Raw genomic sequence first — 288,358 nt, 5'->3', positions numbered from 1 at the left:
ACAAAAAAAATTTAAGTGAAAATAGCATGCTTTTATCTGCATTCAAATTCCATAATTCATTCTCTGAATGTGGATGGCATTTTCATCACAGGTCTTTTAGAATTCTGACCGATTTTTCTTACTACTCCATTCTGGAACTTCACCTAGTTTATATACCCATTATCTGTGAGGGTTGTGAAGAGTCTGTCCTCCATCATTTTCTCTTTTTCCTCCATGCTATATTTACTGAGCTGCTCATCAATTTCCAATGATTTGATGGTTATCTCTATAAAGATGATTATTAGATCTTCATAAACCTAATTTCTCTTCAGATTCAATTCTACTTCATCAGTTGCTCTTTAGAATCTCAATTTATTGTTATAAATTTATCTCAATTTCAAGTCCAAAAACAATACCCAACATCTTTTCCTTCAAACTTTCCCCTCTTCCCTTCATGTCTATTACTCTCAAATCCACCACCATTCTCCAAGTCACGTAGACTTTCATTCTCAGTGTTACCCTCAACTCAACATTCATACTCATCCTAAGTGTCTAATATAATTACAAAGTATTATCATTTACACCTTCACAAAATTTCCAAAGGCTTCCTATTATCTATAGCTGAGGTGTCAAATTCATGACCTATAAACTACCTGGGAGTGTTGTGGTTGTTCATTTTTTCAGTAATGCTTGACTCTTTTTGATCCCATTTTGACATTTCTTGGAAAAGATACTGGAATCGTTTGCTATTTTTTACTCCAGTTCATTTTACAGATGAGGAAACTGGGGCAAAAAGGGTTAAGTGACTTGTCTAATCACACACAGCTAGTAAGTATTTGACATCAAATTTGAATTCAAGAAATGCATCTTCCTGTAACAGTTAGCTGCCCTATACAGCAAACTGGATTAACCTTTAAATGGGAAATATTTAACAAAATAAATTAAAAGGTAATACAACATTGATAATGTTCATTTTTGATTTTCTAAGTCAAAATGCAGATCAATTCTATTTGAATCTGATGGTCCTAGAGGATCAAAATTAAATCAGAGTGATAGCAGTAAGATATGACCTTACTGAGTCCCTTGGTCTTTTGTCTTTGATGTTAAATCTTGTATTCTTCTTGGATTGTGTATGTTAAATTTTCTATAAGTTCTAGTCTTTTTGAAACAAAATTCTGAAAGTCCATCAATTTATTGAATGTCATTTTTAGTTTTCATTCAAGATTAATTAAACTTTTTCTGAGTATATTACTTTTGGTCACAATCCTAGATCTTTTTGGTTTTTGTTTTGTTTGTTGGGTTTTTTTGGTCTTAGATACATAGTGTTCCAAGACCTGCAATCTTTTAGTTTAATCACTTTCAAGTCTTATGTAATTCTAATTATGTATTTGTTTTTTTTCTTATTGTTTATAATATTTTCTCAACCTGAGGGATTCAGAATTTGACTATCATATTCCTGAAGTTTTTTATCCTGGGATCTCTTTCAGATTTGGATCAATGGATTTTTTTTCCATTTCTGTTTTCCTACCTTATTCAAAAATTTCTGAATAATTTTCTTTTATCATTTCTTGTATTATTATATCAAGAATCTGTTTTTGATCATAGATTTTAGATAGTCCAGCTATTCTAATATTTTCTTTTTGGATGTCTCCAGATCATTTGTTTTTATGAGATGTTTCACATTTTCTTCTATTTTTTCATTCTTTTTATTTTGTTTTATTATTTCTTGGTCTCTCAGAGCATCACTTGTTTCCCTTGACTCAATTCTAGTTTTAAAGAGTTTTCTTTTCTTAAGATTCTGTTTTCTTCCTTTAGATTCTGGATCTACATGAAAAAGGGTAAAAACATCACTTATACAAAAATATTCAGAACAGCCCTGTTTGCGGTGGCAAAGAATTGGAAATTGAGTATATGTCCATCAATTGGAGAATGGTTGAACAAATTGTGGCATATGTATGTTATGGAACACTATTATTCTATTAGAAACCAGGAGGGATGGGAATTCAGAGAAGCCTAGAAGGATTTACATGTACTGATGCTGAGCAAACCAAAAGAACATTGTATAACATAACAGCAACATGGGGTTGATGATCAGTTTTATTGGATTTGCTTATTTCATCAGTGCAGCAATCAGGGACAATTTTAGGGTATCTGTGAGGAAAAATACCATCTATATCCAAAGGATTGTAAAGTTTAAACAAAGACCAAAGATAGTACCTTTAATTTTAAAAAAAGTTATCTTACATAATTCTGCTATCTCTTATATTTTATTTTTTATTTTAGAAAATGGTTTTTCGCTCAACACATTCAATTTTGATCAATGTATAGCATGGAAACAATGTAAAGACTATCAAACTGCCTTTTGTGGGGGAGGGGGAAGAAAGTGAGATGTCAAATTGTCAAATTCAATAAAAATTAAAATTAAAAAAAAGTTCTGGATATAATTTTCTAGTGGTTGACTTTTGTTCCAAAATCTTCTTGGATTTATTTTCTCTATTTTTTCTTCAATCTCTCTCATTTTATTTTTAGTCTTTTTTGTTCTTCTAAGCATTCTTGTTGGGTCAATGACCATTTGACATTAATATTTGGGATAGGAGAGGCTTTTTTATTGCAATATTTTCCTCTGATGATGAACCCCAGTCCTTTCTATTCCCATAGTAACTATAGGATGCTATGATTAAGTTCTTTCTCCTTTACTTGCTTATTTTTATTTGATTTGATTTGTATTTATTATTTTAATTTTATTTATTTAGTCTTATTTTTGTACAAATGATGTTTTTTATACATTACTAAAATATTCTTCTTTAAGAGTAAACATATGGGGTGGCTAGGTGGCACAGTGGACAAAGCGCAGGCCCTGGAGTCAGGAGTACCTGGGTTCAAATCCAGTCTCAGACACTTAATAATTACCTATGTGGCCTTGGGCAAGCCACTTAACTCCATTTGCCTTGCAAAAACCTAAAAAAAAGAATAAACATAATACCCCCTCCCCACAAAAAACTATAGACCCACATGAGCAATAAAGTAAAGAGGAAAAAATTAAAATTAATAATAATAATAATAATAATAATAATAATAATAATAATAGGGACAGCCAGGTAGTACAGTGAATGGAGCATCGTCCCTGGAGCCTGGAGCACCTGGGTCCAAATCCAGCCTCAGACACCCAACAATCACCCAGCTGTGCAACCCCAGGCAAGCCACCTAACCCCATTTGCCCTGCAACCCCCCAAATAATAATAATAATGATAATAATAATAATGATAATAATAATAAATGTGCTTCAGTCTTTGTTCAACACCTCCAGCTCTGTTGCAGGTAGATCACATTCTTTATGATAAGTCCATCACAAAAGCTACTTCCATATTTTTTCACCATTGCTGATCACATTTCCCTCCATTTGTACTTCTCCACTACCATATACTATATTTTCTCTCTCCTTTCACTCTGTCCCTCTTCTTAAATGTGCTGTAGGGTAGCTGAGTGGTGCAGCAGACAGATCCGCAGCCCTGGGGCCAAGAGGCCCTGAGTCCACATACCACCTCTTAGGCCCAGCATCCACCTGGCCCTATGGTCCTGGGCAGGCCATCCAATCCCAGCCCCCTGCAAGAAGTAAAAAAGAAAATGTGTTCTATCTGACCACTCTCCATCCTCTCCTCCATCACTCACATCCCCCCTTCCCCATCCCCCTTCTCTTCTTTTTTACTCTAGATGTTGATACCCTATTGAATTTGTATGATGTTTCCTCTCCGAGCCATTTCTGATGAGAGTGAAAGTTCCCTCATTCCTTCCCTCTTGCCTTTCCCCTTCCATATCATTGCAAAAAAATATCATTTATATGAAATATCTTAACCTGTTCCACCTCTCCTTTCTCTTACTCAAGTACATTTCCCTTTTAGCCAATGACTCCATTTTTACAATTTATTATATCTTCAAATTCAGCTCTCTCCTGTACTTCATCTATAAAAACTTCTACCTGCTCTATTAAATGAGAAGGCTCATATGAGTATCATCAGTATCATTTTTTTATGCAGGAACACATGCAGTTCACCATCATTAAGTCCCTCATAATTTGCCTTTCTCCTTCGTTCTCTATGGTTCACCTGAGTCCTGTACTTGAAGGTCAAACTTTCTGTTCAGCTCTGATCATTTCAACAGGAACATTTGAAATTCCCCTGTTTCATTGAAAATCTATCTTTTCCCCGGAAGAGGATGTTCAGTTTTGCTGGGAAGTTGATTCTTGGTTATTTTCCAAGCTCTTTTGCCTTCTGGAATATTATATTCCAAGATTTATGAACTCTTAATGTAGTTTCTGCTAAGTCCTGTATGATCCTCACTGCAGCTCCACAATATTTGAATTGTGTCCTTCTGGCTCCTTATAATATCTTCTCTTTGATTTGGGAGTTCTGGAACTTGGCTATAATATTCCTGGGGGTTGTTTTTTGGGATCTCTCTTTCCAGGGGAGATTGGTGGATTCTCTCAATTTCTATTTTGCCCTCTCCTTCTAGGATTCCTGTAGGAATTCTTTAAAATTTAACATTTTTAAATTCTTTAAAAATTAGGTCAAAGCTCTTTTCCTGATCATGACTTTCAGGTATCCCAATAATTTTCAAATTATATTTCCTGAATCTGTTTTCCAGATCAGTTGTTTTTCCAATGAGATGTTTCCCACTTTCTTCTAATTTTTCATTCTTTTGGTTTTGAAGCTTTGTGTCTTGATTTCTTGTAAAGTCAGCAGCTTCCTTCAGTTCCATTCTACATCTGAAGGATGTGTTTTCCTCAGAGAGCTTTCTTATCTCTTTTTTCCCATCTGGCCAATTCTGCTTTTTAAAGCATTCTTCCCCTCAATAACTTTTTGAACTGTTTTATCCATTTGACCTATGCTGGTTTTTAACATGTTATTTTCTTCAGCATTTTTTTTGTATCTCCCTGACTAAGCTGCTGCCTTCTTTTTTCATGTTTTTCCTGCATCTCTCTCATTTCTTTTCCCAATTTTTCTTCTATCTCCCTCACTTGATTTTCAAAATCTTTTTGAGCTTTGTCATAGCCTGAGCCTAATTTCCATTTTTCTTGCAGTCTTTAGATAAAGGAGCTTGTACTTACACATCTTCAGATTGAGGATTTTGATCCTTCTTGGGATCATAGACAATGTATTTCTCAATGGTGTTCCTCTTTTTTCTCTGTTTACTCATTTCCCCAGCTCATTCCTGGTTTTTGGGTGCTTCCTGAGCTTTTGAGTATTATTGGGACACCCCCCCCACACACAAGGATCTCAGTGTGTGAGTCTCTGTCTTCCCTCCTGGTCTGTGAATGACCACAAGTGCACCCCTCTGCCATGGGGCTGAGGTGGGGGGCGGGCCTACTATTCTATGGGGGGGGGGAGCCTAGGCTGTGATCAAGATCTGAATATGATCAGAGCCCCAGAGTCCTGTTCCAGGGACAGAGGACAGACCTCAGAAGTCTCTCTCCACTCCCCTACCTAGGCTGAGTACCCAAAGCTGAGTTGCCTGGGGCCTCCTGCTTACCAATTCAGCCTGCTTCTAGTTCCTGAATTTGGGTTGCCGAGGCCACGCTGCTCACTGAGTGCCCTGAGGACTGGGCTTCATGTGCTCCTTTGGCAGAGGTCCTACCCCCGCCCCATCTTCCAAGTTGTACCCAGTGTTCCCCGGGGTTAGGTCAGGAAACTGCCCTCAGTGCCCTGAGCAGCAGCTCCCAGATGCCGTAGGGCTGCCTCTGGGAGGCTGAAGTTCCTTCACTCTGTCGGCCACCCCTCCAACCCTGTGGAGCAGAGCCTTTCCACTATTTTCCAGGTTACTTTGGGCTGGAGAACTGCCTCACTGGATCCCTCTGTGAGTTCTGTCTCTCGAAAATTTAGAGTCCTTATTTTATAAGTTTTGAGAGAGAGCACCTAAGAGAGAATCTTCTCCTGTTGCCATCTTGGCTGCACCCCTGAACCTTTCCTGATTTTTATTTTTAACAGCTTGTTATTATAATCACTTTTAGTCTTCATGTGTGAGGGATGGTGCCTCTAGTCTCAGGTCCTTCTTACTGTTATTTTTTGAGCATTGCCCAGGATTCCAACCTCTGCAGTCATTTTCCCCTGAATTAATGAGATCTCTCTGAAATCCCACAGTATGTTTTGCTTGTACTCCTTCACCTGACATTTTAAAAATTATCTTATCTCATTATTTTCCTCTTTTATATGTGTCTGGTATGGTACAAATTGACTAGGGACAAACACTAGAGACAAACCCTGCCTATATATGAGATAGAAGTCTGATAAACAGGGTTTTCAAGGAGATTTAGAATCAATGGAAATCAAGTGTGTTATATATAGATGACTTACTACTTCTAACATACTCTTTTCCTTTAAAAGGGATCAGATAACTGCCAACAGCTACCATGGTATGAAAATAACTAAAAGACTTTGTTCAAAAAAAAGACAGAGATGTAAGGATTTAACTGAAAGTGGAAGGGGGGGGCTTAATAATATATTGGGATTCTATTTTGGTAGCTTGTGTTCTATTTCTGAGTAAAACTACTACTACTAGAGAGATAATCCTAAATAACCCATCACTCTAAATCAGTAGTGAGTTTAACTGTATATATCTAAGTTCAGATCTACCAGGAATTGGGAGGGTTGAGGACATATCTTCAGTCCAATATACCCAGTGGCCTGGACAGGGGGTGGTAGTTGGGCTTGATGGCATGAACTTCAACCCAGGAGATATTTTTACTTTGAGGACCACCTGGGTCCAAGGACAAAGTGAAATGTGAAGTCTTTTCCTATGTTGATGCTTATATTTTTGTGATCTTTGATCTAATCTGGCTAAATGCTTATAAATAATTAGAATCAATGGATCAATGAGTATAGAGTCAGTACAAAATGAATAGGATTTACTAGTGGGTGGGAGCAATCTAATTGATTAGAAAAATAAATCCACTGCTGTAAACTGATGACAAATGTAAGTAGTAGAACGAGCAATATCCGGTTGTTAACACAGCAGGGTGATTGTCATCTAACCATTCTAAAAGTCTGAGAAAAGTATAGTTAAAATGGTTGACACACTCTGGCATTGAATGGGTCACATATTGTATGTACATGTCCTGTCTTCTATTTTGTGAGTTCAACAATAGTAGAGACTAGTTTATATTGCATTGCTTAGTCAGATCTTACAAGATATTTAATTTATTGATTTCAAAAGGAGGAATCTTCAAGAAGATCTGGCAAAGTAGTTGTGGAATAAACTCAAGATATATTCACCCATTAGAGTTAAATTGATAAACTTTAGAAGCCAGAATTTGAGAGGCATGGTCAATAGAAGGAGAGTTCAACTTCAGGGGAGTTGAAGTATTTCCTAACTGGAGGCAAAAGAGAAAGCCCTGCTAGGCATACTCAAAAGATCTTTCTGAAATGGGAGCTCAAGTGTAATAGTGGTAAAGCTATCAAAACCAAGTGTGCCCAACTCATTCCCATGGGCAATAAATATCCACAGGTGAAATTTTATGATGTTTTAAAAGGAACTTTATGAGCTTCAAGGGAATCTTGATAAAATCTGAAACCAGTCATGGAAAAACAATATAATGTGAGCTGTAGCAAGCAAGGAATATGTGAAAATCCTTTTCTCATTGTCAAATGGGAAAACCATATTAACAAAGAAGGAAGATTGGTTCATCTATATTGGGCATCTCTCCACTTATCTCTGATGTCATATGGTGGTTTACTTTCCCCACAAAACTATAAATTCTTTGAGGGAAGGGAATGAGTCTTGTTACACTCTTTACATATTCTACATAGAAACTATAGCTTCTAGCACAACACTGAGCAGACTATATATATATATATATATATATATATACATGTATATATATATATATATATATACATGTATATATATATACACACATGCTTGTAATAATACTTTCCATTTCTACAGCACTGTATTGTTTTCAATGGACTAAAGACAAGTAAGTGAGTCCAATGAATAGAGCATTGGGCCTGCAGTCAGGAAATCCTAAGTTAAAATTTGACCTCAGATACTAACCAGTTTGTGACCCTAGATAAGTCACTTAACATCTGCTTGCCTCCCTCTATAAAATGAGAAAAATAGTAGCATTTACCTCCCAGCGTTGTTGTGAGGATCAAATGAGATAGTTATCATAAAATGTTTTGGCACAAAGTAGGTGGTATAAAAATGTTAACTATGGTAGATGTTACTGTTATTATCACTTTTTTTTATTTGTTTAAGACAATGGGGTTAAGTGACTTAGCCAAGGTCACACATCTAAATATTTATTAAGTGAGGTCCGATTTGAACTCAGGTCCTCTTGACTCCAGAGTCAGTGCTCTATCCAGCCACCTAGTTGCCCCTTATTATTACTTTCAATGTAATGCAGTCATAATGCTATCTTCAGAACAACCTCATGATATGGGTTATTGTCCCCAATTTATAAAAATAAATTAGTACCCAGAGAAATGTAATATTTTCTGCTTGCCCCAAATCATATAACTAACAGAGGCAACAATAAGACTTAGATCTTCTAACTTCAAGCTCAGTAATATAGTATAGAAGCATATATAATCATTGGCATAGTCACTGATAATATCTGATGATTATAGTGGGTTTTACAATGTGAAAGGGCTTTGTGTACATTATCTCCTTGGAGTTTCATTATAAGTATCATCCACCTCATGTTTCAGATAAGAAAACTGAGACTTGATATGAGATGATCTACATGAGTTCTTATTAATCATCAAACCTGGGGCTTGAACCCAAAGTTTCCTAACTCCAAGTCCTGATGTTCACTCTACCACAATGAATGGCCAGTTTTTTCACTTACTACATGATTTTGAGCAAGAACTTTACCTGTCTCAGTCTCATTTTCCTTGTCTATAAAATGAAAAAAAAATTGAAATAATTAAAAATACTTCCCAGATCTAAAATTCTATGATTCTGAAATTCTATATATTTTAAATTCTTCTAAAAGTAAAGAGTGACACTTTAGACAGTCTTGTTTTCTATGAGGCACAGTATTCTTTGTGTAACAGATGCTCAATAAATACCATTCAGATCTGTTCAATTTAGGAGAAAGGGTATCAAGTTAAAAGTAAAAAATTCCAGGTCTACAGAATAAGTGTCCTGGAAGCCTTGGGCATTCATTTCCCATCTCCATGCTGTGATTTTTTTTAATCTACAAAATGAAGGGAATATTCCAAAAAGTTTTCAAGTTCCTTTCCAACTCTGAGATTCTAATAATCTATGACTCTTGTGAATCTCAGGCTTTTCTTTGCTATTCAATTCTTATTGTTTCCACAGTAATGGGAGAACCAAGAATAAACTAGAATCATAGGTTGGCCATGGGACAAAAGGAGGTGAGAGTAGGGAGATGGGAGGTAGGGTAAGAAAAGTATAAGTTTAACCCTTAATTAGCTGTACTATTTTAATTTAATTAGGTACTATTTTAAGCACTGGGAATACAAAAAAATACAGTCCAAGCTCTTGAGAAACTCACAGTCTAATGGGGGAAAGGTAAGGCAACTTGCCCTGAGTTACACAGCTAGTAGGTGTCTAATTCTCGATTTAAACTCGTCTTCCTGACCCTTTAGTTTAGTCATCTACTTACTGTTATCTAGCTGTCTTCTAATGGGTGAAATCTCCATTACATGCCAGAAATTGTTTCAAAGATAGCAAACTGTGCTATCATTTCATTCATTTCCTTCATCTTGTCCATGAGAATAACATTTGTCAACTGCTTCTTTAATCATTGATCTACCATTAGAGACTCTTCTAAAAAGCAAATAAAGTTAGTATAACTTGACCTTTTTAAAATTATATTATTTCATTTTTTTCTAACTGTAAGTTAAAACAGATTTTAATATTTATTTTTTAAAATTTTGAACTCCAAATTCTCCCCTTCCCCTCTCTCCTTTCTGAGATGCTAAGCAATTTGTTGTAGGTTATACACATGAAATCATACAAAACATATTTCCCTATTAGTCCTGCTGTGAAACAAAACAAAAACAGACCCCCAAAATACATGAAGGTCTTAAGGACAGGGACCGTTTTCATTTTTGTCTTGGTGTTCCTCAGCCCAGTACAATACCTGATGCATTGGGTACTTAATAAATGCTTGTTGAATTGAATAATAATTCAAATTGGTGAAGCATTTTCCTTACAACAGACCTCTGAGGGAGATAAAGCAGTTTCTAATAACTCCATTTTCAAATAAGGATCATGAGGCTTGGAGGAGGTCTTTTGACCATGGTTTGACTATGGTCACAAAATTAGTAAGAGTCCTAGCGAGGAGCAAATACCAAGATTGCTTTAAAACCTGGATGCAACCCTGTCAAGGAAAGAAAATAATGTCCCTATGAATAATCTTAGTGACCTAATTTTAGGATAAAAGATTCTCCTACTGTGGCTTAGTGTATAAAACACTAGACCTTGGTATTATATACTAAGAGTTACAGAATTAATCATACCCTTTGACCTAAGTGATCTGCCTGTTTTTAAAAGAGGAAAACAAAGACAAAATTGTACAAAAATGTTGATCTGTAACATTGGAAAACAGAAAATAGCTTGTATTTGCAACACTGAGGAATGGCTAGATAAATTGTAGCAAATCAGCATAAAGCACTATTATTGTACTAATAAGAAATGCCTAATATAGAGAAAAAGAAATTCTGGATGCAGAGTGACAGAGCAAAGAAAGTAGAACCAGAACCTGAATATTCACTAAAACCATGTAAACATGCAATTATCTGAAGTATATATGACTGCAAAAACAGAGAATGTGTAGTATAGTAGATAGAGAGGTCTTGGAGTCAGAAAGACGGGTTCAAGTACTGTCTCTGACACATGCTGACTCTGTGACTCAGAAAAAATTAATTAGTCCATAGGCAACTCTTTGCAAAGAAAGAATCGACCTACTTTGGAAAAATGATTTCATTATAAGAAGCTTCTAAACCTCATAATATCACAGATTCAGTTCAAAACCAAATACCTCAAAATTCAATAATATATATATATATATATATATATATATATATATATATATATATATACAGAACGAAAAGGGAAACAGAAAACAACATATATATAAAGAGTAAAATGTAATTATTATTGTAACCCTATGTTCTGGTTAAGTGGGTTGGGGCAAGGACAGCCTGTGCTCTGTGTTGTGTTTGGAGGAAGTCTCAATTGGCAGAGAGAATGCCAGGACAATGCAATCGGGACCAGAGTTTTTAAAGGGACAGATATGTGTGATCTTAGAGCTTTTTCAGGCGATACATAGACAGGGGGCAGCTAGGTGGTGCAGTAGGGGGTGGCTAGGTGGTGCAGTGGATAGAGCACTGGACCTGGAGTCAGGAGTATCTGAGTTCAAATCCAGCCAAAGACACTTAATAATTGCCTAGCTGTGTGTCCTTGGGCAAGCCACTTAACCCCATTGCCTTGCAAAAACTAAAAATAAATAAAAATAAAAATAAAAAAATAGGAGATACATAGGAGAAAAAGGGAAAAGAGATCCCAGAAACCACAGACTTGTAGGTGGAGTTGACTGCTCAACATGTCTCTAATTTCCAGTTTACTTTCTTGGAGTCTTTAAAGAGAGAGAATTTTCTTTTGATTGAGATTAGACTATATCCTGGTTTGAACTGAGATCCTATCTCACTTCCAGCAAGGGGGAAAAAAAAAACTGATTCTCTCATGCATTTCTTGGTACATTCTTATTCTTAGAACTTCTCCAATTTTTGTTTACTTGGCCAAATGGGTTGACTTACTAGCCACTGTTTATGTCAATCTATTCTATAACTAGCAACTGATAGGATGAAGCTAAGCTGGTGAATGTAAACTAAGGGTTTCTCTCCCCTTTGAGGAAAATATTTGAGAAAAAATATTTGAGGGAGGCATAGATATAATTGTAGTCCAATACTCCTCTGGAGAAAAAGAATGACAAGCCTCTTGGCTTATAGTCAGAACTCTTTTTTTTCCCTGTAGAGGTGGTCCAGATTACAAAAATAATTCATTCTTGCTACATTTAGACAACCTATCCTATATGATCAGGGCAACTAGGTGATGCATTAGATAAAGTGCTGGACCTAGAATCAGGAAGACTCATCTTCTTGACCTCTTGACCTGTATGAGCCTGGACAAGTCACTTCACCCTAAACTCAGTCTCTTCATATTTAAAATGAGCTAGAGAATGAAATGGCAAAACACTTTAGCATCTTTGTCAAGAAAACCCCAAATGGGATCATGAAAAGTTGGGCATGATTGAAATGACTGGACAAACAAACCTACATGATTATTTTAAGTTAATAAGCACATTTAAAAAAAACAAGCTATCTGGGATGAATTTAAAGGAAGGAAAGAAGGAAGGAAGAAGGAAGGAAGGAAAGAAGGAAGGAAGGAAGGAAGGAAGGAAGGAAGGAAGGAAGGAAGGAAGGAAGGAAGGAAGGAAGGAAGGAAGGAAGGAAAATTAAGATGTTTGGCAGCTGTGGTATCCTAAGAGCCCTGCTTATTCTTTGGTTATGAGTAGACTCTTACTATTGCTGTCTCATTTTTTGGTATCCGAGTTCATATACAGTCCTTGAGACTGTGAAACTTACTTTTTTTTGGTATCATCAGGGCTTAGTTCAATGCTTGATGTTATTATTATGTTTATTGATTCATTGACTCCTTTACTTTTCTCTATCTCCATGGACCTCTTTGCTTTACCCTATGTTTCTGCCTCCTCTGGGTTACATTCCCTGTGACTTCTCCAGATGGTGTATATCTCTATCTCCTCTGGTCCATTCATGCATTTCTATCTCCTCTGGCTGGTGTATGTCTCTCTGTCTCCTCAATCCCCCAGGCCCTCTGACATTTCCAGCTGGTGTATATCATCCTGTCCCCTGGAGTCTACATGTTCTGTCTCGGGCTCACTTGTTGCTTGTCTCTTCCAGCTGGTTCTCTCTGGGAAAGGCGGCATGATTAAAGGACTAGTTCCTTATTCTTCTAGGATCTAATAAGCATATGATTTTAATGCATATATAGAGACAACAAACATATCAAAACACTAGTAATAGTCATGTCCATGAACAAAATATGCTCCAAAAGGTTCTGCTCTGAGATTTTAGAATATTTTATTCTATCAGTACTTCATTTTGTGACCTTGGGTAAGTCAATTTATTGAGTCTCATGTATAAATTAAAGATAATACTTTACTGTGGCTGCCATATATGGTTGTTAAAGGGCTTAAATAATGGATTTACAATATATAATAACATGAAATGCAAATGTAAGCTTTTATTGAGGACTTCTCAGAGTTTCAAATGAATACATTATTGTGCTTAGGTAGAAAAGGAAAGTTAGATAGCTCATATAAACTATCAAATATTATCAAAAGAGCAGGTGATAAACACAAAATTTTAGAGTGGGAATGGAGTTCAGGGAATATTTACTTCAATCTTTATTTTAAAATGGATCTTCATTCTATCATACAACACAAGTTAGTAGTCATGCATTATTTTCTTGAAAACCTCTATGAGAAGAACCCATTTTTTTTTTTTGGACATGACCAATGTGGGAATTTGTTTTGCTTGCCTATGAGTATTTGTTACATGTGCTTTATTTTTCTGTTTTTTTTTAAAGGGAGGGAATGGGGATCTGAAAAGGAGAGAAAATTCATTTTTAATCATCAAAAAAAAATTAATTAAAATATTTCTGGAATGAGAATACACTACCTGTATTCTACTTTTAGATCATTCTACTTATTTAAAAGATTTTCCAATATCAAAGCCTACTTTCACCTCTTGTAAAATCTGCTCATTGCTCCTGTCCCTGTAATCCAGGGTCATTTTCCATTGATTTAATCTCTCTTTCACATGAGAACCCTTTAAAGACTTGAAGACAGGTCTCCTGACTCCTCTGAGTGTCTTTCAGTCTAAATATCCCTATTTTCTTCATCTCAAATTCCTTCACTCTCCTGGTTACCCACCCCTGAATACTCCACTATTTACCAATGTCCATTTAAAACTATGTCACCTGGCATGAACACAGTAATCTGGATGTATTCTGACCCAAATACAGTACAAAGAGACTATCAGCTCTTTATTCTTGGAAGCTCTACCTCTCTTAAAGCAAGCTTGGGTCACATTAATCTTTCTGGAAATTACCCCACATCACAATGAGCTTACCTTTCACTAAAATCCTGTTGTCAAAATGTCTCCCACATTCTGCACGTGGGATATGTTTTTGCTTTTTGTTTTTGCCTCAAGGTGAGACTTTGAATTTTCCCTTATTGAATCTCATCCTATTAGATTTAAACCCATAGTCTAGCCTGTCAAACTCTTTTAAGATGCAAAAACTTACCCTCAGGGTCTAAAAATATGGGATGTGCACTGACAGATGTATCTTCTCCCATGATATCCCAAGCAATCAGCAAATATATACATCTACATCTACTTATACATTCACATGTCTACATTAGATTTATGTATATGCATGCATATGGGCAAACATATTTTGTTTAGTCATTTTTCAGGTGCACCCAACTCTTCATGATCCCTTTTTGGGATTTTCTTGGCAAAGATACTAGAGTGGTTTGCCATTTAGCCATTTATTCTCTAGTTCATTTTACAGATAAGGAAACTGAAACAAACAGAGCAAAATGTCTTGCCCAGGTTCACAGCTAATAACTTTCTGAGGTTGAAATTGAACTCGTCTTCCTGACTTTGGGTCCAGTTACCCCCATCCATACATGCATGCATGCATATAGGTACTGAGAAGATAAATATTACCCTCTAGAACCTCACATTATAACAGGGTAAGGAAACACTTTTAGGAAAATGTTTTGCTCTGTAAAATTATAAGGACCACAGGGTAAATAACTGGCACCCTTTCTGGAAAGGTTTGCACTAATTTGATTGTTTTTCCTCCAGACTAGAGGTGGAAAGCAGGATGGAGGAGAGGGGGTAGGAGACAATGGGAAAAATATGAGTGAGGACCTTGAAGAATAGCATGAAGACATTCAGACAACAATCTGGCAGATCTGGGTCAGATCAGGTATGGAAAAATCTCACCAATCAGTTACTATCCTTCTAGGATGAGACCTAGGACTAAAATAAGGCTGGGGGAAAGCTCTAAAGGATGAATTTGTGTTTTTATAGCAGTATTTAGGAACTAAAGTGAGAATTTCTGGGTTCTTAGATTCCTAAAGGCTAGAGATCCCCAAACATTTTTAGGTCTCTTAGACAAAGAGCAAGTCTAAAAGAGAGAACCCAGTTTTTCTATCCAGTTCTTTACTTTACTAAACCAGTTCAAAATGGTACAAGAAAATAAACCAATTGACTTCTTTTCTTCTGAGCAGGATGACATGACTCTTCAGTTTAGTAATTCATTTTAAAACCTTTCCAATAATATTTACTCCTCTGATTTCACATACTTACTTGGTGTGTAACCTCTCTTTGACTCAGTTTCCTCATCTTTCAAATGGGGAAAATAATAGCAACAACATCATAGGCTGTTGAGAGAACCAAAAGAGCTCTTTACACAAGGCCTGGCCCATAGTTGGTACTTAAAAAATACTGTTTCCTTCTTTTTTTTACTTCTCCAGCCCTCAGGGAAGAACACGTTCTCTAGTAGTCATGGCCAATCCTATAAGTCAAACAAAGAGCATTGCTGTTTCTACCCATAAACTCATGTGTTCTAACCTGGATAATTATTTGTTGCGTCCTTGGGTTCATAGCCTCTTAGAGTTAGAGATTGAAGAGATATCAGAGACCATCTGACTATTCTTCCTTTTATAGATTAGAAAAGTTGGAGAAAAATTGGTAAACTAACTGGATCAAAGTCACAAACATAGTAAGGCATAGAAATGGGATTTGAATCCAGGATTTCTGGCTCCTTATCCATTGTTCTTTCTATGAGGGCCTTTCTAGGAGGGCTCCCAGATGATAAAAATGTGGGGAGCAGCCTGACTTCTTTTCATTCCATTTTGTCTAAAATTTTTCCCTAATGATAGAAATGGGGCTGGGGGTAGGGATTCGGAGGTGACTACTAAATGAATGCTTGGGAAAGCTTTAAATATTAAAAGCCAGATCTGGCTAGGGCCCTGCCTAGATGATGAGAGCCCAGGAGGAAACAAAAGTGCTTGTATTAATAAAATGTCACTCCCGGATATGATTTAGACCCCAGTGTTGAAGCAAGGGGGGGCGGGGGGAAGAGCAAATGCCGTCCCATTCATCACATTGGACACAGCTATTTTTGGCTAACCACAGCTCAATTCTGGACTGCTAGGGCTGCCCCCCTGCCGTGGAAGGAAATGAGGCCATGGCGAGAAAGTCAGTCAACAGTGGAAACCTTGCTGATTCTAAGACCAGAGGGAGAAGGGGAGAAAGTTTTGCTCCCAGGTCCCTTCACATTCCCTAGTCTGAGGTTTTTCTCCAAGTGAACACACAAAGACTGTGGTTGAAAACAAAAGTAACTGTTTTCACAATTAAGGGTGGGGATGAGGGTGGGCATAGGAGGAAAAAAATAAGATCCATTTGGGCCTGAAATAGCCAGAAGAAAATTAGGGAGGGCATTCTGTCTGTGGGGACAACCCAACCCTTTACATTTGTCCAATGACACGAATGCAGGTATGCTCCCTGGAGCTAAGTTTCTTCACAGGACTGAGCTTCAGAATCCTAGTTTCACTCACACTTTCATCCCAGGAGCAGAATTCACATTGACCATGGGTAGTACTTCCTTGGAAGTTCTGATTGAAAAAAAATGTGATCAGGTCCTAGATCTTGAGTTAGGGAAATAGAAATAGGGAGGAAAGTATGGGGGAAAGATAATGACTTTGCATAAAGATGAAATATCCCTCTATTTCTTTTTTCTTTCTTTTTCCTTTTTCATTCCCTCATTCTTCCTTCTCTCCCCTTTCTTTCTCTTTCTTTTTCCTTATTTCCTTTCTTCTTTCTTTTCTCTCTTCCTTCCTTCCTTCCTTCCTTCCTTCCTTCCTTCCTTCCTTTCTTTCTTTCTTTCTTTCTTTCTTTCTTTCTTTCTTTCTTTCTTTCTGTTTCTTCATTTCTTTCTTTTTATTTCTTCCTTCCTTCCTTCCCTTCCTCCCTTCTTCCTTTCTTTCTTCCTTTCTTTCTTGGCAGTATCCAATAGGTCAAGGGTTCTTGATCAAGAGTCAGTGAATTTGTTTTACAGATATATGTGTATGTATGTATGTATGTATGTATATATATATATATATATATATATGTAGGTGTGGGTGAAGGTATATGTTCATGTATGCAATATACAGAAAGATATAGATATAAGTGTATACATAAATATATGTTTTATATGCCTGTGTGTATATGATACATATATATTTGATAAGTATATTTCAAGATAATTGGTTTACTTTGTAATACTATGTATATAATATATCTTAGTTTTTGCCTGTAAAAATTAAAAATTATTCTATGAAGGTTTAATAGACTTTCAAAGGAATCCATGACACATGAAAATATTAAAAACTTTACTAATAAGGGATTTCCCCATTTATTAATACAGTTCAACCTGTACTTATAAAATATTTCCATAAAGAGAAGACAAATCAGTTATTAAACTGACTGAACTCCTGGTGAAGATGATGATGATGATGATGATGATGATGATGATGATGATAACTAATTTATTGAGGACTTTAAGGTCTGAAAAGCAAATTTTTATACAATATGTTATTGAAGTCTCACAAGAACTCTAAGAGGTAGATCACAATTATTTTCTCCATTTTCTAGATAAGAAACATGAGAAATGGAGAAATTAAATAATTTGCTAATGGTCATATAACTAGATAAGTAATACAGGTAAGATTTTTTCAATTGATATTTTATTTTTATTTTCCAATTACATGTTATGAAAATTTTTTGATATTCATCACAGGCATATACATTATTTTTAAGTTACATAATTCCCTTCCACCTTCCTTTCCTATCATCCTCTCCTCAGTGGTGAACAGTCCGGTAAATATTACATTCACATTTGTGTTTAACATGTTAGAGATTAGTAATTTTCTTTCTTTTTTTTTTTAAGGTTTTCACAAGGCAAATGGGGCTAAGTGTCTTGCCCAAAGCCACACAGCTAGGTAATTATTAAGTGTCTGAGGCTGGATTTGAACTCAGGTACTCCTGAGTCCAGGGCCAGTGCTCTATCCACTTTGCCACCTAGCCACCCCCTGAGATTAGTCATTTTCAAGAAAGAAAATCTTGAGATAGGAAAGAAAAACATAAGAGGTAATTTTTTATTACATTTTTTTTTTAGATTTTTCTAGGCAATGGAGTTAAGTGGCTTGCCCAAGGCCACACAGCTAGGTAATTATTAAGTGTCTGAGGCCGGATTTGAACTCAGGTACTCCTGACTCCAAGGCTGGTGCTCTAGCCACTGCTCCACCTAGCAATAATTTTTTAAAAGTGGATGTAGTATTCATTCTGATTCTGTAGATTTTGTTTTGTTTTGTCTTTCTTCTTCTGGATGGGGCTAGCATTGTCCATAGCCGGTCTAATAGCGTTGTCCTAGTTCTCTGAACTGCAAAGAGCAGTGGCTTCCATCAAGGTTGATCATCTCACAGTGTTGTTGTTAATATGGAAATTGTTCTCTTGGTTCTGCTCCCTTTGCTCGGCAACAGTTCTACAGGTAGGATTTTAACCAACATATTCCTGATTTCAACTCAAGTACTCTTTCTACTGTGATGTATTACCCTGACCAGAAAGTTGGGGATAAAACAAGAATGGTAGAAAATTGTCTCATTAGAACAAATTTACTATTTGAGTATTAGAAGCACAACACAGACTTGCAATAAATGCAAATCTTTATAATCTCAGACCCATTTAGTTTTCCTACTCAATATATTCTATCCTTACTTATCACACAAATCAAATATTACACAAAATAAGGAAATTACTTTATCAATACAAAACAATTCCAGATAGATAGATAGATAGATAGATAGATAGATAGATAGATAGATAGATATAGGATAATAGTTTGAATTCTATCGGCAATCAAGATGGAACATGTGTTCTTCAATCAACCAATACTCTAACTTCACTTTTTTTGGAGGTGTAATAATCCTCATGGGATTCTTATGAAAATCAAATAAAATGCTATATGTAAAGTAATATGGAAATCAACTTGCTGCCCTTTGGTATCCATTTCTATTTGATTTTGACATCACATCCACATCAAGATTAGAAGATGCTGTGGAAGTTTGAGTTTGATTTTTGTGCGTGTTTTCTTATTCCTATGGTCATAGCTATCTTTGATCTACAAGCAGAGCAATATTTTAACAGATCAGATCTGGAACTCCCCCATAGGAGTTTCTGCAACCCTTAGTACCTGTTTCTTCGAGGTGTGGTTCAAATGTCCCAGATACTAAGGTCCACTGGGAACCACTTGACTATCACAAATCTAACACCAGAATCCACTTCCTCTCTTCCAGAGAACTTAGATGTCACAACTGCATTTTGTCCACCTCAGTTTGTATTTTTGCTTCAAAAATTTCTGCCTAATAGCACCCACACATATTGCATAAGTTCCTGGGAAATTTCTTTCAGAACCCATGTGTTCCAAAGGCTTCTAGGTAATAAGGATCAAACCACAGGTAGAGAAGAAACCATTAAATCTTCAGACACAGGTTGGTTACATACTTCTGTAAAAAATGAAAATATGTTGCTTAGATCATATAAATCACATACCATATCTTGAGTTTATATTTAATGCTCATATTACATATATATATACATATATATATATATATATATATATATATATATATATACATTCCAAGTATGGACAGCTATAATATTTGCTAATTGTAGAATACCCTAATAGTCATCAAAAAAGCCTTCAGATGACCTTTCTATTATTTCACTGAGCTTTATATTTTATCTATTGTGTTCATATAAAAATTAACTTGTCTATCCTTTTCCCTTTTGCAAGGCAATACAGTACCAACCCACATTGTCAAATTACCAGTGGTCAGTAACTCTGCCCTAAAGAGTATTAAAATTTTTCTTGGACAATTACATTTGGAAAGGCAGCTCATCAGGAAGGCAGAGATGCTTTTCATAATGAACCCTTCCTAAAAGTTAACCTCAAGTATCTGAGTCATACCTGTCTGATGACTTGAGTACCAAATTCTATTTCTATTTAAAACAAAATTATGGGAGCTGTCACATAGCATTTTCCCCAAGCTATCTCTCCCAACTATAAATACAGTATAGTGTTTGCATCATATCAGTTTCTGTCCCTGGATCCCATACCCTGAATTGTAAATCTAGCATTTTTCTAATAATTTTCTAACAATGTCATAAGTTAGAAACAGCAGACCACTCTCATGTCAAGATAATGATATGGGTCAATCCTTAAGCTAAGTAATTTCTAAGGATGGCAAGGAGGGAAAGAAGGAGGAAGGAGGGAGGGAGGGAAGGAAGGAAGGAAGGAAGGAAGGAAGGAAGGAAGGAAGGAAGGAAGGAAGGAAGGAAGGAAGGAAGGAAGGAAGGAAAGAGGGAGGGAAGGAAGGAAGGGAGGGAGGGAGGGAGGGAGGAAGGAAGGAAGGAAGGAAGGAAGGAAGGAAGGAAGGAAGGAAGGAAGGAAGGAAGGAAGGAAGGAAAGAAGGAAAGAAGGAAAGAAGGAAGAGAAAGAGAAAGAGAGAAACATTAGGGGTGGCTAGGTGGCGCAGTGGATAGAGCACCGGCCTTGGAGTCAGCAGTACCTGGGTTCAAATCCGACCTCAGACACTTAATAACTACCTAGCCGCGTGGCCTTGGGCAAGCCATTTAACCCCATTGCCTTGAAAAAAAACTAAAAAAAAAGAGACATACATTTATTCAGAACTATTTACTAGGTACTGTTTAAATACTTTGTAAATATAATTTCATTTAATTCTCATAACAACACTGGAAGGTAGATGCTATTACTATCACCATTTTATAATTAAGTAAACAGGCAGAAAGAAGTTAAGTGACATTCCCAGGGTAAGAAAACCAGTAAGTATCTGTGATATTCTACCTCATACATTTATTTTATGTAGGTCTTTAACAATCAACATGATATAATGCCAGTCTCTTGAGAGGGGTATGGTATGTTGAAACTAATTTTAGTCTCCTACTAGACCTGTTTTTGGAGTTCCTTGGATTTAAAATAAAATCATAGATAAGAAGCCATATATTATGATATTCCATAATGGCATATCACATTCTCTGTTAGCCCTCTAAGGGATGCTACTGCCATTGACTAGTAGCTTGGGAATGCAAAACAAAATCATAGGATATTGGAGGAAAATAAATTTAGTACTTAAGTCTCATTTGGAGTCACCTAATTTCAACTCATTTGATAAACAACCAGAAGTTCAGAGATATTTTAAATTACTTACCCAAGGTCACAGTAAACAGGAGACCCTGGATTAAAATAAAGTTTTCTGATTAAAATCTAACCTTCTTTCTTACATCATTAAAAAAAAATCTCCCATTGATCCCAATCAGCCCACATATATACTTGCTTGAATATGTTCTCAAGTGGTAAATGGTCCTCCTTAAGGAAGATTCAATAAAGGTCACACAATGGTACAGTCAACTGATGCAATTGATGAATGAAGTCACTGTGGCAAAGTTGGATTTCTCTAATGACAGGTAATTATCACTTTGCCATTTCCATTTTCCATTCCTTCCATGTCCACTCAACTCAAGGTCTGTTTTCCTACTATACCATAAAACCTTCCTCTCAGCTCTTTATTCTATTTCTTTTTTCTCCTCTTCTATAATGAATGAGTTGCTAGCAATGCCTAGAGAAGAAGCACAGCAGCAAAAAGCAGATTGAAAACTATCTTCTTTATGTACAGAGGCATTCTATGGAATTGCTCCATATTCTGTATTGCAGATATTATAGTTTCTGCCTTCTGACAAATGAGACTTTCAACTTGTCACTTTTTGTGTGTATGAGATTGAAGAATGGCATATTTAAGGAACTGACTCACAAAATGCTTTTGTCTGGCAATGCCATGGCCACAGAAGTCCATGACTGGGAGGTTTTCTCTACCATGACTTCTGGTAAAAGTTAGCATTTCTCCATTTCTAAATTCTCCAAGCTATTATAATTAACTGAATTGTTCTTGATTGGTAAGATCATCAAGAGAGTTCCAGAAAGAAAAATACATTAGCGTTACTTCAAAAATGAAGCTAGATTAGAAAAGATGACAAAAATGGGAAATGACAAATATTGGAAGGGTTTCATAAAAATAGATTCATTAATGCACTAATGACAGAATTGTAAACTGGTCCAACGATTTTGGAAAGCAATTTGTAACTATGCCCCAAAATGACAACAGGAAATAATATTCTCCTAGAAAAACACACAAACCACTTAGCAGAAATTGGGTTTAAGTTAACATCTCACACCATATATCAATATAAATTCCTAACAAATCTATGACTTAGATATGAAAGGTCACATCATAAACAAATTAGAAAGAAAAAAAGTTGCAAGAAAAAAATTACAAAAAAGAAATAATCTTTTGAGTCCATGGTTAAGTGAAAGATTCATAATCAAACAAGGGACAAAGAAAATTCCAGAAGAAAAAATGAACAATCTTTATGACATAAAATCAAAAGAAAATTGCCCAACAACACCAATGCACTTAAAATTAGAAAGCAAACAGTTCAGTGGGAGAAAGTATTTTTGCAGTAGGTTTCTTTGAAAAAGGTCTTATTTCCCAGATACATTAATCAGCTGATGTATGTTTATAAGAATGAGTCATTTCTCAAATGACAAATGGTCAAAGGATTTAAATAAGCAACTTTTAAAGGATGAAATCCAAACCATTAACAGCCATGTGGGGGGAGAATGCTCCAAATTACTCACAAATGAAAATTAAGGCAACTCTGAGGCTCTACTTCACACTTATTCATTTGACAAATACCACAAGTAATAAAATTACAACTGTTGGAGAGATTGGGGAAAAACAGGTATATGTGAGGCATACATTTTTTTTGGACAGGGCTAAAAAAAGACTGCTGGACTCTGCATATTTGTTATAAAATGTTTTCTTTCTCCCCCCCCCCCCAACCCCATAGGGAGGGAGAGAAAATAAATAAATGCTTGTTAGTTAAAAAACAAAAAGGCTTACTTTTTTAAGTTCCAAAGATGGGTCAACTATTTGTTTTTCAAGCCCAATAGAATATAAATTCCTTGAAGGCAGAGTCTTTTTCTTTTCTGACTTTATATTCCCTGACTCATAGGAATTACTTGATAAATTTTACAAGGTTGAATTGGATTCCATTCATAATAAAATACCATCTTAAATAACATTGCAAATCAACTCCCTAGAGTTTTGAGTTTCAAAAGAATTGTATCTATTTCTTCTAGATCTTAAAGGGTGCTGGTGGTAATGCAATGAAATTAACAAAAATGAAGATGAGTAAATGAGTAAAAGATTGAATTAAAACAGATCAAGGCTGTTCTAGTTTTATTGAGCCAGCCACGTTTGACAAATTTAAGTCTATTTTCAGCCCCACCTTTGACTCTCTTTTAAGACTCCAAACACATCATTTCCTTTCTCCATGCCTCAGTTTCCTTTCTAAAATAAAACCAGTCATAGCTCTGCTCAGGAATGTAACAAGAAGGAACCCATAAATAATTACAAAAATCCTTTGCAAAAACAAAATACTCTATAAATAATCTTGGAGCTTTCCTTGCTGTAAGCTGGGATAACAGTTCAGTTGGAAGGCTGGAGGGCTCTTTGATCTTTTGAAGAGATGGACCAGCTGCTGAGAGGAGGAATCTGGTTTAATCCAGGCTAGCATTCCAGAAGAACACATAGGTCCATTTACTTCAATGGGCATTAATGTGCCTACTAGGTACAACTACTACTAGGCAAAATAATACAAAAACAATGCAATCCTTGAACTCAAGGAATTTTCATTCTATAGGGGTAGGGATGTGGTAGGAGTGGGGCAGGGGTTGGGGTGGGCAGAATATGGGGCAGGGGACAGGATGCAATTTATGCACAGATAAGTAAATGTAATATTTTTCAGGGCAAAGCAGATCTTTGATTTCATTGCTTAGGGAGTACAAAATTAGGAAATGCCCTCTACCATTTGCACTTAACTCATCTGAAAAATAGTAATAGCTCCTATCTCATAGGAGTGTCATAAAAATAAAGTGAGTTAAAGCCATTTGTAAACTTTGAAGTATTGTGTGAATGTTAACTATCATTATTATTATTATTATTATTACCAATGCAAATTAGCAGGATTTAAAGTCTTGGAGAATTGCCTGGGGCATTGAACTGCCAAATGACATGTCCAGGGTCACATAGTGATTATGATTAGGAGGAGCAATTTGATAACAAGTCTTCTGGTCTGAAGCTGACTCTCTAATCACTATTTCATGATTTTTCTCAAATATAAATTAGATACTGTAAGAAGTAAATAGAGAGTGATTTCTGCAGCATTAGAGAAGATTAACAACTTGACAGATAAGGAAAGGTCTTGTTGATATGGTAGCATGTGACCTGAACCTTGAAAGAACTTAGGGATTTCAACAGACAGAAATGAGGAAAGAAAGCATCCCAGGCAAACCCAGAGTCTAGAGATGGAACATGATATAAGGAAATAGGCTAGTTTCAGTGGAACAAAGAGTGTGAAAGGTAAAAATAAGCTGGTGATGTAAGTATGCAACCAGGTGACAAAGAACTTTAAATATATAGAATAAAAATAAGGATGTGCATTTTATCCTAGAGGTAATAGGGAGCCACTAAGGTTTCTTGAGGAGGGGAATGACATAGTTAAACCCATGTTGTATCATTTTGACAACTGTATGAAAAATGGACTGGAAAGGGGAGATATTAGTATCAAGAAAACCATTTGGTAAGCTATAATAATAGTCTAACTAAAGAGTAATGAGAGCCTGAAAGAAGGTGTCAGCAGAGTAAGGGGAGAGAATGGTATAGACTTGAGTTCTCATGGAGATGGACTTGATGAGATTTGGAAACTCTCAATTTCCTCATGGGAAGGAGAGCAGTTAGATTAAATATCATCTAATATCCCTTCCCTCTCTAAATGTATGATTCTACAAGTGGATATGATAGGTAAAGGAGAGAGGTTATCTTGGGATAGGTTGTCAGAGTCAAGAAATTATCTAAATTCATTGGAATGGAGAGTGGGGAAAAGGGAATACTATTAGTACCATTATGCTTATAGGACTCAATTAAAGGCTAATTCCCTGATTTTTATGTTGCTTCTATTTATTTCTAATGCCAGTTATGCTACTGAGAAATCATACTATGTGGACATGGTACCTACCTATCCTTCCCTGAGACCTCCTCTGAGTGCTGGGAATCAATATAGACATTTTTGCCCATTTGTCTTGGACATTGAAGGAAAGGGAAGGAACTTGAATTAGCTACTAGGAATAATGTGTCCATGACCTTGGGAGTAGCATCTCCCCTTCAGGAGCCCAAAAGTGGTATAGCTTGGTTGGGACAATGGTAGGTAGGGGGATGGAGGGAATGATGGGTTTGGGCAAGACGTGCCTACTTGTCTCAATGCAAACTTAGCCTCTAATCCTCCCTCATGTCTCCCCAGCCAGATTGGAGCAGTCTGTGGAAAAAATTCCTGTCTATTTTCAGAAACAGATAAAAGCATTCAAATTACGCAGCACAAATCTCAGTCTGAAAACAGCTGGGAAAAAGCTGCTTCTTGCCACTGTCACTGACCCTGCCCCTCATCCCCTATCCCCCCAAACCCTTCCAAGTAATGAAATGCAAGACATTGGTTTTCTCTTGCCTCACCCTCATTCCCTCATCCTGAGCCTCCTTTCTCAGAATGACCTCTTGTGCAAAATATCTGTCCCAAGTCATTATTCTCTTAAATTGTTTATCCCACAGGGCAATAGAGATACTGTAGGAGAGATTGCATTTTCCTTTGTTTTTGTTGTATAAACAAATACAAACACACACATGCATGCCTAGATCTGTAGGCCGGCATACATTATCATGAATGTCAGTGCCTTTAGGTATTTCTTCATTTAGGTTTCTTGAAGCAGATCTTTATTTCTTTTTGACCTTCTTTGACCCATCCATGAAGGGTGAAAGGAGTTAGGCTCCAGTCACGTGCAGGCACAATGACCTTATCTGCCCTCAAATTCCTCTGCTGGTAATAAAAACATGTTGATCAGGCCAAAGTTAGCTACGGTCAGATTTTGTCTGGTCCTGATCTCCCTGAAATAACAGAGCTTTCAGGAATATTTATTAGTTTGTTGCTCTAGAGATTTGGTACAAGGAAGGGGTTGGGGAAGGAGAGATTATCCCAAGACTGTAGTAGATCATCTGTTTGGTTCAGCGTCTGCTGCCCAGTTTACTGTTTTTTTGCCAAGGATTAATCATGTTATTAAGAAAGATTGTAAATCGAACACAGCAGGGCAGTACGTCACCAAACTGATGTCCATAATCCACACTCCAATGGAATGGGTCAGCACTGGCTGTGTTGTGTGCTGATGTTCATGCCTTCTATTAACCTTCCAGACATTTGTTGTACTGATTCAGAAGACTTAAAGGGAATCTTGCTTTGGAGAGCCCTTTTTGAATTATTACATAGCAATCACTGAACATAGCACAGTGACTACCTAAAAGGGGGCACTACACTTATCCCTCACCTTCATCTCCAACAATGGACTGAAGATGCTGAGGAACCAAAGGAAACCAAGTAGCTCCTGCTCAGGATTATGAACTAAAACCTGAGTAAAACTATCTGCTGTCATAGAGTAAATGCAATTTTGTTTCAAAGTGCTTACATCAGAAAAGGAAGAGGGAGTATGGCTTCCCCAACAAAGAAGGTGCTTCCTTTTTGGAGCAACTGTTATCCCTGTACCTTGACTTATATTACTTTTTAAGTCACCACTCTCAGATTCCTGTTGTAATGGTATAGGGTCCAACAATCTGGGGGCAGGCTACTCCTTATACCCCTGGTCAGACTTGGCTCTGGTATTCCATTGGCTCTCTTTCCACACACTTATTACACATTCCAATTGGAAAAACTTCAGTTTCAATTTTGTAGTTTTTCTTTAAGATCTGTTAACCACTCAGAGATAGAACAAGGATTAAATCATACTGAGGCTTCATTAAACAAGAGGTATTTCAGTAAGGAATGATGACAGGCCATCCTAATTCTAAAAATCAAAACAAAACAGTTTCTCTGACCCTAGCTCTTCAAGCTACTGTCCCATCCTTCATTCCCAAATTCCTAGAAAGAGAAGGTAATACTCATTGACCCCATTTTGCCACTGCCTGTTCATTCCTTTACTCTTCATAATCTGGTTGTCCTGACCTCTTTTACCAAAAGACCTCTCTCCATGAAAACTAATGATCTTATCACTGAAACTTGATTCCTGGACACATCCTACTTATCAGCATGCAACACCATAGAATGTTCCTCACTCTTGATTATTTATCTTCAAATGACTTTCATGATCTTCCCTTCTTGTTATCTTGCTAAATTACTAACTAATGGGTGGTACAGTGAATAAAGTACCAGGTGTGGAGTGGGGTAGATCTAGGTTCAAGTCCAACTTCAGATACATACTAGCTGTGTGACCTTAGATAAATCACTTAACTTCTATTTGCCTCAGTTTCCTCCCTCTGTAAGGGAGTGCTTTCCAAAAATGGGAATCAGACTTATAAAGACATAGGGATGGAAGATGGAAAGTCAGATGTGATAAACAGCAAGAAACCCAGTTTATTCAGATTGAAGTATGTAAGGGGGAATTATGTGTAATGAGCCTGGAAAGGTGTGTTGGACCTGGCATGCAGAAGCACTTAAATGCTTGAGAATAATATTTATTTAATCATAGAGGTAATAGAGAATCACTAGAGTTTATTTAGCTGTAGAGTTCTATGATCCAATATATGCTTTAGGAATATCATCTTGGCAGCTGTGAGTGGAAGGGTAGGTTGGGAGGACAATGCAGGAGTATATTTGAGAAATCAGAAGATCCCATTCCTTTCCCCTTATTGAAATGGGAAAGTAAATACTGATATCTCTGGATCCTCCTTTTTTTTCAGACTTATACTATCTCTCTTATTTGTCACAATCTTTCAAAGTAACAGTGACTTTGGTTTGGCATTCATATCTGCCAGCTGTTTTGTTTTTTCATTAACTGAGGCTGTGGTTTGTCTCGGCCAAGTGCTTTAAAGTTATCAAGGTTGGCTAGTATTTACTCCCTGAAAATCATCCTTTTTCCTTGTCATTTCCAGTCCAAAGAAAACAAAAGCAAAACAAAAATTGAATGGCCTATTTTTTATATCACGCCTACTAAAAGATTGTCATTCAAGGCTCTGTTCTGCATTCTTTTTTCTTCTCTCTCTATGGTCTTTCTTGGCAATATAATCCCCTTTTGTAAATTCAATTATCTGTGGACCAATACCCTCTAAATCCTCTCTCCTCTCCTCCCCTCCCCTCCCCTCCCCTCTCCTCTCCCATAGACACAGACACACAGACACAGACACAGACATACATACACACATACACATGTGCGCACTTCTCTCTCTCTCTCTCTCTCTCTCTCTCTCTCTCTCTCTCTCTCTCTCTCTCTCTCTCCCTAATCATTCTCCCTGAACTCTAATCCAACATTTCCTACTATCCTCCAAACATCTCAACTACCCATTATTATCTCAAACTCAGAACATCCTAAATAAAGTCCATCATCTTTTCTCCAAAACCCTCCCATTCAACAAGCTTCCCTATTTCTGTTGAGGGAACCACTATTCTTCCAATCACTCAGATTCTATCTTTGAAGTCATTATTGACTCTTCATATATTTTTTATCTGTCTACTCTCAACTTTTATAGACACTATCCTGATCTAGACCCTTGTTACCTATCATATGGGGTGCTGAAATATCTTCTTAATGGGTTTCTTTGCTTCTAGCTTCCCCTCTTCAATCTATCAGAGGTGTCAAATAGGCCTCCAACCACATTAAAAGTAATTGGAAGGGGTGGCTAGGTGGCACAGTGGATAAAGCACTGGTCCTGGAGTCAGGAGTACCAGGGTTCAAATCTGGTCTCAGACACTTAATAATTACCTAGCTGTGTGGCCTTGGGCAAGCCACTTAACCCCATTTGCCTTGCAAAAACAAAAAAAACCTAAACAAAAACAAAGTAATTGGAAATACTTAACAAAATAAATAAAAATTCAATATAACATTGATAATGTTAATACGCTGTTTTCAACTAGCAAGGATCCTTCTATAATATTCAGTGACTTGAGTTTCTGAGTTTCACATACCACTACTCCACTTGGCCACCAAGACTAATTGTACTCAATACACAGATCTGACAGGGATATGAAATTCTCCTGAACAAAATTTTTCAGGGACTTCCTATTGTCTATTTGCAACACTAAATTATTTGGAGATAGCATATCAAAATTTTGTCCTTGAAGGACCATTAGATTTTCTTCATGTTTACTAAATTATACTAAGTTTTATCACTGGCAGGTTTTTGCAGCATTATCTAAGTTCTGTCAGTGACCTAGGAACTGAAGATGGTTGAGGAAATATCTCCACAGGCCTCTCTTGATTCATATACATCTGTCTGAGAGATACACCAGGAGTGCTAGCCAGACCCCTGAAGATGATGGATGCTGCCAAAGGACTTGATAACCCTAAAACTACTGCTATATTGGGTATATTTATTCACCAATGTAACTTTGCTTATTATGTCAGTCATGGGCATGTCATGGACCTGAAACCTAGTCAATAAACTGCTTATCATTTCTGCTTGAACTGAAACTGCAATAGGAAATGAGGCCTTGGTACTGAATGTTTGATGGTCATGGTTTTCAAAGGCCCTTCCTACAATCTAAGGCTGCTTTTCTTGTCTAGAGTCTAACTTCCCTCCTCACTTCTTTCTCTCAGAATTTCTCACTTTTCTTCTTCAGTACTAAGCTGAAAGACCATCTCCTAAAAGAAAACTGATAAAAGTGGGATGAAAGTGTGAGCTCTATCATTTGAACAACCATATAGTATCTATATTGCATTGCCAAAATCTATGCACTACAGATATGTTTGGAGGTGGGGGAGAATTTTTCATTGGCTAAAGTATGTTTGGAAGTTTTTTCCTTGTGTGTCTTTAGAGGAATTATGTGCTATTTATCTTTTCCATCCCTCCTTTGGTGCAAAAAAAAATTTCCAAGTCAACTATAAGCATCAGAGATTGGGATATTTCATTTGAAGATGGAAGACTTATAGAGAGATCTGCCATGATGATGCATCATGAGTAGGACCACAGCAAAGAATTATTGAAATTCGTGTTGAGTCAACCCAAGCAACACCATTGTTTTCAGGCATGCTTAGCTTACAGGGACGAGTTAACCAGTAAATTAGGGAAGGTGGCAAGTACTTTGAACAAAACACTCCCTTGTCCTGCCAGTCAGCACATACTCATATTCTTTCATTCCATCCCCTTTATCTCTAATGTCTTTTCCCTATGATACAGCAATAAGGGAGGATCTGAGATGCAACAGATATTCCTCCTTTTTAAAAAACTGTACATATCAGGATCATCTTGTTCTCATTACAAAAAGCTGTCTATCAAAGTCACAATGATTTGAAATCATGGCCTAGAGGCATTCAGCATATTTTTGCTGTGGGTGCTATAATAAATCAACTCCTTTGAATTTTCTCTACCCAAGTTTGCTTCAATTTTGAAAGAAAAGCTGAAATAAAGATTTTCATTTAACAGAATTTCTGATCTACTAAAGACCAGATATGGTGCAATAGAAACAACATTGCATCTGAAATCAGATCAGTGTTCAAATCCTGGTTCTTACTTACCAGCTTTATGATCTTGGGAGATGATCTTAGATTCTCTCTGTGCCTCAATTTCTTCATCTACTAATTGGGAATTTTATTATAAATGTGTTTTGTTATACAATAAAACATATCTTGAAGTTTATAACATGATGCCCTTTACAAACTGTCTCCAATTTTCATTTCCAAGAATATCATGCACTGCTATCCATCATGCATTCGATGATCTTGCTATTATTCCTCATGTGTGATGCTATACTTCTGCAGTTTGCCCTCCTATTCCTAGAATGCATTCCCTCCTCACTTCTGTCTCTCAGAATTTCTCACTCTTTCTTCTTCAGTACTAAACTAAAAGACCATCTCCTAAATGAAGCCACAAGGCCTTTTCTAATGTCCATGTCCATATCAATCCTCTAGATCAGAGGTGAGGAACCTTTTTTCTGCCAAGAGTCATTGGATCATGCAAAATTATTAATTTAAAAATTAGCCTGCTATGTATGATGAAACATTCAATTAATTCATCTCTGAAAAGATCTTAGATTTATTGAGTTTTGAATTCCATATATAGTTGCCTTGGTAGTACCAGACCAAATGATTTCTTGTTTGGGGGACCAGATGTGTTCCCCACCCCTGCTCTAGATTGTCTTTACCCTGAATTACCTTTCTCTCTCTCTCTTTCTCTCTCCCTCCCCGCCTTCCTCCCTCCTTCCATCACCCTTTTCTTCTCCCTCTCTCAACCTCTGTACCTCCAACTTTCTGTCTGTCTCTGTTGTCTCTGTTTTCCTCTACTAGACTGTAAGCTTCTTGAGGACAGGGAATGTTCTCATTTTTTAATAATTATAGCCAGCATTTGGTCAGCACTTTTAAAGTTTACAAAGCACTTCACAAATATATTTCATTTTAGCTTCACAACAGCCTGGGAAACAGGTGCTATTGATATCCTCATTTTATAGATGAGAAACTGAAATACAGAGAGAAACTAGTCCCAAGGTTAATAGTCTGAGGCCATATTTGAACTCAGGACTTCCTGAGGTTCAAAGCCTTTTTCCCTTGGTATTCTCAGCTCCTAGGATTAAGTGATACACATAGGCAATGCTTAATAAAGACCTGCTAATCATAGGTTTATAGATTGTCCCTGAAGATTCTCTTAGAAATTAGAAATTCCTACAAACATTAAGTAGTTGTGAGAATCAAGTGAGATAATATGCAGAGCATATTGTGTAACTCATAACAAACTAAAAATATCAGCTCTTCTTAGTAATAGCAACTCCCTGCTTCCCACCAAACCACACTGTCTAGGACTGTTAATTTGCTTCTCCTCTAATTCAACCCCCACCTTAGGGATGACTTTCCGGTTGGGATCTACAAATATCATGCCATCTCCTAGAACAAATCAATCATCAATACTGATTGAATCCTTCTAGGTACCCAGCACTATCAGGAATCAGGGTGGTCTCCTGGTCTCAAAGTCAGAAAATTCATATTTATGAGTTCAAATCTGGCCTTAGACACTTACTAGCTGTGTGAACCTGGGCAAGACTTTTAATCCTGTTTGTCTCAGTTTCCTTATCTAGAAAGTGAATTGGAGAAGGAAATGGCAAGCCACTCCAATATCTTTGCCCAAAAAATCCCAAATGGAACTTGAAAGGTGGGATGTGATAGAAAAATGACAAAATATTTGAGTTCTTGCAACCTTTAAAGGTCAGAAAAAAAGTCTCAGCATGATTAAGACTTTGGGAAGACAGAGTCAAGATGGCAAGTAAAGGCAGAGACTCACTTAAGCACCCCCCCAAAATCCTTTTGAATAATGATGCTAAACAAATTCCAGAGTGGCAAAACCTACAAAAAGTCCAAGTGAAACAATTTTCCAGTCCAAGAAGTTTTGGCAAGGAAGAACTATTGTACCGGGAGAGAGGAGCACAATCCAGTACAGACCACTAGTTCAGGCTGGGCCCCATCAAACCAGGAGCAGGCATTTTCAGACCAATTCGGTGGCAGCAGTTTCCAGAGTTCTCAGTCTATAGGTGGTAAGGGATGGAACAACAGGTCAGAAGAAGATTTCCAGCAGTCCTGTTGTTGCTGTCAGGGGCAGGACTCTGTTGCATTGCCTGCACTTGGATCTGGATTGCAATCCTGGGTCTTAAGTCTCAGAGTGAGGGGAAGTAGAGTTTGTGAATGCAGGGGAGCAGGAACCCTGGCCACAGTTATGGGGTGGAAAAGGGTATTTGTGATCACTCACAAACCAGTACACAGTACAGGGAGTAGTACACATACCTCTTCCTAGATCATATCACTCTGGAAGAGTCAAAAACATATAGGTCACCAGAATTGCCTCTGAAAATAGATGCACAAAAAACCTGAAACTTGGGACAATGCCCTCTCCAGTTGGGAAACAGAATCCTACTCTATCATAGAATTGAAAGTAAAGAAATAGGTTGGTTAAAAAGAGCAAATAACAGAAAAAAATTTTGAAAAGCTAAAAAAAGTTTTTAAAAAATTTTATTAATGAAAAGTTACTGTGTTGTCAAGGAATATCAAAACACACACTCAAAAGAAGACAACAAAGTCAAAATTCCTACATCCAAAAACCTCAAAGAAAAATATGAATTAGTCTCAGGCTATGGAAGAGCTCAAAAAGAATTTTAAAAAATCAAGTAATAGAGGTAAAGGAAAAATTGGGAAGAGATATGAGAGTGATGCAAGAAAATCATGAAAAAAGATTGGTAAAGGAAGTACAAAAAATACAGTAAAATAACATCTAAAAAACCAAAATAAGTCAAATGATAAAAGAGGCAGGAAAAATTCAATGAAGAGAAGAATGCCTTGGAAAAAAAGCAGAACTGGTCAAATTGGAGAAGATATTCCAAAATTCACTGAAAAGAACTCTTTAAGAAGTAGATTTGGCAAATGGAAAATTAGGTTCAAAAACAAAAAAAGTTTTCTTCAAAAATTAGAGTTGGGCAAGTGGAAGGTAATAACATCAAGAAACAATAAAATAAAGTTATAGAATTAAAAATAGAATAAAATGTGAAATATCTCATTGAAAAAATAATGGACCTGCAAAACAGATCCAGAAAAGATAATTTAAGAATTATTGGATTACCTGAAATCCAGGATCATAAAAAGAGCTTAGACATCATCTTTCCATAAATTATCAAGGAATACTGCCTTGATATTCTAGAACCAGAAGGTAAAATGAAATGAAAAGAATTCACTGATCAACTTCTGAAAGAGAGTCAAAAATGAAAACTCTCAAGATTATAGCCAAATTCTAAAGCTCCTCAGTCAAGGAGAAAATACTGCAAGTATTATGGAGAACTCACAAAAGGTAAGCGCTCACAAGGGGGTCAGAAGAAGTGATACCGAGGCACCCTAAAAGTCTCATTGATAAACTTTAGAAATGATTGTACAGCATGGGAGACACTGGCACAGGACAGACCAGCATGATATGCCCTTATCAATGAGGGTGCTTCACTCTGTGAGGAAGGTAGAATTGACATATGTAAGTTTAATGTACCCACCTTGGTATTTGTGCCTGACCTATGATAGAGTATTCTGAGGTTGTATTGGTCTGATCAGCCACATTTGGACACACTAATTTGTTTCAAATATAATGATGTTGTTTTGGTCTTCTTTGATAATGAAGGACAAGAACAAACCAACCAACTGCAATTAGCCAGAAAGTAATAATTCAAGTATCATGGAGCTATGATAATGATAACACAATATTTAGCAGCTTCTCCAATGAAGGATTGGAGGTCTTGGAATATAATATTCCAGAGGGCATAAGAGCTAGAATTACAATCATGAATCATCTACTCTGCAAAACTGAGTATAATCCTTTAGGATAAAAAAAATGAATATTCAATGAAAAGAAGCCTTTCAAGTATCCCTGATGAAAAGACCACAGCTGAAAAAGAAATAGAAAATTTTACTTTCAGCTACAACATAAAAAAGAAGCATACAAAGTAAACAAGAAAGAGAAATCATAAGGGATTAGATGAGGCTAAATTATTTATAGTGCTACATGGGAAATTTATATTTATAACTCCTAAACGCTTTCTCATTATTAGGGTAGTTAGAAAGAGTATACAGTGATAGGAAGCAAATGTGTGAGTTAAATGTGATTGAATGTATTGATGAAATAATATTGTCTGCATCTCTAAAGAATTAAGACTCAAGTCTGAGGCAGCTAGGTGGCACAGTGGATAGAGCATCAGTCCTGGGGTCAGGAGAGCCTGAGTTCAAATCCAGAGTCAGACACAATAATTGCCTAGCTGTGTGACCTTGGGCAAGTCACTTAACCCCATTGCCTTAAAAAATAAAATTTAAAATAATAATTAAAAAAAAGACTCAAGTCTTCTCTGGAATCAAACAATGACATTTATTAATAAGTGCACTAGATACCTTGCATGAGAAGTTAGCAACTCAGTGAAGAAGTTTGTAAATGGTCAGAAGATATTGTGTTCAACAGGTAATGGGGGGGTTATTGTTTCTAAGAAGGGGTCACATAACCTTGGTGAAACTGATGTTACCAGGAATGCATATAGAAAAGCCCACTTAGGGAGTTATTAATTAATGTATGATAATGATATTACAAGTGGCTTGACTTCATCTTAAGTTCATACAAAGAATAGCAAAGAAGGACAGTGTACATATATTGCTCTGGGGAAAGCCCTTTCTGTTATTTATGTTTCAGGGTTCTGGGTCCACATCCCTATGGTTCTATTTTCTTATTGACTGGCTTAAATAGGAATTAATTCAGGTGTGTTTGCTATTCTGTTCTAAAGAGTGTTATGGGGGAATTAGGGAACTGTGGCTTTGGATTGACTGGTCTTAAAAGGAGTTAGGTCAAGGTTATCCTACTATTCTGTTCTACTAGGTACTTTGGGGGAGTCAGGGAATTGGGGTATACTTCATTAGTGTAATTATTAGGGAAAAAATTAAGGGCTGAGAAAGAAGAATGCAGGGAAAGTGAGGAAGGGAGAGGTAGAGTGGGATAAATTATCTGACCTAAAAGAAACCTGAAAGAGATTTTACAATGGAGAAGGAAATAAGAAAGTGGGAAAGGAAGCATATGACCTTAGTCTCATTGAAATTGAACAAAATGGGAACAATATACACTCAGTTGCATGTAGAAATCTAAGTTACCATACAGGAAAATAGGAAGGGAATGGACTAAGAGAAGGGAGAAGGGGGAAATGATAGAAGGGATGGTAGTTTGAAGGAGGTAAAAATCAGAAGAAAAATACTGAGAATGAACAGGGTAAAAGGAGGGAGGAGTAAAATAAATGGGGAAAATAGGATAGAAAGAAAAATATAGTTGGAAATCATTATTGTGGAAAAATTTTTTCCATTCAGTTCCTCTGATATAGACTTCATTTCTCAAACATATAGAAAATTGAGTCAAATTTATAGAAATGAGTCAATCCTTGATTGATAAATATTCAAAGGATATGAACAGACCATTTTCAAAGTCATCAGAACTATCTACATTATATATATATATATATTAAATATATTGCATTTTGGGGATTTGATTGTTATATTTATATTATATAACTATATATATTATATATAAGCTATATATTTTTTAAAAAAACACTTTAAGTCACTATTGACTAGAGAAATACAAATTAAAATGGCTCTGAGCTACTCCCTCATGCCTGTCATATTGACTATTAGGACAGAAAAGGAGAATGGTAAATGATGGAGCAATGTGGAAACATTAAAATACTAATGTACTAATGATGATGTACTAATACTGATTCAACCATTCTGTAGAGCAATTTGGAATTATGCCCAAAGGGTTTATAAAACCATGCCTAGCATTTGACTAAACGATACTACTACTAGGTCTGTAAAAAAACAAAAAGGAAAAGGACCAATGCATACAAAAATATTTACCACAACTCTTTTAGTGGAGGCAAAGAATTACAAGTTAAGGGGGTGTCCATCAATTGGAGAATGGCTGAACAGGTTGTATTATATGATTGTGATGGAATACTATTATACTTTGAGAAATGTTGAGCAGGATGTCCTCAGAAAAACATGAACAGGGGCAGCTAGGTGGCACAGTGGATAAAGCACGGGCCCTGGAGTCAGGAGTACTTGGGTTCAAATCCAGTCTCAGACAATAATTGCCTAGCTGTGTGGTCTTGGGCAAGCCACTTAACCCCATTGCCTAGCAAAAACCTAAAAAATAAAAAATAAAAAATAAATGGACAAATTTACATGAATTGATGCAGAACCAGGAGAACATTGTACATAGCAGCAACAATACTGTATGATGATCAACTATGTAAAACTTAAGGATTCTCAGAAATGTAATGCTTCAAGATAATTCTATAAGCATTTTCTTCATAACAGCCCTGTGAGTTAGAAAGCATAAATCTTATGATACTCATTTTATCCATGAAAAAAAACTGAGACTCAGAAAAATGGCAGCCGAGAGGCACAGTGAATATAGCAACAGCCTGAGAATCAGGAAGACTCATTTCCAAGAGTTCAAATCTGGCCTTAGACATGTAATAGCTGGGCAAGTCACTTAACCCTGTGTGTCTCAGTTTCCTCATCTGTAAAATAAGCTGGAGAAGGAAATGATAAATCAATGTATGTTGTTTGCATGTTGTCTCCCCCAGTAAATGGTGAGATCTTTGAAGGCAAGGAGTGACTTTTGTCAAATTTTGTATCCCCAAGTACTTAGTTTAGTGAAACATAATACAGTTCTTCATAAATGTTTATGGTTTGATTGATTGATGTCCTGCCTCTCTCTCCCTTCTCACATATGTTTGTTATGATCCTTGAATGTAGAGGCTGGTTTTTCTTTTTCTTATATCTATCTCCATGTATATTGGATTTTACCCTCCTTGCTTATCATAATTTCTAGCACACAAAAGGTCCTTAATAAATATATATTGAATTAAAAGAAATTCAAAGTTAAAGCACCTTGTAGAGGAACATTTGGGGTCTGCCCAGTAAGACAACAATGGAGCTCTCATTGACTGCTAGGTTGTCTGTCTTTATTCATTTCCATCTGCTTAGACAACCTGGAAAGAGCTGGCTGGAAAGAATTATGGCCCTGTCTAATGTGATGTAACAAGATGTCATCTTTGTAACTCTAACACACAAAATGGATTTACAGGAAGAATGAAAAGAAAAAAAAAACCCAAGAGCCTCAGGGAGCACTTGACTCAGATGAAAACCACCAGCTTTTATTTCTGGAATGTAACAAAACCAATTGTTATTTTACTTCGAAGAACATGGAGACAGCCTTGTGTTTCATGGGTTGTGGACACCAGAATAAGAGTCTGCTGATGAGGTTCAGTTAAGTTCATAGGATCAGAGATTAAGGATTGGGAGAGATCTTGGGAGTCTTTGAGGCCAATTTCTTCATTTTGCTGTTGGAGAAACAGAGGCCCAAAAAGATTAAGTAACTTATTCTGGGACCCACAGATTGTAAGAGACAGAGGCAGGATTGAAACCTAGCTCCTTTTGATGCTTCCAACTTCTGTTTCCATTACTTCACTCTGTTTCTCTATATATCACATATGTTCACACAGACACTTGTATTCGTGTACATGTCTACTCTCTCTTTCACACACACACACACACACACATATAAGCTGTCATTTCATTTCTCTGAGGAGGGATTGTCAGGGATATTGAGCAACCTGGGCAAAGTCACAAAGGTAGAAGATGGAGTCATATTTGTTTGTATTTGTGTGCCCTAGTAAGTGGATCATGGGCTGTTGAGTATATGTTTGTGCCCTTCTCTATCTGGAGGGCCCTGCATATGGTAAGATGTGTGTGTGTGTGTGTGTGTGTGTGTGTGTGTGTGTGTGTGTGTGTGTGTGTATCTCAGTCTTCTCATCTGTAAAATGTGTATCATACTATTGGTGCTTCCTAACTCACAGGGCTAATGTGAGAAAAATGCCTTGCAAATCTTGAAGTGTTAAAGAAATGCAAGTTATTATGTATACATACACACATACACATACTCACATACATACATACACCATCATTTCATTACTATGAGCCTCAGTCTTCTCACCTGTAAAATGTGTATCATAATAATAGTGCTTCCCAACTCACAGAGCTGTTGTGAAGAAAATGATTTGCAAATTCTGAAATATTATAGAAATACAAATCATTATGAACATACACATACCTCTTACATGTGCAGGACCCTCCAGATAGAGAAGGGCACAAATACATACTTACCAGCCCATGATCCACTTACTAGGGTATACAAATACAAATATGACAGTCCATCTTCCACCTTTGTAACTTTGCCCTTTGTGACTTTATCCCTAAAAATCCCTCCTCATCTCTGCCCCTTGGAATCCCAACATCCCTCAAAGCTCAGTTCTCACACTTTTTAATCAACCAATTCATAATTTATTAAGTGCCTTCTCTGCACCAAACACTGGGTTGAAAGGACTTTACTGATCTTTTCAGCAGTTGATGACTCACTAACTACATTATGTTCCTCTCCCTGTGGGTATATTTTTTATTCATATGCATGCACTTAATAAAAGGCAAACTCCTTGTGATCAGGACTTGCTAAAGGATCTAACCCTGTATCCTGTACACCTTTACAAAACCTTGTGGATTCCTACACACACACACACACACACACACATACACACACACGCATATATACACCCATATGCACATTCTTACAAATACATATATACACATAATGTATACATATCTATAAATACACACATAAACACACACACACCTACAAAGCCATAGAGATTAATTTTAAATATACTCACAGCCTAAAAGGAATTGAAACACTCATTTAAAAACTAAGCCAGGTGGGTGAGCAGGGATTTCATGCCAATGCTTTTCTGGTAAACATCTGCAGATTTGTTGCTAGTGCCTCTTATGACTTGGGAATATAATGGAAAAGACAAACTGAAAGAAGAGTCAAATTTTTAAAAAATCCTACAAAACTTCCCACTCCTTTCTTTTTTCACAGGCACATTCTGATGGGATTGGAATACTATTCCAAGCCATCCTGTCTACAGGGGTTTCATCACTCAGGCTTCAGGAATAGTCATTTCCTCTGACCCCAAAGACAGATTACTTGTTTAGACTTTTTTTCCCCCTTTACAACTTGTCAGAACTGCTTGTTCAGCTATGTGTCATCTTCTATGAGCAGTCTTGTCCTTTTCAAACAGTCTAGATCCCTTTGAAGCCCTGCTCTTGGTGGGGAATGGGATGTGTTTGTGTGTTTGTGTGTGTGTGTGTGTGTGTGTGTGTGTGTGTGTGTGTGTGTGTCTGCCTGTAGGGGAGGGACGGATAGGAAAGAAAGTATTCTGAGTCATAAAAATGACAATTTTGCCCAAATTAAATTACTTATTCAGTGCCATAAGGTAAACTGAAATGAGAGAGTTTTAAGACAGTTGTATAGGATAATAGATTGAAAGAGACCCAACTTTGAATTGATTACCCTCCCTGGGAATTAATTCAATAGACAAATTGTATATATCCCAATGTGAGTTCAATAGATAAATTGGATATGTCCCAACAATGGGCTAAGTAGGTTAAGTATGAGTTAGATGGGTGGTATAGTGGATAGAGTACAGGGCTCAGTCAGGAAGATCTAAGTTCAAATCTAACCTCAGACATTTATAGCTGTGTGACCCTTGGCAAATTACTTAACCCCAGTTACCTCCATGAAATAAAATAATAAAGTATTTAGATGGTTGTTCTGGTGGCAGGCATTTTCAAATCAGGTATGTTTCTCATTCTATGGTGAGCATTCAAAGCATGAGCTAACCTTGGGAGATAAAAAGAAGAAAAACAAGAATATTCTAAGATTGGGGCGGCTAGGTGGTGCAGTGGATAGAGCACCTGCCCTGAAGTCAGGAATATCTGAGTTCAAATACGACCTCAGACAATAATTACCTAGCTGTGTGGTCTTGGGCAAGCCACTTAAACCACATTTGCCTTGCAAAAACCTTCAAAAAAAAAAAAGAATATTCTAAGAAAGGAACAGCAAGAAGTCCAGGAGTTGAAACCAGATTTTGAATGGCAAACAGAGAAGTTGCTATTTGATTCTAGAAATAATAGGGATCCACTGGATTTAATTTAGGAGAGGATGATGTGATCAGATTTGAGTTTTAGGAATTTTATTGGAGAATGGATAAGAGAAAGGAAAGATCTACAGCCAATAGCCAATCATATCATTGTTATATTAGGCTGCCTCAGACAAGGAGACTGAGAAATTAGCTCAATTAAGGCCTGTTTCTTTCAGATTCCAATTTTGCAAATAAATTGCAAGCAGAATTAGCTAAACTATGTAACATCTTTTTTCCTAGGTTCATTCAGTGGAAAGATGACCATAATTTACATTTATATGATATATATATATGTATCTAATATATAATTTATAAGTATATATCTAATTTGAGTCTAATGCTAATGCAGGTATACACACACACACACACACACACACACACACACACACACACACACAAATACATACCCCCCCAGGAGCTAGTAAAATTATCATTATTATTATCCTCATTCTACAAATGAGAAAATTAATCAATCATTTTTTCAGTTCTTTCCAAATGTTCATAGCTCTATGTGGTGGGGGGTTTTTTTTGGCAAAAAAGAAGTGGTTGGCTGTTTTCTTCTTTTTCTTTTAGTTTTTTGTTTTGTTTTGTTTTTTTGCAAGGCAATGGGATTCATTGGCTTGTCCAAAGCCACACAGCTAGGCAATCATTAAATGTCTGAGGTCAGATTTGAACTCAGGTACTCCTGACTCCAGGCCTAGTGCTCTATCCACTGCGCCACCTAGCTGCCCCAACTGTTTCCTTCTTCAGCTTATTATATAGATGAGAAAATTGAGACAAGCAGGATTATGTTATTTGTCCAGGATTCCCCAGCTAAATCTGTGTCTGAGATCAAATTTGAAGTCAAGAAGGTAAGTTTTTTAGACTCCAGACCCAGAATTCTATGTACTGAACCACCTGGCTGCCTCCTCCAGATGAGAAAACAGTTTCAGAAAGTGACTTGACCAAGGTCACACCACTAGTTAAGTTATGAAACTCATATTTGAATTTCATTTTTCTGATTCTATATTTAACACTTTTTCCTACATTCAATACTGCTTCCCTGCACCTTGTTGCTTTCCACTTGCCTAAATGAACTTAGCAGATCTCAACCTCCCCACAAGAACTATTCATTTTAAGTTCCATTCTCTTCATCTTTGAGGATGTTATTTACTCCTGCCTAGAATGCCTCTCCTCACTTCCTATGGCCTATGGAATAGACTAATTTAGGTCCCACATCTTTAATGATGTCTTCTTTGATCCAGCACCCATTAATCTCACTTTTCTCTGAGCTCCTCATATGAGACAGAGGTGCGGGAAAAGATGGTGGCAGAAGCCATTTGAGTAACAAGAGATGAGTAGCAGTGGAGAAGAGATAGTCTATGTCAAATGACCTCAAATATAAGGCATATTTCTCAGTTGAAGGGGCAGAAGGAGACAGAATATCCCCCTTCCTCTTTCTTCTCCCACTGAGGAGGGATAAAAAGATTTGGATTTTGTTTGGGGCGTGGGGGGGGGGGCTTTGCTAAGGCAATGGGGGTTAAGTGGCTTGCCCAAGGCCACACAGCTAGTTAATTATTAAGTGTCTGAGGTCAGATTTGAACTCAGGTACTCCTGACTCCAGGGCCAGTTCTCTATCTACTGAGCCACCTAACTGCCCCCGGATAAAAAGATTTGGAAGAATCACTATGGAGAGTGGAATTGATGAACAGCTTTAAGGTCCCCATTGAAGTTGTATAACATGAATTTGTAGTGAACTTAGAAAGATAAGTGATTTTCTCTACTTTTATTTAGCAGTACATGTGTAGGAGTGAAGGTAACCAATTATTGGAGTCATCCCAGGTTGAGGCTTGGCAAGACACCATTAGTGAAATGAGAAAAGGGCTAGGGAGTCAATAGAAGATGCCAGTGTAAAGTTGAATTGTTTCAGCAAGGGTTCAAGACAGAGGGAAAAAAAGAGAAAGGAGCTAGTTCAAAGTAGATATCCTAGGTGAGAACTGAGGGATCAAGGAATTAAACCTCATTGTGTACTTGAAAGATTAAGATTTGGTAAAGGAAGAGAGGTGAAAAAGTCAATAAATTGCTGTTGTACAAAAGGGTTTCGAAATTCTTGAACATGGAGGTGGTACATTTGTAACTGAGATGGGGTGGATATTGTAACTGGATGTTGTTGTTTGTTCTTTGTTTTCAAAAAGGATCATAACATAAGGAACATGATGCCATGACTAGCAAATGAATTGAATTTTAAGTGAGGGAAGACTATGCAGATTCATCAATCTTACTTTCTCTTCTGAAGTCATCTGGGTCCAGGGACCATATGGTTCAAGATAACTATAGGTGACCCTGGTTGAAGTGGCAGAACTTGACCTTTGACCTTTTTAAATTAAGGGTTTTCCCAGGTTTCAGTTTGGCTGAGGCAAGGTTCATTCAATGGTTAGTTAAGAAATGAGTCAAAGAATGGCTTATTTTACCTAGTCATAAAAATGAGTTGACACTCATATGTACTCTGGTGGTAATCATTAATCTGTCTCTTCTTTAGACAGGATTTTTAAGTTTGTTGCAGGTATAGTCATAATGTTAATGATTTTAGTATATTTTGAAAAAACTCTGGATATAGACTATCAAAAGAAGTGAACTATTTAAAATATAGAGTATTTGTGGGGTTCCTATTAGTGGGCCCCTTAAGCAGTGAAAGCCATGATGTGAGTTTTCTAGCAAAAGTCTCTAGCAGTAAAGGTCACAAATAATGTTGGTTTCTAAGGAAAAGTTTCTATCAGTGAAAGCCAAAATAATAATAATATGGAGTCTCTATTAACAACAGTCATGAATAATGTAAGCCAAAAGAAAACACAGTGACTGAGGCATGATAACAGTGACCAGTACAAGTCCTATGCCCAGGACTTTAGCCAAAATAGCACTTATATTGCACCTGGTGTCCCAGCCCAGTGATGAGCAGAGATAACTCCAAAATATTAGCCAATCTGCACTAAGATACTCTACAACTTCTCCCTCCTTATCTGATTTCTATAATTACCAGAAGGTTTTTAGGGGACCTTTGGGGGAAATCAAATATTTTGTCTAGCTGCTGCCCTAGACTGCCCCAATGTGAATATTCTACTTTGGTATTAAACTACTTATATAATCAGTCTGCAGTTCCCCAGCTTCTTTCTTCATCAATATCCTCTAATACTCCTGGACCTCTAGTTTTGAGGAGCCTTGAATATCCCACTTCAGAGAGATTTTTGGTTAAGAAAATATACTATTACTGACAATATTTAGAAATTTAAAAAAATTAATTTTCTAGTGAGAGCAAAAGAGTTTATACTATTAAGAATAAAATAAAATGTTTTAAATTATTTTACTTTTAGATTCTTTTTAATTTCTATTTTTATTTCACAATGCAACATTTTCCTGATAGGGATGCACTGTCACAATTATTTGGAGAATGCTAGCCTAGGACGCTGAGATTTTAAATGACTTTTTCATGGTCAGACCATGGTAGCCAAATATCAAGTGCCAGTCTTCTCTAAGTCAAGCTGCTTCCCAAAAGCTCCTTACACCGAGCTGATATCTGCTTCCTTTTATATTTTATTACATGTAATATAGTATAAAATATCTGTTATTACTTATAACATGAAATATATATTATAATTCATAACCCAAACTATTCACATTATTTTTATTCATCCCCACTCAAAGCAACAGAGATTTTTTTTTTAAGGACTCAAAAATATATTTTAGATGCCTAGTTTAGATGGAGATAAAAAGCTAAATTCAGAAGAAAACCTAAGTCCTGCCTCTGATACTTACTGGCCATGGGACTCTAAACAAGTCACTTGATCTTTCTCATTTTCCTGACCTAAATATTAAAGCTAATAGCACGCATTGAACATGGTTATTGTAAAGATTAAATAAGATAACAAATGTAAAATGCTTTGCGGGCATGAGAGAGAAGACATACTTGGAGCAGGAATATTAGAGGATGATATTGATGGTCAACTCCTCATCTGTATTGGAGAGAAGATCCATGATGTTCTTTGCCACATAGTTTTTCTCCACCAAGTAGAAGTTTTCCTGAAAATTACAGAAGGACATTGCCATCATGTTTTAGAACAAGTCATTACTTTACTGTTAGCACAAGTAGAATAATCATCAAAACCAATGCTGATGGATAGTGGAGACATAAGACCTGTGTCTGAATTTACTAACTCTGACACTAGCTATCTTTGTGGCCTTGGGCAAGACAATTTCTCTGGGTCTCAGTTTCCTCATCTGCAAAATAGAAGATTGGATTTGATAGCCTTTGAGGTCCTTTCTGGGTTCAGAGATGTACACCTATGAGCCCATGATAAATGGAGGGGCACAAATTTGTTGTTGTTCCAAGATGTATACTTGTATATCTACACTGATAAAGTTATAGTTAATCAGCATTTTTATTAGAAAAAGAAGTAATGTAAGAATATTGGTGTTTTCTAAAAATGATCTCATAATTCTGTCCCAATCTGGTTGTTCATTAACTGATAGATGAATGTTCACAGAGGTCAGTGCCTTGCCACCCACAGTTTGGAACCTAAGAAAAAAATCGGTTTCTTCATCACACACACACACACACACACACACACACACACACACCCCAAAAACTATATTACATAGGGAAACTTCTTTTTGATCTCCTTTGAGAAATGAAATCAATTAGTCACTCAATAAACATTTAGCAAATGACCTTTCTGTCCTAGGCACTATGCCAAGTTTTAGTTATTAGTACCTGCTGCCTTTTTGTCTGGAGTTAGGTTGTCTAGATCCTGGTCCAGTGAAGGCCCCAGGCTATCTTTTAGTGTGCATAACTCTTGATAGACATCTTTTTGTAGTTATAGAAGGGTTTTGAGTCATCTTTATAGCAAGATGGTATAGTGGATAAAGTACTAGACTTGAATTTAACATATTGCTGTGTTTCAATCATTCCAGTCCTGTCTGACTCTTCATGACCCTGTTTGGGGCTTTCTTGGCAAAGATACTGGAGTGGTTTGTCATTTTTTTTCTCCACTTAATTTTACAGGTGAGGAAACTGAGGCAAACAGGGTTAAGGGACTTGCCCAAGGTCACATAGCCACGAAGTATCTAAGACCAGATCTGAACTGAGGTTTTTCTGACTCCAGGCTTAGTGCTCTATCCACTGCATCACCCAGCTCTCCTTATAAAATAAATATGAAGTAGTTAATGAAGGCTATGAAAGGGATGACAGTAGAAGTTTTAGGGACTGGGAAAGGCTTTTTGTATAAAGCAGTCTATGAATGGCATCTTAAAAAAATTAATCAATAAACATTTATTAAGCACCTACTATATATCAAGGCACTGTGTAAACTTTAGGTAAGAAATTCTGTGAAATTTAGTTGAGGAGCTATACCTTTCCAAGGAAAGGGGACACCTAATGCACAGACACGGAAATAATGGAGTACTTTGAGAGGAACAGACATAACATAGTAATTCATTTATTCAGTCTGCTATATTCAGAGGCACTATGTTAAGCCCTGGGCATATAAAAAGAGACAAAAGACTGTTCTGGACTTCAAAGAGCTTGTGCTATAATGTAATTTGATTGGAAATAAAGATCAGAATGGGGAGCAAGGTACATTGAAGCTAGAAAGATAATGTGGAGTAAATTGTGAAGGATTTTGAAAGCCAAATGGAAGGAACCTGCATTTTATCTCACAGGCAATAGGAAGAACCACTTCAGTTTATTGAGTAGAGGAAATGATCAGTTCCATGCTTAGGGAAGGGAAAGTAAATGGAAAAGAAAAGATTCATCTTCATGTGTTCAATTCAACCTCAAGCACTATCTGTGTGACTGAAAAGTCACTTCCCATTTGCCTCAGTTTTCTCATCTGTCAAATGAGCTGGAGAAGGAAATGGAAAACCATTCTAATATCTTTGACAAGAAAGTTCCAAAGGGGAGTCATGAAAAGTTAGACAAGATTCAGATGTGATCACAACACATATGCTGAACAAGCACAAACTCATACTTAAAAAAAAAAATCACCGAGTAGAAGATGAATTGGGGAAAGAGAGAAGCCCAATTAGAAGATCATTGCAATCACCTGGGCCAGAGGTGCTCTGAACCAGGGTGGTGATTGTATGACTACAGAGGTGTTGGTTGTAAGAAATAATGTAGAGGTAGAAAAGGAAAGATTTGGCAACCATTTATATGTGGGGTAAATTGAAAGTTAGTTGTCCAGGCTCACATTAATGAATGTCTGAAATAGTATTTGAGCTCATTTCTTTTTTGCAAATACAAAGACAGGAACTATTATTCAATCATTTCAGTCTGTCCAACACTTTGTGACCCAATTTAGGATTTTCTTCATAAAGATAATAGAGTGGCTTGACATTTCCTTCTCCAGTTAACTTTACAGATAAGGAAACTTAGGCAAATAGCGTTAAGTAATTTGCCCAGAGTCCATACCTAGAATGAGTGTGAGGTTAGATTTTGAACTCAGAAAGCTGAGTCTTCATGACTCCAGGCTAGACATTTTATCCATTTCTTCACCTAGCAGCTTTTAGGATAGGAATTAACCTATGAGAATTTTGTATAATAAATTTAGAAGTTGTGCTGCATTTATTCAGACATATGGGATGGTATTAATTTCAGGATTGTGAATTTTTCACTTAGACTTTTTCCCTGAGAATCTTTAATACAAAGTATTGGGGAAAGGCACTATACTAAGCACTTTTCATAAATATTATCTTATTTGAGATATAACATATTTCTGGGAGACACTAGAAAAGGAAAATGGTTGAAAGTAACTACAGAACTATTCAGGATTTGGAACAATAGACTTTTCTAAAAATTTTGCAGTTGAGGTAAATAAATGTTTAATTCAAGAAGGATACTGTAGGGGCAGCTAGGTGGCGTAGTGGATAAAGCACCGGCCTTGGAGTCAGGAGGTTCAAATCTGGTCTCAGACACTTAATAATTATCCAGCTGTGTGGCCTTGGGCAAGTCACTTATCCCCATTTGCCTTGCAAAAAAACCTTTTGTAAAAAAAGGACACTGTATTGATGCTGGAGCTAGGGGTTTCCAGTTCCATCCAAATTAATAAAATCACCAAAGACCCAGGGATATTAATTTGAATCAATCAAAAGTAAGCTAAAGTATGAATGAATCTTTAATCATTTGGAAGGGATCATAAGAGATTTGGGTCATTGGATAAAATCATATGATACAGGCAATACCTTTTAATTGACTGAAAGAATGAGATATATTTTCATACAAGGCTCCAAACCAAAAACTTGTTTAGACTCAATCAACAATGATCTAATTCTTCTGATGGGAATTCCCCATGGGAGGAAAGAGTGTTTCTTCTACCAGGCACTGATAGACTGACTATCTTATGAACTTCTAAATTTTACAAGCTCTGTAGTTCTCTTCAGGAATCAGTAGAGTTCTAGGAACAGAGTCAATAAACATTTATCAAGCACCTACTATTTGCTGAGCACTGTGAAAAAGACTGGGGATACAAAGAAAAGCATAAAATAATCCTTGTCCACAAAAATTGTTGTTGTTGTTGTTGTTTGTCCTTCTTGAAGAAGACCATGACATCAGGAAGGTAATCTCATGATACACAAGTGACCTGGATTTAAGTGAGAGGGGGTTGTGCAAAGTTACCAGTCCTGCTTTTTCCTTTGGAACCATCAGGATCCAGTAGCCAGATATGGACTAGGATGACTGGAGATGGTCCTGGATACAGTAGAAGAACTTGACCTTGTTAAGCTAGGTCTTACCCAGGTCTCAGTTTGACTGAGGCAAAATTCATCAGTGATCTAGGCTACCTCATAATTTAATGTTGGAAGAGAAATATTTTAAAAATATGAAGAAGATACTGTGATGAAGTTCCATAACCTTGGTGGGAAATGATATGAGGAAGTGTGAGTTATGGAATTAACATTAGCTCCTTGAGAGTAAGGATTGTCATTTATTGTTTATTGATTAATAGATTTCAACTTATAGAAAGATGCATTGCTAGAGATTAAGAAATACAGGTGGTCAGCCAAGGATAGGAAATGAGAAAATAGCAGTAACTAATGAAAGTTGGAGCTGAGAGATCCACCATGGAGAATTAGATGCTCTGAGGAAAGTCAGATTCAGGGAGTGTAAGCTTCCTTGAGATGAAGAAAAATAGAAGCAATGTATTCTACAAAGGCACTGATCTTTGGAGCTATTCCCAAGAAAGCAATATTTAAGGGGAACTTCATGAGGACACTGCAAAGAGCAATGCATTCCTAGTGATCAGAAACTGCAAGCTATCTCTTCTTTACATGTATTCTTTGTGTGCTTATTGTCTTTTTGCTTTAAGATTTGACCCATTCTCCCCCAGGTACATTGTGTGCCAGTGCTAAGTGTATCTCTGGTTTGAGAGGAATGTTTTTTTAATAACAGCTCTCCAGTTCTTTTGCCTGTTTAGCAAATATCTTTTCAAAAAGCTAAGCAAGTCAATGGACAATGGCAGGATCCCCATGTTTAGACCACCTTTCTCATTTTACTCCTCTCTTTTACTATCAGAAGATAGCCTGTCTTCCAGAGCTAAGACCTAGCAAGTAAATTGTACCCTGAGATTGGTCTAACAACAATCCTTTACAATCACCTTCAGGATGAACTTAGCCAGAGCAAAATCCCCACACCAGCCCCAGGCAGTCCCTGAGCTCAAACAAGTACCTGAAGAAACCATGAACTGGTTATGAAGTCTTGGTATGAATCCAACTTGTCTTGTTGTTGTTACCCTTTTCTAGCTCATAGCCACTAATTCTGTGTATTGAGATTTACACAGACTAAACTGGGTCTCCTTGGTATCATGGACATATTAGCATGTGTTAACTTCCCTTTTCTAATGGAATAAAAAATCTTTCTGCTTATGAACACTTAACTGATTATATTTTGGTTTTTATTTTATTTTTCAGAGTTAACCTTGATTATGATAATCCATATGAAATCTTTGTTATTTTTGTAGCTAGCAGAGGTTTGGGGTTTTTTTTTTTTTAGTTTTTGCAAGGCAATGGGGTTAAGTGCCTTGCCCAAGGTCACAAAGCTAGGTAATTATTAAGTGTCTTAGGTTATATTTGAACTCAGGTCCTCCTGACTCCAGGGCCAGTGCTCTATCCACTGTGCCACCTAGCTGCCCCCAGAAGTTAATTTTCAGAGTTGACAGCAATAAACATTTATCAAGTACTCACTGAGAGCTAGGCACTATGCTAAGTGGTGGGGTTTCAAATATGAAAAGATAGTATCTGCCCTCAAGGAAATTGCAATCTAATAAGGGAAGTGTCATTTTTGTTGTTCAGTCTTTTCAGTCATGTGTGACTCTTCATGACTTAAAGTTTTCTTGATTGATACTGAAGTGGTTTGCCATTTCCTCCTCCAATTCATTTTACAGATAAGGAAACTGAGGTGGATAGGTTGTGTCTAAAGCCAGATTTAAACTCAGGAAAATGAGTCTTCCTGTCCAGGTCTAACACCATATCTATTGTGTCACCAAGTAGTCCTACAGGAAAGTGAAGTTATTCCAATAACGAGCTTCCTAGGGCATGATAGAGAAGTCAGCCAGAGACCTTCCAAAGTAGTGCAGCCAGATGATGTAAGTATGGGCAATCACTGGTAAGAAACATATTAGTACTAGAAAAACCCAGGCAATCAGGGAGCCCTGAGGAGAATCATCCTTAGCTACCTTCCACAGAGCCAGGGTGTCAATGAGAATGGATGCTGGAAAAGTAGCCCCAGAGTTGGGAGAGAATATTACAAATGAAATTGAATTTAATTGATTTCCAGCTGACCTACATTGTCCATGTGAGGGCTATTACTCCATTTCCTGGATTCTAAAACTAGAATTCTAAAAATCTTTCTGTTCATTTTCATAAAATTTTTTCCTGCTACTTATAATCTCTTTCAATAAGATTTTTTTTTAATAAATGCATTCTTTTCTTGCCTGTTCTATTAACTTTGGCCATGAAGATGGAAATTTCCAATGTCACAGGAAGTATAGTAGTGTTAGGGTATGGCAACTAAGTAAACTCTGTTTTTCATCAAAGCCTCAGTCCAGATACCTTTAATAAAATAGTTTGTTGCTCTTCTTCTTGTCTTTAATGATTTGTTAATCATCCCTGACCATGACTCTGTGGACAAAGGACCTACCATCACCCTCCAATTAGACATAGCAGTCTTCATTATTATCTGTCCTAAATTGTTTTGTTGTGTTGCCAAGTTTGTAAATAACTGAATCATCAGCTACTGGTGATAAAACACATTTGGCCTTGAGTAGAAGCATATAATTATACAAGACAAAATTCCATTCTCCTACTGTCCTATCCTACCCAATGAATCGTATACTTTCCAATGTCTAGGTCATTGTTCAAGTTCCCATACTTAGAATGATTGGCCAACATTTCCACCTGTTCCAATTTTGTCTGTCCTTTAATCCTCAGCTCAAATGTCACACACCCAGGAAGCATTCTCTGAATCTCCCAGATAAATGCTACCTCTGCCTCCTCTTTCAATTCACTTCAATTATTTAACTATCATGTGTCAAGCATCATAGTAGGTGCTGGAGACACAACAACAAAAATGATACAGTCTCAAGTCTCAGGAAGCTTATTTTCTACTAGAGAGTTACATCATATAAACATGTCAGTAAATTACAAGCTATAGTAAATATAAGTACATAATGATTGGGAAGGAACTATTAAGTGGAGGAAACTGGGGAAAAGTTTCTCTTCAGCCTTGAAGGAACCAAAGGAGTCTAAGAAGCAGAGGAGAGTAGGGAGAGTAGTAGCACTGTATTTATATCTCCTTTATGAGTTTGTAATACTTGCTTTATATCATAGTTATTTGTGTGCCATTTTGGCAGTATGGAATATTAGCTAGAATATTTGACTTCTGGCATTAGAAAAATCTGGGTTAAAATACTGCCTCTAAAATTTACTAGCTGTATGACCACAAATAAGTCATTAACCTCATAGTCTTGGGTTTCTCACCTGTAAAATGTATATAATCATGTTGATATTATCTAATTTATAGGTTTGTCTCAGATATCAAATGATTTAATCAATGAAAACACTATAAATGCATTTTCTCTCTCTCTCTCTATTTCTCTCTCTCTGCCTCTCTGTTTCTGTCTCTTTCTGTTTCTCTCTCTATATAATATTTGTATACATAATCTATATGTATATATACATATTAATATTTTTCTTTGTCTTTTCCTCTCTGCCTCTTTGTCTGTTTTTCTTTCAGTCTCCTTGTCTGTCTGTCTCTTTTATACACACACACACACACACACACACACACACACACACACACACACATATCCCTCTCCATATCTTTGACTTTATCAGTACAGGAAACTCCTATTGTAGAAATTCACTCCACTGATAAAGATTAGTGACTCATCTTTAACTCATACATTTGGAGAATTGTTGAAGGCACAAAGAAAGGTAAAATGTGGCAAGACTGGAAGCTAAGAATTTCCAGTTCTATGGTCTAAGGCCTAATACTTATCCATACAGTGCCATGTTAACTCTCCAGTGGTTGTGCTATTGCTATTGCTATCTATTTGTCTTCCTCTCTCCTTCCAGTACCTACTACCACTAAGTGTTTTATAGGAGGTTGACCCCCTAATATATGTTATCTAACCTAAGTTGTGAGGATCCTTTCCTCCATCTTCTACTCTCACAGATGAATCTTGGGTCCCCAGACCTTGGCTCATGGTTCTAAAGGTCCTGCCTGAAAAGTCAGGTCTGATTCTCTAATGCCATTGACTCAAGCTCCCAAGACTCTACTTCTTCCCTCAAGAATGTCCACGCCAATAAAAATGTATTAAATATCCACTATGTGCCAGTTAGAGAAGTTAAGTGATGCTGTGGATGGATCCTCAGGCTTGGAGTCAGGAAGATCTGAGTTCAAATTCATCCTGACACTTACTGGCTATGGGAAGTCATTTAATCTCTGTTCACCTCAGTTCCACATCTACAAAATGGGGAATCATTGGAGAAAGAAATGACAAACCTCTCTGGTATGTTTGCCAAGAAAACTCCACAAAAGTCCATGGATTCCTTAGAATGACACAACTGAACAACTGAACAACAACAATGCCATTTGCCAAACATTATGCTAAGCACTGGAATGTCTTTTGAGAAGTGATTTCATCAGACAGCCTTAAGTAACTTTGAGAAAAGGGCATTTATTAAGTTGGTACAATAAAAAAGTTGGCACAAGCATTTCCCCAAAGGATTGTGACACACTCCCCCAAAAGAACATATAAAGTCCAGATGAAAGTGGGTTCAGACATAGACAGCACATATAACAAAGGGGTAATGCATAGCCCTTGGTTACTGAAAGTCCTTTTCTCCCATTCATGAGAACCTCAAGAAGTCCCCTTTAAAAAGGGTATAGAGTAGTTTCCTTGCTAGAAATATAGATACTTGAGTTCACTCTGTCCTTGAGTCTATGCAAACACTGCCATTTAACCCCAATCATTGGGAATATCATTATGGCAGGATGGGTGGAGATCTAGCATCCTCCAGATACTCAGAAGCTTTCAGGATCCTCCTCTAGTCAATGGGAAGGATGATGACAAGACTTGGTCAAGAGCAAAACTGAGGCCTCTCTTCCCCCTATCCAAATGTTTCCTCCTCAGAAGTATGCTGCAAAGCCATACATCCTCCAATTTCTCCTTCTCAACTCATTTGAAAACTTTTAATAAATTGATGCACGGTCAGTTTTCTTTTCCTATTGGAATAAGGTTCTTGTGCAAAATTATTCCAGTGTTAAAGACTTTCAACCTTTAATCTAAGATCTATGAGTAATTGTTTTATTGATTTGAAACAGATCTTAGCTTATTAAACTATCAAGGCAAAATTGTTGTAGGTGTTAACTTCACCTTTTCACATATTTATTGTGTTCATAAGTAGATGAACAAGAATAGTCCATTTAAGATCAATAAGAATGTGTCAACTCAGTTTTTCTTTACAAAATGGAGGCTGTTACAATGTGATTCCTATTGCCTATATGAAAGCTTCAATCACTTTGATGGACTCAAATGCTTCAGTAATTACACATTGCCTTTGATTAAGATCTTCAGACTTGGAGGAGACATAGAGTTAAAAAAAAGTTAAGCAATTTTACTGGCCCACAGGACAAATTTTTAAAATGAGAGATTAATTTCTTTCTTGTGGTCAGCCAGACCATACAAAGATGCTGTTTTACAATTGAGGCAGGGGTCACAAACTCTTGTTTAGCAAACACAAAGAGTTTCAACTAGCTTGAGCAGGAAAATTTATAGCAAACAATTGAGGACCAACAGTAAACTGCATGGACCTTAGCCACACAAAATGATTGCCTGAGGAAGGGGTTACAGTTCATTCACTCTTTCATTCAGTCTTATAGTATTTGGGAACATTTTGCAAATTTGTTTTGCTCCTGGCACAATTTCTTTGCCTTGAAGACTCATGGCATACTGAATGTTTAAATTGGCAGCATCATAGGAGACTCGGGGGATTTATGTATGTTTATTTTCCCTTCAATAAAAGCAGCAGTTTTTGTTCAGTTCTTTGCAAGCTGGAGGTCTCACATGTTTTGAGGTTAGTGAGTACATTTAATAAGAGAGAGAGAACACTTTGAGCTGGGTGGATCATGGAAGGCATGGTGTCACCAGAAATGAAAGAAGCAAAAGATTATGGAGGGTAGATATAAGAAGGGAATGTGTTACTGGAATAGGGGACAGACTATTTAAATACACATAGGCAGAATAGCAGTACATCAGAACTATCTGACTTTATCACTTATCTCACACATCATATTTGGCTCTGAATAAGTTTTATTTCCAAAATTCAACTCCTCCCCATTTGGCCTCTAGCCCACAAAGAATGAAGATTTATTACCATCTTGGATAGTCCAAAGAAAATAGTGCTGGCTTTAATGTACAGTCCTAAAGATTAGTTCCCCCCCCCGAAAATAGCTAATAAAACCAACAATGACCTAAGGTATATAAGCATATAGCTGAAAACTATCTCTGACTCTCAAGATTAGTGTAGCTAAGAAGGAATTTACAGTCCTGTAGATACCAGTCTCTGCATGCTAGTTTGTGGAATTATAGTGTGACTTCTGTAAAATTTCAAAGAATCTTAGGCTTCTAAAAGTAAAAGAAACCTAAGGAATCATAGTCTAATACACCTTCTTACACCTTTACAGCTTCTTCAACAAGTGGTCAGATTGAAGGATATCAACTTTCTTTTCTTCCTACTCTCCCTCCTTCTTCCTTCCTTTCTTCCTTTTTTCTTTCTCCCTTCCTCTCTCTCTCTCTCTCTCTCTCTCTCTCTCTCTCTCTCTCTCTCTCTCTCTCTCTCTCTCTCTCTCTCTTTTTCTTTCAGACATAGATAATGAGGAAATTTGGGGATTTTTTGCCTTCTCTGTGAGTGGGAGTAATGTGAGAGGGAGAGAATTCATAATTGAAGGTAAAGTAAAATTGAATGTAAAAAAAACTTCTCTAGGCTTCAATTCCCCTTTTTTGTAAAATATATGAACCAAACTCTATCACCTCTAACACCCCTTCTAGCTCTAAACTCTTTGATCCCTTAGAATAACTAATCAGTTTTTAATTTGGCAAATATTTGAAGACCTTTACCATATTTCTCCTCTCTTTCCCCACTCGCTCTCTAATTTTTTTTCCCTCAATGATATCTTCCGTTTGCTAGGCTGACTTCTCCATTTCAGTTTAAGATCATTAGACATAGAACTGTAAGAAACCTTAGAGGTCAAATCCAACCCTCTCATTTTATAGATAAGGAAACTAAGGTAAGAAAGATTAAGTGATTTACACACAGCTATAAAGTGTCTAGGTCAAGATATGAATGTAGGTCTTCCTGTTTCCTGGTCCAGTTCTCTGTCCACTAAACGAGCTAGCACCTCTTTTAATCGTTTATGGGCATTTTTCCTTATCACTAAGCAATAAAATTCATCAATCCTGTCATCAATCTCTATAACCCTCAGATAAACTGAGACTCTTTGATGTTGCCTTGAAAATGCAATAAACCTTTTCAAAATTTTACCACTGACACTACCTTAAGACCTATTTTCTGTCGTAATATTGGTTTTCACTTTCACATGTTATTTATTCCAAGTACCTCATTCTTTTCCCAAGCAGCAACCTCATTCTCTTCCCAAAGCAGCTGCATTTTGATTTCTAAGTAGGGTATGCCCCAGGGACATAGCAATCCTAACTCATTTAGGAAGTTGGACAACAAATGTCTATGTGTACCACTGCTAATTACTGTGGAAGACACAAAAGGAAAAGCTATAACCCCCAGACCTTCATGGAGCCCAATAAGACCCACATAAATTAAATAACATGGAGCTGAATGGAATCAGATGTAACAATAACAGCATCTTGCAGTAGATTTACTTAACTGTTAGTAAAGGTAGAACAATCAGCAAAACTAAGGCTGATGGATGAAGCATAGTATGAGACCTATGTATGAATTTGCTAACTCTGACACTGACTACCCCTGTGACCTTATGCAAGACACTCAATTTCTCTGGGTCTCAGTTTCCTCATTTGTAAATAAAGGGCTAGACTAATTGGCCTCTGTGATACCTTTTAGCTTTAGAGATACACACCTGTGATCCCTTGATAAATGGAGGGGGCACAGATGTAGCTGTTCTTCCAAGGAATGTTCTTGTATTTCTACACTGATAGAATTATAATTAACCAGCATTCTTAAGGGGAAAAGAAGCAATGCAAGAATGTTGATGTTTTCTAAAATGACTTCTTACTTCTGTCCCAAACTAGTTGTTCTTTGACCAATAATAGGTTTCAGAACAAGACACATTTGGTCATTGTTTGAGCCCTAATTGATTCAGAGAGCATATAAATACCAATTGTTTCTGTTTTGGCAGAAATCCCCAGGGTGTTCCTCCTCAACCAAACATACCTGTTAAAGAACTTAGCTCAAGAAAGCCAAAATCTCCCCTTGTATCTAGGGTCATCTCTAGTCATCCAGATCTAAATCTGGTCACTGGACAAACAGAAGTTTGCTATTTTTAGGGGGGGAAATCTTCTTTTGGATCTCCTTTGAGAATTGAAATCAATCTATAAACATTTATTATAGTACATTATGTCCCAGGCATTATGCCAAGTGTTAGTTATCAATACCTGCTGCTTTCTCATCTGGAACTAGGTTGTCTAGATCCTGATCCAGGCTGTCTTTGGGTGTCCACAACTTTTGAATTTGAAAGGCATCTTTTATAGTTACAGAAGGACTTTGAAACATCTTTATAGCTAGATGGTACAATGGATAAAGGATTTAGGATGTTATTGTTGTTAGTCATTTCAGTCTTATCTGACTCTTCAAGATCTTATTTGAGGTTTCTTGGAAAAGATATTGGAGTAGTTTGCCATTTTCTTCTCTAGTTCATTTTATAGATGAGAAAACTGAGGCAAACAGGCTAAAGTGATTTGTCCAAGGTCATATAGTTAGGAAATCTTTGAGGCTTACTTTAAATTCAAGAAGATAAGTCTTCCTGACACCAGACTCAATACTCTATCTACTATGCCCCAATTCAATCTTCATTTCTGTTCTTCATGAAGAAAATTAGAATTTTAGAATTAGAAGAGATTGTACATCTTCTAGTCCATTCTACTAATGGTATAGACAAAGAAATGTATTTAAGGAGATCATATGACCTGTTCAAATTAGTGGAAGAAAAAGAGATGAAATATGGGAAGAAAAGAATCTATATGTATAGGGATATTTATAGCATCTCTTTTCTGGTAAACAGGGAATTGGAGGTTGAGGGAATTCCCAGCAGTTCGGGAATGACTGAACAAATTGTGTGGTATGTGATTGAGATGAAATGCTGTTCTATTACGGGCAATGATGAGCAGGATGCTCTCAGTGAAAAATTTACAGATTTATGTAATGGGATCTGTACCTTATACAAAATAAAAACAATACTTCAGAATGATCAGCTGTGAATTAACTACCTTTTCTCAGCAAATGCTGTGACCCAAGAGAACGCTGAAGGATTTATGATAAAGAATGCTATCCATTCCAAAGACAGAGCTGATGGTGTATGAATACAGACTAAAGCATTTTTTTCACTTTATTTTTCTTGAAGTTTCTCCTTGCATGTGTGTGTATGGGGAAGGGGGGAGGTTTGTTTACTTTTACAACATGACTATTTTAGTAATATTTTTCATAACTACACATTATTAACTTACACTAAGTCACTTGCTTTCTCAAAGAGGTGGGTAGAAGGAAGGGAGGGAATTTGGAACTCAAGGCTTTGGAAGCAAATGTTGAAACGTGTTTCTGCATGTAGCTGGAGGAAAAAATAATCAAAAACAAATTAGTAGAAGAGTTAGGACTAAAACAGATCTCTTTACTCAGGCAAAGGAGTTCCTTTTAAGGAAAGAACAGAAAAGTGAAAAATCTGCCAAAAAATGTATGTATGTTACAGTCAACTCAAGATATTCCTATAATTATTTCCTTCCTTTTTAAACACTTTTAACTTTCTGTTCTGTTTTCTTTTCTTCTGACTTCAAATGAAGTCATAGAATTTTAAAGTCAAAAGGGACCTTCAATTCTATTCTGTACAACTTTCTACCAAACATAGGAATTTCCTCTTGAACCCTACTTAAAGTTTGTGTGACAAGAATCTTAAGAGCTTACAAAGTGTTCGATTCATTATTAATAGTTGTAATTTTTAGAATCAGAATTTGTTGTGCCTTCTCCATTATTCTCAGTCTACTATATGAAACTAGACTGAATAAGTCTATTATAAATGTGGTAGAGTGGAAAGAGCACCCATTCTGAAATAAGAGGGCATGAAGTTCAAATGCCATTTGTGATACTTTTATATGACCTTTGGCAAGTCACATAATTTCCCTGGATTGCCATCCCTCAATCTATAAAAGGAGAGATGGACTTTGAAGTTTCCTTGAGCTCTATGTCTTTGACTCTTAGCCCCATGAAAGAAAATCTTACAAATATTTGAAGATAGGTGATATATTTATATTATTTTTCTTTTAATTATGTCAAATATCTTCAGTTATTTTAATTGTTGTTTATATGACATAACTTCATTAACCTTGTCCCAATCTCTGGATGTAATTCAGCTCATAAGTTTTCATTTGTAGCATCAAGAATGATCTGACCAATACAGAGTAAAATAAGACTATTGGATCCCTTGACATAAAACTTGTATTTCTAAGATCATATGATAACGGTGGTGGTGGTGGTGGTGGCATACTGTTGATTCCTATTTTTAGTCAACAAAACTCCCAGTCATTGACATGACAAAAGCCAGGGATAATCTAGAGCACTTGGTATTTTTCAAAAATAACTATAAGACTATACATGTATCCCTATTACATTTTTCTTTTTAGCTTTAGCCCATCATTCTTTTTTTTAATCTTGATTCCAAAATGCAATAAATTAGTCATCCCCCGCCAGACTTGTGTTATCTACAAATTTAATAAGCAAGCCTTCTACTTCTGCCTCTGTCTTTATTAAAGATGTTAAACAAGAGAAAAGCTTGTAGTATACCACAAGAGACTCCCTCCAGGTTGACATCAATCCATTAATCAACACTCTTTGGGAGTTGTTCAGACAACTGAATCTAATTGTCTTATTAACTAGCCCATATTCCTCAACTATTTTCCTAAGAACATAATGAGACTGTAAAAAAATTTTTTGAAATTGAGTTATACTAGGCTTTCTGTATCTCCTTGTTTTATGCTTCATAGGTGTCAATAATATGAGGTCAATTAGGCTTAAGAGTAAGCTAGGTGGTTCAGTGAATAGAGTACTAGGTCTGGAGATTGGAAGACCTTAGTTGAAATCTGGTTTTGGACACTTATTATCTGTGTGATCTTGAGCTAATAACTTAATCTCCATCTTTTTTTTTAAATTTTATTTATTTAAGTCAATGGGGTTAAGTGACTTGCCCAAGGTCACACAGAAATTATTGTCTGAGGCTGGATTTGAGTTCAGGTATTCCTGACTCCAGGGCCAGTGCTCTATCTACTCAGCCACCTAGCTACCCCAACCTTTGTCTTCTTTAACCCTCTGGAGAAGGAAAGAGCAAACCACTCTAGTATCTTTATTTAGAAAACCCTGTGGACAGTATGATTCATGAGATCATTTAGAGCTGGATATGATTGAATTGCCTGTTAGGGTTATTCTTCTTGATATATCTTTCAAGAAATCTTGTCTTATTTTGACATATTCATGGAAGTTACTGTTAGAGGAATATCTTTAAGGTGACATCTTGCTCTAATGAATTTTTTAAACAATAGTCAATAGACAATAAAGCCCATGCCACTTATGTGTGGAATTTTATAGTCTCTGTTTTAAGTTAATTGCATGACAATATAGATGTATTTTGTTTGCAGGACCCTGGCTGTCAGTTAAAGCTTTATCAAAGATGTCTTCAATTTATGTGTAACTTATCCTAATGAAGATTTTATAGAAATAGGGAAAATAAGCATAGAGATAGGAATTCATTAATATTTTCTTGGTTACCATTTTCCAAATTGTCCCCCCCCCCAACATTTGGTATCCTTCCTCCCTTTTTTGGAAGATTTAAAAACTCAATATCTCAGTGCTCTCAAAATTTCATCAGTTTGATCAGATCTTTTTTTTAATGTATTTAATCATGTACATTGCTTTTCCAGGCTTTGTTTTCTTTAGTGTCATTTCAATTTTCACATAAATCAAACTGGGGTCTATGGTATTACAATGTCCAAATGTCATGACTTCATTTCCATTAATTGAGAAAAGAGTTTATTGTAGAAACATTGACATGTCTCTTCCTTTTTGGGGAGTTTAATCATTGTCCTCTTGTTTCAATCTTTAATTTTTAGATGATTTCACTTGGATTTCTTTTTTTTTTTTTGCAAGGCAAATGGGCTTAAGTGGCTTGCCCAAGGCCACACAGCTAGGTAATTATTAAGTGTCTGAGATCAGATTTGAACCCAGGTACTCCTGACTCCAAAGCTGGTGCTTTATCCACTATACCACCTAGCCGCACCCCATCACTTGGATTTCTTGCCAAATATTCTGTATTCTTCCTTCATTGCCCCTTTATGTTTTATGAAACAATATAACTCATAGACTTCTGACATTCTCCTCTGTAAAATTTTATGAAAGACTATATGCTAAATCAGTGCTGCCATATTGCTCCATTTGGCAGTTGCTAAGTCTCTTTGTTAATGTAATAGCTTTACATTGGTTTACTTTCTTAAGGAAATAAGAATAGTATGTGTTGATGTCTGTTTTTATCAATTTCTTTTTTGTTTTAGCACCAATAATTCCTTTAAATGTCACAACATTTCATACCTTCCTAGTTTTTTCTTTCTTCAAATGTAGTATTGATTTTGATTTTGGTCATAGCAAGTTAGTGCTTTGATAGTACATGGACATCTGATTCAGAAATAACTCTTATATAAGTAATGAGTTGCTTCCTCTTTGTTATTTGTATAACATTGTAAGTTTTAGTGACACTATTTAATTTTCAATCCTGACTAGTTTCCTTTTGTAAAGCAAAAAAAAAAAAGATAGTATAAGGTAAGATCAATTTAGATCAACCTTAGCAAGAGACTCACCCAAGTGAAGAAATTCCAAAGATATTTAAAGATGAAAGTGAAAGTCTAGAAACAGAAGAAAAATGGAAAAGATTTATAAAAATCAATTTAATAAATTATTTTCTTCACCAAAGACAATGGAATCATAACAAATAAACCCTAGCATTACAATTCCAATTGGCTTATAAAGGACTTAAAAATGGCATTAAATAGAAAAAATATGAAAAAAGTAGTCAGAATGAACAAAGTATATATAAAGGAAAAATGCTACAGACATTACAATTATTAGGATATTGAGGGATCATTTCATAAGCAAGGAATATTTCATGTAGATAAAGACATTAAAGGTATGGAAAAATGAATTTAATTAAGTCTAAAATTAAGGCAACCAAGAAAATATAAATAAATCCTAATCTAAAAACCTATTCTTTCATCCATATAAGATTCTTTTGACAATAATTTGTTCAGAAATGAACAGACCCCCCCCCATGGGTTTATTAGTTGGGAATCAGGGTTCTGAAAGTGATAATCAAGAAAGGAGCACAGATGTAGAAAATGTAAGATTCTATTGTGCTTATTATTTGTTGATTATAAAAAAGTATTTAATTAGTGGAACAAAAGACTTCTATATAATTTCTTTTTCAATAAAGTTCCTCCCATTTATACATCTACATCATTCAATATTTTTTGGATGATGCAGCAACAATAACAAATCCTATTTAATTATTTTGTAATAATAAACATTAAGTGATATATGAAGCAGGAAGATATATGTTCATCAAAAGTATTTGTGACTGTGTTGTCCTCCAATATGGATGACATCATGCTGATTGTATCAAGTCCTAGAACTTTTCAGGCCCTCCTGGAAGCAGCTTGTAAAGAAGTTTGACCTGTCTCTTCATTCAAGAAAGATCAAGTGAATGAAGAATATCCAGTTAGACTTTGATATGTTTTACATGGACATCCTATAGAGCCTAGCTATATAGGTTGGGTAGACAAAACATATGAACAACAAATTGGGTCTGAAGTTGAAAAGAAAGAAAAAAAGCAGTCTGGTTTGCTTTTGAGAGATTTCAAAACTCCTTTACTAACCTTAAACTTCACATGAAAGCTAAATATCCACACTCCATTAGTATTTGCTATGTGACAGCTGCAAAATATAACCAAAAAAGAATTCCAAAAAAGAAAACAAAAATAAAATGTATCATAAAAAGGTATCATTTGACTGAATGACAGGAAAAGAAGATAAAGTGGAAATGTGGTTTGAGTGAGGAATGATAGGTGAACGGCCAGAGTGCTCCTTCATAAATAGATTTAGTATTGTACCTACAAAACTCCTATTGCTTACTTAACCTGCTTAAACAAATTTGCTATGAAAAGAAAAGGAGAGACATAATTATAACAATATCAAGACCATTCCCTTAAGGGCACAGATTGACCTGACAGATACCATAATAGAGGGAAAATACTCAGTTCATTTGATTCCAAGCATAAGTCATCTGATAATCAACCTGAGGTAAAGCTCAACATTATTCATAGGGTATCAGGCTCAGGATTAAGTAGGTGAAGAAATTTCTTGATCAGAAAGGAAAAAGTACAATGGGGAAACTGAGTCAAAAGACTATTACCTTAGACCAGCCAAAATCATCTTCTCAACTTTCCCCAGGGACAGAGATCCACCAGTTCTCAGGCTGTAGTACATGTCATTTTCTCTTTGAATGGTAGGCTCTTGATTTGTTTGTTCTTCATTCTCCAAGTGGTGGGCTATTGGCTTCAAACAACCATACCTAAAATCAAACTTAAAAAAATATCAGATTACAGTACCATGAGAATTTACTTCAAATACCAAATTTTCATTAACCTAACATAAATAAAGAAAAAAGAAAGATAAGAGATAAAGAATAGAAGAATTACCCAACCAAGGAGACTCCAACAACCTGAAGATCTGGCTAGGGAAGTCCCTTGATGTCATAATTCAGTCTTCAGGGTCTCAATTAGGAAAGTCCCTTTGGCACAATGTCCTCTCTGAAGGACTTCATTTTGAACTTCCAAAGTCCATTTTCCCAAGACCTTTTAATGCTTATAATGCCACAATAGTGGCACAGATCCAAGGGTTTACAAGACTGAACTCAGGGATCCAGGAATTTCAGTCAAAACACCCTCAAATCCTAAGTGCAATCACTTTCTCCAGGTGCCCTGTGATAAACAATCATAGATGGGTCAAATCCCCAGGCATGGACCCCAAAACATGTTTACTAGGAATGTTCCCCAGACTCCCTGTCCCAGAACATGCTTTGATCAACAAGCTTTGGTTCCGTGTGCTTAGAAAGTTCCTTCTCCTTGGACCATGATGGCTGATAGGGAAGATCACACTTTAATGCTTCACCCTTCACTTGGCCTGACATATATTTGGATTTGGAACACACCAACTCACACACTCACCCACAATGAGAGAGAAAATAAACATTATCTTGTGTGGGGAACTTATGCATTCCCTCATGAGATTTATATCAATTTATATGGGGAAACCAGAAACATCACCCATGGAGAGAGAAACACAACAACTTATATGGGGAACTCAATACTCCATAGAGACACACAACACAATATAGTGGCCTCATTTGTAAAAAGAAAAAGTTTTCAGTCTAGAAGAGACAAAAGAGGTTATATAACTTAATAATCAAAGTCCACAAAGTAACAATATCAATATGATACATTGGTTGGAAGGAGAGCATAAAAATATTTTCATAAAGTGACCCATATGGATAGAGAGAGAAATCATTAAGATTATTAAAATTAAAACATGAATAAGTAAAGGGGTCAATTTGAACTTTTCCTTCTATGGATATCAGTATGCTCCCAAAATACTGTGTCTCAGCATATATCATATTATAAAAAGGCAGGCCAGTGGAGACATAAGGAATATTTGAAAGGGTATTCAAGTCTGGGGAAATAATTAATGGAGGAGATGCATGTCTAGAAGAATATGCTTGAGGCATCTACTCTGCCATCTTGTTCAATCCATCTCCAGTCAAGGCTCTAGGCCATGTCTGAGTATAGTCTTCAGTTCCCGTGAGGCACAGTATTTGCCACTACCTCTACACCAAAGAGTTCTTTTTCTACTGTGCACCCATTCCTTCCCAAAGTGCTAAACAAACTTCCAGACACTATTCATACAAGGGGCATGGTGCATTCTGTCATCCCCTGTAGAAGATACTATCACAGTGCCATCCTTTCCTTCTGCTATTATTTCAACAACATGGACAACATCAGTAGCATGTCTCTTGACCCATGCCTTAGATCCTACTTTTAAATCCCTATTGCCAAGGACATTACTTTGGGAGCTGACTGAAGATGGTACTGATATCTGTTCCCATTGTTCTTTAAAGTTAGATAGAAATCACCAACTGAGTTACTAGTGAGTCAGTGACTTGCAAAATGACTTGAATCTCTCCTACATAATCTGAATCTATTACTCCCCCAATACAAATATCCCTTCAACAGCCAACTAGGTCTAGGCAATATGTGTCCAAAATGGCCAGGTGAAATTATTACCCCAATCCCCATAGAAACAATTACTATTTTCCCAGTTGGTAAATCCAAAGGGGCCAGTGTGTATAAACTGTAACCAGCAGAGCCTGCAGTTCCTAAGAAGGGAGGTCTAACATGTAGGTTGTAAGTCTACCATTGCAATGTTGTGCCTTTTGGTCCCTGCATTCTTATCTGAATATTAGGGCATCATTTGCCTTAAGGGGACCAATCCATCTTTAAAAGTTTATTTAGTTGTTGTTGTTGTAGAATCTCAAGTAAATTGTCTTTCCAATGAACATATGAATTTATTAAATAAATTTCTAAGTTTCTCTTTTAATAATCCAGTCATTCTTTTTGTTAATCCTTCTGCCTGAGGGTAATAAGGTATATGATTTATCCATTGCATATTATGATAAGCACAGTATTACTCCATCTCTCTTCCCTTGAAATGGGTATCATTATCACTTTGTGTCTGTAAGGGAGATCCATAGTACAAGGTAATATCTATAGTTCTACAATTATTCTTTTGTGTAGCATTCCTATAATGGACAGGTTACTAGCACTTCAGAGTAAGTGTTCACATAGGTGCACATGTATCTACATCCTTTATCAGAGGGAAATGGACTTACATGATCTATTTGTCAAATCTGAGCAGGTAATTTTCCTCAGGCCAATTCACCTTTAACAGTAGAGAATCAAATGCTCTTTTTTCCATCTGACAGAGCATTCAGTTTGAATTTGTTTCAAGAGAGAGATCAGAAGAGATATTCCCCTATCTACTGACAACCTATATAAGGCTTGGACCCTGAGGTGTCTGGCTTGCTTGTAGACCCATTGAACTGTTTGTTTTCTTCACTGTCCTTTTGTTATTGAAGTATGGCTATTTCTGCTAGTTGGTCCACATGGACATTATACTCACGCTCCAATGTGTCCACTGTGATGTGAAAACCTGAGATGTTAGTAATGTGATCATTCTCATATATCTTATCACAATACTTTTCCCCATACATCTGTCCCATGAATTTGTCAGTTATTTCCCTTCCAAATAGACATCCACTAAGTCAAACCATTAGCTACTACTCATGAATCAGTAAAGATATGGCATTCTTTTCCTTGTTTGGATTTAATTGCTGCAAGAACCACCAGTAATTCTATTAATTGACTGGTTCCTCCCTGTCCAGAATTTTCCAGTCATTGAAGTAGTAGAATTATATACTACTGTTTTTCCTGACCTATATACTTAGTTGACCCATCTGTAAACCAAGAATGTTTCTTTTCTTCCTTATTCAAGTGGTTATATCCTTCTCCCCCATTTTACTAATGAATTTGCAATTACTTTGGCTAGCGGCACCTCATTTTGAACCACTCACATTTCTGAAATCTTTTCAAGTAATAAAACCAGGGAATAATGGGAATTTGGGGCCGTAAAATCATGCCCTATAGTCAGTTGCTTCATTTCCACAAATACCCAATAAGCAGCTAGGAGCTACTGTTCAAAGGGAGAATAATTTCCCCTGCCTTAGGTAATATTCTTGACCAGAAGCCAAGGGCACATTTTTCTCTTGTTGTTTTTGCCACAAGTTGCAGTTTGCATAACCTTCCTGGATAGAGAACTGCAATTCCATGAGACCCTCCCCTATGTGCCATAAATCAAGGGTATTTTGTATAGCTGCTTTACTTCTTCAAAAGCCTTTTCTTCCTCTTGCCCCTGCTCAACTCATATTTTTCCTAGTAACCTGATATAACAGGCATAATATTTGTCCTTAATGGGGGGATATACATTCTCTAGTACCCAAATAATCCTATAAATTTATATGTCTTGATCTTACTAGAAAAGGATAGGAAATCCAGGATTTTCTGCCTAGCTTTGGGAAGTATTTCTCTATATCCCTAATTCCCATGTATTCTTAAAATTTTTTCTGCTTGGGCAGGACCTTGTATCTTGTTTGGGTTAATTTCCCATCCTCTATACTTCATGTACTCTATTAGCCTTTATAACTGCCCTTTTACCATGTCCTTATATTAAAATATAATCAATGTAATGTGCTATTTGTACTCCAACAGATTTTAATTTACTTAACTGTTCAACCACTACCCTATAACAAATTGTAGGACTGTGTATATAGCCCTGTGGCAGTCAGGTGTCTTCCCTGTCATGAAAAAGCAAATTGGTTCCACAGAGAGGGGTCTTTGGGAATTGTAAAGAAAGCATTAGCTAAATCTATCACTACATACAGCAAATAAAGGAGAAGTTACCTTTTTTAACAGCCTGTAATCTACAGTCATCCTCCAAGTCCCATCATATTTTTCCTCTGGACCACACAGAATTATTCCATTCAGTAGTGGTAGGAGTCAACACTCCTTCCTTCACGTTGTTTTTAATAGTGGCAGTAATCTCCTCTTGTCTTCTAGGTATTTTATAGTATTTTAAAATTATAGTTCTAGAGGGGGACAGCAATGTCACTGGAGGTATTTTTACTTTTCCTACTATCACAACCTTAATGGGCAGAGCATGGACTGCAAACTGATAGTGTCCATTAGATAACTGCAAAGTCATTCCCCTTAATATATCAATCCCAATTATATTCACAGGAATGGGTATAATCACTACTGTATATTCCATATATACACTGTATATTTCGGGGTAACTATCCAATCTTAATTGGCAAAGCTACTTGTCAAGCAAGTATCTCTTTCCCTCCTAGTCCTGTGATTATCATAGATACCCTTTGTTTAAATTTATTAGGGTTCCCATAAATTAAAGTGGTCTCTGCTCCGGTGTCAATTAAGGCTTTAGCCATGGCAGTGGAATCATTTTTCCAATAAATAGCAATTTGAGGTAATTAGCAATGTGGGGTTTGTTATCTCTTCTCCTTATTTCTCATTTGTACTAGCGTTCACCTATTTTCCTTATCTCCTTTCAAATACTGGAGGCTAGGATAAAGCTCTCCAGGGGGTGGTGCAGTGGGTGTTTGCCTCAGCTCTCTCACTTGGAAATTCTCCAACTTCTTTTCTTTGTAAAAACCTTTTCAATTCACTAGTGGTTGCCTATCTATTCTCAATTGCTCCACTTTGATCCTAAGCAATGCAGTAAACAAATCTTTCCAAGACATCCATCCTCCTCGTTTCAGCACTCTCTACATTTCTTTTTTTACCCAGTTTACTGTTTTATCCCTAAGGGGGGAGTACTTCCTACTCTCCCAGGTCTCCTACAGTTGAAATTTTCTCTAATACCTTCTTTCAGGGATTTTCCAGTTTCTCCTAATCTTATTTTCTTCCCCTTTTCAATGGAGATTTCTTCTAAACAGCATTTGCAACATTTAGGGACTCACCAGGACCAGTAAAGTCCTGTCCATTCTTTTGCTAATGAGGAATAGGGGAGATCCTCCCACCTGGGAATCTCTTCTTTCTTTCTTTTAGCTTCCTTTGACTTTTTTTTTTCTTTCCCTTACTTCTTTAAGAAAGACATTGTGGCACAGATCCTGTTTGTTAAGCCAATTGTAACAAAAGGTTAAGAGCTGTGCAGACTTTTTGCTTGATTGGTTCAGATCTGTCCCTGCAGTAACACTCTTAAATCTTTAATCTTTAAATGAGAACTTAATGAAAATATACTTATGACCCAAGAGATACACTATTAGTTACATGTATGTGTGTATGTGTGTATATGTATGTATATGTGTGTATATATATATATATATATATATATATATATATATATATATATGAATATCAACATAAATAAAGAAAAGGAAAGATAAGAGATAAAGAAGAGAAGCATTCCCCAACCAAGGAGTCTCCAATAACTTGAAAACTGTTTGGCGAAGTCCCTTGATGTCACAACTCAATCTTCGGGGTCTCTGGGAAGGTCCCTTCAGCAGGGCGTCCCCTGCAAAGGGATGGACTTCCAAAGTCCATTTTCCCAAGTAAGACCTTACACTTACACGAAAGTGGCACAGATCAAAGACTGAACTTAAAACATCCAGATCCTAAGTGCAATCACTTTCTCTAGGTGGCTTGTGGTAAACACTCAGGGATGGCCCCAAGTCCCCAGATATGGACTCCAAAACGTATTTACTAGGAATGTTCCTCGGCACTCCCTGCCCAGAAATAGGCTTTGATCAACATGCTTTGGTTCAGTGTGCCTAGTAAGTTTCTTCTCCTTGGACTATGATAGCTGATAGGGAAGATTTCACTTCAACCCTTCACCCTTCACCTTAACAGATACACGGCATTTACTTTTTACTTATAAATGAAACCTATCTATATTCTGGGTTATCAGACATACAGTGAATAACTGATAGCTGATTCATGGTAATGTATTGAAGTTACATCTTTAAACTACCCTGCATAGCTTCATAATTTTTATAAGTGATAGCCAAAATTTTTCCAATGAAAATTCACTCTTTATTATAGGAAACTCATAAATTCTCCTCCTTCAACAAGCAGTGAGAGATGGAGTTCTATTTTCTTGGTTTAAGGTTTTGAAACTTCAGTACTTTAGAATTTAACATCTTATGACCCTGAATAAATACAAAGTTTCAAGGACTTCACAGATGAGGATACTTTGAAGCATCTATGAAACTTTTCCCCCAAGCAAGAAATTATTTTTATTATTATTCATCAATTTTAAAATAAATCATACCCCATTAAATATTTAATATTTTTCAAATATCTATTTTTTCACATGTTTTTAACAACTCAATTTGTAATCTGATAGTATACATATTTATTAAAAAGTTGCTTTTCTAATACGATTTTTTCTCAAATTTCACAATATAAGAATATTTTTAGAAACACAATAATAGCAAACACAACAAAATATACCCCATTAAGTTAAACAGTTCTCAAATATCTTTATCATGTTCTTTAACCAGTCAATTTGTTATCTAATAGTATCCAGATTAAATGAGAAGTTATCTGATACAGTGGTTTCTCACAGTATTTATGACATAACATCATGGATTTAAAATCTTGTATAAAACTTATTACCAGTCAGATGATATCAATTCAGTTGAAAAACATTTCCCAATTATCTTACATTCATTTTATTATCTTTGGCTTTTTATAGTAATCACATCTAAAATCCAGTATAAAGTCATCATGCAATCAAAGAAGCAATAACAATAGTTAACATTTATAATATCGCTTAACATGTCTCAGGTACTATGTCAGTTTACAATCATTTTATCAACTGATCCTCACAACAACTCTTGGAGGTGGGTATTATGCTTATTTTTACCTCATAAACTGAGATAAAATAATTTGCTTAAGGTCACAAAATTCTCAAATTCCTGAGAATGGAGTATAACTCTAGCTTTCCTGCATTTTCCCAACATTTTTATTTTTATCTTTTTGCATTTACTGCCATAAGCAATACTAGAACATATATCATCATATCATAATTTAGTTTCAGGACAAATTTCAAATAAATCAAATCTGATTTATAAATACAAAATCAAAGTTCTAATTTTTCAGGGCTATTAGGTACCTGCACTTTAAAATTTAGAGCCTAGAATTAACAACTCATTTTCAAAAGGTTGAGGTAGTACTTTCACCATTACATAAATTTTTTATTTATTTTCTTTCAAAAGTCTCCCAAATAGCCAGATCAAATCCTTTCATGTTCATAACCTAGCCTAGCCTCACCCTCCCTTTTCCTGAGGCTGTTCCAGTTTAAAGGAGAAGTGGAGATATAGAAACACTCAAAGTGGCAGCTTTGAATTCCTGTCCTCTTATTTTGGTGCTCACAAGACTCTAAAGAAAGCAAAATATGTCTCCTCTTTTGAATCCCTAGTCATTTTGTTAGTTAAACCCTGCTAAGCCTCAGACTTGAATCACTCCCTCTCCATCCCTATCTCCTTCATAGTTATGTAGGTTTTGCTCCTATATACATGCTATTAAATGAAGGTAGAGAAAACCAGACTATTCTCACTGGGTCCACTATAAATTCATGTTAGACAACCTCAATTGGGCCCTCATTGCTGCTAGCCAATCCTAACATATACATGCCTTATCTATTAAATCATTATATCATTCTCTATAGTGGATCTTCACAACTTTCATAACCTCCCATGACTACTCCTCTATAACAACTGAGAAACTTGCTTCATAAAAAATGTTATAGTCACTCAGTATGAGTTCCTTCTACTCCCCTTTTCCTCCTCTCACATCATTCATTTTCCTTCTGCCGCTATCTCCTTCTTCATCCCATCTCATATAAGGTTGCTTTACTATTTACTAATAGATCCATTCCATCTTGTCTCCCTCAATAGATTGGCCACCCTGTCATCCCTTCTCTGTCACTTATTTTCAATCTCTACCTTTCTACTTGTTCCTTCCTTACTGCTTTACAAATATGCCCATGATGTTCCTCAACCTGAAAAACCCTTATTTGATGTTTCCATTCCCATTATCATCCTATATAACTCCTCTGCCCTCCTTGAAAAAACTATTTACAATAGGTGCCTCCAATTTTTCTCCTTCCATTCATTTCTTTATTCTTACTATTCAATTTTGAACCTCATCATTAATCAAAAACACTCTCTCTCAAGTTACCAATGATTTTGTTAATTGCTGTATTCAATAATCTTTTCTTAATCTTCATTCTCCATAACTTCTTTGCTGCCTTTGACTTTGTTGAATGTCCCCTTCTCCTTTATACTCTCTTCTCTATAGGTTTTTAGGGCATCACTTTTTCCTGGTTCTCCTCCTACTTATTTGACCACTCTTTCTCATTTCCTTTCCTGGATCCTCTTCCAGATCATGCCTTTTAACTACAAGTATCTCAGAGTGTTCCTTCCTTTTCTCTTCTTCCTCTTTTCTATGTTTTTTTTTTGATGATCTTTCAGCTCCTAATACGAAAGAGGTTAGAGTTCTACTGTTTTCTACTTACTGAACTAGAGAACTGTGTTCAGTTCTAGGTACCAGTTTAAGAATGACATTTGTCAGGAATGTCCAGGAAGGAGTAACGAGAATGGTAGTTCTATCATTGAGGATCAATGAAAGAAATCATGTATTTTTAGAATAAAGAGAAGACTCAGAGAGGATATTGAGAGAAGTGATTATTTTCAATTATATTAAAAAACAATTATTAAATTAGGACTGAGGTTTTTTTTTTCCCTTTAGTTTCCTCATTTTGGGACCAATCCCAATGGACATTCTCTGAAGGATAGGTTAATAGATGAGATTAGCCCATTCCTCTGGGCACATGCTCTGAGATCTTAGGTGGGACCCTACCCAATTAGAAGACCTTATTTCTGTTTAGAGTGATCTACAGCATCTAATTCAGGTGAATTCTAGCCATAAAGCATTCTACACTTCCATTGCAGTCTAGGGGAACACAGCTCATGAAGTAGAAAATGAATCAAAGTGGGTAGAGGTCTGAGAAAGATGAATTGCTTTGTCCAGATTGCTGGAGGCAGTCTCAAGATCAAGTCATATTCTCAGCAGGAGGGTCTAAAGACCTTTAGCCTACCTTCTCACCAATCAGGGTTGATTTTTTTTACCTGTCAGGGGCACCTCCCTTTTTTTGTTGTTTTTGCAGCACAATGAGGCTAAGTCACAGAGCTAGTGTGTCTGAGGTCGAATTTGAACTTGGGTCCTCTTGACTACAGGGCCAGTGCTCTATTCACTGTGTCACCTAGCTGCCCTGGCACCTCCTTTTTCAAAGGATTTATGCCTTCAGAGATCTTAATGTTTTGTCTTTGGTTACTGAAACTACTGATCATTAACTGATTATCAGTTAACCTAATTAAAAATTGATTATTAATTACCCAGAGACTCTCTCAAGCTTTTCATTCATCTCAAAATGGTTCTGCAAGTATTTAAAGAGTTATCTTGAAGGATTAGACTTGGTTTTAGGGAACTCAGAGAGCAGAATTAGAAGCAATGGAGGACAGTTGAGGTCAAATGTCAGGAAAGACAACCTAACCATTTAGAATTGTCCAAAAGTAGAGATGACTTCTGACTTGTTAAAAATCTTCAAGACAGAAACTGGATAGGATTACTTTGGACCAGATAATTCCTGAGGTCCTTCTAACTCTCAAACTGTATTGTGCTTAGCCTTTCTAGCTTGGAAAGATCCACCAGACCTATGCCCTATTGCCTTCAAGAACTTTAATGGCTGTTGGTTAAGTTATGAATTGGTCCACCCCTTCTGGAAAGCAATTTAGAGTTAAACTAAGACTAAAATTGTACTAAATGACTAAAATGTCTATATCATTTGATCTAGTGATCTCAGTGCTAGAGGTATAATCCAAAGAAGTCAAAGAAAGAAAGGTCCAACATATATTAAAATATTTATAGTGGCACTTTTTGGAATAGCAAAGAACTGGATACAAAATTGTCCTCTGATGTGGGAAGTAGCTAAACAAATTGCAGTAAATGAATATAATTGAATGTTGCTATGCTATAAGAAATGATGAATTTGAAGGACAAAAGAAGTCAGGGGAAGGCTTATGAAATAATATAAAGAACAAGGAAAATAGCATGTATGAACTAGATTGTAAATGCAACAAACAATACAAAATAATTTATATTTATTAAGCACCAACTGTGGCCCAGGTTCTGTGCTAAGCACTAAAGAATACAAATAAGAAAAAGAACAGTTCCTGCTCTCAAGGAGCTCACAATCTAATGAGAGAAGACAGCACACCAAAGGATGGAGCTGAGGGTACTCATTTCAGGGCATGATAGGTAGAAACCAAGGAGGGAAGCAGTAGTAAGAAATGAAGAGTTGGCTAAACTTCTGGGTCTGATTTAAATGGAAGTTTCAGTAAGAATTTTTCACTTTGTCCTATAGTCCAACAAAAAGAAAAACTTCAAGCAGTTTCAAAAATAAAGCATTTGCTTCATGAAACTCACTTCCAAATTCAGTATATTTACTGAACAAATTACTGTCATTCCTTCTTAGCAGTCTTAGATATATGCTTGCTACTTTGGACTTTGTGCCTAAATATTGCAACTGGCTGCAAAATCTGACATCCAATTTCTGATAACAACAACAATTGCAACAATAGATCGTTTTTATATAGTACCTATTATGTGTTGAACACTGTGATAAGCACTTTATAAAATATCTCATTCAATTCTCACAACTTTTTAAGGTAGGCGCCATCATTATTTCTATTATACAATTGAGGAAAATGAGTAACAGATAAAGTGCCTTGCCCAGAGTCATGCAGCTAATAAGTACCTAAGGCCAGATTTGACTTTGTCTTCCCATTCTAGACCCAGAGCTCTGCTTCTTGTACCTAATCCAGATGTCTCAGGTCTCTACTAACCTATGATTTTTTGACCCTTTTTACCCTTTTTGACCTTTTTTAACTAATCTCAAATGGTTGTAGTTCTAATACTCCCTCTAAAAGTAGGAAAGAACAAATACAGGGGAAAAGAACAGAGTCCCATATTCAGTCAATCAATACTTATTACTATATTAAATGATAGTCTTTTTGGTCTCAGAGACTCACAGCACATCTCTTTCACCTAAGCAAGCTTTAGGAAGAAAAGAGGAACAGCAAGACTTATTTTGGACAATTAGAACCTTTGATATGCACCCTAGTTTCCACTTGATAGTCAAGCAATTCCCATGAAGGCCAATAGACCAGAACCAGTTACCGAGTGTCAGCACAGACTTTGAAATATACCTCACCCTTCTCCATCATGCATATCCAACCAGCTGCCAAATCTTGATGTTTTTACCTTCACAAAATCTTTCCTATCAGACTTTTCCCCTCCACTTACATAGCTACAGCTTTGATTCAGGCCCTTATTAACCTTCACATAGATTATTGTCACAGCATTCTAATCAAGTCATATTGATGATAAAATACTTAGGCATAATCTGACTGTTTGATTCCACTATTTCAACCAACTCTAAACTTTCTCCTTCCTCAAGGATAAACTCCTTTAACTTTTAAAGTTCTGTACAATCTCTTCCCCACCTATTTTTACAGCTTCAACTGACATTATTCCTTCTCCTGCATTCTCTAAGTCAGCCAAACTGATCTTCTCCATGTTCCTTACATATAACATGGGTTATATGCTCTCCATATTCCACTATCAATTCTATTAGGTGTTCATCTTTGTGGAACTTCTGGGGCAACATATGAGAATGGCGCCATGGCACAATGTTGTTGTGTTACAGAACTCCTTCAGTTTTGAATGTATGTAGACTGTTTATATGTAGAATGATTCAGGGCAAGGAAAGCTAAAATGCTACCTTCTTCATGTGCCAAGTATGATCAGTAGAGATCTAGGCATTTCATACTTTTTGTATTTTAATTTACCATCTCCATCAAAGTCCTACTCTTGTTTCCTCATCTTGACATGTCAATGATTGCATTCTTCAAGTCTATGACAGTAGAGGACAAACACTGACAGCTATTATGAAGCCAGAAAAGCTTCTAGCAAAGGCCCATTGGCAGAGTTTACATTGTCCATGGACTAGTAGGCGGAAGTTAAGTCTAATGGTAATTAACTTTTGGGTCACAGCAATTCCTTAAGACAGCATGCCAAGTTTTAGGGGATTTTAGTTTTTAAAATGAAAATTTCCTGAAACATAAATTATATTTTAATTTCCCTGTGAGGTAAGTGAGTGCCTTCATTATTTAACCCAGTCTTTTTAGCCTACTCTTATTCCCCTTGGGACGGCAAGGACTTTTAGGGAAGTCGAAAGCATATGGAAATCCTAATGAAGATGCTGATCCTTACTGGCTAGTATTTCAGTTCAGGAATTTTTCAGTCATATCTGATTCTTCATGACCCTATTTGGGGTTTGCTTGGCAAAGATACTGGAGTGGTTTGTCATTTCCTTCTCTAGCTCATTTTACAGAGGAGGAAATTGGGGCAAATGGGGTTTAGTGACTTGCCCAGGGTCATATAGTACAGATTTGAACTTAGAAAAATGAATCTTCCTGACTCCAAGTCTGGCATTCTATCCACTGTGACACCCAGCTGCCTACTGGTTGGTATAGATGTGTTATAGTCACATAATCCTTATTATGTTATGATAGCCTGTCCCAACACTTAAGAGATTGCATGTTGCTTTGGGTAGACAATTGAATTGCTATTTGGAAGTCCAGTTAAGAAAACTATCTATTGGTACAGATTTGCAATGGTCTCTATCTCCAGTCATTTGGCCACTGGATCCAGAAGTCTCCATAGGAGAAAGTGAGACTGGTGACTTTGCATAGCCCTCTCTCTTTTAAATTCAATTCACTTACATATCATGGTATCACAACTCTGATGTCATGATCCTCTTTGATAATGAAGGACAAACAACAACCTCTGTGGGTAATAGGAGCTGCCTCACTGCTGGACAATATAATTCCTCACCCCCTTCCTTCTTGCTCTCTATTTCCTTCTTTCTTTTTCTTTCTCTTTCTCTGTCCTCTCCTCCCTCTGCCCCCCCTCTTTCTTTTTTTCTCTCTCTCTTTTTTTTCCAAGGCAATGGGATTAAGTGGCTTGCCTAAGGTCACACAGTTAAGTGTCTGAGGTCGGATTTGAACTCAGGTACTCCTGACTCCAGGGTCAGTGCTCTATCTACTATACCACCTAGCCACCCCTTTCTCTCTCTCTTTCTTAACCCAAATCTCTCTAGCTCTCATTGATTGGATAGCAATAGATCCCAGATCAAGTGGTTATTGTTTGGGCCCTGACTGGCTCAGAGTGAATAGTTGTAATTATTTCTCTTTTGACCCAAAATCCTGAGAGTTCTTCTGTTCCAGACTATTTTTTTGACTAGGTAAAAGAGATCATTCTTTGCTTCATTTCTTTTTACCTAACCTTAATCATTGAATGGGCATTGCCTCAGTCAAAACTGAGACATCTTAGAGACCTTAGCTTAAAAAGGTCAAGGTCCCCCACTGCATCTACATCTGGTCACTGGACCCAGATGATTCTGGAGGAGAAAATGGGACTCCTAACTTTACACAGCCATTCTTCATTTAAATACAATTTACTTGCATGTCATAGCATCACCTCCCTTATGTCATGGGTTTTTCTAGAAAAGGACACACAACAACAACAGTAATGGTTTTTTTAATTTTTAATTTTAATTTTAAGGCAATAGGGTTAAGTAACTTGTCCAAGGGCACACAGCTAGGCAATTATTAAGTGTCTGAGGTCAAACTTGAACTCAGGTTCTCCTGACTCCAGGGCCAGTCCTCTATCCACTGTGCCACCCAGCTGCCCCAGTGTGATTTAAATTTTTTTTTTAATTTTCTTTTAACAGTAATGATTTTGCAATTTATAGTCTTAGAAAGTTGCCTGGGATTTGGAGAGATTAAGTATCTTTCTATTATATATATCAGAGATAGATTTCTAAATTGGGTCTCCGTTTTCTATGCTGCATTGTCTTCTCAAGTAATTATGTAAGGAAGTAAAAGTCATCATAACACAAAAATATTCATTAATAAACTAACCCATATAAAATTTATTCCCACTCAAACATTCCTCCCTGCTCAGCAACTAGCATTTATTACTTATCTCTTCCTTCTTTTCCCTACTCATCTTAATGATTTTGCTTCTCTAGGCTGATTTTGTAGGCACTTCAAAAGAGAGTGATTGGGCTTTCAAAGGATTAGGAGAGGCCCTTGGGGGAAAAGGACAAACTTTTGACTGTCTTTGCAAAAATTACTCTCTTAATGATCATGCTGTGAAAGTCAAATATTTAATGAAGGATGCCCTATAGTGTTATCATATGAGTTTTGTCAGAAAAATTGTGCCAACAAATTCAACACAATTTGATACTCATTCTAAGAATGAGTGTATGTTGCAATTATAACTAAAATGTGATAAAATTAACCTGTTTTTCACAATTTTTAGGTTCATTTATCAAAATAGGGTCCCATTAAACCTTTCTCCCCATAATTTCATTCTGAAATATTATTCCTATTTGAGTGAAAGCACTTTAAGTAGTCTTTTTCAAATACCAATCATCCTCCTATAAGAGCATCTCCTATGATTATAGCACCAACATTTTTTTTTGTTCCAAGCATAGGTAGGAGGAGAATGTGTAAAACCCTGAGGAATATTGAGGAAGTTAAAGGATAGTATATAAAAAGGGACATGGGATTTGAACATAAGGAGAAGTCTTTCTTTCTTGTTGCCTAGTTTCTTATTTCTTTTTTCTCTCTGGATGCCTTAGTTGAACCATGATAGCCTAAGCAATTTCGATTACGATGACTCACCAAAACAATTCCCATATTTCTTATTGTATGAGTAAGATACAAAATAATTTTCCAGATTCAATACTCTGCATGCTGCATCCATTCGAAAACATAGCTTAGGCTACCACATACATGATTACTAGTCAGAGACTACTAGTCAGAGAACAAATTTTAATTAAAGCAAAAACACTTAATGATATGTTATAGTAAGAAACTTTGCAGTAGAACCTCCACCCTCCTAATTAAATCTGGTGTACACTCTTTTACAAATATGTACAGTATGGGGGAGTGAGAATACATTGGGATCATGTATTAAGGTCATATGTAGGAAAGTGGTAGACCTAGGTTATACGAATGGAGGGTCATCTCATGATTCCAACACTGCAGAACTATCATCTTTTCTGGTGACATTATTGTGCTGATCTCATTGGGCAAGCTCTTTGATTGGTGTGAAATCTCCTTTGGTTACTTTGCTCTTCTTCAACTGGGCATTGTTCTGCTGATTTCTAATCATGCTGGCTGATGGTGTCAGGTCTCTGAGAGGTGATGTTCTTTGTGTACCAGTTTCTGGGCTTCCTCTCTTTAGGGTCATCTGCTAGTCATCAGTCATCAATATAATGACTAGATATCTCCTTGAAAAGGGCAACTAGGTGGCGCAGTGGAGCCCTGAGTCAGGAGAACCTGAGTTCAAATCCTGTCTCAGATACTAAATAATTTCCTAGCTGTGTGACCTTGGGCAAGTCATTTAACCCCATTGCCTTGCAAACCCCCCCCCCAAAAAAAGAAAGGGTAAACTCAGAGTTCTTTAGGTGTAGTCACTACATACCACCAAGGAAAGCTAAACAGTGTACCCCAGTTCAAGACTGTTTTCAAATTCCAGCCCTCTCTTCCAGACAAGATCTCTCTTGGATCTATTGCAGCTAACATTCAAGTGAATAATGAGTCATGGGAATGGGAAACTCAGGAGGTCAGGCCATTTTTTTCCTACCCATTTAGACTACGTTATTGTCTTGGTTATAGAAGCAATTGGTTGTCCAGTGGATTGAAAATCCAGCCTCAAATGCCTACTAGTTATGTAACTCTAAGTAAGTCATTTGACCTTTGATTACCTTAGTTTCCTCAACTGTAAATTGAGAAAATTATAGCACCACTTCTAAGGACTGATGTGAGGATCAAATAAAATAATATTTGTAAAAAGTGCTTAACACAGTATCTGACAATGCACTATATAAATGTTTATTCCCTTCCCTTTCCCTATTTTACGTATATCAGCAGTAAAATATCATTGTTTTGGTGTTATATTTTGATGGGGGGGGAAGCTATTGTTTTCCTTCCTGTCTTATTTGATACAAAATGATAACATTTAAAACTGTTGCTTCTCAGGGGCAGCTAGGTGGCACAGTGCATAGAGCACCGGCCCTGGAGTCAGGAGTACCTGAGTTCAAATCTGGACTCAAACACTTAATAATTACCTATTTGTGTGGCCCTGGGCAAGCCACTTAACCCCATTTGCCTTGCAAAAAACTAAAAAACAAAAACAAAACCTGTTGCTTCTCTACCTCTCTTCTACTCATTTACAACTGAAGACTTCTATATACTGTTATCATTTCATGTGTTTGGTATGTCTAATCTCAACCAGATTCAATTCAGTTCTACAAATATTTATTAAACTTCCAGTAAATACAAGAGAGTAAAGATGTGGATTGACAATGGTAGAAGGAGTTCCTCATCTTGGAGTCTCATATATGGATAAAATCACAGAACCAAAAGGAAATTGAGAAAAAGAAAATCTTTGGAGTAAATTTCTTAAATCAAGATCCAGTATCCAAAATATAAAAGAAATTGATTCAAAATTGTTAGACTGTGTCATTTCCCCATAAAAGATCCAAGTATATGAACAGATAGTTTTCAAAAGTGAACATACAAGCTACAATTAACCATATAAAAAGATGCTCCCAAAACAATTCTGAGCTTCTACTTCAGATCACAAAGTTGAAAAAAATGAAAATGACAAATTTTAGAGGAGTTATTGAAAAAAGTTATATTAATGCATAAATGAAAGAGTTGTGAATAGCTAATCTAGAAAGATATTTGAAATAAGGCAGCAAAAATTAGTTAATTGTGTATACCTTTTGGCCTAACTATACCATTTATAGACCTATATTCCTAGAGATCAAAGAATGAGGAAAAGGACATATATATATACAAATGTTTTTTGTAGAAGTAAAAAAATGGAAACTAAATGAATGCTGACTTTTAGGGGAAGGGATAAGCATATAAATATAAAGGAATATTATTGTGCCATAAAGACTGATGAAATAGACAGTTTGAGAACAAAATAGGAAGACTTTTATTATCTAATGCAGAGTGAAGTAAGCAGAGGTAGAACAAGTTATACATTAACAATGATACTTTAGAGAAAAACAACTTTGAAAGGTTTTAGAACTCTGATTAATACAATGATAAAGCAAGAATCAAGAGGTCTGAAGATGAATCATGCCATCTACCTCCTGATGGGAGTGGGGTAGGTTAGGAACTCAAAATCCAGAATGAGACACCTATATTTGGATATAGCCAATATCAAAATTTATTTTGATCTTCTCTGGATGAGATCTTTAAACATATTTTTGGGTGGGAGGAACAGAGAGAGAGAGAGATAAAGCAAATGCTTGTATAAATATTAATAATAAAAAAACACTAAAACATCAGATCCAGTTCTTATCCCTATTCTTAAATTCATGGCAATATGCTAAGCATTGGGGAATATAAAGACACATATTAAGTATCTTTAGGGCAGACACTATTTTAATTTTCTGTTGTTTGTCTTCTAGTTCCTAGCAAAAGTTCTTCCTTAAGTGTACTAGATGCTAAATATATTTTATTTATTCAATTTCATTGACAGCTGTTTCATCATTCCTCTGATCAAAATCTTCAATGTTTTATGCTCTGATCAATGCTTCACAGTAAACTTTGCCCATTTTATTTTTATTTTTTTTTAATTTTTATTTTTTTGTAAGGCAATGGGGTTAAGTGGCTTGCCCAAGGCCACATGGCTAGGTAATTATTAAGTGTCTGAAACCGGATTTGAACCCAGGTACTCCTGACTCCAGGGCCAATGCTTTATCCACTGCGCCACCTAGCTGCCCCAACTTTGCCCATTTTAACTAAGCCTCACTGACTTCTGGAAACCCTGCTGTCTTCCTTTAATGTAACAATCTATTGATAACTTCCTTTTCATTGAACCAAGCGCCCCTGCTAATATTGTTTCCTTTGTACTATAGAACTATTTAAAAGGGGGTTATACCTTATATTGTTATATATAATGATTGAATATGATCATAGGATCATAGATTTAGAGTTTGAAAAGATCATTTTACAGATGAGGTAACTGAGACCCAGAGAGATTAACTTTTCCAAGTCACACAACAAATAGTAGAGCTAGGCTTTGAGAAGTTAAATGACTTGGGAATTAAGGGAAGGGGTCTTCACATAGATTCCCATAATATGTCAGAGGTATTAATATTACAAGATTTTTGAACCAAAAGTTCCTGTGAACCATGGTTGAAAATTACTTAGAGGAATGGCATAGGGCTATTTTACTCTTATTTTATAATAAACAGAGGCATTGGGTAAGATTATAAATTGGTCTTCTAGATCATAGAATCTAGGTCACAGATACTGCCTGGTATGACATTAAAGTTCAAAGAATAATAATGGCTAATAATTTATATAGTGCTTGCTAAATGATAGGCACTTTGTAAAATTAGAATCTGTGCACAACTCATCTCACAGATTGGGATGAAGACATTGCCTGTTGATCTGTTACAGGGCTGTTACTTTTTACTTGTCTTGCCCATAGTCGATAGTTAATACATGTCTGCTGAAGTGAATTTGGTCAAATACTATCATTTTACAGAAATCTGAAGCTCATTAAGATAACAGTGGATAGAGCACCTGCCCTGGAGTCAAGAGTACCTGAGTTCAATTCCGGTCTCAGACATGTAATAGCTGTGTGGCCCTTGGGCAAGTCACTTAACTCCACTGCCTTGCAAAAAAAAAAAAAACAACTAAAAAAAAAAGATAAGATTTGAACAAGGCCATTCAGTTAGTTAGTGGTAGAGCTAGGGCTGGAGCCCAGGCCTCTTGATTTTCAATCTGATATAGTGTAAAGAGCCCTGGGTGGATCCCTTTTCTAAGTCTAATTCTGCTTCTTTCCATATGTAGCATGGGAAAATCATTTGACCCTTCCTATCTTCCACTTCCTATTCTGACAAAATGACCTCTGTCTTTCTTCCCTTAGGGCAAATTGATGGCACAGTAGACAGAGTGCTGGCCTGGAGTAAGGAAGATCTAGTTAAATGTTGACTCTAGATACTTAATAGCTGTGTGAGCCTCAAGTCACTTGTCCTTATTTGACATAGTTGGAGAAGGAAATGGCAAATCACTCCAATATATTTTCCAAGGAAACCCTAAATGGGGTCGCAAAGTATTGGACACAACTGAAAAAGGCAACAACATCACTTCTAGCTCTAAATTTATGAATGTTTTCCTTTTCTTCAGAATCACAGATGTCTTTATTCATGTGGAGGCTGTTTCTTCTTCAGTTTGAGACTGAAGTTCTCTCTGTCTCTCTGTCTCTCTCTCCCTCTCTCTCTCCAGTCACTGTGCAACCAATACTGCTTTTGTGTGTGTGTGTGTGTGTGTGTGTGTGTGTAATGAGTTGTGTTTCCTGTGTGTATGTGTTGTATGTGTGTTTGTGTGTTCCCTTGTGAGTGGAATATTCTCTCTTAAGAGTTAATATTCCTAGAGAGGTCCTCCCTCTCAGAGTAAAAAATCATTTAAACAATTACCCTGAGACTATTCTTAGAAGGAGGAGAGAGGCCTTGCATTCCCAGTCAGACACCCTCCCAATTCTGCTAGGGAGTGAAACAGTGGACTATTTCCAGAAAGACCTTGCATTGATTCTGTTAGGGAGGGAAATAGTGTAAAGCTTCCAGAGAAGAGACCTTGCAGTCTTAGTCAGTCACCTGTCTGAGAATGGACCATGAGAAGAGTAGCCTTCTTGTTTGATAAGTGCTAAACTAAGAAGACCTTGCATACTCAGACATTAATTCATTTAACAGAAGGTCATTAGAAATCTTCTGATACCCTTGCCATCTGGGTGGTGAGGTAATATTTTATGAAAGCCTTTTATTCTGCTCTTTGTTGCTAGGTAGATTTTTCTTGTAAAGATTGTAACTCTGAAAGCCTTAACCAATCAGGTTGGAAGGGAAGGGGGCTAAGGAGGGGGGGAATTGCACTAGGCTGTATAATCTTGCTTGATTGTCACCTCAGGGAAGCTCCTTGATCTTCACTACTTTGGTGAGACTTGGAGTATGCACTTTTCTTGAGAAAAGCCAAAATAAACTTTCCTTTTTGCTCAGAGGAGTCCCTCTATTTTTTTTTAAGTGGACTTATCTCATACACTAGGTAGGAAGATGGCTCAACGAATAGTCAGGAAGACCTGAATTCAAATCCAGCCTCAGATGCTTACTAGTTGTCATGAACACAACAGGAGAAATGGCAAACCCCTCCTGTATCTTTGTTAAGAAAACCAGGAGGGACAGTATGATCCATGGGGGTCGAGAAGAGTCAGACATGACTGATCAAGCACGTTCCTTCTTTCTTTCTTTTTTATTTTTTTTAGGTTTTTGCAAGGCAATGGGGTTAAGTGGCTTGCCCAAGGCCACACAGCTGGGTAATTATGAAGTATCTGAAACCGGATTTGAACATTTCAGCCTTCATGAGACTTCCATCAAGGTGGCACTTGTACATGTGTATGTGTCCAATTTCCGTGTTCCAGAAGCTTCCCTCAAGATGACACCTGTGACAGAAAGGGGGAGGGGAGAGTCTGTGTGTCTGTGTCCGCGCATGCGTGCATTCAGAACTCAGGAGCTTTCCTCCTGATGACAGCTCCCGGCCCCACGGTTTTCCCACTGGAGGAAGGGAAATAGGCTCGGCCCCTTTAAGAGCCCGCCCACTCCGCGCAGCAGCGGGGTGCTGGGGAGCGGGGGCAATCCCGAATTAGAGGGGTCGCCGTGCGTCACGCTCCTCACGAGCCAATCAGGATGCAGCCGCGAGGCACGCATTACTAAGGCGACGGGAGAGACGCCTCCCCGCCCTAGAGGTTATGACCCCTCGCGGCTTCCTTATCTCGCCCCCCCCTCCCCGTGCTCGTTCCCCGGCAACGAGCCTTTAGGGTCCGGCCGGGCTACCGGGCCGGGCGGAGGGCGCAGCTGTCGAGGGGCCGCCGGGGCCACGGAGCCGGCCATGGCGGGGGCCGCCCGGGAGCTATAACATGAGCCCTTCTCGGCTCGCCGTGCCCCAGCGCCCGGGACTGCGACCCCGCACGGCCGCCGGCCCCGACTAACGGGCGCTTGTCCGGGCAAGGGTGGCGTGGCGGTGCTGCTGGCGGCCGCCCCCGTTCAGGTGAGCGGGCGCGCGGGGCCGGGGAGCGGGCGGGTCACCCGGGGAGCGGGCGCGCGGGGCCGGGGAGCGGGCGGGTCACCCGGGGGAGCGGGCGGGTCACCCGGGGGAGCGGGCGGGTCACCCGTCGGAGCGGGCGCGCGGGGCCGGGGAGCGGGCGGGTCACCCGGGGGAGCGGGCGCGCGGGGCCGGGGAGCGGGCGGGTCACCCGGCGGAGCGGGCGCGCGGGGCCGGGGAGCGGGCGGGTCACCCGGCGGAGCGCGCGCCGCCCATGACGTTCACGGACGCGGAGCGGAGCGGCCGCCGCGTTCCTAGAAACGGGCCCTGGACACCCGGGGCGCGGGGGCCGCGGGCTGAGACGCGCGCGGCCCCTTCACTCGGCCCGGCCCGGAGGGTCGACGGAGCCAGGCTGGGCCCGGCGGGCCGCCCCGCGCCCCCACACCCCGCTGGCCCTCGGGTCGGCCTCCCCTTCGGGCAGCCAGCGCCTGACCCCCGTGGCCGGGAAGGCCGCCTTCCTCGCCAAGGGCAGCTTATTCATTCAACCCGCACTTTTATTAAGTTTCCAGCGTGCCGGATGCCCGGCGGCAGCTTGCAGGCTTTTGGAAATGGAAAGTCCCGTGAGGGCCGGCACCAGTTTCCGATTTTTTTGCCAGTTGTGTTGTTAGAGTCCAGAGCGCATTTCTTTGCACCTGCTCCGCACTTAAATGCTGTTAGATTTGGTTGCACGCTTATAGCCTCTGTTGGTTTACTGAGAAAAATTCTGTATTCTGACCCGCAGCTGAAAATTACACCTTTTTATGACTCTGGAATGAGAATATTCTTCATTCTTAACATACCGTACAGTTTCACAAATGCAAGGTAAAGATGATGAGTACAGAAAGCAATCGCTCGGAAAAATATCCGAGGGATTGATGCAAGCTCGGTGAGGCAACATTGCCAAATTATGTTTTCTTACTTTTTTATTTTTAGTTTTTTTCGAGGCAGTGGGGTTAAGTGACTTGCCTAAGGCCACACAGCTAGGTCATTATTATTCAGTGTCTGAGGCCGGACCTGAACTAGGCGCTCTATCCACTGGGCCACCCAGCCGCCCCTAAATTATGTCTTAATCTTGCTTTATAGTTTATAACTGCCATAGAAGAGTCATGATGTTGTTGGACAGGGTGCCTTGAGAAGGAGGCATCCAGTACAGTATAAGATTTCAAATTCTTTTTGAGGATTAGTTGGAGAACTGGAACTTTTTTGAGCTGAGAAGAATATAGAGGTATAGTACAGGATACTTAAAGATAACTAAAAAATGTACAAGACTTTAGACTAAGCTCTCTAAACTAGGCCAGGAACTAAGATCTGTGGGGGGTTGATCTTGCTATAGGCAAATATAGGCCAAAGGTTAGAAAGACTTTCCCAGTAATTAGCACTATTGCCTGGGTTACCTCAAGAGGTAGTGAATTTCCTTTTGCTGGAGGTGTTCATATAGATATTAGACGTTGATCAACATGTAAGCACTTTATTAAGTACCTGATTTGTACAATTCCAAAGACAAATCTCTGAAAGATCACTAAAACGGATTCTGTGGTGGATTATTATTTAGGTAAGGATTGGACTAAATGAGCTTTGAAATCTCTATGAAATCTGGATATTCAATGTGTTGAAATACATTGATTATTTAAAAGCTATATCACTTAGTGTAACATCAGATGAACCCTGTAGGTTAAGTTTTAAAAGACAGATACTTTCTCTGTTGATGGACCTGTGAATTGGTCCACCTATTCTAGAAATGATGAGGAATTATCCTAAAAGTTAAGTAAAATATCCATACACTTTGGCTGAGAGATCCTACTGATAATAATGTACTCTAAGAAGATCAAAGATATGAAGAAAAGTCTTCAATTATAAGTCAAGAAAAGTATTTATATGAGCACTTTTAAGGTAATGATATATTCCTGGGTCATAAAAGTTCTACAATATTAGGTAAAGAGGTTAATCAGTGGAATTAGGATTAGATAGACAAAATACAGAAGCAATTGAACTTAATAGTTCAAAAATTCCAAGACCTTGCTTACTGTGGTCAGGACTATTTGATAAAAACTATTGGGAAAATTGGACCACAGTAAGACTGAAGTTAGGTTTGGTTCAACCCTCACACCATATAACAAGATCAATTCAAAATGGATATATGATACATATAAAAGATCATAGCATAAATTCCAGAACCATATAAAAGTGTAATTTTCAGTCTTCCAGAATTTTACTTAACTGAGACCCCCATTCCTTTCCTAAGAACTGAGTCTCAGATCTTCTCTGGAGCTTAAAAATAACTGTTGGAAGTCCTGTTCTTCCCTGTAGCTGAGTAAATCAAGGTCTGGATTCCCCCTCCCCCCCCAGGTCTGAATGACAAATTTGCAGTTCTGTGAAGGATTCAGTCTGCACCACCCCATTTCCACTGTGCTATCCTGATTAGTCCAAATACACTGATTTTCAACAGAGGAAAGAAAATAAAAGTCTGCAGTGAATTTGACATAATTCTAGAATCTAAAAGGATAAGTAGAAAAGTAAAGGATCATCACTATAACCTGTGATCCTATAATAGCCATATGACTTTATCAAAAACAAGTTATGCCAGACCAACCTCATTTTTCTTTAGACAAGACTACTAAATTAGTACTATTATTGGGGAGTATAGAGGACTTCTACCTGGAAAAACCTTCCCTCAATCTGTTACCTCCTGAAACTGACAGCTCCATTTGTTGGACAATACTATCTTTTAGGAAGTTGCTTCTTAAATCAAGTGAAAATATGCAAAACACTCATGAATAACTTAAACACATTTCTTTTTATTTTTTGTGATATCCTAGGAGAAGGATTGTTGGGTTAGAGAGTCTGCTCAGTTTACTGATTCCTATTGTATACTGCCAGATAGTAAACTTTAGGAAATTTCACCAGCTTATGGTGTTAGTCCTCACAGGCATTGTTTTGTCACAACTGCCAACATTTAATAATTTTTTAAAAATTATATTTCTTGTCAGTTTAGCAGGTGTAATAAAGATAGTTATGTGACAGAACAAATCTGATGAGAGAATAAGCCAGTGAGATCCATCTCCCTCCATCCCACCTTCTCTCCCTCCCTCTCTCCTTCCCTCCAACCCTCCTATACCAGAAGCATACTCCCAGACTCCAGAGGATGGAAGTGAGAATAGTGGGAAGAAATATCAAGTATAGTAGTGGTGAGGCACATATGGCTAAGAGCATTCACATCTGAAGCTGCAAAGCCTGATGTCCTTTCTCTGCAGAGTCGTCATGATGCAGGAATGGATATCCATGGTGGATGAATCTCCTCTGTTCAACTGGGTTGGCTTTTTGCAAGACAGTGTTTCTGGGGACTGCCAGCTAAGCTAGGTTTTCTTCTCCTAGGATGATCCAGTTTATTTCTGAACTGGGTGGGACAGCTCACTTGGCTGGTAGCTGCTCTAGATGTTCATCAGGGCTCTGCTGGAATGGAATTGATAGTTACTGTGCAGTAGCTGATTAATGGACTGGACAGCTAATGCCAGGATGGACCAGGAAGGTTTTTGTTGAATTTTTCTCAGGGTGAGGTATCTTCTAGTCTCCTGGGCTTTCTCTTCTGTTGGTAGCTTTGATCTTTTTCTACCTTCAGTCATTGACTTTGCTGGAGATTAAACTGGAGTGCTACAGATTTCTTTCTTCTAAGGCAGCTATCCTTAGTTTAGAAGTTTAGGATCATCAGGAATGTCTTTCTTTGAATTTTGTTTGTCACTCATAGATTATTATTGTTTGTCCTTTGCTCTCTAAGAAGACCATGACATCAGGAATATGATGCTGTGACATGCAAGTGAATTGGATTTAAGTGAGGGAGGATGTGCAAAGTCACAAGTTTCACTTTTCTTTTCTGGAGCTATCTTGGATCCAGTGGCCAGATATGGATCAGAACAATTGGAGATGGTTCTGAATTTAAGTTGAGGTCTTTTACAGATCTCAGTTTAACTGAGGCAAGGTCCATTCAGTGATTAAGGCTAGTTAAGAAAGAAATGAGGCAGAGATTGACCTGACCTAGTTAAAAAATATCAGTCTGGGACAGTAAAACCCTCAGGGTTTCTGGCCACTGAAGCAATTATTATTTACATTTATTCTTAGTCACCCAGAACCCAAAGAATAATCCAAGTGGGACTGAGCCTGGGAACCTATTGTTGACCAATCTTGAGAGATCCAGTGATTTGAGACCTGTAAACCCTAAGATTTCCTGCCAGGTAGGCAATCAAACTTTGCATTCCCTTTGGGCGGAGCACCTGCAAGGAAAGGATACGATTCCCTATGTGTATAGAAAGGAATAGATTAGTAGGAGCTGCCCCATTGCTGGCCAGTTGGGCAACAGAGAGCTCTAGTGGGGCAGCTCTTACTATTCATGTAGGTGGTTGTTTGTCCTTTGTTCTGGAAGAGGACCATGATATCAGGAATGCTATGATATGCAAGTGAATTGGATTTAAGTGAAGGAGGGCTGTGTAAAATCACCAGTCTCACTTTCTCCTCTGGTACCTCTGCAAGCCATCTGGGTCTAATGGTTAGATATGGAGCAGAATGACTGGAGATGGCCCTGGATACAGTGGAAGACCTTGGCCTGTAGGTAGGGGGAAATCTTGCCTATTCTCTTTATTTTGAAGGTCACATTATTTTTTAGTTCCAATTCATCAATTTTTTTTCCTCCTTAGGCTCAGTAGAGTAGCATGAACTGCTTTATTCATAGACTTAGCTAAATATCTTAGAGTTGATCACTCCCCTATAATCCACAAACAATTTGATTCTGTAAGAAGTTTATGTATCATAAACTGGCCTTGAAATAATTAATGTCAAAACATTATAGAGAACAAAAATAAATGTTATTTTGTTTTATATAGTAACTCTTTAAGAATTCATTGTAATTCTCAACTTTTTTACCTTTTATGTAAGCTTTCACCTTAACATCCTTTGAAGGTTTTTTTTTTTTTAGGTTTTTGCAAGGCAAATGGTGTTAAGTGGATTGCCCAAGGCCGCACAGCTAGGTAATTATTAAGTGTCTGAGACCGGATTTGAACCCAGGTACTCCTGACTCCAAGGCCGATGCTTTATCCACTATGCCACCTAGCCACCCCTTTAAAGTTTTAAATGAATATCTTTTCCTTCCTTTCCAGCAAAAGATAGAAATTTGGTATAAATTAAATCCATTTGATAGTTTTCTTTTTTAAGGGACTCTTTAGAACACTAATGTCACATTTTTAGTTGAGTAACAATTATTGTTTTATACCAGTGAAATTTATTTATTTGTATAGCTTTGTAACAAACTGTTGAAACAGTAAATTTCAAAAAATGGATATAGGACAAACAATTCAGCTCTATAGCATTTGGAAATGAGTCTTTACTAAATTGACTTCTATCATGTTTAAAATTTTTAAGAAAAAGAATAACCTGAAAGCTTTCCTACTTAAAGTGGGTTTTTTTTTTGAAAATTTTTTTTTATTTTTCCAATTACATGCAATGGTAGTTTTTCCATTTGCAAATTTATGAGTTCCACTTTTTTTACCAACCTTCCTTTCCCCCCCTCCCTGTGGTGGTGAATGGTCTGGTAAAAGTTGTGCATGGACATTCATATTTAACATACTTACATATTAGTCATGTTGTGAAAGAGGAATTAGAACTAAGGGGAAAGAAAAAACCATGAGAATGAAAGAAACATATAAAAAAGTTTTAAAAGAGTGAACACAATACGCTTTACCCTGCAATCAGACTCCATAGTTTTTTCCTTTGGATGTGGATGGTATTGTCCATAGCAGGACTCTCAGTGTTGTCTTTGATCTCTGAACTGCAGAGAGAAATTGCATCCATCATAGTTGATCATCTCCCAATGTTGTTGTTAATTTGTACAATATCTCTTGGTTCTGCTCACTTCACTCCTCATCTTCTCATGATTTCTAATATTCATATACCATAACTTGTTCAGTCATTGTCCAATTAATGGGCATCCCCTCACTTTTAAATTCTTTGCCCACTACAGAAAGAGCTGCTATAAATATTTTCAAACATGTGACTTTTCCTGTTTTTTTATGATTTCTTTGGGATATAGACCTAGTACTAGCATCGTTGGATCAAAGAGTATGATCAGTTTTATTGCTCTTTGAGCATAGTTCCAAATTGCTCTTCATACTGACTAGATCAATTCACAACTCCACCAACAGTTTCATTAATGTCCCAATTTTCCCAAATCCTCTCAACCTTGATCATTTTTCTTTTATGTCACTCAGAGTGATTTCTAATTTCAGAGTTGTGCTTTGCTTTCTTCCAAAATTGGCTTTAGGGTCCAAAAAACCCCAAATTCTTTGAAGCTATTTCTAGGATTATTTTGGTTACTTATTCATAATTTTGAATGTCTTATAAACTACTTATTATTCACAACAGAAAGATTTAAGTTGGTGATGCTTTGTAAATGATTTTTTCCCTTTAAATTATTTCACATGAATTCATGCTATCAGTTTATTAGTATATTATTATATTACAAGAATTTGATTCTCCTTTTTTTGTCTTGACCTTGACAGATCATTTATATCAATCTTGAAATGTGAGCTAGATACAAATAGAAGAAAATTAATTTATGACTTATAGAACTGAGTATTCTTTCAAATTTTGATGATACATTTATAACCTACTGTTATTAATAACAATCATCATGATGTAAAGGGTAATTCACAGAAACTGAGTATGTAGTATTTTATGTTTTCCACTTTTCACTTGAATCAGAAAAATTTATTAGTTGAATTCACTAATTGAACACTAATGCCACATTTTTAATTGGATAACACAATTTTATGAGCAAAGTTTTAAATAGCTTTCTCATGTTTGATTAAGACTTTAGAAGGAGAACAACTAATTAAAAAGATGACATCAGAGATTAGGACTTGACTCTTGGCCAAGAATGGAGTATCTCTCACAAGAGCTGATAAAAAATAAATGTATTTGTTTGGAATCTTGAAAACTGAAAGAACTAGCAAAGGGAAAGGGAAAGGAAAGGAAGCAAATTGGCAGAAGTGAAGCAAATTTTCTAGAAGTAAGGAGTTGATATTCCCACATTTGGGATATGAGAGCATTCAGAAGAAGACACTTGGGATGATGAAGAGCCTTGAGCCCATGTCATTTGAAGCTCATTTCAAAGAGCTGGGGATGTTTAACTTTGGTAAGACTAAGGGAAGACTTTACATGATAAAAGTCAGTTTAGCACAGACTCATTTCCAAATGCTACAGAGCTGAATTGCTTGTCCCATATCCATTTTTTGAAATTTTCAGGGTTTCATTTTTCTTATAAAACTATGCAAATAAATCAGGTTCACTGATATAATTCACTGCCTTAAATGTATATGGTACATTAACATTTGCAAAGTGCTTTACATTATATTCATCATTTGATCCTTATAATAACTCTTTAGAGGGGGTGGCTAGGTGGCGCAGTGGATAGAGCACTGGCCCTGGAGTCAGGAGTACTTGAGTTCAAATCTGGCTTCAAACACTTAATAATTACCTAGCTGTGTAGCCTTGGGCAAGCCACTTAACCCCATTGCCTTGCAAAAAAAAAAAAGTAAAAAAATAACCCTTTAGACTTAGGGATATTATTATGACCATTTTACAAGTGAAGAAACTGAAGTTGAGAGAGAATAAATGACTTATTGGGGCTCAGTCTTGCATCATCAAATCCCATCAGGCTGTCTGTACTGTAGATACTTCAGACTCAATATATTTATCTTTTACCTTAAACTTACCCTAGTTCTGAATCTCCCTATTTCTTTTGAGGGTACCTTCATTTTTTCATTCACCTAGGTTTGCAACTTCAGAATCAGTGTTGAGTCTTCATTCTTCCTCATGTTTTTTTTTCTACTCATGTAATGTATCATTTCTTTGTCTCAACTCAACCTAGCTGCCACCTTAGTTTAGTCTCTCATTAACTTTCATTTAATTTATTGCTGTTGCTTCCTAATTGGTCCTCTTTCTCAAGTTTCTCTCCTTGCCAATCCACCTTCCACATAGCTGTCAACAGGATTTTCCTGAGTCACAGATTCAAATTCCAGTGACTCTCCTTTACTTCTAGTACCAAATATATGCATTGAAAGTCCCAGGTAGGTAGGTGGTGCAGTGGATAGAGCACCAGTTTTGGAGTCAGGAGGACCTGAGTTCAAATCTGTCCTCAGACACTTAATAATTGCCTAGCTGTGTGACCTTGGGCAAGTCACTTAACTCCATTGCCTTAAAGAAAGGGGAAAAAAAAGAAAGTCCTTTACAACTTGTCGCCAACCTACCTTTCCAGCACTATTGCCCATTACTCCCTTGCATAGCCAAGCAAATTGACCTTTTTGTTGTCTCTCACACCTGGTATCCCACCTTCTACCTTTGCTTTCAATGCACTCCTTCCTTATCTTTCCCCTTATAGATGCTTTAGTTTGTTTTCAAATTCTATTCAGTTATTGCCTTCTATATGAGTTGCCTCCTGACTTCATGTTTATACTTTTTAGTATCTACATATTTCTCCTTAGAGTGTAAGTTCCTAGAGGAGAGACAGACAGACAGACAGAGAGAGAGAGAGAGAGAGAGAGACACTGTTTTGCTTTCATTTTTATCTTTATACCTGTCATGTACCTACCTATCACTGTGACTGGTAGAGTGCTGGTTGATTGCTTGCTGCCTTCAGTTATGCCTGGTTTCCCTCATTCTGAAAATCAAACTAAATTATTTCTTTGCCTCTGACATGTCCTCAAGCTATTATATTGTAGTGCTTTTACCCTTTTCTTGAATCCTAGTGATCATTTATACTTCCTTCTATTCTCTCATTTCTCAACTGCATTCTGCCTTTTGATCCATCTCTAGTGAAACTTCTCTCATAGAGATTATTAGCAGTGACCTCTTAACTACTGAATTTGATGTCCTTTTAAACTCCTACCTTCAAGTCCTCCTACTTTCTGGAGTTCCTTCCCTTCCTTGAGTTGTGTATTACTGCTTTCTCCTAATTCAAGTAACGTTATAGAAGTGAAGAAAGGGGAGGGTCCAGAAGGTAGGAGGGCTTGACTATGTCAAAAGTTGCATTAAGGCCATAGAGTATGAAAATTGGGAAATAAATGTATACTGAAAGGAGTTGACATCAAATTCAGTAACTAAGAAGTCATAAAACAAATTCAGTATTTAAAAGTTCACTGCCAAATTCTATCCCTACCTTTCTGATGAAGATAGGTGGCACAGAGGATAGAGTGCTAGGCCAGAAACCTGGAAGAGTCATCTTACTGAGTTAAAATCTGTCTTCACACTTACTAGCTGTGTGACCCTGGACAAGTTACTTAACTCTGTTTTCCTTACATTCCTTCTCTCAAAAATGAACTGGAGAAGGAAATGACAAACCTCTTGCAGTATCTTTGCCAAGAAAATCCCAGATGGGGTCACAAAGAGCCAAATACAATTGAAACAACTGAACAACAAAAATCCATCTGATGTTTCAGTTTTCTTGCTGGATCAATATCTGTTTCATATCCTCCAAGTATGGACACTCCTGACCTCTGCTCTCCCTCTACTCTCCATGATGCCATCATCTTTCATGAGTTCAGTTATTATTCTGTGGATTATGATCAACTCTATATATCAGTCCTAAATACTCTTATGAACTCAAGTGTCATATTTTTAGCCATCTTTTGAAGACACAACCATATTTTCTGTTACTTATGTTTCTAATCTTGTAATCATTTTTACTTCTTTTCTTTCCTTGCTTTCCAGTCATTTGTCAAGACTTGCTGATTCCTCCTCTGACATCTATTTTCTTCTCTCCTTCCACATCATTTTTACTGTAATTTATGCTATTTGTAGTCAATAAACATTTATTGAGTGCTTAATATGTGCCAATCTCTGTGCTAAGTACTGGGAATATTAAAAAGATAAAAGAAAGACAATCTTTCTCATTATGGAGCTCAAAATTCAGTGGGGAAAGACAAAATGGAAAAGGTTTGGGATAGGGAGGGGGGAGATGAAAGTACCCAACCCTGGGGCAGTTGGTAAACTCTGAGAAGTCCTAAAGTAGTGTAGCAAGGTGAGAAATGGAGAAATGTCTGAGCTGAATGCTTAAAATGGAGCTTTGGCATTCGTGGCCCCACCTGCTAAACCAGGTGTGTTCAACCTAAGGGCATTGCGCTGCATGTGCCCCTCAAAGCTTGTTCATGGGTCTTTGTCATACATAACTGGAAAATGAAGAAATGGGTGAGTGATTTCATCAGTCTTGCAGCATCACAGACCAGCTTAATCCTTTTAGAGAATATATTTGCATATTTGCAAACAACTTTTTTTCCTTTATGAAGAATACAAAAAGTAAAAATAGAACAAAAATTTCTTTTTATTTTTTTATTTTTGTTTTTGTTTTTTTTTTTTGCAAGGCATTGGGGTTAAGTGGCTTGCCCAAGGCCACACAGCTAAGTAATTATTAAGTGTCCGAGGTCGTATTTGAACTCAGGTACTTCTGACTCCAGGGCCGGTGCTCTATCCACTGCGCCACCTACCTACCTGGGACTTACAGGCCCAGTGTTCACAATAAAAATTATATTTTCATATTTTTGTTTAAAAGGTAAATGCTTTATTATTACACTCATTTTTTATTATACTTTAGTGCATTTTATTATATTACATTTTATAGTTTTACTCTTTGGTAATGTAGTTTACATTGTAGTCATAAGTAAATATTAAATTCTATGTGTGGGCTTTGACAAGTTTTTGTTGGTGATGCAGCTCAGAAGAGAAGGTTGGATGCTCATGCTCTAAACTGAGACGCAATTAGAAATGAAGTGGAGTCCCAAAACTAAAGTGATCTTACTAGGTGGTTAGAATAATGACCTGATTGATCTGCCTATTTTCAGTTTCTTCTACCTCTACTTCATAATTGCTCACAAGTTTTTCCTCTGGCAATGATCTGTTCACATCCTCAACTGTTACTTGCTTTAGTGGCTCTCTGTTATCTTCAGTATAAAGTAGAAATTCTTCAACTTAGCTTTTAAGACCCTTCACATTTGGGCTTTGACTTAGCTTTACCCTTTTATTCTCTATTACTTCATATATTCTTTTTCAGCTTAAGTCAATGTTCAGGGCTGGAGGTTGGGGATGGGAGGTGAAAAGTAAGAAGAAAATGGGAGAACAGGTCAGCTTCAGGACAAAAAGCAAATATGTAGAATTAGGGAGTGGTCTGGAAAAGGAATATGAAAATGTAGGAGAAATTCTAGCTCCATTTAAAATCCATTGATTTCCAATTTTCTGTGAAATATTTTTGCCAGCTACAAGAACTCCTAAAGCTTCTTGTTTGTTATTTCCCCCCTCACTGTTTCCCCATTTTTAAATGAGTGGTGGCAGATGGAGGAAAAGTAGAAAACCCAGATCTAGCAATCTTGTTAATGGTGCGTCTGTTAGAGGCTACTGGAACTTCAAACTACTGTTTTGATGGGGAAGTGGAGTGTACTAGAATGGGGGCATATTTGGAAAATCTCAACTTTTCCCCCCAGAGGTATTTGTCAATTTAATAAACATTTATTAGTGGACTAGTATGTATAAAGCACTATTTGTTGGTGATTAGATTCTAAAGTATTATATTTAAATTATGTTGAAGTTATAATTATGACTTAAATGGGCATTATAGATTGACCTGGAAACCTAACTGCCAATTTATAACATTTTTTATGGGAAAATGATCTCTTAGTTTGAAACAAGACTTTCACATGAATTTTTGGAACACAAGCTGTTCATAAGTTTGTGAGCAATTTTTTTTTTTAATCCACTTTCATCTGCTTCTAGTTCTATCATTATGGATAATAGACCTGAAAGCTTTTATGTCTCATTTGGGAACCAGACTTTTAAATAAAAATCTAATTTGGGAAACATCTAAGATAAATAGTTACGTGTGTGTGTGTGTGTGTGTGTGTATTATGTGTGTGTGTGTGTGTGTGTGTGTGTATATATATATATATATATATGTATTTATATTGAACCTTTTAAAAATGAATAGACATTGAACTATCCACTCTAAATAGTCTGGATTTCAAGAACTGTAAACTGATAAGCGATAGTTTAGGATTTAAGATGGAAATGATGGAGGCAAACTATAGTTTAGTATTAGAGCTTATGTCGCAGAGAAGCCTTGAGATAAAGAAATACAAATCTGGAAAAAATTCCTCTCTAAGACACAGACTTGAGAAAATTCCTTCTTGTAATAAGAAATGCCCAAGAAGGGCCTAGTGATAAAGAAAAGCAATCCTGAGAGATTCCTCCCACCTGTGCCTAAATAATTGAAGATGCCTCCTTCATTCCAGATTAGCCCTTAAATGAGAATTGTCTCTTCCTATGTTCTCACCTGCAACTCCTGACTCCTTAGTTTACCCCCCCCCATCCCTTTCTCCCTAAGAAAGCAGCAGCTCAAAGATCCTAACATCAAGCTGTTAATTAAGGGGTCAAATTCTTCTACTTTTAACTCATCCTGCTTTCCCTGAGTCAGACTTTTAGCTTGACCAGTGCTAAATGTCTTACAACATTCATATCAGGGGATCCTGTGTTGGGTATCTGTGTACTGTCACGACTAGACACCAAACTAGGGTACTGGGGCCCTTGGGCAAGCGGCTTTAGGATCAAGCCCCCAGTAGAAGTATGAGTTGTTTTCAAGTTCAGTGGTATGACTTGAAAAAAAGCATAATATTATGACTTGGAAAAATAACTGGAAAAACTGATATTGATCATTTATAGGACTTTGAGTAAGTTGATTTATCTCTTTGGTTCTCCGTTTCCTCATATCAACCAGGTGGCACAGTTGATGGTGCTCTAGACTTGCAGTCAGGAAGACCTTGGGCAAGTCACTTTATAATTTCACTTTGTCTCGGTTTCCTCAACTGTAAAAATGAGAAAAATAATAGCACTGACTTGCAGGATTGTTGTGAGGATCAATTGAGATATTTGTAAAGTATTTGGTATATAGTAGGTGCTGTCTGAATGCTAATTCTTATCTGGTTTTGTTCTCTATTCCTTCTCATTTTTCTCCTCCTTTCTTTAGGAACCAGGATCTGGGATAAATTCACTTGGGAGAGGGGGTTAGTGGAAAGTTAGTTCTAGAACACAAGGCACAGTCAGGAGGATGATTTTGGCACAAAGCTCCTTGGAGAACAGAGACAACTGGGGCTACTCTTTTGTGATTAGGAAAATTATTATGGGCCTCCATTGTGAAAGATTATAATATGGGTCCCCAGATCAATGTAGTTGGGGTGGCAAGAAGAGACCTTCTCCTGAGGGACCTCATTACCACAATTTGACCCAACACTGACCTCATGCACTTCAGTCCTCCAGGGTGACAGAAGGCAGACATGCCCTGGGAGAAGTATATTACTAAGGATTTGAGGGTAGTTCCTGAGGAGGGATTAATGGGAGTGATGGATTTGTGTAGAGAGAATGAGGTCAGCTGAGTCCTGCCAGGAGAAGAAATCATGCCCTCATATTTAATATTGGTGCCTGGGATATCCAGTTAATGCTTCAGGTCTTAACATTTCATGATTCTGAGGTTGTCAAACAAGTTTAAGGTAGAGCTAAGTAGTAATTCTCCAAACCTAGAATTCAGACATCCCTCCATGAATCTTTAGCATTCCTCTTCTTGAATCTGGGAAGTCTCTATTTTGATAGATGTTACTGTTTTACCAGACTATGTGTCAACTAAAATAGATTCTTTGCATTCTGAAGGTTGCTCAAAATTATCTTTGAGATATATACACACATATATATATATATACATATATATGTGTATATATATGTATATACAATCTTTTTCTCCTTTTTGGTAGCCTTCAGTTTGTTTAGCCTTCTCTAGGCTACTTTTTGGGGTACCATTTGCTTTTGTACTTTGGAGAGTGGTGGCTAGATAGGTTTTGTGTAATTATGAAGTCTGAAATTGGTGTGCCCAAACTGGCACACCTTAAGAAACTTCAGTAGTTACCATGAGAGTGGCAATATCACTGTTTATTCCAGCCATTCCTGGTTGGTTACTATTAGATGTTTTTTCCCCCTCTAACTCCAACATACCCTGCCCATTAAGAGATGCTGAGAGCTTTCTCACTGCTCTTTGCAAGGAATGGAATTCCTTCTTGACCCACCCTTCACTTATCCCAAGGAATTGTTGATGATATTTAAGTAATTCATGCTCTAAGCAGAACTTGTTTTCTTGAGCACTTTTCCCCCACTTGTACTGTTATCTAAAGAATGTTTTAATAGGAACCTTAAATAAAACTGATTATTAGTTACTGAAGCAGTTCCAGTAAAAATGTGTGTTTCCTTGAGGATAGACATTGTAAATATTTCTTTGTACCTAACATAGTATCTTGCATATAATAAGTGTTTAATAAATACTTGTTGGGTTGAATTAGTTTTGAGCCTGAACTGCTATTAATACTACCTGTGGTGGCAAGTCATTGATCCTTTTCTGAATCGGTTTGTTCTTATTTTTTAAGAGTATACTAAAGTCTCTTTTAGCTATAAATCCCAAGACTATTCACTGTTGTCAAATGTATGATACCTTCACTGCAAAGTTGATTTCTTCTGAGACTTATGAGTTCATTGGTTGATGGGATGCTCAAAGAGGAAACACCCTCCTCCAGCATAGGGGACACTGAGAGATACAGTGATATCCCAAAGGTTATACAATTCCTGCATCAGTTCATGTAAGTCGAGGTTTTTCTGAAATCCATCTACTTTCTCCTATCACATTAGTATTACATTATATTCATGTACCATAATTTTTTAGCCATTCCCCAATTGATGGACATCCCCTCAGTTTCCAATTCTTTGCCACCACAAAAAAGACTGCTATAATTTTTTTTTTACATGAGGGTCTTTCCCCTTTTTTTATGATCTTTTTGGGTAATGATAGTGCTGGATCAAAGAGTATGACAGTTAGTTTTATGGCCTTTTGGGCATAGTTCCAAAAATGCTCTTCATAATGGCTGGAGCAGTTCACAAATCCATCAATAGTGCATTAGTACCCCAGTTTTCCTACATCCCCTTCAACATTGATCATTTTTCTTTTCTATCTTATTAGCCTCTGATAGATGTGAGTTGTTTTAATTTGCATTTCTCTAATAGCATTTTTCCATAAGACTAGATAGCTTTAATTTCTTCATCTGAAAAATGCCTGTTCATATCTTTTGACCATTCATCAATTGAGGAATGACTTGTATTCCTGTAAATTTGATCAGCTTTCTAAATATTTGAGAAGGCCATCATGATGTTGTCAAAGTTGTTGCTATGAAAATGAAAAAAAGTTAAAGGTAGAGCTAAGTAGTAATTCTCCAAATAAAAAATGATTTCCTAACAACTGACATGTTATTGTTGACCAACTTTCCTGTTTTCTTTTAATCTTGGTTACATTGGTTTTGTTTATGCAAAAACTTCAATTTAATGTAATTAAAATTATCCATTTTGTATTTCATAATGTTCTCTTTCTCTTATTTGATCATAAATTCTTCTCTCCAAAGATCTGATAGGTAAATGATTCCTTGCTTTTCTAGTTGGCTTATGATATTGTTGAAGTTTGGTTTTGTATCCAACCTTTTTTTTTCCTATTATTTTTCGGCAAGACAATAGGGTTAAGTGACTTGCCCAAGGTCACATAACTAGGTAATTATTAAGTGTCTGTGATCACATTTGAACTCAGGTCCTCCTGACTCCAGGGCTGGTGCTCTATCCACTGCAACATCTAGCTGCCCTATCCTATTTCTTGTTAACATAGCCTCTCTTAGTCTCAGTGATCCTTACTGCCTTCTACAGTGTTCATTATTTAAGGCTCTCCCCTCCCTGCCTTTCCTATCATTTCTGTATTTTCAAATCCTTTAAAATCAAACTCTTTTAGTTTCTTTTGTTCTGCTTTCCTCTGATTACTTTAGGCCACATTGCTATCTTCCCTGAATTTTTTTGATATGCATATTCCACACCAAACAATTTAATACTTGCTTGTATACTTTTTTGATTTATCATTTTAATTTCTATTTTATCTTCATAGCCAAAACTTAAAGTTCTTTGAGCACAAGATTTAGTTAAGACAAACAGAAAGTCTTTTTTAAGGGTGATCTTTCTAGACATTAAATAAATACTTTGTGTTAATAATCTGTGTAAGCCAGGTTTTTCAAGTTTTTGTGTATTCTTTTTTCCTCATTGCTTATTTCAGGCCCCTTTGCCCAACATTTTTCTTAGGAGGAAAATTTGTTCAACATTCCTTGCCATAGTTCACTAGAAGAAGGATATTCAAAAGAATTTGTCACAAGTTTTGAAGGCATTTCTGAAATTTGAGTTCTTAACAATACTTATTTTCAGAAGTGTACATATTCTTAGAATACATTTATAGGTAACATGTTTAGATTTTTGAAGTTTTGGCATGGTTTTAAGAAATTTTTAGCCCAATTTTGTTTTGTGATACGGTTTTGGAATTAAGATTTTAGATAATTTTTTGTTTCTTGACTTTATGGATAATATAAACTTAAACTATATTATCTTCTAAAAATAAAATGATTTGAGGGCAGCGAGGTAATTCTGTGAATAGAATCCAGACTCAGAATCCTTCCAGGAGGATCTGAATTCAAATTTGACCTCAGACACATTTACTAGTTGTGTGACATAGAAGTCACTTTACTTTGATTACCTTAAACAAATGATTTGTTTTAAAACCAGTGTTAAACACTAGTGCAACAGATTGACTATATTTTCAACTATTTAAATTTAAATAAATGTATTTTGAAAGAATTGTTATAAGTTTCTGTACTCTGAAGCCTCCATCAAGAGTTTTTGGACCATTCCTAATTTTCTTTTCCATTAGTCAGATTGTGCATTAGTCAGATTATATGTTCTGTTCTTTTGGTTCTCACTATCCCTAATTGCCCTCAAAATTGTGTTGTGCACTGCACAGTTCTGCTCTGTGTAATCTTTTTTCCGGTCCACTATTCTTCTTGCCTTTGTTTTCTTTGTTTCATTTCTTCTTCCTCATATAGTACATCAGAGACTGTAATGTTAGCTTTTAGATGTGATGGCTTCACTGTTATAGATGTAATAAAGAGTTTGTAGAAATTTTGACTGGTCTTTTTTTTTTTTGTTATCTTTTTAGTTTAATTTTTAAATGCTCTGGGGATTGTCAGGTTTAAATGGATCTCTTGCCAAGCTTACTGCACTACTTCTTCATGTTTTCTGAGGCAGTACTGTTTTTAATTTTCCTCATTCTCTGTACATGTTTGTAAATGAGTTTATATTCTAAACAGGTTGACTGGCAGGAATATGAAACATTCTTGTAGCTTCTAGCTTTTTTTGGTCTCTTTGTTGAATGAATGAATGAAAGATGTTTAAGTACTTATGTGTCAACTCCTATGCCTAAAGTTCTAGGGATACAGATATTAAAGTGAGATAGTCTGATTTTAAGGAGTTTAAATTCTAATGGAAGAGAGGACATCTATGGAGGAGTGGTGGCTAAGAAGAGGAGTTTGGTAACTTCTAAGACTAAGTGTTCTTCCAGGATATCACTTCTACTTATATTATTGTTTTTCTTCTTTTTTTCCCTCATGATCTATAATTTTTAAAAAAGAATTCTTTTAGCCTTACTAATTAAATTCTCTAAACATTAGCAGACTGCTCTGTGGTATGAGTGGTTTTTGATAATAATTCCACTTAAATCAGTCTGGTCTTTCAGAAATGAATACTTGAACATTTTCCACAAAGAATGTTGTGATAACAGATATCTACTAAAGTGGAAAACAGTAACTTCAGAAGTTATCAACAGATGTTTTACATTTGTGGTTTGCTTTTTTGGTTTGATCTCCTCTTAGTTGGATAAGTTCAAACTAACTAGAAAGATTGAAGGTTAATATTTACAAAAGTGTTTGGAAATCATTTAAGCAATATATTAATGACTGAGCCATTTTATTTTCCCCAATAAAGAGAATCTTCTACTTTATGTAATTAAAAAAATCACTTAATCATTTTATGTTGACTGTTGCATCTTGTGAGTCTTTTTTATTATATAAGTTATATTTATATTATATAAATTATATAAATATTTATTATATAAATTACATAAATTTTATTATATAAATTATATAAATTTTATTATATAAATATTTTATTTGTCTTCCAGTTATATACAATAGTCTGCCTATCATTTTTTTGGTAAGGTTTTGAATTTTACAATGCCCCCCACCTTCCCTTCCCTCCCCCTCACAGAAGGCAATCTGATAATCTTTACATTGTTTCCCTGCTATGCGTTGATCAAAATTGAATGTGTTGAGAGAAAAAACATATCCTTGAGGAAGAAATAAAATATTAGAGATAGCAAAATTATGTAATACATAAAACAACTTTTTAAAAAAATTGAAGGTAATAATCTTTGGTCTTTATTTAAACTCCAAAATTTGTTCTTTGGATATCAATGGTATTCTCTGTCACAGATCCCCTAAAATTGTCCCTGATTATTGCACTGATGGAATGATCAAGGGCATTAAGGTTGATCATCAACCCCATGATGCTGTTAGGGTGTATAATAGTCTTCTGTTCTACTCATCTCACTCAGCATCAATTTATGCAAGTCTTTCCAGGCTTCTCTGAAATCCTGTGCCTCTTGATTTCTAGTAAGAACAATAGTGTTCCATAACATACATATGCCACAATTTGTTCAGCCATTCCCCAGTTGATGAATATCCCCTCGATTTCCAATTCTTAGCCTCTACAAAAAGAGCTGCTATGAATATTTTTGTACAAGTGATATTTTTATCTTTTTCATGATCTGTTCAGGGTATAGACCCTGATGGTATTGCTGGGTTAGAGGGTTACGCACATTTTTATTGCCTTTTGGGCATAATTCCAAATTGCTCTCCAGAAAGGTTGGATCAGTTCAAAGCTCCACCAAGAATGCCTTAGTGTCCTAGATTTCCCACATCTCTAACATTGATCATTATCCTTTCTGGTCATATTGGCCAATCTTGAGAGGTGGGAGGTGGTACCTCAGAGAGGCTTTAATTTGCATTTCTTTAATCAGTGATGATTTAGAACAAGTTTTCATATGACTATAGGTAGCTTTGATTTCCTCATCTGCAAATTGTCATTGCATCCTTTGACCATTTGTCAATTGGAGAATGGCTTGTTTTTTTTTTTTAAATAATTTTGACTCAGATATCTATATATTTTATTTTATTTTATTTTATTTTTTGCAAGGCAAATGGGGTTAAGTGGCTTGCCCAAGGCCACACAGCTAGGTAATTGTTAAGTATCTGAAACCAGATTTGAACCCAGGTACTCCTGACTCCAAGGCTGGTGCTTTATCCACTACGCTACCTAGCCACCCCTCTATATACTTTAGAAATAAGTCCTTTGTCAGAAACACTAGTTGTAAAAATTATTACCCAGTTTGCTACATTTCTTTTGATCTTGGTTAGAGTGGTTTTGTTTGTGCAAAAGATTTTTAATTTAATGTAATCAAAATAATCTGATTTATTTTTAATAGTATTCTCCATCTCTTCCTTGGTACATTTTATATAATTTTGAAAAAGGAATATTTCTTCTTTTATTTTTATTTCTATTATTTTTTTATTTAAGATTATGTTTAAACTTTTTTACTTATTTTTCCAACTACATGCAGTTGGTAGTTTTCAACAGTCTTTTTTTTTTTTTTTTGCAAGGTTCTGGGTTTCAGAATTTTCACCTTCCCTCTGTTCTCTCCCCTTTCCCCTTGATAGAAAGCAATCTAATATAGACTATACGTGTATAACCATGCCAAACATAAATTCATATTGATCATGTTGTGAAAGAAGAATCAAATCAAAATGGGAAAAAATTAGAGAGAAAAAATAATACATAAGACAACTTTTAACAACTGAAATAAGCTTTGGTCTGCATTTAAACTCCATAGTTTATGGTTGGGATATGTTCCAACACAAATCTTTTAGAGTTGTCTTTGTTTATTGTTTTACTGAAATAAACAAGTCCATTATAGTTGATCATTATCCAGTGTTTACTATTAGTGTGTACTACAGTATTCTGGTTCTGCTTACTTTACTCAGCATCAGCTCATTATGTAAGTCTTTCCAGGCGATTCTAAAGTCTAGTCCCTCATGATTTCTTTGTTTTTGTTTGTTTTGAGGCAATGGGGTTAATCATGTCTTACTAGATTGGATTTGAACTCAGGTCCTCCTGACTCCAGGGCCTGTGTTCTATTTATTGTCCTACCTAGTGACCTCTCTCCCTCATAATTTCTTATAGAATAACAGTAGTTTATATTATATTCGTATACAATTTGTTCAGCCATTCCTCAATTGATAGACACCCCCTCAATTTCCAATTCTTTGCCACTATGAAAAGAGTTGCTAGAAGTATTTTTGTAATGGGGCAACTAGGAGGTGCAGTGGATAGAGCACCGGCCCAAAGTATTTTTGTAAATGTGAGATTTGTTTTTTTACTCCTTTTTTTGTGATCTTTTTTGGAATACAGACCTAATAGTGATATTGTTGGATCAAAGGATATGCACAGTTTTATTGCTCCTTAGACAAACTAACCCATACTTCAGTTTAATTTGGCAGTAAATTTAGTCTTCTATACTAAGAGCCTTTACAGTGAAGAAAGGGAGGTACATCCTCCTTTATTCTTATTTTACATTGTTATCTCCATTTCTGGTATAATGGTACATATTGTATTCTTGGTCTTGCCTATTATACTGATTTTTTTTACCTGATTTTACATCAGTGTTCATATAAATCTTTTCATAGTTCTCTTCATATTTAATGTTTTTTATGGTTCAGTCATATTCAGTTATAATCAGGTACCACACTTTGTTTAATGATTCCTCAATTTATAGGCATTCATTTTTATCGAGTTCTTTTTTACAAGAAGTCTAGTACTAGTTTTTTCTAAGCAAGTTTGGATCTTTGGATTTGACATAGATCATCTATTTACTCCTGTCTCCTCATTTTACTGAAGAAACTAAGGCTTACATAGGTGAAATAGCTTTAGCTGGCATCACATTCTATAGATATTTTCTGATCAATGAATAACAACTTTTAGATATAATAGTAGTTCTGTATGATGTGTGTTGGTTTATTAAAATTGTAAATTAGTCTTACAAAATAATGAAAAAATACGTTCTTGAATATGGGTTGTTACATAGTAAATCAGGTTTTGGGAAATCATTACCAAAATTACTGAGTTCCATTAGAAGAAAAAATTCTCTGTTCAAATTGCCTCTGAATATTCTACCCAATTGTATTATTTTCTCATTTTGTAGATGAAAAAACTGAAGACTAGGCAAAGTTGATATTTTATAAAACTTGAATTAAATTAATCTTTCTCTCTTCCCTTCCTTGGAACTCTCCTTTCCTCTCTCACTAAAGACAGTATATGTGGGAAGGGAAGATCTGACTCCAGGTATTTCTGACCTCAAGACTAACTAGCTCTCTCTGTGTTTGGTTTTCAGTTGTTTGACTTCCTTATTGCAAGAGCTATCTTTTTCCTGTTGATTTGTAAGAAAATTGTGAATTTATAATAATTACAGATCCATGCAATATAATTGTTTGGAGGATGAAGGGAACTCTAATTTGACTGATAATAGCTTTGTTGATTCCTGAATGAAACATATTGAATGCCTACAAAGTGTAGTCTTCAGAATGTTTGTTTGGTCAAGGTATTTTGCTATGGTATAAAAATAGATTGCCTTGAAATATATACATTGTCTCTTTAATCTTTGATGTTCTATTAAGCTCTTGAATTGACTGACATCAGAAGTGAACATAGGGGTGGTATCATTTTAGGGATTAAAGCCATTCATCCCTACAACCTTGGATGCTTGTAAATGAACTGAGAGTTCTGGATATTTGGATATTAATGGGGATAATCATTATTTTTAAAAATTACCCATTGTAGTAGTACTTATTTTTTTCTTGTGAGTTTTTTCTGATATATATATATATATATATATATATATATATATATATGTATGTATATATAACAGGATTTGGAGTCAATATAATCAGTATTTGACATTAATTGTGTGACTGAGTTAGTCATTTAACTTCTCTGAGCCTCATCTTCCTCATCTGTAAAACTGGTTTAGACTTGAGCATCTCTAAGGCTCAAGATTAAAATCTAAGATCTTAGATCTATGATTGAGCTCTTCTAACTAGAAAATTGCTATCCTATAAGTTTTTTTAAATAGCCATAGTAATATCATTTTATACTTTCTAAGTCCCAATTTTCCAATTTGTAAAATTATGAAATTGGACCAAATGATCTGTTTGGTTTTTTTTTTAATATTTTATAATTCTTTTCTTCTTACATGGCTAACCTAGTCTAGCAAAGCTAATTTCCTGGGTATTCATTTCAGTGAATAGTATTGAATTCTGTGGATTCTTGTTCTTCTCATGTTTCATTTCTCTTAATCTTACCTCTGAAAGTATAATGATTTCTAAAGAAAAATTATTTACAGAATTGAGTGTTGAGACCTCAGATCCCATGTAATGCAGTTTTTTTCAAGTTCCCAGAGCAGTTCATTTTAACCCCTTTCAAACACTCATAGAATCATGAGTAAATTTTCATATGAAGAAATTAAGGTATTACTATGTGACTAACCTCACATATTTCATAAGTGACAGAACCAGGAATCTTGACTTTTTGACTCCAGAATTAGTGCCACATTGAACTGTGGAGATTGCCTTGCTCAGAAATCAAGGTGTGGAATTATTTTAGTAACAATGGTAAAAGCAAAACAAACTTCAGAAAATACCTTTTTTTAATTGGTAGTATGGTGTGTAAATAAAGTGGATTTTCATTGGTGATTCCTACAAGATTTTAATTACTCAAATTGTCTATTCTGAAATTTTGTGCCCATTAAACAATTTAGTTGTTTTAAGTGCTCTTTCTATCAGCCTATTTATACATTTATATATATGTGTGTGTGTATATACACATACATATGAATTTGTAAATATTAATTACATTGCTTAACTCAAATCTTGAAGTGCTTTTGTTACCAAATGAAACATTTTTATTGGGAGTCAAATAAATTTTTCTATTTTCACTTGATAATGGCAAGAAAATGCTACATAAAATATGGGACTTTCTAAGGGCATTGGCCATCTTTTATTTATTTTGATTTAAGAAGTCTAGAAAACATTTTTATATCAGGAAAATGTTAAAGACGAAACCTGTGTTTCAGCTTCTTGTATTTGTTCATGGACCGAGATCAATTCTTGATCAATTAATTTGCCAAAAATGTTCAAATAAATGTATTTACCATAAGAATAGTATGTGAAATATCATTATTAAAGGGAATTAAAGTGGTAAAAGTTGTTATTTCACATGGAAATTACTTCTTGGTTAAACACTTCATCATGAACTGTGAAATGAGCAAGGTTGAATGAACCTTCCTAATGTATCCACACCCCAAAATATTTTGTGATTCAGTGACATTAGTCTCCTTTCTCAAATGAGATATTCCATTTCCTGACTCCAGGTATTGTCACTGGTTGTCTCATGTCTGGAATTCTCTCTTCTTTTCATCCTTTTCTGACTTCCCCAGCTTCCTTCAGATCTACCTCTGGAAGAAGTCTTTCTCAGCCCCTAATAGGAGACCTTCTTGGTGTGATATTGGCATCATTTCATCCATTTTCTGCTCTGTTGTGTATAGTTGTTTTCAGATTATCTTGTTTAGGCTGAGGTCCATGAGAGCAGGGATGGTTTTTTGTCTTCCTTTGTATTCTTAACATAAAGCCTGACATATATAGCAGATACTTAATAAATTGATTAACTATATAACACAAATCTCTTTTAGAATAATTATAATTAATATCATGATTCCATACATTAGAATTTCATGCAGCTCATTAAATCTTTCAAATTCTGCAAATAACAGAGAGAGAGAGAGAGAGAGAGAGAGAGAGAAAGAGAAAGCATAATAAGGTGAATTGATTATTGGATTTGGAATCAGGAATACCACGGTTTGAATAATAACTCTGACATTTAGAGGCTGAATGAATTATGGGCAGGTCATTTAAATTTTTTGCGTCTCATTTTACTTATCTGTAAAGTGGGAATATCTGTTTTTTGGGTTTTCATGAGTCCCTAATGAAAGAATGTATATAAAATGCTTTGCAGATCTTAAAAACATGAAAATTATTATCAATATAGAATTTTTGCATGTTATTTCATTTGAACCTTAGGGAAAACCTTATGAGGTAGAAAGAATAAATGATAATATTTCCATTTTAGAGATAAGAAACCTGAGACTGAGAATAATTGACTTTGTTCAAGGATATACACTAATTAGTGATGAAACTAGCACTACAGATTTCCTGATTCCCTATACAATGTTTCTTTAACGCCTTAATTTAGATAACTTAAAATCTATGATCTCATCAGTATGGGTGCTGCTTTCACAGTTATAATCAGTCACCCTTTCACCATGTCTTCCTAGCCTTTGCATTGTTTGTCCTTGTTCTTTCATAAATTCCCCAGTGCCCAAAACAACTTTCTCTTTTTCTTTTAACATTTTATTGGTCCCAGTGCCTCTTATTCTTGACCCTTTTTTCCTATTAATGTTTGTTTGTCTCAGATAATGTACATGTCAGCAAGATAACTTGTGCCTAATTTCATTTCAATAAAAGTAAATGTGCATTATGTTCAAGGCATTGTGATGGGTGTGGGAAATACAAAAACAAAAGTAACTTGAATTTTCTTGTCTGTAAAATTGAGGAATTAACTATGCAGAGCTTTCTATTCTTAAGGAATTTACATTCTCTTTGGGGATATAACTTATAAAGAGTTGGAAATAAATACGAATTAATTTGTAGAGGGAGAGATGTAAGTAATGAGGGAATGCATCAAGAGATAGTACTTGAGGGGTAGCTAGGTGTTGCAGTGGATAGAGCACTGGCCCTGGAGTCTGGAGGACCTGAGTTCAAATGTGGTCTCAGACACATAATAATTACCTGGCTGTGTGACCTTGGGCAAGTCACTTAACCCCATTGCCTTGCCAAAAAATAAAAGAGAGAGACAGACAGACAGACAGTACTTGAGCTAAATCTTGGAAGAAGGTTTTGATTCTAAGAGCAAAAATAAAGAGGAAGCCTTTTTTCATGCAGAGGAGAGCCCAGAAAAAGTGTTGATTTAGGAGGTGAATTATTTGAGAGGTCAGTTTGACTGGAATGTAAAATGCATGAAAGGGAATAATCTGAAATAATTCTGTGGAAAGATAGGCTTGAAACCCAGATTGGGGAAGTTTTAAATGTTAGGCTAAGAAGTTTGTGTTTTATACTAAAGGCAATAAGTAAAGTCTTAATATTTTTGATTAAGGAAATGGATTGTGGACTAGTATTTTAGGAAACTTGTTCTTGAAGAGCCCATAACATCAAGGAAGTGCTGGATTTAAGTGAGATGGAGTTGTATAAAAGTCACCAGCCTCACGCTTGTCTCTGGAATCATTTTAGTTCAGTGTCCAGTTCAGAATGACTGGAGATGGCCTCAGGATTCAGTAGGAGAACTTGACCTTTTTGATCTCAGGTCTTTAACAGTTTTCACTTTATCTGAGGCAACTCCCATTCAGGGATCTAGGCTAGGTAAATCTCCAAAAAAGGGAAATTTCATAGTTGATTGATAGTATAAGTAATTATATCTGTAATTTACATTGTTTTTAAGTGCCAATCTACTTGTTCATATAGCAACCTGATGTAAAGTCTTATTTTATTATATGTTTTACTTTTTTATTTATTTTTAAATAATTAATAATTTATTCTTATTTTGTACTAATAATTTTTTATATATTAATAAAATATTTTTGTTTAAGAGTAAACATAATACCCCCTCCCCCCCAAAATATAGACTCACATGAGCGATAAAGTAAAGGGGAGAGAAAAAAATTAAAATTAAAAAAATAATAGTAATAATTGTAGGCATGGCCAGGTGGTGCAGTGGATGGAGCACTGGCCCTGGAGTCAGGAGCACCCAAGCCCAAATCTAGCCCCATACACCCAACAATCACCCAGCTGTGTGACCCCATGCAAGCCACCCCAACCCCATTGCCCTGCAAAAACCAAAAAAATAAAAAAGACCCAAAATAAAATAAAATAGTAATAATAATAGTAGTAGGGGTGGTCAGGAGTTGGACAGAGCACCAGCCCTTGAGCCAGGAGCACCTGGGTCCAAATCCGGCTATGTTTTATTTTTTTTTCCATATGCTTTTATTAGCTGTCAAAGTGATTTTCCTAAAGAGAAGATGTGTGATTTTGTCACAACACCCCTACTCCAAAAACTCTCCAGTATTATAGCCCCAGCCCAGCCCAACCCCCTTGACCAAATATAAAATTCTCTGTTTGGCATGTAAAGCACATCACAATCTGGTTCCTCTATATGTGTCAGTAGAAATTCACATCATAAAACATGCATGAAAGCTAGGTTTATTACAGGAGAAATGGACATTATTGTGGAATCCAAAGGTTCACAATTCATGAAAAAGTTTGCATATTTATGACATTAGATAAAGGGAAGAGGAGAAAACAAATGAATCTCTACCCAAAGAACTATGGCATGGGAGGGGGAAAGGTGAAATAAGACTGGGAAAAGGATAAAAATTCCTGAAGAGGAGTAAGCAGACAGTAAAGGTCACATACTAATTCATTAAGATAGACATTCTGCTTATCCACAAGGATCCCAGCTGTACAAGTATTTTCCCATCCTGGCACACACACACACACACACACACACACACACACACACACACACACACCGAGTGGTGCCTGTTTTGCCTCCCAAAGACACAGAGTGCAACAACAAATTATGTCAGCTGGGGCAAGGCTGTGTGTGTTTGTGTGTGTGTGTGTGTGTGTGTGTGTGTGTGTGTGTAGGGTAGAGGGGGATGGTGTGCTTCATCCTTGACTCGTCAGCATCTCCTACATACTCTTGAATTCATTGTTTCTAGAAAATATGTCAACTGAAAAGACAAGATCAGGGCACCCCTTAACTTTCCTTGATATTTGTTACCAGGCTTCTTCATATTTTCCTCCAGATGTGTGTTCCATCTATTTTGGTCTGCTCTTCCATCTTTGCTACTTTTTCCATCTCTCTGCATTTGCACTGGTATCTCTCATGCTTGAAATGCCCTCCCTCATCTCTGACTCTTAGTTTCCATGTCTTCCTTATCTTGAATCCCACCTTCTGTAGGAGATCTTTTTGCCCTCACTGTACCTTCCCCATTCCTTTCCCTCTAAAGACTTAACCTCTGTTTATACTGTAGTATGTTGGCATGTATATAATTCCTTACATGTCTCCCTTGATTAGAATGTGAGCTTCTTAAGTACCCATTTCTTCCCCCCAATGCTTTTTTAGCACAGTGTTAGTTCATAATTAAGTATTTAATCTATGCTTGTTGACTAACAAATGTGGAAATAGAGACTATATAAATTGTCCAGAGTGATAGGCAGAGTCAGAGGCAGAAATAGAAGTCACATACTCCTAATACCTAGAACCAGTGCTTTTTGTCCTTTTTGCCTTGTTGAGTAATAATTGAAATTCATAATTTTGGGGAGGAGGGAGGAAAGTTGAAGGTAGTTTTTTTTTATGTTAGTTATCAGTGCATTGTTTAAACATATTATATTCTTTAGTAAATGTCTTTGAATATTTTTCTCCATAAAGGTTAGATTTAGAAAGAGTGGATAGGGGCAGAACCAAGATGGTGACAAGAGAGGATCATCTCTTAGGCGCTCTCTCACAAAACTTACAAAGGACTCTTAACTAAATTTTCAAGAGATGGAACCCACAGAGGGACCCAGTGAGGCAGTTCTCCTACTCAGGGTAACCTGGAAAAGAGCAGAAAGGCTCTGCTCCCTGGGGTTGGAGAGGCGGCCCGCCAGAGGGAAAGAACTTTAGCCTCCCAGAGGCAGCCCCAGGGTGCTGGGAGCTGTGGCTCACAGTAGCAGGGGAGTTTCCTGACTTATGCCTCGGGGAGCCCCTGGGCACACCTTGGGGGAACAACTGGGGACCTCTGCCAGAGCGAGCATGTGAAGCCCAATCCTCAGAGCACACAGTGAGCAGCTTGGCCAAAGCAGTCCAGATCCAAGAAAGAAGAGAAGCAGGTGGAGCCGGTAAGCAGGAGCCCCCAGGGCATGAGCCCATTGAGGGAAGGGAGTGAAGAGAGACTGTGACCTCTGTCCTCTGCCCCTGGAACAGGACTCTGGGGTTCTGACCACATTCAGATCCTGATTGCAGTCTAGGCCCCCCATAAAACAGCAGGGCCCCCCCCCACCTCAGCCCCATGGCGGGGGGGGGGGGGGGAGACGGACGACTTATAATCATTCACAGACCAGGAGGGAGGACATTGCCTCACACACTGAGATCCTTGTGGGAGTGTCCCAAAAGCTCAAGAAGCACCCCAAAACCAGGGTCAGGCTGGGAAAATGAGTAAATAGAGAAGAAAGAGGAACAACATTGAGAAATACTTTGCCTATGAGGTCAAGAAAGATCAAAACACTCGATCTGAAGATGAGGAAGCACAAGCTCCTGCATCTAAAAACTCCAAGAAAAACAAATTTGGGCTCAGGCTATGACAGAGCTCAAAAAAGACTTTGAAAAATCAAATGAGGGAGTTAGAAGAAAAAAAAACTGGGAAAAGAAATGAGAGAGATGGAGGAAAAACATGAAAAGGAACTCAGTAGCTTAGTCAAGGAAATCCCCCAAAATGCTGAAGAAAATAGCATGCTGAAAACCAGCTTAGGTCAAATGGATAAAACAGTTCAAAAAGTTATTGAGGAGAAGAATGCTTTAAAAAGCAGAATTGGCCAGATGGAAAAAGAGTTAAGAAAGCTCTCTGAGGAAAACAAATCCTTCAGACAAAGAATAGAACTCAGGGAGATTGCTGAATTTACAAGAAATCAGGATTCAATACATCAAAACCAAAAGAATGAACAATTAGAAGAAAATGTGAAACATCTCATTGAAAAAACAACTGATATGGAAAGCAGATTTAGGAAAGATAATTTAAAAATTATTGGAATACCTGAAAGTCATGATCAAGAAAAGAGCCTTGACATCTTTTTTTTTTTTTTTTTTGGTTTTTGCAAGGCAATGGGGTTAAGTGGCTTGCCCAAGGCCACACAGCTAGGTAATTATTAAGTGTCTGAGACCGAATTTGAACCCAGGTACTCCTGACTCCAGAGCCGGTGCTTTATCCACTGCGCCACCTAGCCACCCTCCTTAACATCATTTTCAAAGAATTACTACAGGAAAGTTGCCCCGATATCCTAGAAGCAGAGTGCAAAATAGAATTTGAGAGAATCCACCAATCTCCCTGAGAAAGAGATCCAAAAAAAAAAAAAACCCAAAAAACCCAGGAATATTATAGCCAAGTTCCAGAACTCCCAAGTCAAAGAGAAAATATACAAGCAGCCAGAAGGACGCAATTCAAATACCATGGAGCTGCAATCAGGATCACACAGGACTTAGCAGCAACTACATTAAAAGCTCATAGGGCTTGGAATATAATATACCGGAAGGCAAAAGAGCTTAGAATGCAATTGAGAATCAACTACCCAGTAAAACTGAATGTCCTCTTCCAGGGAAAAAAGATGGACTTTCAATGAACCAAGGGAATTTCAAATGTTCCTGTTGCAATGGCCAGAGCTGAACAGAAGGTTTTATCTTCAAAGACAGGACTCAGGTAAAGCATAGAGATTGGAGGAGAAGGGGAAAATATGAGGGACTTAATGATGGTGAACTGCATGTATTCTTGCATAGAAAATACACTGATAATACTCATATGAACCTTCTCAGTTAATAGAGCAGGTAGAAGGAGCTTTTATAGTTGAAGCACAAGAGAAAGCAGAATTATGGTGTAAAAAATGGAGTCAATAGAAAAAAGGGAAATGTAATGGGAGAAAGAAAAAGGAGAGGGGTAATAGATTAAGATATTTCATATAGTACGATTTTTCTTTATTACAATGAGCTATTGCAATGATATGGAAGGGGGGAAGGCAAGGGGGAATGAGGGAATCTTCGCTCTCATCAGAGGTGTCTAGGAGAGGAAACAGCATATATAGTCAATGGGGTATAGGCATCTGGAGTGGGGGGGGACAGGGGGAAGGAGGGTGATGTGAGTGATGGAGGAGAGGATGGACCATGGCGGGAGAGAGGTCAGATATAACGTATTTTCTTTTTTACTTCTTGCAAGGGGCTGGGATTGGATGTCCTCTCTGGGACCATAGGGCCAGGTGGATGCTGGGCCTAAGGGGTGGTATGGGGGCTCGGGGCCTCTTGGCCCCAGGGCCAGGGATCTGTCTGCTGGATCACTCAGGTGAGACAATGAAAGGAGAGAGAAAATATAGTACATGGTAGTGCAGAAGTACAAAAGAAGGGAGTTACAATCAGCAATGGCAACGGTAGAAAAATGTGGAAGTAACTTTTGTGATGGACTTATCAAAAAGAATGTGATCCATCCATGACTGAGTTGGTAGTGTTGGAATACAGACTGAAGCTCATTTTTTTTTTTATTATTATTTTTTTGGGGGGTGCAGGGTAAATGGGGCTGGGTGGCCTGCCTGAGGCCGCATAGCAGGGTGATCATTGGGTGTCTGAGGCCAGATTTGGACCCGGGTGCTCCTGGCTCAAGGACCAGTGCTCTGTCTGCCACCTGGCTGCCCCTACTATTATTACTATTTTATTTTACTTTGGCTCTTTTTTTATTTTCTTTTTTTGTTTTTTGCAGGGCAGTGGGGTTGGGGTGACTTGCACGGGGTCACACAGCTGGGTGATTGTTGGGTGTATGGGGCCAGATTTGCATGTGGAGCACCAGGGCTGGTGCTCCGTCCACTGCACCACCTGGCCATACCTACAATTACTACTATTACATTTTTTTAATTTTAATTTTAATTTTTCTCTCTCCCCTTTATCGCTCAAATGAGTCTGTATCTTTTTTGGGGGAGGGGGTACTTTGTTTACTCTAAAACAAGAATGTTTTATTAATGTATAAAAAACATTTGTACAAAATGAGAATAAATATTTTAAAAAAAGAAAGAGTGGTTATTTTATTTGACTTGTGGTATTGTTTTATTAAAGGAGTTCTGGATTGGTGTCCAAGGACTTTGAATTCTCTCAATTCTTTTTTGCCTATATAATACTTTTTCTCCTTATGCTTCAAAATGAAGAGTTTGGACTAAAAGCTTTACCAGTTCTAAAACAAGATCTTATAAATTATAGTATAGCTTTGAGTTTGTATATGTGTCTTTTTTATTGAAGAAACAAAAACAACCTGGAAAGTTTCTCTTTTTTCTGTTTTTATAAATATTTTTACATGGTAATTTTATTGAAATTTGTTAATAACTCTGGCTCGTATTTGGAATAATAACCAAATTCTACAACTAATTAGATAACATCTGTAAAGAGCAATGATAGAGTAGTACTTTAATTCATCTTTGTAAAAGTTTGTTTAGTAATGTTCATTTGGTGTGAATGTGGGTTGATTTTACTGTAACAACTTATAAGGAAATCTTCCTACAATAACAGGAAACTGTTACAATAATCACTTTAAAATATGGAACTATTTATCGTTCATCAGATTTTGTGGGGGACCTTTTGTGGCATTTTCATTTAAAAAATCCTTATAGTGGCAAAGTTTGGCTTTAAAAAATTGAGGGAAAAAATGGGATGTTAGGAAAAAACACCTTTACCTCAACAGGTAAGCCTTATAAAGAATTATGTCAGTATATCATTTTGTCTTCATTGTTTTTAACAAAAATTTTTATTGTATTTCCATTTTTAAAATTCTCTTTCTAATGCCTATCATCTGTGCATAAATACCTAATTATTCTAGTTGTATTATGTTTGATATCAGATAGTTATTTTGTTTGCTTGACATTTTTCAGTAACAGAATCTTTTTTTATTTCTTTGTAGCATTTCTTTCTTTCCTTTCCCTGATCTTGACTGACCTCAGCTGTCTTAAAGCTAGACTGCTTGCTAAAATGTAATCTTGACAGTTTGTTCCTAGAAATTGCTTCAAAGACTAACTTTCTGACCTGATTTATTATAGGCTAAAGCACTCATTTATGTTTTAATAATATCATTGAAGAATCAGAGTTGGAAGAGACATATAGATGATTTAGTCCCAGTTCCCTCACTGTTCAGATGAGAAGCCCTTAACTTGTTGTCAGTTGACCATTGTCTGAAGTCAGTAGTCTATTTAGAATTCAGACACATTTTGATCTCAATGTCCTTGGTTCCAAATTCATTGTTGTTTCCTTTATCTTATATTTCCAGACTTTTTTTTAGCTTTTTACTTTGTACTAACCTTGTCCTTTGACTTTCAGCAAATATTCTCATTTCCCTTATGTATAATGAAAGCAAATAAATTCTAAAGTTTACTTATACAGTTGTACAAAAAAGATTAATTTTTCATAAAGAATTTTGACACAAAGTTTTTTAGTAATGTGAAATTAAGTGTTTATCAGGATGATTAAGTTAATGAGACACTTTGTTTCTTTCTTGATCACTAGTAGTTTTTTTATGGAGTTATTGAAAACATTTTCCTGTCATGTTCAGCCTCTAATTTGTTTCTTTAGATCGAATGGAGAACAAGAGTGGGAATAACAAGTTGTTATAAATGGAATTAAAACCTGTGAACACATTTAGTTAGAGGTGTTAAACAAAACCAATGCAACCAAAATTATAAGGAAAGCAAAATTCTTGAAATAATGATAAAGGCCTTATTTCTCAAATATTTACAATGATATTCTCCATTTAATGCATTTGAACATTTACTATATTAACAATTTTTTGAAATATTTAATATTTATTTATTCTCATTTTGTACAAATAAATTTTATACATTAATAAAATGTTCTTGATTAAGAGTAGACAAAATACCTCCTCCCCCCAAAAATATAGACTCACTTGAGCGATAAAGGGGAGAGAAAAAAATTAAAATAAAAAAAATAATAATAATTGTAGGTATGGCCAGGTGGTGCATTGGACAGAGCACCAGCCCTGGAGCCAGGAGCACCTGAGCCCATATCCAGCCCCGTACAACCAACAATCACCCAGCTGTGTGACATGCAAGCTACCCCAACCCCACTGCCCTGCAAAAACCATAAAAAGAAAAAAAAAGACCCCAAATAAAATACAATAGGAGGGGTGGCTGGGTGGTGGACAGAGCATTGGCCCTTGAGCCAGGAGCACTCGAGTCCAAATCTGGCCTCAGACACCCAAAGATCACCCTGCTATGCGGCCCCAGGCTGGCCACCCAGCCCCATTTGCCCTGCACCTCCCCCCAAATAACAATAATAAAAAATGTGCTTCAGTCTTTGTTCCAACACCAACAACTGTGTCGTGGGTGGATCACATTCTTTATGATAAGTCCATCGCAAAAGTTACTTTCATATTTTTCCACTGTTGCCATTGCTGATTGCAACTCCCTCCTTCTGTATTTTTCCACTACCATGTAGTCTCCTTTCACTACTCTGCTGTAGGGTCGCTGAGTGGCGCAGCAGACAGATCCCCGGCCCTGGGGCCAAGAGGCCCCGAGCCCCCTTACCACCCCTTAGGTCCAGCATCCACCTGGCCCTATGGTCCCAGAGAGGACAGAAAATGTGTTGTATCTGACCACTTTCCTCCCATGGTCCATCCTCTCCTCCTTCATTCACATTCCCCCCTTCCCCCGTCCTTCCCTCCTTCTTACTTCAGATATCTATACCCCATTGAGTATATATGTTGTTTCCTCTCCTAGCCACCTCTGATGAGAGTGAAGATTCTGTCATTCCCCCTTGCCTTCCCCCCTTCCATATCATTGCAATAGCTCATTGTATTTAATAAAGAAAAATCTTATTATATGAAATATCTTGATCTATTCCCCCTCTCCTTTTTCTTTCTCCCATTACATTTCCCTTTTTTCTATTGACTCCATTTTTACACTATAATTCTGCTTTCTCTTGTGCTTCAACTATAAAAGCTCCTTCTACCTGCTCTATTAACTGAGAAGGTTCATATGAGTATTATCAGTGTATTTTCTATGCAAGAATACATGCAGTTCATCATCATTAAGTCCCTCATATTTTCCCCTTCTCCTCCAATCTCTATGCTTCACCTGAGTCCTGTATTTGAAGATAAAACCTTCTGTTCAGCTCTGGCCATTGCAACAGGAACATTTGAAATTCCCCTGGTTCATTGAAAGTCCATCTTTTTTCCTGGAAGAGGACATTCAGTTTTACTGGGTAGTTGATTCTCAATTGCATTCTAAGCTCTTTTGCCTTCTGGTATATTATATTCCAAGCCCTATGAGCTTTTAATGTAGTTGCTGCTAAGTCCTGTGTGATCCTGACTGCAGCTCTATGATATTTGAATTGTGTCCTTCTGGCTGCTTGTAATATTTTCTCTTTGACTTGGGAGTTCTGGAATTTGGCTATAATATTCCTAGGGGTTGGTTTTTTGGGATCTCTTTCTTGGTGGGGATCGGTGGATTCTCTCCATTTCTATTTTGCCCTGTGCTTCTAGGATATCAGGGCAATTTTACTGTAGTAATTCTTTGAAAATGGTGCTAAGGCTCTTTTCCTGATCATGACTTTCAGGTATTCCAGTAATTTTTAAATTATCTTTCCTAAAACTGTTTTCCATATCAATTGTTTTTTCAATAAGATGTTTTATATTTTCTTCTAATTTTTCATTTTTTTGGTTTTGAAGTATTGAGTCCTATTTCTCCTAAATTCATCAGTCTCTCTGAGTTCTGTTCTTTGTCTGAAGGATTTGTTTTCCTCAGTGAGCTTTCTTATCACCTTTTCCATCTGGCCAATTTTGCTTTTTAAAGCATTCTTCTCCTCAATAACTTTTTGAACTGTTTTATCCATTTGCACTAAGCTGGTTTTTAGTATGCTATTTTCTTCAGCATTTTTTTGGATTTCCTTGACTAGGCTGCTGACTTCATTTTCGTGTTTTTCCTGCATCTCTCTCATTTCTTTTCCCAGTTTTTCTTCTAACTCTCATTTGATTTTTCAAAGTTTTTTTGAGCTCTGTCATAGCCTGAGCCCAATTTCTGTTTTTCTCATAGTCTTTAGATGCAGGAGCTTGTGCTTCCTCATCTTCCGACTGAGTATTTTAATCCTTCTTGGGCTCATATGCAAAGTATTTCTCAATGTTGTTCCTCTTTTTTCTCTGCTTGCTCATTTTCCCAGCCTGAGCCTGTTTTTGGGGTGCTTCCTGAGCTTTTGGGATACTCCCACAAGGGTCTCAGTATGTGCCTTCTGCCCTCCCTCCTGGTCTGTGAATGACCATAAGCGACCCCCTCTGCCACCGGGCTGAGGTGGAGGGGGCCCTGCTGTTCTATGGGGGGGCCTAGACTATGATCAGGATCTGAATGTGGTCTGAGCCCTAGAGTTCTTTTCCAGGGGCAGAGCTCTGCAATCTGTCTTCACCCCCCCCCCCCCCCCAGATTCAGTGGGCTCGTGCCCTGAGGGCTCCTGCTTACCTGCTCAGCCTGCTTCTGTTTCCTGGAACTTGCCTGCTGTGGCCAAGCTGCTTGCTATGTGCCCTGAAGGCTGGGCTTCATGTGCTCACTCTGGCAGAGGTCCCTCCCGCCACTGTTCCCCCAATTTGTGCCGGGTGCTCAGGAAACTCCCCTGCTGCTGTGAGCTTTGGCTCCCAGTACCCTGGGGCTGCCTCCGGGAGGCTGAAGTTCTTAAGCTCTGGCAGGCTGCCCCTCCAACCCTGGGGAGCAGAGTCTTTCTGCTCTTTTCCAGGTTACCTTGAGTAGGAGAACTTCCTCACTGGGTCCCTCTGTGGGTTCTGTCTTTCGAAATTTTAGTTAGAGTCCTTAGTTTTGAAGATTTATGACAGAGCGCCTAAGACATGATCTGCTCTTGTCGCCATCTTGGCTCCGACCCCCATTTCTCAAACATTTAGGAAACTGAGTCAAGTTTATAAGAATCTAAATCATTCCCCATTTGATAAATGGCCAAAGGATATGAACAGGTAGTTTCAGATAAAGAAATCAAAACATATCTATAGTCATATGAAAAATGTTCCAAACTGTTATTGATCAGAGAAATGCAAATTAAAATAACTCTGAGGTACTTAGTGCCTTACATCTATCAGAGTGGTTAATATGACAAAAAAGAAAAATGTGGAATGTTGTGGAGGGCATGTGGGAAGACTGGGACACTAAAAATATGCTATTGGAATTGTAAAATGATCCAAACATTCTGTAGAGCAGTTTGGAACTATGCCTAAAGGACTATAAAACTGCACATACCCTTTGATATAGTGCATAGATAGCAAAAGATATCACCCCAAATGGGAAAAGAATTTATTTGTACAAATTTTTTAATAGAAACTTTTTTTGATAGTTAGGAATTGGAAACCAAAGGAATGCCTATCGAATGGGTAAACAAGCTATGGTTATGATTGTAACCATATATTATCATGCAAAACACCAAGCTAATTCAGAAAAATCTGAACAAACCTACATGAACTGATGGATAGTGAAGTAAACAAAATCAGGAAAACAATGTGTGATGAGCAACTATGAATGACTTAGCTATTCTCAGCAATACAGTGATCCAAGTCATTGCCAAAGGACTAAAGATGAAGCATACTATCTTGTCTCCAGAGGCAAAAACCAATATTGATTGAATATAGACTGAAGTATGCTATGTCCACTTTCTTTCATTTTTTCTTCTGAGGCTTCCTGTACACAAGACTAATATGAAAATGTTTTACATGATTGTATGTGTAAAACCAAAAAAGAAAAGAGTAAGATATATCTCCAACATTTTGTAATGTGGTTACTGTGGATATCAGTTAGGTCATCTTTAACTTTGATTTCAGTTTTTTTTTCCCTAGCAGACGATGAAAGGGAAGTTTTTCAAATCATTTATTTAAACCTCATTCATTTGATTTTGATCATTAGAAATTATTCATCCACTGTTGTTTCTTTTAAATTTTTTAAAAAAGATTTTATTTGAGTTTTACAATTTTTCCCCTAATCATACTTCATTCCCCCCACCCCCCCATGGAAGGCAGTTTGCCAGTCTTTACATGGTTTCCATGGTATACACTGATCCAAATTGAATGTGATGAGAGAGAAATCATATCCTGAAGGAAGAAACAAAGTATAAGAGATAGCAAGATCAGATATCAGTTTTTTCCCCCTTAATTAAAGGTAATCATCCTTGGTGTTTGTTCAAACTCCACAGTTCTTTCTCTGGACAGAGATGGTATTCTCCATTGTAGACAGCCCAAAATTGTCCCCGATTGTTGCACTGATGGAATGAACGAGTCCATCTAGGTTGATCATTGCCCCCATGTTGCTGTTAAGGGTATGCAGTGTTTTTCTGGTTCTGCTCATCTCACTTGGCATCAGTTCATGCAAGTCCCTCCAGGCTTTCGCTGAATTCCCATTCCTCCTGGTTTCTAATAGAACAATAGTGTTACATGACATACATATACCACAGTTTGCTAAACCATTCCCCAATTTGAAGTACATTTACTTGATTTCCAATTCTTTGCCACCATGAACAGGGCTGCTATGAATATTTTTGTACAATTGATGTTTTTACCCTTTTTCATCATCTCTTCAGGGTATAGACCCAGTAGTGGTATTGCTGGATCAAACAGTATGCACATTTTTGTTGCCCTTTGGGCATAGATCCAAATTGCTCTCCAGAAAAGTTGGATGAGTTCACAGCTCCACCAACAATGCAGTAGTGTCCCAGATTTCCCAAACCCTTCCAACAGTGATCATTCTCCTTTCTGGTCATATTGGCCAGTCTGAGAGTTGTGAGGTGGTACCCCAGAGAAACTTTAATTTGCATTTCTCTAATAAGTAATGATTTAGAGTAATTTTTCATATGACTATGGATTGCTTTGATCTCCTCATCTGTACATTGCCTTTGCATATCCTTTGACCATTTGTCAATTGGGGAATGGCTTGCTTTGTTAAAAATTTGACTCAGTTCTCTGCATATTATGGAAATGAGTCCTTTGTCAGAAATTCTAGTTCTAAAAATTATTTCCCAGTTTATTACATTTCTTTTGATCTTGGTTACAGTGGTTTTATCTGTGCAAAAGTTTTTTAATTTAATGTGATTGAAATCAGCTAGTTTGTTTTTAATGATGTTCTCCATATCTTCCTTGGTCATAAACTGCTTCCCTTAACATAGATCTGACAGGTAAACTACTCCTTGATCTCCTAGTTTACTTATAATACTGTTCTTTATGTCTAAATCCTGCATCCATTTTGATCTTATCTTGTTATAGGGTGTGAGGTGTTGATCTAATTCAAATTTCTACCATACTAGCTTCCCATTTTCCCAACAGTTTTAATGGAACAGAGAGTTTTTATCCCAATAGCTGGCCTCTTTGGGTTTATCAAACAGTAGATTACTATAATCATTTTCTGCTATTGCACCTAGTCTAATCCACTGGTCCACCACTCTGTTTCTTTTCTTTTCTTTTGTTTAAAGGTTTTTGCAAGGCAACGGGGTTACGTGGCTTGCCCAAGGCCACACAGCTAGGTAATTATTAAGTGTCTGAGACCGGATTTGAACCCAGGTACTTCTGACTCCAGGGCCAGTGGTTTATCTACTGCGCCACCTAGTCACCCCTCATCACTCTATTTCTTAGCCAATACCAGATAGTTTTGATGACTGATTGCTTCATAATATAATTTTAGATCTGGTAGGACTAAGTCACCTTCCTTTGCACTTTTTTCCATTAAATCCCTGGAAATTCTTGACTTTTTATTTCTCTGTATGAATTTACTTACAATTTTATTGTAACTCATTAAAGTAATTTTTTGGAATTTTGATTGGTAGGGCACTAAATAGTTAGTTTAGGTAGAATTGTCATTTTTATTATAGTAGCTCTACCTATCCATGAGTAGTTGATGTTTGACCACTTTATTTGAATCTGATTTAATTTGTGTGAGAAGTGTTTTGTAATTGTTTTCAAGAAGTTTCTGAGTCTGCTTTGGCAAATAGACTCCCAGGTATTTTATATTGTTTGCGGTTACTTTCAGTGGGATTTTTCTTTCTAGTTCTTCCTGCTGTATCTTGCTAGTCATATATGGAAAAGTTTGAGGATTTATGAGGGTTTATTTTATATCCTGCAACTTTGCTAAAATTGCTAATTGTTTCCAGTAGTTTTTTTGGATGATTTCTTGGGATTCTCTAGGTATATGATCATGTCATCTGCAAAGAGTGAGAGTTTTGTCTCTTCCTTCCCAATTCCAAATCCTTCAATTTCTTTTTTGCTGTATTTTCTGAAGCTAACATTTCTAATACAATATTGAATAGTAGTGGTGATAATGGACATCCTTGTTTCACCCCTGATCTTATTGGGAATGCCTCTAGCCTCTCCCCATTGAATATAATGCTTGTTCGTGGTTTCAGATAGATACTGCTTATTTTTCTAAGGAATAGTCCATTTATTCCTATACTCTCTAGGAATGGGTGCTGTATTTTTTTTTCAAAAGCTTTTTTTCAGCATCTATTGATAATAGAATTTCTGATAGGTTTCTTGTTTATATAAGTAATTATATCAACAGTTTTCCCAATACTGAACCAACCCTGCATTGTTGGGATAAATCCTACTTGGTCAAAATGTATTATTCTAGTGATAACTTGTAATCATTTTGCTAAGATTTTATTTAAGATTTTTGCATTTATATTTATCAGGGAGATAGGTCTATAATTTTATTTCTCTGTTTTAACTCTCCTTGGTTTAGTTATCATAGAAAGAGTTAGGCAGGGTTCTGTCTTCACCTATTTTTCCAAAGAGTTGATATAGAATTGGAAGCAATTGTTGCTTAAATTTTTGGTAGAATTCACTTGTGAATCCATCAGGTCCTGGAGATTTTTTCTTAGGGAGTTCAATGATGGCTTGTTGAATTTCTTTCTCAGAGATAGGGTCGTTTAGGTCGTTTAGTCTCCTCTTCTTTTAATCTGGGCAATTTATATTTTTGTTAATATTCATCCATTTCACTTAGATTGTCAAATTTATTGGCATAGAGTTGGGCAAAATAATTCCAAATTATTAATTTAATTTCCTCATTGGTGGTGAGTTTACCTTTTTTCATTTATGATACTAGCACTTTGGTTTTCTTTCTTTTAAATCAAATTGACCAGAAGTTTTATCAATTTTATTGGCTTTTTCTTAAAGCCAATTCTTGGTTTTATTTATTAATTGAATAGTTTTTTTGCTTTCGATTTTATGAATTTCTCCTTTAATTTTTAGAATTTCTAATTTGGTATTCCATTGGGGGTTTTTAATTTGTTCTTTCTCTAATTTTTTTAGTTGCACATTTGGTTCATTGATTTTCTCTTTCTCTAATTTATTCATATAAACATTTAAAGATGTAATACATCCCCTGACAGCTGCTTTGAGTGAATCCCATAGATTTTGCTATGTTGTTTCATTATTGTCATTATCTAGGATAAAGTAATTAATTCTTTGTATAATTTGTTGTTTGATACACTCATTCTTTAAAATGAGGTTATTCATTTTCCAACTTGTTCTGGGTCTGTATCTCTTTGGACCAGTATTGCATATGATTTTTATTTGCATTTTGATCTGAGAAAGATGTATTCACTATTTCTGCCTTTCTGTAATTTATTATTAAACTTTTATGCCCTAGTATATGGTCAATTTTTTGTACAAGTGCCATGTACTGCAGAGAGAAAGGTATATTCCTTTCTATCCCCATTCATTTTCCTCCATAAGTCTACCATATCTAATTTTTCTAACAATCTGTTGGCCTCCTTAGCTTCTTTCTTGTTTATTTTATGCTTCGATTTATCTAAATCTGAGAGCAGAAGATTGAGGTCTCCCAGTAGTTGAGTTTTGCTGTCTGTGTCTTCCTGTAGTTCTTTCAGCTTCTCCTCCAAGAATTTTAATGCTATCTCATTGGGTGCATATATATTCAGCATTTGAAATTGACTGTGGTACCTTTAGGTGCATATAGTTTCCTTCCTTTCTTCCTTCTTCTAACGCTATCTATTTTTGCTGCTGCTTTGTCTGAGATAAGGATTGCTACCCCTGCTTTTTTCACTAAAGCTCGAGCAAAATATATTTTGCTCCAACCTTTTACCTTTATTCTTTATGTATCTCTCTACTTCAAATAAGTTTCTTGTAAGCAGCATATTATAAGATTCTGGTTTTTAATCCACTCTGCTATTTGCTTATTAAGTGACAGTTCATTCCATTCACATTCGAAGTTATAATTACTAACTCTTTATTGCCCTCCGTGCTATCTTCCCTCTGTTTGTATTTTTTCACCTTCTTTTCTCTCTATCCATATAACCCAGTATTTTGTTTCTGAATACCACTCCCTTCAGTGTTTGCCCTCCTATATCCACTCCTCTCCCCTTTCTATCCCCTTTCCTTTTTTCCCTTTTCCCTTCCCTTCCTTCTGTTAGTTCCCCTTTTTCTCCCCCCTCCCTATCTCCATCCACTCTTCCCCCTTTCTCCTTTTAATACTTGAAAGGTAATATATTTTTTTAAGTTAACTGAGTGTGTGTATAAGTTAACTTTAAGCCAAGTCTGATGAGAGTAAGATTCAGGTGTTTCTCATCTCCTCCCTTCTTCCTCTCTGTTTCCATAGGTCTTTTGTACCTCTTAATGTAATGAGATTTACTCCATTCAATCCCCTCCCTCCTCCTGTCTACTACTGTCCCCCTTTTCAAGGAGGAAGTGTTTTGAAATCATTCTATCTGAGTCATAGAAAATCCTGAGTATCCATCACTTCTAGCTATTGTATATTCTCTCTAATAGATTTACAATTCTTGAGAGTTATTATAGTCTTTCTCCCAAGTAGGGATATAGCCAGTTTCATCCATTATTTAGCAGTCTTATGGATAAGTCATGAGTGTCCATCATTTCTGACTTATTTTCTCTGACAGAGTTAAAATTCTAAATTCTTTTTTCCCCATGCTAGGATATAGCCAGTTTCATCTTATTGAATAGCAGTTTTTTTTCTTTACCCTCCCCCTTTTTAACCTTTTCATGTGTCTCCAGAACCTCCTGTTTGATGTCCAAATTTTCTATTTAGCTCTGGTTTTTTCATCAGGAATTATTGGAAGTCTTCCATTTTGTTAAATGTCCATTTTTTTTTCCCTGAAAGAGAAGGCTCAGCTTTGTCGGATAGTGGATTCATGGTTGGATTTCAAGCTCCCTTGCTCTTCAGAATATTTCGTTCCAGGCTCTACTATCCCTTAATGTTGATGAAGCCAGTTCCTGTGTAATACTTACTGTGACTGCTTGGTATCTAAATTCTTTCTTTCTGGCTGCTTGCAGGATTTTTCTCTTTTATCTGATAGTTCTGGAATTTGACCACAACATTCCTCGGTGTTTTCATTTTAGGATCTGTTTCCAGAGGGGAGCAATGTAGTCTTCCAATAGCTATTTTGCCCTCTGGTTCCATGATATCAGGCCAATTTTCCATCACTAAATCCTGTAATATTAAGCCTAGGCTTTTTTTTTTTCCTCTTCAATGTTTTCAGGAAGACCTATAATTTTCAGGTTGTCCCTCCTTGTTCCGTTCTCGAAGTCATTGGTTTTGCTGATGAGGTATTTTACAATTTCTTCTATTTTTTCTATCTTTTGCTTTTGTTTAACTGGCTCTTGTTGTCTCATGAAGACATTAGTTTCCACAGACTCCATTTTTTTTTTTTTTTTAGAGAAGAGTTTTCTTTATCTTTTGCAACTCCTTTTCCTTTGGGTCAGTTCTATTTTTAAAAGCGTTTTCCATTTGACCAATTGAGAGAATTATTTTCTTTTTTTTCATTTCCCTGATTGAAGATCTAAAAGAATTATTCTCATTTTGTATTTTTCCAATTGAGGGTCTGAGAGAATTATTCTCATTTTGTATTTGTCCAGTTGTATTTTCCAATGATTTGTTTATTTGTTGAAAGGTAATAATCTCCTGATTTCTTTTCCCAAATTTTCCAGTTGATTTTTAACTCCTTCCTTATTTCTTCAAGGAAGTATTTATTTGCTGGAGACCATATCATATTCGCCTCAGAGGTTCTAGGTCTCTCTGAGTTAGGATCTTTTCCTTTCAAGAATTTTTCTATGGACCCTTCTTTGCCCTGGCCTTTCTTCATTTTACTAAGACCTTGAGTTGGGGAGGGGCTGGTTCACAGAAGTTTGGTGTTGGGATCCCTAGAGGCTTTACTCACTGTGTGTATTGTCTCCAGCTGGCCAGTAGGGAGTGCTGGTTGCTTTCTCTGGAGTGTCTGTGATCTTGATTGAGGCCTTCTCCCTTGACCTGGAGAGAGTTATTGAAGCTGTTAAATACTTTTGTCTTTGATCAGTAGTGGGCTATACCCTGGGGTGAGGTGATCACTCTCCCTATTGTCAACTGAGGTAGTTCTGCTGCTCTGGCTTAGCTTGTGGCAGAGGTAGACTGTAATTGTGTTCACTCTGGGAAGAGGCTTCAGCTGAAATGGAGGCATGGACTCTGAGTTCCTCCTGACCAGAGGAGCCCAGGGATGATGTCTGTAACTCTCCCACACTGGCACTCTCCCTCTAGCCCTTGCACTAAAACCTCTGCTCCCTAGTTGACCCAAGCCCCCATGGTCCAGCAGGCTCTAGCCCTGCCACCGCTGATCAAACCATTCCCCTTCTCAGTCTCCCAGTCTCCAGCCCTGCAGCTAATCAGGCTAATCCGTGGCTAATCCAGGTGCCCAGGATCTCCCCAGTCCATTGCTCGCAGCAGAGTCTCCCCTCTGCACCAGGACTCACCCATAATTGCAGAAGACAAATCCTGAGGTAGATGTTCTTTCTCCTGGCTTTTCTTTCTGGGTCTTTTTGATTGGATTTCTGTTAAGAGGTTTGTTTCATATTGTATATAGGGGAAGATCAGGAGATTTTAGAATTGTGCCTGTCTTCTCTCTGCCATCTTGGTTGGATGTTATACTTCTTTTCCCATCTTGCTCCTACTTCCTTCCTGAATGTTTTTTCTCCAATACATTCATTCTCTCTCTCTCTCTCTCCCTCTCTCTCTCTCTCTCAAATGTTTGAATAGTATAATATAGCTATTTACCAAATCTGGACAAAACCTCCTAAAAATTAGAAAATCAAATTTTGAAAGAAAAAAAGCATGAAATAAATGCAACTATTTACCAAATCTTGACAAGTTTTTTTGTATCCTCTAGTGATATGTGCATTTCCAGGTTTGTAATCCCTGCATTTATTTCATGCTTTTTTTCTTTCAAAATTTGATTTTCTAATTTTTAGGAGGTTTTTTTTTTGCAAGGCAATTCAGTGGCTTGCCCAAGGCCACACAGCTAAGTAATTATTAAGTGCCTGAGGCCGGATTTGAACTCAGGTACTCCTGACTCCAGGGCCAGTGCTCTATCCACTGTGCGACCTAGCCACCACTTAAAATGCTTTTTTAAATATTATCTTTATTTGAGCTTCAAAAGTATCTAGATGCCACAATTTGATTATGTAGTTACACTTTTTACTGTTTCAGGTTGTTCTTAGGGGAAGTTGTGAAATATTTGAAGTTTATTTTCTTTTGTGCTCTTCTAGGCTATCCATCTCCTCCTTTTTTCTTTAACCACATATTCTATTTCCCTCAATATAAAGTCCAGTTAATCTACTCTTATAATGTACATTTTATCTATCTGCTCTTTTTTTTGACTCTTCAGTTCTTCTGTTTAAATGTTCAGTGTAGATGATCTGATTCCTCTTCTCTTTCTCGTTTTTATTTTTTAAAAAATATTTCTGATATTTAACACAAAAGAAAAAATATTCCATATACTTTATTGAAAAGAATGAGGGAATTTTATCAAAAACTGCAAAGCTCTATCATATAGAACAAGAGTTCTTATCCTAAAGTCCCTGAATTTACTTTAAAAAAATTCCAACAGGAGTGGCTAGGTGGCGCAGTGGATAGAGCACTGGCCCTGGAGTCAGGAGTACCTGAGTTCTAATCTGTCCTGAGACACTTAATAATTACCTAGCTGTGTGGCCTTGGGCAAGCCACTTAACCCCATTGCCTTGCAAAAACCTAAAAACAAAATTCCAACAATTCTTTTAATAATAGCTAACTTTTATATCATGTTTACTATATGCCAGGCTTTGTGCTAAGCACTGTACAAAATTATCTCATTTGATTCTGCTATTATTGTTTCATTTTATAGATTGAGGAAATTGAGGCAAACATATGTGAAGTGACTTGCCCAGGCTCATAAGGGCTCCATACTGCTTCTTTTTCTTCATCTGTAAAATGGGAATAATAATCAAACCTACTTCCCAAGGTGATTGTGAGCATCAAAGGTAAAGTGCTGAGCACAAGGCTTGGAAGATAGTAGGTGCTTAATACATTTTTTGTTTCCTTCTTTCATCTTCTGTACATTTTTAAAAAATGCTTTTCTTTTACTTTTTTTTCCCATTGTTACTTGTCCCCTTTCTTTATCTTATGGTTGAATATTTAGACGATATAGATCCAGTTATATTGTTCCTTTTCCAAAAGACTTCAGTAATGTCTACTGAGAAAATTCATCTTTTATGATCGTTCTATTAATTATTGCTTCAGCAAAAGTTATCCTTTGCAATCCTTTAAATTCAGCCTAGTTCATCTAATATTTATTAAACAGCTACTCTATTCAAGGGACTATATTTATACATAGGTACACACATATGTTAATTTTGTCACCTTCATTTGCTAATGTCATACTCCCCTTCTCCTATAGTCCAAGAATCTTCCCTTATAATAATTAAAAAAAAAACAAAAAAATCAAGCAAACCCTCTCTAGCTCAATAGAACTAACCAGTAACTGGAAAATATGAGATTGTTACAATGATGAGATCATATAGAAACAAAACCCTGCAATTACATATTGACTTAAAAATTACAAATTAATATTATCTATGTTGTTTTTTTCTTAATTGTTTAACATTTCCAAACTACATTTTAATGTGGCATATACTGCCTTCGGAGTGCCTGCCTTTGGCACTTCTGGGCCTACCTCTGTCTACCCAACCTCTTGAAAGAGGTGAGGAAGGGCCTTCTCATATATTTGGTTAGCACCAAAATTGGTCATCATAAATTTCATAACTTTCTGTTTCATTTGTTCTGTTGTTCTTTTCATTTACTTTGTTGTCACCAAATATTATTTTTTGTTTCTTTTTGCTTCTCTTTGGCATCTGTTTATATGTCTTTTTTTCTAAGTGGGGAATCAAGAATTCATAATCATCTCTGTATTGCCTGCTGTTGATATGACAATCTTTATATTACAAAATATAATTCATACCTTCCTGGGCAGATGGAGTATATTGCTGCTTTTTAGGGAAGATTAAACTGGGTTGAAGTGTTTTTGTGTCAGGTTTTTTTTTGTAACCTAATTCTTGTTCACCAAATTACTGATTGTGACTTATCCTTGTACTAGGTGTTTATATAGTAGAGTGAAGGTTATTTATTACTTATTTACTTTTTCTTAAGTGGTTTAAGGTAGAGACCTCCCTTGTATTGAAGTCTATTGGAAAGTGATTTTATCTAAGAAGTACTAACTTTTTTTGTTTGCTTTCAAAAAAAAGATTCCTATTATACTGATATGATTAATGCTAGGTCTCTATTACAGGAAATAAGTCTTTTATTACCTCACTTTGAACTTGCTTGGGATAAATTTGCCTTCAAGTCATATGTAATAGTAGTTGGTAGCTGGATATGTCTCTCGAAAGTAGCAACAGGGAGACCCAATCCAGATAGTTCTCAGACTTAATTCTGTCTTCAGTTAGCTCTGGGGAAAAAAGTCAAAACAAGGGACTTAGGGAACCAAGGACTAATTATTGATCTGGTATAAATTTGTCTTAAACTTGGTCTGTTTCCTAAAACTATGCCTAGACAGTTGAGTGAAACTCACTTTAGCATCTGAATTATAATGTACATTTGCTGGTGAGTATATATAGAGTTAGCTATACTCTCGGAAACGTTTATTTATTCTTGTAATTTATAACAAGGATTTTTAAAAGCTTGATTAATTTTGAATCTCTTCCAAATAGTAATTTGTTATACACATAATTAAAAGTATGTATTTACATTATGCATAAACATCTAAAGATTTTTCTTTTCATGCATTAAAGCATGTATTCACTTGCTTGTATAAACATGTATAAAAATATGAAAGTTTTTCTTTTTATGCATTACTATTTAAACATAACAAGTATTAAAAATTATTAAGTGCTCCAATATGCTTCCATTTGGGGGGAGCACTTAATAATTTGGGGACTAATAATTTGGGGTGTCCCCAAAATCTTAGTGTATTATACAACTATTATAGAAACCATTGTTTGAAATATTAAAATTTTAATAGATTAGGATTTTGCACTCAGCAAGACTGAAAGGTGAAAGAAAAAAATTGTCTATATGTTGGATCAATGTTCAGACAAGTTTTTTTAAATGTCTTTGACAATAATTTGGAGGAGTTAGTATAAAATAGAATCTCGAAATTCCTAGATGACATTAAACTTTTCTGGGTATGATCAATTAAAAATGAAAAGATAAATCTCAGTGGGATAATGGAAAGCCAAATGTGGTGATAGCAGATTGATGATTGTTGCCAGTGTAGACAAATGTTATGTAATACTTTTAAGGAAAGTAATCTAAAGCAACTCAGTAAAAGGATTAAAAGTTAATGTTAACGATTCCTAACACTGTAACATGGCATGTGGAAAAATTACAGGTTCTGGAATCAGAGAACCTGGAAGCAAATCCTACTTTTCATATATTTACTACCTTTGTGACCTGGGGAAATGAAAATTTTTCCTAGGACTCAGTTTCCTTATCCATTAAATGAGTAGATTCAACTAAATGGCCTCCAGGCTTCTCCTAGAGTTCTAAATCTATGATCCCTTGATCAGATGACTTTGACCAAATGACTCACTTTTGCCAAAATTGGCCAAGAAAAAGCATTAGTCAACACACAAAACATTATTTCACCTTGCTTATAAGTATATTGGATACACACCTGAACTAATTAATATAGTTTGTATTTTCTGGTTTTTTTTTTTTTTAAGTTTTCTTTTGCAAGGCAAATGGGGTTAAGTGGCTTGCCCAAGGCCATACAGCTAGGTCATTATTAAGTGTCTGAGACCGGATTTGAACCTAGGTACTCCTGACTCCAAGTCTGGTGCTTTATCCACTACGCCACCTAGCCGCCCCTATAGTTTGTATTTTCTTAGGAAAATATTCAAGGATAATTCACAGAAGGATAAGCTGGAAGCTAGATGAATATTTTAAATCAATTTTTTAAAATTTGTATGAATTTTGAAGTGAAATATGATTGGGACTTTCATAGTCATGCAAGATATGGCTAAGATAAATCCTAGAACTATGAATATACATTGGAATACTGTAACTAGGGGTGAAAATTTGAGGTAGGTTTACGACAGGTGGAAGAATTAATTTTTCTGGTATGGAATTCATTGCAATAAAAATTGATAAGGTTCCAAATATGAATTAGTTTGAACAAATGTTGATAAATTCACACACATATGAAGACATTTTAGGGGTTGAAGGAAAGATATCAAGAAATGGAGAAAATCAAGAAAGACCTCTTGAAGGAGATAGAACTTAAACTGAGCCTTGAAGGGAGCATCTGTTTAAAACAAGTCTTTGAAGTAGGTAAACAATGACATCTTTGATTTTTCAGGACTCCATACACCTTTGCCTTGCCAATCAAGTAGGATCATAGTCTGGGAATCTGCCCTAACATTGAGCATATGCTTCCTTCCTGTTTCTCAGGGATTGATAAACAAACATTGTCTTTGCCATTATGTAATGACAACTGTGACAGTCTGTTACTCCATGACTGCCTGGGCCAAAACTTTCTTTTCTGCTCATTTAGCTATATCATTGTCAACTTCATCTTTCAACTCCTCTGGACAACTCTTTTAATGTTTACAAATTGCCTTTGATATTTCACCCATGCCTTCCCTGAGAAAATTACTTGGTGTTTTGTATTTTTTTTTATTTGCATACATTTTTCCTCAATAGAATCTGTATTTTTAATGGTAGGGATTTTGCATTTTTGACTTTGCATTCTCAGTGCCTGCTATGTTACTATAGGTGCTTAACAAATATTAGTTGTTGAATTAAGAGTAGCACTGCTATAGTTGTATTTTATCTTGGTGTCTAGCATGCCATATGAGGAAATAGGAAAAGTATTTAATGATGAATTTGTTTTTTTGTTTGTTTTTGTTTTTTTTAGTTTTTTGCAAGGCAAATGGGGTTAAGTGGCTTGACCAAAGACCACATACAGCTAGGTAATTATTAAGTGTCTGAGGCCAGATTTGAACTCAGGTACTCCTGACTCCAGGGCTGGTGCTCTATCCACTGTGCCACCTAGTTGTTCTTTAATGATGAATTTGGAAAGATATTATTAAGAACAAAGTGAATGACAGTTTTAAGGGTAACTAGTGATCAAATTTAAAAACTGAAAGAGGGGAAGACTTTTAAGGAATGCAAATTCTTGATGGTATTATTACCACAAAACATAGTTGTGGGAATTTTGTGGGAGTCTAAAACTATGGGCTCTTGTCTGCTTTCTCATCTTTATAAGATACTTAAGAAAATTATTTGTCCAGTTCAATTGTAAAAGTATTAAATTCTTGCTCTATATCTATATCTATATCTATATATCTATATCTATATCTATATCTATATCTATATCTATATCTATATATCTCATGGGTCCAAGCAGACTTAAAAGAGGGGTGAGTTTAGTAGGTAGATCAGTTCAATTTTGGATCTATTGATTTAAAAAACATATAAAAGAAGTTCAAGGGAATGATTAGGGCTAGATAAATAGTTTTGGGAAATATTTACACGAAGTGCTATTGAACTTCTGAAGATGATGAGATGACTGAAAGAGGGGGTATAGGAAGATAAGTAAAGAGAACCTAGAATAGAGCATTGGGAAGGAAGAATTAAGTGGGACAGAAAATGGAAGATGATCTAACAAAGGAAACTAAGAATAAGACAGGAGTGTTAAAAAAAAAAAAAGGCCATAGGTTCAGCAATCATCTCTGAGTTACTCTGGTAACTCCCATGCCTTCCTATGTTGTCCTCTAGTTTTTCTTATTTGAAATCAGTCAGTAAGTTTAGTTCTTGCTCTCAAGGAGCCCACAGTCTACCAAGGAATAGAGTATAGTGATATACAAAATACAGTCACACCTTGGAACTTGTTAGCTTCAGAACTGTCAAATCCATTACTCATCACATTTTGACAAGAAAAAAATAATTTAAGCAACTTGGTGTTTGCTTGGAGTTTGTCACACTTACTAGAACATGTATGAGTCTTGTAAACACCCTGCAAGAGAAAATGCTTCATCATTTGCTTGCCACTTGGCTCCCTTCTCACAATGAAACAGAAGTCAATGCCTTAGTCTCGTTGTAGTTCTCAAACAGTGCAGAACCCTACATATTTGTTGTTAATTATCTTGTACTTTTGTGCATTTTAAGTGCTAATCATTAGTTGCAAAAAGAGTAGAGTAATACCAGTAAGCCTAAAAGGCAGTTAATAAGAACCATGATCGAAAAGAAGAGAAATCAGAGCTAAGTATGAGAGTGCTGTACGTGTGACTGATATTGCTCTTTTGTTCAACGTGCTGAGAATGAAAATCTTAACTATAATGAGAAATAAGGAAGTGATTAAAACAGCAAGTGTTGCTAAAAGTGTAATGTCTGTGAGTTAGCAATGTTCACAGACATTGGAAGAAGATGAAAAATTGCTTTATGTCTGATTAATGGAAAACAATTAGCAGGTGATGGCTTATCTGAGGCAATAATTTGCAAGAAATCTAGGCAATTGCAAGCTGATATGTTAAAAAAAAACAAGCATAGAGCAAATGGTGAGAATACTGAAGTGTATAAAGCCAGTCATATCAATGGTTCAATAAATTTCAAAAGAGAACTGACATTCATAGTGTAGTGAGGCATAGGAGAGGCAATCGGTGCCAACAAAGAAGTTGCTGAAAGCTGTATCACTGAGTTTAGGGAGTATGTAGAGGACGAAGTTTTCTCCACCAACAAGTGTTTAGCTGTAACAAGACTGGAAGAAAACTATCAGAACCAACATCACTCAAGAGGAGAAGGCATTGCCAGGGCACAAGGCAATGAAGAACAGGCTAACTCTGTTATTGTGTGGGAAGGCTAGTGGGGAGTTAAAAACTTAAGCCTTTACTAATGTATCACAGTTGAAAACTGCAAGTTTTCATGAGGGAAAAGGTGATAAAAAGGAAGTTAAGTGTGATGTGGAGGACTTACTAAAGCTTGGATGACAAAGCATTTTCTAATTCTGTTATCTCTTATGGAAAAAAATTTGTTCAGTATTCAGTCAGTTTTGGCACCTGTCACAAGTTCTGGGAGGAAGTAACCATGGGTGATTTGAAAGGAGCTACCAATTACAGGAAATAAAATCATGGAAGGCCTTCTGTAGATACTATATAAAGCTTGAAAAGAAAGTAAGGATTCTGAGATATATTCTGGGGAATAGTCATACAAAGGAATAGAGTTTGGAAATAGTCATATTTATGGACTAATGGTACATGTACATGAAAGACAGCAATGTATACTAAGGTGACGAGTAGGCTGGGGCTTGGTTGTGAAAGTCTTTAAAATTCTAACTAGGAGTTTTAAAATAATTCCATAAATCAGAACAGGTGTATGATATTAGAGAAGAAAGAAACATGAGGGAGGGAGTTCGATTTGGATACTATTACAAAGTGAAACCAAGATGACAAATAAAGGCAAGGACTTGCCAGAGCACTCCTCCAAATACCATTACATAATGACACTAACCAAATTCTAGAACGTGAGAACCCACAAAAAGATGGAGTAAAACATTTTCCAGTATAGAAGGTCAGCAGGAAAGGTCTCTTGCACCAGAGTGAGAGAGGAACACAGTGCAGACTTACCAGCACAGATTGGCCTGCAGCAATACAGGGCATTGGGCCCCTGTATCAGTGGCAGCAGTGGTGATTTTTAGACCTCTTAGACAACAAAGTCAACTTAGAAGGTTGCAAGAAGAGTCTGTTGTACCTGATTGAGAGTGGAGAGCAGCCCCAGTTTCAGTAGGCCAGGAGCAGGCCTTGTAAACCACTGAGTCAGCAACAGCTGTTTCCTGAGTTCTCAGCCCACAGATGGTAATGGGTTCAAACAACTTGTTAGAAAGAGATTACAGGGGTCTCACTGAGACAGGACACTGTTGTTGCTTTGCTCATATTTGGATCAGGTTCACAGTCCTGCATCTCAGTTTCAGGTAGAGGAGGAGCAGTGGCACAACAGAGCTTGCTACATAGCAAACGGGGACCCTCCTCACAATCTCTGGGCAGAAGAGAGTATTTATAGTCACTCACAGATAAGAGCACAGGATAGGAGACTAATAAACACCTCTCCTTAGATCATGTCACCTTAGAAGTACTGAAAACTTGCAGATCCTTAGAAGTATCTCTGAAAAAAGCTGAACAAAACCCCAGAACTTTGGGACAGTATACGCTTTACCTTGGAAGCAGAGTCCTGCTTTAACAGAGTAAAATCAAGTCATAGATGGGAAATTGAGCAAACAGAAAAAACTCTGTGACTATAATAGAAAGTTACTTTGGTGACAAGGAATATCAAAATATACACTCAGAGGAAGATAACAAAGTCAAAGCTCCTATATCCAAAATCACCAAGAAAAATATGAATTGGTCTCAGGTCATGGAAAAGCTCAAAAAAGATTTTGAAAATCAAATAAGAGAAATAGAGGAAAAATTGGAAAGAGAAATGAGAGTGATATAAGAAAAAGCCATCCCCAGTTGATAATTGATCAAAAGATATCAATAGTTTTCAGATGAGGTTAACAATGCTATCTATAGCCATTAGAATGCAATTATAACAGTCTTAAGTGAGAGATGATGAGGGTTGAAAAGGTGATAAGGGGATAAATGACAGAGTTATAGATGTAGAAATGACAAAAATTTGGTAATGTTAATCATGTGGAGTGAGGATGTCTAAGTCACACTTTGACTCAAATCAGGTATTGAATATGGGTGACCAAGGAAGGTCATGACCTTGAAAGAAATAATTAAGTTCAAAAGAAGTGTGGGTTTGGTGGTAAGGTAAAGAACATGGTGGGGTAGGGTAAAGAAAATGAGTATACTTTTGAACTGTTGAGTTTGTTATATCCTATATAATGTCTGTGTCTACTAATAAACAGTTTAAAATGTCTAGAAATTGGTGATATGGGACTTGTCTCCATGAAAGAGTCTAGGGCCAGAAACAGATCTGTGAGTCCTCAGTATAGATTTGATAATTTAGACCCTTTTTCATCTCATTATCCCACAGGTATCTCCCACCCAACATGTCTAAAAAAAGTTCAGTATATTTCTCCCTAAATCCATCTTCCCTCCTAATTCCCTATGTCAAAGGCACTACCCATTCTTCCAGTAACCCAGGTTCACAACCTCAGAAGCATATTTCTCTCTTACTCTAAAAGTTTCCTTGTCTTCTTGCCCAGTACAACCTCTCTAATTTGATGAATCAGCATCATCTCTCACTTGTTTTATTACTATAATTTCCTAATTTGGTTCCCTATATATGCAGCTTCTCATTTTCACCTCAAACTCCATATAGCTCTTATTCAAGATGGTAGAGAAAAGACAGGCATTGTGCTAAGGTCTCTTGATCTTCCCTCATATATAATATAAAACAAACCTCTTAACAGAAATTTGATTGACAAAACCCAGAAAAAAGAGGCTAGGAGAACATCTATGAACAAGGTCTGTTGTGGGGAAGTCTGGGGGGAGGGGGGAGAGTCACAGAGCCTGTGGGAACCAACTGGGGTGCAGAGGCTTTGGCTGTGGGACTGATGGTCTGGGGTGCCTCCAGCAGGGTTAGAGGGCGAATTCTTGTGCAGAGTATTGCGGAGTGCGGGTGGATATTGATCCACTGGGCTCCTTTGGTCTGGAGGTCCTCAGACTCCAAACATTCATTTCAGCTGAACTGTCTTCCCAGGAAAAAATACAATAATGCCCTCCCCCTAGTTGCCAGCCCACTTGGAGTTATTAAACCCAGTGAGAAAAGCCTCTAGGCATCTCAACACCAGACCTCTGTGAACCAACCCCTCCCCCAAACACAGGATCTTAGGAAAATGAAGAAAGGCCAGTGAAAAGGGCGGTCCATAGAAAACTACCTAGAAGATAAAGATTCTAACTCAGAAGATCTAGATCCTCTGAGGAGAAGATGATTTGGTCTCCAGCCCAGAAAGACTTCCTTAGAGAAATCAGGAAGGAGTTTTAAAATCATTTGGAAAATTTGGGAGATAAAATTAACACCTTGCAATAAGAAAACAATTCCTTGGAAAATACAGTTGGACAAATGCAAATAGGAAGTGATGCTCTCAAAACCTCAACTGGACAATGGAAAACTCCTTCAAAAGTAGAATCAACCAATTGGAAAAGAAGTTGCAAAAGGTAAGGAAGAAAATTCTTCTCTTAAAAGGAAAGGATGGAGTCTGTAGAAACTAATGACTTCACGAGACAACAAGAATCTGTTAAACAAAACAAAAAATTCAAAAAAATACAAGAAAATGTAGAATACCTCATTGGAAAAACCACTGATCTCAAGAGTAGAACCAGGAGAGATAACCTAAGAATCCTTGGGCTCCCTGAAAATATTGAAGAGAAAAAAAAAAGCCTGGACTTAATATTACAGGATTTAGTGATGGAAAATTGCCCTGATGTCATGGAACTAGAGGGCAAAATAGTTACTGAAAGAATACATTGATCCCTTCCTGGAAGGGATCCCAAAATGAAAACACCAAGGAATATTGTCAAATTCCAGAACTATCAGATAAAAGAGAAAATCCTGCAAGAAGCCTGAAAGAAACAATTTAGATACCAAGGAGACACAGTAAGGATTACACAAGACCTGGCTGCATCAACATTAAGGGACTGAAGGGCCTGGAATGCAATACTCCAAAGAACAAGGGAACTTGGAATGCAGCCAAGAATCTACTATCCAGCAAAACTGAGCCTTCTCTTCCAAGGGAAAAGATAGATATTTAATGAAATAGGAGACTTCCAATTTTTCCTGATGAAAAGACCAGAGCTAAATAGAAAGTTTGAACTTCAAACAGGAGACTCAAGAGACACATGAAAAGGTTTTTTTTTTTTAAAAAGTAAAGAAAAAAACAACTACTATCCAATAAGTTAAAGCTGACTATATCCCTCCCTGGGAGAAAGACTCTCATAACTCTTGAGAATTTTAACTCTATTAAGAGAGAATATTCTTAGCCAAGAAGTGATGGACATAAATGTCTTTTCTGTGACTCTGATGCAATGATTTAAAAACAATACCCTCTGAAAAAGGGGGACAGTAAAGAGACAGGAGGATGGAGGAGATTGACTGGGGTAAAAATCTCACATTGAGAGGTCCAAAGGACCTATTGCAATAGAGGGGAAGAAGGGAGTAGGTGAGAATTGTTTGAATGTTACTCTCATCAGATTTGGCTTAAAATTAACTTACATATACTCAGTTAAGAAACTTATCTTACCTTTCAAGTATTAAAAAGGGAAAAGGGGATGGGGGAGGGGGAACTAACAAGGAAGGGAAGGAAGAATGAGCAAAAGGAAAGGGAAAAGAAAAGGGAAGGGGGTTGGATATAGGAGGGCAAACACTGAAGATGGTGGTATTCAGAAACAAAGTACTGGGGAATATGGATAAAGTGAAAAAAGGGGAAAATACAAACAGGGAAGATAGCATGGAGGGTAGTAAAGAGTAGTAATAGTAAGTTTGAATGTGAATCGGATGAACTCTCCCTTAAAACATAAGCAAATAGCAGAGTGAATTAAAAACCAGAATCCTACAATATGCTGCTTACAAGAAACTCATTTGAAGCAGAGAGATACATATAATAAGGTAAAAGGTTGGAGGAAAATATATATTGCTTGAGCTGAAGTGAAAAAAGCAGGTGTAGCAATCCTTATCTCAGACAAAGGAACTGCCAAAATGGGTATCATTAAAAGAGTTAAGGAAAAGGGGTGGCTTGGTGGTATAGTGAGGGGTGGCTAGGTGGCACAGTGGATAGAGCACCAGCCCTGGAGTCAGGAGTACCTGAGTTCAAATCTGGCCTCAGACACTTAATTACCTAGCTGTGTGGCCACTTAACTCCATTTCCTTGCAAAAAAAAAACCAAACCAAAAAACTAAAAAAAAAGATAAGGAAGGAAACTATATCCTCCTAAAAGGTAATAGACAATAAAGTAATTGAATATATTTGCACCAAATGGCATATTATCCAGATTTTTAGAGGAGAAGTTGAAAGAATTACAGGAAGACATAGACAGCAAAACTCTACTAGTGGGAGACCTCAACCTCCCACTCTCAGATTTAGATAAATCTAACCATAAAATAAACAAGAAAGAGGTAACTAGTTTGTTAGAAAACGTAGACATGATAGACTTATGGAGGAAATTGAATGGGGATAGAAAAGAATATACTTTTCTTTTCTGTGGTACATGGCACTCACACAAAAATTGACCGTGCACTAGGGCATTAAAAACCTAATAATTGCAGAAAGGCAGAAATAGTGAATACATATTTCTCAGATCATAATGCAATAAAGATCACATGCAATAATGGGCCAGGGAGAGATAGACCTCAAACTAATTGGAAACTGAATAACATTTTAAAGAATGAGTGGATCAAGCAACAAATTATAGAAAGATTTAATTATTTCTTTTTTTTTTATGTAATGACTGTAGTAATCAGTTTATTACACAGATTAATCATTCTTGAACGTACCAGCTCCAGAGGAGCAATTGGGTCATTAAATATACACAAGTATTTCTGTCAAATGAATTTTTACCATTACATCCAGATAGACTTAAGCAGTTAAAAAAAAATAAGAAAAATTAAGAGCTATTAGCTATATATTAACTGAGAAACCACATTCAAACAAAAAAGTTATTGGGAGGGAAGAGGGGTGACGGAGAGAAGACTGGGAAAAAAAAACACCCATCACTTTATGTACTAATAGCCCCAATCCAATTAAATGCTGACCAGTTAAACATAGACCTTAAAATACAGGATGTGGGTAAGTTTAATCTTGTTAGTTGAAACATTTACCTAAGATGTAGGTCCTTTAGAATAAAATCAATACAGAAACAGCTTGATGTTCTTCACCTTGCTTTTCATAACTGTTATGAGTTTAAAAGGATTCCACTTTTTAAAAAATTCTCCCACAGGTCAGTGTAACTGTCCTCCCCCACCCCAAACCATAGAACACCCACCCCTGCTCGTGCATTGTTTATCCAATTAAGTCAATAAGGAAAAGCTTTTAGTCTCACAACTAGGTTATTACTGAAGAACTGGCTTTTTTCACACACACACACACACACACACAAACACTTCTTTGCTAGGAGCCAATGTTGATACAGGAAATACAGTATTTCTCTTTTGTTCCAAGTATGTACAACACACAGCACTGCTGTATCAGGTAACCATGTGCACAGGAGAAGATGAGGCGTGGGCTCATAGCAGTCAAATGGAAACCAAAAGGACTTTATCTTTCAGAGTTCCCCTATCTTTATTTGTAGAGGTTATCCAATAATTTCTTGAATTACATCCCATACTTCTGAGTCCATTCCCTAGCTATTCTGTTGGACTTTTCTCTGTTTTGTAGATCCGTGCAATGTCAGGCAGTAAAGGATCATCTGGAATGGGATCAGAGAACAGATGGACGAGTACTTTTGAAATAGTGCTGGTGATCACTGTGACCGTAGATTATCAAGACAAATGCTGCCATTACTGTTAATATTTGGATGGTAAATTCTTGTAAATGCAACCTTAGGTGGTTGGTTTGAAGGGATAATCTATTGGGAAATGAATTGTCAAGAAAAATACTCCACCGTGATAGGGACTATCATTTGGCCCCATTATTGTAGCTTGTCAATGGAACATGTCATCTCCAACAGGACCTGCTGAACACTGAGCTGGGGATCACGTGCCAGGTCATTCAACTCCTTCAGGGCCATTGTGGGAGGCCCGGCGGCAGCCTGGGGTGAGGACAGGGAGGGGAGGGGGAGGAGGGTGCTAGGCCAGCGAGGGAAGGGGTAGAGGGGAGAAGTACCGACCCGGAGGGAGGAGGAGGAGGGACGGAGCTGAGTGCGGTGCCCGGCCTGGGAGGCTGCAGCAGCAGGGAGGGACAGGGGGAGGGGAGGGGGCGGGGAGACCCTCCAGCAGATCCCAGACTCAGCTCTGGGGCGCTACCGCAGCGAGCCCCTTTATGCCCTGCTGCAGTATCCTCCTCCTCCACCACCGGCGCTGCCCAATGATTTCATCCTAGATAATGATAATAATGAAACAACATACCAAAACTTATGGGATACAGCCAAGGCAGCTGTCAGGGGATATATCTTTAAATGCTTACAGGAATAAATTGGAGAAAGAAGAAATCATTGAACTAAACATGCAACTAAAAAGAAATTAGAGAAAGAACAAATTAAAAACCCCAATTAAATACCAAATGAGAAATTCTAAAAATTAAAGGAGAAATTAATAAAATTGAAAGGAAGAAAACTATTGAATTAATAAATAAAACCAAGGAATGGTTTTATGAAAAAACCAATAAAATTGATAAACCTCTCTTTAATTTGATTAAAAAAAGAAAGAAGAAAACCAAGATTACACAGACTTGTTAACATCCACTTTGAGGAGGAAAGTAAAGTAATAATTTGGAATCATTTTGGCCAACTCTATGCCAATAAATTTGATAATCTAAGTGAAATGGATGAATATTTACAAAAATTTAAGTTGCCCAGGTTAAATGAAAAGGAAATTAAATAACCTAAATAACCCTATCTCTGAAAAAGAAATTCAACAAATTATTGAACTCCCTAAGAAAAAATCTCCAGGGCCTGATGGATTCATAAGTGAATTCTATCAAACATTTAAGGAACAGTTGGTTCCAATTCTATATCAACTCCTTGGGAAAATAGGTGAAGACAGAACCCTGCCCAACTCTTTCCATGACATCAGTATGGTGGCATATGTACATTATGGAACCCAGGAGGGATGGAAATTCAGGAAAGCCTGGGGATTTACACAAACTGATGCTGAATGAGATGAACAGAACCAGAAGAACATTGTATCCTCTAAGAGCAACATGGACGTGATGATCAACTTTAATGGACTTGCTCATTCCATCACTGCAACAATTGATCCCAGATTTGGAATATCTGTGATGGAGAATACCATCTGTATCCAGACAACAAATTGTGGAGTTTGAACAAAGACCCAAGGCTATTACCTTCAATTAGAAAAAGAAAAGCTCCATTATCTCATTATGTAATTTTTCTGTCTCTTAATTTTATTTTTTTTCTTAAGGATATGATTTCTCTCTCATCACATTCAATTTAGATCAATGTATACCATGGAAACAATGTAAAGACTAACACTGCCTTCTGTGGGGGTTGAGGGTTGGGAAGTGAGATTGGGGACAAATTGTACAATTCAAAATAAATTTTTTTTAAAATGTGCCAATATAGCTGTGTTCAAGAAACTTTAGTGACAACCAGTGGTTTCTATGACAAAATTAAAACTTCTTTGTTTGGCATTTTTTATAATGGCATGATCAGCAACAACAACCAAAGCACTCTGTGAACTCTGTTAAATATAATGACCAAGCATCTCTGGAGAAAAGTTAAGGAAAAAAAATCACCTTCCTTCTTTGCAGTGGTTGGGGCTATGGATTTTTTCCTTTTGGCTGAAATACTTTTCTTTCTTTAGGAAAACAAATAATATATATGTGTGTGTATATATATATATATATATATATATATATATATACACACATATATATGACTTGCTATCTCTTATGCTAGTATATAGACTAGCCTTCAAACCTGGAATGCTTTACCACTTGAAATACCTACCTAGCACCCTTCCAAGCTCAAACCTAATTCCACTTTCCAGTGTTATTGTGATTCCATCATTTGTTAGCATTTTCTTCTCCTCCCCCACTATGATTAAAGTTCTTTTGTATATATTTTTACCTATTAATCTTTGTGCATGCTGTTTATCTCTAGGCATTATTTCATTTTTTCCCTTGTATCCTGATGGCCTGGTACAATGTCAGTTTCTCTGTATTTTTAAAGGGAAAGATGGCATTTCTGTTATTAAAATTCTAAAGAGCAAACTTGTTCGTAAGCTCATCAAGACCTGTTTCAGTTCAAGCCAAACTGTTTTTCTCTCAACTGTATTCCAGTTCCATTCTGTGTGCCTTCTTAGACGTTGTTCCCCATGCTTGGAATGGAATTTCCTCCTCACCTCAGTATTTCTTCCCTTTTGTAATTACTTTGTATACATATATCTGCATACATGTTATTATATCACCTATCAGATGTCTCCCGATGTTTTTTGAGGGAAGGATTTGTTTTGTTTTTATGTCTTAGTAATTTAATAGGTACTTGAATTTAACTTGAGAGTTGAACATTAAATTTAACATTACTTATATGGGAAGTTGAAGATTATATATATCATGAAGGACATGTATGAATGGAGAAAAAGCTGGACTCTTTAGATTCAGCATAAATAATTTCAAAGACCCTAACCACATGGGTAAAAACTCACATTTTGACAAAATCTGTAGGTGGGTTCAGACAGTAGTGTTAGACCCAATCCAATCAGGAAGCTGTTAACATTCCCAACTCTGAACTCTGTGATTGGGCACCTCCCCCAATACAGGAAGCTTGGTAGAATGCCCCTGTGACCTGGAAACAAAGCTCAAAATGAGTAAGAAAAATCAGAGTAAAGCCCTGATGGAAAAAAAATTTACTGTGGAGATAAGGAGGACACAGCAACATCTTCAGAAAAAGATAGCAGAAAAAGCACTAATGTGAAACCCCAGAGGGGAATATAAATTTGGTCTCCAGTCTGAAAGAATTTAAAGAATCAAGTGGGAAAATTGGGAAAAGAAATGTAAGAAAAATTCAACATCTTGAAAAAATATGCCTTTAAAAATAGAATAAAATAAAAATGGCAAAAATGGCAATAGAGTTACAAAAACTTAATGAAGAAAATAAATCCTAGAAAAATAGAATTGGACAAGTTAATGAAGAGATACCAAGAATCAGTCAAGATGAAAAAAAATGGAAAAAGGAAGAAAATATAAAAGACCTCACTAAAAAAAAAGTAACAATTGACCTGGAAACTAAATCCATGATTAAAAATAAAAAGAGCCTAGACAACATTTTTCAAGTAATCAAGGAAAATTGCTCTGATATCCCAGAACCAGAGAGTAAATAGTCATTGAAAGAATTCACTGGTCACCTCCAGAAAGAAGTCCCAAAATGAAATTGCCAAGGAATATTGTATCCAAATTCCAGAATTATCAGGTGAAGGAGAAAATATTTCAGGCAGTCAGAAAGAAGTAATTAAAATACCAAAGAACTATAGTCAAGATTACACAAACTTACGTAATGATCAAAGGACCTGGAATATGATATTCCAGAGGGCAAAGGAGCTAGGATTACCAGCAAAATTGAATAACTCTTTCAGAGGCAAAGATGGACATTTAATGAAATTTTCCTGATGAAAAGTCCAGAGCCGAAAAGAAAATTTGCTCTTCAAACATGAGACTCAAGGTGTGTGTGTTTGTGTGTGTGTGTGGAGAGAGAAGAGAAGAGAAAGGGAGAGGGACAAAGGTAAATTGGGGAGAAGAAAAAGAATGTTATTCAGCAAGATAAGAAAAATTTACAAATGAATTAATTTTCCAAAAGTTTAAAGAACAATTAGTTCTGATTCTATTGTTAACTATTTGAAAAACTAGGCAAAGAAGTTCTGGCAAATTCTTTTTATGACACCAATTTGGTGCGGCTTTAGGAGGAGCCAAAACAGAGAAACTGTAGACCTATTTCCCTAATGAATATTGATTTAAAAATTTTAAATAAAATATTAGCAAAGAGATTACAACAAATTATCACTAGGATAATACATTTTGACCAGGTAGGATTTATACCAGGAATACAGGATTGGTTCAGTGTTAGGAAAACTATCAGCATAATTGATCATATCAGTAACAAAACTAAGAGAAATCAGATTTCTGATGCTGAAAATGCTTTTAATAAAATACAACACCAATTCTTATTAAAAACCCTAGAGATCATAGGAATAAATGGATTGTTCCTTAAAACGATTAACAGTATTTATCTAAAATCATCAGCAAGTTTTATAATATAATGGAAATAAACCTGAAGCATTCCTGATAAGATCAAGATTGAAACAAGGCTGCCTCTTATCACTATTATTCAGTATTGTATTAAAAATTGAGAATAAGAAGAATAAGAAATTGAAGGAATTAGAATAGGCAATGAGTAAACAAAACTCTTGTTTTTTGCAGATGTTACAAAGGTATACCTAGAGAACCCTAAAAAAATCAATTAAAAATCTACTTGAAACAGCAAAGTTGTAGAATATAAAATAAACTCACATAAAAATCATAACATTTCTATATATTATCAATAAAGCACAATAGCGAGATATAAAAAGAGAGATTCAATTTAAAGTAACAACTTAAAATACTGGGGATTCTACCTGCCACAGCAAACTCAGAAGCTATATGAAAACAATTATAAAACATTTTTCATGTAAATGGAGTCAAATCTAAACAATTAGAAAAAATGATAATTACTCATGGGTAGGCTGAGCTAATATAAAAATGACAATTCCACTTAAATGTCACACTAAACTATCAAAAAATTATTTTACAGAACTTGAAAAGCAGTAACAAAATCAAAGAAAATCAAAAATAGCAAAGGAATTAATGAAAAAGATACCAAGGAAGGTGACTTAGTAATACCATGTCTATTTATAACTCTTTTATAAAGTAGCAGTCCTCAAAACTGTCTGTCTGGCTAAGAGATAGAGAAGTGGATCACTGAATAGATTAGCTATAAAAAACAATAGTAAGTGGCTATAGTAATCATTGATTAAACTTAAAGACTCCGGCTTCTGGGCTAAGAACTCACAATTTTACAAAAACTTCTGAGAAAACTGGGAAATGGTATGACAGCAAGTAGATCTAGACTTACATCTCATGCCCTAGACCAAAATAAGATCAACCTATGTTCAGGATTTAAACACAAGTCAATTAGGAGAACATGGAATAATTTATTGATCAGATCTATGAAGAGGGAAAAAGTTTATGACCAAGTAAGAACTAGAGAGCATAGAAGGCAAAATGAATAATTTTGATTTCATTAAATTTAAAAGTTTTTGCACAAATAAAACCAATTTAACCAAGGTTAAAAGGAATGTAGAAAGTTGGGAAACAATTTTTACAACTCCTGTTTTTGCTAAAGGACTCATTTCTATAATAATTCTAGAACTGAATCAATTTATAAGAATATAAGCCATTCTCCAATTGATAAATGGTCAAAATATTTGAACAAGCAGTTTTCAGATTAAGAAGTTAAAGCTATGTATAGTCATATGAAAATTTACTCTAAATCATTATTGAATAGAGAAATGCAAATTAAAGCAATTTTGAGGTACCACCTCATACCTATAAATTGGCCAATATAACAAAAAAGAAAAATGATAAATGTTGGAGGGGATGTGGGAAAATTAAGATACTGATGCAGTTAGCAGAGTTGTGAACTGATCCAACCTTTCTAGAAAGCAATTTGGAATTATGCCCAAAAGTCAATCAAACTGTTCCATACCCTTTGATCCAGCAATAAGACTATTGAGTCTATATCCCAAAGAGATCATAGAAAAGGTTAAAAAATCCACATGTGCAAAAATATAGCAGCTCTTTTTATAGTGATAGACAATTGATTGAGGGGATTCCAACAATTAGGGAATAGCTGAATAATGGTGGTATGTGAATGTGAAGAAGTCATGAATGGACAGACTTAAGAAAAACCTGGAATGACTTAAATGAACCGATGTTAAGTGAAGTGAGGAATGTTATACACATTAATAGAAACATTTTGTGATGTTTAATTATGATAGACTTAGTTCTTCTCAGCAGTACATTGGTCAAAGACAATTTTAAAAGACTTGTGATGGAAAATGCCATCCACATTCAGAGAAAGAACTATAGAGTCTGAATGGAAACCAAAACATACTATTTTCCATTTTAAAACTTTGTAAAGACAAACAACTTTGAAAGATTCAAGAACTCTGATCATTGTAATGATGAACTTGAGTCCAGAAGAACTTGAGTCCAGAAGATCAGTAATAAAGAATGTTACTCCCTTTCTGACAGTGAACTCAAGATGAGGAATAAAACATAAGTTTTTGGACATGGCCAATGGGGGAATTATTTGACTCAACTATATTTCTTGCAAGAGTTTTTTCCTTTCCCCAGTTTGTTGTTTGTGGGAGGGAGAGGAAATAACATGACTATTAATTGAAATAAAATTTCTTGTGGGAGAACCGGGGGGGGGGGGGATTGTGTAGCAATGATGTAGGTAATTTTGATTTGATATTATTTGAATCTAATTTTATATTTGAATCTAAAGGTGAAGAACCTATCTTTCAATAAGGGCAGACCCTAAGTAAAAGTTGGCTTTACTTTTATAAGAAATTGGGGGTTGCCATCATTGTCTCTTAGTTTCTGTGGAATTTTCCCCTTTCCCAGAGTTTTTGTGAACTTTCTCCCCATATCTATTAATATCTCATTTTACAGTTTAAAAACCTGAGGCATCAACATTCTCCTGCTAAGCAGCAATCAACTTTACTTTCTTTGTTAACTGTCTGATTCCCTGCATTTGGCATTAACTCTGTACTCCCAAGGTTCAAGCCAGATATCTTTTCAAATCACACAGATGTATGTGAAGTTCATCCAAGACACCAATATGAACTGTGGCACCCTTCTTGTTTTTATTCGATTTACTTTTTGATAAAAATCAAAGCAACTCCAGAGAAATGTCAAAACATTTTTAAATAGTAGCTTATTAAAAGCAATCTGATGAGATGATTCCTTCTATGTTAAAATAGCATTATTTTACACCCAGTTGGCAAATGTAGCACTTTTATTCTCTTGAGATGTCATTTCTTTTAGGTTTTCCATTTTAGCTAGGAGTGACCAAAGAATTTTGTCTTTTAGTTAAATATTTTTGAAATTAGGTTTTGGATTTTTTTTAATTCATGGCACTATTGAAACTACTAGCAAACTAAGACTAAAAATAGCAAGATATCTCAAGTATCTGAAGCAGAATATGAACACAATCCCATTTTTTGGTCCACAAAAATCAATCAAAGATGATTTTATATTTATTTTTTGTCCCAAGTGACCTTAGTTATACCTACCCCCCCCCCCAAATACTGACTTAACATGCTTTGAATCATTGATCTTTGGGCTAGAATGATCTCCAAGACTCGTCCAGTCCAATCCTAGCATTTTATAGTGAGGAAACTGGGACAGAAGTTAAATGTCTTGAGTAATAAATTTCATAATTTAAACCTGTTCTTCTGACTTTGAAAACCAGTCTTTCTTTTCTACCATATCATACTTTTTTATTTTCTAAGTAGCTTTTAATGTTTACTGTGCCTTGAAAATTTATCTTCAGGTCTTTAAAACAAACATCTAATATGCTTTATACTCTATAACAATAGTTTCCATTTTAATGAAGTTTGAATAGATTGTACAAAATTTGATAAAGATTGAATTTTTTATGAGTCTAATATGAAAAATGACCATAGCATTTTCATATTTACATCTTAGAGTAGTTTTTTTATTTTCCAATAAATTGAACTTAAGAAAATTCTTCTGAATTGTTTGTTCTTTTAAGAACTAAACTTTTACTTTTCTTTTAACTACAGAACATACCTTAAAAGTGCTTTGAGATTTTAAGAAACTAATATGAACTACAATTATCCCTTCTACATTACAGCCTTGAGGTATTGCAGGTGAGCATAAAAAATTAAATAAATTTTGTGGAAGCTACAGGCAACACACAGAGGTCAGCAGACAACACAGAAAAAGGTTTTGAGTTTAGAAACTCAAAAATGCATGAAATGTATGTATAGTATTATATAATATCACTCCAATAAGGTACTGTAACAACCATAAAAGAAAAAGAAAAGAATTCAGACTTCTTTTCTGGTTTGAAGGGAGGGCCAAAAAATTTTTACTCAGATTTTCCAGATCATAGGAGTGTATCACCCCTAACCCCCACAATGTGGAAGGGATAACTTTGCCTTTTACTATCTTACACCATTCTACTTGAAAATGCATTTTCATTTGTACATCACAACTTGTAAGGGGTGTGTGTGTGTGTCCATACATAGAATTGATTGCTGGGTTACTCTCTTTGAATTGTGAAATCAACTGAAACATTTTTAAGAATTTACAAAAACAAATATAAATTTATCTTTGACTGATTTTTGTGGACCAAAAAATGGGATTGTGTTCAATATTCTGCTTCAGATACTAGAGAAATCTTGCTTTTATTAGTCTTAGTTTGCTAAATAGTTCAACAGTGCCAAGAATTTTTAAAAAAACAAAAAACTTAATTTCAATATTGAACTAATGGACAAAATTTTAAAAAAGGATCATATATTCTCTCCTTCCACCTAATATAAGTTATTAAGGTATTTCTAATGGTTTAAGAATAAATTCTAGTAAAGTAACAGTTTGCTAAAAAAAAATGCAACTGCCTTGGAAAGTAACTTGACCTTACTGAGCCAGGGAGGTTTAAAATTAACTTAAATGTGAAACAAAAAATGATATTTTAGGAATTAATGTTTCCTGTTACCTCAAACCTAAAACTCCATGTTTTTTGTTCTGTTGTGGCAACAAGAATATGGGAACTGAAGACCACCAATAACTTGGAGTTCTGCCATCACATAAGAATTTACAGGCACATTTATAGTTATATGGTGGGGGGTGGCATTATCTACCCTCAGCACTTGGAAACCTGAATTGTAGTTTGCTTTTTTTTCTTCCCTATCTTGTAACTTTGTCTTTTTTTTTGTTTGCTTAGGATACTTTGTATTGGTGCTTTTTGCCTTAACATTACAGTCATTTATCCCCTTCCCAAAATTAAACCTTTCTTTGTTACAAAGAAAAACTATTAAATAAAAACATTCAGTTATCATGCCTTTCTTCATTGAGTGAGGAAGTTTGTCTTTATTTGTACACTGTATCCTCCACTTTTTTTCAGTTAATCAGAGTTTGACTTCCTTTTGACAAGCTTTTCCACTTACTTTGTTGCCATTATCTATATTATTCTCTTAGTTCGATTGATTTGCCTTGCATCCGATCATTTAAATCTATTTTCTAAATTTTTCATGTTTGCCATATAAAATTACTATTTTTTGACATTTAAAAAAATTTATTCCAAATTCTCTCCATTCTCCATCCCTATATTCACTAGTAAGGCAAATAAATGATATCAATTATATGCATGAAATCATATAAAGCATATTTCCATACTAGCCAGGCTGCAAAAGAAAATTCAACATAAGACTTAAGATGTGTTTCAGTCTCTACATTCAGATTTCATCAGTTGTCTCTTTGGAAGTGGATGGATGGCATTTTTCATCATAGGTCCTTTGGAATTTTTTTTGATCATTAACTTGATCAGAATGGCTAAGTCTTTAAAATCATCCTTACAATATTGCTGTTACTGTGTGCAGTTGTCTCATTCCACTCACTTCACTTTGCAACTGTATGTATAAGTTTTCCGAGGTTTTTCTGAACCCATCTTGCTCATTATTTCTTTTTTTTAATACTTTATTGTTTTAACCACATGCAATAGTAGTTTTCAACAATATTTTTTTTACAAAGTTTTGAGTTTTATATTTTTCTCCCTTCCCCCTGACAGAAAGCAATCTAATATAGGCTATAACATGTATAACATGCTAAACATAGATTGATATTAAGCATGTTGTGAAAGAAGAATCAAATCAAAATAGAAAAAAGACAGTAAAGAGAAAAAACAATACAAAGGACAACTTTTAAAAATTGAAACTATTAAGCATTTAAACTCAACAGTTCCTTCTCTTAATATGAATTGTATTTTCCATTACAAGTCTTTAGGATTGATTATTGTGTTGCTGAAATGAACAAGTCCATCATAGTTCCTCATCACCCAGTGTTACTATTAGTGTGTATAATATTATTCTGGCTCTGCTCATTTCATTTAGGATCAGTTCAGGCAAGTCTTTCTGGGGCTATTCTGAAGTCTTGTCCCTCATGATTTTCTATAGAATAATAATTCTATCACATTCATAGACCACAATTTGTTCAACCATTCCTCAATTGATGGGTATTCCCTCAATTGCCAATTCTTTGCCACCATGAAAAGTACTGCTGTAAACAGTTTTTTATTGTGGGTCTTTTATTTTTTTCATAATTCTTTGGGATACAAACCTAGTAGTAACATTGTTGGATCAAAGGCTATTCATCATTTCGTATACCACAGTAGTATTCCATAACAGTCATATATTCCACAGCTTGTTCAGTTGATGGACATTCCCTCAACTTTTATAAATAACAGCAAATATAAATAGCTACTATAAATATTTTTTCATAAATAAGCGTTTCCTTTTTCTTTGGTCTCTTTGGTATATAGATCTAGTACCAATATTTCTAGGTCAAAAGATTTACATAGTTTTATAGCCTTTTGGATATATTTCTAATTTATTCTCCAGAATGGTTTGACTAGTGCACAGTTCTACCAAGAGTACATTACTATCCCAGGTTTTTTACATCCTTCACAGCATTTGTCATTTTTCTTTTCTATCATAGTAGCCAATTTGATAGGTATGAGGTGGTATCTCTGAATTGCTTTAATTTGAATTTCTCTATAATGAGTAGTGATTTAGAGCTTTTTTTTCCCCTATGACTAGAGTAGATTTGATTTTGTTTTCTGAAAATGACTTGTTAACATTCTTAGACCATTTATCTGCTGGGAAATGACTCATTTTTATAATGGCTCAGTTTTCTAGTTATTTGAAAAAAGGTTTTTTTCTTTTAAATCATTGAAATTTGCTATAAAGTCTTTTTTTCCTGGTTTCCTGTTTCAATTCTGATTTTGGCTTTTATTGGTTTTGTTTGTGCAAAAACTTTTTTAATATCTAATTAAAAAGATCAATTTTACTTTCCATAATCCTGTCTCTTTTTGATTGTAAACTCTTCCTTTATCTGTAGATCTAACATTCATGCTCCACTAATGTGTAATAATATTCTTTATGTCCAAATCATTTATCCATTTTGATCTTCTCTTAGTATACTCTTTTCTTAAAAATTTATTTTTATTAAAGATATTATTTGAGTTTTACAATTTTCCCCCCAATCTTACTCCCCCCCCCCCGCCCCACAGAAAGCAATCTGTCAGTCTTTACTTTGTTTCCATGTTGTACCTTGATCCAAATTGGGTGTGATGAGAGGGAAATCATATCCTTAAAGAAGAGATAAGAAGTCTAAGAGGTAACAAGATCAGACAATAAGATAACTGGTTTTTTTCTAAATTAAAGGGAAAAGTTCTTGAACTTTGTTCAAAATCCACAGCTCCTTATCTGGATACAGATGGCACTCTCCTTTGCAGACAGCCCAAAATTGTTCCCGATGATTACACTGATGGAATGAGCGAGTCTTCAAGGTTGAACATCACTCCCATGTTGCTGTTAGGGTGTACAGTGTTTTTCTGGTTCTGCTCATCTCACTCAGCATCAGTTCATGCATATCCCTCCAGGCTTCCCTGAAATTCCGTCCCTCCTGGTTTCTAATAGAACATGTTCCATGACATACATATACCACAGTTTGCTAAGCCATTCCTCAATTGAAGGACATTTACTTGATTTCCAACTTTTTGCCACCACAAACAGGGCTGCTATAAATATTTTTGTACAAATAATATTTTTACCCTTTTTCATCATCTCTTCAGGGTATAGACCCAGTAGTGGTATTGCTGAGTCAAAGGGTATGCACATTTCTGTTGCCCTTTGGGCATAGTTCCAAATAGCTCTCCAGAAGGGTTAGATGAGTTCACAGCTCCACCAACAGTGTAATAGTGTCCCAGATTTCCCACAACCCTTCCAACAATGATCATTATCCTTCCTGGTCATATTGGCCAATCTGAGAGGTGTGAGGTGGTACCTCAGAGAAGCTTTAATTTGCATTTCTTTAATAATGATTGAGAGCATTTTTTTTCATATGGCTAGAGATTGCTTTGATCTCCTCATCTGTAAATTGCCTTTGCATATCCTTTGACCATTTGTCAATTGGGGAATGACTTTTTGTTTTAAAAATATGATTCAGTTCTCTGTATATTTTAGAAATGAATCCTTTGTCAGAATCATTAGTTGTAAAGATTGTTTCCCAATTTACTACATTTCTTTTGCTCTTGGTTACCGTGGTTTTATCTGTGCAAAAGCTTTCTAATTTAATGTAACTGAAATCTTCTAATTGGTTTTTGGTGATGTTTTCCAACTCTTCCTTAGTCATAAACTGCTCCCCTTTCCATAGATCTGTCAGGTAAACTAGTCCTTGATCTTCTAATTTGCTTATAGTATTGTTTTTTTATGTTCTGTAACCATTTGGATCTTATCTTGGAAAAGGGTGTGAGGTGTTGGTCTAACCTAAGTTTCTTCCATACTAACTTCCAATTATCCCAGCAGTTTTGATCAAAGAGGGAGTTTTTATCCCAATGGCTGGACTCTTTGGGTTTATCAAACAGCAGATTACTGTAATCATCTCCTGCTTTTACACCTAGTCTATTCCACTGGTCTACCATTCTATTTCTTAGCCAATACCAAACAGTTTTGATGACTGATGCTTTATAATATAATTTTAGATCAGGTAGGGCTAAGCCACCTTCTTTTGTACTTTTCTTCATTAAGCTCCTGGCAATTCTTGACTTTTTATTTCTCCATATGAATTTACTTACAATTTTTTCTAACTCATTAAAGTAATTTTTTGGAATTTTGATTGATAGGGCACTAAACAGATAGTTTAGTTTTGGTAGAATTGTCATTTTTATTATATTAGCTCTCCCTATCCATGAGCAGTTGATATTTGCCCAGTTATTTAAATCTGATTTAATTTGTGTGAGAAGTGTTTTATAATTGTTTTCAAAAAGATTCTGAGTCTGTCTTGGCAAATAGACTCCCAAGTATTTTATATTGTCTGAGGTTACTTTGAATGAGATTTCTCTTTCTAGCTCTTCCTGCTGTATCTTGCTAGACATATATAGAAAAGTTGAGGATTTATGAGGGTTTATTTTATAACCTGCAACTTTGCTAAAATTGCTAATTGTTTCCAGTAGCTTTTTGGATGATTTCTTGGGATTTTCTAGGTATGCTATCATGTTATCTTCAAAGAGTGAGAGTTTTGTCTCTTCCTTCCCAATTCTAATTCCTTCAATTTCTTTTGCTGAAGCTAACATTTCTAATACAATATTGAATAGTAGTGGTGATAATGGGCACACTTGTTTCACCCCTGATCTTATTGGGAATGCCTCTAGCCTCTCCCCATTGAATATAATGCTTGTTGATGGTTTCAGATAGCTACTGCTAATTATTTTAAGGAACAGTCCCATTTATTCCTACACTCTCTAGTGTTTTTAATAGGAATGGATGCTGTATTTTGTCAGAAGCTTTTTCAGGATCTATTGATATCATCATATGATATCTGATAGGTTTGTTGTTGATATGTTTGAGTATACTAACAGTTTTCCTAATATTGAACCAACCCTGCATTCCTGGAATAAATCCTACTTGATCATAATGTATTATCCTAGTTATAACTTATCCTTTTGCTAAGATTTTATTTAGGATTTTTGCATCTGTATTCATCAGGGAAATAGGTCTATAATTTTCTTTTCTCTGTTTTAACTCTTCCTGGTTTAGGTATCAGCACCATATTGCTTTCATAGAAAGAGTTAGGCAGAGTTCCATCTTTCTCTATTTTTCCAAAGAGTTTATATAGAATTGGAACCAATTGTTCCTTAAATGTTTGGTAGAATTCACGTGTGAATCCATCAGGCCCTGGAGATTTTTTTTAGGGAGTTCAATGATGGCTTGTTGAATTTCTTTTTTCTGAGACAGGTTGTTTAGGTATTTAATCTCTTCTTCATTTAACCTGGGCAACTTATAGTTTTGTAAATATTCATCCATTTCACTTACATTATCAAATTTATTAGCATAAAGTTGGGCAAAATGATTTCGAATTATTACTTTAATTTCCCCATTGGTGGTGAGTTCACCTTTTTCATTTATGATACTAGCAATTTGGTTTTCTTTTTTTTTTAAATCAAATTGACCAAAGGTTTATCAATTTTATTGGTTTTTCATAATAACAACTTTTGGTTTTATTTAATACTTCAATAGTTTTTTTGCTTTCAATTTTATTAATTTCTCCTTTAATTTTTAGAATTTCTAATTTGGTATTCAATTGAGAATTTTTAATTTGTTCTTGCTCTAATTTTTTTAGTTGCATGTTTAGTTCATTGATTTCCTCTTTCTCCAATTTATTCATGTAAGCATTTAGATCTATAATATATCCCCTGAGAGGCGCTTTGAATGAATCCCATAGGTTTTGGTATGTTATTATCATTATCTAGGATAAAATGGCTAATTCTATAATTTGTTTTTTGGTCCACTCATTTTTTAAAATGAGTTCATTCAGTTTCCAATTTGTTCTGGGTCTGTATCTCCTTGGCCCAGTATTGCATATGACTTTTATTGCATTGTGATCTGAGAAAAATGTATTCACTATTTCTGCCTTACTGCAGTTGATCATTAGGTTTTTATGTCCTAGTACATGGTCGATTTTTGTATAAGTTCCACGTACTGCAGAGAAAAAGGTATATTCCTTTCTATCCCTATTCAGTTTCCTCCATAAGTCTACCATATCTAATTTTTCTAACAATCTATTTACCTCCTTAACTTCTTTCTTGTTTATTTTATGATTCGATTTATCTAGATCTGATAGCAGGAGGTTGAGGTCTCTACTATCTTCTGTAGTTCTTTCAGCTTCTCCTCTAAGAATTTGGGTGCTGTGCCACTGGGTGCATATATATTCAGTATTGAGATGACTTTATTGTCTATGGTACCTTTTAGGAGGATAAAGTTTAGTCCCTTATCTCTTTTAAAGCTATCTATTTTTGCTGCTGCTTTGTCTGAGATAAGGACTGCTACCCCTGCTTTTTTTTACTTCAGCTGAAGCAAAATATATTTTGCTCCAACCTTTTACCTTTACTCTATATGTATCTCTCTGCTTCAGATGAGTTTCTTATAAGCAACATATTGTAGGATTCTGATTTTTAATCCACTCTGCTATTTGCTTACATTTTAAGGTAGAGTTCATCCCATTCACATTCAAAGTTATGATTACTAATTCTTTATTGCCCTTCGTGCTATATTCCCTCTGTTTGTATTTTCCCCCTTTACCCCCTTATCCATTTTCCCCAGTATTTTATTTCTGAATACCACCCCCTTCAGTGTTTTTTGCCCTCCTATATCACACCTTCCCCTTTCCCTTTTCCCTTCCCTTCCTTTTGTTATTTCCCCTTTTTCCCCCACTCCCCTTCCCTTTCTCCAGCTCCCCCCTCCCCTTTTCCCCTTTTAGTACTTGAAAGGTTAGATGTTTTTTAAGTTAACTGAGTATGTGTAGGTTGACTTTAAGCCAAGTCTGATGAGAAGATTCAGGTGTTTCTTATCTGCTCCCTTCTTCCCCTCTATTACCATAGGTTTTTTGTACCTCTTAGTGTAATGAGATTTACCCCATTCAATCCCCTCCCTCCTCCTGTCTCTTTTCCTGTCCCCTTTTTAAGGAGGTAGTGTTTTTTAGATCATTCGATCATTCGAAGTCATAGAAAATTCTGAATGTCTATCCCTTCTAATTCAGTATATTCTATTGAATAGAGTCAAAATTCCTGAGAGTTATTAGAGTCTTTCTCCCAAGTGGGTTTAAAGCCAGTTACATCTCTTTAGATAGCAGTCTCATGGACAGGTCATGAATCTCCTTATTTCTGGCTAGGTATATTCTCTCTGTTAGAGTTACAATTCTCAAGATTTATGGGATTCTTTTTCCCCATGCTGGGATATAGCCAGTTTCAACTTACTGGATAGCATTTTTTTTTCCTTTTACCACCCTCCCTTTTTTTTTAACCTTTTCATGTGTCTCTTGAACCTCCTGTTTGCTGTCCACATTGTCTGTTTAGCTCTGATCTTTTCCTCAGAAATTTTTGGAATTCTTCCATTTTGTTAAATGTTCACCTTTTTCCCTGGAAGAGAAGGCTCAGCTTTTTGGGAAAGTAGATTCTTGGCTGCATTCCAAGCTCCCTTGCTCTTCAAAATATCTCATTCCAGGCCCTTCGATCCCTTAATGTTCATGCAGCTAGGTCCTACGTGATCCTTACTGTGGCTCTTTGATATTTAAATTGTTCTTTCTGGATGCTTGCAGCATTTTCTCTTTTATTTGATAGTTCTGGTATTTCCCACAACATTCCTTGGTGTTTTCATTTTAGGATCTTTTTCTGGTGGGGATTGATGTACTCTTTCAGTAACTACTTTGCCCTCCGATTCTATGATATCAGGACAGTTTTCCACCACTAGATCCTGTAATATTAAGTCCTGGCTTTTTTTTCTCTTCAGTGTTTTCAGGAAGTCCTATAATTTTCAGGTTGCCCCTCCTCAATCTATTTTTGAGGTCAGTGGTTTTGTTGATAAGGTTTTTTACATTTTTTTCTATTTTTTGATTTTTTTTTTAACTTGACTTGCTGTCTCATGGAGTCATTAGTTTCTGTAGAGTCCATTCTTTTTTGGGGGTGGAGTTTTCTTCATTAACCTTTTGCAACTCCTTTTCCATTTGTTCGATTATGCTTTTGAAAGAGCTTTCCATTTGACCAATTGATGTTTTGAGAGAATTATTTCTTTTTGCATTTGCCCAATTGAGGATCTGAGAGAATTATTCTCATTTTATAATTGTCCAATTGATGATCTGAGACATTTATTCTCCTTTTGTATTTGTCCAATTGTACTTTCTAAGGATTTGTTTTCTTGTTGCAACGTATTAATTGTCTCTCCCAAAATTTTAAGTTCCTTCTTTATTTCTTCAAAGAAGTCTTTCTGTGCTGGAGACCAGATCATATTCTCCTCAGAGGTTCCAGTTTTCTCTGAATTAGGGTCTTTCCCTTCCAAGATTTTTCTATGGATCCTCCTTTCCGCTGATCCTTCTTCATTTTGCTAAGACCTTGAGTTGGGGAGGGGTTGGTTCATAGGGGCTTGGGAATCACTAAAGGCTTTACTCACTGAGTGCAGTTTCTCTGGCTGGCCAGTAGGAGGTGTTGGTTGCTTTCTCTGGAGTGTCTGTGACCTTGATTGAGGCCTTCTCCCTTTGCTTGAAGGGAGGAGTTGGAGCTATTGAATTCTTTTGCCTTCAATCAATGGTGGGCTTTACCCTGGTCCGAGGTCATTAGTCAGCTGGGCTGGTTCTTCTGCTCACACACCTGGGCCTGAGGCAGAAGTAGTTCGCATTTGTTTGTCTCCAGAAGAGGTCTGAGCTGTACCCAGGGATAGTGTCCCCAGCTCTCCTGCACTGGCACTTTCCCCCCCAGCCCTATCTGAAAGCCCTGGAGGGACAGCACCAACACCAGCCCCTCTGCTCCCTAGTTGACTCAAACCCCTGCCATCTAGCCCCACCGCTGATCCAGCAGGTCCAGCTCTTGGGCTCTCAGACTCCAGGCTCCAATTGGGCTACTAATCTGGTTGATTGGGGCTGATCCTCCCTCTGAGCCCAGACTCACCTGCCGGAATTCATTCAGTGCTGTTCTTTCTCCTGGCTTTTTTTTCTGGGTTTTGTGGGTTAGATTTCTTTTAAGAGGTTTGTTTCATATTATAGATGGGGAAAGATCAGGAGACTTTAGAACTGTGCCTGTCTTCTCTCCGCCATCTTGGCCAGAAGTCTGTATACTCTTAATAAATACCTTTTCATTGATTAATAATTTGACACGAAGAATTATTTGCACTGAGATATACAAAATAGATTAACGTTAATATACATACATACAAATACATAAAAGGAATTCAGTACAAACTAGTTTGAAAGGAAGGGCACTAGTAGTTTGAGGGAATATGGAAAGGTTCATTCAAAAGATTTATTTATAGAAAACTCATTTTTATTTTATAGAGCTATCAACAGAAAAAAAATCACTCCTAGGTTTCTATCTCTCTACCAATTTAGCAAATGAACATTTATTGTTTGCTAATGCCATTGTATTATATACAGAAGGAGATAAGATAGTAGTACAGTACAGTGGTGTCAAACTTTTTTATTTTTTTAATTAATTAATTTAAAATTTTTTTTAAAGCAATGGGGTTAAGTGACTTGCTTAAGGAAACACAGCTAGGCAATTATTAAGTGTCTGAGGTTAGATTTGAACTCAGGTCCTCCTGACTCCAGGGCCAGTGCTTTATCCACTGCACCACCTAAGTGCCCTACAAACTCTTAAAAGAAATAGAAACCATAAACTATACATAAGGATACCTGTAGCCACATATTAGCTTAGAAAAGCACATGTTGACATTATTTATGTTCTATTAAATTTTCATTCATTTTGTTAAATACTTCCCAATTATATTTTAATATTGTTGGGGGGGGGTTGAATGGGGTTCAACTTGCAGTTTTGCAAGCCTCTACTATTTGACTCAGTCCATGATTTCTACCTCTGGTGTAGTAGATAGAGACTTGTTATCAGAAATCCTGGATTTGAATCTTACCAAAGAGTCTTTGAATACTTATAATGCCTACCTCATTGGGTGGTTGTGAATAAAGAACTTTGTAAACCTTAAAGCATTATACAATTGTAATGGCAAGATAAGACACGCTTATGTACATATATGTGTATGTGTCTGTGTGTATACACACACATATAAGTATGTGTGTATATACATATATATATAATGTATAAGAATTATATATACTTTCAGAGAGAGAGAGAAAGATAGAAGTAGAATTTGCTAAGTGCTTGTGAGAGGTACAAAGTACTTTTAGAGTTCTAACTGGAAATTATTGAATTATTTAGGAACAGGCTATGAGTTATGAAATCAATGACCTCAAAACCTGTTAGGGTTATTTTGAAAATTGTCTTGGTTTTTTGTTACTTTTTCAACCAGTTTTTTCTAGCTCCTTTGAACTCTGTAAGATTCAAAACATGACATAATTCTGCTTGATTAAAGAAGAGTAGCTTACCCTTGCAAATAGGGAATGGCAAAAAGAAAAGGGGGCTATCATTTGGAAGGAGGCAGTATCATTGCTCAATTATGAACCCTGGGAAATCTCCAAAAACTGAAATTAACTAGTTTCTAATATCTTATCTCTTTTTGTATTCCTAATATTCATCATCAATAACTTAAAAAGTGCTTCTGATCTTTGTTTTTTTCTCATGAAGTCAGTGATTTTATTACACAAAAATTTTATTTTCTCCTATACAATAAAATGACGTTATGATAGTACTATTAGCAGTGTCCAGCAGTTCTAGTATGCAAATAATAAAAATGTTTAATTTGATGAAAATCTGTTTTATATGGTTTGATGCAAATGCATGTCCCAACAGATTTTTCTGGTGCTAACTTAAGGTCTAACTAACCTTCTTATTCTTATCTGTCTTGGTATTTGGAAGCATGGTCATAGACATTTTTTGAGCAGGGAATTACTATGGAAATCTATTAAGATTTAAATAAAGTAGCTCCAACAATTTGGTGGTCTCACTGAGATTAGAATTTGTATTTTCCTATTCGTATTCCACTACATCACCTTTTATTCTTAAATGATCTGAGTAACATATCTCCTACTTGGGCAATGATCAAAAAAATAGTGTATACTAATTACTTTGAAGGTGAGATTAGAGAGATTGGATGTATGTTAACAAAATGTATTGATTTTAATGTCTTTCAGAGCCATGGTGTCATTGAAAGGAATATACTTTATAATTTCACTCTTTTTGGGAAGCTTTTTTGGAAGTATTTTCATGTTGGCTCCTTGTTTTCCTTTGGTGTTTATTATGCCATCCTGGTATCGTTGGCTCAACAATCGCCTTGTAGCAACCTGGCTCACACTTCCAGTGGTAAGTTAAACATGAGAGAAAGAGTTTTAAATAATTAGCATTTTTAGGATTAAGTTTAAGAGTTCTGGCTTTAGTCTTAAATAATTTTTTTAAGATAAAATTCATATTTTACATTGTTATAAACCACAATGTGTAGTGTCTGCCTTAAAGCTAGGAAGACCTGGGTTTACTTTCTTCTTTTGGGCTGTTTGAGCTTGGGGCAAGTCAATTAACAGTTCTCTAGGCCAATGGCTTAAGACTCAAATAGAAATAGGGACCACGAAGTTGTACATAAGGATTGCTGGGGTTGCTTATTGACTTAGAAAATCAAATATTAGCATTATCTCTGTTTAATAGTATTTTATTTTGTTAAATATCTTCCAATTACATTACAGTCTAGTGCTAGGTTGTTCCTAGTTTTCTTAATGGCTTTATATTTAACACTTCCAGCATTCTAGATAACTCCTTGGAGACTACAAGATGAAAAAAAAGGTTCTGACCCAAATCAGTAGGGAAAGTTTTGTTGTTGTTGTTGGGTTTTTTTTTAGGTTTTTGCAAGGCAAATGGGGTTAAGTGGCTTGCCCAAGGCCACACAGCTAGGTAATTATTAAGTGTCTGAGACTGGATTTGAACCCAGGTACTCCTGACTCCAGGGCCGGTGCTTTATCCACTGCGCCACCTAGCTGTCCCCGGGAAAGTTTGCCCAATGGGAATTCCATACATTATTGGAAACAGGTCTAACTCCTATTCCTTTGGAAAGCAATTTGAAATTTTTATTTGAAGGGAATTTCATTTGTGTGTATCCTTCAGGCTTGGAATGTACTTTTCTAGTTTGAGAAATGTGATTAGACTGTATTCTCACATGCCATGGCCTCATTTATTTTTTAACTTGTGAAGTGGAGAAACTAAAAAGAGGGTAGTAGCAAAGAATTTAGTGAGATAGCAGCAGTTTGCTAGTCCTGGAGTGAATGAAAATAATTAAATTGCATAGTCATGTAATTTACTTACATTTACTTTATATAAGTAATGCTTCAGAAGTTGAAGAGACTTTAGAAATATCCTAACATAACAGTTAATTAAGAATCACTTTGGAAACTAAATGGAAAAGATGAAAATCAGAGAGAAAAAAATGATTTTTTAAAAAAAATGAAGCGTTTTTTGAGTTATACAGGAGTTAAAAACTACTGTTGTAATCATGTTCGTTACTTTCTTAAGCTTCTATTACTCCTTTAAGACCAAGAGTTGAAAAAAATGAATGACAGGTATTTGATTGTTCATTTACTTCAACTCTTCCTGATATGATTTACTTAACTCATTCTGTTTATGATAAGATTTAAGAACTATGAAAGATTGTTACCTATTGCTATTAATTTTTAAAGTTAAAGTTGAGTCACTTTAACCCCAGTTATTTTCCTTATGATTCTGAGCTGCCTGCTTCCTGGTTTTTTAGTTTATATGACTGTTTTTTAGTCTTATACTGCTGGCTCTTGTGTCTCGCCCTTCTGGTAAGCACAGTCCTTTGAAACCATCTCAGCAAACTTGAGTTCCCTTTCAGTACTTCACCAGAGAGATTGCTTCTTTAAAAAGACCTAGGATTCTGTCTTCGAATCAGCTAAAGATAATGGGTTCAGTGAAACCTTCGTGGTGTGGAAAGACTGGAATCTCAACTGCAGTGTCCCTGTAGGGCCAGAATAATTACCTGCCCTGGTGATCTCTTTCTAAAACCTTCCTTTAAGCTACCAGATGATCAAAAGGGTTAATCATGTTGCTATAGTAGATCTCAAATGAAAAGGCAACAGTATGTAATGAAAAGAATATGAGATTATACATCATAGTACCTGGATTTTAGATGAAATAATACTTTTTATTAAAGCCTGTGTGATGTTGGGCAAATCATGAAACCTCAGGACCTTGACTTCCTTATTTGCAAAGTGATGGAGGTCTTTTAAATCTATTCTAATTCAAAATTCTATGATAAACTATGAGAAAAGTTGGTGAACACTCCCAGAGATACATGGCTCATAGCTACATTTGGCTTTCTAGGATTAGGTATTAGTTCTCTGTCAGTCTCATCCTATGTCATACATCTCTTTGGTGCCCTCCCTCATTCCACTTTTCCTGTATAATTCTTTGCTGAATATGTAATTCATATCCAATTTGTTTCCACTCAGTGTCACTTTGGGTGATCCTCAATTTCCGATCTTTAGACTTGTGTTTCAGGACTCATGACTGTTACAGGGTGCTTACTGTTTAAATATTACTAGGAGAATACTGATGTTTAAAAGAAAAACCTTTCTCTTTTAAGAAAAATTTGAGTTAATAAAACAAGACCCATGTACTTTTTGTAAAGTAACTTAGCTTGTTTTCCTTGTGTTTAATTTGGAACTCAATTCACTGTCTATGGTGGCTATTAAAGATCTATGCAGATAGACTGTGTTGATAGACTAGTTTTATCAATTAATAATATCTAGCATATAACACCTGCTATATGCCAGACATTGTGCTAGGTACATTACAAATATTATCTCATTTGGACTTCACACTAACTTTAAGGCATGGATGCTGTTTTTATTCCAATTTTACAGTTTAGGAAACTGAAACAATGGTGAAATGACTTCCTCAGTCATATAACTAATAAATATCTGAGACTGAATTTGAACTCATGTCTTCCTGACTCCAGGTTTAATGCTTTGTCTACTACATTCTCCAATTTCCTATCTATATAGAATGGATAGCTGTTTATTGTATTATATAGATAGTTGTCTTTTTAACTGTGTAGCAAAGTCTAAATAACAGATTCATAATATTGTATAATTAGGGTAGAACTCTTGAATGACTGTGGATCTCATTTGGGAGGCTCTGCAGTATTTCAGGGCTTGATGCAATCAGTACAATATAATCTTTAGACAGCATCATCTGGGAGCTCTTATCATTTATGGGGAAAATCCCTCATCTTTTGAACTCTCTACTGGTCCACAGTCATGGTCAATGGTCTCTCAAGAGCTTTTGTTGCAGAGACATCTATTTATACTTGAAGACATCAATCATAGCTTGCTCAAACTTTTGCCGCTTTTCATTTCTTACCACTATGCTATGTTTTCCAGAATATTTTCTGCCATCCTCCCTAAACCTTACCTTTATATTGAAGTTACTGAATCTCTTTCTGTTATTCATTAAGCACATATTAAGTGTCTGTTATGTGACAAGCACTTTGCTAGACTTAGGGATTAGTTAAAACAGAAACAAAAATAAGCCATTTATAACTTTAAAGGAGTTTACATTCTATAGGCGATTTCAACAAATAAGTATATAGATAAATAAAATAAATGCAAGTTAATTTTTAGGTGGGGCACTAGTAACTGGGGGATTAGGAAAGGCCTCATGTAGGATTAATAATTGAACTGATCTCTGAAGGTGGCTAGGGATTGCAGGAGGCAGAGTATGAAAATATAACTTGATTGAATTTGGAAGGGCTTAATGAGTTCTTCACAGCTAGTCTTATCTTCCCTATCTTCTACAACATGCATGTATATAAGATGCAGTTATCTTCATGGCAGTCTTTTTTGCCATGATCTTCATCATTATCATTGTCATCATTATTTATGTTCATTATCAGCATTGCATGTGATATGATTAAGGGTTCCATGGAATAATATTTCTCATTGCCTGTGGATGTATGATAAAATCAGCTCTGCTTTGACCTAAGGAAAATATGCCTTTGTTTGCCTCTCCAAAAAGACCTATTACCATCCTTCCATTTAGAGGGAATTTTTTTTTATATTGTCTGTCTAGTTTCATTTGTGGTAAACTCTGCATTAGATAAATATTTACTATGTGCAAGGCACCATCCTAGGCTCTGAGAATAAAAAATAAAAGTAGAAAAAAAATGACAGTTTTTGCCCTCAAGGAGGATTCATTCTTTTTTTTAATTTAATTTTTTTCAATTAAATGTAAAGATAATTTTCAACATTCATTTTTTTCTAAGATTTTGAGTTCCATATTTTTTCTCTTTTTCCCCCTTCCTTCCTCCCTTCCCCAAGACAACATGTAGTCTGATTAGGTTATACACATACAATCATGTTAAACATATTTCCATATTAGTCATATTGTGAAAAAAAATCTGAATAAAAGAAAAAACCATGAGAGAGAGGGAAAATAATTTTTAAAAGTGAAAATAGTATGCTTTAGTCTGTGTTCAGACTCCATAATTCTTCATCTGTGGATGGAATTTTCCATTGTAAGTCTTTTGGAATTGTCTTTGATCACTGTAATACTGGGAAGAACTATGGCTATCAAGGTTGATCATTAGACAATGTTACTGATGCTGTGTAAACACCAGCTTCTGCCTCCTTCACTTAGCATCAGTTCATGTGAGTTCTTTCCAGGTTTTTCTGAAATTTGTCTGCTCGTGATTTCTTATAGAACAGTAATGTTCCTTCATATTCATATACCATAACTTGATCAACTATCACCGAATTGTTAGGATAGTTCCCAAATCTTTGCCACTACAAAAAGAACTGCTATAAATATTTTTGTAAATGTGGGTCTTCTACCTTTTTCTATGATCTCTTTGGGATACAGACTTAGTAGTGGTATTGCTGGGGCACAGGGTATGCACAGTTTTATAACCCTTTGGGCATACCAAATTACTCTTCAGGGGTCAGCTAGGTGGCGCAGTGGATAGAGCACTGGCCATGGAGTCAGGAGTACCTGAGTTCAAAGCCAGCCTCAGACACGTAATAATTACCTAGCTGTGTGGTCTTGGGCAAGCCACTTAACCCCATTTGCCTTGCAAAAACCTAAAAATAAATAAACAAACAAAAACAAATTACTCTCCAGAATGGTTAGATTAGTTCACAATTTCCACTAACACTTATCATTTTCTTTTTATGTCATGTTAGCCAATTTAATAATTGAGAAGTGGCACCTCAGAGTTGATTTAATTTTTATTTCTCTAGTTAATCATAATTTAGAGTATTTTTTCATATGACTATGGATAGCTTCAATTTCTTTCTTTGAAAGCTGTCTGTTTACAAGGGAATTTCTGCTCTAATGGGGGAAGACAGCATATAAAGGAAGCTGAAGTAGGAAGAGGAATGAAAAGACAAAAATACCTAGAATGAGACTTAACTGACCTGGATGCCTTAAGTGGGTGAAGCCCTTCATTTAGAAGGAACATGGGTTGAGGTTACTTCTAGTATGTGAATTCAAGGGTTGAGTGAACTTGTAGATTAAGAACTGTGACATAGTAGAGGAAGTACAATTTAGAGAGGAATGAAATTTTACTTTATCTAAATTCCTGATAAAAATTTAAACTAGAACCAAATACAGATTCCTATACATTTCTATTTTCTGATATATTGCCAGGCAACTTTACAAATCTATCAACCAATTTTATTGCTGCCCTAATTTTTCTATTCTTCCTACAAGAATAGTTTCAGGTTCTTTTTGAAATGCTTCATTAACATAATGTCTATTAAGCATTATTCTGATCTAACAGTTTAGTAATCCTGTCCTTAAAAAGCCTGCTTAGAAGTGTCTTCCCTTTCTCACCCCTCCTTCCCCCAAGTTAGAATATGTCTGGAGATTGGTCTGGTGCTTATCTGCTGTCCCACCTAGCTCCCACCTGTTCACACACCCCCTCCCCCCAAAAAACTAAATACTTAAGCTAGAGTTCCTGTGACTAGTCATTGAACTCTGTCTGAAGAAGTGAAACTTATGCCTTTATGCTTCAATGTCAAATTGCCAGAATTATAAAATAGCAATAAAAGAAAAGGAAACTCTAGATAGAGTTAATCACACTTAATCCCTGGCTCAACAGGAGACTCAGAAGACTTCACTCCAGTATAAGAAGGTGGTTTGGTTTGTTAAAGATTTCTATCACATTGAACTTCTGTGTTAATCTAAAGAAACAAAGCCTATGTAAAGGTTCTTTCTGAATTAATGAACTCTTCTATCTTGATACTATCTCTGAGGTCAACAGATCACTTAAATTTTCTATGCTGTATTTATCTGTAAAATGAAGAGGTTATAATCAGGCAGATTCCCTTCCAGTTCTAAATCTATGATCATATGAAATTATAAATCAAATGACTAAGAGAACAGTAAATTTTTTTCTACTCCTTTAAGTGCTGCACTTCTCTGCCCCAACCTGGTTTTTTTTTTCTAATATAAATTGTTTAGATTTTAGACCTCTGTATAGAAATCTCTTTCCCTGTAACATGAATTTGTTATTCTCAACTTATAGGGCCTATAAATGATATTAAATAGGAGTTGTCATGTTTGATATTAACAGTGATGGATGTGAAGTTCAAATCTTTGCTATTGAAAGATTTCTGTACCCTTCTAGTTTTAGTATATTCTTGTGATGTTGGGAAGAGTGACTGCCACACTACTTATACAGACTGTTCCAGTCCTGTGGCATCATTTAAGAAATACTTGGAGTTTCTGTTATACTAAAATTAGCTTGACCTTCAGGGCTGTGGGAAACAGAGAAGTCTGATAGATGAAACAGCCTGATAGTTTTTGTTTTAATATTAATTCAAATTATAATTTAACAAAATCAACAAAAGCAATTCAAGCAAAAGATACAGATTATATATGTAACTGAAGACTAAGTAACTTTCTGAATAATGAGTATGTCAAATAGTAAATCATAGAAACAAGAAATTGTTTTAAAGATCATAAGAATAGTATGCATTGGTGGGGTTATGGGAAAATATTCCAATATGTTGTTAGCTATGAATTGTTTTAAGCATTCTGGGAAACAGTTTGGGATTTTGTGAGTAAAGTTACTAAACTGTTATATTCTTTTGTCCCACTAGAGTACATATATTCTGCCACGAGGTCAAAGAGAACATTTTTTTATATACTAAAATATGCAAAGCAAAATTTTTTTTATGGTAGCAAAAACTTGGGAACAAAGTGAGTAGTCGCTGGGGGGGGGCAAATTAAGTGGTCTATAAATGTAATGGAATCTTACTGTGCCATAATTAATTATTTAAAAATGAGAAATGCAGAGAAACATGAGATGATTAGGGAGCAAGGCAAAATAAAATAGGCAGAATTACACAGAATGATTTCAGTAGTATAAATTAAAATAATATTAATAGGCAGATGGATTTCTGAGTGTCATAGCATTTTCTCCCTTGGAACAAATACTAAGGTATATTTCTTGGGTGGAGTGGAGGAGGGACAATATAGGCACAGTGTTAGATTCAATCTCTCATGCATTCACTTGTTGGTCAGTTTTATTTGACTATTTTTCTTTGGTCAGTGGTAGAGATATTAGTTTCCAGTAATGAAGGGAAAGAAAGCATAAATAAGAATTTTTTTAAAGAAACAGATCATTAGTTCCAGTCAAGATGGTGGAGAAAAGCCAGGTACTGTTTTAAACTCTCCTGGTTTTCCCTCAGAACCTACAAAAATTAAATGTCTTTACAGATTTTGGGTCCACAGAACAGAGGGGAGCATCTCTCTAGCAAGGTCTGTCACAGGGAACCAGGGTATGTCCAGGACAGAGAGCAGAGACCCAGCACAGGGCAGCAGCATGAGACTGGTGATTAACCTGAGAACCATGGCAGAAGACTTTGCTGTGTGTGGGGTGAGTGGACAGAAGAGCTCCAGCATGGCTGCTCAGACTTCTATCTGGCTAGCTGAGTCATCCACCTTCCTTTGTTCCAGTGGGAAGAACTGCCTTTCTCCAGCACAAACACAGAAACTGTCCCCAAGTGTTCTCACATTGCCCCAAATCTCAAGTGTGAGCAGAAGATCTTCCCTAGCACTGATTACCCAGAGAGAACCTATGATTTTTCTAACTGGTGGGCCCAGTCCAGATTGTACGATCCAGTCCCAAGCCTAGGGAGTGGATCACTGAGGAGATCAGCTCAGACAATCCAGAGAAAGCTGATGGATCCATCAAATAATCCCTGGAGTATCTAACCCCAGTGAGCAAGGCCTCTGTGAATCTCAACACAGAAGGTCTGCAAACTATATCCCCAACATAAGACCCTAGGGAAAGGGCTCAAAATGAAGAAAGGCCAAAACAAAGCAGGCAAGCAGAAGGAGTGGCACTTTAGAGGAGAATATGAATTGGTCTCCAGCCTAGAAAGACTTACTTACAGAAGAGATCAGAAAGGAGTTTAAAAATCAAATGGAAAAAATGGAAAAAGAAATACAAGAGAAAATTAACATCTTATGACAAGAAAACAAATCCTTTGAAAATACATTTGGATAAGTGAAAAAAAAGAGAATAATTCTTTCAAAGTGATAATTGGGCCAATGAAAAAAGATAACTCTTTCACAAATAGAATTGACCAATTGGAAAAGGAGATGCAAAGGTAAATGAAGAAAATTATTCTCTTAAAAAAGATTGGGATCTTTGAAAACTAATGATATCTTGAGACACCAAGAATCTTTTAAGCAAAATCAAAAAGTTGAAAAAATAGAAAATGTAAAATTGTCAAATATTTTGGCAAAACAACTGACCTAGAAAATAGATCCAGGAGAGACCAATGTAAGAATCATAGGATTCCTAGAAAGCCTTGAAGGAGAACTGCCCTGATATCCTGGAACTAGAAGGCAAAATAGTCATTGATACATTGATCCCCCCCTGAAAGGGATCCCAAAATGAAAACACCAAGAAATATTGTGACCAAACACCAGAACTGTCGGATCAAGGAGAAAATCCTGAAACAAGCCAGAAGGAAGCAATTCAAATACCAAGGAGCCACAGTCAGGATTACATAGAACCTGGCTACAGCAACATTAAGAGATGAAGTACCTGAAAGATAATATTCTGGAGAGCAGGGGAGCTTGGATTAAAACAAAGAATTCATTCTCCAGCTAAATTCTTTCAGGGAAAAGATGAACATTTAACAAAATGGGAGACTTTTAATCTTGGTGAAAAGACTAGAGTTTAACAAAAAAATTGGTCTTCAGAAAGGAGTCTCAAGAGATCTGTGAAAAGGTAAATGGGAAAAGAAAAAAAAAACTTATCCAATAAGATTAAACTGGTTATATACCCACTTGGGAGGAAGATTCTCATAACTCTTGATAATTGTAACTCTCTCTATTAGAGGGAAATACTTAGGCAGAAGAAATGGCCATTCATGATATATCCAGGACTTTGATGGAATGATTTTCAAAATATATCTTATTAAAAAGGGGAGACAATAAAGAGATTGGGGAAAGGGGAGATGGAATGGGGTAAATTAGATCACATGAAGAGATGCAAAGGACGTATTGCAGTAGAGTAGCAGAAATAAGGTGACAACTGCCTGAATCTTACTCTCATCTTATTTGACTCAAAGAAGCATTAACACACTTACTCAGTTGAGTTTAGAGATTCATCTTATCTTTCAAGTATTAAGAGGGGAAAGGGGATGAGTGGAGCGAAAGAGGGACTGATAGAAAGAAGAAGGGAGAAGGAGGAAAGAAAAGGAGGGAGTTGGCTGGAATGGAAGAGGGTGAACAATGAAGGAGGTTCTATTCAGAAGTAAAATACTGGGGAGTAAGGATAAGGTTAAAAAAAGGGGAAAATTCAAAAGGAGGAAAGATAACATAGAGGACAATAAAAAAGTTAGAATTATAACTCTGAATGTGAATGGGATGAACTCTCACATAAAATGGAGTGGATAGCAGAGTGGATTAAAAACCAGAATCCCACAATATATGCTGCTTACAGGAAACACATTTAAAACAGAGAGAAAAAATAATAACTAAATTCATGTGGAAGAACACAAAGCCAAAAAGGTAAAAGACTAAGGCAGAATATATTCTGCTTTATCTAAAATGAAAAAGTAGGGGTAGTAATCTTTATCTTAGATGAAGCAATTGCAAAAATAGATCTCATTAAAAGAGATAACTAAGGAAGCTACTTCCTCCTAAAAGGTACCATGGACAACGAAGTAATTTCAGTACTAAATATGTATGCACCAAGCAATATATTCTTGGAAGGAGAAGCTGAATGAGTTTCAGGAAGACATAGACCGGAAAAGTCTACTGGTGGGGGACCTCAGCCTCCCTTTCCCAAAATTAAATAAATCTTAACTATAAAATAAACAAGAAGTAAGTTAAGGAGGTGAATAAAATGTTGGAAAACTTGGTTATGATAGACCTCTGGAGAAAAATTGCATGGGGATAGAAATGCATTACCTGGTCCCTACACAAAAATTGACCAAATATTCAAACATAAAACCCTCATAATCACACACAGAAAGACAGAAATATTGAATGCATCCTTTTCAGATCATAATGCAATAAAAATCACATACAATAAAGGACCATGGAGAGATAGACCTAAAACTGATTGGAAACTAAGTTAATATTAAAGAATGAGTGGATGGGGGTGGCTAGGTGGCGCAGTGGATAAAGCACCGGCCCTGGAGTCATGAGTACCTGGGTTCAAATCCGGTCTCAGACACTTAATACTTACCTAGCAGTGTGGCCTTGGGCAAGCCACTTAACCCCATTTGCCTTGCAAAAAAAAAAAAAACCCTAAAAAAAATGAGTGGATCAAACAACAAAATTATAGGAAGAATTAATTTCATCCAAGACAGACAATAATGAGACACCATACCAAAACTTGTGGGATACAGCCAAAGCAAGTTATTAGGGGATATATGTCTCTAAATGCTTACATGAAAAATAAAAAAAAAGAGATCAATGAATTGAGCATGCACCTAAAAGAATTAGAGAAAGAACAAATTAAAAATCCTTAATTAAATGACCAAATTAGGAATTCTGAAAATTAAAGATGAAATTAAAATCAAAAACAAGATCACTAATAAAGCCAAGAGTTGAATTTACAAAAAACCCCAATAAATTAGATAAACCTTTGGTTAATTTGATTTAAAAAAAAAAGAAAAAAAGAACTGAATTATTTTTATCAAAAATGAAAAAAAGTGAATTCACCACCAATGAGGAGGAAATTAAAAATTCAAAACTATTTTGCCCAGCTGTAATTGCAATAAATTTGATGATCATGAAATGGATGAATATTTACAAAAATACAAATTTCCCAGGTTGAAAGAAGAAATTAAATACTTAAATAACCCTATCTCAGAAAAATAAATTCAACAAGCCATCAATGAACTCCTTAAGAAAAAATCTCCAGGGCCTGATGGATTCGTGAATTCTATCAAAAATTCAAGGAACAGTTGGTTCCAATTCTATATAAACTTTTTGGAAAAAATAGGTGAAGGTGGAATTCTGCTTAATTCCCTCTATGATACCAATATGGTGCTGATAGCTAAATCAGGAAGAGTCAGAATAGAGAAAAAAAATTATAGACCATTTCCCCTAATGAATATGGATGCAAAAAATTTAAATTTTTAGCAAAGCAATTACAGCAAGTCATCACTAGAATAATACACTATGACCAAGCAGGATTTATACCAGGAATGCAGGATTGGTTCAGTTATAGAAAAAGTGTCAGGATAATTGACTATATCAATAACAAACCTGACAGAAATCATATGATTATCTTAATAGATGATGGAAAAGCTTTTGACAAGATAGCACTCATTTCCACTAAAAATACTAGAGAGCATAGGAGTAAATGGATTGTTCCTTAAAATCTGTCTGGAACTATCTGAAACTATCAACAAGCATAATGCACAATGGGGGGATAAGCTGGAAATATTCCCAATAAGATCACTATTATTCAATATTATATTAGAAATGTTAGCTTTAGCAATAAGAGAAGAAAAAGAAATTGAAGAAACTAGAATTGGCAATGAAGAAATAAAACTCTTCCGATGATATGATGGTATGCCTAGAAAATCCTAGACAATCGTCTAAAATAGACAACTGAAAATAACAAGCAACTTTAGCAAAGTTGCAGAATATAAAATAAACCTACATAAATCGTTCTCATTTCTATATATTACTGACAATATATCAAGAGATAGAGAAATTTCATTTAAAATAACTTCAAACAACATAAAATATGTGTCTGCTTGCTGAGGCAAACTTGAATACTTTATGAAAACAGCTATAAAAAACTTCACTCAAATAAAATAAGATCTAAATAGCTGGGCAAATGTTAGTTGGGTAGGCTGAGTTAATAAAATAAAAATGACAATTATATTTAAATTAAATTACTTATTTAGTGCCATACCAGTCAAATTTCCAAAAAATTACTTTAATGAGTCAGAAAAAATAATAACTAAATCCATGTGGAAGAACACAAAGCCAAGAATATCAAGGGAATTAATGAAAAAAATGCAAAAGAAGGTGACCTAGCCATACCAACTCTAAAATTATATTATAAAGCATCAGTTATCAAAACTTTCTGATACTAAGAAATAGTGGTAGAACTTTGTAATAGGTTAGATACAAAAGAGGCAGCAGGAAATGACTGGTAATCTGCTGTTTGATAAACCCAAAGAATCCAGCTTCTGGGATAAGAATTCACTCTTCTATTAAAAACTGGGAAAATTGGAGGATAATATGGCAGAAACTAGGCATAGACCAACATTTCACATCCTATACCAAAATAAGGTCAAATTGGGTGCACAATTTAACATAAAAGACAGTATTATACACGTTGGGAGAACAAGGATTGTTCCTTAAAATGATAAACATTATCTATCTAAAACTATCAACAAGTATCATATGTAATGGGGAGATAAGTTGGAAACATTCCCAATAAGATCAGGGAAAGAAATTGAAGGCATTAGAATTGACCAAAAAAGAGATAGAGAATATTATAAAAAATAAACTGGATAATTTTGATTAAAAAGTTTTTGCACAAACAAAACCACTGTAAAAAAGATCAAAAGGAATGTAGTAAATTGGGAAACAATTTTTACCAATAGTGTTTTTAAGAAAGGATTTATGTGATAGAACACTTTTGTTCTATAAGAAATCATGAAGAGTCAGAGGAGGCAGGAATTCCCAGAAACTCTCCTTTAGATTGCTCCAAATTCCTTAACATTAGGACTCTAACCAAATTCTAGAGTGACAGAACTCACAGAAACACCAAGTGAAATAATTTTCCAGCCCTAGATAACTTGGAAGATCTGTGGGAAGGCTCTGTTCCACCAGGGTTGGAAGGGGCCACAGCACAGCTGTGGCCACACTGCACTGGAGCAAATGAATTCCAGCTTTCCAGAAACAGCTTATGGGGTGCCTGGGGCTCTGGGAGCACCTGTGTTTGTGACAGTGGGAGTGACTTCCTGACCCATCAACCTAGTGATTGCCAAGGACAACTTGGAAGATCAGTGGGAAAATTGCTGCACCAGAATGAACACAGAGCCCAGGTCAGTGCAGCCCTGGCTGGGAACCAGAAGCATAGCCACCCAGCAGCTGCCTCCAGACTGCTCAGCCCACAGATGGTTAGGTGGTAGTGGGGAGACTTTTGAGGTCATAGGTTTTGAAATATGATATTCTGGAAGGCAAATGTACTTGAATTTCAATTGAGAATCAACTACCCAGCAAAACTGAACATCCTCTTCCAGGGAAAAAGATGGACTTTGAATGAATAGGGTAGTTTCAGACCTGCCTGTTGAAATGACCAGAGCTGAACAGAAAGTTTGCTCTCCAAGTACAGGACTCAGGTAAAGCATAGAGAAGGGTGGATAGGAAGAGCAAATTATGAGGGATATAATGATATTGAACTACATGTATTCTTGCATGGGAAGATGATACTCTTGACTCATATGAACTTTCCCAATAATTAGAGCAGTTAGGAGAATAAATAGACAAGGCACAGGAGAGAGCTGAATATGAAGGTATAATATATTAGAAAGATGGAGTCATTGGGCAGAAAAGGAATGTACTGGGAGAAAGGGAAAGGAGAGATGGAGTGGGCTTAGATATTTCATGTGAAAGAGTCAAGAAGCTTGAAAAAAGTGGAAGGGGGGAAGGTGAAAATTAGTGAACCTTTGTTCTCATCAGAAATGACTCAGAGAGAAAACAACATACACACTCAATAAGGTATAGAAATCTATCTTACCCTAGAGGAAAAAGAAGAAAGGGATGGGAGAAAGGGGATGGGGGCCGTTGGGGAGCTGTAGGTGGTAGGTGATAGAAGACAGTGAAGATTGAGAGAGGGTAGTCAGATATAACTTTTTTTTTTTGCAAGGCAGTGGAGTGGGATGGCCTAGCCTGGGGTCACGTGGCTGGGTGGTTGTTGGATGTCTGGGACCAGATTTGGGCTTGGGTCTTCCTGGCTCCAGAGCCATTGCTCTGTCCACTGTGCCATTTGACTGCCCCACAATACACTTGAGGAGGGACAAAGTAAAAGGAGAGAGAATATAGAATAAATGGAGTAGGGAGGAAAAGATGGAAGGAAATACAGTTAGAAATAGCAACTTGGAAAAAATATTGAAGCAACTTCTCTGATGGACTTATGATAAAGATTGCAATCCATCCCAAAGACAGAGCTGATGGCTTGTGAGCAAAGACTGAAGTACAATTTTTTAAAACTTTTTTTCTCACTTTATTTTTCATGGGGTTTCTGTCTTTTGTAGGGGGGAGGGGAGATTGTGTTTGCTTCTGCAGCAGGACTGGTGAAATAATGGGCAAATAAGTAAATAAATTTTTTAAAAAAGAAAATAATGCAAAGGATAGAGATAGTATTGGGGTGAGCGTTCAGTCTATGTTGGTGGACAAAGAGTGCAAAAGTTTTGAAAACTAAAATGAAATTCCAGTTTCTACTAAAAATCATGAGGGACAGGATTTCAGAAAAACCTGGAGAGACTTGTGTGAATTGATGCTGAGTGAGATGAGCAGAACCAGAAGAACCTTATATATATTAAAAACAATTTGGAGTGATGATTAACTTGCTAATTCTATCAATTCAGTTATCAAAAACAATTTTAGGGGATCTGTGATAGAGAATAAATACCATGTTTATTTAGGGAAGAGAGTTTAAATGAAGACCAAAGCTTATTATCTTCAATTTTTAAAAGTTTTCTTATGTCTATGGCAATAGACAATGCTATCTCTAATGTTTTCTTTCTTCCTTTTGAATCTGATCCCTCACAACTTGTCAGTTTCCATCTACGCAAATGTAAAGCCTTTATAAGATTGACTTCTGTTGGGGGAAGGGAAAGAAGAGAGGGTGAAAAAATATTGAAACTCAAAACTACAAAAAAAAAAAATTGGTAGAGACGACCATTGTATGTAATTGGAAAACAAATAAAATATTTATATAATAAAAAAACATAATTTCTAAGACCCTTATGTATCAGAAATTTCATGTAAAGTTTCCATCTGAGAACTATTTAAGAAAATTAGAGGTTTGTAATCTTAAAGTCCTTGACTGTGCTTTCCCTAGAACAAGTAAACTCAGTGAAATTAGGTGACTAGCTCCAAGGGTGAGGACTATGTGGGTTGGATTACAGGAAAGTGGCTAAAGGACTGACTTGTTTATTTATCCCAAAGAGAATAGAAACTTGAATAAGTATCATTTTATACTTTGTACTTGTATCCTATTGCCTAGCCCAGTGCCTGACGCATAGCAGGCATAAATACTATTTGATCAATTAGTTGATTGATCAGAGAAACATCTGAAAAAATTTGAGGATGTTTAATTTGGTTAAGGGAGTGGCAGTATATATATATATATATATATACACATACATATATTTGGCAGTTATATCTGTCTTCATTTTAAATAAGGACTATTATAGTAATGTGGAGGGATATGGAAAACAGTATAGGAGAGAAGAAAGATGCTTATAGGTTGATTAGGAATTCATTAGGTAAATATAAGATATTATAGACATGCATAGAACTGATGAATGAAATTACAGAGACTGATTTGTGCAGTTTGACTAGAATTAAAAGTATATGTGTGTTAAAAGGGAAAAGGAGAGAGATAGAGATAATGTGAAATAATGCTAGAAAGGCAGGGTAGTAAAGTATTGTGGGCTTAACAGTGTTAAGCAAAGAAATACGAACTTTATTTGGTGGGCACCAGGAAGCCACTGATGATATTTGAGCAGAGGAATGATATCACCAAATCTGAGTTTTAATACCAGCAAGTCTATGTGTAAGAAAGATACATAGACACTCAGTCTGTCATATTTTGTTGGGCAGATCCAGTACTTTCAGTACTTGAAAATAATGTCAGCCACAGATGATCCTTGCCCTTGCTTTCATTTTTCTCCTTTTTTTTCTGATATTGCTTTCTTAGGCATTGCTGGAGACTATATTCCGTGTAAAAGTGATTATAACAGGTGATGCCTTTGTTCCTGGGGAAAGAAGTGTTATTATTATGAACCACCGGACAAGAATGGATTGGATGTTTCTGTGGAATTGCCTGATGCGATATAGCTACCTCAGACTAGAGAAAATCTGCCTCAAATCCAGTCTCAAAAGTGTTCCTGGTTTTGGTAAGTTGTTCAAATTGTTGTTAAATAATACATGGATGGTAAATATAGAATAGTATTCCCATATTTAGGTCTTAAAGACCCTTTTCATCTAATTTGAATAAAGCAGAAATGTGTTTTGGACTCTTTTCCATAGCATATCATGATTAGAATTCCTTTGTCCTTTGAAGAAGTCTTTAAACAGTGACAGGGTAAAGGTTCTACAGTTTGCCACATTTTAAGTGGTTTGCCTGGGTGACCAAAATTGCATAGAATATGAATCATGCTTTAACTACCTTCTGCATTTCCATTTATCTAAGTTGGTCAAAAATCTAATCTAGATTGATATAGCCTATAAAATAAATAATCTTCAGCAAATATAATCTGAATGTCAGGTGTATTTTAGAATTGTTTTTTGTTTTGTTTTGTACAATGTTGCTTTATTCTGTACACTGTATTTTAGTACTCTAAATCATACCATTCTAGAAATGTTTACAGAAAACCCTTTTTGTCCTGCTTCAGGAAAGTAGGACCATCCCAATACTGAATATTAGGTATAGTCTTTTTTTTTTTTGGAGGGAGGGAGAGATACTTAAAAGCAATCAATTTGAAAAGCAAGCAAAAAGTCCCAAAATACAGCAAGACACTGCAGTCTTTATTCTTTCATCTTCACCTTTGTATTCTGATTGTTCAATCCCATTATGAAAAATTTGCCTGCTAAAGCAAAGCCATGTGTGACCTTCTTAATAGTGAACTGAAATTTTGGTTGATGTTTTGAGGACTCTATTAGGCTAAATACCATTATCATAGTTGGTCAAGAAATTTCTCTGTAGAATATGTTATATAGTTATCTCTAGGTTTTCTATATTATTTCCCCTTCATCACTTGGATCAGAAGGCAAAAGTAAGTTTTGCATTTTCATGAACACATTGTTGATAAACCCATGTTTTTCAGTTAGCTAATTTCATTACTAATTTGATTAATAACAGTTACGTATGGATTGATTCTACCTACAGAGGTAGAAGTGTTTTTATCTTTTAAGATTGTGAGATCTTTGAAGTACCCATGATCTAACATTTACTTTAGATCTGGACCAGTATTCATGTACACAAAGTAGTAAATTACATTATATGTAACAGTCTCACATTCTCTCCCTCTTCCATTCCCCACATTGAGAAAACAAGAAAAGCAAGACCCCTGTTACAAAACAAATTGTCTCATTAGCTGTGTCCAAAACAAGAAAATGCCACAATATGTACTCACTATCCTCTAGAATTATGGTTTGTTATTGTGTTGATCAGAAAAGTTTGAAAATTGTCTTTACCTTTGTGTTAGAATAAAACTTGTTCTCTTGGTTCTGCTCACTTCACTTTGTATTAATTCATGAGTCTTCCCAGATTTTTCTGAAATTTATTCATAATTTCTTATGGCACAGTGTATTTCATTATAATCATACTGCAGCTTGTTCAGCCGTTCCTTAAGTGATGGACAACTCCTCAGTTTCCAATTCTTTACTAACTCTAAAAGAGCTGCTATAAATATTTTTTTCTTCTTTGTTTAGTTTCGGTGATTTAAATCTTGTCATTCATTTGCCATAAAATACACTGTCTATAGCTCTACTCAGCCATTTTTGTACTGAATCATCACCATGTAACTCAGATAAAGGTTATATAAGTAAGCATAATCCAGCATCACTGTTGTGAAATACAAACTCATGTCCTAATGAAAGTGAAATTTCCAATGTTAAAACTTTTGTGTGCTTAGAATATAGATCACACTTTCTGGCCCCTTTCATTTCGTACTAGTAACCTTAGTGCATACCTAGGGAAAAAAAAATCTAAGAATATGTAAACTTTACAGACTTTTTCAAATGAGATTTACTGATATTGTATCTCTGGCACGATAATTTTAAAAATATGAATGCTATTTTATGCTCAATGGAAATACATGCTTTGGACTAGAGATTATAGGTCCCTTCTAAATCCAAATGAACTATGATCTTCTGACTTGTCATGCTGTGATACTATCACCAGAATATTTGTGCTTGCTCTTGATGTGAGGAAAGATGATAAGGAAAGAGGAACACCAGCAGTCTATATTCATGAGGAATTTCAATGAATTTGTTGACAATAATGAGGAAATGTAAAAGAAAAAAAATAGCATCACAGTACATGGAATTTGATGTTCCAGCTATCATCCCCTCATCAGGAACTCTTATCTTCCTCTTATCTAATAAGATGTTGTACTAAAGCCCTAATTGAGGTTGTTCTCTGTAATGTGGAAATGGTCTCCTTTTTGTCTTTATATATTAAAGTTCAATGTGAAAAATGAAAATAAAAAGATTACTGCATTTATATATGGTCTTGCATAGTATTCCAAATTTTTAGTAATAATAGATGATTCTTGACTTGGTAGTAAGTATTTACTATCAACTAGGTTCTATGCCAAATGCTGAGATTCAAATAGAAGCAAAAAGAAAAACAGTTCATCTTGAGTAGCTGACATTTATGCTGGAAAGATAGTACATAAAATGAAGTTGATAAAGGTTGGGAATAGGTTTAAAAGAGAAGGTACTTTCTTTCCTAGTGCAGAAAGAATTCCAGAGAATCAGGAGCAGGACCACAGAAGGGTTAGGGTTAGGGGGATAGAAACTGGAGATCATAATGAGGGTAAAAAATTTTTTTATTAGGACCAAAAGAGGGATTTTTAAGACTATGATATCATAGAGTAGACTCTTGAAGGTAAGGCTATTGGAAGAACAGTTTAATTAGATGGTGAGCATTAAGGTATGATAATGCTGCCATAAACCCAATCAAGGAGAGAAAGAGGGTCATTGAACAGGCATTTTGCCTGGTGATAGAAGGATGAAAAATTTTATATTTAGAATGTTGTAAATCATTAATGTGAATATCTTAAATGGAAACACAAAAAGTAATTGGAGAAAATAAAATCCTAAAAAGTAGAATGGAACAGTTAGAAACCAATAAATCCACAAAACTACAAGATTCCATCAAACAATAAAAAGACTGAAAAAACTGAAGAAAATGTAAAGTACCTTCTAGGGAAAATGAATGACCTGGAAAATAGATCCAGGAAAGACAATCTACAGATTATGAATCATTTGGACTACCAGAAAGCCTGGACCAACATCATGCAGGAGGAAATTATAAGGGAAAACTGCCTCAATCTACTAGAACAAGATAACAAAAATAGAGACCCCAGGATAAAAACTCCAAGGGCTGTGATAGTCAAATTCCAGAACACTCAAATAAAAGAGAGAATATTGCCAACAGCAAAAAGAAAACAATTCAAATACAAAGGTAACACAATCAGACTAACACAGGACTTCTCAGCCTCAACATTGAAGAATCAGAAGAACTGGAATTACATATTTTGGAGAGCTAAGGACCTGGGATTACAAGCCATAATGTACTACCCTGCAAAATTCAGCATATATTGTTAGGGAAAAAGATGAATGTTCAGTGAAATACAGGACTTTCAGAATTTCCTGACACAGACCAGAACTGAATAGAGAATTCAATTGCCAAATACATGACTGAAGAGTTACATAAAAAAGGTCAATGAAAAAGGGGACTGAAAAAACAAAACTATTTTAAACAAATGTTGGTCTTTACTTCTTTAAGGATAATTAGGGGATAGAATATAATTGAAGAGAAGGGATAAAGGTTTAATTGGGTCTTGTCTCAATTGAAGAAGTCCAAGATCATAATACTATGAGATAAAAAGCCCTGTAAAAAAAATAAGCAGGAGTGTCAACTTTAATTTAAGTATCTCATTACACTCTGACTAGCCAGGGCATCTTAAACTGCAAAGGACCTGAGAAATAGTGTCTCTATTACTTAAAATCATTTGTAAAGAAAGTTCTCAATGAGACCTCCAGAGCCTCCCAGTACTTAGAGATCTTCAGGATACTTTCAAGTTAATTAGATCAGACTGCTTCACTTAACAAAGGGTTACATACCTTTGGTGGGGGGAGGGGTAAAGTGGGAGACAAAGGGTCTTGTTTCACTTAATAAGGTACCTTGAGTAGGAGGTGGGGAGGTAAAGTGGAAAATAAAATAGTCCGGGGAAGGGGCACAAATAGTTCAAGAAATGATATGGTTTTGGCTTGTGAAGAGGATTGTGTGTACTTGGAAGATACTTGTAAAGGAAGTAAGGTAAAATATGATTATAATTCTAATTTCATGCAGTTTGAGTCCATGCTGGCTTATCAAACAACCAAGTAAACAATCTGTGATGATATCTTGATAACAATAGCTTATCTAGCAGTCAAGAACTGTGATTAATGATACCTGACTAATAATATTTGAGAACCAAGGGAAGAGGCATATTGATTTATAATTTTAGGGGGGGAAGGGAGAATATGAATGCTGTGTATGAAGTAATGATACATCACCACTTGGATTTAAAAATTTAACTTAATCTACAGGGAAGGGAGGGACTGGGAAAGGGGAAGGGAAGGGAAGAAGGGACTGATAAAAGAGAAGGGAAGTATAAGTGAAAATAAAGTGAAATTTAAATTTTTAAAAGATAAATCAAAGAGGAAAGGTAGTAAAATTTTGGTGAGGAGGTATAAGAGAAAAGGAAAGAGAAATATAAATGGAGAAAAATTGCATAGAGGGGAAATACAGAATTAGTAGTAAGTAAATGTGAATGGGATAAATTGTCGCATAAAACAGAAATGGATAGCAGAAGATTAAAAACTAGAATCCTAAAATATGTTGTTTACAAGAAACACATTTGAAACAGAAATATATACACAGGGTAAAGGTAAAAGGTTGGAGCAAAATATATTATACCTCAGCTGAAATTAAAAAATCTGGCATAGTGAGTCTAATCTCAGACAAAGTAAAAGCAAAAGTCAATCTCATTAAAAGAAACTACATCTTCTTAAAAGGCACCATTGGAAATGAAGCTATATCAATACTAAACATGTAGGCATCTAGTAGGATAGCTTCCAGATTCCTGGAGGAAAAGTTGAGTGAATTACAAGGTGAAATAGACAGCAAAGCTTTAATAATGGGAGATCTCAATCTCCCTCTCTCAGAACTAGATAAATCTAAGAACAAAATAAAACAGAAGGAACTTAAGAAGGTGAATGAAATCTTAGAAAATTTAGATATGGTAGACCTCTGGAGAAAACTCAATGGGAATAAAAAGACTATACCTTTTTCTCAGCAGTACATGGCACCTTCACCAAAATTGACTATGTACTAGTACACAAAAACCTTAAAATCAAATGCAGAAAGGCAGAAATAATAAATACATACTTCTCAGATCATGATGCAATAAATATTACACATAATAAAGGGTCAGGGAAAGATAAACCAAGAACTAATTGTAAATTAAATAACTTTCTCTTAAAGGGTGAATCTTAAATAATGGGTGAATCAAACAGCAAATAATAGAAACAATAAATAATTATCCAAGCAGATGATAATAATGAAACATCATACCAAAATTTATGGGATGCAGCCAAGGCAGTTTTGAGGAGAAACTTCTCTAACTGCCTATATGATTTAATAGAGAAAGAAGAGATCAATGAATTAGGCATGCAACTGGAAAAGCTAGAAAAAGAACAAATTAAACATCCCCAATTAAATGCCAAACTAGAAATTCTGAAAATCAATAATAATATCGAAAGCAGAAAAACATTGATTTCATGAATAAATCTAAGGGTTGGTTTTATGAAAAGCAAATAAAATAGACAAATCTCTGGTTAATCTGATTTTAAAAAGAGAGAAGATAATCAAATAACCAGTATCAAAAATGAAAAGGGTGAACTAACCACCAATGAGGAGGAAATTAAAGAGATAATTCAGAGCTACTTTGCCAAACTGTATGCCAATAAATTGGACAACTTGAGTGAAATATAAACTGCCTAGATTTAACAGAAGAGGAAATAAATTGCTTAAATAACCCTATTTCAGAAAAAGAAATTGAAGAAACCATCAATAAACTCCCTAAGAAAAAGTCTCCAGGTCCAGATGGATTTACAAAGGGACAATTAATTCCTATTCTATATAAACTATTTTAAAAAATAGGAGAGGAAGAAATTCTATCAAATTCCTTTTATGACACCAACATGGTGCTTGATACCTAAACCAGGGAGAACCAAAACAGACAGAAAATTATAGACCAATCTCCCTAATGAATATTGATGCAAAAATCTTAAATGAAATTTTTAGCAATGAGACTACAGCAAGTTATTACTAGGTTAATACACCATGATCAGGTTGGATTTATACCAGGCAGGCAGGGATGGTTCAACATTAGGAAAACACTCAACATAATTAAACAAATCAACAGTAAAACCAATAGAAACTATTTAATTGTCTCAATAGATGCTGAAAAAGTCTTTGATGAAATACAACATCCATTCCTATTAAAAACACTAGAAAGTATAGGAATAAGTGGGAGTTTTCCTTAAAGTAATAAATAGTATCTATCTAAAATCATCAACAAATATTTCATTTAATGGAAATTAACTCAGAGCATTTCCAATACGTTCAGGTGTGAAAGAAGGATGCTCACTATCACCATTACTATTCAATATGGTTTAGAAATGCTAGCAGTAGCAATAAGAGTAGAAAAAGAAATTGAAGGAATCAGAATTGGCGGTGAGGAAGCAAAACTTTCACTCTTTGTAGATGATATGATGATAAACCTAGAGAACCCAAGAAAATCATCTAAAAAAATTACTTGAAACGATTAACAAATTCAGCAAAGTGGCCAGATACAAAATAAACCCACATAAATCATCAGCATTTCTATATATGAACAGCAAAGGCCAAGAACAAGAGATAGAGAAATTCGATTTAAAATGGAATATAACATTAAGTACTTGGGAATCTACCTCCCAAGACAAACCCAGAAATTGTATGAACATAATTATAAAGCTCTCCTTACCCAAATAAAGTCAGTTCTAAATAATTGGGAAAATGTCAAGTCTTCAAGTCTAGGTTGAGCTTATATAATAAAAATGATAATTCTACCCAAATTAAATTACTTATTTAGTGCCATACTAATCAAACTACAAATAAATACTTTATTGAGCTATAAAAATAGTAACAAAATTCATCTAGAGTAACAAAAGGGTAAGAACAGCAAGGGAACTGATAAAAAAAATGTAAAGGAAATGTAAAAAAAATATAAAGCTCTATCAGATTTTTTTAAAAACTATACTATAACATGAAAACTGGCTGGTACTGGTTAAAAAATAGAGTAATGGATAAATGGATTAGGATAGGTTCAAAAGAAAACACAATAAATGATTACAGCAATCTACTATTTATTTGACAAACCTAAAGATGTCAGGCTCTGGGATAAGAACTCACTATTTGACAAAATTTGTTGGGAAAACTGGAAAAAAGGGCGGCTAGGTGGCGTAGTGGATAAAGCACCAGGCCTTGGAGTCAGGAGTACCTGGGTTCAAATCCGGTCGCAGACACTTAATAATTACCTAGCTGTGTGGCCTTGGGCAAGCCACTTAACCCCATTTGCCTTGCAAAAACCTAAAAAACAAAACAAAATAAAAAACTGGAAAAAAAGTATGGCGGAAACTAGGTATAGATTCACATCTCACACCCTATACCAAAATAAGATCAAAATGGGTACCGGATTTAGCCATAAAGAGCAATACCATAAATTAATAGATCAAAAAATATTTCATCTATTTTATCTTTGGGAAAGGACTAAATTTATGAGCAAATAAGAATTAGAGTACATTATAGAATGCAAAATGAATGATTTTGCTATATTAAATTAAAAGGTTTTGTATTAATCAATGCTGTCAAAATTAGAAGAAAAGAGGAAAACTGGGAACTAATCTTCAAAACCAGTTCTGATATAAGTCTCATTTCTAAAATATATAGAGAATTGTATCTAATTTATAAAGTCATAAATCATTCCTTAATTGATAAATAGTCAAAGGATGTGAATAGACAGTTTTTAAATGAAGAAATTAAAGCTATATGTAATCATACAAAAAATGCTCCAAATCACTATTTATTAGAGAAATACAAATTAAAACAACAGTAAGATATCATCTCACACCTATTAGATTAGCCCAGATGAGAATAAGGGAAGATAATCAATGTTGGAGAGATTGTGGGAGGAATGGAACATTTATGCATTTCTGGTGGAGTTGTGAGAATGGGTCCAGCCTTTCTGAAGAGCAATATGGAACAATGCCCAAAGAGCAGTAAAACTATTCATACCCTTTGACCCATCAATTCCAATTCTAGGAGTATATCCAGAAGAAATTGTAAAAAATGGAAAAAGTCCTACATGTTCCAAAATATTCACAAAATATTCAATATTCTTTTTTGTAGTGGCAAAGAACTGGAAATTGAGGGGATTCCCAACAATTGTGGAATGGGTAAACAATTTATGGTACATGAATACTATGGAATATTATTATTCCAATAAATGGTTGGACTGTAGAGAAGCATGGAGTGCTGCTTATGGGATCTGATGCTGACTGAAGGGAGTAGAGCCAAGAGAACAATTTACACATCAGTATTATGAGATGAACCACCTTGATGGAAGCAATCCCTCTCAGCTATCCAAAGAGCTAGGACAACTGTTTTTGGTAGATTATTTACTATATTATTTCCAACCAGAGGAAGAAAAACAAAACAAAACACAAAAAAAAAACACCCCTACTGAATCTGATGAACACTTTATAAAAATCATCTCTTATGTATCTCTTTCCCTTAATCCCAAATCCTCATGCCAAAAATTATTAATTTTTAAATATGTTTAACAAAATATGTATGTAAAATGCTAATCTGACTTCCCAAATGAGGGGAGTGGGATGGGAAGGGAGGGTAGAAGGAAACTTTGTAACTTGGAAATATTCATGTACAAATGGATGAAAATAAAATATAAAAAAAAAAAAATTACCCAGACATTGATTCCCAGCACCACCTAGAGACCATGTCTAGAAAAATAAGTCCAGACCGAAGTACATTTTACCTCTCCCATAGACATCAGTCTTGCTTTGTCACATTCTGTTTTAGTTTTTTGCAAGGCAGTGTTTGCCCAAGATCACACAGCTAGGTAATTATTGTGTCTGAAGCTAGATTTGAACTCAGTGCCTCCTGACTCCAGGGCTGGTGCTCTATCTACCGCGCCACCTAGCTGCCTCCACATTTTGTTTTTGCAGAATTATATCATCTAGTGATAAGCACTAGGGCATAATGGACTGTCTCTCAGTGCTCCCTTATTTACAAGGTCTCATTGTTACCAGAAGTGTAAACCACTTTAGTTGACACTACCTTCTTCACCCTGCATTGAACTAGGTAGCACAATGCTCAGGAAGATTCATCTTAATATGTTCAAATCTGGCCAAAGATAGATTGTGACCAGGGCTAAATTCACTTAACCCTCTTTGCCTCAGTTTTCTCATCTGTAAAATGACCTGGAGAAGGAAATGGCAAGTCACTTCAGTTTCTTTTTCCTAGAAAACCTAATTGAGGTCATGAAGAGTCAGATATGACTTTGCAACAACAACAAAGCTGCCTCCTACTCTCATCTCTATAAATTATGCTTTCCATTTTAGACTCCTCTTAAATCTCACCTCTACATATAATCTTTCAAAATGATCCCAGTTTGAAATATTCATCACCATCTTCTGAGTAATCCTATATTATCTTGTGATTTATTCTGTTTGTTACCTTGCAATTGTAAATTAATATTTGAATGTTCATATTTTTGTCTAGTTTCTCTTAAGTAGATTGAAATTTCTTGAATGTAACGATCTATAGATTGCCAATCATATTGTGCCCACCTCAGTAGGTATTCAGTGAACGTTTATTGATTTGGTTGTTCATAAAGGCCTTGAATTATTTCTCTTCATTTTATAGATGAAGAAACTGTAGCCCAGGGATTTTATGTGAAACTGCCCAATATCACCCAGATAATAATTGTCAGAGGTGGGATTTGAACTCAGATCTTCTTATTCCAGAGTCAGTGTACTCTTTCCACTGGACAACAGTTCAGTGAAGAAGTGCAAAACTTTGGATAGTATTCATGAGAGAAGATCTAAGATGAGAAAATGAACATTTTTAGAGAGCATACAGTTGGTAGGGAGTCAAGGCTTATAGGAATACAAGCAGGAAATGAGTAAAGCATTAGGGCATGCCTTAAAATGATATTTAATGGTGAGAATGAATGTTGGAGTTGTCAGGAGAAAATGAGAGAATGGAAAAAGAACTGATGCCTTACTGTAAGGTTAGTAAAATTTTAATCTTTAGTTAAATACTGCCTCCAACTATTCTAGATTCTGCCAGCTATTACATGGGAAACTATTGAAATCTTTATATTGCCATGTATAACTTTCTTAGCCTATAGGCTTTACATTCCAAGTAGATGATTATATACCATATATTCAAATTGTAATTACTGGTTCAATTATTAATGACTATAATTGTCGAATTCTTGATGTATCATGAACAGAGCCTGGAGAAGATCAATTTATAAGATAAGGGGGGAAAACCTTGAAATTAAAAATAGTTTACTCAGAATGTAGGAAATATTAAGATTTATATTTCAAGATAGGAGAAAATTCATTGTATATTAAAATCCCACTAGATAATTTTGTCTGTCTTCATGTAATGTATTTTAAGGGGGAGGGAGGATTTTGTCCTTGTGATTCTTATGTCACTGCATTTAAAAGAGGAAAAAAGATACGTCATTGACAGTCAATCAATGTTTACAGAATTTGATCAAGAATGTACAGTTTTAAATCTAAGAATACAATACAATTGACATTTGATTTTGTAATCCATTGTAATATATGTAGAGGGAAGGAGAGAGAGAGATTGAACTAAATTCATTTGCTTGCTTATTTGACCCCAGAATATGTTCTAATCATTTGCACAAATCCAGGGAGTTGTTACTTTGTTGTTCATTTGAAACAGCCATTAACCAATTGAATTTTACCAGCTTATCATGAGTGACTGGTGACCATACAAACATAGGAAAATATTGGTATGGACATTAAAATCTTTAGGGTCTTTTTAGTGACCCTAACCCAGTAAGTCAAGAGGGAACCCTGATTTGGGTAGCACAGTCAAGATGTTGAACAGTTTTCAGCTCTTTTTATTTGAAAAACCACTGTGGCTACTTGGCACTTAGTAACAGGCTTTAATAATATATTTTGGAAGGTGGTGCAAATTAGTCATAAATGCTTTTAGTGTCCAGTTGCCATAGATGTAATTCTTTGAGGGGTAAGAGTAGAACATGAGACATACATAAATAAAAGGATAGAAGTACAGGGAGGTATTCTTTCTTATCATATAGAAATCATTGATAGAAGTGAACTAATTCCTATATAGTTTAGATGCATTTTGAAGAAGTAAAGGAAGCTTTGGAAAAAAGGAGTATATAGAGGATGGGGTTGAGGTTTTTAGTTTTATTTCATAATAGACAAGTACAAAATGATAGATTATATGTAAATATATTTGGTCCCATGTATAATCATAATGGTTAATGCTTTGAAAGAGCTTAAATGAACAAATGGGCATTTAAGGAATTCAGGTAGGGAAAAAATAAGGACCCAAAACTAGCATACTGAAATAAAATTTTTGTAATATTACCTAATTTCATCAAATTTCATAATCATTTTTTTTAGGTTTTTGCAAGACAAATGGGGTTAAGTGGCTTGCCCAAGGCCACACAGCTAGGTAATTAAGTGTCTGAGATGGGATTTGAACCCAGGTACTCCTGACTCCAGGGCCAGTGCTTTATCCACTGCCACCTAGCTGCCCCTCATTATCATTTTGATTCTTTAAACATTAAATTGTTTTTTTATAGGGTTTTTTTTTTTTTTTGCAAGGCAAATGGGGTTAAGTGGCTTGCCCAAGGCCATACAGTTAGGTAATTATTAAGTGTCTGAGGTCATATTTGAACTCAGGTACTCCTGGCTCCAGGACCAGTGCTCTATCCACTGCTCCACCTAGCTGCCCCTTTAAACATTAAATTGTAACATGATGATGATGAAATTCAGAGAAATTATCAATTCTAAGAAATATAAATGATGTAAGATGAGATCACATAATCTAAAACATTCTGTCATCCAATCTCAGTTTTTAAAGGCATATAGAGATCACAAAAATGTATTTTCAGTAGCTCCCATGGTGATCTGTGGTAGTAGGAAAATTGAAAGTAGATTTTAGACTTCATAAATTCAGCCCCACAAAACATCATCCATCTGCCAAAATTGTAAAGATTTTTTTTAAATTTGATTTTTATAAATTTCTGGACTTGTACTGAAGTTTTTTACTTTTTGCACATTTGACTTTAACAAACAACTTATTTAAAATCTATTTCAAATCTGTTAGTACTTTTTAGAAGAACTATTTTTTGCTTCAGAGATAACTTATGAATAGGAAAAAGATAATTCATTTTTGTTGAGCTAAATCTTTGGTTTTATATTTCACTAATTTATCTATAAAGAATATTATAAATCTTAAATGCAAACAAATATGTAGCTACTTTGTAAAATAAAATTGGAGTTGTCATTTTAATCATGGTAGAATAATATTTTCTATGTGAAAAAAATCATTTTTCATATTAAAGCTTTAAATTTCCTATAAAAGGAATGCATTTCCTTTCCTCACCACATTTAACCTTCTCTCCCAAAATCCCATCTAATATTGCATGTAGGAAAATGTAGGTAATGTCAAGTTAAACTGTTTGCTTCTGTGATTGTGTGTGTGTGTGTGTGTGTGTGTGTGTGTGTGTATCTGTATCTGTCTATGAGAATGGGGAAGGGAAGAGGAGACAGAGAAAGGGGGAATTACAATGTATTAATGAACATTAAAGGATGAAAGCAATCTTCCCCTGCCTCCAGATTTCAGTCCAGGTGTTCTCAGCTTAGTGCAGATCTTGTTCCCCCGCTCATGTTCAGAGTGATTCAACCCTCTCTGTGCCTCTAGTGCCAGGACTTCAATGCCTAGAGAGGACAAATACCTGGCCCAGGGCTACAACACTACATAGTAGCTACCATCCTGCTGCCACCTAATGGACAAGGAGTTGCATTTTCTTCATGAGATTAAAAAAGCAATAACTATATCCTTCTACATACTGAAAATGAAGGCAACAAAAAGCCTGCCAAATTCCCTTCCAGTGATGTGTGTGTGTGTGTGTGTGGCCTCTGTTCAACATTAGAAGTGTTTAGACATAGGCAGCTTGGTGGGGCAGTGGACAGAACAATAGGCCTAGAGTCAGGAAGACCTGACCCTAGACAGTTACTAGCAGTGTCTCCCTAGGCAAGTCACTTAACCTTGTTTGCCTCATTTTCTTCATTTGTAAAATATATTGGAGAAGGAAATATCAAACCACTCCAGTATATTTATCAAGAAAACCCCACTTAGCCCTACTCGATCTAAAATTATATTACAAAGCATCAGTTACCAAACTGTCTGGTACTGGCTAAGAAATACAGTAGTGGATCAGTGGAATAGATTAGGTGTAAAAGAGACAGCAGGAAATGATTATTGTAATCTTCTGTTTGAAAACTCAAAGAGCCCAACTTCTGGGATAAGAACTTACTCTTCAATAAAAAACTGTTGGGAAAACTGGAAGATAGTAAGGCAGGATTAGACTAACATCCCACTCCCTATAGCAAGATAAGATCAAATTGCATGCTGGATTTAGACATAAAAGATAATATTATAAGCAAATTAAAAGAATACAAATAGTTTACCTGTCAGATCTATGGAAAGGGGAGCTGTTTATGACCAAGGAAGAGATAGAGAACATTATAAAAAACAAAATGGAAAATTTTGAATACATTAAATTAAAAAATTTCACACAAACAAAACCACTCTAACCAAGATCTAAGGAAATGTAGTAAATTGGGAAATAATTTTTACAACTAGTATTTCTGACAAAGAACTCATTTCTAAAATATATAGAGAACTCAGTCAAATTTATTTAAAAAAAAGCCATTCCCCAATTAACAGATGGTCAAAAGATATGCAAAGGCAATTTTCAAATGAGGAAATCAAAGTTTTTCCATAGTCATATGAAAAATTGCTCTAAATCATTATTGATTAGAAAAATGAAAATTAAAGCATCTCTGAGGTACCACCTTACACCCCTCAGAATGGCCAATATGATCAGAAAGGACGATCAATGTTGGAAGGAATGTGGGAAATCTGGGACACTAATGCGTTGTTGGTGGAGTTGTGAACTGACACCAACCTTTCTAGAGAGCAATTTGGAATTATGCCCAAAGGGCTAAAAAATGTTCATACCCTTTGATCCAGCAATACCACTACTGGGTCTATATCCTGAAGAGATCATGAAAAGGGTAAAAAAAAAATCACTTGTTCAAAAATATTCATAGCAGCTCTATTTGTGATAGCAAAGAATTGGAAATCAAGGGGATGACCATCAATTGGGGAATGGCTAACCAAATTGTGGTCTATGTATGTGATGGAACACTATTGTTCTATTAGAAATCAGGAGGGATGGGATTTCAGAGAAGCCTGGAAAGACTTGCATGAATTGACATCGAGTGAGATGAGCAGAACCAGAAACAACAAAAAGGGGTGCTAATCAACCTTGATGGACTTGCTCACTCCCTCTGAATCTGTGATGAAGAATACCATCTGTATCCAGAGAAATAACTGTGGAGTTTAAATGAACACCAAAGATTATCTTCAGTTTTTTTAAAGTCATCTTATGAATTACTTAATTTTTCTATCTCTAATATTTTCTTTCTTCCTTAAGGATTTTTTTTTTTCTCTCAACACATTCAGTCTTGACATATACATATCGTGGAAACGTAAAGACTATCAGATTACCTTCTATGGTGGCAGGGGGGGAGGGAAGGGGAAAAATTGTAAAATTCAAAACCTTGCAAAAAAAGATTGATAGAAACTACTATTGTATATAATTAAAAACAAATAAAATGTTTATATATTTTTAAAAAACACCCCAGTGGAAGTCACAAAGAATTGGACACAATTGAAGAACAACAACAAAATATACAAATTATCTTTCTCAAGACTGCCTTGAATATCTGTCTTTCTTAGTGTACTTGGCCAGTTCTGGAGCTACTCCATAGAACAGAACTCCGAAAGTTACCCATATAATGAATTTAAGTAAAACCTAAATTATTACATGAAAAGAAATTCATGTAATTAATAAAATGCCATAGAGTAAACATTACAGTGCTATGAATTTTGTGCTGAAAAAAAATCAGCTAAACTTTTTTACTCAGATAGTTATCTAAACTTGGTCATTAGAGTCAGGCTAACATGAACCAGTCAACATTCAGATCTCTTCCTTCATAGATTCTCTATTGGGTCCTCATGCATGGTTGTGCTGTGGTGAAATTATCACAAGGGAAACTTACATAATAAATAATAGTAAAAGTTTATTAACATGAGAAAATTGTTGCACTCAAAGTGAATTGATTGATAGAATCCTACAAGTTACTGTTGATGTTATTCTTTTTTAGGGAAAATAGATCATCTGTGAATTTTGTGTGTTTATATATGGAGAAGGAAGGAATGCTTTAACCCAGAACCTCTCTAGTCCCTAGATTTCCTTCTTAACTCTGCTTCTTGGTTTCTCCAGCTTCTAAAGAAGCCTATTAGATTTTCCCTTAGTTCTTGAGAACAATAAATATTAATAGCTAATGATTTGGGGAAATTCAGAGTTACCCCTTTTTGAATTGACCCTTTATCTGACCCAACCCAATCTTACCAGAAATCTGTACTCTAAGGTGAATTCCATTCAGTGAAGCTTGTGTGGAGATACACCCTTTTGTCCAAATTGCCTACAGCTGGGGATGGTTGTAGAGATAATCTCACTGTTCTAGGATGATTTGCCTAGTGCAGCCTCTCATTACAATATTCATTCTCTCATTAATTGTTAACCATTGTCATCCTTTTGAGCACTCCTCTTCCAAAAGGATATAAAAACTTGAACTAGTCTACATCATTGTCTTTGATCGAAGTTGTTGTTTGTTCTTTGTTCTGGAAGAGAACATCAGGAAGGTGATAGCATGATTTATCAATGATTTGGATTTAAGTGAGGGCTGTGCAGAACCACCAGCCTCATTTTCTCCTCCGGAGTCACCAAGTCCTGATTTGGAGGTCACTGAGGGGTAACAGTTCCCATTAAAAATTTAAGTCAGTTTGCAAGACTGTCAGAGCTAGTACTACCACACCCTGATGCTCAACCTTGATATTTTCTTCATATAATTGTTGTTAGGTACCCTTGAGGTTTAATTTTATCACTATTTAACTTCTTCTTGCTTTAAGTTATTGGAGAAAGGAAATCAGATATTGTAAGTTCAATGAGCGTCCTATAACTAATTATTTTCTCCTCCACTAATTTTTTTTAAAGGAAATTGGTCCTCTTAACAGAAAAGGGCAGTGTGGTATAATAAAAAGAGTTCTAGACTTGGACTCTCCCAACAAAATCAAAGAAATCAGACCTAGAGACCTTGGAGGAGATCCATGGTTTCATCTGGACAAGTACTTCTTGTTTTGTTTTGTTTGTGGGTTTTCCTTTTCAGTTTGGCTAATATGGGAATGTTTTAGATGACTTCACATATATAACTAATATATTTCTTTTTAAGGGATGTTAAATGTGTTCTTTCAAAGGCTATGACAGGTAGAGATTTGCTATTAGGTCATTCCAGGTAGAAGGAAGAAAAGGCATGTAGATAGAAAAACGTCAAATGTTTTAGAAACAGCAGTTTGATTAAAGTGAGAGAGAAAGTAGTAGAGATAGATGAGAAAGATCGGAGCTCCAAAATAGTTACCTACAACAAAGCTGTCGGATGACCTAACCTAGTTTCAGGGGATCCATTATTTTTTCCATCCATTAAAGTTCTCTTTCTGGCAACCAAGGGATACTTTGTTTAGTTGTAGTTATTCAGTTGTGCCAATTTAGTGATCCTATTTAGTGTTTTCTTGCCAAAGATACTGGAGTGGTTTCTCATTTCCTTCTCCAGCTCATTTTATAAATGAGGAAACTGAGATAAATGAGTTAAGTGATTTGTTCAGGGTCACACAGCTAGGAAGTGTCTAAGGCTAGATTTGAACTCATGAAGAAGAGACATCCTGACTTCAGAAATGGCACTCTATCCACTGTGCCACCCTTGCTGCCCACTTATTATTAACAATATTAATTTTCTAGATTACCAAAACTTAAAGTCTTCTGCCAAGAAATTGAGTATGGACTGTATTTTTCACTCAGTCATATCATAAATCATTAAAAAGTGGATTACAGTCTCTGGAAGACTCTCTTTACCCTAACTCCAGTGTTTCTCTGAAGATTCAACATCTACACCATTCTCTGCCCCTGCTAATTTTCTTGGCATCATACATAATGTCAGTCTTATGACTCTGGTGAAGTGAGACCTGCCTCAAGGTTTGGCAGCAAAGAAGCTAGAATAAAGTGAGACACTTCACTCTTTTTTTTTTAATGTGATACTGAACACGTACTGCAGAAATACCCAGCAACAGTCATAGATAGCCCTGCTAAGCAGATAAACAATAGCAGCTAAGGGTAACAGTTGTTTTTTTTGTTTTTGTTTGTTTGTTTTTAAGTGAAAGCTCTTTTGCAATATGTCACAGAGAAGGATGATTGTAAATGATGATTGGTATTTATTCCCTCAGAAAAGTAAGAGGAAAATGAACCACCAGAGAGCTTGGTTGCTAGTTCCATTTAAGCTTCATCATTCTAAGACCATTTGTAGATGAAACTACAAGATCAGTTAACAGATGTTTTTTAGTGATCTATCCTCATTATTGAACGAATAAAAAAAAAGCATTTATTACGTTCTTACTTTGTGCCCACCACTGTGTCAGGTACTAGGGATACTAATAGAAAAAGAAGAAAGTCCCCTACCTCCCCAAAAGCTCAGATTCTAAACAAGGGAGACAAGATAATTAAAATGATCCAACTTAGGTTTTATGGAAAGGCTCAGATCTTTTTTTTTTTTTTTGCAAGGCGGCTTGCCCAAGGCCACACAGCTAGGTAATTATTAAGTGTCTGAGACTGGATTTGAACCCAGGTACTCCTGACTCCAGGGCTGGTGCTTTATCCACTGCACCACCTAGCTGCCCCTAGGCCCTGAGATCTGGGCAAAGGGCACCAGAAGGTTCTCTTACCAGAGTACCACATTGATGAGAGAGGAGTAGACCTAAGAGCCAGAATGGAATGGGATTGCACATGGAAAGGGATGGCACTACTCTAGCCAGGAGGCGAGGAGGGGAAAGAGGAAATGGTAGAAATACAGACTTTTGAAGGAGAGGGAAGCTTACTTGGTACAGGTCCCGACTGGGACCCTCCATTTACCTTATGGACACTGGGTGGTTGGTGTGGGAGAGGAAGAGGATGATCCCATTCATCAGTTATGACAGACATAACTTCTAAGAATTGGGATCCCATAATTCAACTCTGCCCTCATGCTCAGTTATGGGTGCTCAAACATTGATAAACTGAAGGAAGGCAACCAGGATGCTGAAAAGTCTTATCATGTTTAAAATCCTGGAAAATAATAAAGTTATGCTAGCTGTTGTCAAGTATTTGAGGATATGTGGATGAGGTATTAGAGATATTCTGTTTTAATTCCTTTTTTTATTCCCAGGATTGGTGTAGTGCCTAAAAATTAAAATGGAATGATTTGTTTCAAAGGGGTAATGATTTTCCTCCTCCTTAGAGGACTTGAGGTTGAAACTTATCCACATATAATGTTGGGGACTTCATTTATGAATGAGACTAGATAGAGGCAGTAGTCTTTTCCAACTCTTAACTCTTCTTCTTTCTGGCACACTATTTAATGAGATACTTGTGAGAAAATTACTAATGTTTTAGGTATGATCAGAAAGAATATCTGCATTTGAATAAATTAATCAATAAAGTTAGAGAGTTCACACAATTTTGAAGATTCTTAGGAACTAATTTTTTCAATACATCTCAGAGTGGAATGAAAGGAAAGATATTGGACACATCTTTTACCAAAACAATAAGGAGATTTCAGCAACTATGCCTGTTTTCCCATAGTTCAAAATATTCATCACGATGTGCTCATTGAGCCATATTTTGTTAGTGAAAATATGAGAGGAGAATTTCAAATTATTTCATGTACAGATGTTATCTTTATGGTCAGATAGTTACAGAGTACATAAGATTTCTACTTTTTCTATTTTTTAAACATTTTATTCAATATATGGATATCACATTGCTTAGACTATAAAACTGTAAAACATGATTATAAAGGTAAATTTACTCATTTATTTCCTAAAAATTTATATTAAAGAAAGTTTGCTTTCTGTAAGGTCATGTACAAAGTCCAAGGAAAAGAATGATTTCCATATAATGTTAAGAGTTTTTAAAGGCTTCTCTTTTCAGAAAGCAATCAGCTTTGGAAAAATATTTTGTAATTAAGTCCTTTATAAATGTGAGTTATTGGTATTTGATTAAGTGGTGTCTTTATAGCCTCTGGAACCCACCTTGACCATTTCGTTGCCATCCTTAAAGTTGTTGCTTCTTGACCATGGGACTTCTTTGAAACCATAACTTAAATAGCTTAATCTACTCAGCTTTGGAATTACTTCTTGGATGTGTGTTGACCAGATTGGTAAATCAGCCAGCAGTGGAAGCACATTGTTTTACTTTATCTAGCCTGCCCTAATCCCAACATCTTGTTTCACATTCCACCTGATCAGCCATCCTGGCCAACTACTTTGATTTACCTTCCAACTTCCTATTACTTCTGCCACACCAAACTGTTGCCATTGTCACTTTTCATCTCTGTGTACAATAATCAAATCAGTACTACCATTACTTCCTACTTGATATTCTTGTTGAATTTTCAAACCAAAACACCTTTGCCTTTCTCTCTCTCTTAGATGTGTTATCTCTTTCTATTAGAATATTCAGTTCTAGACAGGTTCTCTTGATTTTGTGTTTATAGCCTCAGTGCTTAACATAATGCTTAGTTTACTTAATATTGAAAAATGCCTTTCCCTCCTTTCTTTCCTTCTTCCTTTCATCCTTGCTCTAATTAGTAGTCTTTGATGCCTTTTTATTGTAATACATTTTAATGAATAGAATTTAAGCCTCAGCTCTTCTTTCTGGAGATTCTGAGGGAATAAGTAACAAATAGCTATCTCACAAGTGGTCTGGCAACCAACTGTATATCATCAGGATTTTAAAACTAAGAGAGACAATATTGGAGTTTATAATGTAGCTTCCAAATGGCTTAGTAAGAGACTCCATTTACAAATACAGTGTGGGAAGTAGTGTCTTAAACCTCTGGCTCCTAGAGGCAATTATAGTGCTTTACTTCCAGGGATGAATTTGGGTATCATATTTGTCATTTATCCTTATGGCAAAATGCAAATTTACTGGTATAAATGGATACTCCAGCCTGAGACTAGAAATCCTGATTACACTTGAACTTACCATCATTAAGTTAATTAGACTTTTCTCCCTTTTCCTATTTTATATGATCCTTCTTCAATATTGGCTTGAAAGTGGTGGCAGCTTTTTTGGGAAATAGGAAGGGCACTTGCTTTGGAGGCCAATATTCTTAAACCTGTTAACAAATGCTCCTGTTAGGAACTGACTCTCCTTTTTAGCATTTATTTTAATGTCTGGGCTTTAAACTTGTCATGAAGCAGCCATAGCACTTGTCTGATTTCGTATATGGCAGTACAGATTATTGTTATTCACAGTTAATGAAATATGAAGTAATTTTAAATTGTACATATTACAAACTTTAGGGGAAAATATGTTAAGCAACAGCAGTTGTGTAAACCTTCAGAGCTATTCCAAAACCTAGAGTCCTGGGTAAGGAAAGCTTTTACTTAATGGAGGATTATGTTATTCCCAAGTATTCTTGAGCATATTCCTTTGGCAAAAGAAATAAATCTCCCCAATACTTTCTCTCTTTTGAATCCCAAGTTTCTCTGCATGCTTGAGACTAAAGTAAAAGGGGAAGATGGAAGAACCCATTGTTTCCTGCAAAATGAAGAATTCATATATAGGGTGTCCCAAAAGTCTTACTGTTGTTTTAAAGTATTAAAGCTTAAAAACTGCAGTAAGACTTTGGGGATACTAATATATTTGCAGTAAGACTTCTTCCACCCTTCTTTTTAGGGGAGCCTGCCTTCATGGGTAAAGACTGCAGAGATCGGATGTCTAGTGCTGTGCCTCCAAGAACTCCCTGATACCCCCCTCACCCCTACCTGCATTGGATTCTGATTCTGATTGTCTCTCTCTCTCTCTCTCTCTCTCTCTCTCTCTCTCTCTCTCTCTCTCTCTCTTTAGGTTTTTGCAAGGCAAATGGGGTTAAGGGGCTTGCCCAAGGCCACATAGCTAGGTAATTATTAAGTGTCTGAGATCGGATTTGAACCCAGGTACTCCTGACTCCAGGGCCGGTGCTTTATCTACTATGCCACCTAGCAGCCCCTGGATTCTCTTTTCAACAGTAAATATTTATTGAACTGGAAAAACTCCAGGAATTTCTGAGTTTATGCTTAAGAGTTATGGGACTGTCCTCAGTGATAGTTGTAGTAATTATCACATTTTTTAGCTAATGAAATTATCAGACTTTCATAATGAGGGACCTATATATAGAGGGGAGCCTATCTTTGGGACTTAATATCTCCATTACCTTTCATGGAATTTTAATAACTAAGAAAATGATAACTTTTAAATATTTTAGGAGTGAACTCAGCTCAGAGAATGGTGAAAAGGTGAAGAGCCTTATTTGACTATATCCTAGACTAGAATGAAATAAGATTGGAAAGGTAGGTTGGAGACAGATCATGGAGGCTAGGAATATAAGACTAAAGGAGTTTTTGGAGAATCATTGAAGGTTTATTTTTCCCCCACAAGAATGAGTTTGTAAGTATCTGTGGGGAGTAATTTAATACTTTGTTCCCTATCCAAGGGAAATTTTAGATAAGAGCATGAGGGAACTCATATAAAATCTTGAAAAAAGAATCTTTAATAGCATTGTATAATTGAGAAAACATAGGATGAGCTGGGTTTCAGTTCTAGTTATATTACTAATCAGCTATGTGACTCTTAAGTCACTTTAATTTTCTGGACCTAGCATCATTTGAGCATCTGATTTTGTAGCTCAAGGCAAGAAGTTGAAGTATTTTCCTAGTAGTAAGACAGGCTATTTAAAAAAAAAATGAGCTCATTACAACTAACTGTTGGAGAAATGACAATAGGCAACAAAAGATTGCTGAATTATAGTAAACCTGGCTTATGGAGTAATACTGAATGGGTTCTGTTCCTGACTTAGCTACCAACTAGCTAGTTTTATAAATCTTAGATTTATAAATCAATTTTTCTCAAAAGTGATGGAGTTTGGGGTGGCTAGGTGGCGCAGTGGATAGAGCACCGGCCCTGGAGTCAGGAGTACCTGGGTTCAAATACAGCCTGAGACACTTAATAATTAACCTAGCTGTGTGGCCTTGGGCAAGCCACTTAACCCCATTGCCTTGCCAAAAAACCTAAAAAAAAATGATGGAGTTTAGTATACTCTGTGACTTCCAAGCTCTCAGCCAGCTCCAAAATTGATTTTCTCTATTTTTCTTTAATTTTCTATTTCTTTAAGAATAATCTTCTCATAAAATAATTGAATTTTGGTTGGTATAGAAAATCTATGATTTCCATGACTTGTGAGGCACTCTTTTGTCATCAGTGGCAAAGTATATTATCTAGTCCAAATTCATAGAGAATGTTAAATTTTGCCTACCTAACACTTCCTCAGTACTTAAAGGAAATTTTCTTGACTTCTGTTAATAAATTTATTTTTGTATGACATCTAACTCAGCTTTTTTTTTGTCACATAAATAATGAGTAGAACATTTTGTTTGTATAATTGTGTATTGATGATGTTCATGAAAAATAGTGTAGGATTAAAGTCTAACTAATTCATTATTAACTTCTGAATTTCCTTGATTCTCTTGATACAATTGAAATATTTATTTTTTAAGGCATTGTTTTCTATTAAGTACATTCTCTGTTTTGTGTGTGTGTGTTTATGTATGTAGGTATGTGCATATACATCTAGGGAGAAATGTATATATATATATAGGTAGGTAGATCTATATCACAGGAATATTAAATAAAGTAAAAAAGGCCTGGAAGTAAAAATTAGAAACAGTTAGCAATAAAATGCTTCCTTATTTAGACCATTTTTTTAAAAACAAGTATGCAAACTGAATTCTAAACACTTGAAATAGCCAAATATCCTTTTTTTGCTTCTTGAGGTAGAGTTAAATGACTTGCCTAGGGTCACACAGCTAGTGTCAAGTATCTATGTTGGGTTTTGAATCTGGTCCTCCTGACCCCAGAACCAGTGCTCTTTTCACTGTGCCACCTAGCTGTTTCCCCCTCCCTACCTCCAACCTCCTTAAACCAATATATGAGTCACATCTGGATGGAGACTTGGTTATGGCTAAAGAATAGTCTAAAGACAACATTATAAATAATTCAGGAATACTACAAGAACTGTACGTAATACTAAAAGACCATACCTACATAATTATTGATTTTCAGATTTTACAGTAGAAATTCAGATTTTATAATACAAATACTATTCAGAGTGATTTAAGAAGAAAGGAGACCCTTTGAAAACATAGATATTAGAACCATAAATTAAACAGCCATATATTCATGTTTGGTTAAAAAAATGCTAACAGAAGGACCACTTTGCCTAAATTTTAACAGAAGTATATCATAAGTCAAGATATAATATTAGACATAATAGATTACAGGTGGACTGTAGCTTCACAAAATTGAAAGACCAATTAACAAGAATTTATTATGTGCTTAACTCAGTAACTGCTACTGTTCTAAATGTTGGAATACAAAGAAAGGCAAAAACATTCTCCACCCTCAAAGAGCTCACAGTTCAGATTCTAATAAAATAAAGAACTTGAATACAGTGCTCTCTTTTCTTAAGTATACTGTCATGCACATATACACAAATGTGCATTTCAGTGTATTATATATATATGCATGTGTGTGTATGTATGATCATAGAAAGACTTCTTGAAGAAGGCTGGATTTTAACTGAAATTTGAAGGAAGCCAGGAGGGAGAGATGAAGACTAAACAGTCAAAGTGGAGAGATGATTTGTCTTGTGAGGATCATCAAGGAGGCCAGCATTACTAGATCAGAGTATATAATGATGATGTTGTCCATTGCTTTTGAAGAGGACAAATGATATCACAGGGTGATATTTTGATTTGTGCATGAATTGAGGTAGAGTTGTAAAAATTAATATGGAAATATATTAAATATGATTCTACATGTACAACCTGTATCAAATTTGTCACTGCCATGGGGAAGGGGAGAGGGAAGGATGGGTGGTAGAAAAATGTGGAGATTGGGGTAGCTAGGTGGCACAGTGGGTAGAGTACCAGCCCTGGAGTTAGGAGTACCTGAGTTCAAATCCGGCCTCAGACACTTACTAATTACCTAGCTGTGTGGCCTTGGGCAAGCCACTTAACCCCATTGCCTTGCAAAAAAAAGAAAAATGTGGAGCTCAAAAAATTGCAAAAGAGTGAAGCTTGAAAACTATCTTTGCATGCAACTGGAAAAAAACAAATAAAAATAGTCATTAGTCTCAATCTCTCTTAGAAAATTGGAAAAGTAGAAAAAGGGTCAAGTTGTAAAGGACTTTAAAAACCAAATAGAGTATTCCCCTGTTTGATCCAGGATAAAAATAAGTGACATTAACATAGTATTTTTCTAAAAATTGCGATGTTAATGCATTATGCTGACTGCTTCTTCTCATGTTGACACCCATGTCCCCAACAGTATCAATGAGGGCAGAGATTTGGCACTGCAACTGATCAACCCTTTTTAGCCAGTCACATTTGGGATTTTTAAGCAGTGGTTGAGATTTTATAGTCAATATTGACTATAAATATATACTCAAATTATACATATATGTTCTTATGATTAGAAGCTCTCCTGAATCTAATTTGGCCTGTCTTGATGAGACTGAGAGGATACCATTTTCTCCTTATCAGGGAGAAGAAAAATCCTGCTGTCAGCCCAAACCTTTCCCTTCCCTTCCTAAGAAAAGGAAATCATAAAAAGGGCAAAAGTCCTATGTGACCTTCATTCCATCCCACTTCTTCAGTCAGTAATAGAATAACTTTCTTTCTTACTAAATTTAAAATCAACTTTCCAAGAAAGTTAGAGGCTATTTAAATCTGCCTACATTTCAGAGTCTAAGATAGATTTTCAATATCTCTGATGTTGCCACCCATTTTTAAGAGGTCATTCTAATTTTGAATGAAATTCTGCTTCTTTAACAACCTCAAATAATTGTTCTCTTAATTTAGTCATAACAATTGTTGCCAACCCTTCATTTTAAGGCAGGAACTGAGTGGAAGAAGAATAAACTAGTTATGCTTCCATGTCCTCATTTTGCAAAGTTAATAGAAAACCTTATATGACCAGTTAATAGCTAAACTGGCAGGTATGTTCCTTAACTTCATTTGCCTAACTAGGCATCTCTTTCAACTAACCCCTAACTTTCACTGCTTTTTCCTTATCAGTTATAAAAAAAATACTTTCTCACTTAACTGGGTTTTTGTGTATTCAGTATTAATGAATATTTATCTGTGAATTCTTGAGGCATAACATGGGATTGTATTCCATGCAGTATTTAATAATAGGATCAGTACTATAGAGGACAGAGGCTTTGTGGAAGGGGGTGAGTTCCCTTTAAAACAAGCCTGATGTATTAGGATTACCTGATCCCAGATTCCAATTGGATGGAAATGATATAATATACTTAATATGAAAACTAAAAGGAAAACTAGCCAAAGTATGGTCATATTCATTAAGAAAGACAAGTACCAACCTATTTTAAATACTTTTTGAATTTATTCCAGGTTGGGCAATGCAGGCTGCTGCCTATATCTTCATTCATAGGAGGTGGAAGGATGACAAGAGTCACTTTGAAAACATGTTGAATTATTTCTGTGATATTAAGGAACCACTTCAACTCCTCATATTTCCAGAAGGGACAGATCTCACAGGTAAGTTGCTTGTGTTGGAATAATTCATATGAACCACTATTTTAAAGTGCTTGATGTGATTGTGTTTGCAAGATACTTTCTTGGGCAGATGGAAATTCAAAAGTGCAACTGAATAGAGCTTACAGTGTAGTAAAGCAGAAAAAGATAAGTACAGATTTTGCCACATTACAAAATAGAATAGTTAAGTAAATAAGAGAAGTCAATAAACTGACATGAGATTTGAGAATAGAGACTCATGATAGATGGGATGCATGAACTAGACCTTGAATAAAGAAGAAGAAATTCCTCAAGTACCTGGCTGAGAAGAAAAAAGAATAAGGGACTAAGAAAAAAAGAGAATATGAGAGTCATTCCAGATGACAGGGGAAAAAAAGCTTAGAGTAAAAATAGATCCCATGTATACTAGCTCTCCAATGTTTCTTCTGCTGTGACCCACAGTAGAAGTAATTGTTCATTATGTCATTCCTAACACTAAATTTTTGTACAAGCTCCCATGTTTCGGGCTAGTAACATTAACAGGTTCTAATTCCATTGTATAGATAGGGAATTTAGATAACTCAGAGTCCCTTGGAAGTTTTGATATTTTGGATTTGCTCTTTTTATCATTTTTGACTAAATTTTCAATTCTGAAGTGGTATAATGCTTTTATTAATGACTACCTTAGAAGAATATTTTTATTTTCTCCTGCAATATATGAATCAGTTTCCTTGGAAGTAGGTCTCATTATTTTTTCCTCAGTATCCTTAAGCTTAATAAAATATTTATCCTGCTTAAAGTATAGGAAAATTATCAGTGATAAATGTGTTTTATTTTCCTGGTTCTTTATATGCTGTAGTATAGGGTAGAGGAAGTAAAAACTAAGTTTTGTCATTGAGATACTCAAGCTATGCTTAGTGAGTCCTCAGATCAGCAAATCAACTAGCTGTTTGCTTCCTCCATCCCTAATTATCTTTGAACAAGAGAATATTTTATGAACTTTATAGTTTAAATAGTTTCACTAAACATACTTTTTCCATCAGTTGGAAATTGCTTATAATGCAATATTTAGCCAGAGTTATATTTGGCAATTTGCACATCCTTCATTAATAGCATGCCTGTTCATCAAAGGAAATTTTTGTTAAAATATTAATTTTTTGTCTAGAAAATTTTTGCATGATAGAGATTTATAAATTAGTAAAAATGTTAATGATATATTTCAAAAAGTCTTTGTTTCTACTTAAGCTGATTTTTAAATGTCATATTAAGCTAAACAGCAATTTGATATATCCTGCTTTGGTTCTTTTTAGTATAGTTTGCCTATGATTAGTAGTTGCTTCTAGACATGTTTTGTAAATATTTTCATATTCATTATATGTAATATTGTATTTTTATGAACTCTTTCAACATTTCAAGACAAATTTAGATTTTCATGAAAATATGGCTAAAGCCCTACTAATTTATCAGAATAGATTCTAATTATTAACTGATAAATTAAGTATTAACTTGGTTATAACAAACTTGGTTTATCAGTTTTATGAATATGATTCCAAATTTTTGGAGTAATTTTTAGAATTACAAATGTTAGGATTTGTTTTAAAATTACAATATAATTTACTAGCAGTATGTTGCAAAGCAAATTCTACCTCTTGACTTTTCCTATCTTTTCTTTCATTATTACATGCTGACTAATTATTTATAATTTTGTCTAGAAAACAGCAAGGCTAAAAGCAATGAATTTGCTGAAAAGAATGGACTTGAAAAATATGAATATGTCTTACATCCTAGAACCACAGGCTTTACTTTTATAGTAGAACTCCTAAAAGAAGGTAAAAATCTTTTTCAAAATATATTTGATTGTTTTTCAAATGTATAACAGTAACTCTAGAAATGAATGTGACTGCATTATTCAAGCTGAACTACTCAGTCAGTTCTAAAGTCTTTCACTAAACATACTTAAGGAATGTAAAGGATAGGCTTATCTGCCTATTTTTATTAAGTGCTGTGAAAATGAGATTTAGTATAGTATTTGATCAACACCTTGAGTTGTGGGTAGATTTTGATGTGCATGAGAAAAGAATGGAAGGCATTTCAGCCAAGAAAATACAAACTGACACATAGTTTTAAAAAAATTTAAAGTGTATTTGAGAGACATTAATCAGATTAGTTTAGCTAGAGTTAAAGGTTCCCCATAAGAAAGCAGTAGTGGTTAAAACTTTGAATACTCAGACAAGGCAGTTCTAAAGCTTGATTTATAGGCATTCATTCATGTCATTTACCTAGGACACTATAGGGTGCCTGGGATGTAGAAATGGAGTTTTAGAATGTGGGAAAGGTATCTGGAAAAGAAAAAATTCATTTTCCTACCATAAGTGTCAGCTTTATTTTGTACTCCAAATGCCTGGTACTTTCATGCTGCTCTTTAGTTATCAAAAGCCCCAATCAATGTCTATCCTTTTCCAATGCCCCATGTTTTGAAATTTCTCATCTTTCTGTATCTCCATTATATCATGGAATTTCAGAGAGGGATCTCAGAGATGGATTTTCAGAAGTTCTCTGTTCCAATCCATACCTATGTACTTAAGTCCTCATCAAGCTCATCTCTGAAGAAGTTCAGTGAGTGGGGACCAATTACTTCCAAAGAATCTCATTCCATTTAGGAATCACTGTTATTGTTTGGAAACCCTTCTTGATATCTTGCTGACATTTACCTCTTTCTAACTTTTACCCATTGCACCTTATTCTTCTCTCTGGGTCCAAAAAGGAGTCTAAATCCTATTCCTCATGGCTTTAGATCCTTAAAGCAGTTGGATAATTGAATAGAAAAGAGAATAGTGGAAGGGGAGGTGGGAAAAACTGATTTCCAATACTAGACACCAGATTATATGACCCTTAGATATATGATCTCCCTCAGCTTCAGTTTCTTTATCTATAAAATAGAGATAACTTTAGCATCTACCTCATAGGGTTATTAGCATCAAGCAGAATAATATATGTAAATCACTTTGCAAATATTAAAACACCATAAAATTATCATTTTTGAAAATATCATTGTTGTCACTTCCTTAATCTTTCCTTATCAAAGTTAAATTCCTAGCTTCTTCAGCTGATGCACAGGATATGACAAGGACTTGTTACTTTTCATCATATTGGTTACCTTATTTTGGATGCTTTGCTGGATCATGTCTTTTCTAAATAATACTCAGTACTAAATAAAATATTTCAAATGTGACTGAAAAGTACATTAAACAGTAGAATTTTTTAATTCTTTTCCATGTCTAAAAGTCAAATTTCTCTTACATAGCCCAAAATTATACTTAACTACTTGTTACAATGGTTATTAACATTAATTATTTAGCCACTAAAACTCAGATTTTTTTTAAAAACAAAGTGCCTTCTAATAATGCCCCTCCTATCTTTTAAATGTGAAATTTACGTTTATCCCCTACTGAATTTTAGCTTATAAGATTGAACCCAATGCTTTAACCTATTGAAATTTTTTTGGATACTGATATTTTTTCCAGTGTTAGCCATCCCTTCCACCATTCTGTCATCTACAAATTTAGTAAACATGCCAGAAAAGTTTTTTACAGTGACATTAAGACTAGGTCATTTCCACTAGAATTTACAGAAAGGTTATATTTAAAAAGTCCAGACTTCCTGATAAATGCAACTTGTGCAAGGAACTGTGGAACATGTCACCTCAGATTGCTACAAGTTTATTACCTACCAAATAAATACATAGAAAGGCATGGTCATATGTCCAGAATTAACACAACAGCAATTTGTTATCTTTTACATACTAATATAAATCATGTCCTTATATTTTAGAGACCCCTAAATATCCTTGAGAATTCAACAAATAAAACTATTATCAGAGCATAATTACAAACTACAAATATTATAAAGATATTACATTGACTCATAGAAATTAGATGAAATCCATATCATCATTTTCATCTTCTCTTGTGCTGGAGTTGTAAGAAAAATAATTTCAGTGAAGCTACAGAAGATGAACTTTGCTTGTCAAATTTTTATTCATTTAAAAGAAAAACTTATTTTGTCCATTTCTACAGTTGTCCATAACACATTCAATATGGCTCACATTTTATAGGACTTTCATAAATGTTTGCACAGTACTTTACGTGTTATCTCTTAAGATTCTCACAACCCTATGAGATAGATTTATTATGTACACTCTGCCACCTAACATATAAATGAAAAATATCAAGATAGAGACTTGTCCTCAGATTGATATAATGATAATATTAGCGTGTATTGAGTAATATTATACACCTTCCAATTCCATACCTAACAGATGTTAACTTTTTGTGCTTTGCTTTCATCATGTGTAAACTAGTTTAACCAAGTTGTTTTCCTATGAAGTGGAAATGTAAACATGATTATTACTTTGCTGAAGCAATTTTTACATCAGTATTGTTTTCACAAAATATCCAGAATTGTAACAGACCTCTGGGAAATCAGATTTTTGAGACTTACCTTTGAAATTAAAGTGCAGATGATTTCAAAAGTCCATTCTAGCTCCGGTCTTTTTAAGTGCTGGTGGTACCTGTGGTTATGGCTGAAAAGCTTAAAAAGACACTTTAAAAAAAATTCCTCCTTTCCTTCCCCAACTGTTCTTTGCTCTCATTATCAGATTTTTAATTATCAATTTTTTTTGTTTAAAATTATTTTAAAAATTGAATTATCATTTCTCATTTTTATCAGTTTTGTGGATTTGAGGTACTACCTCAAAACTAATTTGTATTTCTGTGATTATTAGTCATTTGGAGTAGTCTTTCATATCATATCATTGTTAGTAGTTACAGTTCTTCCTTTGAGAATTGTTTTAATCATACTGTTTGACCACTTTTGTCCAACAAACCATCCTATTTACAAAGAACTTTTTAAAAAAAAAGAAAACAAAAGAAGTTCAGCAAAACTAACCAATAGGGGCAGCTAGGTGGCACAGTGGATAGAGCACCAGCCCTGGAGTCAGGAGAACCTGAGTTCAAATTTGGCCTCAGACACTTAATAATTACCTAGCTGTGTGACCTTGGGCAAGTCACTTAACCCCACTGCCTTGCAAAAAGCCTAAGCAATAGATCAGCCAACTCCAATAGGATATGTAATGTTTGACACTTGTAATCCCCCATCTCTACAGGGGTAGAAGGTACATTTTCCTCAGCTTGTCTTATTGACCAAGCTATAATTATATAGCTTTCAGTCTTATTGCTGTTTTATTGTTTCTAGTTTCATCTTTGTTGTGTGTGTATTCCTGGTTCTTCTTATTTCATCAATTCATATAAGTCTTACCTTGCTTCTTCATACCATTCATTTTATATGACAGTAATTTTTCATTACATTCCTCTACCACAATTTTTCTAGTTATTCTGAAATTAATAGGCACATACTTGGTTTCCAGTTTTTTTGCTGCCACAAAAAAAATGATGCCTTAAATATTTTCAGCATATCTGAGACCTTTTTCTTCCTGTCTTTGACCTTTTAGCAGTAGTATTTGTGAGAGTAGAATCTGTGAATATTTTAGTCACTTTTTCAGCATGATTTTAAAACATTTTTCAGAATATTTGAAATAATACACAGCTTCACCAACAGTGCATTAGTAGGGGGTAGCTAGGTGGCACAGTGGATAAAGCACCGGCTCTGGAGTCAGGAGTACCTGGGTTCAAATCCGGTCTCAGACACTTAATAATTACCTAGCTGTATGGCCTTGGGCAAGCCACTTAACCCCATTGCCTAGCAAAAAAAAAAAAAAAAAGATTATTGAAAACTATCTTTGCATGTAGTTGAAAAATAAATAAAATACTAAAGGGATTGCTTAATTGATTAAAAGTGGATCAGTTTAGTGGTTTAGAGGAAAGACTCTAGTCTGGGAGCCAAGACATCTCTGGGTCCAAGTCCTGGCGTATGCCTAGCAAAAACCTAAAAAAACCAAAAAAAACCCAGTGCATTAGTGACTTACCTTTCCTCAGTCTCTCTTTCATTGCCCTTTTCTATTCTTACTCATTTTTGCCAATTCTGTGGTGATAAAACCTCAAAACTGTTTTGAATTGTATTTCTATTATTATTATTATTAGTCATTTGGTTTAGACTTTCATATGGTGGTTAGTAGTTGCAGTTCTTCCTGAGAATTGTTTATTCATTCAGTTTGATCAGGGTATCTCAGAAGTCCTTATACACTTAAAACTTCAATAAGACTTTGGAGTTACCTTATTTTTTTTAGTTCTTTGGTAGGTTTTTAGGAAACGTTGAAGGAAAGGAACAAGACAAGGACATAATAGCTGAGTAAGAATAAGTAATAGTAGCATTGCCTTAGATAACATTCCCCAAAGACAGATTTTGCTATCTCTATTTCAATCTATGATCAAGAAGTTTTGTATGATGACGTATATTATTGAGGTATAGTCACTTTATTTTAGAAGAATACTGAACAATGCAGTCCTTGCTTTTAAATGTGTTCCTATAAATATTATCTTAAGGGGGATTGCTGTAAGACTGAATCTTAACTGGTTGTATACTGGAACTTAACTACACAATTCTTGTTTCTCTCATCTGTTTGGACATTGGTGGAAACCAGAAAATGAGCAGGTAAAAAGACTTCTTTATTTAACTTCACTAAATTATTTGAGATAATTCATGAGAAAAAAGCCAGGCATTGGCAGTGGGGATGGCGAATAGACATCTTTCTATCCTTATACCAAAACTTCAGGTAAAAAAGATGTTTTTGTAATCATAAGTAAACAAAGATTAAGCTCTACCAAATGACTACAAATATGTAAATATGTCATTGAAACAAATGCTAAGCTTTACCAAATGATTTTGCTACTCTTGAAAATATACAGTGCTTAATTAGCATATTTTTGCATTTGTATTTGTGAGTGAAAATAAGGACCATCTCCATTTTTACTTTGTACATTAAACACTGAAAACAGGAAAGGTAATATCTAACATTTATAGAAACTTATTATATACTAGGCACTGCACTTTGCAAATATTATCTCATTTGGTCCTCAAAAAAATTCAGGGAGGTAGATACTATTATTATCTCTAGGTTACAGATGAGGAAACTGGGGCAAAGTGGAGGCTAAGTGATGTGTAGAGGGTCAAATAGATTATAAATGCCAGAACTCAGGTCTTCCTGACTCCAGACCCTATCCACTATGCCACCTAGCTTCCTCAAAGGTAGTGCAGATATTTAACATTTAGAAGGCTTAATTAGTCACACCTTGGACTAGGAAGCTAGATTAAGTGACCTTCCAAGTAATATTCCAAGATTCAAGTGCTTGTTGGTTGATTCTTTGAGTCTTCCATTTAGTTACATTATGTTTTAATACAAAATCATAACCAGAGAGTATTTTTAGTTTACTCACAGATGGTAATGATTTACAGATTTGACTTTTAAGTAAAATAATTTTGGGGGAGGTAATGGGGAACCTTTCTTTGAGATATAAAGGCATGAGATACCCTGCTATCAAAAAACCTAGAGTCAAACTGGGGAAATAAAACTAGTTTACTTAAAAGAATTAGAGAAGTAAAAATAATTTTACTGATAGCATATTTATGTATATTGGGAGTAGCATAGGAGTAAGGTAACAGCTTCAGTATACTCGATCCCAATTAAACCACATCTGGGGGACTATTTTTTGATTTTATATATCAAAATTTAAGGATAATATTGATAAGATAAAATCCAAAAGGACAACCAGCAAGGAAAAGAAATCCAGAAAATGTGTTAGTATCAGACCTATTTAGTTCTTAGGTATATTATTTTGGTTTCCATGAGAAAGATTATAAAGGGGAGAAATTAGAAAAGAGTCATTTAAGAAATGCTATCACATAAACAGAGCCAGAGATGATAGATGCATGAAAGAAGATGAATTAGAGTGATGTGCAGACAGGATTGACAGGACTTAGCAAGTAATTCGATAGGGAGTGAAGAAGAGGAAAGATTCAGGAATGACCTCAAGTATACATTCCTGGATGACCGAGAGAAATTGGTACAGTTTGGAAGAAGGGACAGCTTCAGAGTGGAAGATAATGGGTTAATCTGGATGAACATGTTAGTTATCCATATGATCTAGCAGTCAAAAAGTCTAATGCAGTTTTGGGCTGCCTTAAGAAAAATGTCACTTCCAGTAATCCATGGAGTTGACAATTCTACTTAATTTTGTACTGATTTTTGTAAGCAATTTTTGGAGTATTTTATTCTTTTAGATTTCACTGTTTAGAAGGGCATTGATATAGAAAAGCATCCAAGAGAAGGCAACTTGGATAAGGAAGAAACTTAAATTCATGTTATGTGAGGATCCGTTAAAGGAACTAGATATGTTTAACCTAGAGATGAAAAGATTTAGGGGTAGAAAGGCATCATAGGTATTTAAATATGCGAAAGCCTCTAACATGGAAAAAATTTGTTGTTTGACCCAAAGGGTCAAGAGGTGTCAAGAGATATGTATAATAAATGCAAATAAGCAAATTTAGGTATTATGTCAGGAAAAATTTTTTAATAATTAAAGTTGTTTAAAATGAGAAAGGGCTATCTCAGGTCAGTAGGTTCCTATTCATCATAGGCCCAATAACCATTAAATGGAGATACATACTTGAATAAACAGATAAACTATGTCTTGCTCATAATCTGGTTTCATCCTGCTTCCAGAACTTTATTCTTCATGTCTCTCCAACACCAACCCTCTTCCAATCAGCGTTCACTCTTCACTGTTCTCCACACATGCCATCCTCACTCTTAACCTCTGCTTATGCTGTGACCTCAGCCTACATGGCCCTTGCCGCACTGCTTTCTAACTAGCCAACTGGTTAAGGTTTTTGTAGTGATGGTTAAAGATTTTGTAGTGGTGATTCCTTTTATGATATGGATTGGTCCAGATGGCCACTGAGGTTCTGTGTGGAAGATGATAACTAAGCTCTGAGGAAGTGATAAAGTCACTAATAAGAAAGTATAGATAGATAGATAAGAAGTCACAGGATAAGAATTTGGATTATAATTGCGTTCAATTCACTATTCCAATATGTTCCAAGAAAAGAAACTGAAAAAGCATAGTCAAGGAGGTAGCAAAACAAGTCAAGAAGAGTGTTCTAGAAGCTGAGACTAGAAGAGAAATTTTAGGATAAGCAATCTTTATCTACTACTTTATATGGCCAACAAATTGTGGTCTGAGTGTGGTCTGAACCAGAATAAAATGAAATTGGGAAATATTTAACAAAATAAAAAAATTCAATAAAACTTAGATAATATTACTTTAAAAAACTATATCATCATGTGGCCCTCATGAATTTTTGTGTGTCCTTTAGTTTGACATTACTGGTCTATGTGTATCAAAAACTGCAAACAGAACAGAGGAGAAGAATTAAATGAATGAATGACTCAGCTTGATTAGGAGAAGTAGGGAGAGGTAGCAGAGTAAAATGTTTGTCACCTCTGTGTTATGATGACTTTTTATAGTGATTTGAGAAGTTTGCCAGCTCTCAGGCAGGAGAAGTATCAATTATTTCTCTCAGAAGGTAAAAGATTAAGAGACCAGTAGTGGTTAATGGTGGTGGGGAACATTGGTTGGTAATGGGGTCACTAACTCTTCTAATTCTTCTTTTTCATCATGATTCTGGACGTGGGCTGTTACCAAGGCTCAGTTTCAGAAAGTGGAGATGACTCTGAGTATCATGTAGTGACAAAAGCCTCTGGTTCCTGGAAACTTGTGGCCAGTTCCCTTCACTATTCCCCTCATAATAGCAATGAGATATGTGAAGTCACCTTGTTCTCTTCTTTTGGTTGCCATTAATAGAATATAGTTTGACAGGTAGACTCCCAGGTAGTTTATGTTGTCTGAGGTTACTTTGAATGGAATTTCTCTTTCTAGCTCTTTCTGCTGTATCTTGCTAGTCATACCTTTGACTTGCTAAAGTTGCTAATTATTTCTAGTAGTTTTTTTAGATGATTTTCTAGGTATATCATCATGTCATCTGCAAGGAGTGAGTTTTGTCTCCTTCCCAATTCTAATTCCTTCAATTTCTTTTTCTTCTCTTATTGCTGAAGTTAACATGTCTAATACAATATTGAATTTTAGTGGTGATAATGGGCATCCTTGTTTCATCCCTGATCTTACTGGGAATGCCTCTAGCCTATCCCCATTGAATATAATGCTTGTTGATGGTTTCAGATAGATACTGCTTATTACGCTAAGGAACAATTCCTTTATTCCTAAACTCTAGTGCTTTTAGTAGGAATGGATGCTGTATTTTGTCAAAAGTTTTTTCAGCATCTATTGATATAATATGATTTCTGATAGGTTTATTATTGATATAATTAATTATACTAACAGTTTTCCTAATATTGAACCAACCCTACATTCCTGGGATAAATCCTATTTGATCATAATATATTAACCTAGTGATAACTTGTTGTAATTGTTTTCCTAAGATTGTATTTCAGATTTTTGCATCTATATTCATTAGGGAGATAAGTCTGTAATTTTCTTTCTCTGTTTTAACTCTTTCTGCTTTAGGTATCAGCACCATATTGGTGTCATAGAAAGACTTAGGCAGAGTTCTGTCTTCACCTATTTTTCCGAAGAGCTTATATAGAATTGGAACCAACTGTTCCTTAAATGTTTGATAGAATTCATTTGTGAATCCATCTGGCCCTGGAGATTTTTCCTTAGTGAGTTCAATAATGTCTTGTTGAATTTCTTTCTCAGAGATAGGGTTGTTTAGGTATTTAATTTCCTCTCTATTTAATCTGGGCAATTTATATTTTTGTAAATATTTCATGTGTCTCTTAAGCCTCCTGTTTGATGTCCAAATTTTCTATTTAGCTTTGGTCTTTTCATCAGGAAATGTTGGAAGTCTCCCATTTTATTAAATGTCCATCTTTTCCCTTGGAAGAGAAGGCTCACCTTTGCCGAATAGTGGATTCTTGGCTGCATTCCAGTCTCCCTTGCTCTTCAGAATATCTCATTTCAGGCCCTTATATCCCTTAATGTTGATGCAGTCAGGTCCTTCATAACCCTTCTTGTGACTCCTTGGTATTTAAATTGTTTGTTTCTGGCTGCTTGCAGAATTTTCTCTTTTATCTGATAGTTCTGGTGGTGACAACATTCCTTGGTGTTTTCATTTTAGGATCACTTTCAGGAGGGTATCAATATATTCTTTCAATAACTATTTTGCCCTCTGGTTCCATGATATCAGGGCAATTTTCCATCACTAAATCCTATAATATTAAGTCTAAGCTTTTTTTTCTCTTCAGTGTTTTCAGGAGACCTGTAATTCTCAGTTTGACCCTTCTTGAGCCATTCTTGAGGTCAGTGGTTTTGCTGATGAGGTATTTTACATTTTCTTCTATTTTTTCAATCTTTTGATTTTGTTTAACAGAATCTTGTTGTCCCATGAAGTCATTAGTTTCCATAGATTCCATTCTTTTTTTTTAAGAGAATTTTCTTCCTTTACCTTTTGCTACTCCTTTTCCAGTTGGTCAGTTCTATTTTTGAAGGAGTTTTCCATATGCCCAAGTATAGTTTTGAGAGAAGTATTTTCTTTTTTGCATTTGCCCAATTGAGGATCTGAGAGAATTATTCTCATTGTATTTGTCCAATTTTATTTTCCAAGGATTTGTTTTGTTGTTGCAGGATGTTAATTTTCTCTTGAGTTTCTTTTCCCAATTTTTCCAATTAATGTTTTTTTGAAAGGCAATGGGGTTAAGTGGCTTGCCCCAGGCCACACAGCTAGGTAATTATTAAGTGTCTGAGGCCTGAATTTGAACCCAAGTACACCTGACTCCAGGGCTGATGCTCTATCTACTGTGTCACCTAGCCACCCCTCCAATTGATTTTTAAACTCCTTCCTGATTTCTTCAGGAAGTCTTTCTGGGCTGGAGCCTAATTCTTATTATCCTCAGAAGTGCTTGATTTCTCCATGTTAGAATCTATTTCTTCTAAGTATTTCACCATGAGTCCCCCCTTTCCACTGACCTTTCTTCATTTTCCTAGGATCTTGTGTTGTGGGGTTGGGTGGGGCTGGCTCTTAGAGGTTTGCTTTTTAAAACCCTAGAGGCTTTATTCACTTGGTTTAGTAATTCCAAGGGCCAGCCAGTAAGGGGTGTTGGTTGCTCCCTCTGGCATGTTTGAGTTCCTCAGCAGCAGGGTCTGAGTTGACCTTGAACAATGGGCTGGGCCCTAGAGGAGGGAATTAATCTCCCTTTCAGTTGAGTGAACTCTGTTACCCACACCTGAGGGGGGGAGGGTATCTTTATCATTTGTTCTGGGAAGAGGGCTCCATATGGAGCTTAGGTCCTTGCCTAACTGGTTGATTTCCAGGCATACTCGGTGACTCTCTGTGTTGGAACTCACCCTCCCATGGCTCCTCTCCCCTCCACCAAAGAGATCATCTGACAGCCACTCACCAAAGCCTCTGCGGCTAAGACTGGTCCTCTGGCTTTCCCCCACTGCTGTCCCTGTACTGTCCCTGTGCTATCCCTCTACTCTCCATTCTGGTTCATCCCCGGTCCCCTGAGACAGACCTTGTTGGTAGGTGTTCTCCTAGCTTCTCTTTCTGGGTTTTGTGATCGAATTTCTATTAAGATGTTTCTTTCATCTTATTTTTGAGGGAAAACCAGGAGCACTTAAAATAGTATCTGTCTTCTCTCCACCATATTGGTCAGAAAGCACCTATTTTAACTATTTGAAATTAAAATCTTTGTGAAATGTGATATATATTTTGCTTAAAGCAGACTAGGAAGTTGAGAATGTCGAAATTCCATACAAGGGAAGGTGACAGTCTCCCTTGTTTGCCACTTGAGGTACATGACATGGAACAGAACTCCATAATACAGCCATAGTGTGAGGCAGAAAGGAGGCCCTGCCCAAGAGGCATATGACTCCTGAATCAGTCCGTATTTGATCTACCATAAGTTGAAAATCTATTAGGTACATCTTTTGTTAATCCTGAACTGGCTATGACTTGGGGGAAAGCTACTCTGTCAAAGAGGAGTTGAGTCAGAAAGGAGGGACACACACACAGGGCAGTGCCGATGGGGCCTGGAGGGAGGGCAGGAAATACATGGATTTTTATGGGGATTTTGCCTGAGTCAAACAAGAACAGACATTGGGGGCAGGGTTCCTCAGACCTGGGTTAGAGTCAAGGTTCAGAACTGGAACTAATGCAGGGAGTTAGTTAATATTCACCCTTTCTTTTTGGTCAAGGAAAGATATTGGGGGTCATTACTGCGGGTCTGACTCTGATAAGGTCACTTAGGGCTTCATTCATTCATTTATTTATTAGTAATATTTTTAGGGGGTTGCAGGGCAAATGTATTCCTTTGAATAGTATACTGTCCTAAAACAAGTATACTATATACACTAAACTTTCATGCTAACTCAGAGCCATAATTATGGATATCAATTTATTTTTCTGTGCTGTATAACAGTAATAATCTCAGTGGCAATTGAGTTATATTGAATTATTTACTCCTTTAGTGGTCCTGAGCAGCTCTACTTTTTGATTAGCTCTTTGGGTATTTTCTGTTTCTTTATTGTCCACTATCATCTTGTGGTGCTCTCATTTTTCATTCCGTTCTAGTCCTTCTAATTGACTTACTCTGTCGTTTGTCCTTTTATTTCTCTTTGATCTTATTGATAGAATGGACCAGGCACTGGATTTAGATTCAAGACGATCTAGGTTCAAATCTTCTTTAGACTGTATTACTAGCTATGACCTTGTACAGATCACTTTATCTTTCTGTGCCTCAATTTCATCATCTGTAAAATGGAAATGTTGGTTTTGATGATCTTTCTAGCTCTATGATCCTGTTTGTTCTAGACTGAAGTATAAGATAATTAAGCTTTTTGTTCAGAAAAATCAGGTCAAATAAAGTTTGTGAGGGAGGCTATACTACTAAAAATATGCATGTTTTTGTATTTAGACTGTACTATCAATGTTTGATTCTATTTTATTTTAGGAAGTAGATAGGTGGCTTGGTGAATTTTATATTGGGCCTGTAATCAGGAAGATTTGAGTTTAAATGTGGCCTCAAGCACCCATTAGCTATGTGAACCTGGAGAAGTCACTGGAGAAAGAAATGGCAAACCATTCTTATATCACATGGGCAAATATGGTTCACGAGGTCACTAAAAATCAGATATGACTGAAAAAAAACAACAAAAGGGGAATAAACCTGCAGCATCATCAGTATAGGGAATTCTCAAGCATGTAAAATCCTCTTATTCTTGCACATTATGTAAATCTGCAATTTATAATCTTACTGAATTGCTTTCAGACACTGATGTTAAGTAATTTACCCATTGCTCATGTGTTTAGGTATGTGTTTACTGAACCTTTTATTCAGCTAACCAATTCAACAAATATTTATCAAATGCAAATTATGTGCAAGATATTGTCTTAGGTGCCACTTGGAGTACAAAGATAGAAAGATGAAAAAAACCCACTCCTGTTCCACAGGAGCTTCCATTTTGATTATACTTTAGAATTTTCACAAGTACCCAAGGTAGTTCAGAGTGACAAATAAATGAATAGGAATAAGATAGGTTGTTACTGTACATTATTTAATGTTCTGTGTGAATGTCTTACTATATGGTTATTTTTCAATAAATAATAAATAATAGTAATTAGTTTTAGTGTTGTAAATTGTAAATCTTTGAGATAGAATGTAAATAGTTTACCACTGACTTCTTTGGTAAATGTATTTGTTGATTTATACAAATGCGATTAAAATTACCTCTTTGAATGAAAATACTGTAAATTCTATTAAATTGTATGGAAACCACTTTTGAATTTGAGGCAGAAATGTGTATTAGAATTTTATAAGACCAAGACACCAAATTTATTAAAAATAAGATATAGAACTGAGGAGGCCCTTTGCTTACTCCTCTCTCCTCCTTCTCTGTTGTCCCCATTGAAAACTACAACTTTTTCTTTAAAAAAGCATTTTGAAGCTGCCATTGGCTTAGAATGAAATTATAGGAAAGAATTATAGAACTATGTTCTATTTTAATCTAATTGCAATCTTGCCGTTTTCAGTCATGATTTTATGGAGCACTTCATATGAAAAAGATAAGTATTAAATTTATTATCAGTACAATTCTATTCAATGTGCTTGAGTCTCTTAGATCACAGCATGGTTTTAATGAGGCCAAATACCACAGCTTGATTCTTGAATGGACCACTTAACTTCAGAAAGAGAAAAGCTTGTAGGCCACATGCTGGATCCCAAATACCAGCCTAATCAGTGCTTTCCTATTATTGTAGAAGGTTCTTGATTGCCTAGAACATAAAGGCCTTAGAGTATTACCAGTTAGGGACAGGCAGAAAACCAAAAGTGAATTGCTTAATAGTATCATTTTTGTGTTGTAAAAGACCTCTCTCTCAAAATGCACAGATGTTTTATTTATTTATAATAGTGGAACTACATAATTATTTTATACTACATCAATATTTTATATTTCTGTTAAGTACAGCTCACTAGTGGAATTTTTGGTATAGCTGACATTTATAAAATGTACATTTCTTTTAGACAATTCGGATTTATGGAAGAAGCTATGTTTGTAAGTAGAAATTGTAGATTTGCAGTTGAGTAGTACATACCTTTTATCTGATACTATAAATAATACTGTTACATACATGAAAATTTTCTCCTCTTAAAAGATCAACAAAGAGATCATGAATATCATCAGTTGATTAGATTGCCCAAAATCACCACATTTAACTTTTAAGGTGACCAAAAATCATTTTGTAATTTATGCTAATCTATAATAATGATTTGAGGAAAAATTTTACAGTCTGTGGTTTCTCATGTGTATGTAACATTATACTTTGACTTCCTGTTCATATGAAAACCAAAATTTCAATGTAAGATGTTGACCTGAACTTTTCATTTGCTGAGTACTTAAATTTAGAAATTCATCTCAACAGGAACCTTGCTTTTTGAATTTGTTCAATATATTAATTTCATTTTGAATGCAGTATTAGAGTACTTTATTGAGTTGTTTCATAAGTACTTTTTTCCTCTACTGATAGTTCCATTTATCTTCTCACTTTGTATGGCTTGTTTCTTTTATGTTCTTAAAAAAAACATTACTAATAAAATTTTACCTGCTTACATTTCAGCTATAAATCAGGTGTAATTTGCCTTGTTAGCAAACCTCTCCATTAAAAAAAATTCACACAAACAATAGATGCATGTTATGAGTGCTGCCAAATGATGTGATAAGTAATACCAATCAGTATGAAGAGCATATTACACTGTTGTATTCCTCGGGTTTTTTTCCTTGCTCAGTGAAAGAAAAATAAAAGCCTTAAGAGTCAATATAACTTAAATGAAGAAAATTTTGAATTAATAACATTGAAAATTTTCTGGATTCTACCCTTAAAAGGAGAACTTCATTTTCTCTATTCTCTACTTCAAAACTCTGTAATTTCATTAGAGTGAATAATACTTCCTTGACCAATGGAGACCATATCCCTTCTTTTACTTGATTTTGGAATTGGTTTTCACAAATTTCTATGGGAAAAAAGCAAATTACTTGATGTATAAACTTGGTGATAAACTTCTTGGAATTTAACCAGGTTTATCTTTGGATAACAGATACATCTATCACTTGGTTAGAACTTAAAGACTTTCAAGATTGGTAGAAGGAACAGGACCTTCCAGAGTTTTTGTTACCTGCCAACACACCCTCTACCCAGTATCACTTCTATTCATTTTAGTTTTTTTTGTATTATGTTTTTGGCTTAGTTACTATCAAAGGCATGGAACATCTATGACTTCATTGCCAGAAGTGCCAAAATTAATTTTCTTCAAGGAGTGTGTGTTGGAAAATAAAGCTCATTTAGTACTGGTATAATTATATATTTGTCTATATGTATATATTTAAGTATGTGTGTTTAGTGTAAAATATATGTATACACACACACACATATATATATATATAAAACATCTAGAATGTGAATCTATGAAAACACAAAATATATTCAAAATATAATCCTTTTGTAAGAGACTGTGTATATATGTCCTTCATATATTTGGGCAGAGGGATTGAAAGGAGAAACTCAGTTTGGAAATATTTTTCAAAAATGAATGCTAAAAATAAATATCAAATTTATTGCAAAATAAATTATTATAAAATTATTACAAAATAAAATTCCATTTAAAATTTTTGTTTTAATTAAAAAGCGAATCTACTTTTATCTTGTAGGTTCAGCCCTCTGTTTTCTTGGGAAAAAAAATGATTGAAATAGCCAATCAACAACAGAATCATCTGGAATCCAATAGTATCTTAGACTGTTTATCTTAGAATTATTACTACTTGCTGGCAGATCTTAAATTTTTTAACAAGAGCGTATTCCTTTGTGATATTTTATGTCAGCTTAAACACTAAAATTTTTTCTTTAGCAGGTACTTGTGTCCTATTTGTACTTTTTCTAGGCTTTTTGTGTTTTCTGAGTTACTTCCCTTGATTATTAAGAAGAAAGAAGAACTGCATCAGATTAATTCCTGACAATGGGAACTTAGATGTTTTGTAATAGTTTTCAGAATAGTAGAGTTCAGAGGAATGAAACATAAGGGTCATTGAGCTGGAAAAGTCATGGTGGCCTTAATATCAAAAGCAGAAATTCTTCTGACCTGAGAAGACTATGTAGAATTGAATAAGTAGTGAGTGAATTCTTTGAAGAGGATTCAGAAAGTTGGGAGAAGAGGAAGAATAAGGGGCATTAAAATAAATCATTCTGGCTAGAGCAGAGTTTTCTTATGTTGAAGAACTGTAAAAGAGTTGGAAAAATAAAATTTTAATTTGGTAAACTTTGGTAAACTTTATAAGTATTCTAGTGAGAAGAAAGTAGATTATTTCTTAATTGGTATTCTGAAAGAAGTAATTTTTTAATTTTAAACAGATTCTTTTTTAAGAGGTCTGATAGAATCTGAAATCACTTTGGTTTTATTGTCAATGAAATGGGCTAACAATGGTGTTTTACTTTTTTTAATTTACATCACTGAATTTAAATGAAAATCTTTTTTTTTACATATGATCTATGAAGAGCAAAGTGCATAAATAATAATTACTTACAGTGTTAGAAGTTTGCCAGGGAACAATTATAGAAATCTTAATCTAGTTTTTATAAACAATTTTAAGAATTTTTTTTATTCACCTTTTAGTTTTTGGTGACAAAATGGTCATGACAATTTTATATTTACAGATGTTGATTTGAGTTTAAATTAGTATTATAGCAGCAGCTACACTGTGCAGAGGGAAGAACCCCTGTACTGTGACTTGTGTTGGAAAGTCACCTTGACACAAGATGTATTTCTTAACCTCTCTAAGCCCATTTCTTTTATCTCTAAGATGGGGATAATAACTGCCCTACATACCTCATAGAGTTGGTGTAAGATCCCAATGAGATAATGTCTATAAAACACTTTGAAAACCTCAAAATGCTATATATAAATGTCAGTTATTCTTTGTAACATCACAGAGAATTTTATAGGTGTGAACATAGGTTGTCCACATTCCTACCAGCTATTTCTAGAACTCTAGGGGCAATTGGAATATTCTGCCTAAAAACTTAGAGCAATCTCATCTCAGATCAATCCAGTTTTAACCTTGCTCAAAAAACCTGTGGAATACAGCCCAGGTGTCTTACCTTGACATTGGAAGGCCTTTACCACACTAAGTCCAACTCTTTTCCAGCCATATTTCCTCCCTCAAAATACACCCTTTGTTCTAACCAAAGTGAACCGTTAACCCTTGCCTTTTCTGGCTTTTTGACATTTCTGCCACTCCCTTTACTTGCATTGTCTACCACCAACACCCTTCCAATCACTACATATGAATATTCCTTCCACCAGATAAAATCCCATTCCCCTTTTAAAACCTACCTCAAAATGTAATTTCTTCCATGAAGACTTTTTAATCACTTTGATTAGAAAAATCTCTTCATAGTTTTTCATACTATTTGAATGGTATTTAATGCTTTTATTCTTTGTCTTGTCTATAATTTATTAACCTGTAAACTCCTGGAAGGTAGTGGCTATGCCTTGTAGCATTTTCTGATCTCCACATGGGAGTCAGATGTTCTCTAAATGTTTATTGAAGGGGCAGCTAGGTGTCCCAGTGGATAAAGCACTGGCCCTGGAGTCAGGAGTACCTAGGTTCAAATCCTGTCTCAGACACTTAATAGCTACCTAGCTATGTGGCCTTGGGCAAGCCACTTAACCCCATTTGCCTTGCAAAAACCTAAAAACAAATAAAAAAAATAAAATAAATGTTTATTGAGTGAAGATACCAAAAGAACAAAATCTCCTATGCCCAGAGTGTGTAGTAGAAAATGTGGATCTGAAATGGAAGGCAAGGACAGCTAGAATTCATTATCTTATTCATTACTAATAGTCACCATTACAGAATTTGAAGCATATTATTTAATATATAAATAATTTCTTTTTCCTAGGAGCAGTAAAGTACATTCATTCATTTGTAGATAATGTTTCTGTTTTCATTTGTTTTCATGTTTCTGTTATGTATTCTTTCATTTAAAAAGCATTTAAAATTTAAATGTATAGATTTTTACATTCATTCCTATTAGTATTGTCTAGAATATTCAGAAAACATTATCTTAAATTTAAAGATTCCCAGACTTGAATATCTTATTTTTTATTTTACTGTTAAGAATCTTCCTTGCTTTTTTCTTGCAATTAAAATCCTAACACAGTAGTAATGTACTATAAACTAGAGATTAGATTTAACCTCCTCCTTCTCACTCCCCTTTTTGGTTAGACTGTTTTTTTTTTCCTTCATTTGGGAGCATAATATGCTCTGCTAAAAGGAAATTTATGTGCTAAATACATTCATCCCATGCTGTTACCTTTAGATAATTTGGCTTAGGAAAAGAAAACTTAGTAAGAGAACATCAAAAGCAAAAATTTAGGCTCTAGCAATTACAGAAAATGGAAATGTTAAAAGGTCATAAAGGATGATGGAGTACCTCTGAGAATCTTCTTGGCCAGTGCCCAGAGTTTGTAACTTAACTTGGGGTTAAATCAGATAGTCATTTCTTTGCATTTTCTTACAAGAACATGATCTAAAACTAAAGGCCCAGCATTCTTGTTCCTAACAGGATTGTCAGCTAACTGCCCTTTCAGAAGTTTAGGGAGCGCAGAGATATAAATAAGGAGCAGTGGTTCTCTCACAACAAAATAGGAATTTGATCTAGTATTTAAAGGATTCAGAGGTAACAAACACTTCGGAAGTCATCTAGTCCAATAACTTCATTTTACTGCCAAGAAAACTGAGATCCAAGAATATGCATCTAGTAAGTGGCAAACCAACTCCTCCAAGTAAGTCTACAAGTCTGTCAGTCAATGGGCATTTAAATATTTACTTTGTGTCAGACACTGTGCAAAGGGAATAAATATAAAAACAAGCAGAAAGACAGTCTGCTATCAAAGAACTTACATTTTAATGGAGGACAATCTTAAAAAAAATTGGTGAGTGATACCGACTCAATGGTAGAGACAATCTAGAGAGTCAGGAGTGTTATCTCATGGAATGAAGACATGGCTGGCCTGGGTGTCCTTAAAAATGGAAGTCTTGGGAAGATGTAACTAATCAGAGGAAGAGCCTGCATTGGCAGAGGATACTTCCAGTGTATGAAATACAGGAAGTAGAATTAGTTTTTTGAGGTGAAGAGGTTTCTAAGGCACAGTATAAAAAGTCCAGAGAGTCAGTTAATACAAGTGGGAAGAACAAAGACATGGTTGGCCTTAGCATTTTCCTTAAAATGAGAGTTCTATGGGACCATTCTATATTTTCTTCCACCATCTACACAAACTTATCCATATTTTATCACCAGATTTAGTAATTGGTAGAAAGGAAATCTGAAATACTCTTTTAAAAAGAATTCCAGCTTTTCCATTTGCAACTGGAAAAATGAATTTTTTAATTTCCAATTTCCAAAAATGGAGAAAGGAATGAATAGTCACTTCAATTAAAAGGAATTTAAAAATGTGTTATACATTTAAAAGTTATAAAAAGCTTAGTTAGTTTTAGGCTTTGAAGAAGGTCTTGATATCCTTGTTCTGGGATTAGTGAGGCATGACTTTTAAAGAAGAACCTAAAACTGCATGGAAACTTGCCATTAAATAAGAACATCTTCCATTTCACCATATGAAACTCAGTAAGGGTTCCAGTAACTAATTATCTGTCAGTGGGTGATGACATGGAAATATATTAAATATGATTATAAAAATGATTATCCATACATATATATATGTATGGATAATCATGAATACTTGATGCATGCCCAAATTCAGGTCATTTTATTTTTTATGCAAATAAAACAAAATTCAAGGTATGACAACAATATTCTATGAAAGCATGATACTAAATTTCAAATTGTTATTAAACTTCACAAGAAAATGTATAGCCAAAATTAATTAATCTAACTTTATTTTTCATTTGCTAATGAAATACATTACAATAAATGGTAAGATTTCTTATTTCTTGGATTTTTATAATTTATAGTTTAATAATCTCTTATATTTTTCCCATCTTCGTAGCCTCACTTTAAAAGTATGTGTAAACTAGTTATATAATTTGTTGTTCAGAATTTAGATGGAAAAGTCTTTGTTGAGGACTTACTACATACTCAAAACCATTTTGAACATTTGTGCTGGACACAAAAGAGGTATAACTAATAACTCCTTGTATCCTAGAGTTTATAATTTCATTTGAGAGAAGAAACCAGCATATATGAAACAATTATACAAAGTACCAATTGCATGATAATTACTGCTTTCAACAGGAATTCATGAAATTTAGGATCATACTATAACACAATAGTTTAACCTTTGTTATTATACTTTACAATTTAAAAATCCTTTTCTTATAACAATCTTGTGAGGGTGGGTTTGTTTAGTGCTTTTGGTTTTTAATATCCTTTCCATGCAAAAATTTTGTTTGGCAGGTAGTAGAACAGATGAGGAAACTGAAACTGAGAAAGATTAATTGATTTGCCCATAGACATACAGCCTAATAACTGAATAAAAACTCTAACCCTGATCTACTGACTTCAAGGTCAGTACATTTTCTTATTTCTTCATTTCTCTCTGAGTATACCTTTTCACCTTGTACAAGTGGTCCAGCTACTTCCCTGTCTAGCTTTCTGTTTTTGATGTATTTAAAATGTCTTTTATTATCACCAATGGAGACCTTTTCAAAGTGCCCATAAATTCCCTTTTGGATGTGTCTGATCTCCTGTCTACCCAACATGGTGCCATTTCATTTAACATAATTAGAATTCCTTTGAACTACATGTACATTTTCCCCTTAAAACCATATTTAATATTTATGACTCTGTGTTTAGAGAATGTACGAAGTTTGCTATAGTAATCATCTGACCATTTTGTTGAATATGGATGATTGTCTTATTTCTTTTTTTTACTTTTAATCCTAGTCTTTTTGTTAAATAAAGGTAAATTTTTCCTTCCCTGAAATCTAATGTTATCACTATCTGGTATCTACCTTTTTTCTTTTCCCTGACCCACCCCATCTTTTTTTTTTTTTAGGTTTTTACAAATCCTTCTTTTTACATACAGACTTGATACAATTTTCTCTAACTTCTCCTATCATCCCTATTCTTTCTTTTTTTTTTAGTTTTTTTTGCAAGGCAAATGGGGTTAAGTGGCTTGCCCAAGGCCACACAGCTAGGTAATTATTAAGTGTCTGAGACCAGATTTGAACCCAGGTACTCCTGACTCCAAGGTGGGTGCTTTATCCACTACGCCACCTAGCTGCCCCCCACCCCATCTTTTTACTGACTTTGAAAGAACACATATGTTGAGGCTTTTGGACTAGCATAATCCAAATGGTAACAATTGTAATGCCCTAACCAAAATAACCATGTAGGGATGTTGTTTCATTGCTACTGTAATTGCTTAATTATAAATAATTATTGGTGACTAGCATTTCTTTTGATTTGTTTCCTTGTTTCCTTTTGTACTTCATTTTCTCCATCCTCTCAGTTCAACTAGTTTTCTTCTATTAAATTTCCAAGCCAATTTCAATAAATTGTCCTATTTTTCTTTTATTGCTGTTTATTTAATAAACTCTTCTCAGAATAATAAGGTTTTACTATTCAAAATATTTTGCTTTTATTAGTATCAATCCAACTTTTATAAGAAAGGTCTATATTTTTCCAAATTGTTTTTATTTATTTCATTAAATATATTCCAATTACATGTAAAAAAATTTAATAACCAGTTTTTTAAAATTTTGAGTTCCAAATTCTCCTTTCTTCTCACTTCTCCCATCCCCTTGAGAAGGCAAGCAATTTGATATCAATTTACATATGAAGTCAGAAACATTTCCATATTAGCTTTATTACAAAAGAAAACAAAAAATACAACTCAGTAAAAATAAAGTTTTAAAAAGTCTGTTTCAATCTTTATTCAGAGTTCATCAGTTCTCTGGAGGTGGAAAGCATTTTTCATGAGACCTATGGATTTATTTTAAATTATTGTCATGATCAGAATAGCTAAGTATTTCACAGTTGATCTTCGTTCATTTATTTCATTCATATCCAATATGAGTTTTTTTGGCAAAAATACTGAGAAATGAACCCTTTTTCAAAAAAATCTTAGAAAAATTTGTCTTATTTCCCTTATTTCTTTCTAATTTTGACTGATTAGTTGTGTTTTGTTGTTGTCATACAAAAGATTTTAAATTGCATATATCCTAAACTATTTAGTTTACTTCCCATATTCTTTTTTATATCTTACAAACTCTTCTCTTACCCATATATCTGAGGTACATTTTTCTGTGTTCCTCTATATTACTGATAATGTCACCTTTATGTCTAAATAATTTATCTATTTTGTTCTTATATTGGTATGTGGTATGAGATGTTGGTCAATTCCTTTTTTCTTCCAAACTGCTTTCCAGTTTTCCCAGCAATTTTTGTCAAATGTTGGATTCTTATACCAAAAGTTTGGATCCTTAAGTTAGCTTATTTATTTTTAAATTTTATATTTTCTTTTATGAAATTAAATGTTAATGAACAGGTTTGGGAGTTATTTTTTAGCAAATAATATTAAGTTAACCTTCTTTCTGCTCTCTTCCTTGGATTTCAAAATAAACCTGTATATCCTAGACTTTGCTGTATCGTTTATTTTTATTTAGGTATCAGAAAAGTGAGATCATGGTACCTTGAACAGTGACTGTTAAGGGATGGCCAAAGCATATTTTCTTGGAGTGTTAAGAATAATAAAAGGATCTTTAAACTGAAAATGGAGGGAAAGGAAGATACTGCCCTCATAGATCTTAAAAACCCGGTTACATGGAGAATTGCCAGTACAACACAGGTTTTAGTGGACCACAGGTTTGCTATGAGCAAATTAATTTCCAAACATTTACCAGTAGGTAAAGACAAAAGTTATTGTTGTGATAGCACATCAATCAAAAAGAGCTAATACTCTCCCTGGCTGAATTAAATAATGGCAATAGAGCAAGATCTAGAAAAGATCCTCCCCTAATCTTTGGTATTGTTTGTAGTCCTGGGCTCCATATTTGACAAAAATATAGATAGAATGTATTTTATATATAGAGAGAAAAATCATCTAGGAAGAGAGAACTAGAGAAAATACAATATACAGAGGATATGAAAGATCTACCATTGTTAAGCTTGGAGAAGAGAAAAATTAGAGGGAGCTTGTTAGCTATCTTTTAAGGATATTATATAGAAATGTTTGACTTGGCAGAAGATGCATTTTAATTTCTGCCCTCTGTTTGGCCTCAGATGGCTGAACTCAAAGCATTGACTTCCATGGAGGCAGATTTTAGCCTTGATGGAGTGGAAAATTCTCCCAGCTCAACAGCTGGGCCAAAATAGCATGAATTTTTCTTGGATTTCATTTAATCAGTAATCAGTCAATAAACCTTTATTAAGTAGTATATAAATGATTAATAAGCATTTTTAATTACTAACAAATATAGTTTTTATCATCAGGGAACTAACATCTTCATGGACAAGACAACATATAAAATAAGAATATACAATAAATATAAGGTTACTTTAGAGGATAGCCCTGGCAGCTATGAAAAACAGTAAATGACTCTTTGAGGAGATAGCGTTTGATTTTCATCTTAAAGGAATCTATGGATTTAAGCATAGGATTGGGAGGGAAAGTTTTTCATCTATGGGAAATAGCCAGTGGAAAGAAATGAAGACCCAAGATGGGGGGTGGGGGTGTTATGTTCAAGGAGCTGCAAGTATACCAGCAAAATTGCATTATAGGGTATGTATAAGGGAAGATAATTTAAGAAGATTGGAAAACAGAAGAGAGTCATGTAGTGAACTTTAAATGCCAACAAATTGCTTCATATTTAATCTTGGAGGAAACAAGGGACCCTGGGAATTTATTGAGAGGGCTATAGTGACATAAGTAGATCTTACATTTTAGAAAAATGGAGGAGAGAGTTGAAGTAGGGAGACCAAGTAAAAGGCAAGACATATTGGAAGTTCTATAGTAGGTTGGTGGCTGTGGGAGAGGATTAAAGGGGACATATGTGAGAAAATTCTAGATTTTATAGCTTCTTGCTTATGTGGAACGAAAGAGGAAGAGGAGTTAAGGATGGCATTGATGGCACTAAGATGAACCTGGATGACTAAGAGGATGATGGTGTTCCTGGAAGTAATAGGGAAATATGAAAGAAAAATGAACTTAGGGTAGGGAGTAGAGATAATGAGTGAGTTTTAAAATGTTTATGGAATATTGAGTTCAAAATATTCAACAGGATGTTTGTGATATAAGATTGAAATTCAGGAGTGAGACTAAAATTGAAAATATAGCCCCTAGGAATCTTGTGAATAGAAAAGATAATTGAATCTATGGTAGCTGATGAGAGCAGTGCAAATGTCCAGAGAGAGAGAAAAGAGAGCCTAAGACAGATCCTCAGGTGACAATAAGAGAAAGTGGACATATTCTTTAGAGATCAAGAAGGATGAGGATCAAGAAGAGGCTGTTAGATTTGGCAATTAGAAGCTCATTGGTAACTTTGGAGAGAGTTGTATAATGAGGATGGAAACCAGAATAGAGAGGGTTTAGATGAAATTTAAAAGAGAAAGTGAAAGAAGAATCTTTCAAAGAGATTAGCTGATCAGGGAAGGAGAAAGAAGCCAAGTAAGTATGATATTGGGTACTATAGGATCTAGTGATGGTTTTGTTTTGAGTATTTGTAGGCAGTAGAGAAAGCTAATAATAAGGAATGTTGAAAATTATAGGAGAGAGTCTATGACATCAGGGAACTCTGCTGAAAAAAAAAATAGATGAGGATGAGTTCAAGGGTATGCAGAGAAGGGTTTGCCTCTTCAAGGAGAAGAGCCATTTCCTCATCAGAGACTGAAATGAAGGAGATGGTGAGGGGATAATTTGATAGGTATTGTGAGGTGAAGAGAGTAAAGACAACACAACAAATAAATAGCTTTAGCTTTTTTAAAGTGGGAGGCAAGGTCTGGAATGGAGGTTTGAGAAGAAAGGTTGCTGTATTGAGTTTAACAGAGAATCAATTAAGGAAGAGCAGGAGAATTGCTTTGCTCTTGTTAAGGCCTGGTTGAGATTAGGTAGCATAAATTTATATTAGACCCAGTCAGTTCACATGAATAAGAGCAAAGGAAATAGATGGTAGCAATAATCCAGAAATGGGAGTTGGCAAGGCATGGTTGGTGAGTAGAGGATACCATTAAAGCTGAACTGCTTCACCAAGAAGCCAAATCTAAGAAAGGAAAATATAGGCAGAACAGAGATGATGATCTAGAATATAACTGAGGAAGGACACAAATTGCATTTCAGGATAAGAATAAAAGGTAGGTTTTGAATGAGTGAAGTTAGGGCAATCAGATAAAGTAAACACAGTAAAGTTATGACAAATATAACGTATTACAGTTGTTTGTCTTTCATTCTCAAAAAGAACCAACCACATCATGAGGGTAATATCATGAATTGAGTATGAGTGAAGTTAAGGTGGAGTGGAAGAATGGATTTTTAAAAATTGAGAGACTAAGAAGTTAGTTTTGAAATTGAGAGATTGAGAAAACATCAGTTTACTTGTTAAGTTTTCTAGTTGGGGTGGGGGTTTCCTAGTCTTTTTCCTAGACTGAGCTAGACTGATTAGTAGATCACAGCTAAGCAGCATCTGGATTTTGTGATAAATTTGAAGAGCAGGAACTGCAGAGGAGGAAAGGTAGAGCACTACCATTGGTAAATCAGGGTTTAAATGCAAGTATTATATTGAGTATTATAATTACGACTCAGTATAGGCATTGTGTATACTTTGATAGATTAAACAGTTTCTGCATTTTGTACTTAATTTGAGTAAGACTTTCTATTATTGTCTTCTGGATTGTGTTAATATAATAAGTGCTTATCTATATGAATTTAATTTCTTTTGTTGTAGTACTGTTGCTAGGTTTTCTATAACTATATAAAATAATAATGGGGGAATGGAGCATCCTTGCTTTTCTATGTAGTGGAAAAGCTGCTCCTGTTTCTCTATTTAATTTAATGTTTTCTGGTGTTTTGTTTGGGGGGGGGGATATTTGAGGTTAAGTGACATACCCAGGAGCACACAGCTAATAAGTAAGGCCAGATTCGAGCTCAACTATGCCTGTATTCAGGAGGACTTAACAGTCTCCCTGGGTACTAGTGCTTTCCCTTCTCAGATTACTTTGAATCTATTTATCTTTCATGCACCGATTTATGTATATGTATATGTTTGTATATGTATATGTATATGTATATGTATATGTATATGTATATGTGCTAAACAAATTTCTTGGATGGCATAGCCTATTTTTCAATTTTTTTATTTTGTATCCTGTTTATATAGTATCTAGCACATAGGAACTAGTTGTTAAATGCTTTTTGTTTACTTTAGGGAAAAGATTTGGGTGTGAGATTTGCATCTGCCTCTCATCTACTTTAAGGAAAGTCTATGGAATGTTATTAAACATTGTATGCAGTTGTTTGCTCCTTCATCCTATCATCTTTCACAGTTGTTGAGTAAAGAAAGACCCTTTTTTAATATTTAGAATTAATTGGCTAATCTTGATTGATTAATGCTTTTATAATTTTTTGAAGAGGAAGTTTTTGCCTCTTATATTTTTTGATATTAACATACAAAAATAGTCACAACCTTATTTGAATGTTGCATTTTCCAGTGTTTGTATACTTAAAGTGCACACACACACACACACACACACACACACACACACACACATATATATATTCACATATATATGCATATATATATAGTAACTAATAGTGAGGTACCTCAGATATCTAAAATTTCACAAGGATATGACAATGGATTGAGAAAAAAATTGTTTGTGATATTTTATTATTAAGAGAAATGCTTATTTCCCTAAGATTGATTTTTGGGAACTCCTTTCAGATTGTTAGTGTGTGTGTGTGTGTGTGTGTGTGTGTGTGTACATGACTTTGTTGTGAAAAGAGAAAGAAAGAGGTTATACAGACAAAAAGAGAAGGTATACAACATATGAAAGTTTTTCTTTGGCCATCATTAGTTTTAAATTTAGAAATAGTGAGCTTCAACATAATGAACTTTAATAGGGATAAATGTAAATGTTATATTTAGGTCCAAAATTTACTTATACAAGTACAGAATGGGGGAGACAGGGCACTAGTTTATTTGAAAGGGATATATGGTTGACAAATTCACCAGGAGCCAAAAATAATTCTGGCAGGTTACACTTGTAAACTATGACTGTCATACCATGTCTAGAGAATAGTATGCAATTCTTAGTCTCATATGTGAAAAGGGACATTAACAAACTAGAAAGTAACTAGAATGATAAGGGATCTGAAAATCATCTAACATGAGGAATAAAGGACTAACTGACAATGAGAGATATCTGAATTAGAGTCAGGATTTGTGTTGAAACCTTGGCTCCATCACTTACTATTACCTTGGGCAAGTTACTTAGTCTTTGTAAGATTCAGTTTTCTTCTTGTGAAATCAGAGTATTGAACTAAATGACCCTTAAAGTTCCTTACAGCTCTAGATTTACGATTCTTTGAAGCATGTTTGAGTTTTCTGTACTTGGAAATATTCAAGAAGAAATTAAATTACATCTCTCATCAGAGATGTAATAGAGAGGATTCCTATACTGAGTGAGAGATTGAGTTCAGTAGCCTTTACATTTCTTAGATTTTTTTGACCCAATCTGACAAAAATGGGAGCCATTTTAATGTTTTCAGGAACACAAGTGACTTCCCTTAAATGTTAAGAAAAATACTTCAGAAGAATTAAAACAAAAATGAATGTATATTTTCCCTTAAATATTTTAAATCAGCATTTATGGTGCCAAAGTTTAAACAGACTACTTAACTAGCCTAAATATATTTGCACACAGTTGTATCTTCTCATTTAAATTCAATCATAGTCACCAAATAGTCTTGGCTTAGACTAGCGGAAGGTATAAACTTCATTTTCATCTCATTAGGCCACCTGGAAGCAGCAATCAGTGAGTAGTCCTGACGTCAATGGTCTCTCAACTTCATTAAAATGTTAATTTCATGGTTTTAATTCCCTTTGTAAAATGTGCCACTGCAGGACACCATGTGCAAATTTATTCCAAACCACATCAACCTGAATATTAAGCTCTGATATTTTTCTCCTTGAATTTCTTTATTTTAAGATATTAGTTGGTTTTTTTTAAAAATTAAATCCTTTGTGTTTTTCTTGATAAGAATCCTAAAAATTATTTAGTTATTTTTTTAAGATACTTGATTTCTGACCCAGAAAAGGTGAACCTTTTCAGATTCATTGCATCTCTGAACACTTTGCCTAATCTATGGATGAATACCTCCCCACCCCCCAAATTCTAATATATGCTTCCATGTATCTGGTTAGACAAAAAGCAATTCATCATGCTACAATTATGCCAATAAAAACAATTTCCTCAACATGGTCATAGTATTTAGATTTCTATATATGATATTAGAGAACTTGGATATGAGTCCTGTCCCTGATATTCAGCCTACTTGTGGGACCTTGTATGGGACTATCCTAGTTTCCCTATGAGAATGAGGGAACTGGACAAAGTGATCTCTAAAGTTCCCTTCCATGTCTAATGCTATTATTTTGTCATCTAATAAGAGTCTTTAGTGAAAAAATAATTAGCAGCTATTATGGGTTCCTGGGACCACAGAATTTCTTAAGCTTAAATATCTTGCCTACAATATAGCATTGCATATATATATATATGTATATATATATATATATATATATATATATATGTATGTATATATATATATATTAGATTCTTTGATCTATGCAACCACAGAACAATTTTCTGATTATCAGTATCAAGGAAGGAGAGAGAGTATTAAATGCAAAAGGATTAGCAAGGAGACTGGTGTCATAGAATTGCAGATATGGAATGGAGTAATATGTGGTTATGAAGGACTTTAAAAGTCAGACAAAGAATTTTATATTTGATCGAGGTATAGTAGAGAACTTCTGGAGATTAATGAATGAGAAGGATGACATGATTAGATCTGTGTATTAAGAAAATCATTTTGATGGTTGAGGATGAACAGAGTGGGGAGAGACTTAACTCTTACTGATAGACTCCCTCAATCTGCCCCTTCCATTACCCTCCCTTCCCTTTTCTTCTCTGTTTCCCCTTTTATTTTTACCTCTCTTCCACCTTTTATCAGTCCTTCCTTCCCCTTTCTTTCCTGTAGGATCAGATAAATTTCTAAACCCAATTGGAAATGTATCTTATTCCCTCTTTGATTCAAGTTTGTTGAGAGTATGATTTGTTCAGTGCTCACATCCTCCCTTCTTTCCCCTCTAATATAATAGGTCTCTAGTGCCTTTTCGTGTGATGTTATTTATCCTCTAATGCCTCAGCCTTCTTTGGGTATAATACTTTTTTGCATGTCTTAATTGTTTTACACCTGTCTTGTACCCATACACTCTATTAAAATATACTCCTTTCAACTGTCCTGAGAGAAGTACAATTCTCAAGGGTTATAAACATCATCACATCATAATCCCTTCCTGCCTATATTCTCTGTCCAATTATGCTCCCATTAGAAATAGAATTCTCAATAGTCATAAGCAGCATCATATCATTAATTTAGAACCACACCATCTACCCAAGTACACTCCCTCTATCTGGCCCAGTAGAAATACAATTCTCAAGAGTTATAAGTATCATCACATAATGATTTATTCCATGCCCTCTGTTTTAAGTATAATCCTTTCAACTGTCCTAAGAGAAATAAAATTCTCAAGAGTTATAAGTATGGTCTTCCTCTGTAGGGATATAGACAGTTAAGTCTTATTAACTAAATTTTTTTTTCTTTCCATTTACCTTTTTATGCATGTCTTGAGTTTTATATTTGAAGATCACATCTTCTGTTCAGTTCTTGTCTTTTTATCAGGTAAGTTTGAAAGTCCTCTATTTCACTGAACATTCATCTTTTTCCCCCTGAAAGAATATGCTGAATTTTGTAGGATAGTTGGTTCTTGGTCATAATGCAACTTTTACTGTCCAGAATATCATTTTCCATATCCTCCAGTCCTTTAATGTTAAAGCTGATAAAGTCCTGTGTAATCCCTGTTGTGGCTCCCTGGAATTTAAATTGCTTCTTTTGATTGCTTTTAGTATTTTCTCCTGTAATTGATAATTCTGAAATTTGACTACAATATTCCTTGAAGTTTTTATCTTGGAACCTCTTTCAAGCAATGTTGATTTTAGGCTATGAGGACAGTTTTCCAGGATAATTTTCCTGAAAGATATTATCCAGGCTCTTTTTTTGATCATGGCTTTCAGGTACATCAGTAATTCTTAAATTATTTCTCTTGGATCTATTTTCCAGGTGTGTTATTTTTCCTAAGTGGTGCTTTACATTTTCTTCTATTTTTTTAGTCTTTTGGTTTTGTTTTGATGGAATCTTGGTTTTTAATTTCCATTTGTCCAATTCTGATTTTTAGGGTTTTATTTTCTTTAGTTAACTTTTGTGTTTTCTTTTCCACTTGTTTAATTTCACCTCAGTTTTCCTTTTCTAATTGGTGTTTAAAGTTTGATGGAGTTGTTTGCTTCAGTCAGTTTTTCATAATTCTGGATGACTTCCATTTTTTCCCTCAATTTTTCTTCTTCTCTTCCTTGTTTTTTTTTAATCCTTATCAATTTTTGGATGTAAAAGGGATCTGAGACCAATTCATAATCCCCTTTGAGGCTTCATGCATAGACATTTTGTTACTTCTTTCCTCTTCTAATATGGTGTTTTTTATCTTCCCTATAAGAACAATAGCTTTCTCCTTTTGGTTTTTTTTGCTCATTTTGATAGTTGATCTCTGTTCCTGGGGCACAGGAGGTGTAATCCCAAGCTTTTTGTGTGGAGATTTGAGAGTCTAATCTCTGGTTTTCCAACTCTGGTGTTTCAGGTGTTCTCTGTGTTAGAGTAGCCAAACTCAGTCCCCCATGCTGCACTAGTGTTCCAAGGTTTGAACTTTGCCCTCCAAGCTAGGGTCAGGATCCTCACTCCTGGCCTGCTGTATCACTGATCTGCTGCACTGCAATTAGGAGCCCCCTGCTAGTTTCTTAACTCTCCCACCTACACTAGGCTGCACTCCCGTTACCCACATAAGATATAGCTGAAGAGTTATTTCATTCATTTTTTTGTGGGTTCTGTCACTTTAGGATCTGTTTAGAGGCTTCATTTGAAGTTTTTTCAGAAAAAGCTCCAGGAGCTTCCTAACTTTGAGCTACCATCTTTGTTCCACTTAGTGAGAAGTGAGTATCAAAGAGGAGAGGATAATGAACAGTGTCAAAAGTTATAGAAAACTTAAGAAGGATGAGGATTGAAAAAATGTCATTAGATTTTTTTTTCAAAAAAACCCCTATTATTCCAAAGCTGACAGTGATTATTTAGCCTATGCTTGAAGACCTAAAATATGAGAGAATACTTAATCTCTTCTGACAATCTATTCTACCTTTTTATAGCTTTAAATTGTTAAGGATTTGTTTTCCTGACATCAATTCTAAATTTACCTCTTTTTGTGTCTTCTACCCATTGGCTTATAGGATAATAGATGAGGAAATGAAAGGAACTTTGTTGTTGTCAGTCATTTCAGTTTTGTTCAATTCTTCGTGACCCTACTTGGAGTTTTCTTGGTAGAAATCTGCAGTGAGGGGTTAGCTAGGTGGCCCAGTTTATAGAGCACCTGCCCTGGAGTCAGGAAGATCTGAGTTCAAATGTGACCTCAGAATAATTGCCTAATAATTGCCTTAAAAAATGCCTCGCTGTGTGACCTTGGGCAAGATACTTAATCCCATTGCCTTAAATAAATGAAAAAAAAAATATGGAGTGACATGCCATTTTCTTCTTTGTCTCATTTTACAGTTGAAAAATTTGAAGCAGACAGGTTAATTGACTTCCCCAGGATCACACAGCTGGAGTCTGAGGCTGTATTTGAACTCATGAAAAGGAGATGACCTGACTTCAGACCTAATGTTCTTGTGTGTGTGTGTGTGTGTGTGTGTGTGTGTGTGTGTGTGTGTGTATGTGTGTGGTCTAATCCTCATTTTTTTAAATTTATTTTTTATTCTCATTTTGTACAAATTTTTTTATATTAATAAAATATACTTGTTTACAAGTAAACAAAATACCCCTCCCCCCATGAATATAGATAGACTTGCTTGGGTGAAAAAGTAAAGGGGAGAGAAAAAAATTAAAATTAAAAAAAATAATAGTAATAATTGTAGGTATGGCCAGGTGGCGCAATGGACGAAGAACCAGCCCTGGAGCTACGAGCACCCGAGTCCATATCCAGCCTCATAAACCCAATAATCACCCAGCCATAGACAGGGCATTGGCCCTTGAGCCAGGAGCACCCAGGTCCGAATCCGGCCCCAGACACCCAAAGATCACCCTGCTATGTGGCCCCAGGCAGGCCACCCAGCCCCACTTGCCCTGCGCCCTCCCCCAAATAATAATAACAAAAAATGTGCTTCAGTCTTTGTTCCAACACCATCAACTCTGTCGTGGGTGGATCACATTCTTTATGATAAGTCCATCACAAAAGTTACTTCCATATTTTTCCAATGTTGCCATTGCTGATTGCAACTCCCTCCTTTCTTATTTCTCCACTACCATGTACTATATTTTCTCTCTCCTTTCACTCTGACTCTGCTGTAGGGTCACTGAGTGGCACAGCAGACAGATCCCTGGTCCTGGTGCCAAGAAGCCCTGAGCCCCCATACCATCCCTTAGGCCCAGAATCCACCTGGCCCTATGGTCCTGGGCAGGCCATCCAATCCCAGCCCCTTGCAAGAAGTGAAAAAGAAAATATGTTATATCTGACCACTGTCCCCCCCCCCATGGTCCATCCTCTCCTCCTTTATTCACATCCCCACCCCTTCCCCTTGCTCCCCCCTCCTTCTTACTCCAGTTGTCTATACCCCATTGAGTATATTTGCTGTTTCCTCTCCTAGCCATCTCTGATGAGAGCAAAGGTTCCCTCATTCCCCCTTTGCCTTCCCCCTTCCATATCATTGCAATAGCTCATTGTAATAAAAAAAAATCTTATTATGTGAAATATCTTGGACTATTCCCCCTCTCCTTTTTCTTTCTCCCATTCCATTTCCCATTTTTTCTATTGACTCCATTTTTACACCATATTTTATCTTCGAATTCAGCTTTCTCCTGTGCTTCAACTATAAAAGCTCCCTCTACCTGCTCTATTAACTAAGATGGTTCATATGAATATTATCAGTATCATTTTTCTATACATGCAGTTCATCCTCATTAAGTCCCTCATATTTCCCCCCTCTCCTCCAATCTCCATGCTTCACCTGAGTCCTGTATCTGAAGATCAAACCTTCTGTTCAGCTCTGGCCATTCCAAAAGGAACCTTTGAAATTCCCCTGGTTCATTGAAAGTCCATCTTTTTCCCTGGAAGAGGACATTCAGCCTTGCTGGATAGTTCATTCTTGGCTGCATTCTAAGCTCTTTTGCCTTCCGGTATATTGTATTCCAAGCCCTACGAACTTCCAATGTAGTTGCTGCTAAGTCCTGTGTGATCCTGACTGCAGCTCCACGATATTTGAACTGTGTCCTTCTGGCTGCTTGTTATATTTTCTCTTTGACTTGGGAGTTCTGGAACTTGGCTATAATATTCCTGGGGGTTGGTTTTTTAGGATCTCTTTCTCGGGGGGATCGGTGGATTCTCTCCATTGCTATTTTTCCCTCTGCTTCTAGAATATCAGGGCAGTTTTCCTGTAGTAATTCTTTGAAAATGATGTCAAGGCTCTTTTCCTGATCATGACTTTCAGGTATTCCAATAATTTTCATATTATCTTAACTACGTCTGTTTTCCATATCAGTTGTTTTTTCAATGAGATATTTCACATTTTCTTTTAATTTTTCATTTTTTTGGTTTTTTTGAAGTATTGATTCCTGATTTCTGGTAAATTCATCAATCTCCCTGAATTCTATTCTTTGTCTGACGGATTTGTTCTCCTCAGAGAGTTTTCTTATCTCTTTTTCCATTTGGCCAGTTTTGCTTTTTAAAGCATTCTTCTCCTCAATAACTTTTTGAACTGTTTTATCCATTTGACCTAAGCTGGTTTTTAGCATGCTATTTTCTTCAGCATTTTTTTGGATTTCCTTGACTAAGCTGCTGACTTCATTTTCATGTTTTTCCTGCATCTCTCCTTTCTTTTCCCAGTTTTTCTTCCAACTCCCTCATTTGATTTTCAAAGTCTTTTTTGAGCTCTACCATAGCCTGAGCCCAATTTCTGTTTTTTCTTGGAGTCTTTAGATGCAGGAGCTTGTGCTTCCTCATCTCCAGACTGAGTATTTTGATCCTTCTTGGGCTCATTTGCAAAATATTTCTCAGTGGTCTTCCTCTTGTTTCTTTGCTTGTTCATTTTCCCAGCCTAAGCCTGTTTTTTGGGGTGCTTCCTGAGCTTTTGGGACACTCCCACAAGTGTCTCAGTGTGTGAGGTTCTGTCCTCCCTCCTGGTCTGTGAATGACCATAAGCGCCCCCCTCTGCCACGGGCCAAGGTGGGGGGGGGCATGTTGTTCTATGGGGGGGCCTAGACTGGGATCAGGATCTGAATGTGGTCAGAGCCCCAGAGTCCTGTTCCAGGGGCAGAGGACAGAGCTTGGCAGTCTCTCTCTGTTCACTCCCCTCCCTCGGCTCAGTGGGCTCATGCCCTGGGGGCTCCTGCTTACTGGCTCTGCCTGCTTCTGTTCCTGGATCTGGGCTGTGGAAAGACGAAGCTGCTCACTGTGTGCCCTGAGGCTGAGCTCCATGTGCTTGCTCTGGCAGAGGTCCCCCACTGTTCCCCCACTTTGTGCAGGTGCTCCCCGGGGTGCAGCTCAGGAGACTCCCCCGCTGCTGTGAGCCGCGGCTCCCAGCGCTCCGGGAGGCTGAAGTTCTTTCGCTCTGGCAGGCCACCCCTCTGGCGGGCTGCCCCTCCGACCCGGGGAGCAGAGCCTTTCTGCTCTTTTCCAGGTTACCTTGAGTAGGGGAACTGCCTCACTGGGTCCCTTTCTGGGTTCTGTCTCTCAAAAGTTTAGTTAAAGTCTTTAGCTGATGAGTTTTTATCAGAGAGCTCCTAAGACTAGATCCCTTCATGTCGCTATCTTGGCTCCGCCCCCCCATCCTCATTTTTTTACTGTCAAGGAAACTGGGGCTTAGAGATGTTAAATTATTTATTTACCCAGAGTGATAAAACTAATAAATGACAGGGGCAGAATTTGAACTCATGTTTTCATGACAAACAGAATGAGCCTCATTCATCAACTCCTCCTCAAACCCCTCAGTCTTTTAATCCTCTATGAAAGGACACATATAAGAATTGCACAGGATATGAAGGCATTGATGAGTTTCAGTCTATACTTTTGGGTAAAAATATCCATATCCATGAAATCACAGATCCATCGAAATATTAAAATAAATGATTTACACAACATAGCAGTATTTTCAGTGGGATGCTAGTGACAGAGGACACACTCTTAGACATATTAGAGATCTTTTTTGTCTAAAGCCTCTCCCAAAGCAGTCTCAGCAGATGCATTAAGTATAAAATGATACTTCCCTTGTTCTACTGGTTCCCCTGAGGGGAATGTCATCATTTTTGTCCTTCCAATTATTATTTAAGCTCCAGAAGGATGGGGGACCATAGTTCATACTTAAATATCTCACTCATAATTTAGTAAATAATATTTTAATGCTCAATCTTTTTCTAGTAATTACAATTTAGTAGTTGAATTGATGAAATGTGAGGGATAGTTGATATGACCTGTTTTTTTTACTTTTGCCACTAAATAGCATTTAATCTTCATCATGCTTTATCTTTCCTTACCCATCCTACCCCAAATGACTTTCTTTACACCTGGAATTCCACAGAAAGCAAGTTTAAAATCATTTCAAGAGATTATTTATTTTTCCTCATTTCTCATTTAAAACAAGAATTTATATGACTAAGACTCTTAACTGTTGCTACCAGGTGATATTCATTGGTTTATTAGATAACAATCTTGAACATCCATAATCTGCTTAATAGTATGGAGTTTACACAAAGTATAACAGAATCCCTGATCTCAAATATTTATAGTCTAATAATATTGCAGTATAACTTGTTTTTCTATGGTTAAGGTATTTTATAACTATGCATTTCTGCCTTCATTATTGGGACAAATTAACATACAAAGAAGTGAATCTCTGAATTCCTGCAGTTGTGGTTCATTTTAGTGCTGCATTCTTCTTGACTCCAGTGATAAAGGACTTTGTCTGAAGAGGAACTTACCATAATCTGTCTTTTAGGTTCACTGATTTTATTAAATTCTTCATTTAGTATTTTATTTTTCCTCAATTACATGTAAAACAATTTTCAACATTTGTTTTTAAAATTTTCTCCTTCCCTCTGCACTTCCCTTATTGAGGATGCAAGCAATTTGACATAGGTTATACATGTGTAGTCTTGCAAAACATATTTCCATATTTGTCATGTTGTAAAATAAAACATAGATCAACATAAAAACCCAAGAAAACAAAGTTTTTAAAAAAGCATGCTTCAATATATATATATATATTCAGATTCCATCAGTTCTTTCTCTGGGAATGAATAATATTTTTCATCATGTTACAAGTATCATCTTCCCATGTAGGAATGTAAACAGTTTAATCTTTTGATATCCTTATGATTTTATTTTCCTGTTTACCATTTTAGGCTTCTCTTGAAGCCTTCTCTTGTTTTGAAAGTAAAATTTTCTATTCAACTCTGGTCTTTTCATCAGGAATGCTTGGAAGTCCTCTGTTTCATTGAATAATCCATGTTTTCTCCTGAAAGATTATGCTCTGTTTTATTGGATAGGTGATTTTTGTTTTAATCCTAGCTTCATTTGCCCAGCTTCATTTGCCCTCCAGAATATCACATTCTAAACCCTCTGATCTTTAATGTAGAAGCTGCTAAACCTTGTGTTATACTGACTGGTTCCATCATGCTTAATTGTTTCTTTCTGGCTACTTGCAGTATTTTCTCCTTGATCTGTCTCCAGGTCTAGGTGCACTTATTTTTAGAATAGAAACACTGATGGGTATTCATTGGAAAGCTAATGAAGTGATTTCCCCTCTTCTTCTTGGAAATAAGTATATAGCTATAAGCAAAAGGTAATCTTGTTCACCTGTAGTATTTCTACTAATAGAATTGGACTGTGCTTCATTTTGCTGGTGAAATTCCTATATTTACTACATTATGAAGTTCTGTTGAACTCAGAACACTGATGTCATGAGAAGTATAATATAACCAAGACAGTTTTTCATGGACATGTTCTCCTTGTAGAGTAATTCTGCTATTAATTAATTTAGATTAATTCTGATATTTAGCATATATTGTTGGAAAATGGAAAAAAAAAACTTAGAATTAGGTTGTAGACATTTAGATTTTTAGAAGTGGATGTTGTCAATCTTGACATTTGGAAATATTTATTTTAAAATAATATTGTTATGACCAATTACTTCCTTTTAGTTTTTAACTTTGAAGACTTTTACTTAATAAGACTCCCTGAAATGTTCTTTTATCTTCTTCTGATTAGCTGTTCTCCCCATCTTTCAGGTGCCCTCAAGTTCATCATCCTTCATGAGCCATGTTGTGACTCAAATAAAGTAGATAAAGTCCTTTGCAAACTCTGAATGCACTGCCTAAAATATACATTATTATTCTGTATAGACATTTGAAAGAATAGAGCCTAGAACTGGGATATCTGAATAAGGAAACTCCACTATCTGTGCAGAATAGCACCTGTCCTACAGCTTAGTCTTGAGAATTGTCCAGAGCAGAGAGAGGTATTGTACTCATGGACCAGATATATGACTCACATAATTCCCCAATAGAATTTGATTAAAATGTTATTGGGATGTCTTTAGCAAAATAAATAAAAAATATAACATAACCACTGTTGTTATTTTATAAGTTAAATGCAATTGCTGGGATTAGTTCTATTTGAGTTTGACACCACTAGCAAAGAATACTAGAGACTAGATAAGTGACTTGCCCAAGGGTCTAAGTTAGTACATTAAAGTGTCCTAGCTCTGAGGATTTCAAAATTTAAAAAATATATATTTTACAATGGAACCATGAACAACTTTCACTGCAGAAATTATTGCCAGGAATTTCCCTAGCAAATTATGATCCTATAATTTTAATGATCATGCTGAATTCAGAGTAAGTGTATTTTTAAGAGTTGCTTTTACAAAAGGTAGCTTCTATTATCAAAGGTGTAAACCATGTGATCGTTTAGCATATCACTTGTTTGTGTAGTATTGTAGTGTAGAACACTAATCCCATAATTTGTTAAGACTTATTTTTCTTTAATTTGAATTTAATTTAGGCATACAGGATAAGAAAACCATTTCAGCATCCTATTTTCTGAACAATTTTTAGAACACCAAAGCGGAGAGATTTATATAGTACTTGGGTTCTAAAAGTCTCATGACAAATATAATCCTCTAGTACCCTCAATAAAGATGAATGAAATTGGCACAAAATTACATATAAGCCAAAGCCCTTCCCTGTCCATTCCTCTCATTCCACTTCTGTCTTGCACCGTTATGTCCTCCTCCTACTACTCATTGCAGTCAAAACTAAGAATTACTCTTAACTAAGAGTTGGTCTAATTAAAACAAAGGATATATTTATTCTAAAAGAAGACCATGTTAATTTGTAAGACTATGCAGTGTGTGGATAAAATTTTTTGAGCCTTAACAGCAACCCTGTCCACTGTCTCTACCCCACACTCCAGCCAAGCAGACTTTTTAGATAGAAAGTAATTATGAAATAAGTAACATATGGCTGTCTTCCTTCCACTCCTTTCCCTTTGCAAATAGTTCTCTTCCCAGCAGGGTTTAGTAAAGACAGAATCACCATGGGAAAGAGAATGTGAATTGTCAGAAAATATTTTTAAAATCAACATGATAAATCCTTGAATTGCAGAGAGTCTCCTGTGCATTGAACTCCCTATTAATAAAAGCTTTTGCTCATGTGGAGTATATCTTTTGATATTTACTGTATTGGAAATCAAATTATCAGTATTATTATGAAAATAATTTTGACCTCTCTGAATCCCTGAAAGGATCTCAGTCTTTACTTTGAGGACTTCTATTGTTACAGAAATAAGAACCTAGAAAATATTCATCAAGCACTTATGGGTGGGAATAAGCTGTTTCCCCCCTTTTTCCCCTAATGATGAGTTCCTCCTCACTTTAAAAAAGCAAGATATTCCAAAAAAGTATTGCATTCAATTCCCTAAATAGCCAATGGGCACTCAGTAATGGTCTGTTCCATTGAATATGATTTTAGATAATCCTTTTTTAGTAGACAGAGGACCAAAAGCAGCAATTAGTCAATTTGCATTAGATAGATATGTACAAAGCATTAATAAATGCTTATTGACTACCACTTGAATATTGCCCATTTTCTGATTATGTTGGGGCCAAGAAAAAGGGGAGAGATCTGAGTTAATTGAAGCATTTTATGCAACTGCATTTTGTTTTGTAGGTTTTTGCGAGGCAAATGGGGTTAAGTGGCTTGCCCAAGGCCACACAGCTAGGTAATTATTAAGTGTCTGAGACCGGATTTGAACCCAGGTACTCCTGACTCCAAGGCCGGTGTTTTATCCACTACACCACCTAACTGCCCCCTATACAACTGCTTTTCCACCAAAAGAGAAAAGAGATCTAACAGTTCAGAGGAGGGATAGCAGGTTCAGATTTTACAGGACTGAGAAAGAACAGTGGGATCTATTCTGTGCTATTTGTGCAATGTATATTTTAAGAAAATTAGGTCTTTGGGTTGTTTTGAGAGAGTAGATTATCATAGATTAGTGTGGCTATTTCTGTATCTATTTCAGTAATTCTGGGCTACAAGTCTATATAAATATGTTTTTTAAATGAGAGACATTGTGGTAGGTAACCTTAAAACAATGCCAACAGTAAATCCAAAGTTGCTTTATACTCTTCTACAAAATGAAAAGAGAATAATAGTGCAGTCTAATATGGTAGAAGCAACCCTAGTTAGAGCCAGATGTATTGAGTTATAATATCAGCTCTGTTGCTTTCTAGCCTTCCTGTGGCCTTAGCTGTTTTAGACCTCTGTAAATTGAAAGGGCTGTTGTAGATCATGGAATTATAGATTTAGGTGATCATGAAGGTCCTCACTAGGTTCAAATCCTAAGTTTCTCTATTTTTGTGAATTAATGACTTTTTAGATTTTGAGTATTAGCCTTTTATTTTGTGATTTTATGCTGTTTTCTCATTATATCTAATCCTATTCAGTGAGCATTAACTACCTTCTGATTACAAGGTAGATGCTATAATAAAAATAATACAAAAACTATCCTTGCATTGAAAAAACAAGGAAATATAATATGTAAAAACATGTATGAATGAATTTCGAAACATGTCCAAAACAAAATTCCTTACCTTTGCTCCTAAAATCAAATGATCAGTTTTTATTAAGTACCTACTATGTGCCAAGTACTGGAGATACAAAAAGAGGCAAAAAACAGTACCACCCCTCAAGGATCCTACAACTAATAGATTTCTCTATTTCTGTGAACAGCACTACCATCCAGGACATCCCTGAGATTCACAACCTGAGTCATTCTTGACTCATTAATCTTTCTTAGGCTTTCATATCTAATCATTTGCCATGTCTTACCAGTTCTGCCTCTATAACATCTCTTAACTCTTTCTACTTATGTCATAATCACCCTAGTTTAACTCTCACCTCTCACCTGTTCTTTTGAGACAATCTCTTAATTGATGTCTCTGTCTCCAGTCTCTCTCCTCCAATCCATTTTCCATAGTTGCCAAATTGATGTTCCCAAATTGTATATCTAACCATGTCTCTCATATGCTTAAAAGTCTTCCTTGATTCCCTCTTGTCTCAATAATCCAATACAAATTCTTTTCTTTGACATTCAAAACCCTTCCATAACCTAATCTTTCTAAGACGAACATTTATTACTGCCCCTTCAAACATTCAGGAGTTTATTTTTAAGGGCTGTAATTTGGGAGTGGGAATAAATATGTTTTACCTGGTCCTTAACAGAACTAGGAATAATAGATAGAACTTGGAAATGTAGAAATTTAGACTTGATGGGCAAGAGAAAACTTGGTAACCATTCAAACCATGCAACAGTGGAATAGACTTATTTGTTTTCTACAAGTGACATCACAGGTAGACATTCCCCTAACTCTCAAAATGGATTTGAAGCCTTAACCTGATTTAGCCTACCTGCTGAAATGTTTAACAGGGTGTGGTTAGCTGCACACACTTCAGCTCCTTGGAGTCACAGGTGAGAGTTGAGTGCCATGTGGACTTCAAACATGGATAAGCAGCCCTGAAGAAGTTCAGCAAGTCTTTACACCAGAGGTATTAGTCCTCCTTGAAACCCCATATATCTCAATAGATATATAGAATAATAAGAATAATAGATAGAACTTACAGAGGTGAAAACTTGGACTTATTGGGCAAGGGAAAAGTTGGTAACCATCCAAACTATACAAAAGGGAAACAGACTACCCTAGAAGGTAGAGCTGTCTTCTCATTGTAGATCTTCCAACAATGCCTGAATGATCATTTGTTCCTACTTAAATACTAATGCAAATAATTTCATGCACAGGTGATTAAAAAGAAAAAAATAAAAGATAAAAATATAGGGCAAAAAATCTGAAATAACTGATCAGAAGATGAAGAAAAAATAGAAAAGGAGAGTTCTAACATCAATTTAGACAAAAATAAAGAAGGTGAGAAGAAAAATAAAACCAAGAAAGGAAAAAAGAATTCCATTAAACACAACCACATATGTATTCACTAAATGTACCTTTCAAAGAAATGGGACTGGGGAGAAGAAAAAGAAGATGGAAGTATTAAGTAATATTAGAGAACAGTTAAAACCTTCTACACCTCAAATTCTGAATGTTCTAAATTATCTGATTGCTTCAAACAGTAATACACTTTTAGTCAATCACTTGCATTATTTTAATACATACACTGAACCTAGTGAGAATTAAAATGTATTTAAAACTTAATATTACAGAGGGTATATCCAGTTCTAAAAGAGAATGTAAGTCAGAATCAATATGTTCATGGTGATGAGCATTCATATGATATTCAACAGAATGACTGGAGAAATTGATTTAATGTACCATTCCAAATAATAAATACTTGAATCTGCGAGTAATATGTAGATGTGGAAATTTATTTCTAATCTTTTTGGTGCCAGAAACTTTTTCTATGAGACTTTGGTATACAAGTGGACAAACCATATTAAATTAAATCAGCCTAAGTACTTGAGACATTTTAATCAGAAAAGGACTTAATGAAAAGCCTTAGCATAGACAAATGCTTTAATTAGTAGAGGCCAATTTTTATTGAACAAGAAGAATTTGTTTCAGGCTTAAGTTAGGGACCTGGTGGAATATAGAAACATCAGTTTAATAATGGAATCCCTAAATAAATGATAAGAGAATTCCAATATTATAATTAGAATTTCTTTACAGTGTACATGACTTTATTTACTTTAGTTTCCTATAACTTGTTCAGTAACCTGTTGAGGACACTTAACGAAATGCAACTATGGAACAATGAAAAGGATTTTAAAAAAAGATTCAGAAACTAAAACTTTTAGCAGAAAATAGCAATATGCTACCTAAAGACTTTCCTGAGATTAATGTTCAAAAGTCTGTAAACACATCCAATTAAGATAGATAATTATTCCAGTCAATGTGAAAATAGTAGAATGGTGTTTCTGAGTTATCTCCAAGTCAGAAAATGTGGTGGAATGGTTCATGCAGTGAGGGTGAAGAGGAAATCCTTGGATACATTGGGTTAGATTTTTCTGTGGCATGTATCTGGAGGAAATGAGCTAGATTTTCAAGCATAAGTGTGAATCAGTTTTTGTCTGAACTTTTTAGAGAAAATAACCACACCCAAGATCCCGCAAATTGCTTGAAGATTTATGTCTCAGATTTCTTTATTATAATCCCAGTATTGGGATTGGTATACTGAACAGAACATTGACTGAACTCAGAAAAATTTAAATTCAGATTTCATTTCTGCTGCTTTCCTACCTGAATGACTTTGGGCAAATCATATAACTTCCTTGGGCCTCACTTTTCTTATCTGAATAATGATGGTGATTGAACTAGTTGGCCTCTGAGGTCACTCCCACAAGGAGTTAGACTATAAATGAATTAAAAGGTTAGTCATTCATTTGATGAATAGAGATAGTAACATACACATAACCAGATTTAATGATGCTTTATCCCTGAACATGTTAGCATTGTGATTCCAGCTCCTCACTTCCTAAACTCTGTAAACATTCAGATAAGCCTTATAATCTTTATTCAAAACTGCTAGGATAATTAGGTTTGTTGGAAGTAAACTTTCTCATTGACAACAGTGATCACTTTCTAGTGATCTTCTAAAGTGCTAAGGGTAACTTCTCATTAGCACTTTCTAAGTGGTTTATTGTACCTATTCTGACTAATATAAGTTTAAAATGCCCTTACATTTTTGATACTAAATATCTTCTTTCAGTTTTGTACATAGGCAGCTCATAGACTAATTGAGCTAAAAGCTCTTAGAGGTACTTTAGTTCAAACCTCATTTTTTTACAAGTAAAGAACCTTTTTTTTTTCCCCTTTCCAAAGAAGGGAAATAACTTTCTTAAGGTCAAACAGGAAGTTAGTTAAAAATTTGATATTTATAAAGTCCTGAGAAGAAGAGAATGAAAAAAAAGGCAGAAGAACATGTCTTTGCTAGAAAGGAATTTAAAATATAATTGGGAAGAAAAGATATAAAGACATGAAATGATTTTTAAAAAATGAACTAAATACAAAATAAATATAAAAATATAAGATTTTTCAAGGTGGCACAACATTGAATTCAGGCAAGTGAATGATCAAACTTTTGAGCTAATAGATATTATTAGCACCATTTAATAAACAAAGAACTTTATATTCATCAAGGTTAAATGACTTGTCCATGACCACATAGCAAGCAATTTGAACCCAGGTGTTTCTGACTCCAGGTCACTGTGTCCACTGTATTACACAGTTGGAGAAAGGGAGGAAAGGAAACTGAGAAAGAATTCATTCATGAGAGAACCAACTGATGGAGGTGGGAGTAATGAGAGTCCTGTTACTCTTTCTGTAGTCATCACTTTGTTTCTGTTTCCTTAGGCAGTGGTTTAGTTTCTCCTAGGAATTATCCTACAAGTCAGATAAATACTAGTTAATGTTCTTGGTTTGTTGCTTTGCCAACCAGTAGACTTTCACACATGGTTAACTGAATATAGAAGTTTATAGCGAATAATCAATCTTACTTTTTCATTAAAAAAAATACTTTGGATTTTTGGCAAGCTTCTTGATTGAGAGACCCTATGGCATCATAAGAAGTAATTTGGTGTTAAAATGACTTTACTTTTAGAATTTTAGCCCATGGGATCCTACCTTTTCTTTCTTTGAAATGTGCTTTCTCAGAGTCTGAAGTTTTATTAAGATTACCTAGTTTTTCTGCTTGCCTTTATCACAGAGTCCGAGGCAGTGGCCATTTCCCTGTCAGATTGCCATCTTTTATAATCAAAATCACATACTCTTAAGTGTTGTTAGACTCCCAAGGGTGCTATCTGGTCCAGTCTATCCCTAAGGAATATACACTTGGCAAATGGTCACCCAGGCAATGCATAAAGATTTCCAGTAAGAGGCTTTAGTATCTTCCATGGTAGTTCATTCTAGTATTGATAGAAAACAGTTTTGTTGGGAAATCTTTTCTTATCTCAAATCTAAGTCTGCCCCCTGCAACTTTTCTTTCCACTTGGTTCTGCCCTTCATAGACTATGCAAAAATTCCCATTAGACTATATCTGTATCATTCCCCTGATCTTTTTAGAACAGTAACCCTGATAAGAAAGGAAATAAGGTTAGTCTAGTTTAACCTGTTTTTGTTTGTTTGTGTGGGGCAGTGGGGTTAACTGACTTGCCCCAAGGTCACATAACTAGTAAGCATCAAGTATCTGAATCTGGATTTGAATTCAGGTCCTACTGACTCCAGGGCCAGTGCTCTATCCACTGCACCACCTATCTGCCCCAGTTTAACCTATTTTTTTTTTATTTTTTGCAAGGTAAGGCAGTTAAGTGGCTTGCCCAAGACCACACAGCTAGGTAACTTTTAAGTGTCTGAGCCCAAATTTGAACTCAGGTACTCCTGACTCCAGGGCTGGTTCTCTATCTGCTGCGCCACCTAGTTGCCCCCATTTAACCTATTCTTGATAAAAAAAAACAAACAAACTATACCAGCTCTTTGTCATCACAACTTCCTATTCTTAATATTCACTAACCATCCCTTTAATAATAATTTCTGGATTTTTTCCCCAGGAGTTAAAGTTTCTGACTTGTGGTTTGTAGACTAAATCCTCTTTCCTATTTTAGAAATCATTTTCTTCAGCAGAGGAAGAAGAATAAACATGAGTAAAGTTAGTTGAGGGCTGTGGAATAGGGGAAGAATTGCCTCCTCCCCACCACATTTATTGTCCCATCCACTTTTAAACTGTAGTTCTCTCCTGTCTTTGAACCTCCTCCTTTCCACATATGGGTAAACATAAACAAATCATTTTGGACTTTTCTGGTCTCATCCTTATTGAGAACTTTAGCATTCCTAACATTTTGCTTACAGGAATATATACCATACTTTAGTATCATCTTCCATTCTCTACCCCTTTTTCCTATCTTTGATATGTCTTTTTAAAATTCTTTGTATGTTGTTGAGTTGTCTTTGTATACATAACAATCTGTTTAGACTCATTTTCCCTATTCCTCGTGTGGATTTTTGTTTTTGTTTTATAGGTCCAGAATTTCGTTCTTGAGAGTTTTTCATCCCTCTTAGACTAACTTACTCTATAGAATTAGTTTGCAGATCCCATTCTCTAAACCCTGTGAAATCTGTCTTCAAACTAGATGCATGTAAGAGCATGCCCTTTTTTCTATTACAAATTCTCAGATTTAGTGGTCCCCTTATCTGCTATGTTCTTTATATTTCCATATCCAAGTTACTAATTTCTCATTTTTGGGGAAAATCAGAACCAGAATTAAAGTTGTCTCTGTTTTCTTCACCTTTATAGGATGAAGGTATTATTAAGACAATTCAAAAATCTTATTAATCCTCCTGCTTTAATTAGAGAGGGTTCCTCACTACTCTATCATTTCTCTGTGCCAGTTTTGTGATCTGGATTCAGGGCTATTTATCTCTTTGCTCTATTCTTTCCAACTTAGTATTCAGATAATAGTATTGCTTCTGTTTTTCTTCTTTTTATCATTACGTAAAATATAGCCCACCAGTCTTTTCTCTCTCAGGTACGTATATTTTCCCCCAAATTTATCTACCTAATATACAGTAGAACTCTTGCCTTCCCCTACTTTTTTTTTAACCTATCCTGTTTCTTTGGAAAAGACACATTGCCCAAACCTTACAAATCATAGCTTTCATTTCATCAAATGTTATTCCTTCTTGAAAATTCAAATTTGCTTCTTTTTTTTAACATTAGGAGCCTCTACTTCTTTATTTCTATATTTTGTGCCTTTTGGTATAGATATTCAGTGTTATGGGGTTATTGCTTACTCATTTCTTGGGTGTTGTCTCCTATGAGTTTTTGTTTATCTCTACTTTTCTTCCTATATTTTGACTATTGCAGATGGTCATTAGCTTAGTGACTGTATATAGACCATTTTATCCCTCCTTGATTCCTTCCTTTCCAGTTTGAAGTTTTCTAATTATGTTTTCAAGACTCTAGGCAAATTTATTCTTACCAGCCTTTGTTGGGTGGATGGAATATATTTATTCCTTAATCGTATGTTGTAGACCTGAAATCCAAATCCTGATTTTAGATACCATCATTGGTAGCAACTTTCTACCTCCCAAATTTACCTTTCTCTTCTGAAGCCTTTGCCTTCAGGCAACATAGCTCAATGTTGTCATGTTACTTTGAAAAAAAAATATTTATAACTTCAGAAAAGGGCCTGTAAGTTGCCTTCCTTATCACAAGCTTATTCTACAGTTCTATTAAGCAAAAATGTGAGGCAAAGCATCAAGCATTTATGAAATGCTTTCTATCTATTCCAGGCACATTAAATCAGAGAAGAAACTTTACAAATTAGTGTTAACAAATGAAAAACAAAGTAAAGGGATTAGGGATTGAAAAGGGCTTCCCAAAGGATGTGACATCTAAATTGAAACTTGAAAGAAATTTAAGGATTCTAAAAAATTAGAAGAAGAGTTCTGTGCATTCCTGGCATGCTGAACAGCCTATGAGAAAGCTAGAATGCTTAATTCAGGCAATGGCATGTAGGCTGATTTGATTAGAACATGGCAGTATGTGTAGAGAAGCAATGTGAAAGAAAGCTGGAAAGATAGATGGAGACCTTGCCTATGGAGGACTTTAAATAACAAGTTGAGTAGTTTGTATTTTATGCTAGAGTTATTAGGGAACAAAGAGCAATCTTGAATTAGGGGAGTGACAAGGCTGAACCTTGGTAGAAGATGATTTTGACAGCTGGGTGGAGGGTGAATTGGAAAGAATTAAGCCTAGGGATAGGAACATCCATTAGGAGGCTCTTACAATAGTCCATGTTAGGATGGTCTGAATTAAGGAGTTCTTATCTGTAGGAATAGAAGGAAAGGGGAAAGATATAAAAGAGCCAGAGTTGGCAAAGTTGGGAAATTCTTGCATATGTGTTAATAATCTACTATGAGGTAGGAGATGTTAGACAAAAAAGCAAGGGGGGGGGAGAGAGAGAGAGAGAGAGAGAGAGAATGGGAGTTAGAATTAGTTTCTCAGTGTGTTAGAGAAAGTTATAGCTAGTTCCTCAGGAACTTTTCTTATACCGGGGAAATAGCATGTAGACAAATTCAGAGAGTTTTAATCTAAATTGGGTTAAGGCAAGGCAGAGAAAGGCAGAGATGAAGAAAGGCCCCATTTAGGAGGTGGCACCTTGGAAAAACGCTAGGAATTCCAAGTGGAGGTGAGAAGGACACATGTCGGACTGACTACCTATGCAAAGGCCCTGAGGTAGGAGATGAAACATTAAGTATAGAAAGCAGCTAAAAGATTAGTTTGACTAAAATAGAGATTATGTAAAAGGGAATGATTTCTGAAATAAAAGTGGAATGGTATGTGTGATTCAGATTATAGATGGTTTTTAAATCCCAGGCTGAAGATTTTATATTTTCTAGAAGCATCTTTAAATATGTATTTTGGGGGCAGCTAAGTGGTGCAGTGGATAGAGCACCATCCTGGAGTCAGCAGGATCTTAGTGGGACCTTGGGCAAGTCAGTTAACCCCATTGCCTACAACAATATAAATAAATGAATGAATAAGCAAATAAATGTTTTCTATATACCTTTTATGTATTCCCAACAACTGATACAATCTCTGACTCATGATGGGCACTTAATAAATATCATTTGTTTTATTGAAATAGCCTTTGTGTTAGCAGAAACTATCATATGTCCTGAAGTTTCTTTCATATCTTCCCCCTTCCCAGAGTATATATATCCTAGAATTTCCCTGTAATTATCCAGAATAAATGGTATTCAGTTTTTGAAAGCTTATGTGCTTTACTGATTCCAAATTCAAAATGGTTTTGAGACAAAACAGAAATCATTAATGACTTAGAGACAATACTCCCCCCAAAATCCATTTAATTAAATGAAACCTCACTTCATTATCTAGTCCACTTGAGCACAAGCTGCCCTTACACTTCCCATGAGAACATCAGACCCTGGCTAGCACAACCATCTTACCAACTGTTAAGCTCCTGCATGCATGTCCTTCCTTTCTCAAATCACAACCCACTCAACCTTGCCATACAATGCACTGTCCTTTGACTCTACTCGAATTCCTTTGATGTGAAGTGTTAACTGTAGGCAGAAACTTCCTTTTTTGCCATACTTATTCTCTTAACTCATTCATATCAGTAGGTTTCTATCCAACTTAACTTCTTTGTTTCATGTGGCCTATTGAACTTTTTTAAAAAATAAATTGTCCATCATTTTAGAAGGAATCTTTTCTTTTTTAGTTGCTTCTATTCCTTTTTGTTCATTGTAGCCTGACTCTCCCTTAATTGACATTGCATCCCTGACCATTCCCTCCAATACTGGATGTACTTTTGTTGATGGTCCCCTATTAAATTGAGTTAGTGATGGAGGTAGGGGTGAGCAGAAAATAGGGATGATGCTCATTACATCTCATTTTGATTTCAAGACCATCTCCTGAAATTTTCACTAATCAGACTGTCCTTTGAGGTTCATTCACCTAGATGCATCATCCTGGGGACTAGTATCTAGAAGCTCTCAGATAGTTTTCCTTCTTTCCTGAGGAGTAGATTCTCAGCGAGCCAACATGACTTTGACCTTATTTTCTTTTTTTCAGAATCATTGGCTCTTTAGTTACACAGTTCAGTTTGACACTGTGCTCCACTTCTTAATTTCTTATTCCCTATGTCCTGTTATCACTCATGTCTTACTAAGCCTCACTCCTAGATTGCTTTCTCCATCTGTCTTCTCTTCTCCAGTTCATGTGTCCTGAGTAAAAAATGGAAGAAATGATCATAATAATTGAGTCCATTAAAAATGTTTGTTATCCAATCAAAATTGAAATCTCACTGCTACATTGCCTATCTTATTGAATCTATTCCAGACATTGACTTTTCTCAAACTATCATTTCCTCCCAATTTCAATTCAGTACCTTTCCTCATTTTTCACTATAAAAATTTGAGGCCGTGTTGACTTATGTTTCTTCTCAATTTCACACCTCAAGTCATCTCAGCATCATACCTTGTTCTCCAGTTTCTTTTACTCTAGTCTTAGGAAGTGATTGACCTTTTAGCCAATGTCAAACCCTGTGTTTGTGCCCTTGATTCCATCTCTTCCTGTCAAATACCTTGTCCCCTTTTCACGTTATCATTCATACATTACCAAATTCCCACTATCTTGTCTTTTTCCTCCCCTCCTATTGGTTGGATGTCCTTCATCCTCAAAGAGGATCAGAATGACATCATATGTTGGGGTCAAGGTATAGTGAGTCTGGCCAATCAGGCCAATACAAACTCCAAAAGTTCTGCCATAGTTTAGGTATTATCCATTTGAGCATTTGGAGTGGAGATGTCTCTAAATGTATACGTCTCGTGTTTGAATTACTGCAATTCTGCTTTTCTCATAGAGTATAGCATCTTCTTTGATGCAGGCAGACCATGCTGGATAGTCCTGTGTTAGTGTCTTCCATGTCTCACAATAGATTCCATAGTTCTTTAGAGAGATGTTGAGAGTGTCCTTGTATTACTTTTTCTGACCTCCATGTGAGTACTTGCATTATGTGAATTCTCTGTAAAATAGACTATTAGGCAGTGTGTATGTTTGGCATCTGAAGTGTGGCCAGTCTATCAGAATTGTAGTAGAGTTTAAATGCTTGTTAATTCAGCTCAAGAAAGGATCTCTGTGTTCAATACCTTATCTTACCAGCTGATCTTCAGAATCTTTCTAAGACATTCAAATGGAAGCACTTCAGCTTCTTGGCATGGCATTGGCATTTCATAGGCATACAGCAACAAGGTCAGCAGAATAACTTCTGTTTACATTCCAGTGAATGGCACTGGAGAATTATACTAAGTTACCGATCCAGTCCACTGCCTGTTTATTTTTTTCTTAAATTCTGACTGGTTCCTCACTGTGGCAAGGCAGTCTTATTATTCCTCCCTAATCCCAGTTCCCTCAGCAGCTGTTCCAAACCTTATGTTCTCTGCTCAAACTTATCACACCCCATACTTGGTGGTGCAGTGGATAGAGCACTGACCTTGGAGTCAGTAGGGACAGGAGTTTGAATTTGGCCTCAGACACTTGCCACTTGCTAGCTGTGTGACCTTAGGCAAATCACTTAACTCTGCCTCCCATCCAGGACCATCTCCAGTCATTCTGGTCTATATCTGGTCACTGGACCCAGAAGGCTTTGGAGAAGAAAGTGAGGCTGGTGACCTAGCAGAGCATCCCCCTCACTCAAATCCAATTAGTAGCATCACCTCCCAAAGTTCATGGTCTTTTTCAAGAACAAAGGACAAATATCATTATCATCATTATTCACACAGCAGAGACCTCACCTCTTATTTTATTGAGAACACAGTCATTTATTTTTAGCTTGTTCTTCTCCTCCTTCATTCTTTTCTCCTCTACTCATCTTTGATTAGGAATTGGACTTTCTTGCCAAGATCAACTCATAGTCAGTAATAGATTTATAGTTAGATAGGATTTTAGAAGTCATTAAATCCAGTCCCTTCATTTTACAGATAAGGTAAATAAGGCTGAAAAAGGTTTGACTTGCCTAGATTCATATAGTTGATAATGAATCAGAATTTGAATACATATTCTCCTGATGCCAACTGTAGCTTTTTATCCCTTTATACAATGGTACCTTTGATGTCATATGCCCGTCTTCGCTAGCAGATTGACTCCAGAAATATCTCATTCTCCCTAATCTTTGGTGTACTTCTATATATTAGTTTTTTTCTTCTTCCTATAGACATGGCCAAGTTTCTCCCAATCCTTGAAAAGCCCTGATTTGATACTGCTTGTTCTACTTGACATCAAGTTATTATTTTATTGTATCTTCTTTCTTTTCACAATTAGTTTGAACTGGAGCAGAATTGACTAAATAATTATTTCATCTTTTATATTTTTATATGACTTCCAGCCTCATCATTCAGCTAAAACTGTCAAATGAAACTAATTTTTCCATAGTTAACCTTGATAAATTGCAAAATCTGATAGTTTTTTCTTAATCTTGATGCTTCTTGACCTCCTTAAATATTTGAAATTCTTAACACCCTCTCCTGTCTTGGTTTCCATGACATTGGTGCCTCTTGATTTTTCTCCTTACCTGTTTGCTCTCTTTTTATTCTCTTTGCTCGTTGATCACCCACATGATAACTCATAAATCCTTATTTTAAATTCTATTGTCTTTTTTTTTTTTTAGGTTTTTGCAAGGCAAATGGGGTTAAGTGGCTTGCCCAAGGCCACACAGCTAGGTAATTATTAAGTGTCTGAGATAGGATTTGAACCCAGGTACTCCTGACTCCAAGGCCAGTGCTTTGTCCACTGCGCCACCTAGCTGCTCCTTAAATTCTATTATCTTCTGCTGCTTCACTTTATTTATAAACTATGCCAACCAAACGCATCTTTTGGTAAGGAAGAGTGGCCTTTGGTGATCTGAATTACATGATCATTGTCTTCATGATCAATCCAGAAGTCTGGCAAGTGACTTGTAGGAGTATGTGATAAAACACAAAGGAATTTTAGTTTTGAAGTCTTGGCTATATTCCTGCAACTCTGAGACTTAGATTGAATGTCTTCATGTTCCTTTGGGCTCTAAATCTATGAAATTTATATATAAATCTTTATAGTCGAGTTTTGGAAGGCAGAATACAAGTTCTGGCCATGTTTTTTCATGATTACTTTGCTCTGTTCTGTATCAGGTATGGGAATACCTAAATGAAATCATAGGGCCTTTAAAGAATTGACTATCGGTAACATTCATGACCTTGGAATTATATTCCAGTTCTACCAAGCATAATGTTGACAGGGATTATTACTAAGGCTAATTTTACTCAGCATTTTTAAGGAAATTTTATCTAATGCATTAAAATCACTCATTATAAAAAAGTTTTTATATGTTTATAATAACTAGTGTTGAACCTAATTCTGTTTTTTTTTATTCCTTGTAGTAGCATAATAATATTTAGTTAAGGGCAGGTGATTAAGAATTTTGAGAGATTGTGTACCACAAGAGTAAATCAAGCACCTTTTTGGAAGAAGGGATGCTTATTGATGACTGATTTTAATTTTAGATTATTCTTTTTATCATTTAGTTACTCCCCTACTTTACACCCACAATAATGATCATTAAGAAGAAAAATAACTAAAAATGAACATAAATATTGCTCAAGGACTATTATAATTTATATCTTGAATTTCTTCCTCTTTGTTATTTTTTCAGTTTTTAATGTTTTCAGATCTGCCGTGCAATTTAATCAAAATTACTAGAAAAGTTGATTATTGCTTTTTCTTACTTATTTTCTTCCAACCTAGGTAAGAACCTTGATGCCATCCATGATGTCACTGTGGCATATCCTCATAACATTCCTCAGACAGAGAAGCAACTTTTAAATGGAAACTTCCCCAAGGAGATCCATTTTCACATCAGTAGATATCCATTAGAAACCCTACCAGACTCCAAGGAGGAACTTCAGGTCTGGTGCCACAAACGATGGCAAGAGAAAGAAGAGCGACTCCGTATGTTCTATGAGGGTCCAAAGAATTTTGAATTTACAGGGAAGAGTATGATTCCACCATGCAAATCAGAGTTCAGGGTACTAATGATCAAATTGATATCCATCCTATATTGGACTTTCTTCCCCCCTGCTATGCTTTTTCTTATATATTTCTACAGCATTGTTCGGTGGTATTTTTTTATCACTATTGTCTTTTTTGTGCTACAGGAGAAAATTTTTGGTGGACTAGAAGTCATTGAACTTGCATGTTACCGGTTCTTATGGAAACAACCACGTGTAGAAGGCAAAAAAGATTGAGACTCTAGGATTCACAGACCAGAAACTTGAAAATTTTTTTAAAAATGATCTACATACAACCTTTGTAAACTCAGAAGATTTTTTTGCATGAAAATTTCAAATCTTTCTTAATACCATCATTCTTTAATTGTTAAAGACATTTTTCACTTGATTTTGTGAAAAGGAAAACAACAGCTATTGCTCTATATGAAAATAATTTTTAATCTCAGAATGTAAATTTTAATACTGCTTCAGCAAGAAGATACAGTGGTGAAAAAAAATCTTGCTGGATTATTAAACAATCATTAGGTTCTTTAGGTAAGGGACACAATAGATTTGTAAACTCCAATCCTATCATACAGCCAGACTGTGTAGCCAAAGGAGAAAGATCTGTGACTTGTAACCCCTAGCACATTGCCCTGACCAACCTTTTCTCTTTGCAAAAGATTTGATAACTGATCAACACAAAGAATGTGATAATTCATAAGAGGTCAATACTTGTTTTTTGGTGACCCTACTGAGTGAAAAACTATGTGTGCCCTTTTGCCTTTGGCAGGAATCAGGTCTTTGAGTAAACAGAAATTTTTATCAACTTCTAAACCTCAATTTGAATTTTGCCATGTGAAATTTTGCCACTTTTCATTTTTTCTTGTACTTCATCTTGTTGTTATTATGGCAAGTGCCAGTTTTCCTTCAATATATATTGGTAGTTCATACCTTTTTGCCTCTAAAAAAGACCTATATGAAAAAAATATATACTGTTACCTTTTTCTCCCCTACCCCCTGCCAAAAAGCAATCTGAAATTTAAAAACTGGATTCTTAAGTATTTCTGAAAAAGGGAAAACTGAACCTCTCTGTGTATAAAAATCTTAGTTTATCCTGCTTAAATAAAGACAGTTATTAGTAATAGTCACAATTACATGACAGAAGAATTTCCCATTATATTCCTGACAATTCAAATTACACTTCTGATCTAGTGACAGGGAACTCATTAGTAACACTGTTGCACAACTTGATTTCTTTTTGTCTAAAGCCACCTCTTTCAGTAGTAGCATTTAGATTTGCCCTTAGCCAGTTATTCAGTTATATGCTGCTACCAGTGGAAAGTTCAATGAACCAGCAACATAAACTTTACTTTATGAGGCAAGAAAATCTCTTCCTCTTAGCATCTGACTCCTCTTCCATAATATGGAGATAATGGATATAGGAATGAAAATATGAAGCAATTAAAGTCATTGACTGTTAACAAGTCTTTGTTGCAGCCTTGAAACAGCCTCCAAAGTTACTCACTTTATTGTGTACTTGGTTCACTGGAGTTTGTCCTTGTCCTACAGGAAAAGAGAAGACTGTGTTTCTTCTTGGTACATAAAAATCTAAAAAGTTTTGCCCTCTCAAAAAAAAAAGCCTCAAACAAAGGCAGTTCTGGGTAATAATAAAAATTAGATAAAAAAAAATTTCCCATCATATCCCTGACAATTCAAGCTACCCTTAGATAAAACTTTCTGTCCTGGTTTCTACTCCAAGTTTTAACTTTGTTCTGCCATTAAAGTGTTAGACACATAGTAAGTAAGGTTTGATGAGTAAATTCTTGCAGGAAATACCCTTAGACTAGAAGGGTGGAAAATCATTTTTATTAGAAAGTACATCCAAAAAAAAATCCACACAAGTATTTTAACTGTACCTCCTATAGAAAAACTATCTTATATTTTAACTATCACCTCTCCTCTGTAACAGCTGCTTTTAATTCTTTGCACATAGCTACTAATTAGTTATTATACATATGTGCTGAAAGCCATCTGTTTAGCTTCATGAAGTTTTTTGTTTTGTTTTATTTGTGGATTGGAGGGAAGTTAATCTTTTTCCATTATAAAAGTGGTTTCTAATTTAGGTTTGTCTCAGTTTTCCTTCGGCTATATTTAGAAATGCAGAAAGAGTTTAACAGTTGGAATTTCTCCATCAAAGGTGGGAATGAAAAGGCTATACTTTCTGTCCTGAATGTGTTAATATAGGCTTTGTAGCTGAAATCATAGCTACTGTCCAAGCTATGTAGCCCCCTCACTAAGGAACAATTTTTCATCTCATTTCATGCACTTTCAATTCTGAACCCTGCAAAGAAAACATCTTTTTTCCCCCCACAGAAAATGTTTTTAAGATAAACTTTAAGTGTTTTTTTTTTAAAGTTCAGAATCAGAAGTTACAGATACACACACCAGGGAGAAATAGTTTTCAAAAGGCATTGGGGAGGGGTTGGTGAAAAGAAAATGAAATAGAGATTTTGGTTGAAGAAAGCAGTATTCCAGTTCTCCTTTGAACTGGAGGAAAAAACTTTCCTCTGCATTTTTCCATCTTTTAAAAAAAGTTTTTTTAATATATTTTTCAAAAATTTTAAGGAATTAATAGTTGTTTGTAATGTTCCATTGCTTCTGAAACGACTCCAAAAAATTAATATGAAAATAGCAAAGATGCGTCGATATGTCTTTAGTCTTTATATCTTCCACAGTTATCCTCCACCTTGGTGCTCTCAAAACAGAGCTGCTTCTCTACTGGCTGCATCCAGTTCAGAGATAATAATCTCATAATCTGTAGAAGGTACAGTCTTGGAAATTGTTATAATTTAGTTGTGCAAATGTTCAATTTTAAAATTGCCATTCTGTGAAATTTTAAATAAATAAAATCAGCCTGTTTTATACAGGGCATGGTCTATAATTCCTCAAGACCCCCAAGAAAGGTTACTAATTAAGTAAGGATCCTTTTTGCCAACCTTGAGTGGATTATCAACAAAACACAAGACAGAGCACCTCATTAATTTGAATATTTATTAAAAGTACATGGTAAAGGATGAGCATTTGTGAATTGTAAGGGGGAGACGGATGTGTAAGAAAGACCTCCTTTTAAAAGGCTTCCTATCAGATTTTATATGTAACTTTTTTAGGAAAATTTAGAAAGCAAAAGTAGTATTCCATTTAGAAGGCTGTGCAGTTAGGTCAACTGGAAATTGGAGTCATTCTAACAATAATGGATCAGAAGCCTTAGTGAGAAGGGGAAGTTCTGTGAGCTGATTGTTCCTCAAAAGTATATTGGAGATGTGACCTCCTGCTTTCTTTGCACAGTCTCTAAGCTCTGGTCCCAACATCCATGCCCTTGTGCACTTTACAGCAACAGTTCCACTGGGGGAACTAGTTGATGGATTGTTTACATTTCTTTGTATGAATGACATGCTTTTAGTGCCTTGGTTAAGGGTCTGATTTAGTTTCAGGTATTTCTGTACTATGTTCCTTAGACAAAGGTTTCTTTTTATTAATTCATGGGAAAAAACCAAAAACCAAAAACTGTTTAGGCTTGTGGTCTCTAAACACTTGTTACTGTTATTGGTAAACATCATTTTATGACAATGTTTGGGTAACAACTTAAATCCAAGGCATTTATTTGTCTTCTCTCTGTGATGCAAGATACATAAACGAATTTGCCAATGGCTGTGTGGCCTTCACTTTAAATTTTGTTTTCAGAAGGGATTCTTCTTTTTGACAGCTTAAGTAAAAGGATTGTATGAAAATACTAAAATCTGAAAAACTCTCAGAATGGCCTTAGTTTTTATCATCCATGAAATATTTTAAAAGGTTTGTGAGTCATATATCATTCATGTATCATACATCCCAAATAAAATGGAATACTTAAACAGTCTTTGTGTGTATTTGTATGTGTATATTGTGTGTTTTGTCAAGAGGGAACTGAATTATAATCTATGAATGATGCTTTTTGATCATTCTGCTTTGTTTTCCAACAGCTAGCCTAAACTTTCTTTTTTTAAGAGAACAATATTACTGTTAAACCTCTCATGTCTGTGTGGTCCCTAAGTAAGTTGTATTTTTTAAATTTTTTTGTGACATCCTGATCTTTTTAGCAGCATAACTACATAAAACTCATGCTTTTAGGCATTTATCTTCATTTACATCTTGTCAAAGGTAACTTCATTTTTTTAATCAACCTATATTAATTTTATGGTATCTTTCATGAATTTACTCCCAATGAGGATAATAGCTAATACTAAAAGAATCACTTTAAAATTTGTAAGGCATGCTATGTATATTATTAACTCATTTAAGCTTCACAAGTTTCCCCACCCAGTTTAAAGGTGTATATGTTATGGGGGGGGGGGACTTTTTTTTTTGCTAAATTCCATTTGGATATTTATAACATCATTTGCAAGCTATATTTAGTCAAACGATTAATTCACTCCTAAAAAAGCTCCCAGATTTATTGAATTTTGAGTCCTGCCTATGGTTGCCTTGTCAAGGCTAGACCTATATAGCCCATAAGGTTGAAGGTTCCCTTCTCTTATCCATTCGTCATCTTATTATATATATATATATAGTTATATAGTTATGTTGTTTTTTTTTTTTTTTAGTTACTACATCAGGAAAATTAGAATATTGGTCAGTTGTGTCCGATTCTTCATGACCAGATTTGGGTGGGGGCAAAGATACTGGAATGATTTGCTATTTCCTTCTCCAGCTCATTTTACACATGAGGAAACTTAAACAAACAAGATTAAGGTCAACAGCTACTAACTGTCTAAGGCCAGTTTTGAACTCAAGAAGCTGAGTCTTCCTATTTCAGGCTTGGCACTCTGTCCACTTTGCTACTCAGTTGCTTCCATGAGAATATTAATCCCTTTATTCACCTACTAGCACTAGTCTTGAGAAAAGATAGTCACTACCATTGAGGAAGAGCAGAGAATGCTAAGGAAACTTTTGATGCAAATATAGGAGGTGGATGGGTGGAGGAGAAGGAAAATAATTAGTAGATAAATGATGTGAGACTGGAAGAGTTAGAGAAAGAAGCAACTATAATAAAGGAGAAAACAGGTTCAAAAAGAAAAGGATTTTTTAAGGGAGAAACTATAAGAGAGTTGATGAGAATAGGGAAAGAAATGCAGATAATTATCAGACCTCTGGAAGAAAATAAGGAGTGTTTAGAGGCCATGCTGACAAAAAGAAATCCATCCTATAATGGAAGTGGACACAAGTCTTGGTGTAATCATAATAAAGGGAGGCATTAACATCCTACCCAAGGAATATACACAGATTATGTAGAGATGGAGTGATAGGGAATGTTCCCTGGAAGGAAACATTAAAAGAATGTGAGCATATCCATAGGATTCCATATGATATTTTTTCAATCAGAAAAGCAGATTGCTTACCCCAACAAAATGTCAGAGTGGCACAGAAACTCAGAAAAATTACTGACTTAAATGAACAATGAGATAGTACAGTAAAAAAGAGTTCCAGGCCTGGAGTCAGGAAGCCTCATCTTCATGAGTTCAAATCTGACCTTAGACAAGTAGCTGGGTGACCCAGAGCAAGTCATTTAACCTTGCTTGCCTCAGTTTCCTCATCTATAAAATGAGCTGGAGAAGGAAATGGCAAATCACTCTAGTATCTTTGCCAAGAAAACCATAATGGAATAACGAAGAGTCATACATGACTTAACAATAACTTTTAAAGACCTTGTAGAACTCCAAAAGTTAGATACTATTCCAGGAATACTCTTCAAGATTAGTCCAGACCTGTTACTACTCTGGACTTTGGGATGGCTCAAGGCAATGGGCTTTCCTCAAGTCATCCTTGATCAAATCAAGACCTGTCAGGACATATTACAAATCAAAATCTCCTTGTGTCTCCTGCTTAATGTGTGTCTGTATGGGGAGAGAGAGCTGGTATGCAGAATAGTTCATCACCATGTTCATCACAGTGTAATGGGTGTATGGGGAGTTCATTGTCAAAAGTCCATATAACGATAAAGTACCAGCCCTGGAGTCAGGAGTACCTGGGTTCAAATCTGGTCTCAGACACTTAATAATTACCTAGCTGTGTGGCCTTGGGCAAGCCACTTAACCCTGTTTGCCTTGCAAAAACCTAAAAAAAAAAAATAAAGTCCATATAAATGGAGGAGTCTCCATCTTCCCACACTTCATTCCAGTGGGAGAGGTCTCCTTGTGCATTTTGATTTTATAGGAATTAGTCATGACTACAAGTTTGTAATGGTTCATCTTCATGGCTAACACCTCTTGCCTGTATCATTGCAATACCCTAAATGGTCTTCAGTCCCCCAGTCTCTCCTCAAACCTCCATCTGTCATGTACACTTCTCTTGTTATCAGGAATGAGAATGGTAAAGATGAAAGGATATCTAGTCCCATCTCCCTCACTTGACAGGTGGGGAAACTGGGACTCGGAGAAGGTAAGCGATTTGCCCAAGTTCACACAACTACTAAGTATCTGAGGCCAAATATGAAGATGAAATAGCCTGACTCCTGGCCTGGCACTTTGTCCACTGTGCTGGAATTTGAGCCCAGGCTCTCTGACACCAATCTAGATACTGATGTTGAGAGAGGGAGGGGCTCATCTGAAGAGAGGTTTGTGGGACACCACATTAGCTACTTGTCCTTGACATTGGATCAATGTGAGTATTCTGTTATTCGTAAAATTTCCATGAAATAAGGTTAGAATTTAGATTGAATTAGTCACAATGTTTTAGAGAAATGAAGGTTTAGTGAGGTTAAGCACTTAAGGCTATAGAGCAGGTTAGTTGCAAAGTGGCAGTAGTGTCAGACTGCACTTTTCTTCTTGCCTCTAGAAGACAGTACCTCAGTATCTGGTTGCTTGCTTTTTTTGGCAGTTTAATTTCTTCATTGGGATAAAGGACTGGGCTTCCCATTTAGGAAATCCTGCCTCAGACACCAAAGCTGTGTGATCTTAGAGAAATCACTTAACATCTATCAGCCTCAGTTTTCTCAAAATATTAAATTGGACTCAATTGCCTGTAGTCCCTCCTCTTAATCTAAGACCCTAATTCTAAGGTCCTTTGAGAGATATCCCCTTCTTTAATATGTTTAACAACTTCCTATTGCCTACAACACATAACCAACTTCCTTAGCATGGTGGTCAAGATGTTCCATGATCAGTTTTTTACCTTCAACAGTTGCCTCTATACAAAATTGTCATGCTTTTGCATGGGTAGTTGTTCTCACATGGAATGTCCTCTCTCCTCAGTCACTCAGCAATCAGCTATTAAAGCACTAATTTTCCCTTCTCAAAATGCCTACTTTCTATCAGCAATGATAAAAAACAAACAGAAATATTTACAAAATAATGGAAAGTGGAAGGAGGTCCCAGCAACTGAGAGATGAAGGAAGACTTTTAGTATACAAATTCACTGGGACAAAGTCCAAAAAATTATTGACATAAAATAGCATGACAAATTTTTATATCTTCAATTCTAATATGAAATATCCTTTTATCACTTTAAGAATTTTGCATTAAGTTCACAACATACTGACACATTTTAAAATTTATAATTTGTAATGAAATAACAGTTTTTATCATATTTGACAATTAGTGTATCTTTGATGCAGTCTGTTTTCTCAAGTCTAGCCTTGAGAATCTCATAAATAAGATTTAAATCAAGTTAATTTCCAGGTTTTTGGAGCTTGTTCATTTCTGTTTCTTAGATAAATTTCTTAAGTTCCCTTGATGTGTGGTAAAACACAATACAAAGTCACGTTCAATTTCTAGTTGAGACTTTTTTTATAATTCAAGAATAATCCTACCTCAGTTTATCAGTAACAGAGTTCATCATTCCCAAATTAGAGACTAGAATTTCAAGCCCTTTGAAGCTAAAAAAAAAGTCTTCAAAATATTGTTGAGGTGGCTATTTTTAAATATAATAATAATGTTCAAATCTTATAGGCCTAAACTGGACTTCTGACAGTAGTCTTAGGATGTTGAATGAAAATTGATAAGTTATGGTCGATAAAAAATTTCCTTTTTTCCTATCTTTAATATCTTAATTTTATTTGGATTGCCCATTACAAGTCACTACCCACTGAGTTACAGATACACTTAAGAAATCTATATACTCTATGTGATGACAATAGATGCGCTCCATTTTTATAATTATCTTCAATACTCTGCTTACTAGATCTTCAAACCTCCACTCCTCCATCATCTTATGTCTGTCCTATTCATTCTATACTTGCAAACAAACATGCATATACAGAATCAATGGGTCTAGCTTCTGCCCTCTGTGGCTCAAACAATTCTGTTTGGTCCAGAAGGCAAAACCTAAGACAATGAACTAGAAGTTACAAAGAAGCAAAATTAGTTTGACTTCAGGAAAAACTCCCCTCATAATATGCATTGCCTTTGTTACTGGAGGGGTTCACCTTCTTTCAAGTCCTCTGTCAGAGACTCTCACTATAAAGTTTATAGTTAACCTTAGAGAAGTTTTACTAGATGGCCACTGAGTTCCCTTCTATCTTCCAAATTCTGTGATTCTATTCTATAATTTTAAGTTGTTCTAAGTGATAGCTGTTTAACAAATTATGTTTTCTACATATCCATATCCCTGTAGGACCTTATATACTTTCTTACTTCATTATAAATAATGGCACTTGGTCAATGCCTGGTTTTTATAATTACCTAAATTGGGGCTAATTGAAAGCAATGTCTCCACCATCATTTTCTCTTTGTTGTTGTTAAGACATTTTCAGTTTGCCTCTTCATGACCCCATTTGGGATTTTCTTGGCAGAGATACTAGAATGGTTTGCCGTTTTTCTTCTCCAGTTCATTTTACAGATGAGAAAATTGAGGCAGAGGGGATACAGTTAGTAAGTATTTGAGGCTGGATTTAAATTCATGAAGATTGAGGCTTTCTGATTCCAGGCCTGGCAATCTATCCTTTGCACCACTTAGCTGCCTCTTATTCTAGGATAAGGGTTCTGCTAAATCCCATTGTGTGTACTAATTAGTATCAGATTAATTAGAACTGGAGAGAAATAGCATATTGACTAATGAAGTTTTCTTGTGCATTTTTTCCTCATATCTTTCTTAGCCATCAAAATGTAACTGCTCCAGTCCTTTGCCTCAAATTATATAAGTTAATTTGAAAAGGAAATGAAAGCCCCTTTTAAAAATTAAAACCTTGCTTCCTGGATCTTACAACAAGTCTGACATATTAATTAAGGGCACTAAAATACAAGGGTTTTGAGGAAGTTAGTGTGGAGAGTAGTGGTTCTTTCTAAAATCCTTTTTCTATTATGGAGCTAATAAAAGGTAACCGACAAGAAACTTTTAATTGTGTCTTTAAATTGTGGAACAAACCCTGAACTTGAAGTCAAAAGTTCTGACATCAGGGCATCTAGGTGGTTCAGTGGATAGAGCACTGACTCTGGAATCAGGAGGACCTGAGTTCAAATTTTACCTCAGATACTTGATACTTAAATGTGTGACCTTGGGCAAATCAATTATCCCCTTGCAAAAAACAAAAAAACAAAAACAAAGATCTGTAATCATAGATTTAAAGCAAAAAATGAATCTTATAAGTTACCTAGATAATTCCTCCATTTTATTGAGGAGAAAATAAAATAAGTAACAAACCAGAATTATAACTCATATCCTCTAACCCCATATTCAATAGTTTTCTCACTGTGTTCATATTATAACTCCCAAAGCTCTCATATAATAATAGTTAAGTAAATTATTGGATAAATTATTGTACCATGTAGAATTGAGGGATTTGGGGGGTGAGGTGAATTATTTATGCATTTTGCTTTTGAATTATAAATATTTAGATTATTCAGATTCTGTGAGAGATCTCTTATAACAAAACAAAGCCAAAAACAGTTAAACAGAACCAATGATACAGTGATTTCATCTGAAAGTACATGCAGCATTTGACATAAATAGCATCTTTTCCATATATTTCTAATTTAAAAAGATCTTTTTCTCATTCTCTCTTCCCCATTTTTACTCCTATTGCAGAAGAACAAGAAAAAGGAAAAAAATCTTGTAGCATTGAGGAAGAACAAGAAAAGAAACAAAAATATGCATAGTCAAAGGAAATTCCTTCAATAGCTAAATACATATATAGATAGAGATATATCTTTACATCTATCTATATATGTCTCATTCTGCACCCTAAATCCATCAGTTCTTTGCAATGGATAGCATGTTTCATTGTCTCTTCTTTGAAATCCTGAAAGATCATTGGATTGATCCCAGTTTTTCTGATTTTGAAGTTTTTAGTTTTTGCAAGGCAGTGGGGTTAAGTGGCTTGCCCAAGGCCACATGGCTAGATAATTATTAAGTGTCTGAGGCTGGATTTGAACTCAGGTACTCCTGACTCCAAGGCCAGTGCTCTATCCACTGTGCCACCTAGCCGCCCAATTGAAGTTTTTTGTTTTTATAGTGTTATATAAATTTTCCCCTGGCTCTACTCTTTGTCTTTTTAATGTTTGTAATGTTTGTTTTTTTTAATATTGGCATTAAATTATGTGACTGGTGAAATTTGAGATAATTGAGGAAACAAAGGCTCAAGCTTCTAAATATATCCGTTTATTAAGCAATGCATACCAGTTACATAATAAATTGAAACCAGGGCTCTTTAGCTTAGTAGTGGACCCTGAAAACAGGGGGAGATAGATTTTTATGCATTAAAAGAACAGAATATAGACCAGTATTCAGGATTAGGCAATCTGATTTCTAATTGGAGGAAAGATTTGGAATTTTCCAAATTCAGAGAGGGAGAGTAAACAGGTGTGCTACTCCTTGAAATCAGTAAAAGATGTGTTCTACCCTCTCCCCAAGTGTCTGTATTCAAACAGAGGAACAAGAAAATAGTAAGTCCAGTAAGGATGAGTTTACATTTGATATTTTTTTGCCTTTTTGCATTTGATTATGAAATCTTATGCCATAATAAATGGCCAATTTTTGTGTAGGTACCATGTACCGCAGAAAAATCCCCATTTAATTTTTTCCAGAGGTCTATGATACCTAACTTTTCTAATACTCTATTCACTTAAGTTCCTTCTTGTTCATTTTATGGTTAAATTTATCAAATTCTGAGAGAGGAAGATTGAGGTCCCCCACCAAAACTATACAAGTTACTAGTATATTACTATATAACTATGTCTTCCTGTAACTCATTTAGCTTTCCTATTAAGAATTTGGATACTATAAATTACTTTATTGTCTGTGGGACTTTTTTGGAGGATGTGGTTTCCTTCCTTACCACTTTTATTGAGATCTATTTTTACAATTTCTTTGAGTTAAGGATGCCTACCCGTTTTTGTCACTTCAATAGAAACATAATCTATTCACATCCAGTATTTTACCTTTACTCTGTGTATCTCTCTGCTTCAAATGTATTTCTTATAAGCAGTGTATTTTAGAATTCTGATTTTTTAATCCACTCTGCTACCTACTTCCATTTTATGGGAGAGTTCCATCCCATTCACATTCAGTTATAATTACTAATTCTTTATTTATCCTCTATGCTAGCTCCCCTATGTTTGTACTTTTTTCCCTTCTCTTGACTTTATTTCTCTTCACTACTGTTTTACTTCTGAATACCACCTCCCTCACTCTGTACCACCTTCCATCAGACCTTCCCTTTTCTTCCCTCTTTCTCTTTTCCCCTTCTTCCTTCCCTCCCTTCTATTAGTCCCTCCTTGCCTTCCATTCCTCCCCCTTTACCTCCCCCCCTTACCCTTGAAGGGTAAGACAAATTTCTAACCCAATTGAATGTATGTATTATTCCTCTTTAAACCAAATCTGAATAGAGTAAGGTTCAAGCAGTTCTCATCCCCTCCCTTCTTTCCCTCTGCTGCAATAGGTCCTTTATACCACTTCTTGTAATGTAGTTTAACCCATTCTTCCTCCACCTTCTTCCAGGCTCATTACAGTCCCCCTTTTTTAATGTTTTAATTTTTTTAAATCATTCCATCAAATCAATATATCGATTCTTCAGTCTAAGTAAATTCCCCTCTAATAGTTATGATTCTCAAAAGTTTTGAGAATTTTCCAACCAGGTAGAGTAGAGATGTGACCTGTTTAATCTTATTGAATAGCAGTATTTTCTTTTCCCCTGTTTATCTTTTCAAATCTCTCTCTCTCTCTCTCTCTTTCTCTCTCTCTCTCTCTCTCTAGGTTTTTGCAAGGCAAATGGGGTTGAGTGGCTTGTCCAAGGCCACACAGCTAGGTAATTATTAAGTGTCTGAGGTCATATTTGAACTCAGGTACTTCCGACTCCAGGGCTGGTGCTCTATCCACTTTGCCACCTAGCCGCCCCTTCAAGCATCTCTTGAATCTCCTTTTTGAAGATCCAATTTTCTGTTCAGCTCTGGTCTTTTCATCAGGAAAGTTTGAAAGTCATAGGGGCGGCTAGGCGGTGCAGTGGATAAAGCACCGGCCCTGAAGTCAGGAGTAGGGTTCAAATCTTGTCTCAAATATTTAATAATTACCTAGCTGTATAGCCTTGGGCAAGCCACTTAACCTCATTTGCCTTGCAAAAAAACCTAAAAACAAACAAACAAAGAAAAAGAAAGTCATTAAATAACCCTGAAAGAGTGTGTTCAGTTTTGCTGGGAAGTTGATTCTTGTTTGTAATCCAAGTTTACCTTGACATCCAGAGTATCATATTCCAGACCCTGAGATCCTTTAATGTTGCCGCAATCAGGTTCTGTGTAATCCTGACTGTGGTTCCTCAGTATTTGAAATGCTTTTTTCTGGTCACTTGCAGCATTTTCTCCTTGACCTGATAATTCTGAAGTTTGGCTACAATATTCCTTGGTGTTTTCATTTTGGGATCCCTTTTAGGGGGTGATGGGTGGATTCTTTCAAGGACTATTTTACCCTCTGGTTCCAGGGTGGCAGGGTAGTTCTCCTGAATGATTCCCTAAAGAATGGGGTCCATCCAGATTATTTTTTTTAATCATGGCTTTCAAGTAGTCCAGTTATTCTTAAAATATCTCTCCTTGATACAAATTTCAGGTCAGTTGTTTCACCAATGAGGTATTTTACATTTTCTTTTTTTCTTTTTTCTAATTTTGTTTAGCAGATTCTTAGTTTCTCATGAAATCATTAGCTTCCAGTAGTCCTATTTGTCAAGGGGGTATTTTTCTTCATTTAGCTCTTGCATCTCCTTTTCCATTTGATTAATCTTATTTTTTAAAAAAGCAGTTATCTTTTTCCAATTGCCCAATTGTATTTTTAAAGGATTTGTTTTCTTCTGTCACTTTTTGTTGCACAGTGTTAATTTTCTCTTGTTTTTCTTTTCCCAATTTTTCCATTTGATTTTTAAAATCCTTTCTGAGCTTTTCTAAGAGAAGACTTTCCAGATTGGAGATCAATTCATCTTCTCCATAACTTCACAGGTAACACCTATTCTGCTCTCCTTTTCTGAGCTTGTTTTACCCATCCTTATCTCCAAGGTAACTTTCAATGAATCCTGGTTTTCTCTGGCCTTTCTTCATTTTTTTATTATTATTATTTTTGGGGGGTGCAGGGCAAATGGGGCTGGGTGGCCTGCCTGGGGCTGCATAGCAGGGTGATCATTAGGTGTCTGAGGCCAGATTTGGACCCGGGTGCTGCCGGCTCAAGGGCCAATGCTCTATCCACCACCCAGCCACCCCTACTATTATTACTATTTTATTTTATTTGGGGTCTTTTTTTCTTTTTCTTTTTTTGATTTTTGCAGGGCAGTGGGGTTCGGGTGGCTTGTATGTCACATGGCTGAGTGATTGTTGGGTGTACGGGGCCAGATGTGGGCTTGGGTGCTCATGGCTCCAGGGCTGGTGCTCCATCCATTGCGCCACCTGGCCATACCACATTGTGCCACCTGGCCATACCACATTGTGAGCTTCATCAAAGATCACTACTGTCCCTTTCAGATCAATATTGTGGGCCCTTCGTGTCTTGGAGTCCAACAGATAATGGGCATAAAAATTATGTCTGCTTGCTGCTTTAGTGTCCCAAGATAAATAATAAGGGCAGACTCTGTGCTTGTTGCCACCCTTAACCAAATCTTCAGTGTCCAAGATAGGAGTGACCAGCTCTTTCTCTGTGCTCTTCTCTTCCACATAGTTGTAGAAATGACAAGAGTGAGTTGACACCTTTCGACACACGTGGATCTGTACATGGTTACTCTCTATCTTCCTCACTTCAGGGTTGATATACAGCTGTTCTCTAGAGCCCAGTACACACACCCTTGGCCTGTAGGTGGTGTTCCTTAACTCATTAATGACCTGGGTGAGCTGGGAATGGGTTCTGGAGGCATAAATGATTTTTGGAATATCAGTGTAGTAGGCTGTGGTATCTCCATCTGTGGCAGCATTCCCCCATGATGACATTGGTCTACTCAGGAAAGAGCTCCACCCCTTGCATCCTCTCAGCAATCTTTCCGGCAGTGATTGTGTCTTTAAAGTGCTCCCCCCAAGCCACAGTGGTACAAAGAAGGCAAAGAGTCTTCCCTGTTCCTGTGGGGCTCTCAAGAATGCCATTCACTTTTCTTCTGTAGGCATTCCAGGACTTTAGCCATATAATCTTCTTGACATTTGTATGGTTGAAAAGGAAAATCCACTAACTCCATTTGTTATCTTGGGCATATTTCCTGTTTTCAGTACAATTGCAAATTTCCCCCAGAAACCATTTCTTCTCCCTTGGCTTCCAACAGAACCACGGAGTAAATACGAACGGAAGAACGGATCCTGAGTCGTACTCACCAGCCCTTTTCAGAAGCTCTTCTCCTCTGGCCTTTCTTCATTTTGAGTTTTGTTACCCATTCCAGGGTTCTTGTTTTGGGGAAGGGGCTAATTCATAGACCTTCCGTTCACTTGCTAACAGCCCTAGGCTGTTGATATTATGAACTCCTAGGGATTGCTCAGTGGACTGACTGGTAGGGAAAGCCCGAGGTTCTCTCTCTCTCAGACATCTGGGCTGGGGATGTCAGCTGCCCACTTCCTACAATGGAAACATCTGGGGCTTTCTCTGGATTGTCCACAGGCAACCCAGTCACTGGGCTAGGCTGGAAATGCTAGAGGCTCTCTCAGCTGGGAAGTCAGCCCCCTATTCTCTCTCTGGGGAGATGGGAACACCTGGGGCTATGTCTGAGCTGTTTGCACAGAAACACCAATGGCTCTCTCTCTCTGTATTAACTTTCAGGTGGAGAACCCAGCCTCCCCAATCTGTTGGGAAAGGTAGGAAAACCTGGGACTATCTCCAGCATTTAGGCCAGGAAGTAGGCCCTCTTCTCAGTTAGAAATACCAAGAGGTTTGCTATCAGTTTGTCTGTCCAGACCAGCCACAGGCTGAATGTGGGTCTTGGGAACTCGCACTGGAGCTTCCCACTGTACAGCCAAGTCCTTTCTCCATAGTCTCACTCCCAATAGCTGAGGATCTAAGGTTAGGTTACCCACCCCCACCCCCCACCTCACCCTGTGAACCTTGCACTGGGTCTCTGTTCTACCCTATGACAGACCTTCTGAAAGATACTCTTTGGTATGTTCTGCCACTCCAAAATCTGTTAAGAGACTTGATTAATGTCGGTTCTGAGGGAAACTCAGAAACATTTAACAGAAATCCTGGTTTCTCTCTGCCAGAAGTCTCATGGGTCAGATAAGACATAAGTTGCATGAGACGTATAATTGTGAGAAACCTCCTTTGCATCAATCTTCAGATCTAGCTGAGTTTTTGAAAAGCCTAACCTAACCTAGATACTTAGTTGAGTCTTTTAGCAACAAGTAGAGGTGATACAGTTTCCCAAACATCCAGGGCTAGGTTCAAACAATGCAATAAGAAAAATCTGCTCCCAATTCCCACAACTGAATAGTTTTCTCACAAGACAGAAATTGGACCAACACTATAACTGAATAGAAAGTTAACTGAGCTAAATCCAGATTGAGTAACAAGTTATAGCAGAGTAAACTGGCTAGCCTAGTATGAAAGCTGCTGTCCAAGAGGATAGTGAATTGCTTGGCCAGTCTGGAAGTAATACAAGTTAGGTGACCCTTCTAGCACACTCTAGCCAAACTTACCCTTCTCCGTCCAATCAAGACACCTTAGGAAGAAATCCGGTTGATCTTCCCATCCATCAGAGACATGGCATCCTGAAAGGAGTGACTTATCCATTACTAAGACCATGACTCATGTGTGGCCCCTTTCTAGAAAGAAAGAATATTAAGGTCCTGTAGTTCCAGCGATTTGAGATTGTTTGGCCACATACATTCCCTCCATGTGTCTGTCTCTCATCATCATTGGACTTTAAATTCTCATTCAATCTTCCCTCTTAACAGAGCGTAAATATTTTGGGTAGAATGAGATGTGATAAATGCTTTGTAATTACTGTTCTTGCCATTTGAGTGAATAACTTTGCTAAAGAACTAAGAATTGGGGTGGCTAGGTGGTACAGTGGATAGAGCACTGGCCTTGGAGTCAGGAGTACCTGAGTTCAAATCCAGCCTCAGACACTTAATAATTACCTAGCTGTGTGGCCTTGGGCAAGCCATTTAACCCCATCCATTGCCTTGCAAAAACTAAAAAAAAAAAAAAAAAAAAAGTCTACTTACTGGCTTTTAAGGGGAATCACTTTATTTCAGCTTTGTGAACTAGTGTTAGGAGTATAACTACCTGTAAGTAGACCCCTAAAAGTTTTCTTTTCTCTGAGAAATCCAGGTTGCCAGTGCTAGTGAATGCTGGAGGAGTCAGTGGGCAAAGAAAGGGTATGGTATCACTAAAAAAATTTTAGCATATTTTCAAGAATTGTAGTGTTTTTAATAAAAAAAACTAATGAGGTATATCAATAAATTATTCATTGACTCCTACATCAAAATGATAGCCCAGTTACCCAGATGACCAGGATTCTCAAGGAAGTAGCAGTCCTTCTAAAAGACTTAATAAATGTTAATTACATTTATTAAAGATCCTAAAATAGGAGAGGAAACCCCACAGGTCACTGACCCTTCTGTACAATTTTTTTTATCTTTGGGTAGTAAAATTAGGATAAATGAGCATGTTGTTTCTACCTATCACTTTCCAAGTATTTCTGGAGTTTTTTGCTTTTTCTACTCATTGAATCTGTAAGTTGAACATGAGGAAGAAAAACTTTATGCTGCTAATTTTGGTTAGCTACCCTATCTTGAAGACCTTTAAGCATGCAGTTTGAGATTTCCATTTTTTCTCACTGCTTTCAAACAATAAATGAAATGAGTACTTTATAATGAATGGCCCATTGCTATTTACAATGATCTTTTATAATCAAAATTGATTTAGAAAATGTCCCTCATTCCTGCAGTTTCTGGAAAAAAAATTTTAAACACTCATTTTCTTTAACGGATAGCATTCTCAATCATTCACCCTTCAAATCTTCAGTATCTCCCTTTGTAGTGGTTATTTCTCTTTGACATCTAAACATGCCCAAGATTCCCCATCTTTAACAATCTTCACTAGATTCAACCAATTCCTCAAAGTTTTATTCTATATCTCTCCTACCTTTCTCAACCCAAATGCTAGAAAGTAATCTATCTTGATTCCCTCCCTTTCTTCTCCTGTAACTCATTTTTCAGACCTTTGTAATATTATTAACCTCATCACAACTGAAACAGCACTTTTCTCAGTTAATAATAATCTTTTGTCAAATTCTAAAATCCTTTCTCAATCTCTTCATTCTTGACTTCTTTGCAGTATTTAAAACTATTGAGTACTCTGTCCTTCTGAAAACTCTTTCCTCTGGGTTTTTATAAATTCTCTTCTGGTTCTCTTTTCCTACCTGTCTGACTACTTCTTAGTCTCTTCTGATGACACCATAGAATTTCATGATGAATAAAAACTTTAGTATTACTTTATGTAATACATTTTTTTCAAATTTTGTGCCCCCCAAATTAAGATATGTCTTATACATGGAAAAATACAGTATACATACATATATATATGTTTATATGTATCTATGAAATTAGCTATTATAATTGGTAATTATTATAGCAATAATAATGACACTAATGATGAAAATGATGATGATGATGATGATGATTATGATGATAATTGAGGAGCTGAAACCTGGGTTCAGACTCACAAAATGCCATAGCCTGAAAGACCAAGGGTTTCCAGCAATTCCTAGTTGTATCCCTGCCTTGTCCTTTTTTCTCCTACCCACCTCCAGGACAGAGGGTCATGATATCAGCCAACCCTAGTTTGAAGGTAATCCTATTTTGAGAGTAAATGCTTTCATAGCACCTTTGTTGTCTCTACCAGCATGTTTCCATATGGAGTAAACCAGTTCAACCACATGAACTTCCCTTAAGTATGCCAAATGAATGGGCGAATTGCTTCAGCACTACCTGGATCATCTAGTTCTTTGGCAAGTTCCTCTAATTTCTAATAGTGGAGCACAATAGTTATTTATTACTTCATGCCAAACACCATTTTCCAAAGACAGAAATTTTATGTTGGGACATGTCAAGGAAATATTAACTTTAACAGTGCATTTTTCATTACAAAAAGATCCTTCCAGAACAAGGATTATTAACCTGGGTTCCAGGGACAGGAGTTCATGAATTGGTTTCAAGGGTTCTGTGAATTCAGATGGAAAAATAATTGCATCTTTATTTTCTCTAACTTCTAACTGGAATTTAGCATTTTTTAAAATGATTTAAGGACATTATTCAGAGACTTCATTTGACTGAGAAGGAATTAGTTCATCACCCACAAAAAAAAAGTTAAGGACACCCTGTACTAGGAAATCAAAAGTTAACACAAATCTCTTGTTTCTAGATTGACTATGTCTGTTCTCTAGAGGCACAGGGCAAACTATCAGGTGGGGACTAGAAACACTGAAGTCCATAGATGTGGTCATTTTAAAACGTCAGTTCCAGATGGGCTCTTGGAGTCCAACCAATCCTAATCCTTTTTTTCCCTCCTTTTTGATTTGGTTTTTGTAAGGCAGTGTGGTTAAGTGACTTGCCCAAGGTCATACAGCTATATATTTATTAAGTGTCTGAAATAAGATTTGAATTCAGGGCCTCATGACTCCAGGGCTGGTGCTTTATCCTCTGTGCCACCTAGCTGCCCCCCTCCCCCAATCCCTTTTGTGAACAAGGAAAGTGAAACCTATAGCTAAAGTCAGCCTTCTATCTTCTGCCTAGGTGACTTTATACAATCTATTCCCCATGCCTCGTAGTCAGTCGCCATCTTCTCTTAAGAGTGTCTGACTTCTTTCAGAGCTCTGCACAGAACCTAGAGTTGGGGAGGCCTGAGTTCAAATCTTGTCTGAGACCCGTTTCCTTTAGTTTTCTTATATGTAAAATGGTGATTAAAAAAGGATTGTGGTGAGGATCAAACAAGATAATATTTTAAAGCACAAAGTAGACTCTATAAATGCTTGTTTTCTTCCATTCCCTCTATCCCCTTAGTTGCTATTGCTCTCTCATTTGTCAGTCATGTATATATTAATCTTTGTATATGTTGTATCTCTCCAGTCACATGTAAGATCCTAGAGAGGGGGGACTTTTCCTTATTTTGTCTTTGTCGGTCCCCTAGCTTTTGCCATGTCAGCTGTCCATCTTCAAATATTCCACTGGGTCTCTATTACAGGAGACAAAGTCCTCTGCTTTTTAAAACTCTTCACAATCTCTCTTTCCAGCCTTTCATACACATTCCTTCCCTTCACGATCCACATATTACTCAGTGTTCCTCAGAGGCTACAATCTATCTCCAGTTTCTGAGCCCCTCCTCCCTCCTTCTCATGCCCTCACTGAACTGCCTTGTGTGTAGTTACTTTGTAAACATGTTTAGGGGCCCATGCCATCTCTTCCCCGTAGAATGTAAGCTCTTTGAGGGCAGAGATTTTTCCATTTTTGTCTTTATTCACATTGCCTAGTACAGCTTCTGACACATAATTGGACTTAAATTAATGTTTATTGTATTGCATTTAGGGGTGTGCTGGAGTGCCTTAAATAGCCTTTTGTGAACTGAACTGAATACCGAATTTTCAATGTATTTAGGCTTTAGCAAAATGCAAAAGGCAAACTCCACAAATCAGTACTTGATTTAGTTTAGTTTAGAAATGGATGGGGAATTGATAAAGAATAATTGTTTATGACCAAACAAGAGATAGGGAGAAGCATGGAAAGTAAAAAATGGATAAATTTGATTCTGTGAAATAAAACTATTTTGGCACAAACAAAATCAATGTATCCCAAACCATAAAGAGCAGGAAAGAATTTTCACAGTCATTTCTCAGTTCTCAAATATAAGAAATTGAGTTCAATTTATCAAAATAAGAATCACTCCCAATTGATAGTTAAGATATAAAAGGCAGCTTTTGGAAAAAAAGAAATCTAAGCTATTTACAACCATATGCAAATGTGCTCTAAATCACTAAGGATTAGAGAGAAGCAAATTAAAACAAATCTGAGGTACAAGCTCACATCTACCAGATTGACTAACATGACAGAAGAAGAAAATGACCAGTGCTGGAAGGAATGTGGAAAAACTGGAATATTAATGCACTATTGGTAGTATTGTGAACTATGTCCAAAGAGGATAAAACTTTGCAAAACTATTTACCCAGCACTATCACTATAGGTCTGTATCCCAAAGAGCTCAAAGAAACATGAAAAGGACCTCTATGTGCAAAAATATATAGAACAGCTCTTTTTGTATTGGCAAAGAATTGGAAACTAAGAGGATAGCCATCATTTGGGGAATGTTGCACAAGCCATTATATATGATAGTGATGGAATACTATTAGACTATCAGAAATGACAAAGGACATGGTTTCAGAAAAACCTGGGAAGACCTATATGAATAGATGCTCAGTGAAGTAATAGAAATAGATTATTATACACAGCAACATTTTTCACAATGATCAATTGTGAAAGACTTAGTTATTCTGATCATTGCAATGATTCAAGACAGTTCCAAAGGACTCACAAATGAATACAGAGAGAGAACTGATGAACTATAAAGTGTAGATTAAAGCATGCTTTTTTCACTTTATTTTTGTCAGGTTTTTTGGTACAATAGGGCTAATATAGAAAACTTCACATGTAAAATTGATGTCATATTGCTTGCCTTCTCAATGGGTAGGAGAGAGACTGAGAGAAAGAATGAATTGGGAACTCAAAATGTTTTAAAATGATTACTAAAATAAACAATCATTTTAAAAAGGAAATTTATGAAGAAAATAATAATAATGCAGATTAAACTTGAAAGTGAGTCTTACTTTTTGGAGATCCAATTATTAAACATTTATCAGCTTCCCTCTGATTGTATTTGAAGTAGTAAACTTAGGATTCCACAATTAGGGAGTACTGGAGTCAAAACAATGAATTTTGAGAGCCCATAGTTCTCAGTTTATTGCTCTTTCCACTGTGCTGCCAGTGAGTATTCATTTGCTTAATGAACAATGTTAATGACTTAGGAAAGGTTTAAGCTCTTAATTCAAATGTTCTTTACTGTCATCCATCTGGAACTTACTTGTCCTCTATCCTCAGGTATTAGAACTGAGGTATCTGAAGAATCGGTAATATTGTCTTCAGACCAGTTGTAAAATGGGATCTTCAACATGTCAATTGATACTCACCATCAATGAGATGGATCAAGTTTAATGGGTGTTATCTCTGCCCGCTCAAATTGTGCTGCAATACTGCAGCACAGGTGTTTTTTTAAGGCTTCCAAGCCCTTTCCATGTGGCATTGAACTTTGCTAACATTTGTCTTCTATGCTGTTTTAGTACTGAATTGTTTTGATATTTAACCTTTGTATAAAAATGTGTCTTTTCTTTCCAACAAGATTATGAGTTCTTTGTATACAGGGACAAAGTATTTCTCCTGGATGTTTTTTAGAAACTAGCACATAATAGGCATTTTTAATAAAGGCAGTCTAAGGTAATAGAGCTCAGGAGTATTAGTCAGAGAACATAGGTGCAAGTCCCAGCTCTAATACTTATAGACAAGGTGAGTGTGGACAACTAATTATACCTCTCTAAGCCTTGGTTTTCTGATTTTTAAAGTAGAGGCAATTATATTTGTTTCATCTCTTAATTGTCATTATGAAAGAATAATGCTTATTTTTTCATTATTATTATTACAATTGAGCCATTGAATAATTGAATCAGAAGTAAATTAATAAGCACTCATTAAATTTCTGCTACAGGCCAGACACTGTGCTAGGAGCTGGGTACATGAAGACAAATGTGAAACAACCCTTGTTTTCTTTTTTTTAATAAATAAATATTTTGTTTGTTTTCCAATTATAAACAGTAGTAGTTTCTATCTATCATTTTTGGTAAGATTTCGAATTTTACAATTTTTACCTCACCCTCCTTTCCCTCCCCTCATCCCCCAGATAAGGCAGTCTGATAATTTTTACATTGTTTCCATGCTATACATTGATCAGTATTGAATGTGTTGAGAGAAAAATTATATGTTTGAGGAAAAAGTAAAATATTAGAGATAGCAAAATTATGTCATACATAAGATAACTTTTTTTTAAAAAAATGAAGGTAATAGTCTTTGGTTTTTGTTTCAACTCCACAGTTCTTTCTCTGCATACAGATGGTATTCTCTGTCTCACACACCCTAAAATTGTCCCTGATTATTGCTCTGATGGAATAAACAAGTCCATTAATGTTGATCATCACCCCCATGTTACTTTTATGGCGTACAATGTTCTTCTGGTTCTGCTCATCTCGCTCAGCATCAGTTAATGCAAGTCTTTTCAGATTTCTCTGAAATCCTATCCCTCCTGGTTTCTAATAGAACAGTAGTGTTCCATAATGTACATATAAAACAATTTGTTCAGCCATTCCCTAATTGAAGGACATTCACTCAATTTCCAATTCTTTGCCACCACAAACAAAGCCGCTCTGAATATTTTGTACAAGTGATGTTTTTACTCTTTTTCATGATCTCTTCAGGAGATAGACCTGATAGTAGTATTGCTGGATCAAAGGGTATACACATTTCCATTGCCCTGTGGTGATGATTCCAAATTGCTCTCCAGAAAGGTTGGATCAGTTCACAGCTCTGTCAACAATGCATTAGTGTCCCAGATTTCCCACATCACTTCCTAAATTGATCATTTTTCTTTCTGATCATATTGGTCAACCTGAGTTGGAACCTCAGAGATACAGCCCTTATTTTCAATGAACTTATATTTTATTGGAAAAGACAATATGAGCATATATAAATATATATGCAATATGTACAATAGGATGAATGAAATACTATGGTGCTTTAAGAAATGATCAAGGCACTGATTTCAGAGAAACTTGGGGAAACTTGTCTGATTGATGCAGTGTGAAGTGAATAGAACCAGTTGAATGAATTATAAAATAAAAACTTGTTAAACACAAACAACTTTAAAAGTTAGGAATCCTGATCATTACAGTAAGCAACCATGATTCCAGAAGATTCATTATTAAACTTCCTCCCCACCTCCAGATAGAGAGCTGATAGACTCAGGGTGCAGATCACACTCTCAAGAGTCAGAAAGATCTTCCAGAAAATCTGGAGAGTCGGTAGAGAAGTCAGCACCCCAAGCTGAATTTGCCTCAGGTGCTCAAACTACTAATTCTCTGTTTAAATGAGAGGGAAGACTTTGCAGCCATTCAGATATGCTTTAATGAGGTCTCAAATAAGGAGATGGAGTGATGGGATTTGCCAGTTTGAGAAGAGGAGGGCAAGAATCCTCTTATACCTTGACTAGCTTCCTCTGACCATTTCCCTGATAATTTCATCGGGAAGGCTGGTGTCCAGCCATCAACTGCACAAGTCTCCTCAAGTAGAAAGGAGGAGACGTTTCTCATCCTATTGACTTTTAGGAAAGGTTGCTTGAGCCAAACCTTCTTCTTCAGCCATGGCTAGGGAAGTCCTTCAGGCATCATCTGCTGCCAAGCCTGTCTTCCTCTGCTGACTCACCATGTTCTTTCTTTACTCCACAGGGTCTCTGCTCATGCTGTACTTCCTGAAATAGCCTGTGGTTTTCAAGCAGTTGCTTGGGAACACCAGGACACTGTGTGAATGACATAAAAAAATGTTCTCTTCCTTTCTAGGTAGATCTTTGGAAGATAAGCAGAGGTGAAACTTTGGAAATCATTTGAAAAGGGAAGAGGGTGTACAGCTTGCTCTCTTTTCCCTCTCCCCATTAACTTTGTAACCTGCTGTTTTTATTACCATTTCCAATTCTCACCTCTTGCTCATTCTCTCTCTAGGAATTAGATTAGGGAGAGTCACAGCGATGATACATGCCTGTAAAATGGTCATAATACCTGTTGTGCCTATTATGGGGAGGAGGGGTACATGGCATAGTGAATAGAGTACCCACCCTGGAATCAGGAGGACCTGAGTTCAAATCTCAGATACTTGACACTTACTAGCTGTGTGATCTTGAGTGCCTCTCCAGGACATCTCCTTTCATACTGATTTATATCTAACCACTGGATTCATATGATTCTGGAGGAGAAAGTGGAACTAGTGACTTAGCACAGCACCCCCTCACACACTCAAATCCAATCCATGTGCTTGTCATGGCATCACCTCCCTGATGTCATTGTCTTCTTTAAGAATGAAAGACAAATAACAACAACAATTACACAGGATCACTGTAAGGATGAAAGGAAATTTTGAGGGTAGGAACTGGTTTTGCTTTTCTTTTGTATCTCTAGCACTTAACATAGTTCTTAGCAGATAGTGAACACTCAGTAAATGCTCATGAATCTGATTTGAGAATGGTAAAATCTATGCTATATATATTTTTCATTAAAATGCTATAAAACGCAATAGATGATCTGTGTGAGATTTTGTGTAACTGAGTGTGTGTGTGTGTGTGTGTGTGTGTGTGTGTGTGTGTGTAGAGGGGAAAAGAAATCAAAAGGAATCCATTTTACTCTTTAAAATAAATACAATTTTATTGACATCTTTTAGTTTTATATCATTTACATGTCACAATGTATTTACTCTCTATATATACATATATATACACACATATATATGTGCATATATATGTATATCAGAACCATCCTTTATAACAAAGGAAAAAAATTTCAGCAAACTTAACTACCTAGGTGGTACAATGGATAGATTGCCAGGCCTAGAGTCAGGAAGACATCTTTTTGAGTTCTAACCTAGCTTCAACTTCAAATACTTCAGGGTTTCTGTGACAAATTGTTTAATCCTGTTTAATCCTGTTTAATCCTATTTACCTCAGTTTCCTCATCTGTAAAATGAGCTGGTGAAGGAAATAACAAATCATATCCTTATCAAAAAAGTTCCAAATGGGGTCATAAAGAGTTGAGAACAACTGAAAAAAATGATCAAACAATAACTAATATGTCAGAAAAATCTGCTATGTGTATTTTTAATACCCATTGATGAAAAGAGTGGAGGAAGTCTATTCTCATATTTCTTCTTTGGGATCAAGGTTGGACATTATAATTTTATAGCTTAATTTGGATTGTTGCTATTGTTCTTTTATTCATATTGTTGTAGTAATTGTTTATGTGTTTTCTTTGCTATCCCTATTTGATTCTGTATCAGTTCATATATTTTCTTAGACTATCCATCATGTTCATTATTTCTTTAAGTACAGCAATATTCCATTATACTGCTATACTGCACCTTATTTGACTATTCTTGGATTGATTGCTAGAAAAGATTGTGTCCTCTTTTCTGTCTCTGTCTCTCTGTCTCTCTCTCTCTAACTCTCTGTCTGTGTCTCTGTGTGTCTCTCTGTCTCTCTGTGTCTCTGTGTGTCTCTCTGTCTCTGTCTCTCTCTGTCTCTCTGTCTCTCTCTCTGTCTCTCTGTCTCTCTGTCTCTCTCTCTCTCTCTCTCTCTCTCTCTCCCTCCCTCTCTGGCATCATTGACTTCCCTGGGGTATGTGCCTAGCAATGGAATCTTTGAGTCAAAGGGTTTGATTATTTTGGTCATTTTTTTTGCATCATAACTTCCCAATGGAATATCACTGTGCCAACCTCTCCTCAACCTTTTCAAAATTGATTATTCTCATCTTTTTTGTGCCAATTTTCTAAACTTGAGATAAAAAATCGTAATTATTCTGACTTGCATTTCTCTTCTTATTCATGAGCATTTTTCCTTTTTTAAATACATATATTTATTTCTTCAACTACATTTTTAACATCCATATTTTGTAAGGTTTGGAGTGCCACATTTTTCTCCCTCCTTTTCTTTCTGCCCCCCTTCCCATGACAGTGAGTAATCTAATATAGGTCATAATTATATTATAACTATATTAAACATAGTATGATTATGTATATAGTTATAACTATGTTAAGCATATTAATGTATAACTATGTTAAACATGCTTGCATATTAATCATGCTGTGAAAGAAGAATCAGAATAAAAGAAGGGAAAAGCATGAGAGGGGAAAAAACATGAAGTATAAAGCAAATTTTAAAAATTGAAAATTGTATGTTTATATCTGCATTCAAACTCCATCATTCCTTCTCTGGGTGTGGCTGGTATTTTCCATCACAAGTCCTTTAGAATTGTCTTTGACCATTGTACTTCTAAGAAGAACAAGTCCATCATAGTTGATCTTCACACAATGTTGCTGATTGTACAATGTTCTTCTGGTTCTGCTAACTTTGTTCAGCATCAGTTCATACAAGTCTTTCCAAGCTTTTCTGAAGTCCAAGCATTTATGATTTCTTACAGAATAATAGTACTCCATCACATTCATATATTACAATTTGTTCAACCATTCCCCAATTGATAGGCATCACCACAATTTCCAGTTCTTTACAACTACACAAAGAACTAATATAAATATTTTTCTATTTGTGGGATTTTTTTCCCTTTTCTTATGATCTCTTTGGAATACAGACTTAGTAGTGGCATGGTTGGATCAAAGGATATTTTATTGCACTTTTAGCATAATTCCAAATTGCTCTCCAGAAAGGTTGGATTAGTTCACAACTCTACCAACAGTGCATTAATATATAAATTCCCCACATCCCCTCCAACATTGACCATTTTCCCTTTTTTACTATAATCTGATAGGTGTGAGATAGTACCTCAGAATTGTTTAGTTTGCATTTCTCTAATCAATAATGATTTGTAGCATTTTTTCATTTGAGTATAGATAACTTTAATTTCTTCATCAGAAGGGATATGAAAAATCGTATCCTTTGACCATTTACCAATTGGGGAATTACCTGTATTCTTTTAATTTTGTTTCATATGTTTACACATATATATATACATATAATACACACACACATATACACACATATATATGCATTAGCTAAAGACTATTTCTCAAATTCATTCATTTAAATTTTCGTCACATTGGTTTACTTATGCAAAACCTTTTTAATTTAATGTAATCAAAATTATCCATTTTGCATTTTATAATATTCTCTATCTCTTCCATAGATCTGACAGATAAACTATTCCTTATTCTGCTAATTGACTTATGGTATTATCTTTTATATCTAAATCCTATTTCCATTTTGACCTTATCTTGGTATTGTGTGTTGGAGTATTGTTTTATTTGTTTTGTTTTGTTTTGATTTTTAGGATTTTTTTGCAAGATGATGGGGTTAAGTGACTTGCCCAAGGCCACACAGCTAGGTAATTATTAAGTGTCTGAGGTAGGATTTGAACTCAGGTACTCCTGACTGCAGGGCAGGTACTCTATCCAGTGAGCCACCTAGCTGCCCCTGGAATATTCTTTAATACTGTTAATTTGTAGTTCTTTTGAAAATTGTTCATAGTCTTTGATCATTTATCTGTTGTGGAATGTTTTTTGGTCTTGAGAGAGGGAGCAATTTAAAATTTGTGTAAGTTGAGTGTCAAGTAGACTCCCTAACATTCTTTACTCTTAGAAATCAATTTTAAATAAAACAGGAAACTCAGCTCAGAATAGCTTCTCATTTCTCACCTGGCTGCTCTAATTTAGGACTTCTCTAACCTGCGCCACCCCCTTCTTTGTACCTTCTTCATTCTTCTCTCTCTCCTCCTGCTCCCCCCCCCCCCAGGCAACTTTTCAGCCTTTTTTTTTTCTTGCTTTTTGTGTGTTGTCATCCCCATTAGATTATAAATTCCTTAAGAACAGGAACCAATTTTCTTTTTTCTAATTTGTATCCCAGTGCTGAGCA

At 35.8% G+C, this 288,358-nt stretch overlaps 1 protein-coding gene across 4 annotated transcripts; it reads left to right on the top strand.

Annotated features, from left to right (window-relative positions):
• The first annotated feature begins 84,351 nt into the window (after window positions 1-84,351).
• On the top strand, window positions 84,352-264,086 carry LCLAT1 (lysocardiolipin acyltransferase 1). Of its 4 annotated transcripts, XM_074209772.1 has the most exons (7): window positions 84,352-84,669; window positions 150,542-150,628; window positions 162,624-162,792; window positions 178,919-179,117; window positions 205,031-205,177; window positions 206,866-206,982; window positions 259,926-264,086. In XM_074209772.1, the coding sequence occupies exons 2-7, from the start codon at window positions 150,582-150,584 to the stop codon at window positions 260,423-260,425; spliced, it is 1,179 nt and encodes a 392-aa protein (XP_074065873.1). In that variant the 5' UTR covers window positions 84,352-84,669; window positions 150,542-150,581; the 3' UTR covers window positions 260,426-264,086. The 4 variants fall into 4 exon arrangements, with proteins under 4 accessions (XP_074065873.1, XP_074065874.1, XP_074065876.1 ...); XM_074209773.1 differs by lacking the exon at window positions 150,542-150,628 and having other exon boundaries at window positions 84,353-84,669; XM_074209774.1 differs by lacking the exons at window positions 84,352-84,669; window positions 150,542-150,628 and adding an exon at window positions 170,215-171,739 and having other exon boundaries at window positions 162,721-162,792.
• The last annotated feature ends 24,272 nt before the right edge of the window (window positions 264,087-288,358 follow it).

The sequence above is a fragment of the Macrotis lagotis genome, chromosome 1 (assembly GCF_037893015.1).
Source record: "Macrotis lagotis isolate mMagLag1 chromosome 1, bilby.v1.9.chrom.fasta, whole genome shotgun sequence".
NCBI classification, from domain to species: domain Eukaryota; kingdom Metazoa; phylum Chordata; class Mammalia; order Peramelemorphia; family Peramelidae; genus Macrotis; species Macrotis lagotis.
Note: the sequence above shows the minus strand (reverse complement) of the source record. Positions and strands in the feature narration are given on the sequence as shown.

Excerpts from the sequence above, each read along its gene's own strand:
- LCLAT1 (XM_074209772.1), top strand. The coding sequence starts at position 150,582 with ATGAACTACAATTATCCCTTCTACATTACAGCCTTGAGGTATTGCAG. Across the intron at positions 179,118-205,030 it reads CAAAAGTGTTCCTGGTTTTG|GTTGGGCAATGCAGGCTGCT; the intron begins GTAAGTTGTTCA and ends AATTTATTCCAG. Across the intron at positions 206,983-259,925 it reads AGTAGAACTCCTAAAAGAAG|GTAAGAACCTTGATGCCATC; the intron begins GTAAAAATCTTT and ends CTTCCAACCTAG.